Source organism: Mustela erminea, chromosome 6 (assembly GCF_009829155.1).
Source record: "Mustela erminea isolate mMusErm1 chromosome 6, mMusErm1.Pri, whole genome shotgun sequence".
Lineage (NCBI taxonomy): Eukaryota > Metazoa > Chordata > Mammalia > Carnivora > Mustelidae > Mustela > Mustela erminea.
The window spans coordinates 24,192,631-24,480,988 of NC_045619.1; the positions used below are offsets into that span (position 1 = coordinate 24,192,631).

A 288,358-nucleotide genomic window follows, 5' to 3' on the forward strand; every position below is an offset into this window, starting at 1 on the left:
TTTCTGATTATACCCTTTGCATTTACCCAGTTACAGTGGACACCTGTGGTTTTCACTGCCCTGAATCCCTTTCCTCTTATGTTTGCTAATAGCACCTTCTGTTTCTTGAACAAGTCCATCTCCTCCACTCCAGGTGATTTGGTGGAACTCTTCTGATTAGAGGTTGGATACATATGACCCAGGTTGGACTAATCAGAGTCCTTCCTCAGAATTTTCTGAACAGATTGCCTTTCCTTTGAATTAAGCATTATGAGGACATGGTCCCAGGAATGTTAGTGAGCATGAAAAGAAGACCAGGGGAAGGAGGTTGGCCCACAGACTAAAGCCCAGATGAGAGATAAAGTGACTGTGTTCTGAGGTAGACTTCCTAGATCCAGTTGATGAAAAAGCCTGCTTATTCCTCACTGTCCACATTTTAATTAAGTGGACAATAAGGGTGTCTTATTCTCCTCCCCTCCCTCCTTCTCCCCCTCCCCCTCTTTCTCCTTTTTCTGGAGGGAAGCTTTCTTCCCATACTCTCAGCGCATGTGATTCAGGTGAAACAAATTCCACCTTGGCTTTAAGGGCAGAGCATGTGTGGCCTATCATTCAGTTACCTTGGTCACAGGGATAGTTCATCGATTCAAGTTGGGCTAATTAGAGCTAATGTGTGTGCTGCTGGGGATACTGCTCCCTCTTTTCTGGATGACTTCAACTTCAACCAGAGAGTACAGAGCTACAAATATGGTAGCCATCTTTTGAGCTAATGGGTAGATAAGTCAGGACTGCCAAAGGCAGAACCAAAAGGAGAAAATCCAGGTCCCAGTGACTTTGTGCGGGCTGTTGGATAGGATGTCTCTGAAGCCTGCAATACCCCTGGTTTGGGAAGGTCTGTAAACAAAATCCCTTTTCTGTATAAGTTATTTGAGTGGCTATTCATGTTGCTTACAAAAGAGAAAGTTGCAATACAGATGCTTTACGTTCATATCTCATCCAGTACTTAAACCTGGCAGGTATGTTACTTTCCTAATTTTATATATGGGGAAACTCTTAGTTAAGTAACTTACCAAAATCTTACAGTGTCAAAACTAGGACGTCCATCCTATCCAACTATTGCAAAGCTCAGTTCCTATGCAATACTGCTTCGGGGCTAGAACCCTGACCTGCTTAGCTTTGTGTTTTTCTATTCTTTCTTTCTAGTACCTGAACTTTAATACTATAAACACCTGTGGCTTCCACATTGTCAAAATAAAAGTATATTTCTAAGGCTTAGTTCTTCTCTGCCCCCCCTTTTACCTTTCTTATTGTTTTTCTCCCACTTTTTCATTTTTAATTTCTCCATTTTTTTCAATATTAAATACCAAATCTTCGCTCTACTCTTCTCTTCATAGATGATCCCATGGTCATGTTGACTTGGGCAAGGCAAAGTTAGTTTACGAAAAAAACTTGCCCTTCTTAACTAATAGCTGAAGATTAGGATTACATCTCTCTACACATCAGTCTGATAAACATTCCTAGAAGGAAATCACGGGGGCAAATTTTGAAGGCTATCTGAATTTCTGGACCATTTCCAATTATTATGAGCTATAAAAAATTCTCCAAGAAATGAGTTAAGTTACCATAAGGCCTCTTTCTACTCCCTCCCTTCTCTCATTCTTTAAAAGAATGAAAGGCCAGTGATCATTCTGACAAGCCCCCGGGAAAATGGCTAATTGCCACATCCTCCTTTTTAACACGCTTAAGTGGGAAAAAACCTGTACTGCCCTAACTCCCACTTTTCAACAACATTTGTTTTTAAAGACAGAAATTTGTTAAATCTAAAGATGGCTACATGTTGTGCTTTGTATTTCAGGAAGCTCAAATCAGCTTTAAATATATTTTATTTGATGAAGAGTCCACCTCTGATTTCTTTCAGGAGGCAGAACGTCAATCTCGTTAAGAGCAGTTAATATCACAAGGTTTAAAAAGGAAAGAAAGAAAAATAATTTAATCCCTCCTTAGTCTTTTAATAGAGACTCATGTGGAGCCTTACTGGAAACCTGGAGACAAACACTCCCCAAGCATTTTGTCAACAACTAGAGAACAACTTCATTTTGAAACAGAATGTTTGAAAATTATGTTTTCCTTAACTGCCAAGACTGAGTTTGGTTCCTGGATTCATTTCCTTTGTGAGGACACATGACATCACTTTCCTGAAAGCTTTTTATAATGCTCCCTGGACTATACCAAATTTCTCAGATGTTACCAAGCCTTTATATAAATCTTGTACTACAAATTAGAAATTTTAGATGTAGACAGTAAAGAAATTTCTCTCCCCAAATTTGAAGCTTGTGTGTCTATGGAGATACTTTGATGATTTTTAAATAGGGCTGGGTCTGTCAAATCTCTGTAGTTAACCCTGAAAGTGATGGGCTACAGCTGTATCATTATGCAATGGCATGAAGTTATTTTGCAAATGTTGGGATGGTACAAAATATTTATTAAAAAATAAATGTTAATGTAAGGCTACCTGTTTTGTTTTCAAAGCAGGTTAAAAAAAATCCTTTGATACTACTCTTTCCTCATTTGCAGTTTCATTTGTATGAAAAGTAAAATTATTTTGCTCAGGTGATATTACAGGGAAGATAGTTAATTGCTGCCCTTAGCTTATTTTGCTTCATTCTTACTGCAAGCAAATAAATTTATCATATGGTTCAGCCTAACAAAATAGGGAATTAAACCAGAGAAAAAGCTTTATCCCAATTTGGTAACTTAACTCATTTCTTGGAGAATTTTTTATAGTTCATAATAATTGGAAATGGTCCAGAAATTCAGACATGTGGGAAACTGTTTTTGTAAATAGATGAAGTTATGTATTGGTGCTATACAGAGCAGAGGTTCTCAATCAAACTTCACTGTGTAGCAGATTTCTAGAGGACTTGTTAAAACAGTTTGCTGGGCTCTATCCCAGAGTTTCTGATTCAGTTGGTCTAGAGTGGAGCCTGAGAATTTTTTAATTTCTTTTTTTTTTTTTTGAAGATTTTATTTATTTATTTGTCAGAGAACAAGAGAGAGAGCACAAGCAGGGAGAGAACAGCAGGCAGAGGAAGAAGCAGGCTTCCTGCTGAGCAAGGAGGAAGTCCCAATGTGGGTGGGACTCCATCCCAGCCCAAACCAAAGGCAGATGCTTCACCCCTGAGCCACCCAGCTGTCCCGGGAATTTTAATTTCTAAGAAATTCCCAGGTGATATTGCTGCTGCCACTGATTCAGGGATCATTGTTTGAGAACCACTGATGGAGAGCAACCGAAAACAAGCTTCAAAATTTCTTTGCCATATCTTATCGGGGTGTGTCTCACATTTGTTTCCCAGACTTCTGTCATTCCCAAAGTGTGAAGCACAACCGATTTTCTTACTGTATCCCCTTCTACTCTTTCTCTGTCCAAAGTTCAATGATCTTCACATTCTCTCCCTTCAAGGAGCCCCCTTCCCAAGGCTGGAGAGTAAATGCCTAATCTCCAAGAGAGCAGTTTCCCAAATTGTACTCATCAGCACATGTTTCCCTCCATATGTTCATATACATCCCGTGATGAAGCTATTCTGTGGTCAAAACATTTTCAGATACACTGGTTTGACTGGAATGAACACTACTTTCCATCTCAGAACTTCTCAGAATTTTTAATATGCAAATGTACGTGGTGAATTTCCCGAAGGGAGATGAAGTATGTGCATTTCCCTAATGGATTTGATCTTGGAATTCTTCCTCAACCCTCTCTCTCACCATGTGCCAGGGAATATTTATTAACCATACTTTGGGAAATGCTGTAAGTAATTTTATAATTTATTTTACAAAGTTAAGAAAGTCTGTACCCAACTTAGCATGCCAAAAACATTATGGGCAAATTTTAAATCACTTTAGAAAAGTAACTAAATAAATGTACTCATTATTTTGATTGTATGTGACTTTTTAAAAAAATTATGGTAAGACTGGATAACATAAGATCTACCCTCTTAAAAAAATTTTAAGTGTACATTACAACATTGTTAACTATAGGCATAATGTTGTACAGCAGATCTCTAGAATTTGTTCATCTTGCATAACTGAAACCTTATGCCCACTGAACATCAACTCCCCATTTCACCCACCCCTCAGCCCCTGGCACTCACTGTTCTACTTTCTACTTCTGAGTTTGACTATTTGGGATACTTCATATGAATGTAATTATGCTGCATTTGTCCTTCTGTGATTGACTTATTTCATTTAGCATAATGTTCTCAAGGTTCATCCATGTTTTTGTACCACTTCCTTTTTTTTTCTTTATTTTTTTTTTTTACAACTGAGTAATATTCCTGTGTGTGTATATGCCACATTTTCTTTTTTCATGTGACCTTTTTGTGACCAAATAAACTACGGAGGGATATAAAGGAAGAGCCCATGGCTTTTTAGCTTTTGCTGCTCAACAGGTCTTTCTGGACCTCACCCTCTAAGTCCTGTTCCTCTTGCCCAATTTCTTTTCCATTAGTTCTTCATTTTCTTCAGTATATTTCTCATGATTATAAGTTCTTATGAATTCCTTAAATTACATGTTTATTGCTAGAAAACAGTTCCATAAGGGCAATATCTTGTCTGTTTTGTTTACTTCTATATTTTCAGTGCCTAAGAACAGAGCCTGGCACGTCATATGCAATCAGTACATATTTGTTAATGGAAAGAATAAATAAATCAATACAATCATTATCTCAGTTCTAATTATGAAATGTTTATTATGGTAATAAAACATGTAGGAAGAAGAAAGCGTGCTCTTTAGCAGCTTTAGATGAGGCAATTAGGACAATCTTTTGATTTCTAAGGAGTAATTCTGATCTAATACTGTAAAAGGGGAATTATCGATGTGAAAGTCAGGATGTCCTTTTGTAGAGTCACTTTTATTATGATTTTTAATACTTTTTAAATACTTACTAAGGGACCAAAAAGGGATAATTATTTTTTTAAATAAGACAAGTATGTGAAAAATGCTTGGCATGTAAATAGGCCTTATATAAATACCAATTTTTCTAACTCTAACTTTAAAAGACGTCTAAAAGTGATGCTATCTAACACTGATGCCATATTCTTCATATGTTACAAAGTTCTCTGACTTGGACCAATTGGAAGAGCATCATTAACAGTGTTGTGTTTTGTTTTTTAAAGCACACTTGTTCTAAAGGAAAGGTTCTGTTCCATATTTGCATTCATATAGGAATGATAAGAAAGTATTAAATATGTGCAGAGCATAAATGTTGCTAACTTATGGATCCTGGCAATTTTAGCGGCATGGGAGAAGTCTGACTGAAAGGTATGATTTTTGTTGGCTATTACAGTAGATACATTCAACTTTGTCCAAAAAAATAAGAGAAAGAAGTCAGGACACATGATTTTCAGAGGGAAAGGACTCATCCAGGAATCCAAGAAGATAATTATCAGACGTCCTTAGGACATAATGTGATTTGAAATTGCATTAAAAACTTACAAAGTCTATTGCTGAGTATTGAAATGGAAAAATATTTATATCTCACTTTAGCAGATTTTTATGTGGTTTAAAATTTTTTCTTGTTCAGGTTGTCCACATCCGGTTCCCATTCTTGTCTTTTCTATCCTCTCATTATCTCCCTCTAGGGGTTTGTTTGTTTTTAGTTTCTGCTTTTATCCTTATTAGTGGAAAAAAATGGGTCAGTATTACTTTAGTTTGTCTTCACTTTCACTCTGCTGTTCATTCCTGAACCAGCTTTTAGCCTCTGGGAAAGAACAAAGTAAAAATATTTACAGAAACTGGGCCAACCTCTTGGTGCCTCCTCCCCCCAAGAAAACAAAACCTAACCAAGGGCAACAGTAGTTCCTCTCTGTTCTCCTATAGCACCTTGTACTTCCTTTCTCATGAAGCTCAGAATTTTATTATAACTGCTTACTGAGAACCTTTCATCCCAGCTAGACTCTTCCATTCTTTGAGGACCTAGTGTATTGCCAAGAGCACAATGTAAAAAAATTAAATGAATAAATGCTGCGTGCGTGAATGGACTGCTGCACAGCTACCCATCCAACTACCCCTAATGAAGGAGGAAAGTTGCAAAGAACATGATCAGGCGCGGACCCTCTGACATCAACTGTCTAAAAAACCGGTAGAGAACTGCGGCATTTGTGTCTGAATTACATAATTGGATAATTTAAGCAAGCAAGAGTTTTTGTTTAGTTGGGGGGCGGAAGAAGGATGAAGGAGCGGAATTACCCAGGTAATTTCTTGCTGTGCAGTGGCAATACCTAACCAATGCACCCCTCTCACCTCCCTCCCTCCGCCCCACAAGCCAGGAAGGCGAGAACAGGGCCCCCACCTCGGGGCGGGGGGTTTCCCGGGGATACCCCGCCCCGCCCTCTAGGCCCCGCCCCTGGGCCGCCAGCTCCGCCCCACTGCCGCGGCCAGCAGGGGTCGCGCTGCCCGCGGCGAGCTGCTCAGGCGGGGGTGGGGAAAGCTCCCGCGGCGGGTCGCGCTTCTCAGCTGCTGCTGGTTGGATCGTTTCAGTATAAGTCTTTTTTCTCGCTCGCTCGCTCTCCTCCGGGGAACAGGCGGAGGCGTCAATCCGCAGCCGCCGAGTGAGAAGACGACGCACACGCAGAGAACGAAAGCGGCCGCCCGCCGTCTCCTGAGCTCCTCACGGTCCGGCCGCAGCGAAGAAGGAGCCCTAGTCCGGGCGGGCCGCCTCAGCCGGGCGTCGGCACCTCCCTGCCAGCCGCGCTCCCGCCCGGGCTCCTCCGAGGGGATTAGTGGGCTGCCCGCGCGGCTCGGCGGCCCGGGAGCCATGTTGTCCGGGGGGCTTGGCAACGCGTGAGGGACCCGCGGCCCCTCCCGAAGGCTCCGGACCCTAGGCGAGAGCCGGAAGGCGGCTGCGGAGGCCTGCGCCTCGGAGGCGCCTTGGGTCCGCCAGCCGCTGGGACCCGGACCTGCATCCGGTCGCCGCGGGCGTCGGCGGAGCCGCTCACCCTCAGCGCCTCGCCTCGCGACGCGGCCCCCGCACTTGCTGGTGAGTTGGCGGCTGGCGACCGCGCGGGACTGTCCGGCGGACCCTGAGCCAAGGGGGCGGGAGGGTGCTTGGGACGCAGGGCTGGGGCGGGCGCCGGAGGCTCAGGCCCGGCCGGGAAGTTGAGAGAGGGAGGCGCGGCCAGGGGAGCTCGCGAGTGCCTGTCGTCCCTCTGGTCCAGCGCGGACCCGGGTCGCCGAGGCATTTCCGGGGGTGGGGTGGGGTGGGGTGTCCGACGGGCTCCTTCGCGGGAGGCGCCTGCAGTCGCCGCCACCCCCGGTGCGTGCTGCCCATTTGGTCTCCGGGGGAGGCCGGTCTCCCCGTGAGGCCCCGGAGGGAAGAGGCAGAAAGTCCCCCGAGACACAAAGATTCCCCTCGGCGGGGGAGGAGCCGCAGGCGCGGGCGGCTGAGGGGAAGGAAGGGCGCGAGTCCGCGGGAGGTGGGCGAGGAGGCGGTGGCGGCCGCGGCGCGTCCTGCTCCTTGGAGACACCGGGAGTGTGAGCGGGTGGCGAGCGCGGAGGAGGAGGAGGAGCCCTCGCGTGGGGCGCCGGCCCAGACAAAGATCACCGCAGCCTCCCGCTGGCGGGTCACACCCCTGAGTGCTGGTCAAGGGCTGAGGTGGAGGGAGTGTGGGAAACCCAAAGAACCGATGGGGAGGAGGAAGATGGGGACCTGCCAAGGATTGTCGTCTCCGATGCAGTTGCTTTTCTCAGCATTTTTGTGCCCAACGCTTGTGCTCCCCAACTCAGCTGGATAGCTCCAGATTCCCTGCCTCCTGTCACCCCCTCACTGCCACATTGACTCCCTTGTGGTTTTCCTTTCATTCTCCCCCCTACTTTTCACCCACTCGTTTTCGGGTAAGCGGTATTTTGCCTTCAGCTTGGGGGAACGTTTGCTAATGACAGGATGCCTGAGCTTGTTCTGACCCTGAACTGCCTTGAACTCCTCGCTCTTCCTCCCACCCTTTCCTTTCTGGGATCTCACAGTGTCACATGGCCACTAACAATTAGCTTTTCTTCAAAAATGGCAAAAGCAAAGCTGCAATCCGTGGCGCTCCTTCTTGATATTGATTCGTCCACTCAAGACACGTCGTTGGTTATGCTTTATCACCTCTTAGCCAATCTTTCTAGGTAACAAAAGTGGCAAATTTTGTTTCGAATTTTGGCTCTTCCTAGGGTCAGCAGTGTGTTCCTGGCAGCCAGACCTTCCGTCACTTATCAGGAAATGCTCGACTTACAGACAGTTCTTTCCTCAAACTTTGCGGTCTTTCTTGAGTCTTTGTTGCGGGATTTCTTTTAAAAGGCGCTTGTGGAAGGTCAGAGTAACAAATACGAGTTACTGTATTTTAGACCTGTTAACCACTGAGCAGCAGAAAATGAATGGGATTTTAAGATCTTTGATGCCTTGAGTCAACAAAAGCCTCCGTTGAAGCTAGAAATAAGGTTCAGTCTAAAATTTTAAGAAAAAAATCGGCTAGCAGTAGTATCATTGGTTTTTTGTTGTTGTTAATGAAGTCATATCAGTCTTTGTAATTCTAACATCTGCATACTTCCATAAACAATGGTTGTAACAAAAGAAAAATGGCTATAATTGAGGAATAGGCTTTTTATGACAGAGAATTTTGGAGTATAAAAACGTTATTCTTTTATCTGGTGAACTGTCTCACCACCCAGAAATACTGGGTGGACTTTGAATGCTGGACTTCAAGGAAAATAGTTAAGTCTTTGAATTTAAGCTATTTTAAAATATTATTTCTTACCCCGAAAATAGACATTGAATTATGAATGGAAAGAAATTAAAAGTACAGCCTGTTTGATATAGCGAAGTTACTGTTGATACCATTCTAAGAACCGTCATATCTTGCTGCCATTAAAAATGTTGATGCTGTAAAGATTGTGAAAGGGATTTTAGTCTAGGGACAAGTCTCTGAATTGTGGGACTCCCTCCCCCACCCACACCACTTCTCAGGTATCTTTGTGAAATTAACAGGTCATATCATTAGTAATCAGTGTTTTATATAAGTTATCAAATGGCCAGAATGAAGAAGGTACATTGTTTTTTTCCCCCTACATATTTATTAGTATTTAATTAGATTATTGAAGTTTAATTCTTGGAAGGAAGTCCAGAAAGTTACCGAAGATTTCTGAGTGGTGAGATCTGTGGATGAATAAAAATACGGTTCTGTGTTTTCTAAATTTTTACTTTCATTTTGCAATCAGAAAAAAAAGTATGAAATATGAAACCTTGTTAATAACCCAATTTTCCTATTACTAGAAGAAGCTTCTATAAAATGATTTATTTTCATCCTTGAAACTAAGAAAGTCACTTGCAGGTGTTAGTTATTTGAAATGTGCAGGTTGTTAGATGTGCTCTGGTTACCTGAAGGGAGAAAAGATAGTCAGGAAAGATGAAATTGGAATAATTGATTCAGTGTATGGTAGTGATCCAAGATATGGTGGTAGCTTTGTACACTGGTAATCTTGTTCTAATAAGTCATTGGTTTTACAAAAAATAGAAAAAATAAATTTTATTTTCTGTAGTGCAGAATAGTTGTTGACTAAACAGATCTTAATGTATATAGTTTTCAGATATTGCTCCAGTCCTGTGATTATGGAGGAAAGAGATGGCATATAAAATAATTGACTCTGTTGAGGCTTTTGTTTTTCCTGTTATTTTCAGAAATATTTTTCTCCTTTCTCTTTATTTGTGAAATAGTACTAAACAACTGCAACTCTTGTGAATAGTAGAGATTATAATGGCAATGAGAAAGATGTTCATAAGTGAAGATGATTTCCTTTAATATTAGGAAAAATTATGTGAACACAAAATTTTTCCCTGGTGTTTTCTTGGTTATTGTCTAATAGTGCTGAATATTTATAAGATATTACATTTTGATCTTTATTACTGTTCTCTAATCTTTATAAAAATTGCAGCATCATGTCATGGCGCCTTTTTTTTTTAATAGCTTTTATACTTCCATGGAGGATAATTACTTAGCGAATGTGTTGCTGTGTTGTAGAAAAAGGAAATTATATGTTAAATTCAGTTTATAAAAATATTCATTGGAGTATTTTATCTATTTTAAAAATTGTCTCCTTTATATAATGTGAAGAAAGACTAGTTTTGGGTTCTTTGAATTTTGAATGTGTAATTTTTGCTTAAATTTTTAAATGGGAAACTTATTTAAAATATACTTTATAAATCGATTATGGCATTTTGTGTTTTAAATGACAGATAAAATAATAGGTTTATGGCCTTTAAAATTAAACTTTATGTAGTATTTATGAGGTTAAAAAATTGCCCAAATAGGAAACTTGGTATAGTTGACTGGCATTCAACCTACAGTCTTGGCAATTTCTCGGAACTGGCGGCGGCAGTGGCGGGGTGGGGGTAGGGGAAGAGGACCTTTTTAAAAAAAATTTTGTGAGATATTTACAATATTAAGCCAAGAATTCTTACTGTCATTAGTGGATTCTTTGTCGTTATTTTGTTCCCAACCTTTTTAGTTGACAGTCTTTAATATCTGCAAAATTTGACCTGGAAAGAGTAATTGCCAGGGGCCAGGAAATCGTATTGAATATATCTGAGTGTGGCTTACCTTTCATGGCCTGTTTCCTCTCTGATGGCCAACTTGGAAAACCAATAAATACCTACCAATAACTCTAATGGGGGTTGCCTCCTATAAATAATAATTCTGCAGTAACATAATACTGTGTGTGAGGAGGTAGATTTACAAATCCTTGGCATATTGGGATGAATGAAAATTATCTTGCTTCCCAAAGTCTCCTTTTGAAATTATTTTTTGATATAAACATGTGAAAGAAATTAAACTTCTTTTGCTAGGTATCATGCCAGGTGTTAATTTGTTAAATCCCCATAGTAAACCCATCCTATATGAGTACTGTGCCTGTTTTTCAAATAAAGACACAGATGCATTAGATTAATTGTCTCTTAGGTTCTACCTCTTTGGTGAAGCTGAGGTTCCAGTTCCAGTGTTCAGACCGCTTTATTACAATGTTTCCATGGGGATGTGATGTTAAAAAGTTCTTTTTAAGTGTCTACTGTAGCAAGAACTAAAGTGGTAAATTAAAAAGCTCATCAAAATTTGATTTAAATTCCATTGAATTAATTTCACTACACACAAAAAAATTGATCTAAACAAAATGTATAAGAGGACATATTTATAGCTCAAAATGAATTAAAGGTACTAAAATGATACTGAAAATGTTTGTAGATTTATTTTTAATCACGGATTTATCAGTTAGTTGTTGAGCACAAAGTAAAATGAATATAGGTATTGAAAAACAAAAATAGTTATATTGCATATTTACTTTCATTTTTACTTTTATGTTTACTTACTGATTTTGATTTTATATATGTTAAAATTAGTTTGCATTACGCATATGCCACAAAAAAGACAGTCCAGATGCATGCTGCATAGGTTGCTTCAGTATTAGGTAAGAATTTTGTCTTAAGGTAGATAAAATTTCTGTCTATATGTGTACACATAAAATTACCTATTGGTTTTTGGTTTTGGTATTGTTTAAGGAGAGCATAAATTTTGATCTTGTGTTTTTAATTTCCACATCTTGTGTATTTTATTTCTACATCTTTACTTCTAGTCCAGACCTTTTCTTTCCTAGCTACCTCCCAGATATTGCTTCTTAATTTTTTATTGATAGGTAGCTGTATATCACCAAAAATGGAAATATTAGATTATATTACACATTTTTGGCAATAAGTTTTTACACTGAAAGCCAACCCTTATAATGAAAATATTGCAAATTAGTATTGTTGATATATATCCTATTTCTTACTCCATTTGAAGAATAGAAAATGTTATTGACTTGACCTAAAGGTAGTCTGTTAAAGTGGGAAAAAAAAAGATTTGCTTTGGTCTGTTGTCATAAAAGTTAATTGTCAGCATTTTTTTGTTTTTTGGTTTTTTTTTTTTTAAGATTTTATTTATTTATTTGACAGAGATCACAAGTAGGCAGAGAGGCAGGCAGGGAGAGAAGGGGAAGGAAGCAGGCTCCCTGCCTATCAGAGAGCCCGCTGTGGGGCTCAGTCCCAGGACCCTGAGATCGTGACCTGAGCCGAAGGCAGAGGCTTACCCCACTGAGCCACCCAGGCGCTCTGTTTCTTTAGCTTATTTAGCGTAAGCTCTATACCCAACATGGGGCTGGAACTCAACAACCATGAGATCGAGTCACATATTCACCAACTGATCCATCCTTGTGTCCCTTGTCAGCCTTAAAATAACATATCCTTGTTTCTTTTTATGCACTTGTTAGTGTAAATACTTCAAGAATACTGTAAATTTTATATGCATATTTGTAAACAGTGGGGAAAGGACCCAAGAATAATTTCACTATATTCTGGGTTAGTTACTAACTCATTTTGGTCTTTTCAAACATGTATTTAGTCCTTCTGTTCTTATAATTGATGGTTAATATTTGTTAATAGTGCGAGTTAATGTTAAAGGTTGGTAAAAATTAATATTTATGAAAAATCAGGTAACAATGTTGAAGCTCTTATTACTCCAAATTTAGAGGCATTATCCTTTAAGTTATCTAATATTTAAAAAAAATAAGCTAATGTGTACTTTTAAGTATGTTTAAAATAAATCTTTTTCATAATTCCAGATTTTAATTAATTAATTTTTTAAAGGTTTTATTTATTTATCTGGTAGAGAGAGATACAGCAAGAGAGGGCATACAAGCAGGGGGAGTGGGAGAGAGAGAAGCAGGGTTCTTGCTGAGCAGGGATCTCAACATGGGGCTTGATCCCAGGACCCTGGGATCATGACCTGAGCTGAAGGCATATGCTTAACGACTGAGTGACCCAGGTGCCACCATAATTCCAGATTTTGATGTTTTATTGTATTGCTATTTCTGGTGGGAAGGAAGCCTTTTGTCAAATTTTGAAAAAATTTTGGATTCCTTGAGTAGACTTTAGCCCCTTGAGCCAGTCTTAATGAAAAAAAATTTTTTTTGAGAGAGTGAGGAGGGAGAGAGGTTGAGGGGGGTGGTGCTGAGGGAGAAGAAGAGAGAGAATCCCAAGCAGGGTCCATGCTCATCATAGAGCCCTAGGAGTCCCCGTGGGGCTCCATCCCACCACCCTGAGATCACAACCTGAGTCGAAATCAAGAGTCCATCGCTTAACGGACTGAGCCACCCAGGCATCCTTTATTTATTTATTTATTTTAAATTTTTAAATATTTTTATTAACATATAATGTATTATTAGTCCCAGGGGTACAGGTCTGTGAATTGCCAGGTTTACACACTTCACAGCACTCACCTTCCCCAGTGTCCATAACCCAGCCACCCTCTCCCTGCCCCCCTCCCCCTGGCAACCCTCAGTTTGTTTTGTGAGATTAAGGGTCTCTTGTGGTTTGTCTCCCTCCCGGTCCCATCTTGTTCCACTTATTCCCTTCCTACCCTCCCCAGGCCTCCACATTGCCTCTCAGCTTCCTCATATCAGGGAGATCATATGATAATTGTCTTTCTCTGATTGACTTACTTCGCTAAGCATCATACCCTCTAGTTCCATCCATGTCATCGCAAATGGCAAGATTTCATTTCTTTTGATGACTGCATAGTTTTCCATTGTGTGTGTGTGTGTGTGTGTGTGTGTGTGTGTGTGTGTGTGTATGCCACATCTTCTTTATCCATTCATCTCTTGATGGACATCTAGGTTCTTTCCGTAGTTTGGCTATTGTGGACATTTGGGTGCATGTGCCCCTTTGGATCACTACATTTGTATCTTTAGGGTAAATACCCAGTAGTGTGATTACTGGGTTATAGGGCAGCTCTATTTTCAACTTTTTGAGGAACCTCCATGCTGTTTTCCAGAGTGGTTGCACCAGCTTGCATTTCCACCAACAGTGTAGGAGGGTTCCCCTTTCTCTGCATCCTCGCCAGCATCTGTCATTTCCTGACTTGTTAATTTTAGCCATTCTGACTGGTGTGAGGTGGTATCTCTTTGTGGTAATTTTCCTGATCAGGCACCCTTTATTGAAATATTTTAAAGAAATTATCCTTTATGATTTTATTATATGTAATACATTTTGTTTTTTCAGTTCAGCGGTATGTATAATCAGTATTTTAAAGCATTTGTTGTGACGTAGGCATTGTGCTAGTCAGTTGTATGTGGTATACAGTGAGGTGGTATTGTGAGGTAGTATTGTAACATGGGAAATACCAGCAACACTAATTGAATGTTCTGTTCTTGGCCCTGTTCTCATGTTTTACATGTTTCCTGGGCAATCTTATCTATATTTAGTGCTTTTTTTCTTACTACCTATATGTTGAGGATTTCCACATCTTTTCTTCTAATCCAGGCCTCTTCCTTCCTAGCTACTTCCCAGATACTGCCTCTTAGTGCTCCTTTACCAGAACTGAACTTTTTTTTTTAACCCATGCCTCTATTCTCAGCCAACACTAATGCTCCACATGAGCCTAGTTATTAAAGCCAAAACCTTTGGCAGATTATTTTTTCTATTCTCTCCTCCCCTTAGTCCAGTCACACCAAATTTTTAAAATTTTATTTCCTAAATATCTTTTAGATTTTTTTTTTTTTTAGATTTTATTTATTTATTTGACAGACAGAGATCACAAGCAGGCAGAGAGAGAGAGAGGAGGAAGCAGGCTCCCTGCTGAGCAGAGAGCCCGATGCGGGACTCGATCCCAGGACCCTGAGATCATGACCTGAGCCGAAGGCAGCGGCTTAACCCACTGAGCCACCCAGGCGCCCAGATTTATCTTTTCCTGTTGTTGCTTTCATATGTTGGGTTTTGGAATGCTTTATCTGAATTAAGATGTCTAATTTTGCCCGTTTTAATCTAGCAGTTACTTACTTTTTTTTTTACATTTATATGTATGTCTTTTTATCCTTCCTTTCCTTCCTTCTGTCTGTCCATCCATGTATCTATGTCTGAGTGCACTTGCCTATGTTATACTAGCATTTATGGTCTGTGCTAGGAGATAAAGATGGGGGAACTGGTGTATCGGTGTTACAGTGCTGGGACACTTGATAGAAATTCTCATTTTTGAGGACAAATGTCACTTCCTTTGAAGTCATCTTTTTTTTTTTTTTAAGTCATCTTTGATTTACTCTGGTGGAGTTATGATTCTGCTGTAGCATTTATGTTTATCATAGTACTTAACACATTGTTTGTAATTAATTATATAGAAATTTCTCTTCTTTCTGGTTGGCTTTGTGCTCCAAAGGGACCATGCTTTGTTGGGATCCCCTCCAAATTAGGTATTGCATAATTGGAAGAGGAAGTGATGGGATTAGGAACTGGCAAATTAGGGTCAGATTAGTCATCATGTTGAAAGAATCTAGAATCAAGAATCGAGAATCCGTTCTGATACAAGAAAATAAAAAGTCATCAAAAGTTTTGAGTATTGTTACATGTAGGTGGTATTTGTGTGTGAGCAGTCTGGAAGCAGACTTAGAGGCATAGTAACTTCTCATTAGTGGGCCTTTTTAATTTCATGTAAATTGTGCTAACTTGTTATCTTAGACAAATTGGAAATATAAAATTACAGTATTTATATGTAAATAAAATGCCTATTTCAAAAGATCTGAAAACTGGTCAATATCAAATAAAGTTTGGTTTAGCTGATAAAATTAATGAAATTGAGCTCTTTAGCTGTGTATAGTACTAGAGTTAAATGCATTTACTGAAGCAAAGTACAAAATTGCACTCAGAAGGATAGAACAGTGCATTTACTGTCACCTCTTTTACCCTGATAGTTTATGTATACAGTTGGCCAGGAATTTTGTTTCATTGGGATTACTGTAATTTAAAAAACTGTTTTATGGTCTACTTATGATTTAAAGACATTTTATTGATTCTTTAAAATTTTACCTCTGTCACAGTTGTTTTATTGTAAGAACTAGATTTAGTTTAGAAATCGGAGATTAAGGCGTGATGACATCCTGCGATGTGACATTTAAAAATGAATTTTTAATAATTTGTAAGACTGTGCTTTTCATATTTCTCAACTTATTATGTGGTCTTAAAACATTAAAACATTTCATATCCACTACATTTTCATGATCATGATTTATATACTGACGTTTTATCATTTTAGTAACAGTGGAGTCATACCTCTTTTGCAGTAGATTTTTTTGCTCATAAATTTTTTTTTAATTAAAAAAATTTTTTAAAAGTAAGCTCTAATGCCCACAGTAGGGCCTGAGGTCAAGAGTTGCATACTCTCCTGACCAGGAGCCCCTGTCCATAAATTCTTGAGCATAGGTTTTCCCCTTCTTTCTCCAGATACTCTTATTTCATTTCTGTTCTCCTATAATCCCCTTTCTTCCTAAGAAACTATAAAATGGTTGACACATTTTTTATTTTATGTAGAATTTTTTGGAAAAAAAAATCTGAATTCTCATTTTTATTATATAAAGTTAGAATTGGTTATATGTGGTTTTTTTTTTTTTCATAAAGAAACTACTTCCATTGTAATTAATAACCATGTGATCTTGAGCTAGTTACTTAAACTCTTAAGGGTCAGTTTCTTCTATAAAATTGGGAAGTGGCAGAACCTTCTTCATGGGGTTGTGGGAATTAAATGATATGTATAAAACACTTTGCAAAGAACCTTGCAGTTAGCACTCCCAAGTAGCAATTTTTTTTTAATATTACTCTTTGATATAATAGGAAGAATTATTGGTAATGGCACTAGACATCTTTTGCTGATTATCCCTTCAAGTTGATTCCTTCAGGTTAAGTAAGTGATTCAGAAGGACAGTTGAATCAAAATCATCTCTTTGACTTTTAAAACTATATGTACCTATTGGATTTTCTCATATACCTGCCTTCTCCCACCTAATTTGAGAATCAGTGTTACTAATCAGAGTGTGTTGCATGCTTTAGGTACGTTGTGGGGAGGATACTGTAGACTACTGGACCAAATAATGTAGGATATTCATTGTTGTTTTTTATCTAATGCCCATTAGGAATAATGGCTATTACAGTCTTCCTGATAAGCATATTAATAAGCTTTTTTTTTAGGACCAACCAAATTTTTCTTGTAACTGTTTGCCCTGTGTCCCTTTTTCAAACCTGTGCTATTCTGCTTATTTGACATCTTAACAGTCTAGACAGTATTTGTTTTTCTTGTTGATGACTTTTATGTGTGACTCAGGTATTCTGAAGTCAGAATAACTGGTCATATAGCTTATCCATCAAACAAAGAAAATGGTTTTGCCTTTTTTTTTTGTGATGAAGTTTGCTTGGGTGTATACTATTTTTTTTTTTTTAAGATTTTATTTATTTTATTTGACAGAGATTACAAGTAGGCATAGAGGCAGGCAGAGAGAGAGAGGAGGAAGCGATGCGGGGCTCGATCCCAGGACTCGGGGATCATGACCTGAGCTGAAGGCAGAGGCTTTAACCCACTGAGCCATCCAGGCGCGCCGGGTGTATAGTATTTATTGTTTTAGGTTTTTCTTATCTTATGTTCTTCTAGGTCGTTGGCCTTAACTTGAACTTCAGAAGCACTCTTGTGATTTAAAAAAATAAACAAAAAACGACTTGATGCCTGTGTGTGTGTGTGTATGTGTTGTAAAATCTGAAGCTCTGTCCCAGAACAACTGAAGTGGAATCTCTGAGCTTGGTCTTTAAAATGTTAAAGGCAGTGTTTAGAAACAGTGTTTCAAGGTTTGGCACAGTGTTAAAGGGAGCAACCACTCATATATAAATTAAAGCAGGCAAAGTGATTAAAACTTTATATCATTGCATCTTACTTTTTTCTCTTTTTATTCTTTATTGAATTTTGTAGGTTTATCATGTTTTGGAGGGTTTCTTTATAAAAGTCTTATCTTCCAGTTATTTTATTTATATTTTATCTTTTTAGTGAGTATCTTTTTGTTTTAGTTTTGTTAAAAGGTAAACTGAGGCATGTTAAAATTTTTCAGAGTTTAATGAGCATATATGTTGACTGAATTGTGGAGCATCAAGCCAAAGGTTTTTACCTGTCCACCTAGGGTGGGTGGGAAAGGAGGGAGGTTCTTTGAGAGAAGACAGAGAAACAAAGGGAATTATTTGATTGGTGATAGTTTAAGCAGTTGTCTTATTTGGAAAGCCTAGAGGGCTGTTTGTGATTGGTTGTTCTTAAGTTTTATTTTCTCAGATTCTTGTGCAGTGACTCTGGCTTAGGTTTTGGTTTGCTTACCTAGGGTACCAAGGCATTGGACTCACTTTAGTCTAATGGCCTTATTTAATTACTTTAACAACTTGAGTGTCTTTACTGCTTTCTATCTGGATTTTATTTGTGAGAGAGGGAGAGACAAGAGAGAGCACAAGCAGGGACAGGGCAGAGGGAGAGGGAAAAGGCAGATCCCACTGAGCCGGGAGCCCAACATGGGGCTCCATCCCAGGACCCTGGGTTCGTGATCTGAGCTGAAGGCAGATGCTTAACTGACTGAGCCACCCAGGCGCCCCTCAATTACTGTTTTTGAAAATTATTTGTTAAATATTATGTAGAAAGTAGGGCATAATCTTAATTTCCTAGCAGTGGTTATCATCTTCAAATATTCCCTTTGTCTTTTTTCATATGTAGAGTTTAATATTTTTGTTTAAGATCCTTTTTAAAAGTTTTTTTTTTTAAGTTCCCAAATAATTCTTATGGCTATCATTTTCGGTGGTTATAGCAATCTATCGAAAGAAGTTTAACTGTTTCATAGTGGTTGGTAATTAACATACTGCTTTTCATTTTTCATTATTTTAAATTGTGCTGCGACAGGCTATAGCATGTGACCACATCATCCTTTCACCCTCATTTTACATTTCCTTAGGGTAGCTAGATATTCAGAAGTGAAATTCTCACATCAAACCTGTGAACCTTTTCAGGTAATGCTTGTTGTGGCAGTGCCACTAGTAATGTGCCACATCTACTTAGGAGGTAATGATTGCCATTCCCTGAACATTGACAGCTTCATTTTTCATTATTTTATGATACCATTTTTTTAAATATCGTATTGCTCTGTATACTTTTTTTCCCCTTAATTTGAAATAATTTGTTTTTGTTGTCCATCTGTTCTTATTCTAGCTTCAGCTTATTTATCACTGCTATGTAATATATCTTAATATCTGGTATGACAAAACAGTTTTTCCTCTAAATAATTTTGATATTCTATATCTATTTTTATTCTACTTTTATTTATTTTTAAGCAGCTTGCAAAAAGATGTAGAATAGGTGTCTCCATTTTTTTCTTTCAAGCTGGTCTCCAACTATAAAACTTAATCCTAGATATGTCAGTACATCTGTAAGAGTTGCATCAGGAATCAGGGTAGACTTCCATATCCTCATTGTCCAGGTTCTACCATGTAAAGAGCATCTCAGTAAAAATTAGGTAACCTATGATTTTATCCATTTATTCATGCTGTCACCAAAGATGATTTATGATTTATTTATTTGAGAGGGTGCACGAGGGAGGAGGGAGAATCTCAGACTCCCTGCTGAGCACAGAACCCAATTGGAGGCTCAGTCTCACAACCCTGAGACCCTATGACCTGAGCTGAAATCAGGAGTCGGACACTTAATTGACTGAGCCACCCAGGCATCCCATCAGTTGTCCTGAAGAGAAGGAAGGAATGACATTCAGCCAATGGTATTAGGTAGATTTCTTGGAGGAGATGATGCTAAATTTAATTAGCTTTAGCCCTTCCTAGGATAAAAGCAGTATATAAAAAGGAGGTAGGAAAAAAGATTTTACATTCTTTAAAATAATTATTATTCTCCTCCAGCCTATTAAGTATTTGCATGTAGTAGAAATAGAGAAATAAAGGTTGCATGTGGAGGCTGTGGTAGATTAGATAAAAAATGCAGCTATACCAGTACGAAGCTTGGATTTTACTCGTCTATAGAACTGAGCTGTTGAGCAGTTTTTAGGCAGAATGTACTCTTTTCTACATTGAAGTCATTGGGAAAGTTCCTGAACAGCTACAAATGAGCTACTTCTGGATGTTGAACGGACAACCTTTTGTGATATGTTGATCTTTCAGAGGCAGCTTCAAGGGATTGCTTTCCTACTTTGGGAATGCTAAAAGGAGCTATTTGAACCTTTTTTTTTTTTTTTTTTTCCTGGTCTGGTTCATTTCAGAGACAATTACTGTGTCTTAGGAGCATTTAGAAATGTGTATTTGCAAGCCAGCCATTTTTATCTTCCAGTGTTAGAAATTGGTTTCACCATCGAGGAAATAGATAAAAATAGTAAGTTTATGACAATGAACTTGAAATAATCCTTTTATTTAACTATAAATGCTAACATTCTAATGAAGGATACAAATATTAATTGTGCCTCCACAAATGATTATTTATTTAGTTCTTTAGACCTTACCTGTGTGCTACTATAGGTAACCATGTAACACTATCCATTTAACAGTAATTCAGTAAAGTTATATACAGGTACAGAGAAGAGGCTAATTTTAGCAGCTGCAGTGTTTTAGTACTTTAAAGTCAACTAAATTTGACTTTACAGCTGATCTTGAACCTCACATATCTGACTGCACTGGTCCACTTATACACCTAGTTTTTGGTGGGTGGAAGGTACAGTACTGATTTGATTCTGTTAAGATTTTTTCAGTAACACTTTCTTTTTTCTAGCTTCCTTTATTGTAAGAATACAGCGTATTCTATATATGTATGTATATATAGAGAGAGTATATAAAATGTGTGTTAATTGAGTCTTTTTGTTATTGGTAAGGCTTCCAGTAAATGCAGGCTATTAGTAATAAAGTTTTTGGGGAGTCAAAAATTAAATACAGGTGTTGGACCACACAGGACTCAGTGCCCCAACCCCTGCATTGTTCATGGGTCAAGCTGTACTTCCATTTTACTAATGCATACAAAGAATTTTGATACATGATTGTTCCCAAGTTGGAGGTACCTTTTCTCATTGTATTACTCTTCACAAATGATTATCTCTCTGTCCCATTCTTTCTTAATTTGAACTCTTCAAATTCTTCCATTTCTGTAGGCATTGAAATATTTTTAAAAATTAAACTTGATTTTCTGAATAGGTGATATGATGAACTTAAAGCCATGTAGAGAGAGACAGAGAAGTCTTTTTTCCTTTTGCTTTCTCCAGCCTCTCTTTCCTCCCATACTTTTTATAGGTAGACATTCCTTTTGTATCCTGTTTAGACTTGCAGTGTGTTTTTTGCAAATATAAACAGATACATGTATATTTTATTTTGGAGATTTTTTTTTCAGTGTCTACTTAAAGATCTTCCTTCCTTTATTGATTTTTTTAAAAAGATTTTATTTATTTATTTGACAGAGAGAGACACAGCGAGAGAGGGAAGTACAAGCAAGGGAGTGGGAGAGGGAGAAGCAGGCTTCCCGCTGAGCAAGGAGCCCGATATGGGTCTCGATCCCAGGATGCTGGGATCATGACCTGAGCCAAAGGCAGAGGCTTAACCCACTGAGCCACCCAAGCATCCCTATCTTCTTTTATTTTTACTTCTGTGGATATATGGTAGTTAAGTCACAGTCCTTTATGGACACTTGGGTTTTTTCTTATCTTTTGCTACTACAATAGCAAATGAATAATATACATACACATTTTGTACTTACATAAGCAAATAAATGATTTCGATTCTAAGAACAAGGATCAGTCAAGTGATAAATACATCTGTACACATTTCTTTGTTCTGCCAGCTGGGAGGCCTAGAAGAAAATGACACTCCAGTAGCAGTGAGCACAGCTAGTACCCAGATCTTGGTTTCTAATACTAACAGTATTAGTAACTCCCATAAAAGGAACCAGAACTCTGGAAAAATGGCTGATTCTAGGACTGGGACAGGAAATAAATGTTTAATAATGCTGAAAAATTAGGAAGTATTCTAACAAAAACAATGCATAGAATAAATAGGTATGTGAAGGGCACACAGGAACCAACTCAAAGAACTCCCAAGGGCTAATAATAGAATAATTTGAGGAACAAAATAAAATAGAATTTTAAAATTGGATTTTAATTCAATTATAAAATAATATCCATAAGTCCCCAATACTGATATAAATAAATAGCTGGGAAAGAATAGACAGATCTCCTGTGCAGAGGAATTCTACATAATTTATGTAGCTACTCAGCCTTCAGAGAGGTACAACAACTCCTTAAAAGTGGAAACGACACTCTTTAAGAGTGGAAAACTATGGAAAAGAGTAACTTGACATGGGGAAAAACCTAACAGACATGACCTTGGCTGTGTCACCAAGGTTAAATACTTAAACATACAGTATTAATACTATAAACCAAATGTATCCCCTCGTAATTCATATGTTGAAACCTAGTCCCTAATGGGATGGTATTTGGAGGTGGGGCCTTTGGGAGGGGGTTACATCAGGATGTAATGGATTTAATGCCGTTATAAGAGACCCCAGAGAGGTACCTCACACCTCACCTTTTCTGCCATGTGAGGACTCAATGAGGAGATGGCAATCTGTGAACGAGGAAGTGGGCTCTTACCAGACACTGACTCTGCAGGGGCCTTGATCTTGCACTTCCCAGCCTCCCAGAACTGTGAGAAATAAATTTCTGTTGCTTGTGAGCCACCCTGTCTAAGCCACCCTGTTATAGCAGCCTGAACAGACTAACGTTTAACATCAACAGCCATAAATCATGTTGATAATATGATGTGGTGGCAAATGCACTTGACTTCTAATGTGGTCTTCCCCCAAAAAAACATAATCCCCGTCTAATCATGAGAAAAACATGAGGTAAGTTCTAATCAAGGGATATTCTACAAAATAACTGAATAGTACTTCTTAGAACTATCGAGGTCATCTGAAACAGGGGAAGTCTGAGAAACTGTCACAGCCAAGAGGAGCTTAAGACATAATAGTACAATAAAGTAAAATCTAAATAGAATGGACATAATGCATCAGTTTTGGTTCATTAATTGTGACAGTTATTACCATAGTAATATAAGATCTTAATCACACAATCTAGGTGTTTGGTGTAGAGGAATTGTGTATACTATCTTTGCAATTTTCCTGTAAATCTAAAACTATTTTTGTAAAAAAGATAGATGCTTCTGCAATTCTCTTAGGTATAGCCATATTGCCATTATGTACCTAAATGTTCGAGAGGCTTGTTTTCCCAAGCCCTCACCATCTGAATGTGTTGTCGGACTTTTGGAATTTAGCCCATTTGATAGATTAGAACTGGTGTAACTGAGACTTCTGTATTTCTCTCATTATGAATTATGGTGAGTCTTATCTTGTATGTTTTTTTTTTAAGATTTTATTTATTTATTTGACAGACTAAGATGTTTAATGGACATTTTTACTTTTTTCTCCCTTCTGTGAACTCTCACGTTCTTTATTTCTCTGTTAGGTTTGGGCCCTTTTCTTCTTGGTTTCAGGAGTTCTCTATAGAGAGCCCTTTTTGTAATATGGTTTGCAAAAAACACATTTTCATTTTTTACAGTGTTTCTTATGCAAAAGTTTTCCTTTTTTATATGGTGATATTATGTTTTCTTTAATGTTTCTGGACTTTGAAACATAGTTAGAAAAGTCTTGACCACTCCAAGATTATAAAAGTGTTATGTTTTCTTCCAGTACTTGTGGATTCCGTTTTTACATTTAGATCTTAATACTCGAATCCTTCAGTTCCTCCCAAGCATTGAGGCATTCTGAATGCTTAACTTTCTTTCAAATTACTCCCATGTAAGCATCCTTGTGGGTTTATAAGTGCTTTAAATGATTTATAGTAAAAGAAATGCTTATACATTTTACTCTTGGTGGATTAAAAAGTCTCAACTCTGTGGAAAATGTATTAAGCATTTCATTGTGTCTTAATTCCATATCATGGTTTAAAAATAATTTTACAGTAATGAAAATTCCTTTAAGTTTCTTTTTACTGTTAAATTGTAGTAAATTTAGCAGGTTTTTTTTCTTCTGCTGATTATTAGTGTTGTGAATTATTCATGTTCAGTTTATTCCCCATCCTGTTTCTCCTAAGATTTCTGCTTCAGTTATTAAACCTGTCTGTGATTTACCTTCTTTTGTCCTCAGAACTTCTTACTGTTTTGTGGCTGCTCTGATAGTAATCTCTTTATTTGGTATTATTTAGAAATTTTATTTGTGGGCCAAATACTTCTTTTAACTCATTAAGAAAGTGGGACCAATAGTGTCAGCAGATGCTGCCTAATGTAGGATGATAATTTCTTATGCCCTTTCATAAAGGTATTCATATTTTCCTCACATTACTTGTGATGAAACTAGTATTGCTGAACTGAATTTTCAGATATTTGGGAAACTCTGGTAGTACTGTGGAATGTTGACTTAGAAAATAGCACCAGAAACTACCTGGTGAGTTTATTGCATAAAGGAGAGAACTACCAACAGAGTTGGTAGGATCTGCTAGGGCAAGGGAAGGGTATGTGAATAAAAAGAATAGCAAAGTATAAAGGGAGAGCAAAGTTGGGGTATTTATTGAGGATTTGGAATCTTTAAGACAGCTATTTCAGTACAGGAGCTGATTGATTAGAATTGGGATCATGATGTAATAATTCAGGATTGATACAGCAAAACAAGGGTTTTGAGGTGAGATTTTCGAAATATCTTGGAAAGTGAACAGTCATTTGCTGCTATTTATTAAAAAGTTGAATAGTCTGCTGTTGGTTTATATGGGATTTTGGGGAAGTTCCTGAAATGAACAATGAAGTTATTTGCAATTCTTATCTGCCTGGACAAGAGTTTCCTGGAATAGTAAAGTCACGTTGTCCAGGACAACTGAATAGTGATGTTAATGTAGACTGTAAAGTCTGGGTTTAGGTGGTTTCAGTTTGCACTGCCCATTCAGAACTACAATAAACTTGAAAATGTAATTATAAAAAGGATGATTCTTAGGAACAGCTACTCAGTGTATTTTCTTGGTGAGAGGTTTGACATTGATGATCTTCCTTAAAGAATGAGGCTTAACTTTGATAATTAAGTTGTCTGAGATACCTAAATGGCAGTAGAATACAGGATTCTGCAGCTAAGAAAAGAAGCTATGAAAGGATCAAAGATAGAAATTTGGAAGTAACTGTTTATATTGAATCCATGTACCAAGATAAGTTTGCCTGATGAGGAAGTATAGAGTGAGAAGAAAAAGACTTTGGCTTTAAAAGTTCTAGTGCCTAATAGTTATATGTGTGTGTGTGTGTGTGTGTGCACATGTGTGTGCAAACAAACCTGTAACGGAGTGGCTGGAGAGGTTGGAAGAAAACCAGGATATAGTAATGTGATTTCTGGAGATGTGGCTGAAAACTAGCAGGGTCAGAACACAAAGGCCTTACATGTCTAGGTGGAGAAAGATCTATTGACCTAGCGATGAATTTTCACTTGGTAGTTCTGTGCTTGTACAAAATACAGACTATTCACAGAACTAGTCAGTTTATCATGACATTCTTTTTTTTTTTTTTTAAGATTTTATTTATTTATTTGACAGACAGAGATCACAAGCAGGCAGACAGGCAGACAGAGAGAGGGAGAGGAGGAAGCAGGCCTCCTGCAGAGCAGAGAGCCCGTTGCGGGACTCGATCCCAGGACCCTGAGATCATGACCTGAGCTGAAGGCAGCGGCTTAACCCACTGAGCCACCCAGGCACCCCTATCATGACATTCTTTACATAAGAATTGCCTAATGGGAAATTCTGTTTGCAAGGTAGTTTTTTGAAATTGAGAATATTTTCTTAGAAATAATTTTACTAACTTGCTCCCACATTACCCGGTAAAAGTTAATCTCTCATTTTGACTGTGAGGAAAGGTCAGCCTGCGATTTTTATTGACAGTACATATATTTGGTGTTAATACTTTGGGAGTGAATAGTGGAAGAAGTAACATTTGTTGATGCCTGCCTACATTATGCCAGGCATAGTCCATACATTCTGATTTATATCTCTCACCTTTTTGAGGTAGTTTATTTTCTTCTCCAAAGAGGGAATAACTGAGGTTGGATTTCTCAGTGTCATAATTCTAACTTTCCCCAGTGTCTATAAGAAGGAGTCAGGATTTGAATGGAGTTAGGCTTAGTCTCAATTTTTGCTGAACCAAATGGTCTTCCTGTATGCTGTAAACCCTTGGTCAACCAGTGCTGCGGTTGTATATAATTCACATTTCACCAGATGTTAATTAAATGTAGGAATATGTTACCTTTCAGCTTTTGAGGAACAAGATTGTACGGGTATTAAGTAATAGTGAAGCAAAGAAGAAAGAATGTAGGCTCATATACTCATCTTTGATTAATTAGAATCTTTTATTAACTATAATCTCTTTAATTCCTTTTAAGGGAGCTGTTCAGGTTCAAGAACAATATCCTGTTTTTTGTTGTTGTTGTTTTTGTTTTTAAAGATTTTATTTATTTATTTGACAGACAGAGATAATGAGTAGGCAGAGAGGCAGGCAGAGATTGGAGGAAGCAGGCTCCCCGCCAAGCAGAGAGTCCATGCAGGGCTCCATCCCAGGACCCTGGGATCATGACCTGAGCCGAAGGCAGAGGCTTTAACCCACTGAGCCACCCAGGCGCCCCTTGTTCTTGTTTTTTGAACAGTATCCTATTTAACAGAATTTTGGCTAATGCAGACATTACTGTATTTTTTTTTTTTTAAGTATTTTTCTCTATCCTCATAGGAAATCTTTTTTTAAAAAGTCATTATTCTTAATGGGTATGCACATTTTGTCCTCTTTTCTCTTCATTTCATCTTAGTCAAATTAGCACTTCATAGAAACAAAAATTACCAAAAAGTTGGAGTCCTGGCATTTTTAACATCTTGCCAGCTGTTGGCAAGGAAAGTTGGTCACTGTCCAGTAGGATTTGTCTTATAAAAGCTTTAATAAAGAGCTGGCTTTTAAAAAATGTGATAAATTGTCATTGTGTCATCAGTGATGGAGTAGCACATTCAATTCAGTTATGTTTTGGTGAGAAAAATTGGAAGTTGCCTACATGCCTTTTTTTTTTTTTTTTAAACATTAAGAGTAAATTCATATTTACCTTGTGCCGGGCATGGCTAAGAACATTTTCAGTGAACCTATGAATATTTACAAAGTGGGAGATTTTGTGAGATTTGAGCTTTGAAAATCTATAGAAGATAATACATAATTATTTTGTGGTAATTGAAAAATGTATCATGTGAATAGAATTAATTAGCTATTTTTGAAGGGAATTAAAGTTTCATTTTTATTGTATCTATATGAATATGACCTTTTAAATATCTAAATATTTTTATCTTTTTCTATTAAAACAAGGTCCCATAATGTTTTTAAAATTTCTGACTGTTGGAGTTAGGAGGTGTTTAAAAAAGTAAGTGACTAGCTAAACCTTACAGGATATATTTACATTAGTGGGGTCATCATGTATCTCCATGTGGTAAAGTCTGATCTTTTCACTTTCCTGAACAGTTCATTTTGAGGTGACGTGGGACTGTAAAATTCTTAATATGCTTAAGGGTAAAGTATAGCATTAATTTAGAAAGATGCAATGAGAAATAATCTTGCTTGATATAACCAGTTTTGGGGGGATAAGGAGTGATAGGATGGGGGTGGGGGGGGACACAAAGATTTAAAAAAAATATTTCTGTCTTTAAGGAGTTTATAGTATGGTGAAACCCAGAAACTTTACATTTATATAACCCACTTAATTCTAGTGAGTAAATGAATTTAGAAGACCAGATTTAAGATTTGAGGATTGGTAGAAAATGTCCTTAGAGAAGCAGCTTTTTTTTTTTCCTGTTTTAATCCAGGTATGTTTTATTAATTTATTTTTTATGTTTTAAGGTTTTATTTAAATTCCATCAAGTGTACAATATACTGATTCAATTCCACATACCTCCCAGTGCTCATCACCACAAGTGCACTCCTTATTCTGCTTCCTCTATTTAACCCATCCCCTACCTCTTTCCCCTCTGGTGACCATCAGTTTGTTCTTTGTAGTTGAGTCTGTTTCTTGATTTGTCTGTCTTTTTTTCGCTTTGTTTTCTTTCTTAAATTCCACGTGTGAGTGAAATATATCTTTATCTGGCTGACTTGTTTGACTAGGCATTATACTATACTCTCTAGCCCCATTCATCTTTTTGCAGTTGGCAAGATTTCATTCTTTTTTATGGCTGAGTAATATTCCATTATATATATATGTGTATATATATGTATATCACTTCTTTATACATATATCTGTTAGTGGATACTTGGGCTGCTTCCATAATTTGACTATTGTTAAGAATGCTGCTGTAAATGTACAGGTGCACGTATACCTTTGATTTAGTATTTTTGTGTTCTTTGAGTAAATACCCAGTAGTGCAATTCTTGGGTCATAGGGTAGTCCTATTTTTAACTTTTTGAGGAATCTTCATACTGTTTTCCACAGTGGCTGCATCAGTTTGCATCCCCATCAACAGGGCAGAGGTTTCCTTTTTCTCCACATCCTGGCCAACACATTGTTTCTTGTGTTGATTTTAGCTATTCTGACAGGCGGGAGGTGATATCTCGTTGTAGGTTTCATTTACAGTTTTCTGATGGTAGTGATGATGAACATCTTTTCATGAGTCTGTAGACCATCTGTAATGTCTTCTTTGGAGAAATATTTATTTATTTCTTCTGACCATTCTTTCTCTCTCTCTTTTTTAAGATTTATTTATTCCAGAGAGAGCACATGAGCAGGGGAAGGGGCAGAGAGAGAGAATACCTAAGCAGACTCCCACTGAGCATGGAGCCAGACACGGGGCTGGATCCCATGATCCGGGTGATCCTGGTGAGATCAGGACCTGAGCTAAAACCAAGTCAGATGCTCAACTGACTGGGCCACCCAGGCATCTTCTGCCCATTTTCTAATTGGATTTTTTGGGTTTTGGGTGTCGAGCTTTTTAAGTTCTTCATATAGTTTGGATATTCACCCTTTATTGTATATGTCATTTGCAAATATCTTCTCCCATATCATAGGTTACCTTTTGGTTTTGCTGAGTGTTTTCTTTGCTGTGCAGAAGCTTTTTAATTTCAGGTAGTCCCAATAATTTATCTTTGCTTTTATTTCCCTTGTCTCATGAGACAGATCTAGAAAAATGTTGCCTTGGCCTGTGTCGAAGAAGTTACTGCCTGTGTTCTTTTCTAGGATTTTTATGGTTTCAGGTCTCATATTGAGGCCTTTAATCCATTTTGAATTTATTTTTGTATGTGGTGCAAGAAAGTGGGCCTGTTGTTTTCTTTTGCATGTTGCTGTTTGGTTTTCCCAACATCATTTGTTGAAGAGACTGTCTTTTTCCCATTGGATATTCTTTCCTGCTTTGTCAAGGTTAGTTGACCATATAATTGTGGGTTCATTTCTGGGTTTTCTGTTTGTTCAGTTGATCTGTGTGTCCATTTTTGTGCCAGTACCATACTGTTTTGATTACTGCCGGTTTGAATAGGACTTCAAGTCCAGAATTGTGATGCCTCCAGCTTTGCTTTTCTTTTTCAAGATTGTTTGGCTATTTGGTCTTTTGTGGTTCCATACAAATTTTGGAATTATTTGTTCTACTTCTGTGAAAAAATGCTGTTGGTATTTTGATAGGGTTTGCATTAAATGTGGAGATGCTTGGGTAGTATAGACATTTTAATGATACTTGTTCTTCCAGTCTTTGAGCATGGAATGTTTGCATTTCTTTGTATCAACTTAAGTTTCTTTCAACAGTGTTTTATAGTTTTCAGAGTACAGGTCTTTAACCTTCTTGGTTGGGTTTATTCCTAGGTATCTTAGTATTTTTGATACAGTTGTAAATGAGATTTTTTTGATTTCTCTTTCTGCTGCTTCATTATTAATGTATAGAAATGGAACAGATATCTGTACATTTGTTATGCATCCTGGAGCTTTACTTAATTTGTTTATCAGTTCTAGCAGTTTTTTGGTGGGGTCTTCAGGGTTCTCCTTATATGGTATCATGTCATCTGCAAATAGTGAAAGTTTTGCTGCTTCTTTACCTATTTGGAAGCCTTTTATTTCTCTTTGTTGTCTGATTGATGTGGCTAGGAATTCCAGTACTATGTTGAATCCAGGTGATGGGGGTATACATCCCCGTCTTACTCCTGACTGTAGAGGAAGAAGCTCTCAGTGTTTTTTTCTCATTTAGGTTGATCTTAGTTGTGGGTTTTTCATATGAGGCCTTTATTATGTTGAATTATGTTTCCTCTAAAACTATTTTGTTGAGTTTTGGTTTTGTTTTTTGTTTTTTTAATCATGAATGGGTGTTGTACTTTGTTAAATGTTTTTTCTGCATCTGTTGAAATGATATATGGTTCTTATCCTTTCTCTCTTTTTTTAAAGATTTTATTTTATTTATTTATTTTTTTAATTAAAGATTTTTATTTATTTATTTATTTGACAGATAGAGATCACAAGTAGGCAGAGAGGCAGGCAGAGAGGAGGAAACAGGCTCCCTGCTGAGCAGTGGGCCCGATGCGGGCCTCAATCCCATGACCCTGAGATCATGACCTGAGCCAAAGGCAGAGGCTTTAACCCACTGAGCCACCCAGGCGCCCCTAAGATTTTATTTTTAAGTAATGTATACACCAGATATGGGGCTCAAACTTATCAAGATGAGTTGCACACTCCACCTACTGAACCAGCCAGGCATCCTTCTTTCTCGTATTGATGTGATATGTCACATTGATAAGTTGTGGATATTGAACCACCTTTACAAACCAGGAATAAAGCCCACTTGATTGTGGGGAATGATTTTTATAAGGTATTGTTGGATCTGGTTTGCTAGTATTTTGTTAAGGATTTTTGCATCTGAGTTCATCTGGGATTTTGTCCTGTGGTTCTCTTTTGCGGTGGTGTCTTTATCTGCTTTTGGTATGGTAGTGCTGGCCTCTTTTCTATTCCTTCCTTTATTTTTTTTTCCCCTGTGTCTTCCATTTTATTAACAAGAGGAAGCCTTCTTAGACTTCCAGCTGCAGACTTTTTAGATCCCACCAGCCAGGAATGGAACCTATAACCATTCTCTAGATAGGAAAGGCATGGCAGTGATAATAAGTGCCTGGTATTTTCAGCTTCCTTTTTTTTTTCTTTTTAATAATTTTTAATTTTTTAAATTAACATATAATGTTCTATTTTTTGGAATAGTGTGAGAAGACTAGGCATACTCTTCTTTAAATGTTTAATAGAATTTGCCTGTGAAGCCATCTGGTGTTGGACTTTGTTGGGAGGTTTTTTTGATTATTTTTTCAGTTTCTTTGCTGAGAATTGGTTTGTTCAGATTTTGTATTTCTTCTTGTTTAAGTTTTGGTAGTTTATATGTTTCTATGAATTACCTATCTTCTCTAGGTTGTCCAGTATGTTGGCATGTAGTTTTTTGTTTTTTGTTTTTTTTTTTAATAATTCCCTTGTAATTATATTTCTTTGGTGTTGGTTGTTCTCTCTCATTTGTGATTTTATTTATTGGAGTCATTCCTCTTTATTTTCCTCCATAAATCTGTTTAGAGGTTTATCAGTTATATTGATTTTTTTTTTTCAAAGAAGCAGTTCCTGATTTCATTGATCTGTTTTTTTTTTTTTTTTTAAGTTTCTATACTATTTATTTCTGCTCTAATCTTGTTTATTTCCTTTGTACTGCTGGGTTTTGGTTGGTTCTTTTTCTAGCTCTGTTAGGTGTAAAGTTGTTTGATATTTTTCTTGCTTCTTGAGGTAGGTCTGTATTGCTATAAATGTCTCTCTTAGAACTGCTTTTGCTGCATCCCAAAAGTTTTGGACCATTGTGTTCTCATTTTCATTTGTTCCCTTGTACTTTATTTCTTTTATTTTCTGGTTGACCCACTCATTGCTTATTAGCATGTTTTCTTTCTATGTATTTGTACTCTTTCCAGATTTTTTTCCTGTGGTTGACTTCTAGTTTCAGAGCCTTGTGGTCAGAAAAGATGCATGGTATGACTTTGATGTTCTGCATATGTTGAAACTCCTTTTGTGGGCCAATATGTGATCTATTCTGGATAATGTTTTATATGCACTTGAAAAGAATGTGTGTTCTACTGTTTTAGGATGCAGTGTTCTGAATGTATCTGTTAAATCCATCTGGTCCAGTGTGTCATTCAAAGCCATTGTTTCCTTGTTGGTGTTCTGTTTAGATGATCTGTCCATTGATATGAGTGGGCTATTGAAGTCCCCTACATTATTATAACAAAAAGTATTTTTTTTTAAAGATTTTATTTATTTGACAGAGACACAGCGAGAGAGGGAACACAAACAGGGGGAGTGGGAGAGGGAGAAACAGGCCTCCTGCTGAGCAAGGAGCCCGATGTGGGGCTTGATCCCAGGATCTCAGGATTATGATCTGAGCCAAATGCAGATGTTTAATGTCTGAGCCACCCAGGCACCCCCAAAGTCCCCTACATTATTGTATCATTATCAGTTAGTTTCTTTGTGTTGGTTAAACCGTTTTATGTATTTGGGTGCTCCCATGTTGGGTGCGTAAATATTTACAATTCTTGGGTGCCTGGGTGGCTCAGTTGGTTAAGCAACTGCCTTCGGCTCAGGTCATGATCCTGGAGTCCTAGGATTGAGCCCCACATCAGGCTCCCTCCTCAGCAGGAAGTCTGCTTCTCCTTCTGACCTCTCTCTTCTCATGCTCTCTGTCTCTCATTCTCTCTCAAATAAATAATAATAAAAAAAATCTTTTAAAAAAATATTTACAATTCTTGTATCTTGTTGGATTGTCTACTTTATTATTATATAATGTCCTTTGTCTCTTGTTAGTCTGTTTTAAATTCCGTTTTGTCAGATATAAGTATTGCTACTCCAGCTTTATTTTGACATCCATTTGGTAAATGTTTCTTTGTCCCCTCACTTTCAGTCTGCTGGTGTCTTTAGGTCTAAAATGAGCCTCATTTTTAAGATGAGTCTTGTTTTGCTTTTTAGTCCATTCTGTCACCTTTTGTTTTTATGTATTTATTGTCATTTTATTGTTTTGTGTTTTTTTCTGAAGATTTTCTATGAATCTCCTGTTTTTCTCTCTCTCATGGTTTGCTGATTTACTTTTAATGACATATTTGGATTTCTTCTTTCTCTTTATTCTTTGCATATTTATTAGTGGGTTTTGGATATATGGCTACCATCATGTTTGTGTGAAACTTCTGCATGTAGCAATCTGTATTAAGTTGATGGTCATTAAGTTTGAACCCATTTTTTATTCCTCTTCTTCCCACATTTTAGGTATATTTTGTTACATTTTACATACTCTTATTTTGTGAGTTTCTTGACTGTTTTGTTTGTTTGTTTTGTTTTGTTTTGTTTTTTTTACAGAAGTATTCATTTTTACTGCTTTTGTGTTTCCTTTGACTGTTTTCCTTTTCCTTTCCTTTTGTGTTACCTCTGTACTGTCAATTCTGTTCTCTCCTTTCCACTCAAAGAGTCGCCTTTAGTGTTTCTTGCTGGGCTGGTTTGGTGGTCATGAACTCCTTTAGTTTTTGTTTTTGGTTTTTTTGTTTGTTTGTTTGTTTGTTTGTTTGTTTTTGGTCTGGAAAGCTCTTTATCTCCTATTTTGATTGATAGCCTTTCTGGGTAGTCTTCTAGATTTTCCCATTCAGCACAACCATATCATGGCAGGCCATTTTGGTTTGGAATATTTCTGCTGAAAAATCCCCTGCTACCTTGTGCATTTTCCCTTTTAAGTTACTGTCTCCTTTTGTCTTTCTGCTTTTAAATTTTTCTTTCTCATTATATTTTGTCCGTTTAACTACAATATGCTTTGGTATGAATCTGCTTTTATTAATTTTGGTGGAAGTTCTCTGTGCCTCGTATATATGTTTCCTTTCTCAGATAAGGGAAGTTTTTAGTTATTATCCAGATACATAGTCTGTCCCCTTTTCTCTATCTCCTTCTTGGACTCCTATAATTTGAATGGTATTACATCTGATAAAGTCACTATGTTCCCTTTGTTCTCACTTTGTGTAATTCCTTTTTCTCTCTCTTATTCAGCTTGATTACTTTCCATTACTCTGCCTTCTCAGTCAGTAATTCATTCTTCTACTTCTTCCAGCCTGCTGTTCATTCCATCAAGTGTTTCTTATTTTGTTTATTGAGCCCTTTATTTCTGCTCTCTTATTTCTTATCTCTTCTCTCTGTTAAGGGTCTTACTCATGTTCTCTACTTTTTCCTTAAGTTCAGGGAGTATTTTTTTTTTTTAAGATTTTATTTATTTGACAGAGAGCACAAGTAGGCAGAGCAGCAGCAGAGGGAGAGGGAGAAGCAGGCTCCCCACTGAGCAGGGAGCCCAATGGAGGGCTCCATCCCTGTACCCTGGGATCATGTCCTGGCCAAAGGCAGATACTTAACTGACTGAGCCATGCAGGTGCCCCTTCAGTGAGTATCATTATGATCATTGTTTGAAATTCTGCATTAGGTGTTGTACTTATATCTGTTTTGATTAGCTCTCTGGCCATGGCCTTTTCCTGTTCTTTCGCTTGGGACAGTTTTTTCTGTCTTCCCATTTTTTGTCTAAGTCTTTGTGCCTATTTCTCTGTGTTAGGAAAGTCAGCTTAGGTCTCCTGTTTTTAAAGTTAATGGCCTTATGAAAAGAGGTTCTGTAATGTCCTTCTGTGTAGTGTCCCCTGTTCCCCAAGACCTGGCACTTTAGAGAGTGCCTCTAGTGTGTGTTGTGTGCACTCTGCTGTTGTGTTCTGGCTACTGTATCCTTCAGGTCAGTTGTGTGTGGAAGCTTTCCTTGCCTGCCGTGGGTAGTGTTTTGTCCCTTACTTGAATGTGGTGAGTTTTAACTAGGTGTGCTCTGGTCTGCTTGTGAAATGAGACTTGGTGCCACTGCCACCAGAACTGAGGCACCACAAAATTCTTGGGTTGAGAGACTGGGTGTGGGCAAGAATTTGGGCTGGTCTTGTTGGGGAAGAGGCCCACCTTGCTGGGACTGAGTGAGGCACGTGAAACTGGAAAGGGTGTTTCCACTGGAGCACCAGAGGGCAGGGCTTGGTATAAGTATGTTAGGTAGCCAGTGGTGGCACTGCACTGATAGCCTCAGGGGGCCTTTGCTTATACTGAAGTGCGGGGGAGGTAAATATAGCCTCTCCCCGAAAGCTGCCTCTCTGTGACATGCTCCAGGATGAGCACTTAAACTCCCACTGTGTGCCTGAGGAGCTCTTGAGATTACTGTTTCCATGCTGTGTGTTCATGGGTTGTTTGCCTGCATTCTCATCAAGAGCAAGACAGTGCCCTGGAGGTCTATCCCAGCCAAGCCTGCTAACCATTAAAATTCCAGGCATTAACCCTGTTAGTTGCGAGAACCCAGAGTATTTGGCCGTTCTTGTTTTCCAAGCCACTTGTTGTGGGGATTGATTTTCCTTGTGTGCTCCCCTGGGTGCTGGGCTCTTTCACTCACCTTTCTCTGCAACTGTCCTTCTCTTACCACCTCAGTGGCCAAGATCTGTTTCTCTCCCAAACCGTGTCTCAGCATTTCCTACCTTCATCAGTGTGGCCTCTTCTCTGCTTTTAGCTGTGGAGTTTGTTCTGCCAGTCTTTGGGTCAGCTTCTGGGGAATTTTGGATGATTTGATAGTTACATGGTTGTATTCATGGGACAGGGTGAGCCCAGGGTCTTCATACTGCACCACCATCTTCCATTCTCGGTCTAGAGTAGGAACTTTTCAACTTTTTGGTTCCTGGACCTTATGTTCTTTAATGTTAATTTACTTGAGAAACATTACAAATTAATATATCACAGCACATATTTTAAATGAAAAATAACTCTAAAACATGGCAAGAATATTAGCATTGTTTTACGTGTTTGTAAACCTCTTTCATGTTTAGCTTAATAGAAAACAGCTGGATTCTCACATCTACTTTTGCCTTTCAGTCTGTTGCAGTGTTTTTCAGAAAACTCCACTGTACACTTGAGATAAAGTGAGAAGGGCAAATAACGTCTTAGAATCCTTGTAAAAATAATTTTGATCTCAAAGCACAACCCCCTTGTAAAGATTACGCAGACTACACTTTGAGAACTTCTGCTTTAGATATCAAAATCAAATTGGATCCTAATCCTGCACTTGACCTTCCTCTCTCAGTTGGATACTCTTAGGGGCAATTTTTGATAAGCTCCAGTAACTCAGCAAATTCCAATTTGAAATCTGTTCCTGGGTATCTTCTACTTCGAATAGCCTCAGAGCTCTAGGCTTTGGTTCTTTTGTACCCCTCCCTCCTTTTTAATGGCACTTGGACACTATCAATTGGAAATGGTCAGACTTGCAAGCTATGTGATCACAGGTAAATTTGTTAAAATTTTTGAGTCAGTTTCCTCATTTGTAAAACGGCAGAGCAATATCAACTCATGTCTTTCCTGGGGATCAAAAAAGATAAGAGTTATATTCAGTTGCTAATAAAATCTTAATGTTGTTAGAGGTTAGTGAAAAACAGTGTTTCCAATTTTATTGGAAAATGTTCCAATTTTGTTGCATACATTTTGGACTATTTGATTAAATATGCAAAATATTTTAAACTCACTAAGATGTGGATCTCCTTTGTTTATAAGTTATTCTAGAGAGAGACCCCCCCTCCCCACTGCCCTCTATTCTGTTCTGTCCAGTACTTGGGCCTTATTAAAGCTAAGCCCTTCACTAGGAAATGAATGGGATTTCAAAACACACAGCAAAATGTCCTTCCTTCTCTGAAAGTGTTTAAAATTGTGTGCTTAAACTTATTAGGTAGGAAGATGCTATATAAAAGATACATTAGGGGTGCCTGGGTGGCTCAGTGGTTTAAAGCCTCTGCCTTTGGCTCAGGTCATGATTCCAGGGTCCTGGGATCAAGCCCCACATCAGGCTCTCTGCTCAGCAGGGAACCTGCTTCTTTCCTCTCTCTCTGCCTCTCTGCCTCCTGTGATCTCTGTCTGTCAAATAAATAAATAAAATCTTTTTAAAAAATAAAAGATAATGTTATATAATGTGTCTCTCTCTCTCTCTCTATATATATATATACACACACACATATATATGTGTGTGTGTGTATATATATATATATGTATGTATATATATATGATTACGAGAGCATAGTGTGAGGAATTCCTAATTCTGTAGGTAGAGAAGTAGAAAAAAGGAAAGGAAAAAGAATTACATTGTGCGTTATTTCTCAATCACTGATTTTTGTAACTCCTAGAAGAAAAACTATTAAGCAGCCAGGCTTTTATTTATTGAGTGAATATATGTGCTAAATGGGTGATGTTATGTAGCAGTGAAAACATGGACTTGGGTAGGGCATTTTACTGTTTGGGTTCCCACTTGTGCTTCTGCTTACTTGCTCTAACAGTGAATTTTTAGCTCATCAGTGACTGTTTCTTTAGATATGTAAAGTGAGTATAATTTAAATAATTTTATAGAGTTACTGTGATGGTTAAAATTAAGTAGAGAACTAGAACAGATTGGCAGATTGTTCTGTTTACTAGTTTATTACATAAAAAGGGAAAAAGACATTTCCTTGATTATATTGACTTCTAGTAGTTTTATAGAGATCCTATATTTTAATTTTTTTTTTTAAGATTTTATTTATCCATTTGACAGAGAGAAATCACAAGTAGACAGAGAGGCAGGCAGAGAGAGAGGAGGAAGCAGGCTCCCTCTGAGCAGAGAGCCCGATGTGGGACTCGATCCCAAGACCCCGAGATCATGACCTGAGCTGAAGGCAGCGGCTTAACCCACTGAGCCACCCAGGTGCCCCAGAGATCCTATATTTTAAAATGATTGCTGAAAAATTATATAATGTGGAAGGTTAATTTCATCTTTTTTTATTCCTTTGTTATTGTTATAGCACATATTACTATGACCTGTGTAAGAGGAGAAAATTGATAAAGGAACAGATCTTTCAGCAATTAAAATGTATTTTTTTAAAGATTTTTGTTTATTTATATTTTTGACAGAGATCACAAGTAGGCAGAGAGGCAGGCAGTGAGAGAGAGAGTGCTCGGGAAGCAGGCTCCCTGCTGAGCAGAGAGCCTGATGGGGGACTCTATCCCAGAACCCTGAGATCATGACCTGAGCTGAAAGCAGAGGCTTAACCCACTGAGCCACCCAGGCACCCAGTTAAAATGTATTTTACCTAATTGACATTAATGATTTTTTAAAGTACTTTTTCCCCCCTTAAATTCATGATAGACCCCTTACATGGTGTTGCAAGAGAAACTAGTGGGTAGGGAAGTACATAAACTTAAAACTCATTTGAGGAAAAAAAATCATTGATATCACTAGGTACTAGTCATTTTATGTACATTTGTAATCATTTTTGAAGGATATGGTTCTAGTATATAGGGACATAAACTTGTGAATTGCCTGGTTAACTTTATAAACAAAAGGTTGCTCATATAATATTAAGAGATTTGCTCAAATAAATCTGTCTTAAGTTGGTGCTTAATAAATTTCATGTAAAAACCAGTGTCGGGTTTTATAATAAGCTATAAATATTACTGCATTCTAAGGTGTTGATTAGTGAGACCTAAGTCTTTTGAAGCATCAGTGAAAATCATGAAATTTAATCTCTTTTGTATACAGGAAGAATAGAAAAAAGAATAGAAACCATTCTCTGTGCTTTTGTCTCACTGAGGATGTCAGAGGGATAGATACTAATGCTAATGAAATGTGTACACAGAGGGTAAATACGCATTTTAGCTCCAGGGAACACCTTAATTGAAGTGATATGCTTAAAACATGAGACTTACGCTGCCACTTTTTAATTTCATAAATATCAAATTGAGCATCAAAAAAGACCTTTTTGTTTTCTCATGGCAAAAGAATCCATATATTTGGAAGCAGTTGAAACCGCAAAGGAGGGTCTGTTTTGAACTCATTGAGAAGAATTTTAATGCTCTAGGCTCTTTTTAATCTATTAACATTCTCACTCACTGTAGTTTCATGATGATTTCTCGCTCCCTACCCCCATATTTGAGTAAAGTTAATTAGAGCAAAATACATTCTGGAGTTCAGTAATAATGAGTTCAGACCTATTTTACTGTACTTACTATTCATGAGTTACGGAGAACCTTAGTGTACCATTAGGTTTTCTTTCATATTGATTATTTACATACCTAATGACTTAGATTTTAATAAATTTTAGCCTGCTCTTAAGAAAGTGGTCATATAAATAAACATGAATTCAAGTGCCTGGAAACTCACTATAAACCTTGTCCCAAATCATGAAAAAAAACAGATTTTTAAGAATTAGATCAAATCCTATAGTAAATATTTATTTCTAATTTCTATATAAAATAGTCAACAAATCTTAGACACCTACATATTTCAAACATTTATTTGTTGTAAGAGTAAATAGGAAAAGTCCTTTTCTTTTTTCTTTTCTTTCTTTCTTTTTTTAAGATTTTAGAGAGTGAGGGGAAGGGCAGAGGGAGAGAGAGAATCATCAGGCAGACTCTCGCTGAGTGTGAAGCCTAATGTGGGGCTCAGTCCCAGGACACGAAAGTCATGACATGAGCTAGAGTCGAGAGCAGGCAGCTTAACCAACTGAGCTACCCAGGCATCCTGGGAAAGTTTTTCATATGGAATTTAGCTTTATTTTTTTAAGAAGATATCACATTCACAGAGTTAGGCTAACAGGATTGAGCATTAATTCAAAAAGATATATGCACTCCTTTGTTTATGGAGAATTATTTACAACACCCAAGATATTTGAAGCAGCCTAAGTGTCCGTTGATAAGTGAACAGTTATGGATGATGTGGCATATATCTATCTATATAGATATACAATTGAATATTACTCATCCTTAAAAAAGAATGAAACTTGCCATTCTTGACATTGTGGATGGATCTAGAAGGTATTATTACACCAAGTGAAATAAGACCGAGAAAGGCAAGTATCGTATGATTTCAATTATATGTGAAATCTAAAAAAATAAATGAACAAACGCATGAAAACCAGAAACAGATTCATAAACACAAAGAACAAATTAGTGTTTGCCAGAGGGGAGGAGAGATGTGTGGATGGGCAAAATAGATGAAGGGAATTAAGAGGTACAGGCAGCCAGTGATAAAATAATAGAAAAAGATTATGTGACAAAATTTTCATTTAACTATAATACTGAGTTTAGTTCTTCCATTTTATCTGTTTATTTCTTTGCTAGGTTAAGAATGTTACTTAAAATTGCATGGAAATTTTATTATAGTTCATCAATACTCCATTTAGAAAGGAAAGTTCAAATCATCCTGTACTGCAGTTAAGAAATTTATTAACATAAAGTATTTTGGATGTCATAGATGGTTGCATGCTTGCAGAGACTTTTGTGTATAGCATTTAAGAAAGCAAGTGAGGGTATGTAGTAAAAGATCTGACTAATTTGGCCTTTATTCCTTCTGTAAGACTACTGATTGATGGCTATGACTTGTTTAATACTAACTCATAGGTAGTAGGCCTTTCTTTAGTTTGAGCTTATATTCTTAACAGTTATATTCCAGCTTTGTTATTGTAATTACATAATTTAATCAAATATTACCTAAACCAATGAAATACTAATGTATCAGTAGAGTCATTTCTGTGAAAACTTTGGAAAGACTTGATAAAGGCAGGTTGCTAAAAAATATTCCGTGGAACTGGATTTCGTCTTTGGGATCCCTTGTGGTTATAGCAGTAGTTACAAAACTTCGTATTCAAGCCATTTCCTTTAAGAATATTTTGTAGTATTTTGGGCACCTGGGTGGCTCAGTGGGTTGGGCCACTGCCTTCGGCTCAGGTCATGATCTCAGGGTCCTGGGATCGAGTCCCGCGTCGGGCTCTCTGCTCGGCAGGGAGCCTGCTTCCTCCTCTCTCTCTCTACCTACCTCTCTGCCTACTTGTGATCTCTCTCTGTCAAATAAATAAATAAAATCTTTAAAAAAAAAAAAAAAGAATATTTTGTAGTATTTTGTCCCTAGGTTTTGGGACCCTCTTCTCCTTTTTAGCATTGTTTTCCCCTCTTTAAAAAACAAAAACAAAAACAGGGGCCTCCTTTTAAATTTCCTCTTCCAAGGAATCAGTTGATTTTTCTAAGGCAGATAGTTGAGCCAGTATAATGGTTTCATATAGAGTTGTTAAAATATTTCATTTTGGGGGCACCTGGGTGGCTCAGTGGGTTAAGCCTCTGCCTTCAGCTTAGGTCATGATCTCAGGGTCCTGGGATCGAGTCCTGCATTGGGCTCTCTGCTCAGCAGGGATCCTGCTTCCTCCCCATTCTCTCTGCCTGTCTCTCTGCCTACTTGTGATCTCTCTTTCTCTTTCTGTCAAATAAATAAATTTAAAAAAATAATTCATTTTCTAGTGAATGTTAGATGGAAATGTGGAACACTTCAGTTACAGCTTACTTGGAAAATTAAAAGGGTATTTTCTACTTACGTTTATTTTACTTCTTATCTTGGGGATCTGAAAATACCTTTTAAGAATTAGTGGGAGATCTGAATATATCTTTTAAGAATTAGTGGGCAACAGGATTGGCCTATACCCAAATCTTAGGAGGGCCATAGTCCCCAGAGAGGGCCCCAGTCCCCAGAGAGGGCCCCAAAGCTGTTTTGCTGGCTGCCTACTCTGGAGCAGCTGACTAACCAGATGCAGAGCACATTGATCTGGTCATAACTGCTTTCATCCTAGAGCAGGGCAGGTTAACACAATTTAGATCAAGAGCCACATTAGAAGATCCTGACCTCAGGATAACCTCTCATTTCCTACCTTTGAAACAGGGAACAATTCTAGTCCCTTCCTAACTTCTAACCACAAAATTGCATGGGAACGTATAGCCACATCTAAAGATTGTGACCTTTTGATTTTCTTTACCCTTTATACAGATGGATTCAGAATAAAAGAAACAATAGTCTTAACCTACTGTTCTTCAATGAACAGAGAAATAATCCTTCCCCTCCTCTACTTATTTTTTTTTCCTATTGAAATCTTTCTAGGCCATTCCTATAGATGCAGTATAGGTGAAATAGATTGGGTACTGTGCCTGCAAACTCACCCTTTTCCAAAAAAAAGTATATCACGAGTGTGACAACTCTTGTCTGTGTTAGACAGCAGATCATTGTTTCTTGATATACACATTTTCAGATCATTGCTCTTGGTAAATCTAGGCCTTCTATTATTCTCCACATATTCCATCCAGGTTTTATTGAGCTTTATTTTCTAGAGATTCAACTTCGTTTCTGCTATAATGCACATGACAGAATAGTTTTATATATGGAAAACTGTAAGTTACTGGATAGATAAGAGGGACTGAGAATTGTGAGCAATTTTTGAAAAAGATTTTATTTATTTGAGAAATAGAGCAAGGGGGAGGAGGAGAGGGAGAAGGACAAGCACACTCCATGCTGATTGCAGAGCCCAACAGGTGGCCTGATCCCAGGACCCTGGAATCATGACCTGAGCCAAAACCAAGAGTCAGATGCATAACCAACTGCGCTGCCCAGGCACCCCAATTGTGAGCAGTTTCTAACTCCTAAACTACAAAGCCACTTCCTATCCTGTTCATTTTGGGGAATGACATTATTATAAGAATAACCCTGAATTTATTCTTGTACATTAAATACAGTTCCCAAATTTCTTTCTTTGACTGTTAGTAAGAAATTCAAGTGCTTACAATGTGAGCATAGAATATTTATTGAAAGAATTAACTACAGAATTGAGAACTATTGTTTTATTTTGTAAGTCTTCCTGATACAAAAGGAACTACCAACCACCATGATAGAAGTCTCTGTGCTTAATTCTTGGAAGATGTATTAAGTTGGAACAAAAGAAGGAGGAAGAGCAGCAGTCATTAAAAATGTCATGAAATGAGAGTAAAAAAGGAAATATGAAAGTGATAAAATATATTGAGATGTTTTATAAGTATTATAATTTTGTTGACTTAAATACCTTTCTACTTAGAAAAAAATAGCAGAACCCAGATTTCCACACAACGTCACAGCCTTTGTAGCTGTATACCTTCCTGATGATTGATGGCATTAAACCGTCTATCATCTTGGCTAAATCTTCATAAGACCACTGATACATATTTACCATTTCTGAGTGTCCAGAGTTATAGATAGGTGATTTTCCTGGTAGCGCAAAGTTAATTGACTAACGTAAGGATCAAATCACGGCTTTTGGCCATAGCCAGTTACTTTAAACAAGTAGGAGTTACCATTAACTGACTTTTTCTTTTTTTGTTTTTGGATAGTAGAATTTAAAATTTTTTTTGAAGATTTTATGTATTTGAGAGAAAGTGAGCAATAGAGATAGAGCACAAGCCAGGGAGAGTCGCAGAGGGAGAGGAAGAAGCAGACTCCTCGCTGAGCAGGGAGCCCCCTACATGGGGCTTGATCCCAGGACTCTGAGATCATGCCTTGAGCCAAAGGCAGACACTTAACTGACTGAGCTACCCAGATGCCCCTGAATAGTTTAATTTAAATAGCAGCTTATAATTCCACTTATTTTACAGAGATGATTTATTTTCTTCATGTCTTGTTTGTCCTGTCTGTTGCAGTACAGTAGAACAACAGATATTATGTAATATGTAATGTTATTGTAATATATTAGTGGCTGTGGTTTATTATACTTAGAACTAAGGGACTTTTCATATGGATATTTATTTTTCTACCCGTATTTGAAGGACTGGGTTATACTGCCTATAAATGTAATCACAGAAATGACTTGTTATGTAGGAGGATAACATCTGTGTTCATACAGTAAAAGAGTGTGGCCTGTTTCTCTGATAGAATGGCTAACACTTGACAGTACTGTTCTCAAAAAGAGTTTATGGATAATTATAAATATACACTGGGTAGGTCTTTTGGGTGGTGTGGAAGCTATGCACTCCTCTGCACCCCTCTTAGGCATGCCTCACAAAATGGAAGAAATCAAGGACTTTCTTCTCATAGCCAGGCTAAAGGATGCCAAATCTGTCAAGTTCAAGAAAAATAAAGATAATGTGAAGTTTAAAATTTGATACAGGAGATACCTTTATACATTGGTCATCACAGATGAAGAGAAGGCAGGGAAACTAAAGCAGTCCTGTCCTCCAGGTCTGGCGGTGAAGGAGCTGAAATGAACCTGGCATGCTAATTTGAACTGTATTAAGAGTCTTTTAAACAAACAAACCTACACAACACACACACACACACACACACACAGGCTGATCTAGAAAGGCTGGATGGCAGTGGAAGGTTTGTTGGAGGTTTTGTCCTTTACTTTGGAAACCTCCTCTCAGCAGTGTTGAAATAAAACCAGGATTCAAGGAAGGAATGGTTGAAAATTGTTACAAATCCTTTGTGATACTGAGTCTGGAATTTGTATTTATGAGTCTGCCCAAGGAGAAATGTTCAGAGGCCTACGGAAGGAGGAAAGAGGCATGTTTACAAATTGCCTGGCTGCATGTTTACAAGTTATCTGCTTTGTATAAACCTAGTTCTAAAAATACTTTTAAAAATTGTCAATTAAAATACCATCATTAGGAAATAATTTACTAAGCACATTTTGCTGTAGCTAAATGAAATTTGGCGACTTACAGATAATTTGGTATTGCTAAAATTGCTTTAAGGTGTGGCTTTTCTTTTGAAAAAGATGATCATGCATGCTTTGACTTAATTTTACTCAAGAATATTACAAAAATTACAAGGAAAGGCAGTTTGTGGTTCACTTATAATCCACACATGGGCCAGTTTATTGTGAGCCGATTAATGGTAGGAGCTCGTAGTTTTTAAATTTCTGTTTTATCAGGATTTACTTAGTAGCTTAAGGACTCTTTGGTGACCCACTTTTGAGCTTTTGTTTTCTCATTTGTATAACAAGAATGGTAAATAATTATACCTTTTTACCTACTAGAATCATATTAAGACTCAAATAAGATGTGAAGACTGCTTATAAACTCCATAGGGCCAAGTATATAGTGGAAAAGTAATTTCATTTAGATATATTTAGGGATAATTTTAAAGCTTTAAAATTTTTGTGGATAAATACATAATAAATATTAATACAATGTATAGACATTCAGAGGGTTATTAAACTGACAAAAAGTATTTGAGGCAAAAAGACAAAGGTTTGGTGTCTGAAAAAGATTTTATCATAACCAAGTGATTTTTTTTGCAAATTAAGCACCTTCCTGTATACCTTGTTCTATCTCCTGTTTGTGATGACCTCCTAAGTTATTGAACATATTTAATAGCTTTCATGGATGAGACTGAAGGTAGAACTGAATTTCTAGCATTTTCCCTAAAAGGGAGGAGTAACTTGCTAAACTTAATTTTTTTTTTTCAAGGAAGTTTTTGGTTTATTTGTGAAACATAGAGGAAAATATTTTCATTTCCCCATTTAAGAAGTAGTGTAGACCAAGCATACTGAGGTGCTTTCTTAAAATACTTGCTGTGTTTCTTTCTAGTACCCACTGAGAGGGTATTGCAAGGATATGTTTAAAGCACTAAGGATACAAAATGGAAAGAAACAGAACAATATAAAAAACAAGTGTAGCATAACCAGGTGATTAACATATGTATAATTGGAGTCCCTAAGTGTTGTGGTCTGAATGTTTGTTACCCCAGATTTCATATTGAAATCCTAATGCCCAGTGTTGATGGTATTAGAATGTGAAGTTTTAGGAAGGTGCTGAGGTCATGAAGGTGGAGCCTTCATGTGTGGAATTAATGCTTGTATAAAAGAGATCGTCAGAAAGCTCCCTAGCACTTTTCACCATGTGAGAATATAGCAGGAAGTCTACAGCACAGAAGAGAACCAAGATCAAAAGCTCCTTGATCTCAGACTTTTAGCTTCCAGATTGTGAGAAATAAATTTCTGTTTGTAAGTTGTGTAGTCTGTGGTATTTTGTTACAGTATCCAAGCAGATTAAGACATTGATGAAATGGATAGGGGAAAGGGCAGAAACAATATCTGAAGAAATAATAGCTATTTTTCAAAAACCGTTAAGACCACTGATGGAAGAATCTCAATGAACCCAACACAGGATAAATAATAAACATTTACCTTTAGTGTTTTAGAAACTCTTTCATAACACCACTAAGCCAAAAGAAATAATTAATAATTCTGTTTATTTAGTAGTTAACAACTTAGTAGTGGGAGTTTGTAGTACTATGTCTGCCTGCTATTGCTATGTTTCCCTCAGCACTTAGTTCCAGATCACAGTGCTAAAAACCATATATAAACAGAATAATCTTAAAAACAGAAGGGGAAAAAGACATGTTAGTTACAGGGAAATAAGAATCTTTTTTTTTTTTTAAATAAAGATTTTATTTATTTATTTGACAGACAGAGATCACGAGTAAACAGAGCGAGAGAAAGAGAGAGAGAGGAGGAGGAAGCAGGCTCCCTGCTGAGCAGAGAGCTGGAGGCGGGCTTGATCCCAGGACCCTGGGATCATGACCTGAGCTGAAGGCAGAGGCTTTAACCCACTGAGCCACCCAGGCTCCTTGAGAAATAAGAATCTTCAAAGATGATTTTTTAACCGTGTAACTCAGAAGAGACAGTGGAATGACACCTTTACAGTGCTGACAGAAAAATTGATAACCAGTGATTCTGTACTCAGTGAAAATACCCTTCAAAACCAGAAATGAAATAAATATATTCTTGGATAAACAAAAGCTGAGAGAAGGCATCGGCGACATACCCACACTTTAGGAAACATTAAGGAAATACACAGCCAAAAAAAAAAAAAAAAAAAAATTCTGCGGTAGAAGCATGACGGAATGAAGAGTACTGGAATAGCTAAATAGGGTGGGCAGGACTGTTAGTTGCTTAAACCAGTAGTTTTTACAATCTCCAGTGTTCCATTGGAAATGTTATATTGGAAAACAATAGAACATGTCAAAGTAATTACATGACTGCAATAGCAAAAGGAGGAAGTAAATAGAATTATAAGAATCTCTCATTTGAGGGCGCCTGGGTGGCTCAGTGGGTTAAGCCTCTGCCTTTGGCTCAGGTCATGATCTCAGGGTTCTGGGATCAAGCCCCGCCTCCAGCTCTCTGCTCAGCAGGGAGCCTGCTTCCCTCTCTCTCCCTGCCTGCCTCTCTGCCTACTTGTGATCTCCCTCTCTCTCTCTCTCTCTCTGTCAAATAAATAAATAAATAAACTTAAAAAAAAAAAGAATCTCTCATTTGTATGGGACATGGTAAAAGCACTAATTTAAGATACAAAATAAAGATGCATTTTTGTATCTTTTTTTAAAATTAATTTATTTATTTTCAGAAAAACAGTATTCATTATTTTTTCACCACACCCAGTGCTCCATGCAATCCGTGCCCTCTGTAATACCCACCACCTGGTACCCCAACCTTGTATCTTTTACAGTAACCACTGAAAGAATTATGCTAAAAGATAAACCTATAGAGTGCATAAAATAGAATGATAAATATGTGATTAATAGAAAAGGAAGATCAAAGAACAGAACAAGGGGACAAATGGAAAATAAATACAAAGATGATGGACTTAACTACATCAGTAATTAAATGCAAATGGACTAAATGTATCAGGTATCAGAGTATCAGGTTGAATCAGAAAAGCAAAACCCGGGCGCCTGGGTGGCTCAGTGGGTTAAACTGCTGCCTTCGGCTCAGGTCATGATCTCAGGGTCCTGGGATCGAGTCCCGCATCGGGCGCTCTGCTCGGCAAGGAGCCTGCTTCTCTCTCTCTCTCTCTCTGCCTGCCTCTCCATCTACTTGTGATTTCTCTCTGTCAAATAAAAAAAAACAAAAAAGAAATGCAAAACCCAGCTATGTGCTGTTTACAAAGCATAAACAGGTACAGAGTAAAAATATGGGAAACAGTGTACCATGCAGATGTTACCTAAGAAATGGCTGTGTGACTATATTAATAGGAGATACAGTGTCTTTAGCCAAGAGACATTATTGGAGATAAAAAGGGATAATGTTAAAGGGGCAATTTATTAGGAAGATAGAATAGTTCTAATTTGTATACACCTAATTACATAGCTTCAAAATATGTAAAGCAAAATTTAGCTAAAAGGAAAATCAGGCAAGTCCATTATTATTGTTGTGAATTTAATAGACCTTTCTCACAGACCTCTCTGAGAAAATCTATAGAGAAATAGTGACCTTTACCTCACACCAAATACAAAAAATAATTGAAAATGGTTAATGGTCTTAAATTGTAATGCTAAAAATATAGAACTTGAAGATACAAAATACAGAAAAAATACCCATAATATCCTGGTACCAAAAATTTTAGGATGCAGAGAGAACCAACCATAAAATAGAAGGAACAAAGGAAAACAAAAGGCAAATCACAGAACAGAAAAATATATTTGTAATAGATATGTTGGACAAAGGACTTAAACATAAGTCTTAAGACAACTCTGTTTAAAGTGGACAAAAGATTTGAAGTTATATGAATGGATCATAAACCCATTAAAGAGGTGGTCAACATCATTAGTTCATCATTAAAACAACATCATTGAAAGTCAACATCATTAAAAATATTTTTAATATATTTGTACAGTCATCACCACAATTTAATTTTAGAACATTTGTGACCACCCCCAAAAATCCTTATATCCATTCTTTTTTTTTTTTTTTTTTTTAAGACTTTATTTATTTATTTGACAGAGATCACAAGTAGGCAGAGAAGCAGGCAGGGAGAGGGGGAGTGCAGAGCAGGCTCCCTGCGGGGCAGAGACCCTGATGCATGGGCTCGATCCCAGGACACTGAACCAAAGGCAGAGGCTTAACCCACTGAGCCACCCAGGCGCCCCCTTATATCCATTCTTCTCCATCCTCTCCCATCTCCTGCCTCAGCCCTGTAAATGTTGAATGAAATTATTTAGCCCACCAGTTGGAAATGAACAGAAATGAACTAAGGTTAATATTTGTACTGTTTGTTGAGTAAACAAAAAGATAAAACTACAAGGGAAATCAAAATAAAAGTTTAAGAAGCCAAAATACTTACATGCACTCTAAGAACTGGTATAAGAGAAGTTGGCAATAAGGTTATTAAAATAATATTCTGAGATAAAACACCTTAGCAGTACATTAGACTGTATTTTAAAAACTGTTTTATTTATTACTAGAGAGAGATGGCGTAAGTAGAGGGCAGGGGAGAAGGAGAACAGATTCCCCTCTGAGCAGGGAGCCCAACTCAGGGCTCATCCCAGGACCCTAGGATTACAACTTGAGTCGAAGGCAGATGCTTAACCAATTGAGCCACCTGCATGCTCCAGTACATTAAATTATAGATTAGATTAGTGTGGTAGAGTTCCTTCAGGGATTCTTAAAAGTCCATTAAAGAATCCACGAAGCCATAGTTTAACTTACAGCATTTTTTCCCCTTTTGTGATTTATGCAGTAATGCTGTGTTCTATAGTTGATGGCATCTTAAATGTGGTGAAACGCGGTATGTTTGACATGATGTATTCTTAAGTCAGCTGTTCCAGAGGAAGATTCAGAATATTTCATGCAATAAAAATATTAAAATTATTCACTGGGAAAAGATTTGGTCTAAAAGAAAAAGCTACTTATATTTCAAAGTAGTGAAATAGCACTCATCTAAAATTTTAGTAGGTCAGGCCTTTCATTAATCTACATTAATCTTGTGATGATTTTTGAATATGTGAGTTTTAAAGTTTTCATATACACACGAAATTTGAGCCTTAAGATTGTTCTAACTCTTGAGGTTCTGATTTTATTTTGAAGATCTGTGCATTGCCTAATTTATGGAGTATAGCATGGGTTGTTCTTTTAAAATTTGGGGTTCTAAAATAGATACTTTATTTTAGTGTGGATTATTTTATATAATTTCCTCAGAAGTCATGAGAAAAATCAAATTGCTGAATTTAACTAGAGTTTTATAATTCTAATTTAAAGAATATTACCTTAAGTATATAGAGAGGAGAACTTGTATAGGTGATGATGGTTTTTAAGGTATTTTTTATCCGCTTCAGACTCATCCTTCTAAAAATTTTTTTTTTGTGGCGTAGGAGCTGAGATCCTACAAACTATATTTCTTGCTTACCATCTGATTCCCCATTAAATTCTGCCAGTAGGAGGATGGGAAATAGGAAAGCAAGAGGAGGGGCAAGGGATTTGTTCCTTTGTGTTTACTTCTTATCAATATTATCTTCACAGCAATGGGACTTCACCCTGGTAAGAAAAGGAGTGGCAGATCACTCCATTTTGCACTATTCCGCACTCATAGAACCCTCATGACGTTCCTCCTAGATAACATCAACTAGCCTATTGCTCTCTCTCTGAGATTTGTGTCCCCATTTTGCTGGGACCCTCCTCAAGTCTTGGTTCTTTGTGTTTTTCAAGAAGTGCTTTATTTCTAGAGATCTAGGCTTTAGTTTTATGTGGTTTCTCCAAACCTTTGAGTTCCAGTAATTCCAGTCACTTTTGTTTCCCTCAGCTCTGGGGTCCAAGCTGCTTCTTGTAATTACTTTCTTTGTAATTATATGAGTCCCTTTTTTGCCTTTCCAGTTCTTCAGTTCATGGTTGACAACTTATTCTAAACTCTGTTACAGTTACTGGTGAGATTTTTGCCTTTTGACTGATACCTGACTAAAATAGCCTGGTCAAAATAATAGACCTTTGCAAACCAAGGTCCTGGAGATCACATTTAGGTCATTCTTCATTTAGTCGTTATTGGACCTCTGTAATGTGCTGGGCCTTTCTTTACTGTATTCTCTGTCAGATGTCCTCCCTATCTGTGGTCCCAGAGCTGCTTGAGAATATGTCATTATTACACTTCATTGTCATTGCCTGCTTTTCTGTATTTCTCAACTTGTGGCCCATGATAGTATGTTTTGTTTCTTTGTCCTTAGTTCCTAACACAGGATTTGTATAAACTAGATGTTCAATAAATATTTTAATTAATTAACATACTTGTAAATATGGTTGTAAAGGGCAGAAGTCATGACAAAAATTATCAGATGAAGGGGAAGGATCTTACTTTGATTATTTTGGGCATCTGAAGGTCCTCTGATACTAAGAAGTTTAAGCCAATGTTAATATGGTATCAAAGGTTATTTAATACTCTTCAAAAAGTCATATATCTAAGGCTTGATTTGGGTTTTCTGGTTCAATTGTTCTGGTTCAGTTGTTCGTGAGATTGAATGTGCTTTATCTCACTACATTTTCACCAACTCTTATACAGTACTGTTCTAGGGAAGAATCCAGATCCATTTATCATGATACTTCTCAGGTTATCAGGCCTCAACCTGTCAGGTATCATTTAAGCTTGCCTTTCTCTTCCACCTTCATTGTGCTCATGGAGTGAACCCTATACTTCACCGTACTTTAGTTATTAGTGCATTATTAATGCTTGATACAGGACCACCCAGAAGGTTTACAAGTCTTCCAGTTATTTTGATTGTAATACACTTTCTCTTCAGTATTTAGTAGGGTCACCCTGACCTACAAATATCCTAGTTCCAGACCCTTAACTCCATCATGGTAACACCTTATTGGCACCCATGTCATTCCTATTATTAAACTCTTAATATAGGCTCCCTCCTGCTCAGTTTATATTAAGCAATTTAAATCTATAGTTACTGTTTTTCAAAATGAGAGATTTGGGGACATCTTTCTATTCCCACTTCTTATTTGTAGTAGAGGATCTTTTGATGAACTAACCTGATAATTTGAATATCTTGGTTTACAGTACTGAGATTTTAGGGAAAAAAGTAAATATTTCCCTGAAATTTCTTTATACTTGTTGAGGGGTGTGGATTTTTTTTATTTATCTTTAAGAATTTTGATGGGTATTTGGTCACTTGGCCATTTCTTTATTTGCTTTTTTGAGTTTTTATGTCGCTAAATCTTCTGTTCCAGTGTCGTTAACATACAGTGCTCTATTTGTTTCAAGTGTACAATATAGTGATCCAACAGTTCTGCACATTACTTAGTGCTCATCAAAACAAGTATACTCCTAATCCCCTTCTCCTGTTTCACTAATCCACTACCTACCTCCGTTCTGGTAACCATCTGTTTGTTAAGAGTCTGTTTTGGGGTGTGTGTGTGTGTGTGTGTGTGTCAATTTTACTTTACTCCTTTGTTTCTTAAGTTCCACATATGAGTGAAATCACATGGTATTTGTTTTTCCCTGACTAGGTTACTTTGCTTAGCATTATACTCTCTAGCACCATGCATGCTATTGCAAATGGCAAGGTTTCATTCTTTTTTATGGCTGAGTAATATTCCACTACACACACACACACACACACACACACACACACACACACACACTCTCTCTCTCTCTCTCTCTCTCTCTCTTTCTCTTTCTCTTTCTCTCTCTCTCTATATATCCATTCATCTGTTAGTGGACACCTGGGCTGCTTCCATAAGTCAGCTGTTGTAAATAGTGCTGGAATAAACATGAGGGTGCATATATCCTTTTGAATTAGTGTTTTTTGTATTCTTTGGGTAAATACCCAGTAGCATGATTACTGTATCATAAGGCAGTTCTTCTTTTTTTTTTTTTTAAAGTAGGCTCCATGCCCAGTGTGGAGCCTGATGTGGGGCCCAAACTCATGACCCTGAGATAAGACCTGAGTCGTGATCAAGAGTTGGACACTTAAGCAACTAAGTAGGGCAGTTCTTTTGTTTTAATATTTTATTATTTATTTGACAGAGAGATCACAAGCAGGCAGAGAGGCAGGCAGAGAGAGAGAGAGAGAGAGAGAGAGAGAGAGAGGAGGAAGCAGGCTCCCCGCTGAGCAGAGAGCCTGATGCGGGACTCGATCCCAGGACCCTGAGATCATGACCTGAGCCGAAGGCAGTGGCTTAACCCACTGAGCCACCCAGGCGCCCCCGGCAGTTCTAATTTTAATTTTTGGGGGAAACCTCTACACTGTTTTCCTCAGTGTCTGCTGCAGTTTGCATTCCCACCAGCAGTGCACAGGGGTTCCTTTTTATCCATATCCTCGCTTACACTTATTTCTTGTTTTTGATTTTAGCCATTCTGACATGTTTGACGTGATTTCCTTTGTGGTTTTGATTTTTCATTTCCCTGATGATGTGTGATGTTGAGCATCTTTTCATGTGTCTTATGTGTGTCTGTTGGCCATCTTTGTGTCTTTGCAGAAATGTCTGTTCATGTCTTCTGCCCATTTTTAATTGCATTATTGGTTTTTGGGGTGTTGAGTTGTATCTGTTCTTTGTATATTTTGGATACTAACCATTTACCGGACATGTCATTTGCAGATATCTTCTCCCATTGAGTAGGTAGGTTGCCTTTCAGTTTCATTGGTCATTTCTTTTCCTTTGCAGAGATTTTTTTTTTAATGTAGTTTCAATAGTTTGTTTTTTCTTTTATTTCCCTTGCCTCAGTAGACATATCTGAAAGGAGATTGCCATGACCAGTGTCAGAAAAATTACTTTCTGTGCTCTCTTCAAGTATTTTTATGGTCTCAAATTTCACATTTAGTGGGGCGCCTGAGTGGCTCAGTGGGTTAAAGCCTCTGCCTTCAGCTCAGGTCATGATCTCGGGGTCCTGGGATCGAGCCCCACATCGGGCTCTTTGCTCAGCAGGGAGCCTGCTTTCCTTCCTCTCTCTGCCTGCCTCTCTGCCTACTTGTGATCTCTCTCTGTCAAATAAATAAAAATAAAAATATTTAAAAAAAAAAATTTCACATTTAGGTCCTTACTTAATTTCAGTGTATTTTTGTGTATGGTGTAAGAAAGTGGTCCAGGGCACCTGGGTGGCTCAGTTGGTTAAAGCCTCTGCCTTCGGCTCAGGTCATGATCTCAGGGTCCTGGGATCGAGTCCCACATCTGGCTCTCTGCTCAGCAGGAAGCCTGCTTCCTTCTCTCTCTCTCTCTCTGCTTGCCTCTCTGCCTACTTGTGATCTCTCTCTGTCAAATGAATAAAATCTTTAAAAAAAAAAAAAAAAAAAAAAGTTGTCCAATTTTATTCTTTTTCATGTAGCTGTCCAGTTTTCCCAAAACCATTTGAAAAGACTTTTTCTCATTGCATATTCTTTGTTGAAGATTAATTGACCATATAATTGTGGGTTTGTTTCTGGGCTTCCTATTTGGTTCTTTTGATCTATGTGTCTGTTTTTGTGCCAGTACCATACTTTTTGGATTACTAAAGTAGTAATAACTAGTATAACTAGTAGTTATAACTAGTATAACTAGTAGTTACTACTACTAGTAGTAGTATAACTTGAAGTCTGGAATTATGATGCTTCTTGTTTTGCATTTCTTTTTTTAAGATCGCTTTGGCTATTCAGGGTCTTTTGTGGTTCCATACAAATTTTAGGATTATTTGTTCTAGTTATATGAAAAACACTGCTGGTATGCATGTTGCTTTGGGTAACATACGCATTTTAACGATGTTTGTTCTTCCAATCCCTGAGCATGGAATGTCTTTCCACTTCTTTTTTTTTTCCTTTTCTTTGTGCCAAAGAATTTATTTGAGAGAGAGAGAGAGAGAGAGTGAGTGCAAGAGAGAGTGGGGAGGGGCAGTGGGAGAGGGATAAGCAGACTCCCCACTGAGCAGGGAACCTGACACAATCCTAGAACCCCAGGATCTTAACCTGAACTGAAGGCAGATGCTTAGCCAACTGAGCACCTCAGGTACCCTTGTGTTGTCAGTTTCTTTCATGTATTTTATAGTTTTCATAGTACAATGTGGGGCTTGATCTAAGGACCCTGAGATCATGACATGAGCTGAAATCAAAGAGTTGGACGCTTAACTGATTGAGCCACCCACATGCCCCAAGTGTTTTTTTGATTTCTCTTTCTGTTGCTTCATTATTAATGTGTAGAAATGCAACAGATTTCTGAACATTAGTTCTTTGTTGCGCTAGCATTACTGAATTTATTAATTCAAGCAGTTTTTTGGTGGGGTCTTCAGGGTTCTCTTTGTATGGTATCTTGTCATCTACAGATAGTGAAAGTTTTGCTTCTTCTTACCTATTTGGATGCCTTTTATTTCTTTTTGTTGCTGATTGCTGTAGCTATGACTTCCAGTACTGTGTTGAATAAAGCTGATGAGAGTGGGCATCCCTGTCTCATTCCTGCCTATAGAGGAAAAAGCTCTGTTTTTTCCCCATTTAGGATGATCTTAGCTGTGGGTTTTTCATATGAGGCCTTTATAATGTTGAGTTATGTTCCCTCTAAAACTACTTTTTTGAGGGTTTTTTAAATCATGAATGGGTGTTAAACTTTGTCAGATGCTTTTTCTGCATCTGTTGAAATGATATATGGCTCTTACCCTTTCTCTTACTTTAAGATTTTATTTATTTTTTAAATATTTATTTGAGAGCAAGGGAGAGAGAGAGAGAGAGAGAGCACGCACAGAAACTGAGGAGGTAGAAACAGACTCCCCACTGAGCAGGGAGCCTGATGCTGGCTTGGATCCCAGGATAGGGATCTGAGCTTAAGGCAGATGCTTAACTGAGCCACTCACGTGCCCCTAAGATTTTTTTTTTTAAATTAATGTATACAGCCAGCATGGGGCTGGAAATTATCAAGAGTTGTACGCTCCACCGACTGAACCAGCCAGGCACCCCTTCTTTCTCATATTGATGCAGTGTATCACATTGATTGATTTGAGAAGACTGAACTGCCTTTACAACCCAGGAGTAAATCCCACTTGATTGTGGGGAATGATTTTGTAATGTAATGTTGGATCTGGCTTGCTAATATTTTGTTGAGGATTCTTGCATCTTTGTTCATCTGGGATTTTGGCTTGCAGTTTTTTGTGGTGGTGTGTTTATCTGGCTTTGGTATCACACGATAAGGCTGGCCTTATAGAACGAATTTTCTATTCCTTCCTCTTTTGTTTTTTGAAATAGTGTGAGAAGACTAGGCATACTCTTCTTTAAACATTTAATAGAATTTGCCTGTGAAGCCATCTGGTGTTTGTTGGGAGTTTTAAAATTATTATTATTATTTTTATTATTTTAAATATTTTATTTATTTATTTGACAGACAGAGATCACAAGTAGGTGGAGAGGCAGGCAGAGAGAGAGGAGGAAGCAGGCTCCCTGCTGAGCAGAGAGCCCGATGCGGCGCTCGAATTCAGGACCCTGGGATCATGACCTGAGCCGAAGGCAGAGGCTTTAACCCACTGAGCCACCCAGGCGCCCCATAAATTATTATTATTTTTAAAAGATTTTATTTATTTATTTGACAGAGAGAGATTGAGATCACAAGTAGGCAGAGAGGCAGGCAGGGGTTGGGAGAGCAGGCTCCCTGCTGAGCAGAGAGCCCTGATGCAGGGCTCAGTCCCAGGACCCTGAGATCATGACTTGAGCCAAAGGCAGAGTTGTTTTTTTTTTTTTTAAAAAGATTATTTATTTATTTATTTATTTGACAGACAGAGATCACAAGTAGGCAGAGAGGCAGGCAGAGAGAGAGGAAGGGAAGCAGGCTCCTTGCTAGCAGAGAGCCCGATGTGGGGCTCGATCCCAGGACCCTGGGATCATGACCTGAGCTGAAGGCAGAGGCTTCAACGCACTGAGCCACCGAGGTGCCCCTGAAGGCAGAGTTATAACCCGCTGAGCCACCTAGGTGCCCCGGGAGTTTTTTAATTACTGATCCAGTTTCTTTGCTGGGAATTAGTCTGTTCAGATTTTATATTTCTTTTTGTTTTAGTTTTGTAGTTTATATGTTTCTAGGGATTAACTATATTTTCTAGGTTGTCCAGTTTGTTTACATATGATAAATCTTTTCAAAACGGAGTATGTTGATTAATTCTTTGTTTCTTGAATTTTTAATACATCAGAGTATGTTAACATTTCATTTGATGTTTCCAAATTGTTAAAATTGTTCACATATATTTTTACTTTCCTTTTGGGAATTTGGTAGGTATTCCTGCCAAATTAAAGTTAGGCATGGCTGTGTGACTTGATTTAGCTAATGAAGCATGAGTAAGAGTGTGTGATACTCCTAGATGGAAGCTCTAAGAGTTAGTATATACTTTGCCATACTGTCTCCTTCCCATGGTGCCTACTACTTTAGCCTAGATCTCTGAAGACTTGGAGAACTCCAGTCAGCTCTCAATGAGCATATAGCACAAAAGAATAAAATCTTAGTTATTTTAAGCCACCAAGATTTGTTGGTTTTTCTTATTGTAGCCTAACCCACTTGAACCTGACTTATATAATTGGTGTTAATCAATGCAACTTTTTTTTGTAGGAAAATTTATGAGCAAACACATGTCAGATATAAACTTTTGTCTCATGGTATATCTATGAAGTTCAGTGTAAATGGTTGTAATATCAGTGGAAGTTATGAAGAGAATCTGCTGGGGTGATTATTTTTATTTGTGGGCACCTGTGTAGTGACAGGTATTAGATAACATTGGCAGGCTAGGAAAAGAAGGGAAGCCCAAAATGGAATGGTTAAGTCCTTCAAAAGTGACAGATTTCATACCTGATTACATTAAATATAGGCCATTTGTTTAAGAAAATAAATCCATCTGAGCATAGTCTATTTTGGAAGGATATCTGTTAAGTAAATTAAGTGAGTAGCCTGAGATTATTCACTTAATGGCAGAACTGGGGGGAAAATCAACCTTTTTGACTCTAGCCTTGTGTTCTTTTTATTATTAAGATATTTCACTTATTCTCTAAAGATTTTTAATCCACTCAATCTGTAATTATGCCTTTCAGTCCTAATTTTTCCCCCTAAACTTAATTAACATTTTCCCATCAATTTGCACAGAATTGTTAATCATAATTCTTGGCTCTTGACACATTATTCTTACTGATTTGTGCATGATCTTATGTAGAATACTTAAGAAAAGAAAAAATACTTAAAAAAAGAAAATACTTAAGAAAAATAACTAATATCTGTGAATCCAACTTCTCAAGCATTGCCAATAACTTCAGTCTTCCTGTGTGCTCTCCTTGACTCTTCCTAAATGATAGGTATCATTCTGAGCTTTGTATTTCAGTCTCTTACATTTTATAAGTTTTATCCCTCAACAATATTTTTTTTCTTAATTTTGTTTGTATAAAAATAATATGCTAAAATGTAGTCTGGATTTTTTTTATTAGAATATCATGTTACTAATACTCATTCTTGTTGCATGTAGTTATAGTTCCCATTTTACAACTATGTATAATATTCATTCTGCAGACTTAATAGCTGATCCATTTTCCTTACTGTAGACATTTGGGTTGATTCTAGTATTATGCTGTTAGAGACATGTTGTGAGCATCTACTCATATTTCTGTTAAACATGTGTTAAAATTTCTCTCAGATACGCAGCTAGAGGAATTGTAGACTCTTAGGGTATGCAATATTTAACTTTATGAAAGGGTACCTAATCAATTTCCACCATAATTATAATATTCATTAATTTTTTTTCTTGAACAGGATTGTTTACCTATTTTATCAATCTTTTGAAAGAACCAGGGGAAGGTATTTATGAGCTTTGTTGTAATTATTTAGATAATAAATTATTATGGTTTGAACTAAGGCTTAGCAGTGGAGATAGAGGGGGATGGGATTGGGAACTGTGAGGGATTTAAAGTAATACAGTTTGACTTGATGATCCAGTTTGATATGGCATTTGAGGGAATGGAAATTGTAAAGAATGATCTTTGAGTTTCTGGCCCGTATATGATTCAGGAGTGTAAGTGTAGTTACTTTGTATAATCTTGTAATTGAAAAGTGCCTAGATCAGTTTTGTTTCATTAGTTTTAGTGCCAGTATTTTCTGTTATTAGAAATAAAGCTTTTAAGGTTTTAAGGATTAAAATTTTAACCTTCAGTTTGAAATACACGTGCATGTCTTTATCTGAGAGTAATTTTATAAGTGATGAGAGGCCTTAACTGATCAATTAATAAAGAGAAAAATATTTAAAAAAAAAAAGAAATAAAGCTTTTAGGGATACTGTTTATTTTCTTTAATACTTGGGAAACATTTTATATAAACTACTTTACCTTCCTTAAGAAGGACTTTGAAACTGTTGTCCTAAAATTTTATCACTGGTTGATGTTTTATTCTGTTTTGTTTTTTCGATTTTACTTGTTTATTTGGCGGAGAGCCCCATGTGGGGCTTGATCCTGGGACCTTGAGATTATGACCTGGGCTGAAGGGAGAGGCTGAAACCCACTGAGCCATCCAGGTGCCCTCACTGATTGACTCTTAACCAAATAAACTGGATTACTCTAGAAGGAAGATAGGTCAGAAATAACAAAATCTGTAAATTCCCAGTGCTTCCTCTATTGTTTAGAAGTATTGGTTTCTAAGGGACTAAGTAATTTAGAGTCCAGGATAATCAGTCTACTTTATCCTTTCTATATTTCTGCTTTGAGAAATACAGGACGTACATGCAAATTAATTATTAGGCACTCTCATCACTTAACTGAGACGTAGAATGATAATTGGAATTGCTTTCTCTGCTTTTGAATTACAGTGGGGAAGTTTAAGTTTTTTTTACGATAGTGGTTTTCCACTAGCTATCAAAGATGATGATTGATTTTCAAGGGTGTAGGAGGTAATTGGCAGAACAACTGTTTTAAAAACAGTTTGTAGGGGTACCTGGCTGGCTCAGTTGGTAGAGCCATCATCTCTTGATCTCTGGGCTGTGAGTTCAAACCCCATGTTGGGCATGGAGCCAACTTAAAATTTAAAAAACTAACATTGAAAAAAAAAGGAAAGGAGTTTGCATCTTTCAGGGAACCCCTGGTTTTATAATTTAATTTAAAGCTTTTTATTTAATCATGGAGAATTTGGTAAAAATTTATTTAGCTGGAATAAATAATAATTTGATCCATTTACAAAAGAATAAATAAAAATTAATGAAATCTTATATTTTTCAGATACCATTTTGTTTTAAAATCTTTGCTGCTTTCTTGGTGGCCTTTTCCCTTTTTGTATATAACCACTTGTGTATCAAAATGAGGCACTACCTCAAATGATTACAATTGCTCTCTTGGTTCTGCTGTGAGTAAGACCATTATTATCAAAAACATCATATGACCTTTCTAATAGATGACTTTCTCAGTTCACCGAAACCGAACAGCTGTTTCAAACAAATGCCCTTTCTATGAGCATTTATCATCTGCGGATCAATTTATTGTTATTTGTGATGAAGATATCCACATTTTGAGCGATTTTTTAAAAATCAGAATTTAATATTTTGAATTTCAATGTATTATCCAACAGTGTAAGTAAAAATATGTATTTAAGCATTTTTTTATTATTATTTTATTTGACAGAGATCACAAGTACAGAGAGAGCAGGCAGAGAGAGAGAGGGGGAAGCAGGCTCCCTGCTGAGCAGAGAGCCCGATGCGGGGCTCCATCACAGGACCCTGGGATTATGACCTGAGCTGAAGGCAGAGGCTTTAACCCACTAAGCCACCCAGGTGCCCCTAAGCATTTTTTAAAAAATGTTATTTATTTGAGAGGGAGAGGATTATTATTTTGTGAAAAATGCTGTTGGTATTTTGGTAGGGATTGCATTAAATATGTACATTGCTTTGGGTAGCATATGCACTTTAACAGTATTTGTTCTTCCAATCCCTGAGAATGGAATATATTTGCATTTCTTTTTGTTTTTCTTTTTTCCAAAGAATTTATTTGAGAGAGGGAGAGAGTGCACGGGTGCGCGTGCGCGCACGCATGCGTAGAGCACGAGGTGGGAGAGGGACAGAGGGAGAGGGAGAAGCAGATTGCCTGCTGAGCGGGGAGACCTGCGCGCAGGGCTAGATGCCAGGACCCTGGGCAGAGTTGTAATTGACGGAGTCTCTCAGGCACCCCAGCAAAAATACACATTTAAAGAAAATAACTTAAAAAAACTAATGTGAAAGGCCAGAAGGATTTGAGGATTATTTATCCCAGTGAATGTATTGAGATGCAACATTAATAGGCCTGTTAGAGGTTTCTTGGTGACTGGTTTAGGTTTTGTCTAAGATGCCACTGATCCCAAGGGATAATGATTAAAGATGAGTAAGGGGGAGATCATTGCATGTTCCAGTGTAGTGAACTAAATGTCTTGATCTTTTTAGCCAGTCAGATTTTATGTAAGTTGTCAAACTGGTAAAGCAGCTTTCATGCAAAGTACATTTTGAATATTTTCTTTGTTGAATGAATTGTTTGCCTTTTGGGACAATTTTAACAGCATATAGTGTATTAACTAGTAGTTAACACTCATTTGCAGTACTACAACTTTATTGTTCTGGAAATGATATAACACCTCTTTAAGACTAAGTTTCTTGTGGGCAGAGTTCATGTTATTTATCTTTTCTGCCTTCGGTGCCTCATATTGCCTGGGACATGATAGGGCCTCTGTGTTAATGTTTGTTGAACGAATGAATAAAAACTTTAACATAAAGTGAAAACCTAAGCAGAGCCATCAGAATGGGACAGTGATCTAAAACTTTGCCAGTTAATAGATTGACTTTAAATAGAAAGATCCTAGTTTATAAAAGATTACTAATCTCTATTATTTGCTTTCATTATTTCGTTCAAGAGGTTTGGTGCCTGTTGAGTGCCAGGTTTTATACTAAATGCTGGGTTTTATACTAAATATTATAATGAACAAAACATTAAGTCCTTGCTCTCAAGGTGATTAAATTCTAATGGAGGGAATGAGCAATAAAACCAGTATTTAGAATGTCAAGCCAGGCAGGCTACAGAGGAAATTAAAAAAAGGAAGGGGGGTAGGGTGTGTAACCTGGGTACGGAGTTGTCACTTTTATACAGGGTGACCAGGGAGGTGCTGTGTGAGTAGAACCCAGAAGGAAATGAGACTATCTGGGAGAAGTGCATTACACACCAGGGAAGAGCAATTACAAAAGTAGCATCAGCAAAGAGATTGCTGTGCTGCTAGAACAGGGTAGGTGTGTGCAGAGTAGCAGCAGATGAGGTTAAAAAAGGAGAACGGCAGACAGGTCCTATAAGGCCTAGTAAGCCATTTAAGGACTTAAGGGTTAATTACTCAGTAAAGTGCCAATAGTTGGATGATTTTGAAGAAGAGGGATGATGTTATTTATGATTTAGTCTCTTTGCTCTGGCTGCTGCATAGAAAATACACAGCGGTCAGTGGCCCAGGAAGGGGAAAATGTGGTGGGGTGGAAGCAGGAAGACCAGATGTAGGATACTCTAAATATTCTAGGCATAGAGATGATCAGGGTTGGGTTAAGATTCTAGCAGTTTAGGTGGTAAGAAGTGGTCAGACTCTTGATATATTTTGAAGGAAGACCCTACAGGTTTGGGTGATGCATTGATTGTGGTGATAAGATTATTAAGAGGAACAGGGTTTAGAGGAAGTGGAAATACATGTTATATTTTCCTTGATTTCTGTCCCTGATGCTAGGCTTTAATTCTCTAGCTAGAATAGGAGAGAATTGCTACTTAACCCTGGAATTTGGTACTATGGAAAGAAAACTGAATTGAGGTCCCTAAAGTGGCTTTTTAAGGGCTGATGCTCTCGCTTTCAGAGACTTGGCTAAATCATTTTTTTGAGCCTCTTCAAGCTCTGTTTCCTTAACCAGAAAAATGACTTGGTTGACCCTGATGGTCTCTAACATGATTTCGTTTGTTACAATTTGTGTCTGTTTTATTATTTTTGGAAGTGCATTGATGACTTCCCCTTTATCCACTCACTAATTATAGGCATTCCTTGTATTTCTGACCTTCCCTCTTATCACCTGTATTCTTCCTGGCTTTAATCAGTTTTATAAATATCTCTCAGACCTATACTTTAAACTGACTTTTTTTTCTGAGTTCTGGATTCATTAAATTCATTAATTCATTAAATCTGTTCCAGTAGGTTCAATCCTGAATTCATTTTCTCTCCCCTAAACTTGCTCTTCTTCCTGTGCTTAGCACTTGGTAATGTGGATTATTGGATTCTATTATTAATAGCTGATTATTAACCTTATTTAATTACTAATGTTCATTTTGCTAAGATAAATTAATTGGAATTAAGTTTGGGAAACTAACCTGGCAGATCTCACAGTGTGATCTATGATCCTGAAACCATTTCAGGGAACCTGCAAGATCAAAACTTAATTTTTATAATACTAAAAACATTTGAAATAATAATACTAAAAACATTTTTAAAAACTGTGGACATTTGCTCTGATTGTACATATACATTGGTGTGTACAACTACTGGTTCCTTATTTCAGATCATAGCAGGGGCATTCTTCCCCTATATGCATTTGTGGGGAAGAAAACAATTTCACTTAAGGTTTTTGATGAAGCAGTTAAGTATGTTAATTTTCTTAAATCTTATCCTTAGGTATATGTCTTAATATTCTGTGTGATGAAAAAGGTAGTATAAAACATTTCTGCTGCATGGTACAGTCATTTAAAATGATGGTGTATAGCTTTGTTCATTTGTGTATATAGATATCCATGACGTAGTTGAAGGAGAAGAGCTGAAATACACTATAATTAGGAAAACAGCCTAATTTGGGTCCTGACTCTGTTACAGCTTTAGTTTTACTTAGTACACCACTGGTATCAGATGTTCTTATTGCAGAATCAAGACTTTCCCTTCATTATGTCTTGGGATGTGAGCACTTATGAGACTCAAGAAATCTCTTCATGCTTTATAGCGCAGCCAACAGTTCATAAAACTGTAAGAGATCTCTGTTTCACAGCCCAGCTGCTGGGATTTTGAGCAACTGAGACGTTTTCTTTTCTTTTTAGCCCCACCCCGGCTTTTCTCTCTTTTGGGGAAATCATTTACCTAATACTCTTCAAGGCATCCTATAATGAGTGTGGCCTTGCACTTCCTGAAGGCCGTATGCCCCTTGGGGACATTTTTCTTTTAGCTTTGCATCCCTGTTCCCAGCATTTTGGGGTTTTACCTCCCCACTCCCCTCTTGCAGCTCTAGTACTTGGAAAGCATCCTTTTTTCTCTGCTCTTTTAAAAAATTTAAACTCAGTTAATTAACATGTATAATGTATTACTGGTTTCAGAGGTAGAGTTTAGTAATTCCATCAGTCTTATATAATACCTAGTGCTCATTATGTCCTGTGACCTCCTTACTGTCCATTACCCAGTTACCCAGTTCCCCTGACCCTCTTCCCGTCCAGCAACCTTTTTGAAAAAGTACAGATTTGCCTTGGGAATGTGTCTGCTAAGTCTGTCTTGCCAGTCCTTATGCTCCCCTTAAAAATCTGTTAAACATTGGGCTGATTTTCCCCTTTTGTAGTAGGTTCACTCTTATTTTCACCATGACCGCAGCCACGGGCTTGTTCTTGCAGGAATTTTGTTCACTTAAGCTTCTTTGCATCTCAGCTCTCTGAATTTAAAACAAAAAAAAAAAACAAAAAACAAAAACAACAACAAAAAAAACCTATGACTTTATAGTCTCTCTGGCTTGTTCTTACTGTTGAGGTGGGAGCAATGATAGTCTTTCGTGAGTTTCTGCATCCTAACTATAGTAATCCAAGGATTTACTCTGTTGTGTTCAAAATAATTGGTATTAGTTGACAGTTCATATTGAAATTATTTAGCCAGTTCTTTTAATAAAATTTTACTAAAATAAGGTATTGGCCGTATTTAGTCTTGATGAAACACCGATATTAAATGTGTGCTGACACAGTAAAAAAAGTTTTATTATGGTAGAATATATAGACGACTCAAATTGTACAATTGGGATTAAATACATTCAGAATGTTGAGAAACCATCACTGCTATCTGTTTCCAAAACATTTTCATCATCCCAAACAACCTTCAGCCATTGGGTAACAACTCCTCATTGCTCTTACCTTCTTTCCCTTGGTAACCTCTGTTCTACTGTCTCTGTGAATTTGCCTATCCCAGATATTTCATAAGTAGAATAATATAATATTTGTTGTTTTGTGTTTGTCTTCATTTAGCATAATGTTTTCGAGGTTCATTCATGTAGCATTTTTCCAAACTTCTTTTTATTGCAGAAATGTATTTTCTTCTTTCTGTGCATCTTTTACATTTTATCCATTCCTCTGTTAATAGACACTTAATGTTTTTACCTTTTGTTTATTTTGATTAAATCTGCTATGACTATACAAGTATACAAGTGTCCGAGTCCCTGTTTTCACTTCTTTTTGATCTATCCCTAGGAGTGGAATTGCTGGGTCGAAAGGTTATTCTGAGTTTAGCTTTTTGAGGAATTCCTAAATGGTTTTCCATGGTGGCTGCATATGTTACGTTCCCGCCAGCAGTGCACCAGTGTTTAATTTGTCCACATCCGCATGAACATTTGTTATTTGCTTTCTCTCTTTATTTTTTTGAACAACAGTTGTTATTTTCGGTTTTGGTTTTATAGTAGCCATCCTGGTAAGTATGAAGTGATAGCTCATTGTGGTTTTTATTTGCATTTCTTTAATGAGTAGTAACGCTGACCCTCTTTTCATGCACTCACTGGCCATTTGTAAATCTTCTTTGGTGCAGTGTCTATGTCCATATTTTGATTGTGTTTGTTGTTTGTTGTTACTGAGTTGTAAGAGTTCTTTATATATTTTGGATATTAAATTCTTTTTTAAAAAAATATTTTATTTATTTATTTGACAGAGAAAGAGAGCACAAACAGGCAGGGCAGCAGAAAGGAGAGGGATAAGCAGGCTCCCCATGGAGGGTGGATCCCAGGACCCTGGGATCATGATCTGAGCTGAAGGCAATCGTTTAACCAACTGAGCCATCCAGGGGCCCTGGATATTAAATTCTTACCCAAAGATATGATTTGCACATATTTTCTTCCATTCTACACATTGTTTCTTCACTTTCTTGATGCTATTCCTAGATGCCTAGAAGCTTTTAATTCTAATGAAGTCCAAATTGTCTATTTTTCATTTTTTGTTCCTGTGCTTTTGGTGTCATATTTAAGAAATAATTTTTAAATGCAACATCATGAATATTTCTCCCATGCTTGCTTCTGAGAGTTTTATAGTTTTAGGTCTTAGATTTAGACCTTTGATCTATGAATGAACACACACACACACACACCCCTCACCGCCTTTGTTGGATCATGACCTGCACTGAGATCAAGAGTCTGATGCTTAACCAATCAAGCCACCCACCCAGGCACCCGTTCCCAGCATCACTTTTCCCCTCACTCCAGCAACATTTTTGAAAACTCTGTCTTTTCCCCTGAATGGTCTTGGTAACCTTGTTGAAAATCAATTGATCATAGAGATGAAGGTTTATTTCTGGGCTCAGTTCTGTTTGATTTATATTTATGTCTCTCCTTGTGCCTGTACCATGTTTTGATTATTGTGGTTTTGTAGTAAGTTTTGGAATCAAGAAATATGAGTCCTTCAACTTTGTTCTTTTACTTCCAGATTGTTTTGGGTTCCTTGGAATGCTATATAAATTTTAGGGTGTGGTTTTTTTTTTTTTTTTTTAAGATTTTATTTATTTATTTGACAGAAACACAGTGAGAGAGGGAACACAATCAGGGGGAGTGGGAGAGGGAGAGGGAGAAACAGGTCTCCCACTGAGCAGGGATCCTGATGCGGGGCTCAGTCCCAGGACCCTGGGATCATGACCTGAGCCGAAGGCAGATGCTTAATGATGGAGCCACCCAGGCATCCCACTTTTTTTTTTTTTTTGAAGGTTTTTATTTATTTGAGATAGAGAGAGAACACACACAAGTCAGGTGGGGAGAGTGCAGAGGGAGAGGAAGAAGCATGTTCTCCACTGAGTCCTTGTGGAGCTGGATCCCAGAACCCTGGGATCATGACTTGAGTCACCCAGGTGACCCATGTGTTTTTCTATTTCTGTAAAAAATACCTTTGGGATTTTGATAGGGATTGTATAGAATCTATAGAATCATTTTGGGTAATATTGTCATCTTAATATTAAATTTTCCAATACATGAATGTAGGATATCTTTGCATTTATTTAGGTGTTCTTTTGTTAAAGCCATCATTTTGTAGGTCTCAGAGTACAAGTCTTGTGTTTCATTGTTTAAAGTTATTCCTCAGTATTTCATTGTTTTTTATGCCATGTAAATGTCCTTTTCATTTGTTCATGTAAATTTACAGAAATGCAACTGATTTTTGTGCGTTTATTTTGCATTCTTCAGTTTTACTGAATTCATTTAGTAGCTCACACAGGTTTTTATATGTGGATTCTTTAGGGTTTTCCACATATAAGGTTCTGTCATCTGTGAATAGAAATGTTTTTATGTCTCTCCTTTCAATTATGATGCTGTTTATTTCTATTTCTTGCCTAATTGCTCTGGCAGAACCTCCAGCTGTGTTGAATAGGAGAGGTGAAAATAGACATCCTTGTCTTTTTTGTTCCTGATCTTACGAGAAAAGTTTCCAGTTTTTTTAGTCTTGTGCCCGAGTTTTCACGTCCGAGAGACCACCAAGGAGTCAAGCACCCATGCAATCACACGAGGGTTTATTCGACAAGCTTAAGCTTGGGCCCAAGTATAACCGACACAGCGGAGTACAGACTTGGACCATGAGCTTAGTTAAGGCAGGGGTATTTATGGGTTCCTGTTACTAAAGCAGGGTGGGGATTCCTGGAACCAAAGCAGGTTGGGGGGTCTCTGGAACCAAAGCAGGTGGGGCTTACAAAAGCAAAGTAGGAGAAAGTTCAGCCCTTGGGCACAGGGGTCTGAGATGGCTGCCAGAGCTAAGATGGCTATACTTACGCTAAAGCTAAACCTGAGGTGGGATGGCCTTAAATTTCTCTGCCTCCACATCTCCCCCTGAACAATTTTGACCCTTAAATCTTTTAAGGTTGTTGAAGGTGGAAGGTCTCATCTTCTGTAACTTCTTCTTGCTGAGTAGAGGCGTAGAGTTGTCCCTACCTACTCGGTCAACATTGATCAGTTGGGGAATGTAGAGGGGAGTTAATGAAAGACAGAGGCAGCTGAGTCCAGGGGTTTAAATCAATCATTAAAGGAGAGAGGGACTGTTTAAAGTGCTAACCTGAGTAGGTCAGAACCCAAGAAATATTTTGTCAGGATGGCTGCAATTATGTCAGGGCTAGACTAGCCTTGTTTTTCTTGGCCTCCACATTTACTGTTGAATATAGTGCCCCTCCAGTGTTTTTTGTTTCGTTTTGTTTTGTTTTCTGTTACTGATTTCCAGTTTCACTTTATTGTGATCAGAAAACATACTTTGCATGATTTGAATCTTTTAAAATGTTAAGACTTTTTTTGTGGTCTTACTAATGTCTGTCGTGGAGAATGTTCTGTTTGTATTTGAGAAGAATGTGTATTCTTCTGTTGTTAGGTGGAACATTCTATATATGTCAGTTAGGTCTAGTACAGTAGGTATCTTTGTTGTTCAGGTCTTTCTATTTCTTTATTGATCTTATGTCTGGTTCCTCTGTCCGGTGTTGAAAATGGGGTATTGAAATCTCCAATTTCTATTATTGTAGAACCATCTGCTTCTTTTTTCAGTTTTGTTACTTTTTACTTAATATATTTTCAGGTTTTGTTGTTAGGTATGTATACGTTCATAATTGTTATATATTAACCTTTTACTAATATAGAGAGCCCTTTTTTGTCTCCGATAACATTTTTTTCCTATGTAGTCTATTTTGTTTGACAAAGATCTAGTAATTCCAGTTCTTTTAGTTAACTGTTGTGTGGAATACCTTACTCATTTATTTTCAATCTCTTTGTGTCTTTGTACCTAAGTTTTCTGTAGACAATATGTAGATAGATGATATTTTTTAAATCTATTATGCCAATGTCTGCCTTTCAGTAGAAGAAGTTAATCCATTCACATTTAAAGTAATTACTAATAAGGATTTACTGTTTTGATTTAGTTACTTTCTATATATGTCTTGTTTTTTGTTCCTTAGTTCTCTGTTATTGCCCTTTTTTACACAGTTGATTTTCTTATAGTGTACTTTTCGGATTCCCCTTTTTCCTCTTCTGTAATACTTTTTAGTTAGCTTCTTAATGGTTACTTGGGAATCACAATTAACAATGGGAGAAGCAGGCTTGCAGGGATCCTGATGCAGAGATCAGTCCCAGGACCCTGGGATCATGACCTGAGCTGAAGGCAGATATTTAATTGACTGAGCCACCCAGGTTCCCCTCTTTGGTTCTTTTTATAATTTCTGTCTCTAAATTGATTTTCTCCTTTTTCCCATACATTGTTTTCCTCACTGCCTTTATTTTTTTGTCATTGGGTTTCCTTTAGCCCTTTGAGCATATTTAGGACACTTGATTTAATGTCTTTGGCTACTAATTCCAAATTCTGGACTTCTCAGGAATGGTTTCTGTCAGATGCTTTTTTTCCTGTGAATGAGCCATGTTTTTTTGTTTGTTTGTATGCATTGTAATTTTTTGTTGAAACCTGGACATTGTATTATAGTGTAGTAACTCCAAAAGCTAGATTCTCTGACTGCGTAGGTATGCGTTTGTTGTTGAGGCTGCTGCCATCTGTTTGTGACTTTCCCAAACTATTTTTGCACATATGTATTCTTGGTGGTGTGTGGTCATTGAAATTTCTTTTCCATTACCTTTGCAGTTAGCTAATGCCCTGATGAAGATTTTCTTTAATATCTGGCTCAAACAACAACAAAATGTTGCTGTCTCTAAATCTTCCAGTAGATGTTGTGGGAAGCCCCTGCAGCCTGCAAGGGAAGAAAGGGAAGTGTCTGCATTTTGTCAGTCTTTGATCGGCCAGACTTATCAAAATATATAACCCCCAGTTTTTTGATATCAGGGTTCCCCGTTGCCTGTTCCAGCATCAACCAGCTGCTCCAGGAATGCAGGACAGGGCTCTGAGGAATGGGCAGTGTTAGCTGGTTCCCACATGGGATTCTCCTAGCAGCCTGTGTCCCTTTAGCAAACACTCATGGCTGTTTTGAGTGGCCAGTCAGGCTCCAGAGTTTTGAAATAGTTGATTCTGTTTGTTTTTTTCCAGTTTACTGGTTGTTTTGGGTGGAGGGACCAATTCCCATAGCTTCCTACTATTCATCTCAGGTGTCACAGTGGTTTTATATTGGCTTTCTAATGTAGTGTTTATGAATAGAGGAATATCCTTCATAGGTTTCTTTTTTTCTGGTTTGTGTGTGTGATAATTCTTTTCTTTTCCTTTTATAGTATGAATAATCTTCAGATTTTAACACACTTAAGATACTTAAGTGTTTGGAGGGAACATTCCTATAAGCATTATGAAACTTTTATTTCAGTGCTCTGTTGGTGTTTTGTATAATAACTTTGTTGTATGTAAATAAGAAATTTGTGTCTCTACTGAAAAAACTTAATTTTTAAATGTTAGTTATTCTTCACCGAGTGGTTAGCTTACATTCCTAGAAAGCATTAGATTTCATTATGATTGTTGAGGGAAAGATAATAAAAAATTTGCTTATAAACCACTGAATGAATTTACCTCATTTACAACAGGTTCATTTTAAAGCCATAGTCCCTACAGAAAATGTTATAAAGAAATAAACAAAACTGTCTTTATTGTGAAGTCCTGCTACTCTACTTGATACTTTAGAACTTTGATCTGCCTTTTTAAAATTGGATTTTATTTTAAAGATTTATTTATTTAACAGAGAGAGAGATCACAAGTAGTCAGAGAGTCAGGCAGAGAGGGGGGAAAGATTGGATTTTAATCCAAACTTTAAATGCTCCCAAGTATTTTGCGTGTAAATTTTGCTTCCTTACCTAAAGAAAAGTAATTTAGGCATTTTATAAACAATCTTCAGCTTTCTCCTCAAATTTTTCTGTAGTTTTAATAAGGAATTATTTTGAGAATATATCAAAGACATTAAGCAGATAATTGCAACTCTAATAAATCCTTTAATATTAGAGAAGTTTGAATTAGAAGGTAAATTTACATCTGAAGAACTTCTTACCACAAATGCCAAAAGAGCCACAGTCTGACACCAATTTTTGCAGGTAAATATGCATAGTAGAGGATCTAGTTTGGGAATGTTTACAGCTATATAGCTGTTGTCTTTTAAAAAAAAAAAAAAAAGCGTGTATGTGTGTGTTTCCCATTCTTAGGACAAAACTGAGTTGGCATTTCCGAATGGTTTTCTGTATTCTGTAAGTAAACAGAATGGTTACATTTCCACAATAAACAAAAACCAAAAAATTGTGAAAAAATTTTTTAATTTGACAGCAGACAGTCCCAGATCCAGTTTAGCACCAGGTGATAAAGGAAGGTTTTTTTAAAGCACTTGTAGTGGGAAAGTGATATTAAGCTTTTTCAGCTGTATATATACATCTGTGTATAAAGCATGTTACATGCTATCATTCTGAATATCATTTATTGCCCTTTTACCTTTTTAATTTGATCTAGCTACAACAAAAAGCTTGAGATATTTTTGAAAGCTACAAAAGCATAAACATTTTGCATTGTGTACACACATACATACGTATATACATATTTGGGGATATATATGTGTGTATATATATGGGATATATATGTGTGTGTGTATATATATATATGCAGTATATATGTGTACATGTGTATACATGATAAGTGCAGTGAGTAAAAAAAAGGAATAAAGGGGGTCAGAGTCAGGAAAAAGTTCTCTGAAGATTAACATGCTGAAATTTGAGAATTTATAATGGTTTACTATGTAGTTAAGTCTTTAAAATAGCGAAACAGTTGTGGAGTTTTTGTTTAGGGTTTATTTTAAATTATGGTACATTTACTTTTGAGGTGAAAATAGCTTTTTCAATGGCATGAATTAAACATTAAACTAAAAATTTAGGCATTTACCATAAATCACATTGTTTATACTATGATTTTCAGGAATATTAAGATAGGTTAAGATCCCAACAATCCCAAATAAAAGTTTTTACTAAACTAGGTAAAATATTTTAGATTTCAGGAAGTCAGTAATTCAGCGCTGCTTTATTACACTACAGTAAGATTAATCAACCATAAAGGTAATGTAAACAATTGTTAATTCTTAAATTTTTTAAAAAAATATTTTATTTATTTATTTGTGTGTGTGTGTGTGTGTGGTGTGTGTGTGGTGTGTGTGTTTGAGAGAGAGAGAGCAAGAGCGCAAGTAGGCAGAGTGGCAGGCAAGGGAGAGAGAGAAGCAGGCTCCCTGCCGAGCAAGGAGCCTGATGCGGAACTCAATCCCAGGACCCTGGGATCATCACCGAGCTGAAGGCAGCAGCTTAACCAACAGAGCCACCCAGGCATCTCATTAATTTTTTTTTTTTAAAGATTTTATTTATTCATTTGACAGACAGAGATCACAAGTAGGCAGAGAGGCAGGCAGCGAGAGAGAGGGGAAGCAGGCTCCCCGCCGAGCAGAGAGCCCGACACGGGTCTCAGTCCCAGGACCCTGAGATCATGACCCGAGCAAAAGGCAGAGAGGCCTTAACTCCCTGAGCCAGCCAGGCGCCCCTAATTTTTTTTTTTTAATAGATTTTATTTTTATTTGCCAGAGAGAAAGCATAGGTAGGGGGAGCAGCAGGCAGAGCAGTCAGAGGGAGAAGCAGACTCCCCATTGAGCAGGGAGCCCAATTCGGGGCTTGATCCCAGGACCCTGGGATCATGACCTGACCTGAAGGCAGGCACCCAATCGACTGAGCCACCCAGGCGTCCCAGTAATTTTTACTTCTTAAAGGGTGTTTTTATTGTAGCATTTTATGTGTTTTTGTCCTCACCTAATGAGGAAAAATGTTGACATGTATAATTCTACTTAAAGGTAATTAGAAATGTCGAGGAATCTATGGAATTTGGGAGTATTTTTTCTTTAATACGGATCTAGACTGTGACAGTGAAATTCTTTAACTTCTTTAAGTTCTGTCTTTACTGATCATTTTGACTCAATTAAAATGTTACAGTTATACTGTGGCTGATTAAAAAAAGGATCTGCATTTGAGGATATGGCTTTTGAAAATTTTGTAGTAGGATTTAAACTTTATTTCTCTTGCTAATATGAACTTGAAATGGCTTTCTTACTGCTGATAGGATAGAAAATACTTAAAGTTATTTTATAGACCAGAATTATTTTGATAGAAAATATTCTGAGTTATAAAAATAGAATGTCCCTTGATATATTGTTCAAATGCATTTTATGAAGAAAAGATTAAAAGTTATGTGACTCCTTTTTTACATTGTACCCACTTAGAACTACCAAGATCAATTAAGTGCTCTATACCAGCATTGTCCAATAGAAATATGTGGATTCCATACTTAATTTAAAAATATTTTTTAAAAAAGAGTTAATTTTAGTAATACATTTTACATAAGCAGATATGTCTGGGATTTTTTAATGTTATCTATACAACAATTAATGAGTTATTTTTACGTTCTTCTAAAATACTGAGTATTTAGAAACGAATTTTTTTTTTTTAATTGTTTTGGCTCTTTTTTTTTTTTTTTTTTAATTTTTTATTTTTTATAAACATATATTTTTATCCCCAGGGGTACAGGTCTGTGAATCACCAGGTTTACACACTTCACAGCACTCACCAAAGCACATACCCTCCCCACTGTCCATAATCCCACCCCCTTCTCCCAAACCCCCTCCCCCCAGCAACCCTCAGTTTGTTTTGTGAGATTAAGAGTCACTTATGGTTTGTCTCCTCCCAATCCCATCTTGTTTCATTAAGAAACGAATTTTTTTTAAAGATTTTATTTATTTGTCAGAGAGGGAAAGAGCGAGCACGAGCAGAGGGAGCAGCAGGCAGCAGGAGAAGCAGGCTCTCCACTGAGCAAAGAACCTGATGCAGAACTCGGGTCTCAGGACCTTGGGATCCTGAGGCAGATGCTTAAATGACAAAGCCACGCAGGCTTCCCTGAGTACTTTTTGTTTTTTAAAATACTGCATCTTCAACAATCTAGTTTGTATTTTACATTTATAGTATAAGACAGTTTGAATTGGCCACTTCTCAAATGGTCAGAATGGGATGTTACTATATTATGTGAATTAATTCTGTAATACCATTTTTGTTGTAGTTTGTTGTTTAGTCCTTATTTGTCATCTGAAACAAGAGGCACAAACTTTTAGAAATGATGTGCAAGATTCAAAAGTGGTGATGTCTGTATAGTTCAGTAGAGGTCGGTGATTATGCCACTATGAGAAGATTGGAATTGAAAACTTGGTAGTGGTGAGCTATCAGCTCTTAAGAGTTTTTGTTTGGGAATATAGATTTCTTGAAGGAGTGTGCGTTGGGGGTTTCTGAGACCATCCTTAGGCTTGGTGATTTGCTAGGAGGATACAGAAATCAGACAAAAGCAGAGGGAAAAAACTCATGATTGTGACTTATTAAAGTGAAAAGATATAGATTAAAATCAGCAAAGGGAAAAGCATGTGTAGGGTGGAGTCCAAGGGAAACCAGGTGCAAGTTTTTAGTTATCCTCTCCTAGTAGAGTTATATGGAAACGGCTTCCTTTTTCCAGCTACCTTGTATGACAACATGTGCAAGGTGTTGTCTACCAGGGAAGCTTACCTAAGTCTCAGTGTCCTGATTTTCACTGGGGATGAGTCACAGAGGCATGGAAGTACCCATGTGACTATCTTAGCTACCCTGTCTCCACCAGCTTCCCTTATCCTCCTTCTCCAAGGTCCATCTGATAGTGTGACTCAAACCCCAGGCATAACAAAAGCAGACATTTACCATAATTTACATTGTTAATATGAATTGCCTGGTGTGGCCCAAGATCTTAGGCAAACAAAGAGACTTACCAGGCACTGTATTCCAAGGGTTCGAAGTTATTTCTCAGGAGTCAATCACAGTTATGTCTTTTCTTTGGAAGGCGCAAAGTTTGTGTTTTTTGCCCCCAACGCTGCACCAAGCTTATAGAGTACTTCTTTACTACGCAGGGTGATCTGGATCCTTACAAAGGAGAGTGTCTCTAGTATAAATTCTTACAGTGACAAAAGGGTAGATGAGATTGTCCATAGTTCAGTTTATTTTAAATATCTAATGTGCTTTAAACAAATGGCATGAATTATTAACAAGGTGAACTGTGTAAGGGCTGACTGAGAAGTAAAGAATCTAGCATGTAGGACAGCCCTACAGTAACAGTTTTCTTAGTTGGAATCAACTCTTACGTTTTACTGACTGTGTCCTATAAATTCACCTTGCTTGGTGATTACATATATTATCTATTTTATTTTTTATTAAAAATTTAATTGGAGTATAGTTGACACACAATATTAGGTTCACATGTACAACATAGTGATTCAGTATCTCTGTGATATGTTATGCTCACCACATGTATAGCTACCATCTGTCACCATACAACCTTATTCTATGACTAGAAATCTGTATCATCATCTTTCCTTCACCCATTTTGCACACACTGCTCCCACTCCTCTGGTAACTATCCATTTTTGTTCCCTGTAGTTGTAGGTCTGATTCTGCTTTTTGTTTGTTTATGCATTTTTTTTTTTTTTAGATTCTACATATAAGTGAAGTTAAACAGCATTCATCTTTCTCTGACTAATTTCACTTACCATAATACCCTCTAAGTCTATCCATTGTTCTTGCAAATGGAAAGATTGTGTCCTTTTTTATGGCTATGTAATATTCCACACCACATCCTCTTTATCCATTCATCTATTGATGGACACTTAGGCTGCTTTCAGGTCTTGGCTATTGTAAGTCATATACTATACACCAAAAAGAATAAAATACCCGGGGTTAAACTTAACCGAGGAAGTGAAAACCCTGTTCTCAGAAAATTGTAAGACATTGATGAAAGACATTGACCGTAGCACAAATAAATGGAAAGATATTCCATACTCATCGATTAGAAGAATTGCTATTGTTAAAATATCCATACTACCCAGAGTAGTCTACAGATTCAGTGCAATGCCTATCCAAATACCAACACCATTTTGTTATAGAATTAAAACAAATAATTGTAAAATTTGTATGGAGCCACGAAAAACCCTTAATAGCAATAGCTGTCTTGAGAAAGAAGGACAGTGCTGGAGGTAAAACAATTACAGATTTAAAGATCTACTACAAAGCTGTAATAATCAGAACAGTATGGTGCTGTCACAAATATATTCTCTCTTTTAATCCACACCTGCACTTCCATTTTTGCCTATTATAGAGCAACTTGTATTATATGACATACCCTGCAGAGAACTATTTGACATATAGGGAAAAAATGAGTATGAAGGCATTGTCATGCTTTGAAGTTAGTCACACCTTAAGCAGTTAAGATTCAGGAGGGAAGGGAGATATATTCTGGGCTGGTTTCCCTCTTGAGGTGTTTTCTAACTAAGTTATTTTGGGTAAGATAATGAAAGCTGAACTTTGTAGAAGGGATAAACAAAAAGCAACTGAGGAAGTTGAGTGGAGCTTTCAATAGTTTTTTGTTTTTGTTGTTCTAGCCCTAGGGTTGTAGCTGGAATCCTTTGAAGGGGGCACACTAAGAGTGGGAACAAATCAGAGGTAGACCAGTATTAATGGTGTTTGAAACCCAGTCTCATGCCAGCTCAGTCCTTGGTTGGATTAAGGTGATCTGCTCCTACTCTGACTGCTTGTTAGAAAAAAATTGAATAATCTCTGGAAGAAGGTAACATAATCTAGAGCCTCTAGACTTTTCCTACATATTTTCATGCAGTTACTACATACAGTGCGTAACATTCAATTAAAAATTACTAGGCATACACAAGACCAACAGAGATAAGTCAACATTAGAAATAGGTTATGCAGACTACACATTACAGACAAGAGCTTTAGAGTATGAAAATCTATCCACAAAAATAGATAGCAAGATGGAGAATGTAACTATAGAACAGGAATCTATAGAAAAGAATCAAATAGAAATTCTAGAACTGAAAAATCTAGTAACTATAGATAGTTTTAACTTGATTAGAGACAGTTAAAAAGAGGATTAGTCAACTGGAAGATAACTTAGTATATCATACTCAGTACCATGGATTTGTCCTTTTCTAAGAAAGAGGGGTTTTTCAGTATCTCACCAAAAAATAGCAGTTGTGTTAGTGCTTAAGGATAAAAAGAGTCCTTATTAGAGTGTAGTTATACTACACTATTGCTATTTTAGTGTGTGTGGTTTTTAAAATTTTTTTGTTATGAATTTTTTTAATACATATGTAAAAAGAAGTTGGTAAAATATAATATTGTCACTTAAAAATTTCTACTCCATACCCTCTCCTCAGGCTTAGAGCCAATAAAACTTATTCATATAATACCTTATGTAGAGTTTACTTGTTCAGCATATTTAGCTATTTCTGTAGACCTTAGAGTGAGAAAATAAGCAAAATACTTAGAGATTCAAAGTAGATGCCCAGAGCTGGATGGTAAAACATGTATTTAGTATAGGGGAGTTAAAAGGCTCATACTTTTAGTTGGGCTAATGGTTATATTATGTTTGTAATCTGGTAAAGTTCCTTATCCCAAGTAAGAAATAGTGAATTAGAAAAGAAGTTGCAAGTAAATTACTGAGGAATTTGTTTTGGCAGTAAATCCCTTGTTTGATTTTATTTGAGACTCTACTATGAATCATACCATTGCTGTATGTACCACTAAGAAAAAAAAGAAGCTTTTTTTTTTTTTCCCAACTATATTTTATGTCCTAATTCCAGAGAGGTTAAATTGTAGAGGAGGGACGCCTGGGTGGCTCAGTTGGTTAAGCAGCTGCCTTCGGCTCAGGTCATGATCCCAGGGTCCTGGGATCGAGTCCCACATCGGGCTCCTTGCTCGGCAGGGAGCCTGCTTCTCCCTCTGCCTCTGCCTGCCTCTCTGTCTGCCTGTGCTCGCTCGCGCTCTCTCCCTCTGTCTCTGAAAAATAAATAAAATCTTTAAAAAAAAAAATAAATTAAAAAAAATAAATAAATAAATTGTAGAGGAAAAGATAATCCTAGTTTTAAATCTCAGCTCTGTTATTTATTGTCCATTTGACTTCAGCCAGGGAACTTTTTTGAAGTTATTAGTTTATTTGTGAAAATTGGATATTGTAGCTGCTATAGTCTTCTCTTCAGAGTTAAGAAAACTAAGTGAATTAAGTGCTATGAAAGTGTATATAGTACTGGGTATGCATTTAGAGCTATGAATTTGGCTTTCATTCTTCCTTCTAAAACTTGGCATTGTTAGGATAACAGGAAGAGAGGTTCCAAGGGTGGGGGGGACAGAAATGCAACATACTGGTTAAATAAGAACTTAAAAAAGAAAATTCCTGTTGGAGCTATTTAATAAAGTGTCTAACATCATTCTTGATTCTCTTTCCAGCCCCTTTCACTTCTCCTATTCCCCCATTTATATATAAAGATAACACTGCTTCCAATGTGATGGTTGACATTTATAATGATGGGACCTATGCATCAAAATAGTACTGATATTTTAACTATATTAGTTTTTAAAAAACACATTTTAGGAAAATTTCTAATCCTTCTAAATTCAGTTGTGATGCTGCAAACCTGCATTTTAATTTAGTTTTGTAAAATCCCCTGCTCTACTGGTGATATGGCATAAATATAGCATTAATCAAAGTGACTAGATCTTGACGGGGTTGGATTTTGTGGTGATTGGTGGGCATGAGAATTTCTTTTTATATTCCTGGTTGGGAGATTCTCAGTAAACTCAGAATGACATTTTTCTTAAGCTTTAAAATATTTAAGAGCTTTAATTTTGTTTTCATTCTGTTCTGTTCTTTTAGGATATTTCAAGTCACATTCAGTTGATAGGATGAAAAAATTTAAGAGAAGGCTATCCCTCACTCTTCGAGGAAGCCAGACTATTGATGAATCATTGTCTGAATTGGCGGAACAAATGACTATTGAAGAAAACAGTAGCAAGGATAATGGTAAGCATTTGGGGGCTGGGGAGGGGAGGGAAGGAGAGATGCTTCCTCCTTTTAATTACTTTATAAATTGAATGTGAATTTACTTTTCCGATAAGTTCCTAATAGCTCCTTTTGTTTGTTTCTTTGTCTTGTTCTTTGGTTCACTTACAGAAGACTGTGACTTTTGCTTACTTACTTATTGGAGTGTTTCATTTTTACTCCAGGAGTGTTACTATACCTAGTCTCTAACCCTTATGGATTCTCCTATCCTGTTTGTCTTTCTGTTTTTTATTGCCTCTTAAATGAATAATTTCTATAATATTATCCTGGTTGTTAAATAACTATTTTTAAGTTAACCTAAGTTAATACAGCTTAAAAGTGTAAGTTTGTGAAATTCCTGTTTGAGGCTTCATTGTAGCTTTCTAACATTGTATATGCATGTGGACCATAGAAGACAAGGTTCATGACGTGAGTGAATCTTACTCTCTTTATTTTATATTTACTGCAGGGTCTATCCATAATATTTAGCACACTTAATAGTAGATCGACATACAACATTTCACATGTTTGGCAGTTCTGTAGTAGTACGCAGATGTTGATATAAAATGAAAAGAGCTTCTTTGATTGAGTGGATTAAAATGTAAAATCCTGATGAAATTTATAGAACAAGGCTGCATATTCAAAACTGAAATAACCCTAGGGATGTCCTACTAATAACAAGGAAGGAGTTACAGGAATGACTGCCAGTATGTCATGAAGTACTCATTCTCTGGCAAGCCTTTCTTGCCTGTACCTCTAATTCTTCTGTTAGAAATTTGTGGCTGTGGGTGAAAACATGAATGAATACCCCTACCCATTTCTGTTGAATGTAGATGTCTTTGTTGTGAGAGAGGGAAAGATACAATGTAAAGGGCTCTAGACTTTAAGTTAGAAGGATTAGAATTTGGGATACACTAATACACTTACACCCTCATTAGTTGTATGACTAACTGAGTAAGTAAGTTATCTTACTCAAGCCTCAGTTTATCTCTTTTCTCAGAGGATCATTATTTACTCAAGTCTGTCTGGCTAGTTGTGATAGGGGAGAGGAGAAATAGATGATGAGTTCAGTAGAAAATTTAATAATAATAATTTGGATATAACTTACATGTAGGAGGGAGACACATCTTGCATTTGGGTCAAAACTCAAAAGACAGTTTTATGTCTTACTTTTTGTACCAGGAGCAAAATCCTTAATTCTCCTTCAAACCCCCTTTGAATTCTTGTTATTTTTATTAAGCCCTTTGGGGTTTTTTTGTTTTGTTTTTTGTTTGTTTGTTTTTAAGAGAGGGTGTGGGGAGTGGCAGAAGGAGAGGAAGAGAGAATCTATGGGGTTCAGTCTCATTGCCCTGAGATCGTGACCTGAACTAAAATCAAGAGTGGGATGCCTAACCTGAGCCACCCAGCCACGCCAATGAATGTCTTAATAGTATTTTAGACATACCATAGAAAGTTAAGATATTTCAGGATCTTGTCTAAGTAGTTAACCTTACTCTGATGAGAAGATATATTAAAATTACTGAATTTGATGAGGGGAATAGGTGACAATTTAAATATGAGATGGGAAATAAATCATAGTTACACTAAAAAAAAGTTTTATTTTATATATACTATTTGGGGCTTTCAACTGCAGCTACAACAAAAATTACTTTTTTTGACAACTGAATTTCTTCAACTAAGAAAACTGCATCTTAATGTTATTAGGAAGTATAATAAAACTTAACAGAATATTGCTTCTCATGATTATTTAGAATCTGAAGAAACCTTAAAAGGCAAACAAAGCTTGAAATGTAGTTTTCCAGATAGTCCAGTTTCTTTTCTTTATTACTCAGTCTGTGCACTGGGTCAGTTTATTACGATGTTTAGAGTCAACAAGCCTAATTGATGGATATTATGAAGCTTTGTTGTACTCCCAGGTTGTTTCCTTTCTTCTGATCTGATGCATGATAGCAGTGACAGTTTTTTTACAATAGTGGATGACATATAAATTCTCAGTAGTACCTAACTGCTACAAATAGCAGAGGTCCATGAAAGGATGAGGTTGAAAGCACAGACTATGGATGTGTATAGGGTCTGATTAGGATCTGATATTAATAGTGTTTGTAAGAGCAGGATTAGGAGTAGGGAATGACGAAGAGTACAGGATGGGCTACTAAATTGTATGTTCCTGCTCACAGTAGTTCACATTAATAATCAGAAGATCCAAATGAATAAGATGCATAAAACCATAGTGATTGACATGTTATGATGTTAAAAAATCATTGGGAAGTCTTACTTTGAACTAACTACTTTGTAGAATAAGAAAGATCTGCTGTTTTTCATATAGATTTCCATTACTTTAAAAAATTATGTTAAATTATACATAATGTGTAATTTACTATTTTAACCATTTCGAAGTTTCTGGTTTTAGTGGCATTAAGTACATTCACGTTGTTATGCAATGTGGGTATCTCCACCATCTATCCCCAGAACTTTTTCATCATTCCAAACTGAAACTCTATACCCATTAAATAATAGCTCTGTTCTCTCCTTCCCTCAGTCCCTGGTAACAACATTCTACTTTTTGTCTCTGTGAATTTGCCTGTTCAAGGTACCTCATATAAGTGGAATCATACAATATTTGTCTTTTTGTTTCTGACTTCTTTCACTTAGCCTGATGTCTTAAAAATTTCTATTTTTTAAAATGCAACATATTATCTTCATGAATTGCCCAGTTCATTGCTGTCATACTCTTGAAATGTTGGGATATTTTATGATTCATGGACCCCTTCTCCTTTCTGTACACTCTCCTTGGGCTGACGTTGTTCAGTCCCATTATTTCTGATAATATGTGTATACTGACTACTTTAAATCTATAGTTCTAGTCCGGACTTTTGTCTGGATCTCTAGATTCATATCCAGATATTAGTTGACTTCTCCACATAGGTGTTTAATAAGAGTCAAACTTAATACTACCAAACCAGAATTCTTGATTTCCTTCCCCCCAAATCGGCTTCTTTTCCAACTTCCTTCATTTAACCTAAACCACTTAAAATTAAAAAATCAGAATTATCCTTGATTTTTCTCTCTCCTTCACTGTTTTGTTTCCCCCTTCTCCCCTTTTCTGCCATTCTACTTTCCTTTGTATTTACTACATAAATATTTTTTTAAAACTATTAATGATAGTCATTTATATGCTTGATAACATGTTTCCAGCTATTGCAGCTTTAAAATTTTTCTTCAGATAGATGTTTTTTAATATAGGTCCTCACTAAAAGCTGGATGGGAGAATATGTATGAAAGTAATTTTGCAGCCATATCTGCTAGCCATTTGGTTCTATCTTTATAATATATCCTAAATTTGCCTACTTCTCTCCATTCTAGGCCAGGCCAGACTATAATAGTCTCTTCCTTCCATTTCCCCTCTGTTGATTCCCTCTCATCTGTTCTCCAACAGCAGCAAGAGTGATTTTTAAAATTTTTAAATTTTAAAAATTTAAAAGTTTAAACAACTTACTTTTAACAAAGTAAGTTGCAAATGTGGTACCGAGAGGTTCCTTGTGCCCTTCTCTCAGTTCCTCCCTTAGTTACATTTTTCTTAACTGTAGACCATTATCAAACCCATGAAATTAATACTGGAATAAATGTGAGTATAGTTTTTGTCATTTTATCAAGTGTAGATTTGTATAACCATCACTGCAGTCAGGAGAAGGAAGTATTCCATTATCAGAAAGAGATCCCTTTCATGCTACCTCTTTATGGTTATACCACCTCTACCTCCCACCATCCCTGACCTCTCAGAATGATGTTTTTAAAACGTGAATGGGATCATGTTACTGCCTGTTTCAAAGCTACCATAACTGATTCCAATTTCAGAATAAAATTTGAACTTTTATGGTTACATACAAACATGCTTATCTCTTTGACCTCACTAAATATATGTAGTACAGCTACACTTGCCTTTTCTGTGTTCCTCTAACACAGTGTTTTCAGAGTTTGATCCCTGGACCAGCAACATCAGTGTCACCTGAGAATTTGTTAGAGATGCACATTTTTGGATTCTGTGTCAGATATACTGAGTCAGGAGGTCTGGGGGTAGAGCCCAGCAGTCTTGTATTTTAACAAGTCTCTGAGGGTGATACTGAAACATGCTTAAGTTTGAGGATCTAGCAAGTCAAACTCCTGCCACATGTCGACTTTTGCAGTAGCTTTATCTTCTGGAATATCTTTTAACTCACCATCACCTATCTTCCCAAGATGGGCTCTTTCTTGCATTTCAATCTCTGTTAAAAATACTTCTACAGAGAGAACTTTACTCAGTATCCAAGTGTTAAATAGCTGCACCTTTATTTTTTATCACCTCTTTTGTATATTACCTATCATATCTGATGTTTTTATTATTCATTAGTTTCTTATTTGTTTCCCCTCCATAATATCTTATAATCTTAGAGAGTAGTAGCTTGCTTGTTTTGTTCACTTGTTAATGCCCAGGACTTGGAATGGTAGGCATACAATAAATAAATGTCCTCTTAATAATTGAATGTTTTTATGCTCTCCTTTTTTTCCTCCTGTATTCCTTAAGACTGTAAAGCTCTAATCCCCAGGATAACTTTATAGAGCAACTAAAATATGTCTATAAACAGATTATTTCTGTATGTTATTATGATTCCGGATATGAAATACTATAACCTAGAAAGAGAAAATTTTTTCTTACATATTCTAGCTTGTATCTACACTGAATATTCAATTTTTGCATTTGTTTCAGATGCCCCTTCCCCATTCATTATTAAATCATTGGTTATTTTACTAGGCTTAAGTTAAGATCCCCCACATCCTTGATCAGGCAGCAACTGCCAAGGAATGTATAAGCCATGGGATGCTTTGGACAGATGTTCTCTATTATGAGTTAAGTACTTTTCTTTTTTCCAGTCTGGTATTCTACACAAATTGGATAATCCGGGCTCTGTCGGAGCCCTGAGGACACTTTGGCCCCATCCTCTTCTTCCCATCTTCTTTTATGCAGCCATTATCAGTAGAGGTGCAGGCCACTTCATCTTCTTGTTCTTGGTGTCTGATAAAGCTTTACAGGCAGGAGAAATACCCACATCAGGAGATGTGGGTATTCCTACTCCTGATGATCAGCTCCAGAAGAAGAGCTTGCTCTTTTTTAGAAGAGAAAAGATACTCAGAGAAGCCTAGTTCCTTTTAAAATTCCTTAGCTACTACCAGTAAAACACAATTATAATACAAAAGGCTAATTATTTGTCATAGAAGACTTCATCATGTCTTTAACCTATATTAGAGCTCTTCTTTAGAGGTGGAAAGCAATCGTGAAATTCCTCATAAGCATTATAAAACAGGATTTCTCCCATTTATAATTAAATAACTTTTAAGTATTATATATTTTGTAAATGTTTCTGCTTGTTTATAAGTCTGTGATTTCTTTAAAAAAACTTTATATTAAAAGTCCCACATTTTGGGTAATAAATTTCAGAACCTCTATATTGATATGTGCTTAAGTACTTCTGTGTTTATCTATTAACTGACATATCTTTTGAATGTCTAGAAGGGAAGGATATAAATGCCTTTAGATCAGGACTGTGTCTTTATATTCTATAGCATGCCTAATTATAAGGCATATATGAAGCAGTTAGTAAATGTGGGGGTAGTTTGGAAACAAGCTTGGGATATATTAAAATAAGCAAATGGATAAAATCTATGGACTGTGTTTTGTGAATGCTAACCAATTTTGATTATAAAAGAAGTGGATACTTAAGTGATTAAACCAATTTCAAATATTAAAACATTTTTTCTGAGTATTTTTCCATGGAAATTATTTTAATTTTGGTTCTTTGTATAGATAGCCAAAGAATTCTTAAATATTACTGATCTCATAAACCTTTTGTTTTCTGTTTTGCTTTCTCAATCCTTCTCATGTGATCCTGGATCTTGGGCTGTTAATGGAATGATTTTGGATACTGTGGACCACAGAGCCTATTGTGAAGAATGGCAGGCCTCCAACCTCTCACAGTATGCATTCCTTCCTCCATCAGTACACAGGGTCCTTCAAGAAGCCCCCATTGCGGAGACCACATAGCGTTATTGGAGGAAGCCTTGGATCCTTCATGGCAATGCCCAGAAATGGAAGCAGATTAGGTAATTTAATGGTCTTTTTTTTTTTTAAAACTTTCTGACTGTAGGTCATGTAGTGAAGGTAGCTATTGTTTTTTTTTTTTTTATTGTTGTTGTTATTTAAAGATTTTATTTGTTTATTTGACAGAGACACAGTGAGAGAAGGAACACAAGCAGGGGGGAGTGGAGAGGGAGAAGCAGGCTTCCTGCTGGGCAGGGAACCCAGTGCAGAGCTTGATCCCAGAACCCTGGGATCATGACCTGAGCTGAAGGGAGACGCTTAAACGTCTGAGTCACCCAGGCACGCCGCTATTGTTATGGTTGTATGGAAGTCATCCAGCCTTCATTATCTGATTTTTTTTCTTTTTGTAAAATAAAGATCAAGTTGAAAATAACAGAGACAGCAGAAAGATGGAAGGCTATAGAAGGGTACTAGTATTGACACTACAGAGGAGTAATATTTGAAAACCTGTCCATCAGGAAGAAAACAAAACCCCTAGGAGATGGATGCCAGATTTCAAGATGAATGGCATCTCAAGATGGTGCTTAATTTAGGGTCATACCATAATAACTTCAGATTATCACCGTACAATAGCCCAGTGCAATGATTCATATACATGATTGTCCCCTGAGTTGCTATTCTTAAGTCACTATTCCATTCTAAGTATTTAGGAAAAATGCATACATGCAAGTTTCTGTTTATCTCTCTGGTCTTTTTTGATAGCATCTTACTATCACATTGTGGTTTTTAAAATCATTTTAAAATAATGGTTTTATAGTCTTGACATTTAGTGAAGTTTCTGAGGTGTTTATTTTAGTCCTTGCTTTATCTGCTTCCATTGCTGTGGCAGGTTATTTCCTCATGTGTTTTGTTAATTTGGGGAATATGAGCTTTTATTATTTATAGTGGGGTTTCACCTATGGGGAAATGTATGTAGCCCTATAGGTTTAACCCTATGGAATGGTGTGCTGGAGTTGGCTCACAGTGGTTCATGAGGGATGATTGTTAAATTTTCAAGAATTTTGCAAGCTGGTTGTTAAATATAGCCATTATTAAAATTTAAATGTTAAAAACCTGTAATTAAGTAAACTAATTAAAAACAAAAGTAGTGAATCCTTAAAAGTCACTATTTCCAAATTATTTTACTACACTTTACTAATACCTCTACTTTTGGGGTTATTTCTGTTGTATCTGTAATAGTCAAAATTTTATGTAATGGTTTATACATTTCTTCCCGACTCCATACTCAGTGGTTGTCATGTTGTAGCTTGAGGTTGGCCATGAAGGGAGTGTTTACCTTACAGAAATTGGATAATACTTCAGATCAGGACTTGATTTCTTGTTATGTTGTCTAGATTGGCATACTTTTCTGCAAAGGTCCAGATTGTAAAATTTTTCAGGTTTTGTGAGCCACATATGGTCTCTGTTGCATATTCTTCTTTTTAAAATAACTCTTTAATGATATAGAAAATACTTTTAGCTTAGGAGCTATATAAAAATAGGTCATATTTGCTGATTTTGGTTCTGAATTTAAGAAAGTAATATTGAAAGTGTTTGTTGTATCTGTAGCTTTTATAGTTGTGAATGGCACAAAATTGAGCCATCTGAGAAGTAAATGTTCTTTCAGTACTCAAAAACTATTACCTGATTCAGCGAAGAAGTTGCTCACACCATGACAAATGAATGAAATTTTGACATAAGCCTTCATTGTTTCACTTTTCTTTTATTAATGGAAATGAAAATACTGATACTCATGTTGGAACTATACTTGTTCGTTAATGACATGAAGAATTTCTTGGTTGAGTCAGGTGGTAGTCAAGTATTTATTCATAGTCTGAGGTTCATATGCTCCTTTGTAGTCCTTTTGCAGTAGAACAGATTTAAGTCTGCCCTTTTAGTACTTTGAGAGTCTCATGCCTTTCTTTAGGAAACTCGCACTTGCACCTTGGACGTCTGACACTTCCCCTTTTATCCCAGTATGGCAGCTAAACCTGGACACCTTCTTACCAAGAACTACGACCCCTCCCTGAGAGAATAACAGAGTCAGTCTATGCATAACAGCTTTTGACTCTCAGTTCTCTTTGTCTTTTCTTCCTTGGTATTTTGCACAAATTCTTGCAAACTCAGCTATCCATTTTAAAATATTATTACATTTTACTCAACATTTCCTTGAGGAAGGAATATTTCAGATCCTCCCAGAAATAGAAGGCATGGTTAAATTATCTTTAACATTTTAAAAGTGTGACAGAAAAGAATACTTGGATTCATATGTGTTCTATACCATCAAATTAGGAATCAGTTACCATTACATTTTATTGCCAAGTTAATTTTTTGTTCAAATCTTCACATAAAATTTCTCCAGAGATCTTTATGTAATTGGAATATATTCTTAAATTACATATCAGTCTATTATAAACTATCATATTTGCAATTGCTTATCAGTGTAAGAATTTTCTCAATAATGGGTTATTAAGGAGTGCCTGGGTGGCTCAGTTGGGTCAGCATCTGACTTGATTTCAGCTCAGGTGATGATCTCAGGATTGCGAGATCGAGCCCTCTGTTGGGCTCTGCACTGGGTGTGGAATCGGCCTAAGATTCTACCTCTCCCTCTGCCCGCCCTACCCCCCCCCCCACTCATGCACATGCACTCTCTCTCTCTCTTAAAAAAAAAATAATGGTTATGAAGACAAAAAACAAAAATATGGGAATTTTAAGACTGATTTGATAAGATCCTTGAGTTCAGTTTTCTGTTAAACAGTTCTCATTTTCATAAAGCATATATTCATTAAAAATACATATTTGTAACTATAAAATACTGTTTTGTTTTACATACTGATATTTCATACAACATTTCATTGAAAAAAGAAGTACAGTTATCTAGAGCATTCTTTGATTTTTAGTTAATATTCATTATTGTATTATTTATTGAGCACCTTCTAAAACCTTTTTTCATTTTGGGGAATATAAAAGTGAATAAGCTAAATCTTGCCTCCGGGGATCTCATAACTTGGTACAAAATCATCTGAAACCAAAAAATGCACTTCAGTGCAGTGGATGTGGTAAGTGTGGACACAGTAGTCATCTGTGTCTGAGAGTAGAAAGGATTTCACTGAATGACGACAAATGAACATAGTTTTGAAAAATATGTATGAGTTCACCAAATTGGTAAATTGGGGAAAGGCATCTCTTATGGATAAAAGAGGAGGGGAAAGTGTTGTGTCAAAGCACTCTAGCGTGAAACAATATGATACTTTTTGGAGGATGAATAATTGTATAAAGAGAACTGTGGTGAGAGATGTGTTTGATATCTAGCATTTGTTTCTGGTGTGCAACTCTTGCTAGATGAATTACAGGATGATTGACAAATGCAAATATGGAGCAGGTATATATAAGTATATAAGTTTGTTTTTAATATTACCAGATGGAATTAATCTTCCTCCTCTCTACTCCTGTTTAACTTTTATCTTTAATAATAATAAAAATAATAAAAGAATGATGCTACTTTGTATTGTAATTTAAATGTATTTTTTTCCTCCAAACAGATTTTTGGGGGTCACAAGCTTATTTCTGTAATTAAATAGATATTTAGAAAATAATTTTTGAATTTTTAAGATTTTTTAAAATTTTTAACACTGTGGAGAGGGGAAGCTGCATTAGTGGCTTTGAAACTTTTATTTTTTTAAAGCATATTCAAAGGAGTAGATCATTTGGCTGTAGACCCAGTGGCACATTATTTTACAGAAAAAATACTAAGCTAAATAAAAGGCAGAAGACCAGGTTTCTATTTTAGCTCTGCCTCTAGGCTGTGTAACCTTTGAAAAATAATTTAACGTTTCCAAGTCTTAGATCCAGGATCTGGAAAATGAGAGAACTGACTAAATAATCCTTGTGGTATTTCCAGTCTTTAATTTTATTATTCAGCTCTTGATAATAACTTGGATGTTAATTGTTTGCATAGTTTTTCATAATCAGAGTGTGAAAGATTTCTAACTAGTGTTTCAAGACATCTGAGTTACATTTGGATCTATTACCTACACAGAGCAACCAGAATGTAAAAATCTTTGTTATGATTTTATGTGTTGGCTGTCTTATATCTTATTTGTAGTGATAATAAATTATGTGATATAGTAAGGTATAATGCCTCTCTTTGAAGATAAATGATGTTTCATTTTGTGATACAGATATTGTTCATGAAAATCTAAAAATGGGATCAGATGGTGAGAGTGACCAAGCTTCTGGAACATCATCTGATGAAGTACAGTCACCTACGGGCGTTTGTCTTAGAAATCGTATACATAGACGGATCTCAATGGAGGTAACCATATGCCTGTGTATGTGTGTTTGTGTGTACGAATACACATATACATTAAATAGTAAATACAAAGGCACATGACAGTGTAAGAAAATTATTTCTCTGTATTAGTAAAGAATAGTCTTGCAAATATTTCCTTTCTTCTAATTATCTACTATCCCAAGGCAAGTATATGTTAATTGCATTTAACAGTCTGCAAAACACGTGTAGGGTCTCTGTAAGGGAATGTTAATTTTCAAAAATACTGGAAATTCAGAATGATACTTTAGCAAAGTGTTTTTTTGTTTGTTTGTTTTTGTTTTTTTCAGAAAATAGGATTTTAATTCTATTTTTGAGGTTCATCTGGATACTTAATATTTTATAAATATTTCAGATTTTCAAATGTATACATAAAACAAGCACCAGCTTTTTTCTTTTTGCTTTAATTTATAAATATAGGTATCCTTTCTTTTATGGGTTATTATACCTACTAATTTCTATAGAACATACAAGTTATGTCTTCATATAAAAGAATTAATACCTCATGTATAACCTTAATATCGAAATTGATTATGAATGTTATTTTAGTGTATATTATAGATTAAAATAGTTTTCTCCAAAACAATTGAGGTTGTTTTGAATTAAGAATATTATTAATTTTTTTTTTTGGTGCTTTTGAGTTGAGATTACAGTGCTTGGGGTATCTGTCCTATTGGTTGATTGCATTTTCATTGATAAAAGATTGCTTCTAAATCAGATAAAGAGCAGTAAAAACAGTATCAGCTTTCTAAATGATAAATTAATATTTTCAGCTCTTGAGATCAACTTGATATCTGTTCATATCACTGTAAATTATATCATAATAGAATACATTTATCAGATTATATAAATACAATTTTAATCATAGGTTTAAAAGTTTTTTTATTATTAAGATTTTTATCTGAACTTTTTCATTCTTCCGTTGAGCTGTATTTATATTTTGCCCCAAAGGACAGTCTCTTGATGATATTCTTACTTTCATGTATTATTATAGCAGAAAAGACTTCTTTCTTAACATCCTGGACATCTTGCATACACATATGTATTCTTACTTAGAATGTTTTGAATATTACTTTCTGTGTATGCTTCTAGATTTTAAATATTGTGTTCTAATAATGTTATTGTGATTTGTTTGGGATTATCTAAAATGTAAAATTAATATGGAAGAACAATTATCTTTTCATTATTTAGTCTTACCATTTGGGAATATGGTATATATTTCTGTACTTGAGTCATATATCTCTCAGTAAACATTTACATAGTTCCTATATATCTCAGATTTGTTTTATAGTTTGGTTATATTATAGATAATAGGGATTTATGTTTTATAGGATTTATGTTTCTTCGTGTGACAATATATGCAAGATTCCCTTTTCAGTTTCTCCCAAGTTCACATTTTATAAGTAAATAGAATAGAATAGAAATGTGCTCCCCCTACCAGCCTTTTAAGAGCCATCTTTGTATCCCTGGAATAAATCCCACTTAATTTGATGAACGACGTGTATATATATTTAAATTTGATATTCATACTTAAATTAGGCTTTGTTCCCAACATGGGGCTTGAACTCGTGACCCTCAGATCAGGAGTTTAGTGCCCTACCAACTGAGCTAGCCAGGAACCCCTGATTTTTTTTCATGTATTGTTGGATCTGGTTGGCTAATGTTTTGTGGAGGATTTTTATGTCTGTGTTAGAGATACTGGTGTGCAGTTATTTGGGGGTGTGTGTGTGTGTTTGTGTGTGTTGTCTTTATCTGGTTTTGGTATCAGGGTAATGCTGGCCCCATAGAATGAATTTGGAAGCTTGCTTTCCTCTTTTTTGGGAATAGTTTGAGAATAGGTATTAACTTATTTAAATTTTTGGTGGGACGAATCTGAAACTGTCTGGTCCTGGGCTTTTGTTTGTTGGGAGTTTTTGATAACTGCCTCAATTTTATTGCTGGTAATTGGTCTTTTCAGATTTTCTGTTTCCTCCTGATTCAGTTTTAGGAGGCTGTTACATATTTCTAGGAATTTATCCATTTCTTCTAGGTTGTCCAGTTGCTGGCTTACACTTTTTCATAATATTCTCTTACAATCCCTAGCTTTTCTGTGGAGTCAGTTGTTATTTCTCATTTTTCCTTTATAATTTTGAGTCCTCTTTCTCTTTTTTATTTTAATTTTTTTTAGTCTGGGTAATGGTTTGTCAATTTTGTTGATCTTTCCTTTTTTAAAGATTCATATGAGAGAGAGAGAGGGAGAGCATGTACACACACACAAGGGAGGGGCACAGGGAGGAGAGAATCTGGAGCAGACTCCCCACCGAGCACAAAGCCCAGGCTCCATCTCTTGACCTTAGCCAAAAATCAGGAGTTGGATGCTTAACCAGCTGAGCGAGGTGCCCCAATTTTGTTGATCTTTTCAACAAACTAGTTCTTAGTTTCATTGATCTGTTTTTTGTTTTTTGGGTTTTTTTGGAGTTTCTATTTCATTTATTTATTTATTTTTAAAGATTTTTATCTATTTTTTTGACAGAGATCACAAGTAGGCAGACAGGCAGGCAAAGAGAGAGTGGGGAGCAGGCTCCCTGCCGAGCAGAGAGCCTGACGCGGGGCTCAGTCCCACGACCCTGAGATCATGACCTGAGCCGAAGGCAGTGAGGGTTTAACCCACTGAGCCACCCAGGTGCCCTTATGTCATTTATTTCTACTCTAATCTTTATCATTTCCTTCTGCTAAGTTTGGACATTGTTCTTTTCTGGCTTCTTTAGGTGTAAAGTTAGGTGGTTTACTTGAGATTTTTGTTGCTTTTTACTTCTTTCCATTGATACAGCAATAATAAAAGATTTCAGTTGTCTCACTGTGTTGTGTACAAAACCTTACAGTATCTGCTTGGTTGTTATTAAACTGGTCACATTTTGTGGTAGTTTTTGCATCTTTCTACATGGTATAATAATGTCTAAGTAAATTCCATCTGAAATTTACCAGTGAAAGGACTGAGAAATAACTGGGTTGCAGAGTACCATTTCTGTAGAACTATGTTGTACACTTTTGCTTACAGTAAATGCATTTACATTCAGATATTATATAAAGTCAACATGGATAACTTTGGAACTGTAATAAAACTTAACAGTTACTTATCATTAATAAATAAATAATATAGTAGCCCATGAATTCAAAAGTGAAGTGCTCTTGTCTCTTCTATTTGTGATTACCTACAAATACCTTCTTTCTCCTTTTTTTTTTCTTAAAGGATTTAAATAAGCGGTTATCACTGCCTGCAGATATCAGAATACCTGATGGATATCTTGAAAAATTGCAGATAAATAGCCCACCGTTTGATCAACCAATGAGCCGAAGGTCTCGTAGAGCCTCTTTAGTAAGTTTTCAGTCTCCTATATCTATGCTATCAAATCTGTTTGATTTTTCTGGGTGTAAACATTTTACATTAATTTTTATGTTTACTTTTTGAATAACTAAATTTTATTACATTCCTTTTTGGATTTTATTGCTTTCCAGTTATTAAGGGTTTAAAGATCTATATTGGAATATAATTTAGGCTATAGTCTTTTAGGTTTTGGAAAAATTTTATTGATATGTGCTAGAAGTAAAGAATAAGTATTAAATACATAAATGTATACTAGGAATACAGAAAAGTACACAAACCATAATTGTATAGCTCAGTGTATTTTTGCAAAGTTAACGTACCTTGTAACCAGTACCCAAATCAATAAAAGAAAATTACCCAAATCTAAGGGGCGCTTGGGTGGCTCAGTGGTGTAAAGCCGCTGCCTTCGGCTCAGGTGATAACCCCAGGGTCCTGGGATTGAGCCCTGCATTGGGCTCTCTGCTTAGCAGGGAGCCTGCTTCCTCCTCTCTCTCTCTCTCTGCCTGCCTGTGATCTCTGTCTGTCAAATAAATAAATAAAAAATCTTAAAAAAAAAAAAATTACCCGAATCTGAGAAACTCCCTCCTGCCACCTCTCTGTTCACTTTCTACTCCCACTTCCTCATCTGTAACCACATCCCTGCTTTCTCATGCCAAAGATTAGGTTTACCTATGTTTTCCATTGTTTTGTTTATATAATGCTTATAGTATATTTTAATATCTCAAGACTTTTTAAAATCTTCATATACATTCACATTCTTATTTAAAAGATGCTTTTGTTACTTCTGATTATTCATATTCAAACTTTTGAACTTTAATTGGCTATATAAATTATTAAAATACATTTTATACAAATATATGAAAATGTATATTCACGTTTATATTGTACAATATACATGGAAGAATAGACTGTATTCTTTTTTTGGGCTGCCCTCTTGCTGAAGGTTATGCTCATGTTTCATCTAGTTTGTTGCATATAGTTCATTTGTTCTTACGATTGCATGGTATTCCATTGTATATTATACTTTATTCAGTTTCCTGTTGATGGACACTTAAATATTTGGGCTGTTTTTAGTTTTTGGCTATTACCAAATAGTGATTCTATCATCATTCTTGTGAATGTATTTTGGTTAACATATGTAAGCATTTTTGTTGAGTACATACCTAGGAGTGGAACTGTTGGATCAGATTGTGTACATACGTTCAGCTTTCTTAAACACTGTCAAAAGAGTTTCCAAAGTGGTCATACCAGTTTACACTCACATCATTATTTGACAGTTCTGTTTATTCTCCTTAGCCAATTTCTGATAGTCTTTAAAAAAAAAATTTTTTAGCTTTTCTGGTGAGTGTGTAGTATTACCTTATTGTGGTTTTATTTGCATTTTTCTGATGACTAAGCTGAACACCTTTTTATTTATTTTTTAAAAAGATTTTATTTATTTGTCAGAACGCACAAGCAGGCGGGCAGAGTGGCAGGAAGAGGCAGAGAGAGAAGCAGGCTCCCCGCTGAGCAAGGAGCCCAATGCAGGACTCGATCCCAGGATCCTGGGATCATGACCTGAGCTGAAGGCAGTGGCTTAACTGACTGAGCCACCTAGGCGTCCCTCAGCTGAACACCTTTTTAATATTTAGTGGCCATTTAGACGTACCATCTTTTGTTATTTAACTTCTGAACTCTGTCATCTCTTTTCTTCTGGTTTTTCTGCCTTTATACATTCTGTATAAAGAAACTGTGAGTTGTATGTCTTACAGATATCTTCTAGCATATGGCTGTTGACCTTTGCAATTGCATTAAGCATCACTGATTGAAAGGTCAGCTTTCTCTGTTGCAGTGTCACCTTTGACATAAATTCAGGTGATTGTATATGTAAGGATCTCTTTTGGATGGTTATAGTCCTATAGAATGCATGCATATTTAAGTGCTGTGGAACAACAGAAAGCAAGTAAAATGACTTTGCATATTGCACGCTTACAGAAGAGAGAGTGCTTGAGCTGGCTTTAGAAGTATGGGTAGGAACTTGTCAAGTTGATAACAAGTAGAAGGGTGTTCTAAGCAGAGGAAACTTGATGTACTAATACCCACAATATAAATGTAGGTATGTTGGGGAAATTATAACTGATATGAAGGGTAAATGTGGAATAAGATTAAAGAATAGGGCTTGAAAGAATAGGATAAATCCAAACTGTAAAAAGCTTTGGCTATCAGGCCAAGCAGAAGTCTGAACTTTATTCATCCTATGTAATGGACCTCAGAGGTATTGATTTAAACAAGGGCTGACGTAATCACATTTTTGTTTCCTAACAGTGGCTTCAGAAAAAGTGTAAATGAAGTAGAAGGGCAGAAAGAGTAGAGGCAGGGAGATAGACTAGGAATTTACTCAAAATTTGGGATTATGTGGCAGTCATGTAGAAATAGGCAGGACCTCTGGTAGTCAGCTGAACTTTGTGTCTGAAGGAGGAGCAGTTGGTGAGGATTCCTGGATTGCTAGCAGTTTTTATTATATTATGGAATGTTTTTATCCACCAAAAACTTGTGTTTGGTTACATATTCTAAAGAATAAAATTAGCTTATACTGTGTGTCACATGAGCACATTGTTATTTGACATTCATCATTGTATAATAAAATAAAAGTATAGTGCCAACTGGATTTTGGTATGTAGGTTTATGATCACCGTAGTTTTGTATCACTGCCTGAGACATTTTTTTTTTAAGTAGCTTTGCCATTTGAGTACCCATTTGAAAGTGTTCTTTGGCTATTGATTTTTATCAAAGATTAGTACTTAGGATAAATTTTGGAGTTATTGAATGTTCACATTGGGACTGAAGGTATGATTTAATTACCACATAATTCTTAAAGCTGTCCTTTATGAGCTATCTTTTCCAGTCTCCATGAAATTAAGGAAAACAGTGCCCTCTAATGAATGTTAAGTGATGGAGTTTTTATTGTGGTTGAGTATTCCTACTCATCTTCCTTGGTTTTTGATCCAAAGTGGTTTATAGATTTCAGATTAATTATGCCAGTTGTGTTTTGGTTTCTACTAATGCACCCTTTTCATTATTTATCTACCTTGCTGAACTAAACCATGTGGTTTCTTTTGAAGTATATTAGGAAATTATTCTTCGCTAGGTTTTTGTATGAAGGGGGGAAGGGTTAGGGAATGGATGGAAAGGCAATGGGAGAAGAAATACATTCTTCACCTGTGTTAGAGCATGTTTCAATGGATAATACATTCCTTTTATTGCAAAATTTATTTGTTTTAGAGAGTGTGTATAAGTGGGAGGGGGGGAGTAGAGGGAGAGGGAGAGGACCTCAAGCAAACTCTGTGCTGAGCACGGAGCCCAGTGCAGGGCACGATGCCCCAACTCTGAGATCATGACCTCAGCCAAAAGAAAAAAAAAATTTTTTTAAAGATTTTTTATTTATTTGACAGAGAGCACAAGTAGGCAGAGAGGCAGGCAGAGAGAGAGAGGAAGGGAAGCAGGCTCCCCACTGAGCAGAGAACCCAATGTGGGGCTTGATCCCGGACCCTGGGATCATGATGCGAGCCAAAGGCAGAGGCCTTAACCCACTGAGCCACCCAGACGCCCTGACCTCAGCCAAAATTAAGAGTCAGATGCCTTACTGACTGAGCTACCCATGCATCCCTGGATAATACACTCTTTATCTAAAAAAAATAAAATATATTTTCAAGATAAAATATAAAATTTTAACCTTGTCTTTCTAAAAATATAAAACTTTATATTTTTGCGTATTTAATAGCAATGTTAAATGAATAGAGTAGTAAAAATAATATAAATCCTTTGAGAAGCAATTAAGAAACAAATCACAATTTCTGATGAAGAGAGACCTATAGTAGAGCTAATTGATTCTTCTATAAGTGTATGATCATCAGCAGCAGTAGCAGCAGCCTAAAATGAACCTTCAGTATTTCTTGGTTATCGTATGTTGTCTTTCTCTGGTTAATCCTTCCCCTCTCTCTCTACACAGATGTGCTATATGATAAAGAGGAGAGAAGCCATTAACCAGAAACCACCCTCATTTTTTTAAATAACAAACATGCAAATCTGTCTCTACTTGTACACATTCTGGTCTTTCCTTTTTTTAAAAGATTTTATTTATTTATTCATGAGAGAGAGCACGTCATAGGGAGAAACAGGTTACCCACAGGGCAGGGAGCCGGATGCGGGACTAGATCCTAGGATGCCAGAATTGTGACCTGAGCCAAAGGCAGACACTTAACCAGCTGAGCCACGTGGGCACCCTCTTTCCTCCCTTTAATTTTGAGGAATTGTCTTTCTTCCTATCCCTTCTCAGGATGATTAGAATATTTTTGTCATCCTTGTATACTCAGATATATTCAGTTTCCCTCTCTTGACTGAATTCTCCCTATTTTTATTTAAATACACTTTCCATTTTAGAAGAGTGTTAGATTTATAGAAGAATTGAAAAGATAATATAAAGAGTTCCCATACATATACCCAGGTTCTACTGTTACTAACATTTTAGTTTAGTGTGTTGCCACTAAGGAAATCAGCATTTTCTATATTACTGCTATTCCACACTTTATTATTTCCCTAGTTTTCCACTAATGTCCTTTTTATGTCCCAGGATCCCATCTAGGACATGTCCCACATTACGTTTAGTTTTTTTTATGTGTGTATTGGATTGGTGAAGTGCTATTTAATATTCATTTATGGTTGAGTAGAAGTGAGCTGTTCTAACTCTTAATGTATTTAGTTACACATTAGATTAGTGAGTGGAAAGCCCACGTGCCAGTAGACAAGATTCATTAGAGCCTTGATTCACTTAGAATGATGGCATGCTCAGTGGAATTTTTGTGAAACTATTAAGTGCAGCTCTAGTACATTGAAAGTCTACATATGAAAATATGCCTCATTATATTTAAATTATAGGTTTTACACATTCACAGAATCTGCTCTTCCTAACAATGATTTGGATTCCTCTTATGGCTTGAGCAATATATATCATATGTAGTCCTTTCTTATTTGTAAGAGTAGGTGAAAAAGTAGTGTATCAAGTTCTGATGTCTCTTTGAAATAGTAAATATATCATGGAGTGTGGAAGTGAGACTCAAAGTCCACTCACAATTTAATGTACCTTTGGTATATTATGAACAGAATTAAGATAGTACCATACTGGTGGTAACATTAATTTTTGGAAGACAAAATTAGCAAGTAGAATAAAGGTTCTCAATCTCTTTTCTGCCCCGGACATTTCTATCAGTAACAGTAGTTCCATAATTCTCACAAAGAGAGAAATGGATGTTTGAAAAAAATCTTCCTTTGTCCCCTGTGTTTCTTACATATGCATTCACTTTTAGGATGGCATCCAGAGAACTTTTGCACATACTTCATTTGATTTTAAGCTCAGACTACATTGCTAGCATGTTAATACCTCTTAAGGAAGGCACTTTTGTCATGAGCACTGGGTGTTACATGTAAGTGATGAATCACTAAATTCTCCTAAAACCAGTATTACACTATATGTTAACTAACCAGAATTTAAATAAAAACTTGAAAAAAAAATATTTACAGCTATGATATGGTCATTATTTTGGCAGAACCAGAGTAATCTGGAAATCTCCCATAATGCTCAGTACTACTTACAGGTTATATTTAATTATAAAAAGGCTATATAAATTATAACTTATTTGGGATTTTTAAAATTTTTCATGTGATTATGCTATAAGAATCACCTGAACAGAAATTTGATTTGGGCTGCCAAAAAAGCCAGCTATTCCCTTGGAGCAATGAAATAACAAAAAATTATCTTCATTTGTTTGGAAAGTAGAATTAAGGAGATTTTTATATTTTACTAGTATATATAAAGTTGGGGCTCCTGGATTGCTCAATTAGTTAAGCATCTAACTCTTAATTTCATCTCATGTCATGATCTCAGAGTTTGGGATTGAGCTCCAAGCTGGCTCTGTGCTCAGCGGGGAGTCTGTTTGAGATTCTCTCCCTCTCACTTTGCCCCTACCCCAGCTTGTGGTGGCACTCTCTCTGTCTCTTTTTCTCTAAAACAAATAAATCTTTAAAAAATAAAATATAAAACTTGCTGTTTGATTCCTTTAGCTATTTCTGTTTTTATAAAACTTTTAAACTATCATAAAGTAACCTAATGATGGAACTCAGTCTAGATTGTGAAGTCAGGAAAACTGGAATCATTTCTGTCGTCTTCACTGTATCCCCAGTACCTAACATTGTACTTGGTAAATGTTGAATAAATGAGCTTTGTCCTCTGTCCTCTGAATAATTTCTGTAGGAGAGCATGTCAACAAGCTAGTCATTATATCTATTGTTAATCTTGTCATGTTCAGCAGATAAAAATGCAAGCAAAATTTTCTAAAAATTCCATTTAAAGATTCAGTAAGTAATATTGACATGTAATTATTAAAACCTTGAGGCTGGAAATTATTAAATGAGGTGGTTACACTTTATTCTGGCAGATAATTCACTAGTGTAACTGTACCTTTTGTCTGAATTCCCTGCCTGCCTGCATGATGAAATTCAATAATGCTCTTTATCTTATAGATTGAATATTCAAATTTAAAATCAACTTTATAATTATAGTAAGTATTTACCTTTTTAAAAAGCAGACTTTCAGAATATTTTAATGATCTCACTAAATGTCATTCTCTGAAGAATGACTTTGTTATGTCAATATTTGATTATTCCTTAGTTTATTCCTTATGTACTTCATATGATACAGTAATCTCTGTAACATTTTTATCTTTACAGTGAATCTGTAGTTCATTTACATACTCCTTAAAGCAAATATCAGCATTTTTGTCATAACCACTAGACCATTGGACCAAAGTGTATTTAATGTTTTAAAGGAGTGCTAGTATTTATTTATCTAAGATAAAAGAGTGAACAAGAAAATTTCCCCACTCCTGTTAATAAAAAGTTCTAGTTTGCAGTCATATTTTTCTTTGTGGTTCTAATTATTGTAAGATATTTTTATTTTTCTCAGGGTCATTCTTTGTTTTGTTTATACTAGTTTCCATTTATTACTAATACAGTTTTTTCCCCTTCATGTAAGATAGGACACAAAACTTAAAATTCATGGCAGAAGTGCAGTAGTCCCATATTTGTGAGTTTCATGAATTCTAGAAATAGGTCTAATAAAATAAACACATTTTACCATAGTTTCTGTGACCCTAGCAATTAGCTTTTTTTCAAAGTAGTTGTTTGTGATCCTAGCTCAATAGGCAATAGATAAAACACTTAAAGACTATTCAGGATCAGGCTCTCATGTACCAGATAGTGGGCTATTTGCCACATTTTCCCTATTAAAGTTAAAAAACTCCCATTTGTATTTGGAAAGTGTTACCTATTGTAGTTTTTATTATTCTGCAGTTACTGATAATAGAAAGCAAGGACTTAGTATCTCTCAGTCACATATAAGACAGTGTACATGGGTGGATGGTGTGTGACAGTTCCAGAATCTCATTTTTTTTTTTAATAAAATTGCTTAAAAATACCACATAGTGGGGGCGCCTGGGTGGCTCAGTGGGTTAAGCCTCTACCTTCGACTCAGGTCATGATCCTAGGGGCCTGGGATCGAGTCCCGCATAGGGCTCTCTGCTCAGCAGGGAGCCTGCTTCTCCTCATCTCTCTCTCTGTCTCTCTGCCTATTTGTGATCTCTCTCTCTGTCAAATAAATAAATAAAATCTTTAAAAAAAAAAAAAGAAAAAAAAAAATACCACATAGTGAGAAGAATTTTAGAGAGGGCAAAAAGTTTTGCAGTCATCCATTAATACCACCTGTGACTGAAGTTTTTATTAGTTTAGCAAAATTGAATTAAGTACTGTTAGACATACAGTTTCCTCATGGTTTTTAACATGATATAAATCATTGTAACAAAAGGATTAAAGATGCGTCAGTTATGCTTTACTAAAAACAATAAAATTTAATTTATAAAGATAACAGCTTATTTGGGGGACCTGTGCTATTTTTGGCCTTTCAACTTTGGGCAATTTACCCTACCAACATGGTAAGTGATGTTAAGTCAAATTGTCAAGTACTGTTTTTTTTTATTCAACACCTGTGGAAAAATTGCATATTTGAACCTTTAGAATTGGACTAAAACATAGTATTTAAGGACCCAGTGTTATTTATACAACTTTGAGAGCCGAGATTGTGTATAAAAGAACATTGTTTCCTTTCACTGGCTATTTTTTTAAAGGGCGTGAGCACCATTCTCAATGAGAAGTGAATCTTTAGACTATTGCCTTTTCTAAGACCTACAAAGGAGTAAGAGAAAGCAATTTTAAGAAAATTCTTAATTTATCTATTGCTGCTTTCTCAATCCCTAAGTTTTTGTCTCTGTATTTTTTTTCTTTTTCCTTAAATTTTTTTGTTGAGGCTTTTTGTTTTTAGTTTTTAAATGCTAAGTTTCCATTACATATTTGGGTGTATTCCATCTGCTTCGTTTATTGACTCCATACAGAAATGAGGCAAACAAGCTCAAGGTTTAAAAGCAGTGGTTTTACAAACTTATATTTAAGGACTTTTGAGAAAGAGTAGGGGTGTCAGATTTAGATTTAACTACTTCTGCGTTAGTTTCCTGATCCATAATGGAGTGTGACTTGCACTTGTCTTTTTCATTGCATTTTGGTTAGAAAACCTGAAACAAGTAGTATTTTGCTGTTTGCAGGCTTTCCTAGGGAAGTCGAAGATTAGTGAAGGAAAATATGTAGGAAAATTACTTACTTTGCAGTTTTGCTAAAAAGGAAATCATGTAGTTGTCTTTTATAAAGTTCTTTAGTATCTTAAAATGCCGGTGGTATCTTAAATCTCAGGGCCTTAAATGAAAACATTTTTTTCTTAGCAGAATGTTAACCAATCTATATAAAAAGATGATTTTTTTTAAATTGGGAACTTTGATGTTTTAGAACCTTTGAATGTTCAACATTGGATGTATTTTAAAACTTGACAGATGTTCAACAATTTAATTATAATCAGATTTTTCTATTTCAAGACACTCTTTAGATCAGGAAAGTTTCAGAAGTTGAGGAAGAGGAGTGCCTGGTTGGCTCAGTTGGTAGGTCATGTGACTCTTGATCTTGGGGTCATGAGTTCAAGCCCCATGTTTGGTGTGGAGCTTACCTTAGAAGAAATAATAAAAATAAAGTACACTCTTTTAAAAAGAAAAAGGATGATATTAAAAAAAAATCGAGGAAGGGACAGATTGAAATTTTAAGAATACTAAATTTATAATTGTTTGCTTTCAGTCAGAAATTGGGTTTGGAAAAATGGAAACCTATATCAAATTGGAAAAGCTTGGAGAGGTAAGCAAATATTTATTTCAATAATATAAAACACCTTTTTTTTTTTTTCTTGTTCATTATCCGAAGTCCACAGTCAGTCCACAGACTTTTACAACCGGGGGGCGGGGGGGGCGGATATAAGCACTGTTGTCTAAAAGATTATATCTTGTACAAAAAAGGCCACAGAATGTTAGAAGGAAGAAAACCTCCAATTCTTGAAATTATGGCATCAATTTGAAAGGAAATGAGGTTTTTTTTTTTAGTTTGTAATCTTTTATTGAAGCAATAAAAGCTTTCTTGGTAACAAAATAGGCATCTGTCTGCTTTCTTGGTAACAAAATAGGCATCTATCTGTTAGCCTCCTGGTAGTCTGCCGTCTGTGCTGTCATATGGAAAATTAAATGAGTTCAAACCTGTGAGAAGTCAAAATTTTATTTCTAAAGATGAAGACACATCTTACTGAAAGTTAAGGAAATTTTTGGCTAAGAAGACCTTGGTTTTCTTGAACTTGATACTAGTCCTGACTAATTTCGAAGTGGTCTTCCCCCCAGGGTGGGAAAGGGCCAGGCAGAAGATAATGGAATTAGCTAATAGGGAAGCTTAAGAGAATTTGTGGGCTATCTTGGCAATGATAGAAGAAATCTCCTGTAGAATATATTTGAATATACTTGTTCTTTAAAGGAGAGAAAGGAGAGTGAATGTATGCAAATTCTGAGAATTCTGAGATCTGATTAAATTTTTCTAATTTAACATGTCAGTTACATTTTCAGTTTTCAGTTAATATGCTCAATTAGTTGCCTCAAAGTCCACATACCACTGCAGGTAAAGTATCTTTGATTCTAAAGCTACTGATCCAGTTACTAATCAGATATTCTCTCTAGGTTTTCATACCTTGAGGCACTCCATAGGGTTCTAAGAATATGAAAGCTCTGCATATGGTACTGAAAGTCCTCTTAGCTATAAGAAAACCAAGACAAGACATTGTAGAGTTTTCCTTGCAAAATGGACTTTAACCTATGATTACAAATTAGGAATTTAGTTAGGGCTCTTTATTGTATAGGTGCTATAGATGGACTCAGGATATTTTGATGTGTCTTTCAAAAATATATTTTACAGGGTACATATGCGACAGTATATAAAGGAAGAAGTAAATTGACAGAGAATTTGGTGGCATTAAAAGAGATCCGGTTGGAACATGAAGAAGGTGCACCCTGCACAGCTATAAGAGAAGGTAAAATTTGATCTTTGTGAACAAAATGAATTATAGAATTTATATAGAATGTTTTAAAACCAAAGCTGCATATCAAGAGTTTTGTTTGTTTTTTTTTTGTAAGTAGAAAGAGCTCAGACATAGATAACTGGGAGATATATTTAGACATTTAAAAAGCTAGTATTTAAAGTCAAAATATTTAACAGTATTTTTTATTATCATACAGTGAGATACTATGAAGTCATTAAAAATTACTGTCCTGGATAAGTATTTGACATTGGGAAATGTTATGTATTATCAATGGGGTAAGGAAACTATAAATTAATAAATACAGAAAGTAAATACCAGGATACCATTTTTTTTTTTTTTAAGCTAGATTATCTAGAAAATGGCTTGAAGCAACTCATAAGCAGTTTGGAGGAAAAAAATGGTATCCTAACCTACATCTCAATTAATCTTATATGTCTCAATAAGTTAATATTTGAGGAAAAAACAGAAGATATTATGGAGAATATTATTGTAACATTGGGAACAGTTTGAAGTATTAAAAATAAACCCAAAGCCATAAAATGAAAGATAAAAAATGATTCTGTTAAAATTTATACTATACTATAGATAGTATAATTTATACTATAGATTGCATTGGTGAAGTTTTATTTTACACTTAAGAGAATCTTAAACTCCGTTCATATGTTAAACTTCAGATTTTTATAGTATGGCTACCACAGACTGAGTAATTGACTTTTTTTTTTTTTTTTTTTTTTTTTTTGCAGTTTCACTATTAAAGGATCTAAAACATGCAAATATAGTAACCTTACATGACATTGTTCATACAGATAAATCTTTGACTCTGGTCTTTGAGTATCTGGTAAGCATTTAATGAAAATTCAGTATGTACTTTTACAATAATAAGACATAGGAAATTGAGTTAACAGCTCCAGGGCATAGCTGTTGAATTATTGATACTTAATTAATTTTGTGTTGCACATAATTGAATTATGTGTTGCACATTTAATATCTTTACTCAAAGGAAAAAACACTTTTAAAAATTAAATAGTATTGAGTAAATCAGCCATGCCTTCTGAGAAGTATGTATCACATAGTAAAGTACTGTATTTTTTCAGGATAAAGACCTAAAACAGTACATGGACGACTGTGGAAACATCATGAGTATGCACAATGTAAAGGTATGTTTTAGTGTGTCATTTTAAATAGCCCTTATATTTTTCAAACATAGAAAGTAACAGGAATATATAGAAATAGTAATTTTAGAGTTTTCAAAACATGCAAATATGTAGTGTGTGGAAACTGCTGCTTAGAATTTCTTCAGGCCTGTTGTTCAGCTTCCTGCCCTGGCTTGTTAATGTCCTAATGCTCTATTTTTCACCTACAAGTAAACTGGAGATACATTCTTGAATCCTCTGTACTTGAAGCTCTTTGTTGTCAACTCCATAGAATCGAAGACCTTCTGTGTTCCACATCCCTTTTTCTACCAAAAAAAAGTCTACCATTAGCTTTATAGGAATTGCTTTTTTCAGAGAGTCATTCAGAGCTCTACAGTGCTAATTCCCTTTTCTGAATCATAGCAGATTTTGAAGGCTGTGTAGGAGGTGCAGAAAGTAAAGTACCCAGAGGGTGGGTGATAGAAGCTGGTTTAGGTTATTTTTATAGCACGTAATTTGCCAGAGCTATGCAGCACCATTCTCTTTGACACCTCAGAATCTTTATAAAACCACCAGTTCCAATGCCTTATTTTAACAACACTGTCCCAGATCAGGTTTTTTTTGGTGGGGGGTGGGGGGGAGATGTTGGTTAGTTGTTTTGCCAGAATATCATAAATTGTAAGCCTTAGTAGGCTATAAACTTATGAGGATATATTTATTTTAAATCATTTTCTATAACAAATGGACTATTACTATACAAAGTTTCATTTCATTTTATTTTCAGTGTTTATTTTTGTAGAAATTGTCAGACTAGAAAAATAGATAGATGCTTCAAATAGAATAATAAATTGTAAAATTTGGAGAACAACTATATAAGGAAAGGCTTTGTACTTAAGGATGCAGGTTTTTTTCTTTGACTCTTCTAGGCCAGTTGCTTTTTGTTTACCATAACATGCTTACTAAAGTGTATCTTATTACTTGTAAGACTGATTTCTATTCATTTGTTTCTGTAGCTGTTTTTATACCAAATTCTACGTGGTTTGGCATATTGCCACAGAAGAAAGGTATTACACCGAGACTTGAAACCACAGAATCTACTCATTAATGAAAAAGGAGAATTAAAGCTAGCAGATTTTGGTATGGATGTGTGAGATAATTTATAAATCGTTCCAAATGGTTACATTTATAAGAACAACTGTTGACACTGTGTGATTTCTTTTATGTGGTTTGGAAATTCTGTAGGCCACTGAGTAAGATGCTTGATAAAACTTTGGTGGGTGAGTTATGTTCATGATGCCAGAAGGCACTAATTCCCAAGTATGGTCTTTAGACCCCTAAGCATCCTGACACCCTTTCAGGGCATCTCCAAAGGTGCATATTACCAAAATTATACTAAATGTTTACTTGACTTTTTCACTGTGTTAATATTTGCAGTGATGGTCCAGAAGCAGTAAGGGGTAAAGCTACTGGTAGGTAACGTTAGTATAAATTAAGCACCAAATTGTACTTAGTAGTCATTGTGTTCTTCACCACTGTATACACTTGGAGGAAAAAAGTGTCAGTTACATATAAAATGGTATTTGATGAAGCAGTAAAACTCATTAAGTTTATTAAATTTCCATCTTTAAGTACATGTCTTTTTAGTATTTTATGTGATAAAATGAGAAGTATATGTAAAACCCATCTACTACACATGGTAATACTATGGTTCTCTCAAGGAATAGTGCTTGTATGAGTGCAAACTGAACTAACTTTTTTTTTTTTTTAAGACTTGACAAAAATGACTGATGGACAAACTGGGGTCTCAGACTTAGGTATATTTGGTACACGTTTTCTTGGAAATGAAGTGAGCCTATCACTTCAAGGAAAACAACTGAAAGTATTTCTTGCCAATAGGAAGGTTTGAGTTTTCAAGCAAAAATCAGGTTTTGGAAATTTGAATCTGCCCCTTTGAGCTCAGTATTTTCCCCTTACTTGAAGAGTTTACTAGTGAGATCAGTGGTGATACTAACAAATACGATCTTTTTGTTATGTTTAGAAATCTGTAAGCATTTGGAATATCTGTATAACATAGGGAATCAATATTTCCCAAATGACTAGTATTTACATGATATTATAGAATCATGCTTGGGTAAAAGATTCACTTAAAGTGCAAGATAGACCAATGAATTTGAATGAAACAGTATGAGAAGTTTACTAATATAATTTCAGTTGCCACATAATCTTTAAGAAATTAAAACTGGTGTAGTTTCAGAGAATATGCAGTTTTCAGAAAAGGCTGTTTAAATTCTCTTCCTCTTTCTAGCTTCATGCCTGTGTGATCTGTGTGAGATCTGCTTCTCTTCGTATAATTCAGTCAAGGCAGCATTATCACAACAGATTGAATGCAAAAGCAGTTGTGAGAATATAAGAGTCTTCTTTTAAAATAGACTGCAAAAATACGAATAAGACCATTTGTACTAATTTTTATTTTCCTTTAGAAAAAATCTTTTTCATAAAAATTCCTGTCAATATATAATTGGTGATTTTAAATGAAAGCTGTTTGGGTCCTCAGTAATTTTAAATCTTAATAAAAGGGGTCCCGAGACTAAACAGTATAAATGCCACTACTGAAAGGTTGTTTCTTTAATATGCTTGCCACCAAGACTTTGTATTTGTGTGCTTATTAACTAATTAATGCTGTTTATCTGTCTTTTTAGGTAACCCGATTTTAATGAGATTACATGTTCTTTTTGCTTCTAGGAAGTAAATTTTTTTATATTGAAGAAACTATAGTAATTTTTGTTTTTAGGTTTTTTTTTTTTTTTAAATATTCTACATTTTGAGAGTTACAGTACTGTAATAGAACATGGTCTTAAAAAGCCTGTGCAGTTTTCACAATTAGCACCTAATCCTTTTTCGTAAGTGGTAATAGTAGTTTTACTTATGGAATATTGTATTACATTTAAAAATATAAGTGTTTCAAGTATTGCTTGGTTAATAACATTAAAAATTCACTAGGTGGTGAATTTGTTCAGGAAATTCCTAACTTTTACTCATTTAACTTTACTGTTTGTTTGAAAGTATGCTATAAAGTAGCATATTTGCATATGTTGATGTATATTATATAGTCTTTTGAGCACAGTTGATGTTGTTATTTTCCTTGTAGTTTTTATTTTCTTTATTTCGTTCTGTGTTTTTATTTTTGGCTTGGTTTTGTTTTGTTTGCTGAGCTGCATTTACTACTGCTCCTTATTCCTTAATCCTAAAATGAATAGCAGTGATAGAGAAACCCTGTTTGCCTATTAGAAATGCAAAATTTTACTTTTTGGAGGGAATGCTCTGAGTGCTTTAAATTTTGCTTCTAACAAAGCAAGCCAAGCAAATCTTAACTTTTACAAGCCACCAAGAAATTCTGATTATTCCATGAGATAGTACAATCAGTTTCAACTCTGCTTTTAGTTATTTATTTTTTATTGGTTACATAGTAAATATACTTGACCGCAAGTAATGGAGGGTCATATAACTTTGAGTATTTTATTGTAAATTGTTCTTGATCTCTATGAAAATTTTATCCTTTTTGCTGTGATTGATGAAATTCAGATCTAGGGAAGTACTAATATTAACAAACATTTTCATTAATAATAGAAAATGGCTTCTGTAAATATACTTTATCACAGTTAATTTTGTTTGGAAGAGATTATTTCATTTCATATCAATATTGAAATTCTAATTGTGAACTAGGAGTCTGTTTGAACAAGCACCCTAGTTCAGAATCTCTCAGGAGCAAGAGAGTAAGGTACTGTGAAAACTGTAACTTGTAGTTGCTTTGATGCTATGCTTATTTGTTATAGAATAAGCAAATTTGTGGCCTTGTCTTTTGTTCCCACATAACCCACTGTTAATACCAGGAAGAGATATTAGAAAGCTGTCCACATCTTGCTACCAAAGTTGGTAGGAAAATAATTTGTTGAACTTATTTTACCAAGTTGGGTTGGTAGAGTGAGACTTGTAATAAGATAGTGTCGGCATTGTTCCAGTTACACTCCTTAGCTGTTATACTAAACAAAAATAGTATGAGTGCTGCCTAACTATTTAAATTTCTGGTTTTGAGTGCCTTTATCCAGTTTAATAAAGTAATTATTCTTTAATGATATTTTTATATGTAATATTTTAATCAAATATTAAAAGTTATACATAACAAATCACAGTCTAAAAATGAATTATTCCTTGTTATTTGAATAGACTATATGTTAGAATAAATTCATATTCAGGTATCTTTCATAGTTACTTCTTCAGGTGATCAGAATTTGGAGGCTTAAAGGTAGTAAAAACAACTCTCACATCAGTGGCTCAAGAGATAAAGTTGTAACTCTTTGCCTTTATTTCTAGATAATCAGTGAATTCCATTTTAAATTGGCAAAGGAATGGCATATGGTTTTCATCAGTTAGCCAAACGCAGTGTGGTCCGTTTTATTTAAAATCATCCTTAAATATAGCTTAAAGTATACAATAGCAGTGTAATTTAGTCTAAGAAAACTAAAATTGGTATAACAAGTGAAAGTTGGAATCAGGTTAAAAACAGGTAACAGAAGCCTGTAGGTATAAGAAGTAAAACTCTTTATCTCTGTCTCATTGGCCTATTTGGCATTAATTTAAGTTCTACTTGGAAATAATTTTGGCACCATGATTCATAGAAGGCAAGTATCTTAAGTTTAGATTAACCCAGGCACTGTATCAGGTATAGTCACATGCATACAAATAAAAATAGTCTCTGATTGTGGAATTGTTATTATTTAATTACATAAGGATTTGCTTACACAAAACCATGCATATTCGGAAAAAATTCATAAAACTGATTTTTTAAACTTTAGGAAACTAGACAGCTGTCTCAAACATCCTTTTGACTGAAGTCATGGTAAAGATATGGGTTGGAAAGTCCATTATAGACATTTTTAAATTATTTTCTTTTCCCTATGAAGGGCTAGCCAGAGCCAAGTCAGTTCCCACAAAGACCTACTCCAATGAAGTCGTCACACTGTGGTACCGGCCACCTGATGTGCTTCTCGGTTCCTCAGAGTACTCAACACAGATTGACATGTGGTAAATACATGCAGATGTTATTGCCATTTGAAAGAATGTAGCCATTAACATAGGGCATGTTAATAGATATTTGACTTTTAAGGAGATATTACTTTAAAGAGTGACAATATAAGCAATAATTAAAAGTTTTGACACATGAGTAAGATTACCTAGGTTTACCAGTTCTGCCACTTACAACTATATAATAATCTTACTCAAATTACTGGACTTGCCTCAGTTTCCTCATTTAAGGAAATGGGAATAATAACAATAACTACTTTAAAAGCCTGTTCTGTGGATAATGTTAAGACCAAATGAGATAATACATATAAAGCATTTAGAAGAATGTTTAGTACATTGTAGTTTAAACTAAAACTATCCTTACCATTTAATATTCATAAAAATCCACTTGGCCTTAAATTGATCTAAGAATAATAAAATACTGTAGCTATCTTCCTCTTATCCCACTCTGATCATGACATTTCTTTACTCAAATACCTTTGCTGCCTCCCCATGTTTTACGTATAGAGTAAGGTGTATAATTCATCAATCTAATAGTTAATGATCTCCGTAAGACGTCTCTAAACTATCTTTTTCAACTTATATTAGACTGTTCGTCTATATGAATACTCCCTCAGAAATAACCTGGGCTTTCCCACCTTTGCACTTACATTCATACCAGTCCACCCTTCCGGAATACCTGCTGTGCATCTCTGTGCCTGAACCTTAAAAACGCAGCTTTTCATAAATCCTTCCTGAATACAACCTAGCATCCAATGACAAATCCCTTGCTCTGAAATGTGGTTGGATTTATTGACTGATGCAGTGATAAGTCATATGCTTCCTTCTGTTGTCTTACATTGAACAATTATATATAATTTTATATAACATCTTAAACTTATTTTTTAAATTGTGGTAAAATATACATAAAATAAAATTTACCATCTTAACCCATTTTAGTTGTACAGTTCTCCTTACACTCCAGAAATTTTTTTCATCTTGCGAAACTGAGACTCCGTACCCATGAGGCATCTCCCCATTTCCTCCTCCCTCCAGCCATGGGCAACCACCATTCTACTTTCTGTCTCTGTGAATTTGACGTTTCTAAGCACCTAATAGGAGAAAAATGATATAGCATTTGTCCTTTTGTGACTAGTTTATTTCACATAACATAATTGTCTTCAAGTTTCATCCATGTTGTAGAGATATTTGACTTTAAGACTGAATAATCATGATACATGAATGCTACATTTTGTTTATCCATTTGTCGGTGGACATATGGGCTATTTCTACCTTTTGGCTATTATGAGTAATGTTGCTATGAACATGAGTGACAAATATGTCTTTGAGACTTTTTCAGGTCTTTTGCTATTTACTTAGGAGTAGAATTGCTGGATCATATAGTAATTCTATTTTAAATTATTTCGAGGGACAGCCATACTGTTTTACATAGTGGCTCCATCATTGTAACTTTTTGTATACCGTTTTAATATGTAAAATTTTACATACAGTGTTTAGATTGTGAGTCCTTTAACAGAAGGGACTGTGTATTAAAGGTATTGACATGGATTCTAGAAGATAGTGTTCATCCACTGAATCCCCATTCATTTTTTTCCCTTCTCTCACACACATACATACTCGCCATCCTGGCACCTGAATGTTCTACCTCTGCTCCTGCATAGAGGTATCTTGAATCATATGATTCTCCCTATCCCTGCTGCCTACTATCTAGTACATAATAGGCATTAAATCACTATTAGCGATGTTTTTCTTCAAGGGTCAGGCAGAAGAGAACTGGACATTTTAAGGTAGGACAGAGGAGGGGAAATGGAGGAATGGACAAAGCAATATAGAAGTTGAGACAAAAAGGCTACATTAACAAATTAACTTAGTTCGAGCTGAAAAAAATCTCTCTGTGGGAGGTTTTCTAGCTGGCTAATACAAAATTGTCCATCTCCAGAGGCAGTCTTAAGGAAAAGATAATTTTCTTCATAATATGTAAATGGGTTGCGTATTTATTTCCTTTTTTTATGATATCTCTTAAAGGGGTGTTGGTTGCATTTTCTTTGAAATGGCTTCTGGAAGACCTCTGTTTCCAGGCTCAACGGTGGAAGATGAACTGCACTTGATTTTCCGACTGCTCGGTAATTGAAATATTTTCCCAGTAATTTGTTTCCTGCATTTGTGGCTAGCTAGATAAGACTATATATTTTAAAAAATTTTTTAAAATTTGGTACTGAGACTAGGATAGCTGTCACAAGAATTATAATTAGTTAGGACACCTGACTGTCTCTGTCAGTAGAACATGGGACTCTTACTCTCTGGGTTGTGAGTTCAAGCCCCATGGTGGGTGTAGAGACTGCTTAAAAATAAAATCTTTAAAAAAAAAAAAACTGATTACGGAGAAAAGACTTAAAATCAGCGTAATTATAGAGGCTTCTGTGTAACTTCTCCTTTTCATTTACTAAGTTCTGCCTTTGCATTAAAAATTGTATGCAAGAACAGAGAAGAGAAATACTATAAAATTGATCTTTAGCTTATTAGGAAGTATTTCTACGTTAGGTATCAATTAGGCATCATCATTTTTATGGCATCATTGCATAGTCCCCAAAAAAGTCAATATGTGTTTGCTATCTCTGTCATTTTGCTTTCAGTTGAAATAGTCAAATCAGCTACTAAATGTAAATTGTTCTTTAAGATACTTTCTTAGTTCTGCTTATTTATATATATTTGTGTATATATAAATTTTTATATATTTACAAATAGAAATTTATTTTTTTTTAATTCAGGAACACCATCTCAGGAAACTTGGCCAGGTGTTTCTTCAAATGATGAGTTCAAGAACTACAACTTTCCAAAATACAAACCACAGCCTCTGATTAACCATGCACCCAGGTATTTTTTTTCTTTTTCTTTAAGTTAAAGGGGGAAAACCCTCAGGATTCTTTCCAGTTTCTTGAAGCATTAGCCACAGTAAGGATTCAAGGAAAAATATATAATACACATACAGAGTTCTTAGATATTTTAGGATCTAATTTAAATGAATTTCTTCCTTTTGTCAGATTAATTTTATAATTCAGCGACCAGGGTACATAACTCACAGAATTGAGCTATAAATAAAATGAATATAGAACATCCATATTAGAATTCTAGAGTTTATGTAGATTGTTCAGTTTGTCAGAAAGAAGACATTGGTTAATGCCGTATTCAGTACCATGAAGGCCATGATGGAATTTTTGTTTTGCTTCCTACAGAATTATTCTGTATTTTCTTAAAAAACCTAAGTGTTAGAAGTGAAATCTTGACTCTGACCCAAGATAAACCATCAGTATTTGGCCAGTGTTATTGACATGATTTGTATTTGAGGGATGTAAATTCTCTGACCCCTCACATCCTTAATGGTGGCCATTTCATTAAAGTTTCTCAAATCTACCCCCAGATCCATTTAAAACCCCCATTAAAATTATTATATTTTCAATAAGTAACAAAGAATAACCCCCCCTTTTTTTTTCTTTTTAAAGATTTTATGTATTTATTTGACAGAGAGAAATCACAAGTAGATGGAGAGGTAGGCAGAGAGAGAGAGAGGGAAGCAGGCTCCCTGCTGAGCAGAAAGCCCGATGCGGGACTCGATCCCAGGACCCTGAGATCATGACCTGAGCCAAAGGCAGCGGCTTAACCCACTGAGCCACCCAGGCACCCCAATAACTAACCCCTTTGACTGTGTTTTTTTATGATCCCTTAAAAAAATAGAGTATACCCAAATAAGGTCATACATACCAAATAAGGTCAATCTCTGTTTTAATCAAAAGCCATTCACATTGCTCATGATGTAACACACTTGGCTCTAGTTCCATTTATTCTCAAGCTAGAGAGAGTAGAAAAAACAGTTCTGATACCAAAAATATTTTTCAAGTATTTATGTGAATTGATGTTCTTATTGTTACTATAGCAACTAATAACATTCTAAGTAGACTTTCTTAGGAAGAATAACACTATGTGCGGGGCTTTCTGTGCATATCTCTTCCTTCTAAGTAGCATAAATCCTATTTTTGTCATTTATCTAATGCATGCTATTGTAGTGTCCAGTGCAGAAAGTTGAAGCTGTTCTTTAAAGCAGATTCTCTGTGACCTTAGCCCCTAGTTTGTCTATGTCCAAGGAGCTCTGGATATTTGTCAGAAGGCAAACTACTAATTATTAAAAGAGTCTGGAGAATGTCTAGGCCACAGCATCCACAGTACCCACTAAGAGCACTTGGGAAATATTTCTTTTTTCATAATTGTGCTTTTTTCCAGTGAAAGGCATGCAAAATAGAACCTCTGATTTCTGATCAAGAGGTTATCCCTTTAAAATAGTCCCTAAGTCCTCTACTACTTATTATATTGATTTCATCACTATAATTCTTTATCTTTATTGACTACCTCATTGATTTTGTAGCCCTAATTTTTAATTAAGTTTTATGATGTCATTGTGGCATATTTAAATTGAACTTTATAGGTTCTAGTACCCAGTTCTCAGTAGACTACCCTATAAAAATGTACTGAATAAATCATCTGTTTTTATGGTGAACCACAGTGATACATTTGGAGTCACTTGTCTCTCTGTTTTCACCTATACAGTAAGAAAATGATGCTTTTATATCTTGCCTGTAGTGGAACACTATGAAATTGATACACTTAACTTAAGCTTTTGTGATAATAGGGGTTATGTTGAGACAGATGGTGATTTTAAAAAATTATTTTAATTATATAATTTGTTCTTCATTATTGAAAATTTGAGTTGAAGCCCAGTTTTTAAGAAACAAGTGGCAAGATAAGTCTTCTAAGGATAAAACAGATTTGAGTCTATTTGAAAGTAGTAAGAGTGGCTGTTTTAGAGCACTTGAAGTTAGCAGATTAAAACCTTGGAAAATAGTTTTATTTGAAAAGTTACTATTGGCTAAGATAAAAGAATAAATTACTACTTGTTTTTTGTTGTTTCTAGATTAGACTCTGAGGGAATCGAGCTAATAACAAAGTTTCTTCAGGTAAGTTACATCTTTGTAATCACTAAACCTCAGTTTCTCTGCATCCATAGAATGGGGTCAATAATAAGTATTTGTCATGACCATTAAATAAGATTATTTATGGTAGTATCTGGTATGCTTAAGGCATATGCTTAAGTAGAATTATAATAATAATAAATGATGGCTTCTTTTAATGTGTATGGGTCTCTTGTTGTGACCCAAAACAGTCTGAGGTAGTCCCCTCCTGGCATTGATCAACTATGTCAAGGCCATGTTCTCTGTAATTCATATTATCTTATGTTCTTTTTCTTTATACTTACAGTCTTATAGGCTGCTGGACCTACAAATACCATTCATATCCTCTATTCAAAGCAGTAAGAAGAGAGGATAAGGGTGTCAGCCATAATAGTCCATTTGTATCTGGAAAGCAAAGGCTTTTCCAGAACCCCTGTAAAGCTTCTTCCCAAGTCTCATTGGCCAGAACATTAATTGTGAGAGAGACTGGGACTTGGGGAGCAAGATTATCATAGTTAGCCTAAATTTAAAACAGTCATCATTCATGATTGATCTGCTGGATTTGGAAGCATGGACACCTTAAACAAATCTAGATTATCTCATCAAAGAAAAAAGGGAAATGAGTATCCAATAGGTAATTTAATAATACGTCATAAAAGTATTGGATATATTTCCAATGATCCTTTGGTGTTCATGAGGAAAAGGAACAGCAAAGGTGAGATTTTTAAATTTTTTTATCACTTCAGAAAATACAGGTAATCTAAATTTTTAGTGAAGATCCAACTTCATCTTGGAAATTTGGAACTGAGATACAGTCTTTACTACGTAATCTCAGTAACAACTCACATTAGTGTGTGTCTGGTGTACTCCAAATTGATTCTGAAAAAGCAGTCATTGTAGTTCTAAATGCTAATCTGCCTCCCTTCATATGTGTAGAGAAAACATTAATGAAGCAGTTCTTTGCTTTTTCACAGTACGAATCTAAGAAAAGGATTTCAGCAGAAGAGGCCATGAAACATGTATACTTTCGAAGTCTGGGACCAAGAATACATACTTTACCTGAAAGTAAGAGAAATTCTAAAGTCCTCTTGCCCCCTCATTTTCATTTGTTCAGTGTTGGAGACTGTGGTGAATTAGGGGTAGAAGAGATTGTTGTTGGTTTTTAAGCATAAGATTTTAGTCTTTTTGTAAACAGATCAGAATTCCTTGAAGGAAGTGTCTTATTTGCATATGTTTTTATTTGTTTGTTTGTTTGTTTCTTTTTTTTTTTTTTAAGACTTACTTAATTTAGAGAGAGTGAGTGAGTGAGAACGTGCCCCTGCGAATAAGGGGGAGGGGGAGAGGGAGTCTTGAAGCAGACTGTCCGCTGAGCTCGGACGTGGGACTGAGTGGGGCTTGACCCCACAACCCATGAGAACTTGACCCAAGCTGAAACCAAGAGTCAGACACCCAACCGTCCGAGCCACCCAGGCACCACCCCCTTAACTTGTTTCTTTTAACACTGAGCACATTGCCACTACTCTGTAAGAAATCATTAGTACTTAGGTATGGGTTATTAATCTTACCGGACTTAAACTGGAAAATGCCATCTGATGATAGACATTGTCATTAGGCCCATTCTGGATTGCTTTGATTCAGTTTCTAAAAATGGTTTCAGGCAAAGAGTAATGAAGCATAGCCGAAACATAAAATTGTTTTCTTGTGAACGTATTTTCTTTTGAAGATATAAAGATGATTTTTCTTTGCTATGGTCACTCTGACTTTACTATCCACATGACAGCGGTGAGTATATTGTCAGTCACTAAAAGAGCTGATTTCTCATGCCTGAGTTAACTGCTTCGTTTCACTCATAACCTCCTTTTCAAAGATTACTCCAACATTTTACTTCAAAACCGAGTAAAGTAAATGGGGAGTTAGGATATTTAGGAAGTGAGATTCCAAAAGCTTTCATTAATTTCCCATTCTGATTTATAACTCAAGAATATTGATTCATTGAGTTTTGCTAATTGGAATCAAACCTTAAGATTTCTCACTTAGAAATTATATGGATATTTTTTAGTGGAAGATTACCTCTCTGGCAGAGATGGAAAGGAGAAAGATGAAATACAAGTGTTTTTTAAGATGGTATTTGCGTTTCATTACTTAGTACCCAGTTTGATAGTTTGAGGTGGCCAGTTAGGGTTGTATGGAACCCTCCTGTTGTTTTTTTCTGAAAGTCTGTCATTATGTTGACGCCCTGATACCTTCGTGCCATTATAGGGAGAAAGATATAGGACAGAGAGAGTAAAAATCAAGAAATACCTTTTGATTAGGTCTCCCAACCCCAGTAAGTCCTATAAAGAGAGCGTATATTCTCTGTATGTACATATTTGAGAAGAAACATATTAGAAGCATTATTGACAGGTCTTTTTATTTCAGACCTACAGAGTTGGAGAGAAAATGTTCTGAGGGGAGATTATTTTGTTTGGTTTTCTTCTCAAAACATTGGCACAAAGGGGAAAATAGTTCAGGAGTGCCGTAATCTTGTAAATGTATAATAAATGTTTCATGTTGAATCAATGTACATTTTTAAACATTCTTTGTGTAGTTGGGTTATATTTGTTTTAATAATGTTAGACCTTCACCTGATAGTTTTTGTCTATACATTTTAGGTGTATCAATATTCAGTTTGAAAGAGATTCAGTTGCAAAAGGACCCGGGTTTTCGAAATTCTTCTTATCCAGAGACAGGTGTGTTTGTCATAAACCATTTCACGTGTCGATCATGAAATTTTGCGTGGAACCAAGTTTTTGGTTTATAAATTGATCGGTAAAATTATTGATGTAAAAACTAATGTACAGTGCATTCCACAACTGTATGTTTAGCATTGCACGTACTCACTTTTCTGTATGATGTGGGCAGCTCAGTAATTCTTCAGAGAGAAATCTGACTCACTCAAGTCAGGGATCCTGAAAGCTGCAGATGGCACAAAGACCTTTTACAAGTGGCCTGGCTTGATCACTTCACACGCCATCCCTGGCACCTGAGGCAGAAGACACATCTTGTGCTTCCCTAGTCTTCAGGTTCATCACTTCGAAGCATAGAAGCTGTAGACTGACCCCATCAACAAAAGGGTCATTTAAGACAGTGCTGATCACTCTTATCGTGGAACATTAGTTTTGCTGGTGGGAACATTAGCTTCCTAGAGTCACCAAATACTGTATGTGGGATAAAACTGAACCTTGAACTGCCTCATAAAATGACTTTATATTTTAGGACATGGGAAGAACAGAAGACAGAGCATGCTCTTTTAAGTCTGATAAAATGATTTCAAGCCCAGCCCCCAGCCTTTCTTACCAATCAAGGACTCAGATCTGAAGGCAATTATTTCTTTTGGTGGACTTGGAATCTCCGTTTGTCTACACTGTCCTCTTCACAGTGGAGTCTTTTTATTTCAGACCTACAGATTGTTTTTATATTTGTTGTCACAGTGTGACAATTTTTTTGTACAGTTGGTTTTAAGGTCTTCTCTGCCATTAGAGCCAGTAGGTTACAGCTGTTGATGTAACTGTAGCTGCAATTTTTGTGCAGGACTGAGAAACACAGTGCATTATTTATTGCGGAATCATTGCTGCTAAATAACTACTGTCTGTTTATTTAACACAACAGTTAAATGCCTGAAGAAGTTGCAGTGGCTTTATTAGATGTGAATGCATCTGTTTCTCCTCATGAATTGTTTTACTGCTGCATTTCTTGTTTGTTTTTAAAATTAAACTGCAGTGTTTCCTGGAATGTAAATTTAGCTTTGCTTAACAGTATAATAAGTGAGCCATCTTGAACACTCTAAGTTCATGCTATATAATTTTTTATTGAACATCCGCAAGTAGAATAGCTAAGAAATTGATGAGCACATTATGTTTAGGAAAGCATGTGATGCAGAAGTTGATTCAAGCAAGTGAATACCTTACTTTCTGGGGATCTCACATTAGATACCAGTAAATTAAAGCACTGAAATTATTTATTTTTACCTATCCTCATTTTAGATAATATTTACTGCATATTATTGGATATGTGTATACTAATACACTTACCTATTTTCCATTGTGCTTTAATTTAGTTAAAACTAAACCATACAAGTCCAGTGAAATATGTGAGGTCTTGTTTTCATCTTAAATACGATTATTTTATTAGAAGGGATGATACTTTTTTGGGGAGCCATTTATTTCCTTTGGGGGGGTGCTCTGTGTGTATTTGTATGTTTTAATAACATTCACTTGGAATCAGCTAAAAGCTGTAATATGTCTTTGAAATGAGCCATGATAAATACAAATGAGAGAAACAAGAACTTAGAGGATTGTTTTAAAGCATTGTAGGTATTAATGTGTTTATCAGAGATAGTAAATATTACAGTTTCAATTATGCATCTCTTTGAACATCATAAACACACCTTGGTGTTGGTAAGTGTTTTAAGCATTTGTGTTAACTTTTAAGGACATTTGTTTATTTAGTGCATCTTACAAACTACAAATCTTAATTGGTATATTTTGAAATGGTCATGTAAATTTTTGGCTTATATATCATGAAAATAATCATAACTTAATTTTTTTTTCCTGATATTCACTGTAAAACATTCAGGGGTCCTACCATTTCTGTTCAGGAAATCTTGTAGTTTATTGCTATTTAACAGTATTAAGTGAACTTTTGTATATTTCATTTTAACTTTATTTGTGAATAGTGATTGTGGCATGTTTGGGTGTTATTTTAATATTTCATGATACAGAAATTTTAATTTTTAAAATAATTTTCTGGAAGAAACAGATTCATGTATAATGGTGAATATTAGACCACTACTGCTTTTCACATTTGTAAATTGGTTTTATGTTAAACCCTGTAGCCTAACAAACTGCTGTTATTTCTAACTGACAGACATGTATTAATATTGTACTTTGAAGGTTATATATATTATGTGGAAATTCCTCCATTTTGTTTTGAAATTTATAACAAGATCTTCATGTTGTTAAAATGTGGTTTTGTTGAGTCACAGTTCTTTCTGGGGGGAAGAAGGCTATGCAGAATGGGATCATTTTCCTTTAAGATCATGAAGTCTCAACTTGCCAGTTTCGATATTTAATTTATATTTGTGCTGGACATTCATTTAGTAATCTTTACTGTAAATTTATAGGATAGTATCCAATTATAAAGCTGTGAGATTTTTCATTTCATAGGTTATATAAATGATACTTTACAAATTTCATATAGTTATCCATAAGTTTGATATTCTTACATATAAAAGTTGAAGAAATACATCCAGTAGTTATATAAAATTCTTCTTCCTAGGAAGTCCTAGGGATGGTTCTTCATTTTATTAAGGAATTTGATTTTTTTTTTGATACTTGAGCACCACCATTCAGATCCTGAAAACTTGCAGTGAAGAGAATTGAATCTCAGAAATTTTGAACCTTGAACACTTATGATTCATCTTAAACTGACATGGTTTGAAAGGTAAGAGAGGTTACTTTTTTTGTTTTCCTTCCAAGTGATGTTGTTAACACACATTGAATATGTCACTCTAGGTGTATAGAAGTGGCTCCATTCTATCTGATGCTTTATTACACTTGGAATACTACTTGTTAACATGTTACAATAATCTGTCTTTTGGATCCAGGAAAATTCATGAAGTTGTTTTGGGTCTTCTGTTTTTATGGTTTTGTTTTGTTTTAATTTGCCATTTTTACCCATTGTAAGTATTCAGTTTAGTGGCATTAGAGTTCTGTATAGCAATTACCATATCTTTGTCCAGAATTTTTCATCTCCAAACAAATGCTATACCCATTAAGAAATCCTCCTTCATTTCCCCCTCCCCACAGCCCCTGGTAACCTCTAATGTGTAGGCATAATTCATTTTACTGTGCCACACTTTATTGTGCTTTGCAGATACTGCATTTTTTTTTTTTAAGATTTTATTTATTTGACAGAGAGATCACAAGTAGGCAGAGAGGCAGGCAGAGAGAGAGGGGGAAGCAGACTCCCCACCAAGCAGAGAAGCTGATGTAGGGCTCAATCCCAGGACCCTGAGAATCATGACCTGGGCCGAAGGCAGAGGTTTAACCCACTGAGCCACCCAGGTGCCCTAGATACGGCATTTTTTAATAAATTGAAGGTTTGTGGCAACCCTGCTGGCACCATTTTTCCAACTGCATTTGCTCACATTTTGGCAATTCTCACAGTACTTAAGATTCTGTTATTATATTTATTATGGTGGTTTGTGATTAATGATCCTTTATATTACCAGTGTAATTGTTTTAGGGGTGCCACAGATCGCACCCATGCAAGACAGTGAGCTTAATTGATAAATGTTGTGTGTGCTCTGACTGTTACACCAACAGGCTATTCCTCTGTCTCTCTCTCTCTCCTCAGGCCTCTCTATTCCCTGAGATGTAATACTAAAATTAGGCCAATTAATAACCCTAAAGTTAAAGTGGCCTGTAATTGTTCAAGTGAAAGGAAGAGTCACACATTTCTGTGTTTAAATTAAAGCTAGAAATAATTTAAGCTTAGTCAGGAAGGCATGTCAAAAGCCAACATAGGCTGAAAGGTAGGCCTCTTGCTCCAGTTAGCCACGCTGTGAATGCAAAAGAACAGTTCTTAAAGGAAATTGAAAGAGCTACTCCAGTGAACACATAAATGATAAAATGAAAGAGGCTTATTGCTGATGCAGAGTAAGTTTTATTGGTGTGGGTAGGTCAAATCAACTTTAAACGCCCTTAAGCCAAAACCTAATCCAGAGCAAAGCCCTCTCTCTCTCCAGTTCTGTGAAGGCTTAGAGAGGTGAAGAAGCTGCGGAAGAAAAGTTTGAAGCTAAGAGAGGTTGATTCCTGAGGTTAAAGGAAAGAAGATGTCTGCATAACATAAAAGAGCAAGATGAAGCAGCAAGTTATCCAGAAGATCTAGCTAAGATAATTAATGAAAGTGGGTACATTAAACAGATTTTCAATATAGGCAAAATAGCTTTCTCTTGGAAGAAGATGCCATCAGGGTCTCTCAGCTAGAAAGGAGAAGTCAGTTCCTGGCTTCAGAGTTTCAAAAGATTGAATGGGATGCCCAGATGGCTCAGTTGGTTGAGCATCTGACTCGGTTTTTGGTTTAGATGATGATCTCGGTTGTGGGATCAAGCCCTGCCTTGGGCTCCACACTTGAAGAGTCTACTTCTCTCCCTCTCTCCCTCTGTCTCTCTCTCCCCCCCTTCCCTGCTCTCTGAAATAAATAAATCTTAAAAAAAAAAAAAAAAAGACTGACTTATTAGAGACTAATGGAGCTGATGACTGTAAGTTGAAGCCAGTGCTCATTGACCATACTGAAAATCCTTAAGAATTATGCTAAATCTACTCCCCCTGTGCTCTGTCAATGAAACAACAAAGCCTGGATGACAGCAAATCTCTTTATAGCATGATTTACTGAATATTTAAAGCCCACTGTTCAGGAAAAAAGGTTTGCAAAGTATTATTGGTCACTGACAATGCACCTAATCACCCAGGAGCACTCAAGGAGATGGACAGCTAAAATTCATCTTGTTTTCATGCCTGCTAACCCAACATCTGCTCTGGAGCCCATAGATCAAGGAGAAGTTTTGACTTTAAAGCCTTACTCTTTAAGAAATACATCCTGTAAAGCTATAGCTGCCATAGTAGTGATTCCTCTGATGGATCTGGGCAAAGTAAAATGAAAACCTTCTGGAAAGGATTCACCATTCTAGGTGCCATTGAGAACATGGAGGGAACATTCGTGGGAAGAGGTCAAAATATCAACATTAACAGGAGTTTGGAAGAAGCTGATTCCAAGACTTCAGCAGAAGAAGTAATTGCAGATGTGGTGTATAGCAAGAGAACTAGAACTAGAATTACAAGTGGGGCTGGAAGATGTGACTGAATTGCTGCAATTTCATGATAAAACTTTAATGATAAGAAGTTGCCTCTTATGGATGAGCAAAGTTGTCTCTTGAGGTGGAATCTACTCCTGGTGAAGATGCTATGAAGATTGTTGAAATGACAGCAAAGGATTTAGACTATCACATAAATAAACTTAGTTGATAAAGCAATATTGGGGTTTAAGATGATTCCAATTTTGAAATAAGTTCTGTGAGTAAATTGCTATCAAATAACAGCATGGAAAGACTCTTCCATCCTTTCCGCAGACTTCATTGTCTTATTTTAAGAAATTGCCACAGCCACTCCAGCCTTTAGCAGCTATCAGCCTGATCAGTCAGCAGCTATCAATATCAAGGCAAGACCCTTCAGCAGCAAAAGGACACACTTGAAAGTTCAGATGGGTTAGCATTTTTTAACAATAAAGTGTTTAACAAATGTATGTATTTTTTTTTAGAAGTAATTGCACACTTACAAGACTGCAGTGTAGTATCAACATAATTTTTATATATGTACTGAGAAACCAAAAAATTCATTTGACTCACTTTATTATGGTATTTCCTTTATTGCAATGGTCTGGAACCAAACCAGCAGTATCTCCAAGGTAGGCCTGTAATTTTTCTTTTAAGTTTTATTTTGATTTATTTACTTCAGTATATCTCTGCGCCTAACATGGGGCTTGGAATCACAACCCTGAGATCAAGAGTCGCATCCCCTCCTAACTGAGCCAACCAGGTACCCCTGGTATGCCTCTGTTTCTTGTGTCTGAATTTGCCTATTGTAGATATTTCATGTAAATAGAGTCTTACCATAATTGTCCTTGGGTGTCTGGCTTTTTTCATTCACTTAGAAGGATGTTTTCAAGTTTCATGTCTGTTGCAGCATGTATCAGAATTTTACTTACTTTCATGGCTGAATAATACTCTTCAAATGTATATTTCATTTAAACATTTATCTGTTGATTTCACATGAACTTTTTTGGCTTTTGCGAATAATGCTGCCATGAACTTGGGTGTACAAGCATCTGTTTGGGTCCTTGTTTTCAATTCTTTGAGGAGTTGAATTGTTGAGTCATTTAGTAATTCTATGTTTACCTTTTTGAGGAACCGTCAAAAGATGATCCATGGTAACTGCACCATTTTACATTCCCAGTAGTAAAGTATGAGAGTTCTAATTTCTCATCCTTGCCAACACTTATTTTCCTTTTTTAAAAAAATTATATCCATTATAATACATATGACATGGTATCTCTTTGTGGTTTTGATTTGCATTTCCCTAGTGAGTAGTTTATTGAATATCTTTTAATATGCTTATTGGCCATTTGTACGTCTAGTTTGGAGAAGTGTCTATTCAAGTCCTTTCCCCATTTTTGAACTGTTCTTGCTGAGTTTAAACTGTAGTTCTTTACATATTCTACTTTTTCTTTAAGATTCATTTTAGAAAGGCATGCAGGAATGGGGTGGGGGAAGGGCAAAGGGAGAGGGAGAGAATCCCAAACCTGCTGAGCACAGATCCCCATGAGAGGCTCAATCTTATGACCGTGACATGACCTTAGCTGAAATCAAGAGTCAGATGCTTAACCGACTGAGCCACCAAGGTTCTCCTCTTCATATATTCTAGATATTAGATGCATATGAGGTATATGACTTGCAGTTACTTTTTCTATTCTGTGACTTGTCTTTTACTTTCTTGATGGTGTCCTTTTAATACATAAAGTTGCTCATTTTAATGACATCCAACATCATTTTTTTTTCTTTAACTTCTGGTCTTGGTGGCATATTTAAGAAACTAGTGCCAAATTTAAGATCATGAATATTTTCTGCTGTTCTAAGAGTTTTATAGTTTTAATGCTTACAGTTAGGGCTTTGATCAGTCTTGAGTTAATTTTTGTATATGGTGTAAAGTAAGGATCTAATTTCATTCCTCTGCATGTGAATGTCTAGTTTTCCCAGCACTATTTGTTAAAAAGACTGCCCTTTTCCCCTTAAATGGTCTTGGCACCCTTGTTGCAAATCAGTTGGCCATACATGTAAGAGTTAATTTTGGGGCTCTCGATTCTATTTTATTGGTCTACAACTCTGTCATTCTGCCACTACCACAATGTTTTGATTACTTACTTGTAGCTTTCTAAGTGTTGAAATCAAGAAGTGAGTCTTCCAACTTTGTTCTTTTTCAGGATTGTTTTGGCTATTCAGGGTCCCTTGAAATTGCATTTAAATTTTACGATGGGGTTGTCTTATTTCTTAGGAAACATGCCATTAGGATTGTGATAGGAATTGCATTGAATCTGTAGATCCTTTGCTACTATTGGGATTTCCAGTCCATGAATGCAGGATAGCTTGAACTTTTTTAAGCAATGTTTTATAGTTTTTCAGTGTATAAGTCTTATGCCTCCTTGATTAAATTCATTCTTATTTTATTCCTTTTGATGTTATTCTAGGTGGAATTATTATTTTTTGAGTTTTTCATTTGCTAATATGTAGAAATTGAAATGATTTTTGTGCTGATTTTGTATCTTACAATTTTGCTGACTTTATTAACTTTTTTGTGGATTCTTTAAGGTTTTCTGCATGTAAGACCATGCCATCTATGAATAGAGATAGCTTTACTTCCTTTATAATTTGAATTTCTTTAATTTTTTTTGACTGATTACTTTGGTTAGGACTCCCAGTCCCATGTTAAAGTAGAATTGGCAATATGCTCTTTATGTTAGGGAAAACACTTTCAATCTTTCACCACTGAGTATGATATTAGTTGCAGCTAAAAGAATAAATGATATTTTGTTTCTTTTCTTCCTCCTTACCGACGCCTATTTCAATATAAAATGATTGGTAGACCTTAAGACTTCAAAGATCAGAGGACCACTTTTCAAACCAGTTTTCCCCCCACCCCCTTCCCTAAGTCAACCTCAGTAATTCTGTTTGTTTCCTTAAATATCTCTTTAAAATGTACATATATATATAATAACATGTTTTGATGTATCATATTTAAGGTTAGATGACTTATTTTCCAACTTGTACCCATATAGAAAAGTAAAATTTGGATTATCCCAAGTAAATGGAAGTAAACCAACCCACTTGTCTCCTCACACCTTTTATCACAAAGTATTTATTGAACAAAAATAATATAATAGTAAAATTGATACATATATGAAAGTGAATGAAGAAGATATGCAGTCATAGAAAAGATGTGTACAAAGAGAATGTTTAGGTTATAGTTCTATAAAACCTTAGCCATCTCAGTTTAACACTGATGAAGTAGACATATAAAAAGGAAAAAGTTAATATGTCCTTTGAAACCTGTTATACACACACACAGAATGAGGCAGCGCTGTAAGAGTTAGACTTCAATACCTCCAGTTCTACATTTGTGTCATAGTTTTTTGATCCATAAAAATCATGGCATTTTTCTTTTTCTAATAAATGGAGCTAGAATGTATGTTAATCATAGTATTTCAAACAAGGAAATACAAGAATCAGATTTATAATCTTTTGAGTATTTCCAGTCAGCATGTACATTTAAAAATATTTTCGGTTGTGATTTTTGTACATTGATTAACTTCCTTTGGTTTCTCTTTGAGAATCTTAACATTTGGAGTACATTCTTTTATCTGACAAATTTTTAAAAATATACTACCTTTGTTTTTTCTACCTAACATAAATATTTGGGCTAGTAGTTACTTACAGTTAGGCATAGGAAACAGAACTGGAATGAGCACCAATCATTGTTCTACCTTGACTGAGCTGTGTGACCTTAGGCAACTCCCTGTTGCTCCTGTGTAATTGCCTTATCTGGAAACCATGGTAAGAAGCATTCTCAAAGACTCCCCTCTCTATATTTAACATTTCATGTTTGGTAAATATCAGTTCCCTGGACCAGCTCTTTTATTTTAGTACAGAATTATCCTCAGCTTATGAGGATGTGACACTAGTATCTGTGGATTTGGGAATTAACTTTATATCTAAAAGTGTGTATTAGAGATTTGCACATCCCCATACACAGAGACACTTAATTCCAGTGGAAAATCTCAAGTTTTAAAGCATTACAACAGTTTCAGATTCTTTGAAAATTCAAGGAATATTTGTTTTTACAAGCTTTATTTTTTACACATTTTTCATAATCTTGCCATTTAATACCTACTGTGGAATCTGTTATTCAGCCACATTTCAAACTGGTTTGTTACTTACAGTTAAGGATGATGATCTTGAAAGCACTGGGCACTTTCCAGTTCTTTTCACATTAGAGTTTTCCTACTTCATGTACAAAACAATGCCTTAAGAGTGGCATCTGCTGATGTTTCAGTTCTCACTGCTCTACACTACACAAAAGAATTTACTGGTGAGTGCTCCAGATTGTTAGTAGTTCAGTTCCACAATGAGGTTCCTAAAGAGTTACATATTTCTTCTATTCAATTTCCTTCATTCTCACCATAAACTTAGTGATACATAAAACAGTGTATCCTACCTCTCCATCTCCACAAACAAGGCTATGCTTTATACACCTGAAGACATCTGATATTATAGAATTGTTAGGTTCATCAACCAGTTTGTAAGCCTTTTCCTAAGCATGGGATGTTTAAACATTAATTATAGTTCCAGGGGTTTAGAGAAACCCTAACTGATAATGATACAGAAAATGTATCAGGGGTGTGATTCTCTATGTAAAACTGGGAGAACCACAGCTAATTTTTTGAAATAAGAATATGCTTACATAGGAGATACCCCAGGGGCATGGCTAGAATGAATTTGATGTAGATTTCCATCTCAGGATTTTGTTTGGGAGGAGCTTAAAAGATGGTAAACAGCTAGGTGGCTAACCTTTCAAAGTTCATTTTTTAAAAAAATGCACTTTAAAACATTTTCTTTTATGAATGTTTATTTTCTAAATATGGCTTAGTTTCTTTTATAAAAACATGAAATTGGACATTTACTGAACTTCAGTTCAAAAGAGGTTCTAAGGCAATTCTTATACAATTGAAAGCGAAAAAGAAAAATATGAATATGCTTTCATTTTGCCTACTTGTGAAAAATGATTCTACTAGAGAGCTGTTTGATACTAATTTTTGTCTTTCAAACATTTTTTCTTAATACTAAAAAATATATAAATCATTTACATAAAACTAAATGCAAAGGAAGGCACAGCTGGTTATAGTGTCTATAAGCATAGTACAGCATATGCGGAAATTAGAAAGAAAGCTTCACATCCTTATTAGTTACACTGAAAACAATTAAGAAAAGTTCTTCACTGTCAACAGTGTTCAACACTTAAGAGCTAAGAGGATATAAAAACAAAAACATAAAAATCACTTAATGCCAAACAGATCTTCATATATACTTGAATATAAAAAAAAAAAAGTTTTAAAAATGCTAACATAAATCTAGACCATCCATGTTATGAAAAGTGCAAACCAAATTAACAGCCGGTTTCACAATGTCCTTCTCATGACACAGGTAAACTAGCCCATGAGGACAAATTTGTTTCATCAGTTAATAAGTCTTTAACTGTGGCCAGATGTCATCAGGATTTCTGAGAATTCGAAGAAAGCAGTACTGGAGAAGCAGCTCTATCCAGACTGGGGATTGGCACTGGCATGTGGCCATTAAGCAGTGTTGGAAACTGTAGGGAACAGAAGATTTTTAAAGTAGTTATTACAGATCCATTGGGACAAACTTGAATTCTTTACATTCCTAGACAGACCATAGTGGATCACCCCTGGGATGGAGGGGTTGCAAATTATTGTACAGAATGGGATCAAGATTACATATAACAAACAGGAGATAGGGCCCAGAAAATGTCCCTATTTTATATGCCTAGGCCACTAGAAAAAAAAATGTACATATGGTGCTAAAGCATTTTCTAATACTCCTTTTAAAAGGTTCCAAGCTACTTAGAATGCTGATTTGCTTTAAAGTAATTTTGGGTTTTTTTGTTTTTGTTTTGTTTTTTTGCTTTAAAGTAATTTTGAAAACCACAGACAACTGACTGCTGATTCACATGTAAAACTTCTAATAACTCTATTTTGAAAATGGCCATTGTTTTTCCAGAGTACTATAATGATGCTTCTCAGTAACTGTTAAAAATGCAGAATGTTTTAGCTTAAAATGTTTAGAAAGCAAGAGTATATATTGAAGCTGAGAAAGTATTTTTTTAATTACAATGATAAATAATACCAAACTTAATAGATCACCCTTAAGTGACAAAACAAAGAATAAAGTTAATTTCTGTATTGTTGGTAACTAAGATGATAAATGGGATAAAAGTATATGCTTTGGTAACCTTCCATTCTAAAGGAAATACCACCACTGTACCCCCATTGAAGAAGAATAATTAAAGGCCTCTTTTTTTTTTTTTTTTTTTAGATTTATTTATTTATTTATTTGACAGGGATCACAAGTAGGCAGAGAGGCAGGTAGAGAGAGAGGAAGGGAAGCAGGCTCCCTGCTGAGCAGAGAGCCTGATGTGGGCCTTGATCCCAGGACCCTGGAATCATGACCTGAGCCGAAGGCAGAGGCTTTAGCCCACTGAGCCACCCAGGCACCCTAAAGGCCTCTTTTTTTTTTTTTTTTTTTAAAGATTTTATTTATTCATTTGACACAGAGAGATCACAAGTAGGCAGAGAGGCAGGCAGAGAGAGAGAGAGAGGAGGAAGCAGGCTCCCCGCGGAGCAGAGAACCCGATGCGGGACTCGATCCCAGGACCCTGAGATCATGACCTGAGCCGAAGGCAGCGGCTTAACCCACTGAGCCACCCAGGCGCCCCAAGGCCTCTTTTTAATACATAACTGTTCACAGCTAGATTTTCACTGTCCAGAATGATATGTGCCAAAATGATCTCCAGGGGTATCTTCCAGCTTTATTTTTGTTTAGTCTAGAGAAGTTAATATTAAATGTCAACACTATAAAACTGCAGAGCCTGGCACAAGTTAGAAGTACAATAAATACAGAATATATTTCAATTTTCAAACTATTTCAATAACTGTTATGTCTCATACCTTACAGTTTATCAGTGATTGTCATTTCAGTTGGTATCTTGGAGCTTGTAAAGTAAGTTTGGTTATCCCCATTTGACAGAAGAGAAAACACAGCTCAGATAAGTTCTGATTGGTTAAAGACTAATAAGCAGTAAAGCCAAATTTTAAACTTAAAAGATCCTGTGCTTTTTGTACCAAACTGGCCAACTTGTTTTTGGCAGGGCTTGGTGTGAGTGTGCTCTTTAAATACTCTAAGTTTAATGGTCATTGGCATATTCAAGGTTTTTGTTTCTTTTCTGACACTTTGGAATTTTAGTTGTTTGTAGAATTTTATCCATTTCAATTGGATTATCAAATCTAGTTGCATATATAGTTCATACTCTATTAAGATCCCAGCTCTTAACTACTATTCCCATTGACTTAAGAGTGAACACAGGATGAAGAGCAGGTTTTGAATATTCATTCTCTTAGCTTATTTGCAGTCTTTTCTCATTTTGTTTTTTGTCCATCTTATTGGTGTTTTCAAAAGAAGCAGCTTTTCGTTTTGTTAATCTTCTTGTTTTAAAAAAGTATGTTACTGATTTCTGCCCTCTGCTCTTTATTTCTGTACACTCAGTTGTAGTTTCTCTTGCCTGTCTCTTCTGGCCTCTTTCATCTTTATTGACTCCCTACCTCCACTAGCTTAAGTTGCAACATTTATCCCAAACTTTTGTTCTCAGCCTTCCTTTCTCCTTTGCTGGCCTCAACAATCCTTTCCTGGCTGTCAGTTAGACATCCCCATCAATGTGTGTCACCAAAAACCTGCTATTCTGCATTCACTCTTAAGCTGGTAAGAGCGGCGATATGACCATGACCCTAAAAACTTCAGTCAGGGCTCTGCCACTTATTAATGTGAGGTCTTGGGTCAACTGAGCAACAACTCTGGGCTTTTTTGTTTCCTTTTCTTTTCAGAAAGAACTGTTGGGAGTACAGTTGACTCTGAGCAACACAGGTTTACAGATTTTTTTTTTTTTTTCAGTAAACACAGTATAGTACTATAAATATATTTTCCTTACGATTTTCTTTTCCCTAGCTTACTTTATTATAAGAATACAGCATAATAATACATATAAGATGGAAAATGTGTGTTACAGTCAACTGTTAGTTAATTGAAAAGTTAAAAGTTATACATGGATTTTCAACTGTGAGGAGGGGGTCAGCATCCCAATCCCCACATTGTTCAGGGGACAACTGTATTAAATCAGAAGCCATGAAAGGTGCTTTGAACAACATTTAACATACCGTAGCCCTCAATAAATGTTAACTGCTTACTTCTGGCATTTCCAGTATTTTAATCATGTAAGTAATCTTTGCCTCATCCTAATTTTCACTTTGCCTCCTACTCCTCAAACCCAACTAAAAGTCTTTTAATTTTACCTCTGGAATGTCTTCTAAATATATTTGTATTTCTACTGTTCTAAAAGATGATTTTTCCCTCATATACTATTTGCAGTAGTATAAATATTCCTCATACCTTCCTGTACCTTACACTTTTTGCTTTTTCTTCAGTCCTTCCTTCATGCTTGTATCAGCAATATCTTTCTCAGATAGAGATTTTAGGGGTGCCTGGGTGGCTCTGTTAAGTAGGTGCTTTTTGTTCAGATCCCAGAGTCCTGGGATCGAGTCCCATGTCAGACTCTCTGCTCAGCTGGGAGTCTGCTTCTCCCTCAAATAAATTTTTTTAAAAAGTAGTATAGTAAGATCTGTTCTTTTATCTCCAGCTTAGAAAACCTTCCTTTGTTATCAAGAGACTAAGGTGGAAAATCCTGAGCATACCATTCAAGGCCCACAGCCACCCAGTCCCTTCCTGGACCATGTTCTTGCATATCCAGATCATGTAGATTATCTAGAAGGTGTTTTCTCTCTGCCAAAATCCTATCCTTTTTTCCCAGCTTAGGTGCCAGTTCTTCCATGGAGCCGCCTTCTAGTCCCCAGCTAGAAAGTTACTCCCTGCTGGGGTTCCTATAACATTTTGTTTATATATCTATTATAATACATATAGATCATAAATATACATATTTATGATCTATATATATATATATTCCCCTACAATCCCTAATAACAATGCATTGCAGATATTTTCTGGGTTAGATCTGTTGAATTAAAATGTTCAGAAAACATTCTCAATTGAAAACTTAATTCTGGGGGTGCCTGGGTGGCTTGGTTGGGTATCTGCCTTCAGCTCAGGTCATGATCCCAGGGTCCTGGGATTGAGCCCCACAGTGAGCTCCCTGTTCAGTGGGGAGCCTGCTATCCCTCTCCCTCTGCCATTCACCCCACTTATGCTCTCTGGCTCTCTGTCAAGCAAATAAATAAAAACATTTTTTAAAAAACCTTAATCCTTTCTTGTTTTCAAGATATTATCTGTACCTATGCCAGATTTGATGAAAATCTGTTTCAGAAGTGGAACAGACACCCTGTAAATAAGCTCAAAATGCCAAACTATTCAGACAAATCTTGTTTTATTTTTAAATATGCATCTTCCAGAAAGGCACTAATATCTTCTCTCACCTTCCCTTAAATTCTTCAATAGCTGCTGTAAGTTGCCACAATAATTACATCAGTGGATCTTCTGTGTAAAATCTCCTCAGCTCTGTCAACTCTTACCCTGAATAAAGATTCTGATCTACTTTCCAAGCCTCACAATAGGAAATTTGCCAGCATAATTTAAAACTTACTGTAGCCTTCCTCCATGTCTAGTATAAACAGAAGGTTGGTTTGTTTGTTTGTTTGTTTTTAATTTGTTAGAGAGACAGAGTTCACAAATAGGCAGAGAGGCAGGCAGAGAGAGCAGGGAAGCAGGCTCCCCGCTGAGCAGAGAGCCCGACGCGGGGCCCGATCCCAGGACCCCGAGATCATGACCCAAGCCGAAGGCAGAGGCTTTAACCCACTGAGCCACCCAGGTGCCCCACGGAAGGTTTATTTTTTTTTATTTTTTTATTTTTTTTTTTTAAAGATTTTATTTATTTATCAGAGAGAGAGAGGGGGAGAGAGCGAGCACAGGCAGACAGACTGGTAGGCAGAGGCAGAGGGAGAAGCAGGCTCCCTGCTGAGCAAGGAGCCTGATGTGGGACTCGATCCCAGGACGCTGGGATCATGACCTGAGCCGAAGGCAGCTGCTTAACCAACTGAGCCACCCAGGCGTCCCCGGAAGGTTTATTTTTAAAGAAAAATAGTTCAAAAGGGGCACTGCTGATAATCTGAATTTTGAATATTCCTCTTACCATGTTTTATTTACTATTTTCAAAACTGCTATTTTCAACTTTTTCACATCTGCTTTTATCATGGGAAGAGTAATATTTTAAAAGGTACAAAGTTGTTTTTCCTTAGTTTTATGGACCCCAATCACAGAAAGAGAGCACAAGGCCCTGCCAACAATCCTCTAAACATGATTGTTTTCCCCATTCCTACCTCCCATTTGTGTGTTTTTGTTTTTTGTGGGTTTTTTTTTTTTTTTCTTTTTTGGTTGTTTTTGAATGGCTCTGGTAGGACAGGTACATTTTGTGAAATTAAAATTCTGAATAGATGGCCTTTCAATGCAGCAATTTCTTCTGCAGAATTCTGGTTATAAATTAGGAACCATTGGTCTCCTGTGGTTCTCAAAGTGAATTCCTAGAGCAGCAGCACTAGGGTCTTGAAACAATGTTATAATCAGGCCCTGTCCCACACCTTCTAAATTAGAAACTCTGAGGTTGGGGCCCAACAAAATCTTTTTAGCACACTGTCCCGGAGCTCCAAATACCCTGCTAATGTGTAGAAACCCTATGGATATGAACCACTGTTACTGTGAGGAGTGATGATGGGCTAGGAAAGGTTTAGTATCCAGGGCAAAGGATCCCAAAGAACTCCCAAACAAAAGTTCTCCCGGCTTCCTTGGGAGATCACCAAGCCCTGTACCAATCAGGTGGCAGAATTCTCAGTAAGGATGGAAGTGAGATTCCATTCATTATTCACAAATATCTAGTGAACCCTACGGAGGCTTTCATGGATTGTAGGACTAAAGTAAGACTGCAGTCCATGTACCCTTGGAGCTTACCATACACATGGCACCAAACAACTCCTTCCTTTGGCTCTCCTTAGGAGCTCTAATACTAGAATACTGCTGCTCCATTCTGAATACTTTGAGGAAATAAGGTCTTTCAGTTCTCCACCAAAAGTTTACTAACCTAAAACTTTTCCTAGTACTACATTTGCTCACTGCTTCTAGTTCTTGTTTCTCTGCTGGAGTTAAAAGGGCTAAGAATCAACATGTTGGCTGTGTATGACCATAGCTCAGTTTTCTTGTGATGAGAAGATGGGCCAAAAGAGAAACCTGATTACCTAGGGATATACAGTCACATCCTGACAACCCTACCTCAACCTTACTAGGAAACCAGAGAAGCAAGATAGCAATCAAAACCTCTTTAGCTCCACCTTCTCCACCTAAATCCCAGCATGTATAGCTCCTGGCACAGAGGGGATCAGTACTAACCTTGATAAGTAAAATGACCTGTGCTCAAAAATGCACAGAGATCTGATCTTTTTAACACTCAGGTTCTTAAATATTTCTTAACTTTCTCTTTTTTGTTTTTTGGTTTTTTTGGTTTTTGGTTTTTGGTTTTTTTTTTTTTTTTCAAAGTAATCTCTACACCAAACGTGGGATTCAAACTCACAACCCTATGATCAAGAGTCACGTTCTCTACCAACTGAGCCAGCCACGTGCCCAATTCCTTGGTGAATTCTTAGGTATCCACTAATTTAGTCAGTGATAATTACTAAGCATCATTTGTGTACCAAGCAATGTGGCCAGACAGGGGCGGGGGAGGGGGGGTGCCGCGGTAAACAAGAAACAAGATGCAGTTCTGGCCTTTGAGGGCCCACAGTCTAGCGGGGGAGATTGCCAGGTGACTAGGCCATTGTAATACAAAGTGGTGCTAGATGCAACAGGAACAAAAGAACTACATCTAGCTCCGGTGAGCCAAACGTGGGGGGTGGGGCGCAGGCAGGCAAGCATGGGATTCAGGGTGGATGAAACAGGCTAGAATTAGAGGGGGTTTTCACTTACCCCAGTTTCGCTTCACTCCTGTCCCTAGGACCCTTTCTGTTATCTTAGTAACATCTTTATCTGTGAGGAACAGTCTTTGAGTCTCAAGGGAGAAATACTGATTACCACACAATCGCAAGTAATGCTACTGCAAGATTCTAGTGTGGGAATGAATAATAAATGCGCCTACCCAGTAACAGGAGTTGTGCAAGATAAAGCAGCTAAGACTTTGTTTTTAACCAAATGCCCTGGGTGCTCCTTTCTTGTTATGGAACAAGGAGAACTTGATTATGATTCATAGAATCGTACAGATAACTCTTCTATTACAGTATAGAGACATCCTTCACTGTTTTTGTTTCTCAATTCAAGTGGTGTCAGTATATTGCTTCATTTTTTAAAGTTGTCCCTTTTCCTTGATAAATTTCCAGTTTTCATAGTCAGTGAAGATATCCACACCCTTTCAGAATTAATGGTTCCATTTGCGATATCTGACATGAACACGCCATTTCTGCCTCGATGAAAATCTCTGCCTCTGAAGGCTGGGTTTGACAGCACCATTAACTCCCCGTGGAAACTTAACATTTTATCCAAAGGTAGGCTAGAACTGTTACCTTTACAGTATTTATTGGGAAACACACCCTTCAGAAGCTGGATGTTTAAACATTCATTTCTAAATGCTCACCTGGAAAAGCGTGTTTGGCCCTTGCAACCGGGCGGGACTCAGTGGAGCAACTGGACTAAGGCTGCTCCAGAAATGTATGCTGGATAGCAGTGGACTCGGGGTCAGAAGCAATCCATTTGGTGTCTGCGAAAGAAAACACAGATTTTGATTATCTGGCCATAATCAGCAGTGCGGCTAGGTACACTAGCCACGAACCCAGAAACAAGCCTTCCCATCTTAGGAAAATCTGACAACTATGTAATTTCTGCAAGGCTGCGCAGTTTAATCTTGTTCAGCTCTGATGGTATTAGCAATTTTATAAAGGAGAAAAATATGGACAAGTTATCTTCCCTAAACACTGAACACTGTAAAACTCAAGTTTATAGCAGTATTCATCCAGACGGTTCCTTCAATTTATTTCCCTTCCCACATTAAAGGTGATTTAGTATACAAAATGGGATTCCATGAAGGGGCCTTTTTAAAAAATATATATATTTTTTCTTATTTTCCTACAGTGGACATCCATTACACACATTTTAAAGGGCCTCTCGAGCTTCACTTTCATGGGCATCAATGGCCCTTTAAGATTTTAGTACCTGTTGTTAAAATACCCTGTAGCAGCTTCTGCAAAAATTCTGAACTGGGTTTTCCAAAGATTCCACTCCGGATATGAGGCTGATGAGAATTCATCTCCCTGGCAATGGTTTGGACGAGGAAAAAAATTCTTTCTTGTTAGATTGGGTGTAAAGCCGAAACTCTGGGTTTCCCAGGAGAGTGCCAAGGACTGCATTTGCTTGCACACACACAGCAGGAGTCCTGGCCTGCAAGCGAGCTGGAGGACAGAAGAAACAACTCGCCCCAGCTGGTATGTCTGCATGGCTTTTATTCTCAGCTGAGGCAAACTCCCTGGCCCTTGGTGGTTTTGCACCTTTGCTGACTAGAAGGAGCCCCTCAGTGGTTTTGTGATGTCAATAAGGTGCTCTGTGTAAGAAGCACCACAGCAAAGGCGCCAGCATTGCCGATTACATCACTCTGGATGCTAAAGTGTTATTTTTTCCTAGAATTGGCCCCAGCAGCTTCGTTAATTATCGAGAATATCTGGCATAAACCTAAGTCGAAAGGTCTGTTCTGTTCCGCAGAAACAAACATCCAAAGGTTCTCAAACTGTGACGCTGCTGGAAGGCAAACTAATTTATACCATGTTAAGTCTTCGGTTCCACAGCATTTCCTACACATGGAATAACCTATGAGGTTACTAGAATAAATACATGTTTTAGATAAGCTTCCCACTTCTAATCCAAGGCAGTTTTACACATATGCCGGGCCATCTGGTCTGGTGATTAAGACAACGCTTCAGCATGGGCTCTGCCAGGGTTCCGACCTCAGAACTACTATTTACCACCTAGGTAACCGCTCTATGCCTTGGTTTCCAAATCTATAAAATGGGGAGGAAAAAATGCCTACCTTAACGACTGCTAGGAAAATGAAATAAGATGGTGTACGTAAAGCTCTTAATATGTGCTTGGCACATAACAAATACTCAGAAGTGTTGATCACAAGTGTACCCAACATACTTATTCAATGAATTTCATCTGTTCATGGGAGAAGTTCTCAATGTATGTATAAAAGTACTCAGGGTTCTGAAACCAGCCAAGTCAGCCAGTACCTTCAAGGCTCCTCTCAGTCATATTAGGCTGAAGTCCAGAAACTCATGTCATCTGAGAACTAACATTTGCTTGTTACTCTGGAATGAAAATCCAGCCACATTATGCCACGTTAACATTAAAAAAAAAAAAACAGTGTGTTCAGGACCTCCAGTTTACCTACCAATGAAGGTCCCAAAGCTCTTAAGAGACAGTAAGTCTTCTAGACTACAAAACCTACCTTTCTCTTATTCATGGCCATAAAAACACATCCACTCCATTTTAATCCTTTGAGCAATACATGAAGTTTTATTTTAGTCTAAAATGTGTACCCAGGTCTGGATGTGAGATGTTTGCACATCTGTTTCAAAGGGATACAGGACGTACTCAGAATATAGTAGTCTTCTGTTTCCCATGTTTAATCTTTTGGAGTATCTTTTATAACATATGCAAATAACTATTGTGAAATGACTTCATTCACTTTTCTCCCCACCCCGACCCCTCTTCTCCCTGAAGATCCTGTGGCTGTAAAGAAAAAATTATTTGGTTGCTCTTTTAAGGAATGTTCCTATTAATGCTCACCTTGGGTAATCTCCAATACAGTGTGAGTTTTTGGAGCCTCTTTCCACAAGCTCCTGGAATCAAGGTGGGCTGGGCCTAAGGGCTAGACACTAAAGAAAGAAGCCAGAGCAAAATGCATGCTTCCTCTTCCTTCACCAAAAAATACTTTAGCAAATGGGCTCTTTTGAATGGCAAACAGGGAGTTCCTGATCCCACCAGCTGCAGGGAAAGAGAAGCCCTAGGATCTGAGGCAAAGGTCATTGATGTTCAAGGGGAAAGACCATCTAACCAGGATCTTGTTTTCATCCTCAACTCAGTTCTTCTTCCACATAATACAGTCTCCTACAAAGCCTGCACATTCAAGTTAAACCTGGTGAGCTGGCATTGCCCAGACATCCCCCATCTTTATGCCCTGGTTCATGGCCCTCTGCCTGGACCACGTCCTCAGACCTCTTCCTCTTTCCTACCCCTGCCTCCCTCTGACCGTGAACACTCCACCTCCTCAAAGGAGACTTTTCTGCTTTTCCCTCCATCAAGTGACAGTTCTCTTTTTCCTGAATCTTTGTAACACTTTATAACCCCTTTTTCCCTTAACAATTTCTGTGTCATATTATGGTAATTTGCATATTCTTTTTATACTTTTTTCTGTAGCCTTTAAGGTAGCATGCTTATCTTTATTCCTCCTATAGTACCCGTTTTCTAAATACTTGATGAGTTGAAGCGATCTGTAGCTCTAGGTATGTGACTGTTGGACATACCTGTTATGACCTGTTGGACATGTCCACTGGAATGCCCATGTTCAAACTGAACACCTCACATTCTTTCCAAGTCTAGTGTTTCTTAGGACTCCTCCATTTCTATCAACAATACCAGCCATTTATCCACTTAAAAATACAGAGTGCATGATAATGTATCAGGTGCCAGAGATACAATGATAAAACAAGACATGATCCATGGACTTACAGCCCTGTCTACAATCCAGCATCTCGTCACTGAGATGCAAAATGACCTCCCACTTGCTACAACATCTGGGGACGACCTGTGGATCCTTCTTTGAACTGACTCTGATTTTTGCCCCCCATTTCCTTTCCTGCTGCGTTCAAGGTCCTATAAGCTTAGAGATGGCATTCAGTAAATGCCTCCTAAACCAGCTGCTGTACCTCTGGTCCCTCTTTCTATCTATTCTGAGCACTGCCACCAAATCAGTCACCCTAAGATGCTATTTGAAATTCTTCCAGTTTCAGGGGGAAAAAATTCCTTAGCCACAATTCTAGGTTCCCCTATAACCTAGTTTCATAGGCTTCTTAATTTCTCTAGATGAACCTTCCTACATGGCTTGATGTGTCCTGAACACTAAAGAATTCCAACCCACCAGTTCTTCAGCACTCGTTACAAAACTTCCCTGACTACGTAACCCACATTTCCCCGCACTAGACACGTTCCATGGGTGATCTCATCCATTTCCATGATTTTAAGCACCCCTTACATGTTGGTGACTCCCTAACTTATCTCCAGGCCCAAACTCCTCAGCTCCAGCTGTATGTATGTAGCTGGATGTTTGCTCCTTTATGTCCTATAGATTTCTCAGCCCAAAATGAACTTGTAACCAACCTTTCACCATGAGCTGATTCTTCCTCCCATGCTCCTCATAGTCAATTCCTGGCTCTCCCCTACAACCTTCACACCTGATTAGTCACCAAATACTATGGACAATTCCTTATGTCTCTCTCAGATCTGTCTCCTGTGGCCCCATCCCAGGGTCACAGCCTTAGATCTAGATCCTCCTTGTCTTTCATCTGGAATATTATCATAGTATCCTAACTGGGTCCAGCCTCACCCCCACCCTAATCTACATCATCAGGATGACTTATAAAACACAACTCTATGTCACTCATGCCCCATTTCCCACTGCGTCCTTCACCTTTGGAATTTATCCCTCCATGCCTTATTAAACTACTGTACTGCCCCTACATAGTAAGCTAGTTCACATCTTTATGGCTTGCTGCTCCTCTGCCTACAATATCCTCCTCACCTTACGTGCCAGATGACTGCTACCGATCCTTCAACACCCTGCCCAAGTGTGAACATGTCTCCCATGAAACTCTGTCAATATTCTTCCCCAACCTCAGCAGCATTAATACTTTCTTCCTTAGTATTTCTTTTGTACTGATTTGGGACATTATATTAAACCATTTAAGGCAAGTTATGAGCTATTTACAGTCAGGAACTATCTAACTGACGTTCGTATCCCCAGCTCCAAGCACAACAGCTACACACGACAGGTGCTCAATTCCTATATGCTGAATTGAACTAAACGATCTTTCCCTCTTCTGTTCCTAATGGTGCTTTTCTGCACTGTGTATCTGACTCTTGCCACGTGCTGTTGTCTATCTGTATGCCTTGTCTTGGCTAGGTTAGAAGGTCTTAAAAATAGGCACTGTATATACTTCTGGTATCCTTTCAGTGATCTGCAAATAATGTAAATATTTGCTGAAAGACTCTAAAAGGAATTATTGTATCTCTCGAGTTAAAACCCCAGCAAGCTGGTAATTTCCTATCAAAACAAGTCTAAAAGTTCCTCAGCCAGTTTTCAGAGACATCTGTCATTTCACATCACCCTAAGTTCTATTGCCCCATATTCTTCACCTATTTGACAGCAAGCTATAAGCTCAGGAGAGCAGGAACTGTCTGTCTTGCTCGCCTCTGTACACCCCAATCACTAGCAAATGGTAGGTGTTTACCAGTTATCTCCCAACAAGAACTATTTGCAGATTATTTGATTTGATAATTTGAGGTACCAAGACTTCGGTAAGTCTTTCAGGCTTTAGAAAATAAAGGAGAGGAAATCAGGGTGTCCATTTAACATTTTGTTGTACCAACAAACATCACAAATCTTAGTCTCTCATGGACGCCAACAGAATCCATGACAGTGCCATTCTGGAGTTAAAAACAAATCCTCAACCAAATAAGGTAACTACTTCTGGAGACTCCCGGAGTTGCCCAAATTCAATAAAAACATCAATTTTGAAGACTTTAAAAGAGAAGTTCAATCACACATAAGTCTGCATAGCACTGACTCTGCTGATCTTAATGAAAGGGGGACCCGAACTCCCTAAGAGTCTGAAGTAGGTGTCGTCAGTGGTAGGAGGGGAAAAAGGAGTAGGAGCAGAGCTGGAGAGCAGGCACTGGGACCATGATGGCAACAGATAGAGAGGAGAGAGGCTCCAAGGTGGAAAGTGGGAGGGTTCTACCACAGTTCCTTTATCTTGGGAATTCAGAGCCCAGGGTAGGAAGAAACTTCAGCTGGAATGTCAGCACGCAGAACTCTACCAGCAACATCATTCACTGCAAAGAGCTTCTAAAAGGACAACCTCTCCTATAGGGTCAGTATAGAGAAAGCTGGACGCTAAGCTGGAGAAGTGTTCTAGAGAGTGGGATGAAGGGAAAAAACAAACTTTCATCCTCTTGTGATAATGGCCTAGGAGACAATAAGACGAGAGCCTATTCCAGAGCAGAGCTCCTCAGAGAACACATCCATTTTACTCCAAATTCCCACCTGATGATTTTGGCCCAAAGCTGTTACATCTACCAGTAAATGAAAGGAGGTTCTCGCATTGCGGTCCTCTGCCAGCTGTCTCTACTCAATTAGTGCCATTCAAGGCTGCCGCTAATCAAACAGCCTGGGGCATGCATGCTCAGACTCTGACGGTGAGTTCATGCCCCAGTGCCCGCATATATCCAAGTTCAGCATCTTAAACATCACACATGAGATTAACAGAGGCCTTGGCATGAATGAAGGGAAAAGCAATGCGCCAACCGCTAATTCTGAACTAACTACATTGCTAAGAGATGAGGAGGGAGACAATGAACAGAAGAGGCAAATGGAAGGAAGAGGGACAGAGGACACCAAGGTGCAGAAGATACAGAGAACTGGAAGTTCTAACTGGCACTCTTTAGGCTTCCATGGTGCCTGGCTAGGAATCATGAGGGTTTCGCATCCTGGCTCCTCCCTCATCTCAATATCTATAGCTCATGCCATAAGAGAGAACATCCTTGCTTTTCTACCAACAGTCCAATATGACCTCTGACTGAGCTCCAACTACATCGCTTCTCGGTACACAGCTGGCTTTTGTATTCTCTGCCCTCAGTTCCTCGTAGTCCGTGCTTGACGGGAGTCTGAATGATCATCATGTCTGTCTATATTTGTAATCTTGGATCCTTAAAAAATCAAGAGTAATCTCAGCTGCACTGTACAGATCCCAGCAAATGCACTACAAGTATTTTCGATGGGAATGGAGATTATGGTTTTGGGTGAGCGGCAGAACGACGAACATTTTTTCATGTACACCATAGATGACATTTCAAATCTAAATTTGGGCCTATGCAAGGTAGGTGGTTTAATATGATCCCCGAAGGGAAAAGTAACCACATGACCCCAGTTCACACCAAGACCCTCTTAATCCTACCCTTCCTTCTGCCATATTTCTATCTGAAAATAACTGGGAATTATTCTCAGGATAAGATAAAATATAAACAAACAGTTCTTGAGATAAACTATATCCCTGGGAACTTCATTTTCAGGGTATCAAGTTATTAGAGCACACCTTTCATTTCTTCTAAAGCCAACTGTTAAGAAAAGTTGACAGGACAGTCCCGCCGGTAACAAAATGTTTACATGCAAACAGTGTCACGTTGCACACAGCACACTCCACCGAGGAAAGTAATTTCTGCAGTCGAAAATACTAAGGTAGGAGGGAAACCAATGAACTGTGAGAATGAGACATCACTGCTGCCTGTGGGAGAAAAGCCCCAAGTCTCCTTCAGGAGAGGAAACCCCCAGAATTGACCTGGAAGTAAAGGGAAGGCTTTCACTCGTGCCCTCTGCAGGGATTGCAGGGAAATGGGCTCACTCTTTAGGATGAGACGGGCTGCTGCAGGTGACCTTGCTTCAGACTGTCCCCTGAGGATGAACCGTGGCTCAAGGCTTAGTTTTTTGTTTTTTGGGTTTTGTCGAGATTTTATTTTCAGAGAGATCACAAGTAGGCAGAGAGGCAGGCGGGGGGTGGGGTGGGGTGGGGAGCAGGCTCCCTGCTGAGCAGAGAGCCAGATTCGAGGCTCAATCCCAGGACCCTGAGATCATGACCTGAGCTGAAGGCAGAGACTTAACCCACTGAGCCACCCAGGCGCCCTCAAGGCTTAGTTGACGAGTCACTCAAAGCAGCTCCTGGGGGAGCGAAATCTCTGAGAATCCAAATCCTACATTGATTTCTAGGCCCACCTTAAAGAGCTGGAGGATTGTCAAGCCCAGACAGGTGTGACTGTTCTGTCCGATCTCCGAGAAACCACTTGGGTGAATGAATATCCCACCCGAGTCCTGCCCTTTCTCTGCTCTCTCCCTCCCTGTGGCCCCCCTTGGCTGCACTGGGTACAGAGCTGACACTGCTAGAAGGTGAGGGAATTCAAGTCCTGAGATGACACCGTCTCCCAAAGCCAACCCTTAACTCCTCTCACTCCACTTAGCACGACCTTGTAGCCACCCCGGCCCCTCGGCTTGATCCAAAGGCACTCTCAGCCAGACACCTTACATCTACTATCCTGTCATGGCACCAGACCCCTGCCCTTGCCCTCTCTCTCCTCAGGAAGCCCTGGTCCCCTTTCTTAGACTCCCTGGTACCAGCTCACAAGCAAGGTCCTACCCTTGCAGCTGGGCTGAGGACCATTCACTCTCATCTGCCCAAGGCGCAAGTCCTCTCTTAAAGCATCTAGCTTTCCAATGCTTTCCCCTCTCCTGTTTCAGGCTGTTCTAGAAGTTCCTGTCTCCCAGTCCTGAGTCGAGTATCCCCTTGTTCACATCCTCATTCTATCCCGGCCTCACGTCAAGGTACGCTCCTCCCCTCGGCCCAACCATAACCTTCCTCAGTCCCACTGGGCAGAGCAACCCTAAATTCACTGTGTCCAGATCCAAAACTCCAGGGCCAGCCTGAGCAGCTTTCCTGAGACAACAGGACTGGCCATCTGTTCGGAGATGGTGATGCAGGCTCACAGAGAAAGCAGATACGGAAATCTGAATTGGCCTTGGTCTGGCTTGAGATCTTTCTAAACCTTACAGCTGTGAACACAAAGGAGGCCAGGGGAGGAGATACTCAGGTCACGCCTACCACCGCCTCCCCCCCCCCCCCCCCCCCCCCCCCCCCCCCCCCCCCCGCCAACTTCTCAAGTTACTTCTCTGAGTTACTCACTCAGCAGCCCCTAGTCCCTGGACAGTTTTGTTTGATCAGAAAATGCCTGATCAATAGCACATATGCTCATTCTGACCAGTAACTGAGCCCTGAGCCCTCCCCTCCATGGTGGCAGCTCAGCAGCACTAGCTCACAAGCTGGGGCGGACACAAAATCCTTGGGACACAATCAGTTTGGGAGAAGCCATGGAGAGGAGAGTGGCCAAGAGCTGCTCTCAGTTGTTTGGCAGACTCCACAGATGGTTACGCTCAGGGACAACTGGAGGTTTTCCCAGTGGACACGCCAAGAACATTTTATTTAAGAGCATGGATTCTGGAGCAGGAGAACCAGGTTCAAATTTGCTCCTCCCACCTGCTAGCTGTGAGACCTTGGATGAGCTACTTTACCTCAGTGCCTCATTTACCTCAGCTGGAAAAATGGGACAGAAGAGCATCTACTTTATGGGCCAGCCACGAAGAATGACTGGAGTGGTGCGTGCGAAGTGTCTGGAACAGTGGCCAGCAAACGTGAGCCCCTGTGACACTGCTGCCCCTTCTGACGGCTACATCAGGGTTGGTGATGGCAACGAGAGCAGGGGCAGGTGAGGGAGCTCCCACTGGCCTCACGGTCCCGGAAGGATACCTGCCAGCTATAGCTCTCTCGGACCATGGCCATTATCCCATCCAGTCCTCCCAATAATACATTTCACAGATGTGGAAACAGCAGAGAGCAAGGGCCCACTGTCTCAGGGCTCCCCAGCAGTGTAGCCAGGAACCAAATCTGGTCTGTGACACCAAAGCCAATGTGCTTCACCTCTGCCACCAAAGTGTGTCCAATTTTCCAGAGGAAGCAGAAATAGACTTTACCAACCCCAGCTCTGCCTTTGCCCTGCGAACGCCAGCCGGACAAGAAAGAGCATGTGCATATGATATTTAAAGGAAAAGGCTGCCTTCTCCTAGAGGAGTTAATGATGGGTTTTCTCAGAATAGCACTGCTTTTGCTGAAGATTCTTCCTCACTGCATGTGGGACAGTGCAGATCCACACAGACGAACATGTGGGACAATGCAGATCCACCCAGACGAACACAACGGCAGCGTCACGTAACATCTATCTTCTCAGTTACAGAAAGCAAACGGCTACTTATCAGATGCCCCCCCAGAGAGGACCCCATCATAGAAATTTCATGAAGCTCAGGGGCACCTGGACAGCTCAGTCGGCTAAGTGTCCGACTCTTGACTTCGGCTCAGGTCGTGATCTCAGGGTTGTGAGATCGAGCCCCATGTCGGGCTCCGCGCTGGGCGTGGAGCCTGGTTAAGATTCTCTCTCTCTGCTCCTCCACCCTCCTTTCTCTCCCTTAAAAAACAAAACAAAACAAAAAAAGATCTCTTAAAGCCCAAATGCCTTCTGAAATGTCACTCAGTCTGCTCGACTTTCCCTAGGAAGATATTTGGATCTGCTTGGAAGGCCCGGGTGATGTTCCATAATTGGATCACCTTCAGCCACTGAAAGCAAGAAACCAGGGAAGCATCCCACCGTAACCAATATCCCAAACCTCTTCTCTTGTGGACACCTTGGTCTGGGGATGATGAAGTAACTGCCCTTTATACTCCCACCGTGACTCTGGTCTATGGGCCCTAAGATGATCTTTGAAAGGGCCGAAGGAAGCTGCCTTGGTTGCTTTCTTCCTTTCCACTCTGTCACCGAGTCTGATGCAGCCCCAGCACGGGGACGGGCTCTTACCTGTGCGGTGAAGAAGGCTGGGGTGAGGGATCCCGAGGGGAGAGCTGGGCTGTTGAGGGCGATGGAGCCGATGTCAGTGCCGGAGAGCACCAGCGGGGGCGCGGAGATTTCCAAGCCTTTGGGTTTTTTGGCCTTTGGGGGAAGAGATGGAGACCTGGTCTTGGAGCCCGATGACAGGTTCAAGGGCTCTAGGGAATCGGAGTCATGGCAGGCGGCCTCCAGGAAGAGGCTTCTGTGTTCAGAAGGGAGGGGCGAGCTGGGGGACAGGGACGGGGACCGAGACGAGGAGGGTGAAGCGGACGAAATGCTGGCGGCATTTGGCAACATTAAAGAGGAGACCTTGGCTGAGGCCGACGAGGCCAGGAAGGCCTCCGACGTGGAGGGCAGGGGCACCACGGGCCTGCTGGCGTGCTTGTCGCTTTTATTGGTCACAAACCTGATGACAGTCCTGACTTCTTCCACGGGAGGGCTGTCTTCCGGCTGCTCCTCCAGCTTCTCTGTCTTGATGGCCTTGAAGGATTCTGGTGGGTTCTGCAGGGAATTAATGGTGAAGGACGAGTACAGGCCTGAGTGGATGTATTCGTTGCGGCTGGCGCTTTTGAGGGCCGACAAGCCGTGTCTGTGGGCCTCTCGGCCCTCGGAGGGGGCCTTGCACTCGCTGTCCTGCAGCAAAAGGCTCTCCCGGCTGATCTCCACCGCGTGAGGGTCCATTTTCAGTATCTCCGGGAAAGACACAAACTTGTACACAAACTTCTGCCCAATCACCTTTTTGATGATGTTCTGTGAACACAAGAAGAGACAGTGAAAAGATCAGTGCACCCAGAGAAAAATGAGGAAGATGTTCGTTGGCAGGGGGAGTTTGGCTGGCAGCAGCACGAAACGTGCCTCCTGATGGACACGTCTTGGCTACGGTGCTACAGAAAGGGGACTCGGGCTGGAGGCAGCAGAATTCGATCTGCTTTCCAGTTCTGTGGTTACGAACGGTGTGAGCTCTGGCACAGTGATGGCCGTTTTTAGTTTCCTCATCTGTGAAGTAAGAGTTATTCTACCTAATAACGCCCAGGCCGGCCCCATTTGCTAAGGACTTACTATGTGGCCAGCAATGTCCATGTACCATCTCATAAGCATCTGTACGGAAATCCTAAAGAGAAGGTGTTATTACCCAAAAACTAAATGACTGGACTCCCATTTTAAAACTTAAGAAGATAAGCTTACAGCGCTTAAATAACCCACATGAGCCACATGGTAGGTAAGTGGTCGAAGCAGCGTTTCCTTCGCCATAACGCAGTATTGTCTTACCTACCTCTGGGACTTGTGAGAATTCAATGAAATAATAATAGGAAGGCCTTCTGTAAGCTGGAACACATTATAGAAATGTAAGTTATTATCACCAGCCACCACAATGTTTTCTTAAGTCATGTAGCCATTTTTTTTCTTTTCAATTTTCTGCCAAGAAAGCCACTGGAGGAAAAAACAAATTGTCTACTTTGATATTTACATCACTCCTACAGTATTTTAAGTCACTAGTATCTACTTCTGGCTCTTCAGTTTATGGCTCCAAGTCCTCAAACATTAGGATGTAAATGAAAACCAATAATCACGCCAGAAATGTTCACACCCCTTTGGGAGAACAGACTTCATCGGAAAGACTCTCTACTGTTCTTGCGGTTTATTACATGGGAACATCAGCAAATATCTATCAAAGGTTTGTGGGGTGCAAGGTGTTCCACGGAGACCAAGATGGTCTCCCTAGAGCACAAAGAGCTAGCAGCGCCATCCTGTGGGGAAAAGACCCAGAAAGGTTTCCTTGCAAACTGCTCCTCCTAAAACTTGGGTATTGAGTGAGGGTATTAAAAAAAAAAAAAAAAATCATTTGGGGGAGAACTACTTTAGAAACAGTAACTCCTATTGAGCACCTACTATATACCGGATTTGTGCGCAAGCTCTCTGATCCGTTCTCATACCTCATCCTTCTGGAGGATGGAAGGTGTCCTCTTAAGACACAAGCTCAGAAATGGGCAGTCATCCGTCCAAAAACCACCACGATCTTCTCATTCTGGAGCCTGAGCTTTTTCACATTTCCACAAAAATTTCGGTGGGGAGAGTCAAGGAACCCCTTAGTAGAGGTGAAATTTTCAAAATGGAGATGGCGTGGACAGGTAACACTTTATTACTTTTAGGTGGTCCCAAGTCTAGTGAACATGACCACCACACAGAGTGTAATATTTTTTTTTCCTCGTGATGAGTACTTTTAGGATCTCCTCTCTCAGCAACTTTCAAATATGCCATAGAGACAAAATTTAATTAAATTTGATGTTCCTTTTGTGATCATCGTTTGGTATATAAACATAAGTATATTACGTTTTTGCCTTCCCTCTTGTTACATTAAAGCATGCTGTTTTGCAGTTTTCTTCCTTAAACAGATCATCAAATCCCAGAAGTGAATTTATCCAGCCATCCGGAGGGGAGGGCATATTTACTATGCCACTGGGATTTCTGAGCAGGAATCCCTCAGGGCAGGCAGCGAAGGGAGGGACACACAATGTCCCCATTCAGCACCGGAAATCCCAGTAACGCAAATCTTGGCGAACCTCCGCTCAGCACCAGCCCACAGGAGGCTCCCATCCCCTGAGCACATTAGATTCTTAGATTCAAGGCATAACAGTTCCAGTGCCTGGCAGCCTGGTGCTGGAGACTGCAGATTTAAACACCTGAAGGCCATTTATTCCATCTGACCTCAACTGCACACACAACTAGCAAAGCTCAACACTATTTACATACCTTCCAAGAAATTCAGGAAACTTATAAGTTCCACCTGGGCCTTGATGGTGGCGTCTCAGTGGGCTCCCCACCAGGCATGGGTACACAACATGCCTAAGTGAAGTCCACTCCCGGCAGGATAGGGTTAAATAAGGGTGTCACCCGTGCCACCTGACCCAGACTGGGTTCTCAGTAAGAAGAAAAGACACTTGCCTGGAGTGTTCTGCTGCTACGATTCTAAGATATTTCTGGTCTTCGTTAATATTTTTCTCCCTAAGTGAAAACTTTATGTTGTCCTCAGCCAGTTCCAACATCCATCTAAACTGACTGAGTCATTAAAGCCCAAATAATTACACAGAAAAAAAGAGAAACTGTATGGTCTGAATCATTTCTTCAGGCATATTCTCGTAAAAAAAATTTTTTTTTAACTTTTAATTTTTACCTTTAATTTTATTACAGGTATTCAGAATATAACATCTGAGCAGGGATTATATGCATAAGCAAACCAAGGAGTCATTTGGGGTTGTGATTAAAAATAACAAAAAGGCCTCTCCTCCTGAAAATGGTTGGGAACTGAAAGGTAGTCTCAAAGAGCAGGGCTTTGATGTATTAAAAAGAACAAAGAAGGAGCATCTGGGGGGGGAGGGGCTCAGTTGATTTCAGCTCATGAAATCAAGGTCATGATCTTAGAGTCCTGGGACTGAGCCCTGCACTGGGCTCTGTGCTCAGTACAGAGTCTCCTTCTCCTTCTACCTCTGCTCTTCCCCACCCCCACCCCATCTTTCTCTCTCTCTCAAATAAATAAAATCTTAAAAAAAAAAAATTGGGAACAACTTACATGACTATCGACTGATAAATGGATAAACAAAATGTATATTCAGACTACAGAACATTATCCAGCCATAAAAAGGAAATTAGTACAGACACATGCACCATGAATGCATTATGTGAAAGAAAGGCCGCGTATGTAATGATTCTATTTCTATCAAACGTCTAGAATAGACAAACCTAAAGAGATAAGAGTCATTTCCTAAGATTTGGGGGTGACATGGAAGAATTGAGGGGTCACACTAAAAAGTATGGGTTTGGGAGGGATAGTGAAAATGTCCTAAGGTTTACTGTGGTTTTGGATGTACAACTCTGTAGATATACTCAAAGCCACTAAACTGTATGCTTTCAATGGGTCCACTGGATGGTATGTGAATCATACATCACAGAAGCGGTTTCTTTTTTTTTTTTTTTAAGATCATGAAGAATCTTTTTTCCCCCAGCTTTACTGAGATGGAACTGACATACAACATTGTGAAGTTTAAGATGTACAATATGAAGATCTGATGCATGTATATCATTGCAAAATGCTTACCACAATTAGGTTAGTTAACACATCCACCACTCATGTAATTACCATTTTCTTGTGGTGGTGATAACATTTAACTCTCCTCTCTTAGCAACTTATAAGTAGGTAATACAGTATTGTTAACTGCAGTCACCATCCATACCTTACATCTCCATAACTTACTCATTTTGTGACTGGAAGTTTGTACCTTTGACCAACAACTACTCATTTCCCCACCCTTCAGCCGCCCAGTGACCACTGCCGGTAACCACTCTACTCTCTGTTTCTAGATCTGCTTTTTTAGATGCCATGCATAAGTGAGATAATTCAGTATTTGTCTTTCTCTTATTCCATTTAGCATAATGCTCTCGCGGTCCATCCAAACATTTACCTTTAAATGGAAGATGGTGGGAATCTTCTATGGCTGGATGGTGATGGTGATAACCCTACTCTGAAGATAAAAAAGGAGCCTCCACAAAGGACACTGAATTCAGCCATCGAAAGAGGGGCCCCGTGGCAGCTGCTGCTTCTGGGGTGGGGGGAGTTACCAGGACACCACTGGAGCTTTTGAGGAAAAGGTTACAGTGGTGGGGATGGAGCTGACCAGAAGGAGGAAGAAACCTTTGGAAAGAATCAGCATGGGCCTTGCTGGTCTATTCCAGCAGGAAAGATGGAGTAGATCTGGCTACCGGACAGTCTGGGCATGAAGGGGTGTGGAGTGTGCAGGAAGGAGGTCAGGTCACTGTAGCCCCGCTGTTTGAGAGCCCAACCCTGCACAGGGGAAATCTGCTCACAGGAGGGGAGCCAGGAAGGGAAGCCTCCCCACCAGGATGTCCACAGCCTGAGCCCTAGGTAGTAGGTAGACTGAGAGGAAGCATATGCATGGCAGCCAAAATGACAGCCCCTTACCTTCCACAGGCAGACCCTGGGAGCTTGGGGTGGCATGCACGTTTAAAGATATCTCTATGGTCTCTGAAGAGTTTGTCCCGCAAGAAAAAGTAAAACCTGTTTAATCTTATTTGACTTTATGACAATGCTTTCAATAAGCAAATGTTAAATGTGTTGAGACTTGACTTGTGTACCAGTGTTGTAATTTTTCAAGCTAAAAGTGTCCCCAAAGGCCATGTCCTATATCTGATTTTTCCCAGTAAATGAGGCAAAGCAATTATAAGGCCTTCCTCAAACATCTAGCCGTCTAAAATGGACAGGTGAGGGGTGCCTGGGTGGCTCAGTGGGTTAAAGCCTCTGCCTTCAGCTCAGGTCATGATCCTGGGGTCCTGGAATCGAGCCCTGCTTTGGGCTCTCTGCCCATCAGGGAACCTGCTTCCTCCTCTCCTGCCTCTCTGCCTACTTGTGATCTGTCAAATAAATAAATAGTCTTTTAAAAAAATTAATAGAAAATAAAATGGAGAGGTGAATCATCCTGCCTATACAAACAAGCTGGCTGTTAGAGGGAGGTCAGGGTATGCTGCTCTCAGGATTTCAGAGGGTCTTCAAATGGAAATCTCAAGGTTCTCAGTATGAAAAACCTGAGATCAGATGCTTATGTAAGGAAAGAGCTAGTCACCCAGTAAACCCCCCAAAACAAATGGATAAAGCAGGCCAAATTTTGCCTTTCTGACATTTCCTTGGGAATCTATAAGAACCTCCCCTTTCCCCTCCCCCAATCCCAAGAACAGTTAAGAATACGTTAAGCACTACAGAATACTAAATAAAAAGTCCGGTCAAAACAAAACAAAACAAAACCAAAGAGAGAGAGAGAAGAGAAGAGAAGAAATGAAAAGAAAAAAAAAAGAGTGTGCCCCACGAGGAGTCTGCTGAGAAAACTCACCGTATAGAGGACTAATGGATAGTAGTAGTTGCTGAGTACCTATTACCTGTCAGGCCGGGTACAAAGAACTTGGCCACTGTTAACTCATTTAAACCTCTGAGAGTCTGGAGCTATTAGGATCCCCATCTTAGAGATGGGCAAACTGAGGCTGAGAGAGTATAAATTACCTATGTTCACAAGCTAATACACAGGCAGTCTGATTCCAGAGCCCTTGGCCACAATGCAATGGGATACAAGACTCGGGCTGAGACCGCCCAGGACACAAGAGCGCTTGGGGACAGGCTCTTATTATGAAAAGTGATGTGAGTATTTACAGAAAGTCGGTTTTCTCACCCCTTCCTCCCAGACCCACAAGTATGTGTTGCCTACAGTTGCCTGGTAACCTGACAAATGCTGTCTGTGTCCTGCTGAGCAGAGCGACTTCTCCAGCATGGTTTTAGACCAACAGTTGCACACATCTACTTGCCTTTATACATGTGGGACCAGCCTCCCTGTTCATCATTTCCCATTCAGTGTGTTTCCACAACCAGGCTGGATTCCTGACCCTACATTCCGTGTGAGGTCACAGGCAGCAAAGGATGACCAACTTCAGGAGGGGAAACACAACATCCACCCCACACACCCTCCGTGGAAGTTCCAGGCGGCAGCAGAAGCTGCTTCCACCACAGCCACGTCCAAGTTGGTGTCTTGAGATGGCAGGAGCCTCAAGGGCAAGCAGCCTGTTGGGGGCAGGACCAAGGTGGCCATCTTGGGCAGAGCAGCCCTTCCTGATTCACCAGCCACCTCTGGGAACGGAGGGACCAGTGAGAGTCTCCCTAAGTTATTTCCTGCTAACTGGATGGAAAACATAGAAAACAAGTCAGTTTTCTATTTTCCTCCCTTCCCTGTTGCCCTGACAGGTTCCAGGCATACTGGTAACAATAGAGGTGCCTGTAAGTGTGTTTAAATATGTAAACAGACACTCAACTCTGCCTTCTCCTCGCATTAAAGAGAAAGAAGGGGCCTGTGTAAATAATGCTATACAGTGGATAAATTAGAAATGGGTCTACTGTATTGTGATCGTGAAAAAAAATTATATGCAGTGCCAGGTAATGAAGAGATGCTCGAGGAATTCAATTTACCTTCTTAATTTTGATGTTATGAAGGATAATATTAAATTAACTGCATGTTTGTTGAGTGAATGACTCTCACTATAAAGAGAATTGACCCAGGTGGGAAACCGGAGGCTTTACCCCATGAGAGAGAGAATTTTCTGTAGCTGATCCCCAGGCTGGTTCAAGCTCCACGTGAATGTGTCCCATATGTGTAAGTGTATGTGCTTTCTTGTCGGCATTTTTAGACTGAAAACTCCCAGGCATATGGTAAGGGCCATAAGCAAAACCTTACAACCCCATAACTCCTGTGAGAGCTGAATAAACTTGGATTGCACATATCCACATCCATGGCAAATACAAGCAGTCTGTGTCAGCTCTGCCCTGGTACCCCAATTTTGATCTAAGGTCATGCACCGGACTTGCCAGTGCTCAGATTTCTCACCACAGCTGTTGCTTCTCCCTGGGCTGCTCATGGCCCCAGGAGGAGCCAGACTAGTTATGGGATCCCCATCAGCATGGCTACCATGCCCTTGCCTCCCCACCATGGGAGGGCTTCAGGAACCACAGGACGCCTCCCCTCTGATTCTGCAACTCTCCTATCTTGTTCTCAAAACGGAGAGATGTCGGCGGCTCGTGAACACAGCAGGAAAGGTGGTGTAGGACATTCTTCCCAACAGCCCGATCTCTTCCTAATCTCACAGCAGCAGGGGCTGCAGAGGAGAGAGTCCTAGATCCTTCCATAAATACCTACTTGGCTCTGTCACAAAGGCTGACAGTGGGATTATAAGGAATGGTCCTAGAGAGTCAGCTGCCTCAGTTTCCCCATCTATAAAATGGGAACTGATCTACCATCTGCCTCATGGGATTGAATGAGATAATCCATATAAAGCTTACAGCAGAACACCTGCTACAACCACACGTGATAATCCCCAATACATAGCAGATCTCAGTATTTTTGTCCGCCCATGTAAGCAAAAACAAAACATAAAATTTACTTCCTATCCACTCCAGTGGCAAACAAATATAAAAATTAAACCTCCTAGAAGGCTGTGCATATCCCCCTCACTCTGTCCACTGTCCTGGGTACCACGCTGGGGCGTATGGCAGACAGATTATATCTGGTTTATATATCTCAACCAACAGGGGGAAACATGATGTTTTATTTAGTTGGGTTCAGACAAAAAATAGAAGGCTTACCGTATACCATGCCTAGTGTGGCCAGACTTTGACATGCACTGTGAAGGAAACCTCACACACACCGATTAACTCAGGGGTCGGGGGCGGTGGGGAGAGGGCCAGCCCTGGGGACAGCAGATGTGAAATGCAAGGGTCCCGCTCCAAAAGCCATGGCAGCTTTAGCAGAAAGGCAGCACGTCCAGCCAGGCAAGCGGTAAGGACACTAAGCAGACACCCCTCTGAGCTCCGCTGCTCTCCGCTGCTTAGAGCAGGAAACATACTGCCCAGGCCAGAGGGAGCAGCCCAGCTCTGCAGGGTCTCCGTGGCTGCGCCTCAAGGGGAGGGCCATGTGGGCTGCTGGCCCCGAGCGCCTGTACACAGGATCTCGGGGCAGGGGAAGAGAGATGGATTGATTCTGACGGTGTGCATCTCACCACAGTAGAGATCCTACAAGAAAGGGCCTGGGAAAGAAGCAAACACTGATGAGCGCTGACCATGGACCAAACTCGCACAGCCACCTGGCAAGATGGGTGCTGGGATCCCATTTTAAAGATGAAGAAGTCAAGGCTATTGATGGGAAGGGAGGTGAGACCCAATTTCCGATCCCACAATGGTGGGTTAGATTAACAGGAGGGCTTCGAGTGGAAAACCACGGAGCTGTTTTAGAGGACAAAACAGTGTTAACATTCCTCCCATGTCTTTCAATGCACACTAGCTGCAAAAAAGCACTCATAGATGTGTCCGTTATCTTAATGAAACAACTATATATACAGAATACAAGAAGAAAAAATAAACCTCAAAAGATGTAAAAGTGTAGTATTTCTTTTTTGCTCCTCTGCTTTTTCACATTTAATAGCATGCATTCAATATGTATTAATTCAAAATAAGCTCCCCCAACCCACCCACCCAAGAAAGCAGCAGGCTCGGAAAAGCTTACTAGCCCAAGACCCTGTAGCTTGTCGCTGGTGGAGCTGAAGCTTAAACCAACTCGAAGGAGTGCCAAGACGGGAGCCTTTTTTATCCCACGGCCGCACCCTCTCCCAGAAAGCAGCTGCCGTTGGCTCAGAGGCTGCTGTTCAAGTCAGTATTCCAGAGTAATCGTGGGGTAACCGCAGCGTGCCTGGGAAACCAGCTTGGTGCCAGGGAAGCAAGGTGGGTGCTCGGGAACGGTCGTTTCCAGCTCCTCGTGAGGAAGACCCGCTGTTCCTAAAGTCTGTTTCTCTGCTGGAAACAGAAGGGCTTCTCCACTCCCAGCGGGGTGCAGTGCCACACTGCTGGAGACCCTGTGTGAGGCTCCCGGAACCTGGCGGTTCCACTTCAGCAGACGGGACATCAAAAGCCCACCCTGAAGTGGGTGACATTCAGGAGACAAGGCTGATGGGAAAACAAGAGGCAGCACAGAGGCAGCTGGCCTCCACATCCACAGCCTGACTGTAGGAGTGCTCAGAGGGGAGCACGGACAGCACGGGGAGCGCCCGCCAGCCTCTCTGAGCCTTGATGGGCCAGACGCTAAATAGAACCAGCACGGGGTGAACCAACCTGGTCCGAATCCCAGTTTGTCTACTTCCTCTGGCTTTGGGAAAGGTACTGAATTTCTAGAAGCCTCCGTTTGCTCATCTCTAAGAGCAGAACAATACTGCACAGCATCTTTTTTTCTAAAAAATCAATATATGTCAGTGCCCCACTCATATAGGTCCTGCAAATATGACCTCTCACCTAGTACAACTCCACTTAGCAAGCAATGATCTAACTGTATAGCAACCCCACGATACCACATTGTCCTTTCACTGTAGTCGGCCTTCAAATAATCTAAGTTCCTTTTTTTAAAAAAGATTTTATTTTTAAGGGTACCTGGGTGCCTCAGTCATTTAAGCGTCTGCCTTTGGCTTGGGTCATGATCCCAGGGTCCTGGGATCGAGTCCCACATCAGGCTCCCTGCTCAGCAGGAAGCCTGCTTCTCCTTCTCCCACTCCCCCTGCTTGTGTTCCCTCTCTCGCTGTGTCTCTCTTTGTCAAATAAATAAATACATAAATAATCTTGGGGAAAAAAAAATAACAGATTCTATTTTTTTTTTTTTAAGATTTTATTTATTTGTCAGAGAGCGAGTGAGAGTGAGCACAGGCAGACAGAGTGGCAGGCAGAGTCAAAGGGAGAACCAACTGAGCCAGCCAGGTGTCCCACAGATTCTATTTTTAAGTAATCTCTATACCCAATGTGGGGCTTGAACTTAAAACCCTGAGACGGAGAGTTGCATGTTCCACAAGCCGAGCCAGCCAGGCGCCCCTCAAATTGCCTAAATTCCTTATCTGGGTACCTCATTGTATAGTTTTCTGAAGGCTTATGCCTTATGTCAGGCAATCCCTACAACACTTTGATACCCATTTTACAGATGAGGGGCCCAGGGCATCAGGCTTAGTTCACGAACGAGTAAGTAGCAGAGACGAGTCTCGAGGCCACCGGTTCCCAGCCAACACCCTGGCTTCAGCTCCTCATTTTGGGTTCCCGTCCAGACCATGAGCTGACTCACCCTTTCCGGACACAAAACCTGACTGTCCTCTCTCCAGAGTTAGAACAAGTCCTCACTGTAGGAGTCATGCTCCAAGCTCCTCCTCTATGACAAGCAAGCATTCTTTCGACAGCGTTTCAGACACTTTCATACGGAAGGCTCCTTGCTAAGCTCTGAGGAACAGAAGAGGAAGTGAATCAGGGTCCCTCCTGGAAGCGTCTGACTGTTGGGGCCATACTGAGTTCTGCCACAGACCTGTTGCGGGCAGGCTCACCGCATACCTGCCACCCTGAGGAGCAGCCCTGAGGACTCCAACCCAGCAACCCGAGCTGCCTCTCCCTGGGCCCGTCTTTCCCGTCAGCACTGAGTTGTATGGTACCCACCTCCCCGCCCCCACAAATTCATTCCCACCCAGAAGCTCAGAATTGGACTTTATTTAACACTTTTTTTTTAAAAGATTTTATTTATTTATTTGACAGAGAGATATCACAAGCAGATGGAGAGGCAGGCAGAGAGAGAGAGAGAGAGAGAGACAGAGAAGCAGGCTCCCCGCTGAGCAAGAGCCCGATATGGGACTCAATCCCAGGACCCTGAGATCATGACCTGAGCCGAAGGCAGCGGCTTAACCCACTGAGCCACCCAGGCGCCCTGGACTTTATTTAGAAACGGCATCTTTGCCTGTGTCACCAGAGAAGGATGTTGGGACAGAATCATCAGGGAGTTAGGGTCAACGCTAAAGTCAACACCTAGTGCCCTTACGACAAGAGGAAAGGCTCCGGGAGACACCCAGGGAGGTGGCACAGAAGGAGGAGAGGGACAGACGCAGAGACTAAGCCTTGAGCCACAGCCAAGGGACGGTGAGGACTGCCAGGGCCACTGGAAGCTGGCAAAGGCCAGTACGCATTCTCGCCGAGAGCCCTCGAAGGGGGCGCATGAACTGCCTAGTGGACACCTTGATTTTGGACTTCAGGCCTCCAGAACTTTGAGAGAATACATTTCTGTTGTTTTGAGCCACCAAGTTTGTGATCCTTTGTTACGGCAGCCCTAGGAAACATATAGTCCCCCCGAAACTCTGTCCAGCAGGGCAGGGGGCACAGCCTTTCCCGAGGGCGTGGCCTGCCTGCGGGCAGCTGCACTACCGTATGCAACACACTGAGACAGCTGGAGCCTGAACTGTCCTCTGTCTGAAGCTGAAGCCTGGAGCGCACACACCAGCTCGTATGCACACGTGCACACACGCACACATCCACGGCCCACTTTCAACTTCTAAGAATAACGTGCTGCCAGTAAAGAGGTCCAATTTGGTCTTAGAATTGGCTGACTCGTGGGGGAGGTTCCGTTGTGGTTTGGGTTGAGATCTCTTCCTTCCCTGGCACCGCTAGACAGCAGCGTGAACCATCTCTCCAAATTCGGGCAGCCTGACATGGGAGGGCTGCTCAGCCTTGCGGCCCGAGCCCCGTGCTCGTCGAAGCTTGCAAACAAGAGAAGCCTGGCAGGATGCCCAACCTTGGACTGGACATGAGGAGCATTTTTCTGCCCTCTCTGGGCTCGTGGCTGCTTCTCCTGGATTGAGACTGCTGTCTCCCTGCTGGCTCACTTTCAGCACTCAAGGGTATTTTTATTAAAGTCCTCTGGAGTGTTAACACAACAAAATGTAAAACTGGTCCCCCAGCATGTGCTTGGCTGGGCAGGGAGCAGCCACCTCCAGCGGGAGGGGCTGGGAGCCGCAGGTGGTCTGGGAGCATGTTCTCACCCTGGCTTGGCCACCCACACTCCTGAACATCCACCTGCCCACTTGGGTCCTCACTTGCTAAAGGATGGGCAGGCAGGCAGGCTTCTCAACCCCTGTGCGGTGCCAATACCCCGAGCTGACAGACTTCTTTCTGTGCTACAGGGAAGCCTGCTTGCTTGTTTCACGCTCATCCTGCATTCATTTGGCACCACTGCATGCCAGATGCTGCCCAGAACTGGACTTGGTAAGGAAAACCAGCACCCGGTTGGCAAGACAGGCACAAGGATGGTGGAAGAGAGTGAAGGCAATGCCAAGTGCAGACATCAGGTGGAGGAGAAGCAGGGAGGGTGTGGGGAGGAGCTGGAGTGGACCAGGCAGCAAAGGCCAAGGGAGAGCCCAGGGAAGGAAGAGGTCTGAGCAGAGGCCGAGAGAGGGTGGCAGGCCAGGCTGGTACAGGAGAGGCAGTCAGTTAGGGGCCAGATGGTGAGGGAGTCTGGAGTCTTTCCAGGAGGCTGCAGGATGCTGGGCAGGCACAAGGGCAGAGCGGGGCCGTGCTTGGATCTGGCTTTCTTTAGGAAGTGTCATTTGGACATCTAGGAAGTGGATAGGGGGAGGGTCCTAGGGCCGCCAAGCCTCCTGCTTTCAGCTGGCTCAGAACGCTGCCAGCCATTTCCCCATGTCATTTTGAACAAACAGGGGTTGGTCTCCCCTCTCTGCCTGTCCTGGGGTGATAATCAGCAATATTAGGAATGGGGGGTTCAAGTCTGGGCCCAAGGCCCTATAGCTGTGTGATCTTCTGACTTCGTGGACCTTGGGCTCAAGCGTCGTAGACAGACAGCTCTGCCGCCTACCAGTGGTTTCATCTCGGATCTATCACTTAAGCTCTCTGAAACTCAGCGTCCTACCTCTAAAATGGGCCCATTACCAACTGTGACGACAGGCATTTCACATGTTAGAAGAGGAGTCCATAAATGTAAAAATATCCAGCACAGTGCTGGCTTAACACAAATCCTCCATACAAGTGCGCTTCCTCTCCGTATGTCACAAACTGGGGGTAGGAGCTGAGGTAAACTGTTGTCAGAGCACAGGCAGGAGGTGTGGGGTGGGGGTGGGGGGCCCAGAGGAGCAGCTGGGCCGGTGGGTGGGTGGTGGGTGGTATGATGTGAATGTTAGGGGTTCTGTCAGTTTGTCTACACAACCACTGAATTCTCCTGCAGCTAGAAGCTGTCCAGAAGCAGGAACACTCATGCCGGCAGACCAGTGTGGGCTTGGGCAACAGCCTGACGTAAGTGGATTTGGCTAGGCGGCTGGAGCATTGGCAGCCGAACACCGAGCCCAGCAGCCCCATCAGCACAGTGTTGAAGGTACTCCCAAGACTCCGGGTGTTTCTTAGCAACTGCCCTATTTGGGGGAACACGGAGTGCCACCACGAAGCTAGCTTGGAAGCATGTGCAAAACAGCTCCCCCAACCACCACGCAGTCCCCCCCACCCCATGTCCCACCAACAGCCTGGCCCCCTCAGGTCAGCCGCTCCTTCCCAGAGCAGTGTGACCAGACTAGAAAACCTTCCTGAAGCTATCAGCTACCCAACCGCCCTCCCTCACTGGGCAGCTTCCAGGACCAAAAGCTTCCAGAAAGGCCCTGGTTATCCCCTCAGCCCCCAAGCAAAAGTGTAGTTGCCATCTGTTGTACTTCAAACCATCTAAGCAGCTGACATGACAGGAAGGGGACAAAAAAGACACCTAACAAAAACACCAGACCCCTAACACTCAGAGCCAGAGCTGGGCATGGGGGGGGGGGGCATGTGGGGGGGAGCAGCTTTGATGTACAAAACACTCCTGAACAGAGCCCAGGAGAGATGGGTCTTCTGTGGAATTTCACCACCAACAGAAGCCTTCCAGAAAGTTCCAGGATGCAAACGCTTGCTGGACTTTTGTTCTTTCTCCACTCTGACAGACAGTAGTACATCATTTTATCTTCATAAAATTTATTTTGGGGAATTAGAGAACTCTGCCAGGGCCAGGCTTCTTGGCACAGGCAGGCGATCTCAGATATGTATTATTAACACGAACATTTTCCTGTCGTGATTGCACACCCAATTTAAAATAAATTATCCAATTAAGTTGAGAAGGTGACGCGTTCTACTTCCAGGAATATGCTGCCAGAGACACTGTCTTGACTGTTCTCCCCTGAACCTCTTCCAATTAAGCAGAGACCGTTCGGGACACTGTGAGGATAAGCTGGGATGTTGCTGTGGAGACCGGAGCGTTTTTTCATCATATCGCCGTTGCAATCTCCTGATGAGAAGGGAGCTGGCAGAGCTCTCAGCCTCCCCCTGGGAGGAATGCTCACCGCCAACAACAACAAGGACAAAAGCTCCGTTGGACGGAAAAAGGACGAGGGATTGCGTCAGCTTCCAGGTCTCCTGCAGCCAGCTCCGAGAGTCTGCGGCTGGAGCTTCCTCCGGGGAGTCAGCTGCCCCGCGTGCAAGCCGGCCGTGCAGCCCCACCGGCGGGCAGATCCTGGGAGGGGCACGCATGCCCTGACCTGAAGGGGCCACAGGGCCAGCTCGGGGCCAACTCAGTCAGCCCCGAGAAGTCGGTATATGCTAACCTGGCCAAAAAGATTGGGGCTTGGGGGGACAGGGGGTGAAGCGGGACACCATGAATGCCAAGAAGAGCATGGGGAGATAAAGAGGTTTCTTTCTAAAATGCAAATCTGCCCACAGCACTCCTGCGCTTCCAGCCGTAGCCATGAAGTTCAAACTGTTCCACATAACGCACTGCACACTCCGTGCCCCACTCACTCTTCCCACCCCATGTCCCCCTTGTTCCCTGCAGAACCCTGGGACTCCCCTGGGAAGCCAAAACTCAAACTGCTAGCCTCATGCACATGTTGTTCCCTTCATCAGTGCGTCCCTCCCCAACACGGTCCAGCCTGATCAACCCAATCTCATTGCTCCGGGCCTGGGCAGGTGTCCTGACCTCCGGGGTCTTTCCCTCTGCCTTTACTTCCCGCAGCTGCCCTGGAAGATGCTGGCGCCAGGGCCAGGCTAGCACTCTGCTCTATGCCCACGCAGGTCTGTCTCCCCAGCCGCCGCACAGCCAGCCGAGGGCAGCAGCTGTGTTTTTAAAGGTAGGGCTGAACCTGGGAAGAAAAGAAGCACAGGTGAAAGAAAGAGGGAAAGAATATCTTCTCGAGAGGGATGGAGAACTAAAAACCTCCCAGAAGCTACCGAAGACGGGGGATCCCAGCAGCACGTTATGCCCCTCAAGCGTGGGCCCACGGGTGTGGGCAGTTGATGGGGCCACTCACAGGCACACTCTGGGCTTTGAGCTCTCTCTCCTCTCCACTCCACCGTGAGAGGTTTAAGAACCAGGTCTGAGTTGTTAACGAGTGAAGGAGTCATTAATCTCGTTCACAAAGCCAATCTCTGAAAGACTGCAGAGGTTGTAGAAGGACCTCTAGAAGAATCCATTTCACTCTAAGAGAAATAAAAAAAATCAAACCATACCCCGCCCCCCTTCCCCAAATTCCAACCATCAGAACTACAATGAACAAAGCCACATCCCAGGACACAGAGTGAGACTATGGGAAACGAGTGGGTTGGGGAGGGTGGTCTTGAACTGAGCAGGCAAGAACTAGCTGGTTTGGGGGCTCATGGGCTTGGACGCAGCCTCCTCCCCTCATCTGCACATTTCCAAAACTGACCGGGCGCCTTCGGTCCATGCCTGAGGAATACGACGGGCTGCGTCCTAACCTGGGCATCACTCCTTCCTTGGAATTCTACCTGGGTTTGCCCAGCAGCCTCTTCAAAAGCTATACGTGGGGGCAGCAGGTCCTTGTCAGTGCGTAGCTGCAACCCCCTGACCTCCTAGCCTTCCCTAATGGTGTGTGTGACGGGCAATCTCCAGATACGCAGACAGAGGAAGGAACACCAGAGGTCTCCTATCATGGCTACGGCTAAGCCAGGATGGGTCCAAGTTCCCATTGGAACTATCAGACCCATTTTAGGAAGGAAGCTGAAACTGAGAGGGATCAGGCAGAGCACTCACAGTGGAGCTGGATTTACACCCAGCAGTCTAGCCCCAAGTCCATGCTGTGAACCACCTTGCTATAGTGATGGATGGTGGGGGGGGTGTGGAGGGGATTGGGAGGGGAATTAAAGTGTTTCAGCCCCAAACAGATACAATTAGCCCTTGTACCATTCGCTCTGATGCCTTCTACAAAGTACTGCACACATTTTCCACTTTTTTTTTTCCCCTCTGTCCATGTCTAATATTCTGGAATGAGCTAAAAATATAACCTACAACAACAACAAAAAATAATGGCATTCTCATGCTTGCAGGAAAGCTTCCCTATCAGGACACACCAAGGGAGGGGCAGTTTGAGCCAACAGTGAGGAGATGCAAGCTAGCAACGGACAGAGCAGCCAACGGGAGAGAAGAATACAGCCGAAAGGGTGGGGAGTCACCAACCTTAGGCCACCTGTAGAGCACACTCTGGATGGATGGACAGGACTGGAGAATGGAGGAGGGGGCTGGGGAGGACGCTGAAAGGCAGAGAGGGTCACACCGAGAGCGGGGAACCGTGAGGAATGCCTGCGGAGCATGATGGGACACAAGGAGGAGCAAGTGGCCAGGAGCTTCCCATTCACAGACCCTCCTCCATTCCGCCTCTCAGGTCAGAAACCAAACCGTGTGAGACTGCCACTTTTGTGGGGTCCAAATGGCCAGATGATGGCAATTTGTTACGGTTCAATGTATACACATAGTCACAGAGTAACACTGGCAAGGTTGAGAAAAGTGCTGAGCATGGGGGCACCTGGGTGGTTCAGTGGGTCAAGCATCTGACTCACGATTTCAGCCAAGGTCGTGCTCTCAGGCTCGCGGGACAGAGGCCCTCATCGGGCTCCGCGCTCAGCAGGGAGTCTGCTTGAGATTCTCTCCCTCCCTCTTCCTCTGCCCCGTGCCCTGCTCTCTCTCTCTAAAATAATAAAATCGTTTTAAAAAGTGTTTATCACGAAATGTAAAATCTACTATAATTTTTGTAACCTTTGCATTTCTCCCCTTTCCCCCTCCCCCCCCTCCTCTCCTTCATTCTCTGCCCCCTCTTCCTTCCTTCCTTTGTATTTTAAGCTATATCAGGAATCTAATGATCACACTTACTCATCACTTCAGGGCATTTCATGAGAAAGATTCAAAGGCCTGTGTGCACACATGTGTACCGTGTACATGCCTATGTATAGTGTGTACACGTGTGTACCACACACATGTATATTATATATACTTGCATGGATACCGTATACATGTGGACGTGTGCTGTGTGCACATATGCATATTAGCATGTGTACTGCATACATGCACAGGTACATTGGGCTTACACACATACATTGCCTGCACATATGTGTTGTGCACACACATATACTGTGTGCATGTGCATGCATGTTGCATACATGTGCATTGTGTGCATGCATATGTGCATGGCACACCTGCGTGCAATGCACACACATGTGCAGTGTGTACACACATGTAGCACACACGTATCGTATGTCCATGCGTGTGTCTTGTGTACATGTGAGTGTACTGTGTACACGTGGAAGGAAGGACATAAAGTGTCCTCCCGTGGTGGCCACGCCTGTGTGACTCGCTGGACAAGAGCTGCTCCTGCCCTCACTGTTCACATGAGCTGGCTGCTCACAGGTCACGTGGCCAAACCTCAGGCTCAGCGCCGGTGGGAGAGGAAAGGGCAAGAGGGCGAGGAGGTCACAGCGACCACTCAGACCCCGGACCCAACGGGAGCAGGGCCGTGCGGTACTGCAGGGCTCAGTAAGAAATGAAAATCACCTCTGTGCTACCTAATTGCCTCCTCGAAACTCGGGTGTTCAGGAGGCAAAGAAAATGAATGGCCCAGAAGGTAAAGTGTTTGCCTTGTGGCCAGGAATGCAGGCAGACAAGTCAGGTCCAAGTCCGAGTCTACTGCTTCCCAGAGAGGCCGGGGGTCCAGCAACCCGGGCTGCTGCGTTTAAATGAGGCGAAGCGTGGGAAGTGCCCACAGCTCCAGGCCTTAGACACAGAAGGTACCAAAGTGTGCTGGGCGACTGAAGCCCCGAACCTGCTCTCCCCAGAGAGTTAGAAAGTCTGCCCAAGGGAGAGCAGGTGTCTTCTCCATAGGAATGGCTCTACCGGCCTTTGGATGAGTCCCTTGCAGCCCAAGGTCTCCCTTCATGCTGAAGACCCAGCATCCTTAGCCCTAGTGCCTGGGCCACAAGGAGAGTCGCAGGTACTGAGACAGGGCCCCTAATCTTTGATGTCTTGAATTAAAACAATGACATTTTTCTAGTCTCAAAGCCAGGCTTTTAGGCACCCTGCCAACAGGCAAGACGACTGTTTTCCTTCAGAGGGCTCCCCCCCATCCCATTCCCATTGTGTAACTTAGAACCTGGGGAAAAATGCAAAACAATAAACCATCTGCGAGTCTTTCAGACGGTGCAATTTGCAAGAAATGCTTTTACTTCTTCGTAGGACTCTGCATTAAGCCAGGACTAATTAATTGCTACATTAAAGGAAAGCACCTTTAACATTTCAATGACATAATCATATGTAATTACGATCATATAAAGGAACACTTTATAATTAATGATGTCTCCACTTCCTGAAATGTGTAATCCTTCTGTCTTGAATTCCAAAGAGGTTGGCAAAAGGCAGGCACTAAATATAGATCAGGAACTAATATTTAAATCAGCTTTTAATTCACCTTTCAATACGAACTGCAAATCCAGAACAAAAGCTTACCCTTATTAGGACTCTTAAGTCTTTGTGTCTGTGGGGCTAAATATACAGCACCAACAGATCCTCGCAGAGAGGGCCAAAATTACAGGCCTGAAATGATTACCTCTGAAGAGCAATAATTTTGCCCTCGCAGCCACATTAACTGCTTTTCCAGAAATGCATTAGAACTCACCCCAACTGTCCTTGCTTGGCAACTGGGCTGTGTCACCACTTAACAAAGCACTCTGTCTCCTCTCTGTGACTTAAAAAGGAAAATGGCTTTCCTTTTAATTAGGGAAATTTCCCACAAAGGTGCAAAGCCCGGGGTGGTAGCAAGCATCGTTCTTTCTTTCTTTTTTTTTTTTTTTTTTTTTAAGATTTTTATTTATTTATTTCAGAGAGAGAGAGACAGCGAGAGGGAATACAAGCAGGGGGAATGGGAGAGAGAGAAGCAGGCTCCCCACTGAGCAAGGAGCCTGATGTGGGGCTCGATCCCAGGACTCTGGGATCATGACCTGAGCCAAAGGCAGATGCTTAACAACTGGGCCACCCAGGTGCCCCAGCAAGCATCGTTCTAAGCATTGAACGTGTTTACCTTCATAACAATGCCGAGATGGCACTAGTATGATCTCCCTCATATAAATGAGGACACTGTGGCTCTGAGCTGCTAAATAACTTGCCCAAGCTACCAACGTTCCAGGAAAGACCCATCTGAGTGAACGGCAGACCAGTCGGGATGCGCAGACTTTCTAGATCTTAACGTTCATTCTGTCACTCAAGCAACTGACAACAAGGGAGGCCTGAGAACCTCCTGACAACTAATTTCTACTGTGAGCAAAGGTGTGCAGCAACCTCTAAGGGAAAATGCAGACGGAACAAAATTCGACCCATAGGAACATGCAAAGGGCTTCTAGGAAAAAAAAAAAAAATCCCTATGGCACAGCTTTCCCTTCCACCAGAAAAACCTGCACAAATTGCCTCCATCTGATGTTTCTAATCTGCTTCATGGTCCACAACCATCTGCTTTCACCAGGGAAAGGAGCAGGCGGCGCTCCACGCATGCGAGGCTCGAGGGTTTACCTTGTCATAATAGTATCGAAGGGCTCTGCTCAGCTTATCGTAGTTCATGTTCGTTTTGTTCTTCCGCAGGCCCCACAGTTTGGCCACTTCTTCTGCTTTGAGGAGCTTGAATTCACCATCGTTGGAGGTCCAGCAGATCAAATGCTCATGTTTCTGGTCCAGCAGCAACTGCAACAGGAACTGCCACAGCGTGATTGCACTCTCCATACCTGCGGGGGAGAAGGCGGGCAGAGCCGTCAGCGCGGGTGCCCACCTGGACGGCGGCCGGGGGTGGCCTCGGGCCGGACGCCTCGGCTCCTGCCCTCCCTTCCACAGGGAACCCAACAAAACACAGCTTTTGCATCGATCCCACAGGCCACTCGGACTCAGGTGCCTTCTGGAGGCATTTTTGTAAACAGCCCCGATTCAGAAATACCAGGAAGCCCTGTGATCCCTGTAGTCACGACACGCGTCCCCTCCAGCCAGGGGGGTGGCATCGGGAGGAACGTGAAAGCGATTCACGAGCTCCCACTTGCATGATGAGTCCCCATTCCAGCGAGTCCCCTCTTAACACCGGAGTCTGTTCCCAACCAGACTCTTGACTGCTTTGTTGGTCAGTCTCGGAGCCCGTGATCTGCTGTGAATCTGGACCCCATGACGAGTGGGGGCTGGGCTCTGCCTGTCAGCGTGACTACATGCCGCGCTGCCCAGGGAAGGGTCTCTGTGGGGCTGCTCGGCGTCTTCCCCGGACTTCGAAACTGAGCGCGGTGCCACATGTCTCGGGGGCCCAATGGACACAGCTTTGTGAACTGAAGGATCACCACCGCCACGTGAAGAGCCCTTTGCTTCACCAGACATTTGTCCTGTTACAGATCAAACCCATGGCCACACCCGCTCCGATGGGAAAAACATTTTTCCCAGCTATGACAGGATTAGAAAATACTCTTTTCCTTTGACTCTGGTGTAGACTTTGTAAGGGCTTTTCCTTCTGTCTAAAATGCTGTTCCCTAGCCTTGGAGCCTAGTAAACTCCTACTTACCTGTGATGACCTAGTTGTGAGAGAACTTCCCTGAAGAAATTTTTTCCCCTCTTTCCCCAGGTAGTTCCTTATCTTCAGACATTTGAGGACTTTCATGGCAACGGGCACTGATTCTACTACTAATACTAATGCACTTATTATATCCACGGTTGTTAAAGTAGTAGGTGACCAGGATTAAGGGGGGTAATTCATCATGACAAAGCACTGAGTGACATCTGCACCTGCTGAATCACTGTATCATACACATGAAAAGAACACTGCATGTTAACTATCATGGAATGAAAATAAGATTTAAAAAATAAAAATAAATCCTCTCAACGAAGGGGGGAGAAAACATTCATCGCATGAGGAAAGAGGTGGTTGGGCTGGTCCCCTGTCACAGCTGGACACACCGAGTGCCCCGGCTTTCACTCTGGGCTGAGTGGGGGTGAGTTGAGGGGTGCCGGGTTGAGGAAGCCAGGGATGACCAGAGGGTGGAAAATTGGCTTCCAGCTGGAGTTTCAAAAGCAAGCTGGGGGTGGGGACCGAACCAGAGAGCACTAGGGTTCCCCACAAGGAGAGCAACAAGGAGATGCCGAAGCTGAGGGGTACTGAGCAAGGGGCATGAGTCCAGGACACCTGATAGCCAGGATAACTTCCTTCCAGGACCCCTTTGGGCCACTGGTTGTGTCAATTCCACAACACCTTCCCCGCATCTTCTTAAAGGGGCAGCCTTCAGGTGGACAAGTTACTTTTCTCCCACATGGGAACGGACATGTCACCATCCAACAAGCACTCACTTCTTTCTTCCTTTTCACATATTTAGCCAAAAGAACACATTATTTTTTTTTCTCTCTAAGCAACCACGGGCTTTTCAGTTAAAGGAAAGCAGATTAGGAATGATCTCCAAAAACCCATAAGGCATTTTATTTATGGCTCTTTAAAGGAGATAGTCTTTCCAGAAATGAATCTTCGCCACCATGGCCACTCGGTCTGTGAGACAGTAAATCATGTCACTGTTAGATCAAAACCGCCCCTGCATTTCAAGAGTCTCGTAAGCACAACTGCCGTGATGGGTGGCAGCTGCCAGCCCGGGTTCCTAATATGACCCACCCTCCTGATTATTTGTGGATAAGCCACAGGCTCGCTTCTCATCGTTGGCACTAAGAATTGCGAACAGGCGTCTCAAATTTTTTGGTATTCTTTTGGCCGAACACTTCAGACAGTAAGCTTTAAAATATCTTGGAAACTTCAAGCAGATGCTCAGAGGAACTGCTCCAAAGGGCAGAAGGCTGCCCGTGGGTCTGGAAGTCTGGAGGGCAGGGGCGGCCGGGCCTCTGGCTCGGGCACCAGGGAGGGAGGCGGTCAGCCACCTGCACGTTCAAGGACTCAAACCAGCATGTTCCAGATGGGACAAAGGAAACCTATCTGTGGATTCGAATGTATTTACACTTTCTGCTTCTGCCAACCAGGACTCCTAAAGCCTCTGGTGCTGTCTGAAACCCCCATTCATGGGACCCCAACCCCAGGTATGGGAACCATGTTCTCTGGGCATAAGTTAGGAGGATGAAACGTCCTCCATCTTCCTCCCCTTCTCCTATTGAAGTGACCACACGGCCGTGCACGAGGGGGGGCGGGGGTGCAGCTCTTTCTCCCCACCCCAGTGAAATTTGACCTTGACCATAGGACTCCATCTGGCCAATGCAACATTCACTGGAAGGCATGACCATGCTGATCCTGAGCCAAGGTCTAAGAAGCGCCACATGTTTGCACTTTTCCTCTCATGCTCCTGTCCCTGCTGTGAGGCCACTGCCCCGAAATGAAACACAGGGAGCCAACATGAACTCAGCCCAAAGCCTTGAGCCCGGGCCCACGACCCACAGGCTAAGGCAGCATCCCTGAAGCTCACCGCGGGAAACAGAAGTGCCATAGTGCACCAAGGACGCATGGGGCCGGTTGTCAGGTGGCACCATGGCGGCCAAAGTTGACTATGACAACATGCAGTGTCTCTGCTTTCCAAAAATTCTCTCTTCAAAGGAGTGCCGTTATCTTCGCACTGCAGGGTCGCATTCACAATCGTGAAGTGCGTCTAGACATGAAAAACACATGCTGAACGGTGCCAGGGATAGGGGTGGGGGTTGGCTGACCTGATCTTACTGCGAGGGCCACCAGCTGGCCAAGGAACCACCAGGGCCTTAGAGAAAGGCAGAAGAAGAAAAGAAAAGAGGGTGATGAACAAGAGTAGAGGAGCAAGTGGTGAGGGTGGGGCCTCCCATCAGGGGCCTCCTGGGTTTCTGGAGTAGAGGAAATGGGCCAAGGGAAGGCACGGAGCTGCGAACCGGACTTCACAGAGCTGCCCCTGCCAAGCGCTTAGAGACCAGCAGGGTGGGCCTTGGAACCTTCCTTTCCCAGCCCTCCCCCCAAGTCTCCCACACTGAGGTGTCACAGTCCGACGACCTCTGAGGACTGGAGGATTCCTTAGAAGTGTGACTGCCACCACTCTACAGGCGGGGATCTTGGCATCAAGCCACTCTTGCGTAAAGCACAGCAAGCCGGGTGCGGGGGTCCTCATTCTCGCCTTCTCCAGCTTTGCTGGCCACTCCTGTGTCCTCACTGGTCTTCCAGTGTCAATGAATGTAGAGCACACACATCTTTATTGTTGGAAATCCCAGCCACACGCGACTCAGAAACCTGTCCTGGGAGTTTATAATCAAACCTACAAACAGGTCGTCCCCTTCAACCATGGGCAGAGGTAATTCTGGGATGGGGGGGCGCGTGGCTCTAGGCCCTCCCAGCGCTCTCGGCACTAATCACCCAGATGATTAAAACACCATTAAAACAAGAGGGTATGTGGGCAACGGGTGGGGGGTGGGGTGGGGGGGGTGGGGGCGGAGGGCCCCCAGCTGACATCCCTGCGATGGTTCTCTCCATTCAAGGGCACTTGCTGTGCTGCTTTTAGCTCCAATCCTAATTTATTTTAATTACAATTAAATACATTTAATCAACATTTACTCAGTTGTTTCCACATACAATTACGCTCACAATCTATCACCTCTGCCTGCGACAAATTCTGCCCCCTCTGGGACACTGGAAAAGATTCTAACGCCACGACTGGGAAGCATGCCCTTCCAACAACGACCAGCACTGAACATATTCGCAAGTTCATCCAAATGAGTACTTCTATCACCAGAGAAAAGTTTTTAAATTAATTCTTTTCTTATTCTTTGACACCTAGAATCTTTAATAAAGCACTCGGTCTTAAAATGCAGGTACAATAAAGTCCAATTTCTCCGGCTGCCATCCTAAGGAACGTGGGCAATCTAGACAGCATACTGTAGCTCTTATTAAGCAAAAAGTTCAAGAAAGAGTGGATACTTGAAGTTTACGTTTGATATATTATTATGCAAACGGAGACCTGCTTTAAGTTAAAATATTTCCTCAGCCTAACCTCCTGCAGCGGGAGTCCCCACAATCCCCTGCTTAAAATATGCAGAACACATGAAAGAAATTGCTACAGATCTTTTAAAAATATTCCCCACATCGAATTTTTGCTCATGAGAAAATGCTTCTCTTTCCCCTTCCCCTGCCCAGACCTGATCTTGAACGTACACAGTTTTGTCTGGTCGCGTCATGCCATTCTTTATGCAAAAATCAAACTCTGCACTTCAATATTTAAGAGATCAGTCCATTTCTGATCTTAAGAGAAGAGGTGCCTCCCAGCATCAGACACTTGGCCTTCCTCTGGCTTCCCCTCAAAGAGGACAGTTCCCGCCCTGGCCAGACCCACCTCCAGAACAAAGCCACCCGCTGGTTGCCTAGCGCTCCTCTCCCTTTGTAATTTACAGCCCAGCTCTCGCCACACACGGAAGTTTCGTTAGATATTTAAAACAGTTTGTCCAATTTGAATAACACACATACTTCCTTTTAAAGGAGCGAGGGGGGAAATAGGTTCCCTGTGTTGACAGATGATTTTCATTAAAACTCCTACTATATTCTCCCTTCAATATAAACAATACTGGATATAAGCTCCTTAAGGTTTATGATTCTTACATAATGATAAAACAAAGTTTACAAAGCAGATGCCTGCCATGTCCCATTAAAATTACTGATTAATTTTATATGTGACAGATGATGTTTTGCTGAAAGATGTCCCAAACTCACAGCAAGGTTATGGCAATGACTGAGCCAATGAAGCCCTTTTGAGTAAGATATATTTTATACCACTATACCCTATAAAGATTCAATTCTCTCCCCACCTCTTTCTATATATATATATATATATATATATATATATATATATACATACATATACATATACATTTTTTTTTTTTTTGAGCGTTCACATTATGCCAAACACCATCTGGGTATTTGGGAGGGATCAGTGAACAGAAGAGACGAAGACCTCAGTCCTCATGCAGCTCACATCCCAGCGGGAGAAGACAGGCCATACACAACAACAAACATAGGAATATTGACTATAGTGTCGGGAGAACAGCTGTACAGGAAAACACAGCCAGAGCAGGTTAGGGGGGTGGGCACCTGGGGGGGGCGGGGCTTGAGCAGAAGGTCGTGGAGAAACTTACTAAGAAGCTATGGGTTGAGAAATTCCTTTGTGAAAGCAATTCTGGGGGTACCTGTATGGCTCAGTCAGTTGGGCGTTTGCCTCCAGCTCAGGTCATGATCCCAGGATCCCAGGATCCAGTCTGAGTCCTGCATCAGCAGGGAGTCTGCTTCTCCCTCTCCCACTCCCCCTGCTTGTGCTCTCTCACTGTCAATAAAATCTTTTTTTTAATTTTCAAAATGAGTAACAACATTGTTCTCATGCAGATATAAAAATGAAAACATGGTAAAGATTTTATTTTACTCACTAATCGAGGAGGGAACTAGACAGACCTTGTAACAAGGTTAAAAATATCCAAACGGCAGAAACATTTGTAGATCAGAAACACTGAAATGAAGGTACACAGGGGGCAAACCTGAGGGTGGGAGAAAAATCAACTGAGCGCTGAGAGAGAAAGACAGAATAGAATTTGCATATCTATAGACAATAGCTACTTTGCTGTCACTTATCTATAATTAACAGAGTTGTAAATTAGCTTCCCGAAAATCAGAACCACATCACCCAGAGGGTGCAGTGTTTCACGGAAGCACAATTATTCCCTACAACCTGCAGCAGTGAGGGAGTGAGCCACTTTGTCTGGAAGGTTGGGGGTGGGGGGTAAGAGCAGACGCAGGAGCCAGCCCCTCTGGTTTCCAATTCAAGTACCGGTCCTATCTGACTGTGGGACCTTGCCTAAATTCCTTAACCTTTCTGTGCCTCACCATCCTCGTAAGTAAGTATCTCTTTTACAAGGCTGTTGTAAGGATCACTCGAATTTACTCATCATGCCCTTGAACTATACCTGCTACCTGGTGTTATTGAAATGTTTACTATTATTTTTTAAGCAACGAGGAAACCTCTTCATAGAGTGTGCTGTGAGGTCATTTGGCTTTCACGTAGCTCAAAGGCGTCATTTAGATATTGTATCACCTTGGTGTTTTTTGTTTTTTTTTTTTTTAAGATTTTATTTATTTATCAGAGAGAGAGGGGGGCAGAGAGCGAGCACAGGCAGACAGAATGGCAGGCAGAGGCAGAGGGAGAATCAGGCTCCCCGACGAGCAAGGAGCCCGATGTGGGACTCGATCCCAGGACGCTGGGATCATGACCTGAGCCCAAGGCAGCCGCCCAACCAACTGAGCCACCCAGGCGTCCCCACCTTGGTGTTTTTGTTCATTAGGCAATGAGCCCAGTGAAGTCACTGGAATCCAAGGAGAATCTTTAGCTCTTTGGGGATAGTTTATATGTTTATATGGTTTTTTAGACTATCATCAAAAATGAAAGGAAAAAAAAATTTTTTTTTAAATTCTGAGAAAATTCAGATCCCTGCACACATAATTTGCCGACTCCGGCTTAAGAAACATTGGTTCCGGATACTCAGCCAGAGGCCTCCCAGCTGCTATGAGCCCATGGTTGCCCACACCTCCCCTGGGGCTAACTCCATTCCAGGTCTCATGGTCCTGGAGGGGGCAGCGCAGAGAGTCACACAGATGAAAGCTACTGGGTCAGAAAAAGAGAAGTATTCTAAAGTTACATCCTAAGGGACATCTGTGACAACATGCTTATGACCGCTGGTGCTGGAGCCCACATAGGTAGTTTCCCTAGGTCTGTCCAGGCAGCAGATGCGGAGAAGAGGGGGGAGCTGGCCGCCCATTAGGGCTTGTCTTCTGGCCCTGGGGAGAGACCCCTAAGCAGACTGTGTGTCACCTTCTACCCCTCATTCTGTGTTTTCAACTCTTCTGTTTTTAAAGACTGCAAATAGTATCCTTGATTTATTCTCGAATCCGAATGGAGCCGCACAGAGAAAGATGCAACATACTGGACACAGCGATCACAGTCACCAGCCTGGCTGCCCTCCTCTGCCTCCTTGAGAGCCACCGGACCACAGTGGCAATGCCCCAGGTTCAGCCTCTCCACATCCTTCCCTCCAGTCAAGGGCACTAGCCCCCAGTCCCTCCCCCGCTCCCCGCACACTTCCCCTGGCCCCTGGGGGTCCAATGAACACCCAGCACAAAAGAAGAGACAGCTGTTTCCTCCCCAGGGCAGGGAAAGCCCTGCACTCACCAACAGGGGGAGACCAGTAAACGCAGCAATCATCCCGATGCTAAACCTGGTGCCTCGAACAATAGGCACTAAGAACTAAGAAGACCGGAAGGCCACCCGGCTCCTCCCACAGGAAAGCAACATACACGTGTACACACACACACACACAAACACGTACACACGGGAGCACACACACTCATGCCACAAATCTTTTCAGCATTTCTCACGGTCTGCCTCACAGAGTTAATCATTCATTCATTCATTCATTCACTCATCTGTATTTTCTAAACCTAAGAGCCTTATCTTTGCCTTCTGTGTACACAGCCTGTAGTTTTATTAAGCCCTCACCCTCCATCAAGCCCTTTCCCTGTATTATCTCATTTCATTCATACAACACCTCCATTTCCTTTCCTACTTTGTAGATGAGAAAATGGAGGACCAGCCACGGAAAAGCAGGGGCCCTAGAATAGTCTATCCCATGTGTGGTCAACACACCAGTGCTAACTGTTGGTCACCAGCCCACGATAGGAGTACAGAAACCAAGAATAAGTATATGGAGACTTCTACTGCCACTTGGCACTATCACTATATCCCATATGTGATCCGTGTGGGTTCATCTTACTGGCACAAACTACAAACTAGACACTAGTCAGAATCGTGAAGTGGGACCACACTAACATGTTTTATATTTGAGGTTTTTCAACTGTAACCCAAAAGTATACAAAAATTTAGAATTCCCTGATTTCATTAAAAGATTTAAATATAACTATAACTTTATAGGAAAAATTATGGGAACTGGCAACTAACCAAGGAGTTACTGTAAATGCAATATTTGCTTTTAGATGAATGTTAAGAAAAAATTAATATCCCGAGTTTGTGGAAACGGGGTTGCAAAATCTCTTTTCTAGTGCTGTCAACATACCTCTGTGAGACTGGTTTCTCTCCAGTGAAATTGAAAAAAACCCACAAGAATAGTTTAGATACATTATCTCTTGCAAGTAGCATTATTGTATCCAACCTAGATTGAATTCATTAGTGAGCAAGAACCAAACTCTTACTCCATGAAAAGTTCAGTGCTGACAAATATGGTGTGTGTTCAAAGTGTGCTTATAGGCATTTAATACAGGGACTCTCTAGCTCACTTACAAACTTTTTGTTTGGTTTAAATTACTACATAGAAAAAAGTTTCCAGTATTAATAATGATCTATATTAATTGCCTTTGCATGCACTTTCAAGGACTATGTAGTTTTTTGTAATTTTCCCTCATTACACTTATTCTATTTATTAAATGTCATTTCATGCCTGTAAAGTCTATCATTAAAAATCGGGCTGCTATTTTGGTATCTTTGTTCTTTATTTTTTTTTTGTATGTCCCAAAATTATCAGTCCACAGTTTCTCAGAAATTTTTAAGAAGTAGTCCCTTCCCACTGATGGCTTGAGAAGTACTGGTCCCAAACGCTGACTCAGTGAGTATGGACCTTTGTTTTGCTGACTCACCTATCCTCAGTTTAGATCAGTGACAGGTCAGCCTGGACACCCAACAAACATTTGTCTCATGAGTGAATGAATAAATAAAACTGCGGTTAGCTCATGCCACAGCCTATGCCCTTACGTGCTCTGTAACACTGCAGAGAACATGCACAAGAATCAGGATTAGGCTCTTTGGAGAAGGCTTTCCAGAGAAGGGAGAGTACTCACCCTTCAAACTATAGGATGGGTCAAATTTTAAAGGGGTGAGAGTAGAGAGGCAGAAGTCCCCCCACAGCAGCAAAGGGAAGCATCAGCAAAGGCTAAAGCAAGAACTGGCCTGGGAGGCTGGAAGGGAATGCACCTGCAATTTACCCAGAGGCAACCTCCGCCCACCCAACTTTGAGCCAGAAGAACAGAAGTCACCCAGCAGCAGGGGTTCTGTGCTCCCTTCCAAGCCTCCAGCAGCTGACAGAAGACTTGGTTCTACCCACCACTGCCAGCACTGTCTGGGCCCCCTGAATCTGCACTCTGAGGTCAACTCACAATGAACCTTATAGTGTAAGTGAATCTCAGAGACTCACTCTTTGCTAGGGGCCCTGGTAATTTTCTATTTCTAATTTGGAGGAGGTGGTCCAAAGACAGTCTCTTCAAAATGCTTAAGCTTCAAGCCCCACAAAACGCAGGCGTGCCCCTGGGGAACATCTCTTCACAATGGCTCTTTACTTCCAGAAGCTGCTTTCCCTTCTCTCGGAAGTGGGCCTTCTATCTGTCTGCCACAAGGTGGCGCCAGACATCTGGCTGCGAGATGCGGCTGCCCAGACTCTCTATGCAAAGGAGGTGGTTTTTGCTGCCATTCTTAGAAGTCGAAATACCAACTTACTTGTTCTTCTTTCTATTGATGGCAACCTAACACTTCTCTTTGCATGTTCCTGGTTTCATTTTTAAAGTTACACTAAGGTGGGAGTTGAGGGGACAGAATTATTTGATTTTCTAAAGCTTACATATTGTGGAACTAAAGAAATTGGCCAACATTAAACACACACACACAAACCACAGTTTTAGTCAGAAATTAGAGGACTCAAGGAGGAGAAAAACTTCTGTGTACGAAGCAAACAAAGTAGGTGCCCCATAAGTATGTCTTTTCGCTTGCTAAAACGTGAATGGTTAGAGAAAGGAGGCTGAATGTTAACAGTTAACATTACAAATTCTCTTAATTTCCACTCCTCTGTCCAGAGCAGCACCTACAAAGTGTTTGTATACCATTATATTATCAATCTCCAAGAGAAAAGGCAGAAACCGTTTCATTATATAAAACAAAGCTTAGGTACCTAAGTCAAGGAACTGGAAAACAACAATTTGTATTATTTGAGATCGGCAGTAACTCAGCACAGAGTACCTTTAAAGCATTAAGTAAGTAAGGGACAGTATTTGTAACTATGCAGCCCACACTTGAAGTCTTTTTTACTATTTTTTTTTGAGGTGGAATAAAGATTATATTTTTTAAAAGATTTTATTTATTTATTTATTTGACAAAGAGTGAGAGAGAGAGAGAGAGAGAGAGAGAGAGCATAAGCAGGGGGAATAGCAGAGGGAGAGGGAGAAGTAGTCTCCCCGCAGGGCTCCATCCCAGGACCCCAGATCATGAACTAAGCCAAAGGTATATGCTTAACTGACTGAGCCACCCAGGTGCCCCTACTTAAATTACTTAAATTTATTTTCAAAAGACATTTTCATTATCATCAACCACTACACGTAAAAAAAAAAAAAAAAAATGAGGCCAAGTTCAAGCCCCTTAAAGCTCTTTTTACTCACTAACAAATGTTTGTATTCTCATTCGTTCTGTGAATAGCTACAGATTGTCCATGTTTAAAGGGCAGGATAAACAGAGAGAAGGAAATTAGCCATTACTCGGTCTACTTATTTACCGTCTATAATCAGTTAGCAATGTTCTGCTAGTACGGTTTTACAAATAACTCTTCCCTCTGAGGAAAGAGACTGTCAGGGGGTGGCGGGGGAGACACTGTAAAGAAGACCCATGAAACTGCTGTCTCCGGATATATTAGAAGCAACCCCATTGGTTCATCAGTGACTTCTCTATGGGTAAATTTCCTTTGGAAAAGCAAATGGATGGCTACATTAACTCTGGCTGGGAAAGCGTGTTTGAGCCATTCTACTTCCTCCCACATCTGCATGTCCACGCCATTTCCCACCCCACTACTAGACAACCCTGCCCTGTCTCTCCCCTCTCCCCATTTTCACATAGACCTGCCCTGAGATGGAAAGTGGCCTATTTTCCCTTCAGGCTGCCTCACCTGGGCACCTCTGTGTTCCCTAACTTGGCAACATCCCCTAATTTCCTAATGTTCCTGGTACAGAGTTTGTCCTTTCTGGGCTTGAAGAAGAAACCGTAATCAATCCAGAAGGTTCATAAATAATAGACTGCCTACAAAGCGCAGACCTATTTCTCTGTACCTCCAAGAGATAAGTCCATTTCAATGAGAGGGTGTATGGGGAAAAGCTCAGCACAGTGCCCTGTCCGTTATGAGCCTTCAACAAGGCCGACTGTTGTTTTCATCTCTGCCTTCTACAGAGCCTTCCACAAGCCTCCCACCAATGGAGTTTCTTAGCGATAGCCATCCTTACATGAGTGTCACCCAGCATTTCCAACATGGCACCGGCAGACAACAGGCATTCTATAGAAAGGCATGCAGTGATGATTCTACTTTTGAGGTATCTAGAGTAGTTAAACTCTTAGAAAGGAGAATGGTAGTTGAGGGCGTAGAGGGAGGCCTGAGGGAAGGAAAAAAAAGGAGTTGTTTAATGCGACTGAAGTTTCAGTTACTTCTGAAAGATAAAAAACAATGTTCTAACTGTAAAACACTGTGCATATAGTTAACACTACTACACAGTATACTCAAAAATGCTTAAGAAATAAAGTTTGCTTTATATTTTTAAAAAAAGGTATGCAGTGAATCTAAGTTTCTTTGAACCTCAATTTCTTTACTCTTAAGGTGGGGACTATAACATGTGACTTCAGAGACTCTTCTAGAATATGCTAGTAGCCCACACATAGAATAATTTTATTATTCTCTTTTTAATCTCCGGAGAAAGATGGACTTGTCCACTTCTCCAGTGTCTTCTGACTGCAGGAGCCCTGCCTCTCCCCACAGGGCTCGTCAGGTAGACACACACACACACACACACACACACACACACACAGAGTGTGCTCTGCAGTCTTAACCATACACATCACCATTTAATCTCTTCTTTGAAAACATCACACACAATTTTATTGGGCAGTTAAAGGAACACAAGCCTGTTAGATCAAAGCAGCCAACTGGTCACCCAGCCTTCCCAAAATGAGGCTGTAGTTCATTATAGCCCCTCGGTTAACCACATCCACCTCCCTCATTTATCAACATGCCCAGGAAGCAGATTTAGAAATCCCGGGCACTGCAGGGAAAAATCTTTTCAGGTAACCCACTGTATTTAAAGAGCATCTTGAAAGAGGAGTAGGACTATAAAACTCAGAGGTTCCAACAACCCGGGCCCGTCCCCAGGTCCCCCGCCACAGAGTCTCGCAGGGAACCACAGGCTTTACTGACAATGTCTTTTCTTGAAACAGACAGACATTTTTGGACTAAAACCCAAGCATTCACTTTCTTTGCCATTGTTTTTGTTGCCCGTGTTCTGTGTGCCTATCTTAATTCTGGCCCGAAGCACGTCCCCCTTCAGTTCTCATACTTGGTAACATTCAGCTTCCTCTTGTGCAGGTTGCAGGCAGGAAACTGGAAAATGGGCCACAGGAAACCTGGCCTCCTACATCTGTCCCACTTTGTAATTGCAGCTCTGGTTTCATTTTGCTTTGTGTGTCAGCTTGGTTTTAACCCTCAACACGACAGTCGAACTCTGCTTTCTGGAAGAACACTGCCATTCTTCTTGCCCAAGAAAACTCACTGAGACTTTTGTTTCCTCCCCAGAGTAATTAACCCTATGAATTCAACAGGGGGAAAAAAATACAAAGCAAATTCTCCTTCAACAGTAGCCATTTGGATCAAAAGCATATGGAGCTAGAAAAATGATTCATTAGCTGTGATAAAGCTATCAATGAATCCCCAGTGGAACATCAAGACTATTTTATAGTACCATCCACAGAAGTTATTTTAGATAAATTGGATTAACAGTGGTCCGAGGATCCCTGACAAAGTTTATCTTGTGAGTTTTTGATAAATAACGCATGAAAAGAAGCTTTATTCACACCTCATTATAATCTCTTTCGTTATGATGCTCTTTCCAACTGTTATTTCTTAACAATTATCACCGTTAGGTTGAACTGCATGACACTGTTTTTATGGTCCCCAAACAGCCAAATACCCACAATCTCATAGAGTCAACTTAAAGCATATAATCACATGCAGAGTCTAGACACACACACACACACACACACACACACACACACACACACCCCACCACCACCCCAAGGGCAGTATCTTCTTCCAGTATTCGGTCCACAGACTCTTTTAAGAATCTGAAGTTCTCTAGAGGCAGGGAAGGTAAACTCATACAAAATACATATAATTTCAACAGGATTTGTAAAACACTAAATTTATAAATCTCATAAGAGCTCTATTCTAAAGGAAATGTTAGGTATCTCCTCCCTGACTAGCAGTACGGAGATTCCATGGAATTCTCAAGAAAAGGGCTAATATCAGCTCCCCAAATCTGTTACTTCTTTAAGCAGGAGATTTTTTTAATGCAAACACTTGATGAGCATCTCGTATGTACCAGGCATTGCGCTCAGTGCTTCACACACACCTAAATTTAATGCTCTACAGGGAAGTCATGACTTCAAGAGGTAGAATAAGATGCTCATGGCCACAGGAGTCAGACAGACAAACAGAGACTCCTGTCCAGGGTCATCTGGCTCCAATGACCAGGTCCTTGATCACCACAAAGAGCTCCTCCAGTGGCGGCTTCATTTCCCACATGCACACCTCACTGCTGCTAAGAGAGAAGCCTCGTTTTACCTCAGTGGGAGATGGAACTTTCCCACTACAAATCAGATCAGGGAATTTCCTTGTTCATTTCTCACTTTGCCTCATCTGTGACTCCAGGAATCCCAACTGGCTCCGTTTTAAGAAAGAAACTGTGAACCCATGTTACCATCATTTTTTTAAACCTATCTCCCTTTTCAAGAAGATCTGTATGTTGGTTTAGACACGCTCCAGGTTCATCCCTCACTAAATAATCGAGGGTAGCTCTTGATTATGAAGACTAGACATGAGACGTGGTCCCTTCTGTCACTCAGCCCCCCTTCAGCAGGAGAGACCATCCTGCTCAGTGTGGGCGCACAGAGCAGAACAAGAGGATGGAAGGCAAGAAAAGAAACGCGAGGGATCGAGCCTGGCTCCAGAGACACAGCGCCAAACCTGCATGCATTTCTCCTGACCACAGAAGGAATCTCGGGCAACACTTCACCTGCGAATAGGGACACACTGGGAACCCCACTAAGACCACGTGACAGTACCTAGCCCAGCACGTGGCACCCGGCAGGAACTCAGAACTGTTCCTTTAAAAACAGACACCTCTGGCAAAGCCCTGTTTCAGGTTCTAAGGAAGCAATGTTTGGGATTTTTGTGGAGGGCCGTGACAAGCACATGAAAACAAAATGCTGCCTTGCATACAGTACAACTTACTTAAAAATCTTGCTAACGGTCCTTACGTGTGAGTTCCATTAAATGAGCTCCCTAAGTCCCAGTGGGTATGTTTTTTTCCCTCCCATACTCCCCTTGGAATGTGACTTGGAATGAAAAAGCTTTTACCTAAACTTCTATACTATTCATATTTAAAAAACCTGATCCTATGCATAAGGGGGAAAGTCTGGACATCAGAACACAAATTCCATCACAGCCGTGGCCCTAAAGAGTTGCACGATCTCGGGCAGGGAGGTCAACTTCTCCCTGTCCCAACTTCTTTATCTGTAAAACAGGGATTAGGCGAACCCTCTCCCCTTCCACACACGAGCGCCCTCAGACTGAAAGACTCTGTATAATTATTTGGAAAATAAAAATCCAAGTTACCCTTTCGGTCAGTGCCCTGCACAAATACTCTTTGAAACGGGAATGGAATGATACCTTCAGCTTCAAATCAAACCTTCGCAGAGAGATTTTTTAAATCTACGGTTGTCTTAACATCAGGAAATGTTTGTTTGCTCACTTTGTTATTATAGTTTTACGAAAATCGAAAATAAAGGAAATCTTACAAACTGCCTTCACTAGAACAAAACCGTAATCTTTCAGATAAACCTGAAAGCTCTTCTCTGCGAAATAAGTTGGCGAAAGCCAAAAAGTCCATCCGCAGCATAGTAAGAAAACTTGTGCATGATACAGAATGATGGTGGATTTTCCACATCCAGAAACTCCAACATTTCCTGCCAGAGCATCCTCCAGACCCTTCCATTGTGTTGAAACTGTAAAATCTTTCTAAATCAGGACTTCCTCCTATTATGCTTCAGAGGCGTCTTTCTGGGAAGGGTAGATCCAAGGCAAAAGGTAGGAATTCCCGCAGCACCACCCAGTGGAAACGTTAGAGAAAAAAAAAAAATGCAAGATAAAATAGGTTTCGTCAAAGAAAATTCACATTTTCGGCTCTTCTAATTAAAAATCTGGACACTGCACTTCGCCATCCGTGGTAACAGCCACACCTTCCCCCTTAGCCCTAGTGCCCTTCTTCCTCGGGCCAGTCCCCCACACGCCACCCACCCAGCCACCCACAGCCTCACCGACATCATCGCCCTGTCTCTGTCACACATGCGCGCACACAAACACGGGGTGGACGCCAGGGTGGGGGGAGGAAGGAGGCCCGGGCAGGGTCAGGTGTGGGCTGCGACACCATCTCTTCCTCTCTGAAGGATTCCCAAGGGACCCCGGCGACCGGGAAATGTGCACAGCTGTGCTCAGCCTCCCAGCCCCGCTGCAGCTTTGGGCACTTCCTGTCAGAAAGGTAACCATCTGTGCACCTTCCCTGGCTGCCCCCCCTTCCCCCTGCCCCCCCCCCATCTGGGCCGCCTCCAACATCTGTACCACAACCCTACCTCTCCAGTGCCACCCCGGGAAAGATGCAGAGCCTTTCCTCCTGGCCCAGTTGTCTGGTCCTCCAAATCTCTCTCTGGTGTGACCACGGCCCACCAAAGCCACCGCGGGTCCCCCAGGCTGCCCATGCGTGGCTCAGTCTCTCTACCTCATTTACTGGCATTAGAACACGTCTCTCATCACCAGTGGCTGCTTCTCATGCATGCAGGACACATCAGGCTGCTAATCTTAGGAGCCCTTGACCCTCTCCCTCCAGCTTTCCTTCATGGCCCTAGTAGCGGCCCAGAGAGGGAGAGAAGTCACGGTCTTCCCAGAGAAACTTCTCTTGTCTCTTCTATAGAACTTCAAATAATAAAGCCTCAATTCTTCCATCATTTCTGGATGGTTAAGTCCCCGAAGAAAACTGGCCCCAACATTGGCACTCCTGGCAAAGTTAGCTTTCCCTCTTGAGGTAGATCTACAGAAACCACTTTAGAGTATTTTTAAAAGAATACAAGAGAAAAGGATGCTCATGAGCTGACCCTCATGTTCTTCAGGAGTATATGAGCAGTGTTAAAACTTTATAATACAGCTTTCTGAGCGGATCATTTATAAATGGCTCATAATACGATAAAGCTTTTCCTTTTCCTAAAATTTAGCATGTCAAAATGTGGTGGCTCCTGGAAAGATCCAGATTCCACTGACGTATATGGACATGAGCTCATGTTTGGGTCTTGCTCTACCCAGTACTGCCACCTCGCACAGACGGCTAGCTAAGCAAGGAAATGGACTCCTCTGGACTTCTAGATGCTTCTAGGGGCTTCTACGTTCTGTGGGCACTTCAGCGCATGCGCCTTCCTTCCTTCCGTGCTCTTCTCAGCAAAACTCTGCCACGGTTTAGGAAATGCAAATGCGAGGCATCAACATTTTTACATAATCTGTTATGATAATATACCCACTTTCCAAGGGAACTATAAAAAAACAGTGACGCTGCTGTCTTCCAAATGTCATCACCTGCTCATGTGGTGGACACCTGTGGGGGATTTTAGCTGCGTCTCCAGTCGGGAAGGTAGACCAGCCCTTTTATGGTTTTATTGTTTCTCTCACATTTTTGTGCCTCATGGTACCAAATGCAGGGGTTCTACTAAATGTCAACAACTTCTCACAGAGTTCTTTTTAACATGAGGCAAAAATACAATGGCATAAGGGTAACATGGCACACAAAGGCATCTCATTTTCCACTGAACGTCTACTGAAAAATCGAGCCTGACTTGTCGACTCACTCCAGTGAGGGGAGCATATTTTAAAATATCTTGGTGTTCATGGTAAGTATTGTTATTTCTAAGAATTAGAATTGCAAAAGTAGAAAATAACTTCAAAACCCTCCCAATGTCTTGTATTTCAAACCTATTTACTAACCCCCACCCCCACATGCACTGAGTAAATGAACCAAAGAACATGAACACAGTCGTAAGTGGGAGAGCATTGGTTTCTTCATTGTGTCTGGCTAACGTGCACACCCACATCCTTCGAGAAGCCTACAACGGCCTCTGATGGAAAAGAATAGCTGTTGGTGCATCAGCATCAAACAGCCAATATGGACCCCAAAGCGTCCTCATGGCCCTCCCTTCCCATTCGGGAATCTGCCATCTGCTAACGTGGCTCGGCCCTTTCCTGAAATGCCACATACAACATGATACTCTCCTCTTCCAATAACTGTGCCACAACATATTAACTGTAAAAAATAAATAACAGCTGGATCCTGCTTTAGAGATCTTGTCCCCCTTGCTAAAGAAAGTCACCCTTTTTACATTTTCATTATCTAGAGCACGTATGATCTTCTATGTCAAGGTCTTAAAGACAAATTAGGTATAATATTTAGGTTAAGAGGGAAAAAAAAAAAAGCAAAGGATGTGGCAAAGGCTGGCAGAGGACGCTGTTACTGTGGTTCAGCTCTGATTTAAATCAAAGCAGGCCAAGTGCTCTTATCTAAGAGCAGGAACTCTGAGCTTTGGAGAACCCCAGTGTCCCCAGGACATTTGTGGGATTCCGGGCCTCTTCCAAGAGCATATACATTTGTAATAAATGTAATTCACTTTAAGAATTTTTAGCACTCTTCAAAGTTGCTCAGTTTATCCAAGCATCATAAATGCAGAACTGAGAATCAGCACTAAGGCATCCAAAGCAGTCAATTAAGCAAAGGTCATAAGAACATCGAGGGGCTGACTGAGTGACGTTTTGGCCTCAATTATCAAAGATGGGTTTGGCCCATCAACAGGCATTTCTGCCCTCCACTAGGGCCTCAGCATGGATGTGACATGGGGTTCTCTGCCTGGGGTTTAATCAGTTCCAGTCCTGAGCTCAGAAAGTCACTTGGAGAATCTGGAGATGTTTGTTCTAAAATACTTTTTTAAAAAGAAAAAATGAAATAAAAATAAATATTAATGTTCTACCACCCAATATCTTCTGGTCTATGTGATTGGTTTCTAGGTCTTGGAAAACAGGCAGAGACATTAGCAGAAATAACATCTCTACCAACGCTCATGGATTCTAGATTCCAGAAGATTTCAAAATGCAAAACCATACAAGAACATGGAGGTCTGTTGTCCAGATATGCTCTTGCAAATAATACTAAAAGGTTTGCTCCCTTCTTGTATGTTCTTAATGGGACTTGCTGAAATTAGGAATCTCTTGTTTCTTCTCTCATAAATTGTATTTTTTTAAAAACCAAGTTTTCTGAGTTCTCACAGTGAAATAGTGGTTCTTTTGGGCGAGAAGTTTAGCAAATGTTCCCTTATGCTCCCATCCTCTCTCTTAGGACTTGACTCCTCTGTGAGAACAGCGGCTCTGGATATAGGAGGAACAAAAAGTGAGATCATACTGTCCCACTCTCTTCGACTCAGGCATTTCTCTTATCGCCTACGCATGCGGAGACACACACATACATATACATACACACACACACTCCCCTGTCAATGCTTATCTTCTTCACTTTCAAAGGAACTCCAACCACCATGGCTTTTGTATCTTAGCCTCTAAAGGAAAACTGTCCAAAATCCAATAAGGAGGGAGTGGGGAGAGAACGTTCCCAGCTGAGTATTAACCAGAAAAGTGCTCTTCTTAACCGTGTTAGGAAACTATCTGACCAGAGACCCCTTTTCTCATGTAATCGAGCATTCTGATCTTTTGGGGCCTTAGGATCCTTATTCTGAGGATGATGAGAACTTACAGATGCAGACAGTGTAAGAGAATCCTTGCTGTTTAATTCTTACAGAGAATTTCTGAGCACATCCTGGAATAAATTCTGGGGCTTGTTTTGCCGTTGGGTTTTTATCTCTCCCTCCTGACAGTGAAATGCAGGGAGAGAAATCTGCTTAATCATACATTCTGGTAAGTCAAGGTCTGACTATCAACACACGCCTCTTTGGCAAAACGCAGCTGAAAGGCACAGCGGACCCAGCCCTCCTTCCCCCAAAACAGCGGAGGTATTAGTCATTCATCCTTTCAAATACACAGAGTCTTTCGTTAGTCTCAAAATCAATCAGAAATCAATCAGAAACATCATTAATTACAAGAAGTTATAGACAAATGCTACATACAGGTTTTAGTATAAGCGAGGAAGGATTTTTAACTGCAAATATTATGGAACGCAGCCCAGAGGAATGACCAAAACTTGGTCAGTCGACATCTTGATGAAAGACCAATGATCGTTGCTGTAGAAAGATAGGTTTTAACACGGAAAAAATTTTACATCAAGATCCTTTCAAGCTGCACTGACCTATGAATTATTTAACTGTTAACCAACCATTCCCAGTACAACCCTGGTAGCAACAACAAGGCTGACATTTGTCCTCTCAGAGATTAACAAACTTGTGTCTGTTCATCTACGGTTCTTGCAAGTCCAGACAAAAACTCTGGAAAATGACATATCCTCTGTACAGGCTCTTCCTGGCTGTCTTCATGATTTCACCAAGAGATAGGCCTCTTATTAATCCAAGTAATTTACTGTCTAGCAAAGGGTTGGATTTATGCATGGCCATAAAGACCTTTATCAAGTCCAACGGCAAGCTTTCCCCCTTCAGATGGTTTATAATTCAATGAATGCCAAGTACTGGACAACGTGCTGGGATAATTACGAGGATGAGAAAAACAGAGCAGGCCCAGAGGGAGGTTCCAGACTGAGGCTGAGACAGACGTGAAATACATCATGACGCATCGGGGGGCAGGTACCTCCCTCACTCTCCAAGTCTAAAGGATTCAAGGGTTTGGCAGAGGCTCTGGATAACAAGGGAGGCCGGGCTATCAACCCTCTTTTGTTCCTGAGTTTGGGATAATGAGTAATAAGGAATAATGGCGGACACCAGCCCCATCTCTAGAAAACGAGATCTCAAAGTGTTCAGTACCTGTGTTTGGATAGTGAGAATCTGGGGAGGGAGAATTTGGAGAGGGTACTGAGGAAACCTGTTAGTCAATACGGCAAGGGCTCTCTGAAGGCGGGGGCAGATGGCTGGATGACGGGGGGGAGTGCCAGCCTGGGGGCCTAGCAAAAGCCGAGCCTTGGAGGATGGCCACAAAGTAGCAAAGCAGAGAGAGCGGGATAGATGGGAGTGGGGTGGGGGCAGGGAAGGGAATTCCCAGGAGAAAGAACAGCATCTGGAAAGGCCCCGTAGCCAAAGGGCACAGGACGCCTGTGAGGAATGGCCGAAAAGCCAGGGTGGCTGGCATACTGCCTACATGAAGGATTCCGGTCTCTAACCTGGCCGAAGTCACTGGGAGATCTGAGGCGGACATGTGGCACGGTCAGACCTGTGTTTTCAGGACCACTCTGGCCTGTGGGGAGACAAGGGACTAAAGACGGCCAGAGGGAATGAGGGACCCCTCAGACACAGCAGTGGAGGACAGAGAGCCTTTTCAAAGACTATAGGAAAGAAGGAGCAGGGACTGAACCTGGTGATCACCATCTTATCTTGGCCTACTCAGCATCCAGTTCAGACAGTCACTGGTGTTCCCAAGAATGAGGTGACCGGGCCATTAGAAATGAGTGATGCTTGTCGCAAACCTTACAAAAAGGAGGAAATGCAGCACAGCAGCCAGCAACAACCTTCCCTCAAGGGTTCCTTATTCTACAAGGGGCCAGAATGGGATTGAAGGGGAAATTTATGGGGAACCCCTTTTCCCATCACAAAATACTTCGCCTAAATCACTGTGTATGCCTGGAAGTTGGCTGGCTGGGAGGAGAACAAAAATTAACATCATGTTTTCACAACTCTTGGGATTCAAGTTCCTTACTCCACAGAAGTAGACAAAAGAACTTGACTTGGAAGGGATTACCCCAACCTCTACACTTTAATCACTTCACCATCCAGAGAGATTCAGAGATAGCCCCTCAACACAACTGGCTTTAAGGGAATCTGCTTGTTCCTGTAGCACACACATTACTTTTGGTTAACTCATGTGGTATTAAATAATGTAGAAGGGATTTTTCCTCCTATGGTATTGCTGAGGAAATCCCCACATTCTAATGATTAGTTTTCAATCAAGCAGATTAAATAAAAATACTGCAGTATTTTATCAAAGTGTTCTGAGGTTTAATAACCTACAGGGTAGACTCATGAAATTACCGTAATTTAAAAAAATAGCTAGGGAATGTTTCAGGTGACGGAAATATTCTCTATTTGGAGGTAAGAGGTGGGGATTCCATGGGTATACACAAAAACATCAAGGATCTGTCCATTTCCATGTACAAAATTATACCTCAATTAAAAAAAAAAAAGACAATCAGGGTCTCAGATTCCTTGTTCTACTTCTTTGAGTAAAGGATTCCTGACTTCAGTCTAAAAGAAGGCATTAGATAAGTGTGTTTTATACCTACCCCATTATTTCCATATTTACACACGGAAAATTGGGAATTATTCTTAGATATGATAGCTTAGAAATACTTATGATACCATGTACTTTAGAGCCTCTTTCTAGAGCAGGTGAGTAAATTAATTTTAGTCCAACTTAAATTAGAATGTATGAGTAAAACCATCATCTTAATTTCTTTAAAAATATAAAAATAAGCCTCAAAGATAAGTTATAAAATAATCCCATTTAATTCTTAGAATAATTTAATAATTGCTTTCCAGGAAATGCAAATTAAAACACATAATTGATGAGTTAATAATTCCTAGTGGCAATTCAAACCAAATTACAGTTTATTGAAATGACCAATTCAAGGTTTATTTTTAAACTGCTGACACATACGTTAAGTTTCCGGTAATAGATGAAAGGCCATTTTTCTTTGGTTATAGGTAGGAGTCAAATTTCTGCAATTACTTTAAAGACTGAATGATCTACCGTTTTTGAAGGCCTTTAGGATTCATTAACAGAAGGTTTTACACACACACACACACACACACACACGCACACACACACACACAATTCCATTTACTGGGGCTGCACTGTAAGTGGCAAAACCAGAGTTCTGTGCCACAAAACCATCGTCTCTCTGCCACAGTTTCAACCAAAAAGCTGGATGATCTTAATTCAAACTGACCATGGGCAATAGTCATCCTGAGCTGAAAAGCCATTGAAAACCTCAGTTTCAAAGTCTGGAAACTCTCTGGATATAAAATGAAACAGTAATAACTCAGAATTGTCACAATGTACAAGAGGCACCTTCTTCCCACCTTATAGTTAAAGTTCAAGATACGTTTTTGATTTAACCTAGCTTCTCTTTCTCATCATTTAACATTCTATTTTGATGTGTAGAGCCCTGGACTTCCTGTTACTACATCTTGATATTCGGCTGCAAATCATGACTCATTCTTAAATCATACAGAAACTCATCAAAATCCCAAATTTCACAGCACATATGAATTCAGTCTTCTAAGAGGTCAGCATTCTTAGAACATTACTTGGAGCCACAGAGACAAAAACATTGAACAAGTCCATGTAAAAAAGTATGTCAATCCACTGTTGAGACAACACATTTATTAGATCAATAAATGCATGTTCTATGTGCAGTACTTTTGGTCTTGGTACCAGTTATGAAAATGTATAAAATGGTATGTTAAGTAAAAATAAGTTACAAAACAAAGTACAGTGTGACTCCAATGAAAAGTTTTATATGTGCATGTGTGTATTTGTGTGTGTGTACACACACACATTATAGGAGACCAAAAAAATATACACCAAAATGTTAACAGTGGGATTATGGGAGATGTTTATATTTTTCTTCGTGGTTTTCTGAATCTTCCTAACATAATTCACATTAATATTTTTTCAAAACAGAAAAAAACCTACCTAACCTTTAGAAAATATTATCATGCTAGTGCAATCTCAAATATGTTATAAATCTACATACAAAGACAAAGGGAATTATGGATAACCAGGGCATAAAAAGCTCTTGCTTGAAACATATGGAAAAATCTTGGGGTCTTTCATTCAAATGACCCCCATGCCCAGTGTGTATGTGTGTGTATGCAATGTGTATGTGTGTGTATAGGCCCTTAGGAAGGGGCAGAAGCCAGCTGCCTGCAGCCCAGGTACAGCCAAAAGAGACAGAACGTATTGCTTTTGAAGTTTAATGAGATACCCCAGTTCTGGGGCACAGAGAGGTGGCTGGATCAGTCTCTAGGACTGAGAAGGAGCAAAGTCATTAATTCAGAAGCAGTAATTCACGATCAGCACCCACCCCCCACCCCAAAAGGTGACTCTATTCCAGGAAGTCACATCCTTGGATAATTTTTTTTTTTAGTGTTCAGTTTGTCATTAGGTAATGTTTTGCAACCACACTGGTGTTCTGAACCAGAGAGGTGTATAAATATAACTGGGTAGCACAGAACACACAAAACCCAGTATCTGACAGCTAAGAAAGGAATATTTTAATTTAAATGCTCTGACTGGAAGGACTTTAAAACCAATTTCAGGAAAAGATTCAAGTTCCAAAAAGTTATTACAAATATAAATTTCAAAATATGACCTCAGAGTTACATTTGCTGTATATTAGCAGTTTTAAATTATTAATTTTTTTTAATAATAAGAAGAGGACATCTTTAATAAATGTTTTAGGAAATTTCAAATTCAACTAGGGTTGAAAAAAAAAAAAAAATCACTGCTCTGTCCTATCTGGGCTATTGCCATCTGGTCTGAAAAGCATTAGTACCAAGTAAGTGAGGTTCAGAGATGGTCTAATTCAGCCCAAAAATGTAAACCATCACAATTCATCATTTCAATGTCATTCTATGGCATATTACTGACCAAAAAGAGAGAGTGAGAGTGAGAAAATTCATGCACAGTGGTACATATGTGACAGAAAAGTGCAACTGACAACTTGTAAATGTCCTATTCATTGAATGGAGGCAGGTAAAAGAGTCACCATCACTGTTAATGTAAATAAGACCTTCTCACAGTACGCCCTACTGACACTTGGGGATGGAAAATTCTTGGGGGCGGGGATGCTCTGTACCTTGTTGGATGGGTAGTTTGCATGCCTGACTCTCTACCGACTAGATGCCAAGAGGACCCCCTTTGGTTATGAAACCAAAATGTCTCCAGATACTGCCAAATGTCACCTGGAGGACAAAATTACTCCCAAAAGTCTGTTTATCCAGGCTGGTTTGTAGTTCACTGAAAGGGGCCTCTCCTACAATCTGGAAAGTGTTTTTTCTCATCTATTTGTTTTAAGTGTCGTGGTCCTACTCACAGCTTTCAATGCAACAATTTATTGAGCATCTACTGCTATGCCCGGCACTGTGTTAGGGACATCCTGTACTCACATCCACTGACTCACACCCTCCTTGGGCTGTTTTTGGGACATGCTTTGCCACCAGAAGAGAAATACCAATACCTCAAAACCCTTCAGGAGTACGGTCCTCAAGCAGCATGTCCTTGTCAGTAAAGGGAACCCCACAGTTCCAAGCAGGTTCCTTAAATTCTTTACCCTTTTAAGCAACTCTACACATTGCCAACATTTAAAAGTTTAAAAGGAGCGGGGAGGCATAAGGCCTTAAGGCCATAATGCCTTTGCTATATTTGGCATAGAAAGACCATCAGGGGTTTTTGCAGGCAGGATCATTACTGGAAATTCTAAAAACACTTATGGACACTCTTCTTCACTGTCTGACCCACATGACCTCCTAACACAATTTGTAATTTTATAATCCCCATAAATTGAAACTCATAACTGACCTATCCCAAATAAATGTGTGCCACAGACAGAGAAAAACGAAAAGAGATCAGAGGGCATTTTGTTTGGCAATAAAGCAGTAAGGCTCAGAAATCGATTTGAGCTCATTAATAGATGCCTGGAACACACTTGAGGTTCTCACCTCCTGTGGCTCCCCCAGCCCCCTAGACCCCTTCCAACAAAGACAACAAGCTCAGATGAGAGAAGATGGGGGTGTTTGAGCTGCTGGGGCCATAGAAACTTCACACACACACACACACACACACACACACACACACCCTACACAGACACCCTACAGACAACTTGGAAAGAAAAACCTGAAAGTCCGAAATCAAAAGGGCCCAAGTGACTTCAAAGTTTTCAAGATACTGCCCTGAAAAAGGCTGTCAGGCAGCTGCACCTCTAAGTAAATAAAGCCCTAATTTGTCCCCCTCTGCAGCACAGTACTCCCCCAGCGGACAGTGGCTGCACAAAACCCCTCCTGTACAGAGCAGCGGAAACTCCTAATGAGATTAGTTGGTGTGTGTGCAGACATTACTTAGCAGTGACTAAAGGGGCTCTCTCTTCCTGCAGCAGCCAGTGGAAAATTCAGGGAACTTTTTCCCCCTGCAGCAGCAGAATCCCTGTAACCCTCTCCCCAGCCAACTCCAACAACAACTCAGCCTCCCCCAGCCCCCCTCCGGCTGGGGTACTGGGGGTAGTTAAAGACTGGCCAGGGGCTTCCAAAAGCGAGATGGTAGGAGGGGGCGGCGGGGAAGGGGCGGGGGACCCCTTGAACACTACAAAGGAAACTGTAAAAGGCACAAATACATAAACCTGAGAAGGAGCAAACCAGTTTCTTTGTGAGCTCCTCTAGTGAGTCATTTTCAAGATGCTGTCTGCTGCCAGTTTCAAAGCGGAAGCGCATGGCAATTAGTCTTGCCGTTTCCAGACAAGCCAGAAACTCTCCCGACACTCGTTTTTTTTTGTTGTTTTTTTTTTTTTCTAAAAAGCCCCTTTTGCAGTTTCTGAAATAACATTTCTTACTCCCACCCCCACCCGCCTCCTAAACGCAGCTTGTCCTCAGGATGATTCGGTTCAGAAAAAAAAAAATAATAAAACAAAACCGAGACCTCTTACTTGTCTCTTTTAACTCTCCAAAATTTTAATTCCTCCTCCCAAAAGTTACAGTAGCATTACAGGCCAACGTTCAGTTGCCAGCTGAAGCGCCCCCTCCTAAAGAGCGGGGGGCTCCAAGACCGTCTGCTGCCGGGTCCTTCGCCAAAACCCTGTCCAGTAAGGACTCCTCTGGCTTTTAAAGGTCCACCTGGGCTTGCGCCCGGGGGCGATGACCCGGGCCGGTGTGTGTGTTGGGGGGGGGGGGGGGTCACCTGCCGAACGAGAAGGGACGTGGCCCCCTGCCCCGCGTCTTCGCTCCCCACGCCCTCTGCTTCCCCCTCCACCCTCATCCTCTCCCCAAATCGGAGCATCGGTGCCCACTGCCACCTCTGGGGAGCCCAGCCCCTGCTAAAAGGTCGGCGGCGGTCCAGCATCCAGGCACGCAGCCTGCCCCGTCGCCGTCCCTGCCGGGGACCCGAAGTCCCACCGTCCCTTCCAACCACCCCCCCCACCGCACCCCCTCCTCAGAGCTGCAGCGCAGCCCCAGGGCAGGGTGCCGCCGGCGCAGGGTCGGACGCGGCGCGGAGCTCCGGCAGGGCGGGCGGCGCGGGCGCTGGAGCATCCCGGCGGCGCCCCCTCCCCAGGGCCGCAGCCCACCCCGCGGCGCCCACCAGCCCCACCCCCACCAAGCCAAAGAAAAGAACGAAAAAGCACCCCGACGAAACTTTGCAACTGTCCGAGCAACAGGCAGAAACCCTGCTTGCTACCTACCCAGATGTGGGGGAGCTTTCAAGATCCTTCTTCGGGGGAATTTCTAGGAGGAACCGGGCGAAAGCCCCCGACTTTCCATGCTGACAGGCGTCTGCAGACGGTCTGTTGCTCTTGTAATGAGATCCTGATTTTTCCCCCTTTTTTTTCTTTCTCTCGCTCCTCTTTTTTTTTTTTTTTTTCCCTCTGGTGTGTGTGTGAGAGCAGGAAGTTGGAGCAGTCAGGCCGAGCCGGCTCACTTCCTTTACTGCATTATTCCCCAGGCGGTGTGCAGTCTGTGTAAACAGGCTTTTCCGCCCCGCGCCGCGCGCCCCGGCCGCGGCTGTACGCCGGGGCTGGCCGCCGAGGCCCGCGCATACTCCGCCGCCTGCGCCCCGCGCGCTCGCCCCGCACCGCGCCGCGCCGCGCCCCCGCCCGCCGCGCGCCCCGCTTCCCGCTCGGCCACCCCAGGGGAGGAGCCTCGGGACCCTCTGCGACTCCGGGCGGCCGCAGCCCCTCCCCAAGGCGGGGGGGACTGCTCGGCCAGAAACCCAGAGAAGTGCCCACCCCCCACCCCCACCCCCGACCCGGGGCGCGGCTGGCGACCTCGGGCTACGGCGAACCCGGGGAGCTCTCCCCTGCCCTTGGGGTCCCTGCGCCCGGCACCACAGTGGGGTCGTGCCTTGCCCAGTTGGCCTGGGCGGAAAGGCCCGAAGCGGGGAGGCCGCTGGCCTGGCTGTTTTCTGTTAGCTGGAATGGCTGAGTTGTGGGACAGTGGGGCACGGGGAGTGGGGTGCAGCGTTCGGTGGCTCTAGGCACAGGGCTGCTTTTATCGTGGGTGGGGACGTGACTGCTTGGGAGATGTTGGAAAGGAGGCATGGTTTCTGCCTGGGGATAGACACAGTTCCTGTATGGGATTTAAAAAAAAAAAAAAAAAAAAAAGGCCAGAGCTCAGAGAAGGGGGCCCACTTTGGGGAAAAGAATGAGGAGCAATAAACTGAAAGCTGGGATTCGCCAGGAAGAGACCTTTCTAGCCATTCACTATGGCCTACCACAGGCCCAACCTTTCCTGCCTAAGAGCTCCAGAGGGAAATGAGCAGCCACCACCAGTCTGAGCGACTGAGGCTTCAGAAGGAGGCTCTGTGGTCGTAAGCCAGGTCTACACAGCCTATAATCCCTCTGGGATGGCCCACCCGGAGGACTCAGGCCAGCCTCTCGCTGGAGAGCTTGTCCATTGCCCCGAGGCGGACGGGGTACTTTGGAAGGGCCCCTCACCCCCACCCCTGCGCTCCAATCCCAACAGCTCACCTTCCGGAACCCTCCATTTCTGTGCCTCCACTCCCTAGCGTGACCACCGTGGTTCTCAAACTTGCGTGTGCCCCAGCATCACGTGGGGGGCTTGTTAAAATACTAGTTGCCTGGGTCTCGCCTGCCAGAACATGTGATGCTGTAGATCTGGGGCAGCTCTCAGGCCGGGTTTACTGTTTAGAATCACCTGGGGAGCGTTTTGAAGACTACTGGTCTCTATACACAACCCAAACCAATCAAGTCAGATTCCACCCTTTGTTTCTTTCTTTTTTCTTTTTTTTTAAGATTTTTTTTTATTATTAATTTATTTGACACAGTGAGAGAGCACAGCAGGCAGAGCGGCAGGGAGAGGGAGAGGGATAGGGAGAAGCAGACTCTCCCTTCCCCGCTTCTCGCCCCCAGAAGAGAGCCCAGACCTGGGGCTTCATCCCAGGAGCCTGGGATCATGACCTGAGCAGAAGGCTGACACTTAATGGACCCCACCCCCAACTTTGTTTTTTATTTTTACAATCTTCTCTAAAGATTATTTGTTCATGAATTTCTTACGTCTACTAAACTGTGCGTTTCTAAAGGGCACGCATTGTATTTTACTCAAGTTTGTATCAGCTCTCCACCCACAAGTGCCGTCAGAGCACCTGAGTCATAGGACAGTCCATTTCAGTCCATGCTTCCTGGCTGGTGTGGGTAGTTCACTGCAAGGTAGGACAAGGCCTGCCAAATCTCTGAGAAGGGTGGGAAGCCATGAGGTATGAGAGGTGGGGGCAAGAAAAAGAGCAGAGAAGGAGGAGAAAGTATGGGGAAGAGAGCTGTTTATCAACCCCTGATTTTCTACAGCTAATTTTACACTTTAGGGATTATCCTTGTAATGCCTCACTGGCTTCCCTTGTAACTCAGGAGAGCTCACTCTGTGTCCCCGTGTGATCCAGTATCTGTGGACCGGAAGAATGTAAACTTATTTTATTAGCCTTCTCAGGGAGGGAAAAAAAAATTACATACAATTCAGAATACCATGTTTCTTTATTTTAAAAAGTATACATGAGAGAAAAGGTGTACGTGTTTTCATCAGGCAGTTTGATTGTTCCGAGGAAACACACCCCTGTTCAAAGCACTCCTGAAACATTATGGGCAACCCTCGGGATTCTCTGGTCAAATGAAAGCTTCCTAAGTTTTCCTGGTGTTTGAGATTGTCCACACCACTGCTCCTAGTTCTCCATGTGAGTGAGTAATTCAGAGCTGACTCTGCTCTTCCTCCTGGCACAGGGAGTAACTTTTACTTTTAGGTGTCTCCAGCATCTGTCCTTTGCATTCTAAGGGAAAACCACTGTCTTCGCTGGGAACACTAGAACAAATGTCATAGACTGGATGGCTTGAATAACACCTTTATTTCCCATAGCAGGAGGGGAAGTCCAAGATCAAGGTGCCTGCAGATCTGCTGCTTGGTGAGAGCCCTCTTCCTTGCATGGCCCCCCATCTTGCTGTGTTCCCATATGGCCTTTTCTCAGTATACACGTGTGGGTAGAGAGGGAGGAAGCAAACCCTCTGATGTCCCTTCTCATAGGGACACTAAGGTGTCCCACACAGGAGCATCACCCTCATGACTTTATCTAAACCCGCTGAACTCCCAAAGCCCCACCCCCAAATACTGTCACAGTGGGGGTTAGGGCTTTAGTGTTCATGTTTGGGACCCACAGCCTTTAAGTCCATAACAACTGCTATTTTTTTCCCCATGCCTTCCTGCCCATGATCAAAAAGTAGCCAAGAGGTGTGGCATTTAGTATTGTATGATCCACAGTCTTCTTTCTATGCTTTTCTTGTAAAACAGGAATTAAGACTGCATGGGTTGTAAGATTTTGGTAGGAGCCCTTTTGAGCAGGTAACAAGGCCCAGGCTCATTCATTTCCACTGGCCAAGAGAGTATTGGGCTCTCTTAGCTTTGATAAGAAGAGCTGATATCTCAACAGAGATGGGAGTTAGCAGCATGGTGTATGGGAGGGTGCTGGGGCCCAGTGGAGGAAGTACCAACCCAACCAAACCCTATGATAAAAAGTGGAGAAGGGCTGGCTCTCTAGAAGAAAATAGAAGCCCTAGCTCCAGGAGAAGGGATGTATTAGTCAGCTCTTGCTGGGATAATACAATGTAACAAAGAGCTCCAAGACTCAGTGACTTACAACAAACGGATCTGGGTTGTCTGGGTTCTGGTCTGTTTCACACATCTTTTCATTCTGGGACCTGGGTTGAAGGAATAGAGTTGACTTGAGACCTGTGGTTCTCTACGAAGGCAGGAGCTCAAGAGAGGTGAGTAGAGACACATGAGGCCTCTTAAAGCCTCTGCTTAGGATTCTCATACCCTCATTTTGACTCGAAGTCCATTGGGGAAGGCAAGTTATATGACCAAGCCTGAAGTCAGACATGGGGGGAAGGACAGGGAGGGAAAGGAGAATTCTGAACAAATAATACAATCTACCACAAGAAAAAATGGATGATGGATATACAAAGATAGCAAATCTGTCAGGTCCTTCATAATTTAACATTTCACAATGTATAACAGAATGGGATGCTATGAAAAGTAAAAAATATATATATATATGGATGAGGAAGCATAATTAGGGCAAGAGATGAAAATGAGTTTTAGAAAATATCAATTAAAATATTCTAGAATATAGCAAAACAAATATATATAAGACTTCTTACCTGATGGTATTAAACATGAATTGATTAAATTTTGGAAGAAACCCAAAAGTGCTTTGCCATCACTACTCTGAAGACTGCATCAGTTATGGAGAAATATAGCTAGGAGTTGGGAATGGAGAGCCTGACCTGATGGGAAGATAGCCTGCTCAGGTGTAAAGCATACATTTCCAATCAGGAATTTGGGGATCCAGTCCTAGACCTGAATTGTTCTAGCTATGTGACTTGACTAGGTCACTCACCTTCTTTGAGCTTGCATGAGCATCAGTTTTCACAGATTTCGCAGTGAATGCCAATGTCACATTAAAACAACATGTGTTATAGACTAAGATTCAAAGACGTTCATGAACTTCATTTGAAAGAGTACTTAGGGGGCACCTGGGTGGCTCAGTGGATTAAGCTGCTGCCTTCAGCTCAGGTCATGATCTCAGTGTCCTGGGATCAAGCCCCGCATCAGGTTCTTTGCTCAGCGGGGAGCCTGCTTCTCTCTCTCTCTCTGCCTGACTCTCTGCCTACTTGTGATCTCTCTCTGTGTCAAATAAATAAATAAAATCTTTAAAAAAAAAAAAAAGAAAGAGTACTTAGAAGAATTTTATAGACCTGTAGGCAGACCCCTGTGGGAGTCTACATTCCTCCTTTTCTGTTGTTAGGTCTTTCAGTGGGGACATTTGAGAAGCACTGATTTGAACCATCTTTTTTGCACTGAGACTGGCCACCCACTGGCAAGAAGTTGGCAAATTGTAGTCCATGGGGTCTGCTGCCTATTTCTGTATGACTTTCAAGTGAAGAAGAATTGACTTCTTTTAAAAGTTTTTAATTGTGGTTAAAACAACAACAACAACATAACATTTACCATCTTAATCTTTCCTGTTTTCCCTTCTGAAGTGGTACCTGCCACTTCCACTTATCTGTTTCATTGGTCAAAGAAAGTCATTGGGCCAAGGGGAACATCAGCGGGATGGGAACTGTAATGCATGGTAAGGAGGAGCTAGGAGGAAAGGATGATGAATGTTTATACATTAGTATAGCCTACCCAGTAACTATTCAACGCTACAAGTTTTTATTCAGTCACTCTTCCACTCTCACAAGTGTTTAATGCTTTCTCTGCTCCTTCAACCTCCAATACTTCTAATTCCATCCTACTCCTGCTGAAGACCTTGCATCCCACTTCACTGAAAAAAACCCAAAACAATCAGAAGAAAAGCCCCAAGTGACCCCACTACCTGCCTACCTGCATTTGTAGCCAGATATATGCTCCCTTACCTTGGATTAACTTCGCACGCTTCTACTTAGGGCAGACCCCTTCACTTGTCTACCACATTGTATGGCCTCCATCTACTCAAAGTCATTGCCCCAGTACTCTTTCCCCACTTCCACATTGTCGGTTTCTACCCTGTACTGGATTGTTCCCATCAGCAGGCCAACGATTTTTTTTTTTCCAATGTGAAAAAACAAAACAAAATGCCTTGACCTCATTCCTCCTCAGGATACTTCTCTATTTTGATTTCTCCTCTCTGAAAGGGAGGTTGAAGCATGCCGCCATATGTGCTCCCTTCTAATTCTCTCCTGAACCCACTACCCTATCCACATCTCAGCGACCTGTGTTGTTAAGCCAATAGCTGGTTCTCAGTCCTCATCTTCCTTAAGCCGACAGCAGCCTGGAAATACTTTATCCACTTGCCATTAGAACAGCACACATACCTGTTTTCCATTCTCTCTCTCTCTGACCACTGCTTCCTGGGGTTTTTGTATTCCCCTTCCCCATTTCCCCGACTCCCCCTTGGGGGAGTACTTTAGAAAGCAGCAATAAGTTGCCTTTTCTTGGTCTATATGCTCTTTGGTAAGTTTATCCTGTCTTTTGACTTTAAGCACAATCTTCTTGTTGCTGTCTCTCAAATGTATAACTTATGGTTGGACCCCTCTCATTCACTTCATCCCTATAAATCCACTGCCTATTTTATGTCACTAAATTGCATTTCTGATGAGCATTTTTAAAGTAATATGTCCTAAAATCATCTCAAACCTCCCCCCAAATCTGCTCTTCTTATAGACTTTCTCATCTTAGTAAGTCGCAATTCTATTTACCCATGTGCCCCAGCCAAAACCCTTTTAACTCTCCTTGATTCTTCTCTTTCTTTCCTTCAGAATGTCTGTGTGACCCGTCCACAAATTCTGCTAGCTCTACCTTCAACATATATTTAAAAATTTTGATCACTTCTTACCAGTTCCACTGTTATCACAGAAATCCAAGTCACCCTTGTCTCTCTCATGGATCATGGCAATAGCCTCCTCCTTGGTCTTCCTGTGCCATCTTAATCATTTCCAAGGACACACTGTGATAGTGTTCAGTGTGTTCTCATTGTTAGGTAACCAGTCTCTAAAACTTTTTCATCTAGCAAAACTGAAACTGTAGATCCATTAAACACAGCCTCCTACTCACTCTTGTCCTAGACCCTGGCAATCATCATTCTACATTCTATTTCTAGCATTTGACTACTTTTGATACTTAAGTAAATGGAGTCATATCGTATTTATTTTTGTGACTGGGTTATTTCCCTCAGCATAATGTCCTCAAGGTTCAACTGTTTGTTTCACGTGACAGGATTTCCTTCCTTTTCAAGGCTGAATAATATTCCACTGTATGTAGATACTACTTTTTAAAAAAACATTATCTGTTGATGGACAATAGGGTCGCTTCCGCCTCTTGGCTATCATGAATCATAAGAATTTACATTTTTAAACTGTCAAAAACATGGGGGGGTGGCCCAGTTGGTTAAGTGTCCGCCTTGGGCTCGGGTCATGATCCCAAGGTCCTGGGATCGAGCCCCACATCAGGCTCCCTGCTCCCCTGAGACTCTGAGGTTGAGCCTAGGATCCATGTTTCTCCACCCAGGCCACCTCTCTCCCCATGAAACCCCTGTAAATGTCTTCTTCATCCTTTGCAGTCAGCTCAAACCCTGTCTCCTCTGAGAAGTCTTCCAAAACCCACCGGATTATGTACACGGGCCATTTCTCCTAAACCCCCAGAGCACAGTGTTTGACCTTTATGGCTTAGCATTATTTATATGACTGTTTCCCCACATTCCACTCCTGGATCACCAATGCTGACAAAACATGCTAAATTGTTGTTGTTGAATCAATCAGTTCATCAATAATAATTTTTTGGTTGGATCACTCAATTTACTGATAATAAAAGGAATGATATATACCATAAAATTTTGTGATGTTGGACAGTACTCACCGAGATGTGAACCATCACCAGGAGGGAAAACAATCGGTGACTTAGGAGGGCATTAGAACAGATTCCAAGCTTCAGATTTTTTAAATTTTAAAACTGATTGAGGGGCGCCTGGGTGGCTCAGTGGGTTAAAGCCTCTGCCTTCGGCTTGGGTCATGATTCCAGGGTCCTGGGATCGAGCCCCGAATCAGGCTCCTGGGATCGAGCCCCGAATCAGGTTCCCTGCTCAGCAAGGAGCCTGCTTCCTCCTCTCCCTCTCTCTCTCCCTGCCTCTCTGCCTACTTGTGATCTCTATCTGTCAAATAAGTAAATAAAATCCTTAGGAAAAAAAACTAATCGAAATGCATTAACCCTGTAACCTCCATACTCACCCCAAATGTCCATTGTACCAGTAGAGGGGAGGGGAGAATAAAACATGGCATTAGGATGTCACAACTCCATGAACTGTGAGTCACTGCCATAATTTCCAGAATGAATACAGCAAGACACTGTCCCGACCAGCTGCTGGTCGACATCACTTCCTGCGTAACAGAGATGTGATGTCCGGAAAGATGCAAATGATCTTGGGCCTTTTCTTTTTCAGCGATGCCCAGAGTTCCTGGGTAAACAACTGCTTTGGATTTTAAATGTGTTGATGGAGAAAACAGGGTATTTTATCTCTTGTTTTGATCTGAGGTGTTGCACAAGATTGGTAGGAAGCTGCAGGCCTCCTTAGGCAGCATCAGACAGTCAGAGGCGGCCCAGGAGCCCCTCCCCCAAACTCCGGTGGGGGTAGGGGAGTAGGACATCATGCTGGGCAGTAATGGCCAAGATAGGTAAGCAGCTATTCAGGGGGTTTCAAAACTAACTCTTTAATGGTAGAAAAAGCTAAGAGGTTCATTATCACCTTTTTAAAAAATTCCTGAAACTGGAAAGAGAATAATAATTTGAGAGCAGTCAAGGAAGGCTGGGGGCCACAAGTAGACTTGCTAGAGACAATAATAGAGTAGGAGTCTTCAGAGCATGTAGAAGCTTCTGGGCCAAGCACAAGGATCCAATCCCTTCTCAAGGACCTGTGTGCATGGGTGGATAGGCTTGGTCTAGTAAGGCTGGAGCCCAGCAAGACTTTGGATGCCAAATCAGAATAAATGAAATCGTTTCACGTGAAACTTCAGGATATTCTGACACCAAGCTCTTCTTCCCATTGGGGTCCAGCAGGGAGATGGGGAGGCTTCTCCCCACATTGGCATTGAACCTGGTACTCCGTGCCGTCATGAGGAAGCCCTGAACAAGGAAGCCAGAGAATAAAGAACATGAGAAAACATGCTCCTAAGACTCAGGGGACACCCTGATTCCCTCATGTTTCTGTCTGGAAGGACCTCCAGTAGGAAAGACAGAGGGACAGTGTCTGATTGGCAAGTGTAGGAGAAACACGGGAACACTTGGCCCAGCTCCTTCCTTCCTCCTCTTTGGATCCCGCTTGTCCCAAGAACATACAGTCTCTGTTCTTCACGCTGGGGAAGGCCTGCAGCTTGGACCAGGCTTTTCCAGCTTGGTCCAGGGAGGTAAGTCTAATCCAGGAATGAACAACCTCTAGCCAGCTGTGCCTGTTCATGGAAGGTCCATCTTCCGGGTTAGCTTTTGTCAGTGGTAAGGCTGTCATTTGGATCTCCATCTACCTGGCTCCAGGGTCTCTCTGAGTTGGTTCTGAAATGGGACAGGGAACAGAAGTGTTATTTATGGGGCTGGGGGTTCACCCAGCCAGCTCAGACACAACACCACTCTTGGAAGTCTGAGCGGTAACTGGAGAATACTGTGTTTGCGGGAGTGATTCCCACCAGAGCACGCAGAAGTTAAACCAGGTCATAAATGAGGCACCTTCGGTCACGGGGCCTCATGTGTCCCCCTATGAATGTAACCCAGAGATGGAGGAGAAGAAAAACGCCATTCTGCAGGCTGCTGTCTAGAAGCAGGCACCGTGGTTTGAAGGTAAAGGAAGCTGGGTGATGTCATGCTATTGAACTGACTTTATTTTTTTTTTTTTAAAGATTTTATTTATTTATTTGACAGAGAGAGATCACAAGTAGGCAGAGAGGCAGGCAGAGAGAGAGGGGGAAGCAGGCTCCCCGCTGAGCAGAGAGCCCGATGTGGGACTCGATCCCAGGACCCTGAGATCATGACCTGAGCCGAAGGCAGCGGCCCAACCCACTGAGCCACCCAGGCGCCCCTTGAACTGACTTTAAATTAACCAATCTCTATAGGGCCCTGTGAGGGTTCTGAAGACCGATGCTAGAGTGAAATGAAGGGGAACTGCACCTTCTCCCTGGAAAATGTCAGTAAATACTCTTCACAAGGGGTGAGACTTGATATTATTACATCCATCCCCCTTCAGCTGGCCCCACAGCAACACATGGATACTCCAGGAGGAAAAATTATTATTTTAAAATGTATACAATGCCTCAGTCCAGAAAGTACCACTGAATCGATGAACTCAACTGGCCCCTAATAGCATGAATCCTGTGCTATAGTTGATACCATCTGAGGAGGAGAGATAGTCAATGATCTAGTTCAAGGTCACAGAGTAAACGATGGACTGCAATTAAAATCCAGACTTTCTGGCAAAAATCTAAATCCTTTCCACTAGTCTTCACTGTATTACAACACAGGACCACAGTACCTAAAGAAAAGGAGCCCAGGAAGGAGAGGCAGAGAAACCACCGGAAGTGCAGGTTCTCCCACTAACTTGTCTTCTCACCTTCCTTAGATTCAGCCCCTTCCCCTGGTAAACAGTGAACCGAGCGCACTGGAACAGAAAGTGGTTAAGACCCTGACTTGCAGTGAAGGCCCTGCATGGTTCTTAGCCTTCGCTCACCTCCCGTCTCAGTAATTCAAAGCAATTCTGCTTTGGAAGCCCATGCACAGGATCCAGTCGGGGAAAGGCGGTTGCATTTTCACGTGCCATTTAGAGCCACGGATCGAAAATGTTCACTCCAACCTACAATAGGAAATTAAGTTGACATCTGAACCAATGCACACATACACGGACTTGAAACAGGTTTCAGAAAACAATTTTTTTAACTTTTTAAAAAGCATTTCCTGTATGCTATCTTCTGTTATTTTCTATCCTCTTTGTTTAGCAAATGTTGGTTGTCACCCACCAATTTGATTTTATGATGCATGAGTGGTATGAGACACACAGATTGGAAAGCTGAAAATTGAGAAGTGCTGGTGGGACAGAGCATGAGAAGGCAGGCTCGCAGGCCAGAAGGCCAGAAGGCAGGCCAGAGAGGGCAACTAGGAGAACTGGCGATCACGCCAAGGGAAACTACGTGGCTGGGTGAGTGTAAATCTCTGGCCAAATTCTTCTAATGTCTCCTCGTGCTTTCACATGGTCTTCTGTCTCCCCAAGCACCTTCCCACTCCTGTCATGAAGGTCTCTTTCCCAAATGCAATACTTAAAGGGTATTTTTGAACGCCCCAGCTTGGTTTATCACTGGCTTATGAGCTGGTCAGTCAGCAAGTTGCTTGAGGAGCACCTACTTGTATACATTGCACAGTACTATCCTCATCATGGGGGGACATATGATATTTTAAGGGGGTGGCGCATGACATGGCCAGAGGGTCACCAGGTTAAAGGCTGATTTAGCTAGTGGTCCTGGAGGGCATCTCCTTGGTGACAGTCTGAGCCTGAGCTGAGCTGGTAGGTGGAGAAAGTAGGCCTATACTTCTGAGCATGGCCCTTTGGTCTTGGGCCTCTGATATTATCACCAAATTGTCTTACTCATGAAGTTACAGAGACAGCCTGACAAAATTGATAGAAGGCATTCATCACACATCCTTAAATTTCCATCCTGTTCTCTAACTACACTGCTTAAAGTGTACTAATATTTTTGTGGATCCCTAATTTATATCTTGCTAGCACAATATTACTGCATTGTGTTTTCTTTGTAAAAAAGCCAACAACTGGGGCACCTGGGTGGCTCAGTGGGTTAAGCCTCTGCCTTCGGCTCAGGTCGTGATCTCAGGATTCTGGGACTGAGCCCTGCATCAGGATCTCTGCTCAGCAGGGAGCCTGCTTCCTCTTCTCTTTCTGCCTGCCTCTCTGCCTACTTGTGATCTCTGTCTGTCAAATAAATAAATTAATTTTTTAAAAAAGCCAACAACTGGTTGAAGGGAAACAATTAAAATACACCACAGGTTTTATATCTTTTAGCATTTGTTCAATTTGTAATATACCCAGAACCTCAAAAAATATTCATGGTCTATGCCTTTCTCAACATTAAGAGGCTCCACCCATAGGGAAACCAGATTTTTGGTGACACAATTTTCTTGGTATACCTACAAGTGAATTCACTTATAATAGACAACATTCCTTTCTCAGAGTGACTGAAATGCTTGTCTCTCCTCCCAGGGGACCCCCTCGGTAACCAGAAAGCCAAATTAACATTTGAGAATTTGTTGCTTGGTGATCCACAATAAAGGCAACATGAAGTGAATATCTTATCATAGAGGGTGCTCTCTGGTAACCAGAAAACACCCATTTCCCAAATACATTCTTCCAACTCCACATTCTGGTGGGCAGTCAGGCCAAAGATGGCCTTTCTCTTTTTGCTCCATTCTTGACCACACTGTGTTTGGACTGAACATTCTTTCTTCAGACATTAAACTCTAGTCAAGCAGCTGTTGTAGACCTTGAAGATGTCCATTTTCTTCCCATGTAGAGTTCACTTATTTAGTTTAATTTCCCAAGAGAAATCTCACTTCCAAGCCCCAGCTCCAACCTCCCTGTAGGCACCACATGCTCCCAATGTGACATGGTGCAAAACAAACACCATGCCTGAACTTGACGATTTACCAAGCTAAAGTGGTAGATTTAACCAAGAAATTTGTCCTAAACAGATAAATTGGAGGCAGCATAGTTTGGTGGAGAGAGCCGAAGATTCAAGGATTCAATAGCCTACGCTTTTCTTCCAGCCCTGTCTTGTGATTTTGGTGAAGACACTTAGCCTCCTGTCTTGAAAATAGTGGGCCTGAGGTGGGAGGTGGTTCAACAAACTTCTCATGGCTAGAACTCATTCATTCATTCATCAGGTAGGATTAGTGTCTCTTATATGTCAGGGGCTGTGCCTCCACTAAATGGCAAAATGAGAGAAACAGGATTCCTGCCTCCAAGGGACTTCCCATCTATAGCTCCCAGCTCTAAAATTTCACACTTACAAAAATACAACAATAATCAGAGAAATTTATTAGCACAGAGGTATGCTGACCAGCTTCATGAGGCCACATGCTACATGGGGAGGGCGCCCACCATGGAGTCAAATGGTCCCGGGTTCAAATTTGGTTCCACGTCCTGGGCAAGTTCCTTTATTCCTTTTAGTCTCTGTTTCTTCTTCTATAGAATGGGCATAATAAGACCAACTTTGAAGCATTTGGAGGATTAGAGCTAAAATATACTAAGTACCCCACACATACTGAGCATTCAATGAACCACCTCTCCCAATCTCACTCTTGACTCTCAATATCCATTCTGCATCCAGGCAGCCAGACTGATTTTTTGATTGATCTTAAAAATATAAACTGTATCATATCACTTAGAATACTCCATGTGCCCACCCAGGCGTGTGGGTTCCCAGTTCTGCATAGGGTGGCCTACAGGCCCCGCCTGATCTGGCCTTTGCCTCCCTCTGCCCCTCATCACTCCCTCCAAGAGACCATATGCCTCCTCTTTGCTCTCAGATAAGTCAGGTTTACCTCAGGGCCTTTGTTCTTTTCATTTCCTGAAGAATTACTGGTTCCTCATCAATCAGATTTCAGCTCAAAGGCCATCAGGTCAAGGAGCCCTCTTGTGGCCCTACACCCCTAAGTCCAGTCACCTCTATCACATTTCCCATTTTGTTTCTGTAACACCAGCCCTAAATTCCCTTATTTGCTTCCTGAAGTATTTATCTGCCCAGTCTCCCTCAAGAATATAAATTCCCCAGAGGCAGAGTCCTTGTTTTATTCACTGTATCCCCCAAACAGAGGCAATGCCTGGCACATAATAGGTACTCAATAAGCACTTTTTTGAATTTATGATGTTGTTGTCATTAATACCATTATCATTGATGGCTACAATTTATCTGAGAAAACATCCCTCAGATAATGTCTGAATCTCGAGTGGGAGGAGGAAACTAGTTTTATGCCTGAAACACAAAGCTGGGAAACTCAGGAATCAGTAGGAAGGAGAGGGTGGTCCTGAAGGGGGCCTTTCCATGCAATAAAGAGACTGTTGGATTTTAAGCTAAGAGGTTGGAATACTACCTAATTTTACCACAAGCTACCCCAATCCTTAACTCCTTATGCCTTAGTTTCTTCATATGTATAATAAAGAAAGGTTCAGAACTAACTGGACTTCAAAATTCCCCGACCTTGTGCCTTTAGGACAGGGCCACTCGTGTGGAAGCCCAGACAAGTACGTGCATGAGATGCCACAGAGAAGCAGCTGAGGAGGGAGTGATGGGCGGGTGCCTCCTGATGCGCACCCACTCAGGTCCACTGGGCCGCCAGCCCTTCCCTCGGGGCCTCCTTCCCAGACAGGGCCTGGCACAAGGCAGCCACTCACAAGGTACTGAGTGAATGAATGGAACCACAGAGAGGGGGAACTGACGACTCGGTGACTCAGAAGGAAGGACCACTGAGTCACCAAGCCACTTCCTGTCTTGCTCAGTGTCTTCCAAGCCAAGTCCTAACAGGGTGGGAAGGTGGCAAAGGGTTTAAGCTCCCGTAGGTCTATATGCAACAGTGCCACATGGAGAAGGCCCTCAGGGTCAAGGGTGTGGGGAGCAGGGGAGGAAACAAAAGAGTCACTTAACCTTTCTTTGAGTTCTGACCAGCACACCCTAACATACAGCTGAAAGGTCATACAGCCCAACTGCTTTTTCAGAGCCATCAAGTTCGTTTCTAGAATGTCAGCTCTAAAAGGAGCCGTATCAGCTATCTGGTCTTGTGTAACAAAGCACCACTTAGTTGATGAAAGCAACAGCCATTTTACTTGCTCCGCAGTTGTGTGGGTCGGTGGTTTGGGCGGGACTCGACCGAGCAGTTCCCCTGTGCTCTCGCCTGAGATGATCGCTCTCGGGACTGTGTTCATCCGGCAACTTAACTGGGGTTGGACAGCCTAACTCCATGCCCGCTGGTTGTGCCGCGGGGCTCTCAATGCTGCACCCCAACCACGCAACCACAGTGTCCCTTGTGCTCCCTTCTGTTATTCAGAGCAAGTCACAGCGTGAGCCCAGCATCAAGGGGAGGAGAGGAGACAGACGCTACCTCCTGATAGGAGGAGCGAACTTACATCATTCCAAGGGGAACAAACGTAGGAGTGGAAGAAACTGAAAGAAACTGTGGCCCTGTCTGCCAACAATGTACCGCAGAAGCCTCGAGGCTCACATGGGGCTCTCATCACACACACACAGGTGCAGTGACTTGGTCAAGTTCAGAGAGCTGGTGTCACGTGCGGGATGGGGACCTGCATCTCTGTCCAGTGTTCCATGCCTCCAAGAACCTCTTCCACTGGAAGAACAAATATTGTGAAAATGTCTATGCTACCTAGAGCAATCTACACATTAACACAATCCCTACCAAAATACCACCAATTTTTTTCAAAGAAATGGAACAAATAATCCTAAAATTTATACGGAACCAGAAAAGACTCCTAATTGCCAGAGGACTGTTGAGAAAGAAAAGCAAAGCTGGTAGCATCACAGTTTCAGGCTTCAAGCTCTAGTACAAAGTTGTCATCAACAAGACAGTGTGGTACTGGCATAAAAACAGACACAGATCAATGGCACAGAAATGGACTCAATGGTCAACTAATGGACAGAGCAGGAAAAAATGTCCAGTGGAAAAAAGACAGTCTCTTCAACAAATGCTGCTGGGAAAGTTGGACAGCCCTATGCAGAAGAATGAAACTGGACCATTTCCTAACACCATGCACAAAAATAGACTCAAAATGGCTGAAAGACCTAAATGTGAAATAGGAATGCATCAAAATCCTTGATGAGAACACAGGCAGCAACCTCTTCCCCCTCAGCGGCAGCAACTTCTTCCTAGAAACACAGCCAAAGGCAAGGGAAGCAAGGGCAAAAACGAACTATTGGTACTGCATCAAGATCAAAAGCTTTTGCACAACAAAGGAAACAGCCAACAAAACCAAGACAACTGAAAGAATGGGAGAAGATATTTGCAAATGACATATCAGATAAAGGGCTAGTATCCAAAATCTATAAAGAACTTATTAAATTCAACACCCAAAGAACAAATAATCCAATCAAGAAATGGGGAGAAGACTTGAACAGACATTTCTTCAAAGAAGACATCCAAATGGCCAACAGACACATGAAAAAGTGCTTGGTATCACTCGGCATCAGGAAAATGCAAGTCAAAACCACAGTGAGATACCACCTCACACCAGTCAGAATGGCTAAAATTAACAAGTTAGGAAACAACAGGTGTTGGCGATGATGGGGAGAAACGGGAACCCTCCTACACTATTGGCGGGAATGCAAGCTGGTGCAGCCACTCTGGAAAACAGCATGGAGGTTTCTCAAAAAGTTGAAAACAGAGCTACCCTATGACCCAGCAATCAAACTACTGTGTATTTACCCCAGAGATACAAATGTAGTGATCCGAAGGGGCACGTGCACCGGAATGTTTATAGCAGCAATGTCACAACAGCCAAACCATGGACAGAGCCTAGAGGTCCATCAACAGATGAGGATAAAGAAGAAGTGGTATATATATATATACAAGGGAATACTATGCAGCCATCAGGAAAAAATAAAATCCTGCCATTTGCAACAAGTAGGATAGAACTGGAGGATATTATGCTAAGTGAAATAAGTCAATCAGAGAGGGACAATTATCATATGATCTCACTGATTTGAGGAATTTCAGAAACAAGACAGAGGATCATAGGGGAAGGGAGGAAAAAGGAAACAAGACAAAACCAGATAGGGAGACAAATCTGAAGAGACTCTTGGTCTCACTAAACAAACTGAGGCTTGCTGGAGGGCAGGAGGGCCAGAGGGATGGGGTGGCGGGTGATCCACACTGGGGAGGGTATGTGCTACGGTGAGTGCTATGAACGGTGTTAAGACTGATGAATCACAGACCTGTACCCCTGAAACAAATAATATATTATATATTAATTAAAAAAATAACCTCTTCCATCTGCAGCCTAACCTTCTTTATCCACACTTGCTCACGGGGCCAGTCTTCAGAAGCACCCCACTTCTCAGCCTTCCTGCTTCAGATTTGCAGACCAGTCCCCGTGGCAGATGCAGAAACAGTCCTTTTCCGAGGCTACAGCTGCATTCATGCCATGCATCTCCTTTACAGAAAAGGAGATCCCAGTCCATCATCATCTGGTCCTTTGGGAGCCTGTCGGGCCCCCAAGCCACAGGTAGATTTGACAGCAAAAGCTCATTTCATTGGGCTCTGTTACAGTCATTTAATGAAATAGCACTTTGTAGTTACAGTTTTTAAACCAGTATGTCTCTAGAATATCTTGGAAAGGTAGCAAACCAATCTGTTAGACGCAATGGGACTATCAAGACTTGGTTCCCCAGAACAGCTTCTGAAAAGGAAGGCTGAGGGAATGATCACCATCATCCAATATTTATTGAGTTTTAACTACATCCAGGCACCGGCTTGCCACTGACACTTAGGAGCTCATCAATTCTCATAACCATCACGTGACATAGGTATCACTGCTACCCCGTTCATAAAACTGCTCTCTTAAATGTCACCTTTGTGTCCAATTGCCAAATCCAAGGTCTTATTTACAGCCTTTCACCTTTTCAACTCTGCATAATTTGAAAGTACGTATTCAGTCATTTATCCACCTGTTCATTCTGTTGGGTGAGGAGACCAGGTCTAGGTGTAGAACATAATTGCAGTAAACAAGTCAAAAACACCCCTTGCCCTCAGAGGCCTCCTTGTCCGGGGAGATGGATAGGCACTGAATTAAGCAGCTGCCTGCAGGGTGGGTGTGGTAAAGAGGGAGGTGTGGGGCATAGTCAGGTGGGAGAAGGGAGGAGAGGGGAGGCGGTGGGGGGTGTGGGGGGTGTTTGTGCCTGGGTGGCTCCCTCGGTTAAGTGTCTGACTCTTTGTTTTTGGCTCAGGTCCTGATCTCAGGGTCCCAAGGCTGAGCCCTCTGAAAGGTGCGTCTTGCTCCCTTGGTTTCTGGAATTCGAAACTCTCCAGATTCTAGTTCTTATTTTTCTAACCACTCTTGTCACTGGTTCCTTTTCTAACACAAGCCCTTTAAACCCTAGCATTCTCTGTGGGTTTGTCCTCTTAGCTCTTTCTCTCCTCTCTGTCCATTGGTGAACTCCCCAGGCCTGCTTCAGCCATCCCCCTGTTCCACCAGGCTTTGGATCTTGCCTTCTCCCTTCTGGTTCCATATGCTTCCCCGGGAGCGCTCCTGTGCTCTGTGGCTTCAGCTTCTGCGGCGGGTTCCCAAACCTGATCTCCAGTCACATCACCTTCCCAGCTCCCCGCAGGATGTTGTGATCCGCACATCCAGAATCTGGCCGCGACCATTCACACCCCCTTGTTGATGTTTTTCTTTCTGCCTCCATCAACCCTTGCATTTCCAGCCGGCTATCAACGCTGTTCACCTCCGGAGCACAGGAAGAGCCGGCTCCTCCGGAAAGCCTTGGAAAGTCTTTTTCCGCCGCACCTTCAGGTGGAGCCGGTCACTTCGTCCCTCTGACCTTGGCAATTCTCTTTTCCCGCCCTGCCCTCCTCCTCCCCCACCTACGGTCTTTTAGAACAATCAGCTTTGTCTGGGTCGGCCTGGGCTACACGGTCTGCTCCCTAAAGGCAGGGACCAGGTCTTGTTCATCAGTAGCTGTCCTGGGGTTTGCACAGCAGAAACATCCCCAGATATCATTCATTGAGCTACCGAATTCAGTTTGGATCTGGGAAACTTTTTCCATTCCACGGTTGAAAGCTGTGCTTTTGAATGAGACCACAGTGAGTCTTTTAGCATTTCTGCTGGAGTTAGCTGAGTGGGCCCATCTTAGTCACAAGACTGTAGGCAAACCATCTCTTTGCAGACAGCCTCTCTCCACACACACATTTTAGTTGTCTTTTATCCACGAATACCCTCCACGACCAAAAGTTAATGAAAGTGTTTGTGGTCCAGAGTCATTTCACTACCTGGGTCCATCCTTGATCAAAGGATCATTCATTACTGTTTTAATGAGTACTAACAAAGGTCCTTCTCTGTGCCAGGCAGGATTCAAGGCAAAACCCTGCCCTCAAGAAATTTAAATTTGAATGAAGGATATGGACGATAATTGCACAAATACATAAACAGGGAAATGTCAGACTGATAGGTGCTACAAAAGGAATAAAACAGGTGATGAGACAGACAGTCAGAAGGAAGGGTGCCATTTTAGCAGGCCCGATAGAAGGAACAGGCACAAAGTTCCAGAAGGAATCCTAGGAGGGGAACAGGAAGGGTAACAAACCCGATGCAGGGACAACAAGGGGCATGTCTGAGAAATGGAAGGGAACCCAGAGAGCATCGGGCGGAATGAACACGTGCAGCAAGATGGCAGTGACGGGGAGCGCAGGGGCCAGGCACGTGGAATCCCACGGGCAGGCAGGGGCTTTTGATTTTATTAAAAGCAAAATAAGGAGTTATTACACACAGGAGAGACCAAATCTGATTTACATTGCAACAACAGCTCTCTAGAAAGAACGCACAGACGGTGGAGGACAAACCAAAAGACCAGTTCCAGGATTGCTGCAATGGTCCGGGCAAGTTCACTGGGGGCGGAGAGCAGGTGCGGGCTTCCGGAAAGGGAGAGAAAGGCTCCCAGAGGCGCCTGGCTCCATTCTGTCAGTTCTCACTACCTTGGAACCCCCAAGCAGCCAGGAGGGGGCTCAGCGAGGGCCCAGCATGCCCAGGAGAAACCCATGTGCTGTGGGCAAGAAATACCCAGAGTTGGCCAATGGCCCACATCCTCTTGTCTCTCACTGTCTCCTCCGCCCCTTGCCTTCTGGCTCAGCCCCGCAAGAAGGAAAGCTCTGCTTGGGCGCCAGCCCTTCAGAGGTGTGGAGAGACTGGCAAGGCACGGAATGCCTGAAAGCTGAGACGAACGCAGGATCCAGCAGGTGTGGGTGGCAGCCGTGGTCTCGGCCCTACCTGCTGCCTTACCCGCAGACCCCCACGTCATTGACCTAGGCCTGCTTGTGCCTACCTTGATTTATTCTCAGACTCTGTAAGCACTTCGCTATTGCCCTGATGAGTCACAAGGGTTACTATTGTTCTTTCCCCCACCAAACAGAGATGGGTTTCACATACCTTAAACTGAGTTGAAGTGAATTCGCCAAGCTGTTGAGAGGAGCAAGGTACCCAGGGGCCATGGGCCCTGCCTACTTCTTCCCCTGCTGCCATGTCCCAGGCGTCCCTAAGGGTCGCCCGCAAGTCTGGGGTAGATACCCCGATGAGATACATTCAAAGCATTAGAGACTTTTTCTTCATAGGATTCACCATAATGATAATGACATATTCTCCCGGGCCGGAAACATATACACCATGGCTCAGGGTTTTTTTTTTTTTTTTTTTATGATTTGCTAAATTCTTTTATTTCTGTAAGAGGTCTTATTTGCTCCCACTCCTGGCGATGGTGGGGGGTGGGGGTGGGGGGAGGGGACCGTCAATGTGCCAGTGAAAAGTGACAGCCTCTTCCAGGTTAAAACAATCTGTTTCCCCCAAACAGTCAATTAATTCAAGGCTGAAGGTCGCTGGCCTTGGGTACTATCAGGACACGTTGGGCCACCACTGCCTGCCTGTCTGCAACGTGGGGGTCAGCTCCAGCCTCCAGCCCTTGATGGCAAGGCCGCCTCTCCGGCTCGCTGGGGCAGGCTTACAAGCTGGCCTTCTCAGCTACCTTGGGAGGATGTATTGAGGAACTTCCATCTCCCCTACACATCACCCACAGGCCAAGAGGAAGTGGGGAGCCGTCTCAGGCCCCACTCCGTGGAAACACGCCCACCACCATTTTGACTCCACTGTGGCTACCCCGTGGTTTATGGGGTGCCCAGAGAGAGAATTTCCTCTAATACCCAGGCGGAAGGCAGAGCCCACTCTCCTGTGATCTGCCGCCCCCTCAGCCACGAGGACGGTTCTGCAGCTGTACCCCCCCTGCGCTGACGTTTGCTTAGGAGGTAGGGACCAGAGTCTTTCTCTTCCTCCACTCTCCTGCTAATAGAGCAGGGTTTTCTCTTTCCTTCCAGTCTCGGCCGCCCCCCCCCCCGCCCCGTGACCCCTGACGCGATCTCTGTTGATTATGCCCAGTTTGTGTCACGTGAAGCCTGTGATCCAGGGTTGCCTCTCCCTATGGAAAAGCAAGCTTTGGAAACGGACCACCTTCCCCTGGCTGCCACGCCCCTTACACTTTTCCTTTCTCCCACAAAGTTTGCCTGTTACGATTACTTTTTTGCGGATTTAAAAACCGAGTCTGACTCCCACAGCTGAGCAGTGGCCTCTTTCTCCTAACTCGCGTCCACACTCCCCGAACCCATCCATTCACGGCCAAGGACCACCTGATTTTCAGGAAACAGAAAGCACCTCAACTTAATGTCATTAAAAAATAACTTTTTGGGGGTGCCTGGGTGGCTCAGTCGTTAAGCGCCTGCCTTCAGGTGGTGGTCCCAGTGTCCTGAGATCGGGCCCTGCATGGGGTTCCCTGCTTGGCTGGAGGCTGGCTTTCCCTCTCCCACACCCCCTGCTTGTGTTCCTGCTCTCACTGTCTCTCTGTCAAATAAACAAATAATCTTAAAAAAAATTTCTTTAAATAAAAAAGAACTTTTTTTTGTTTTTAAAAACTTTATTTATTTGTCAGAGAGAGAGCGCACAAGCAGGCAGGTGTGGCCGGCAGAGGAAGAAGCAGGCTCCCCAATGAGCAGGGAGCCTGACATGAGACCGGATCCCAGGACCCTGGGATCCTGACCTGGGTGGAAGGCAGACGCTTTGCCCACTGAGCCATCCACAGTGTCCCAAAGAAGATCTTCTTATAGTAATGTGTATGAGTCTTTGCTAAAGGTCTATCTCTACAATCTCTTGCTCAGTGCTGTTCTCTTTGTGACTAACACATACGCGTGCAAGTAACATAGATCTGGTTGCATGATTGAAGCCAATGGCTATAACTTTATAGTAATGATAAAATATCAAGATTGTCAGGGACCATCGAGATCATTTAGTCCAATTCTTTTATTTTAGGAGAAGAAACCTAAGGTCAGAGTGATTAAACATACTGTTCGGAGTCATACACACAATGACCCGTGTGGATCGGGAACCTCTCATTTTTCTACCCTCAAGTTCTTACTATTTCCCAATTCAGCCAACTGCCTTCTCATGCACTTCGCTTGCCTGCATCTCCAAACCCAAACTAGGTGGTTTCCTAGAGAACTAGTTGCCTTGGTAGACTGGTTTATGGAGACAGAACTTTCCCCTTCTCCTTGTCTTCATCCAGCCTATATAGATAGGTCATTTTCAGAATGGAAATTGATACATTTTCTTTGTAATAAAAAAAGAAAAACTATAAAGCAATCTTTACCTGTGTTTCTAGCATTTAACACAGTGTTGGTAAGCATTGAATTGTATGGGGTATTAGTGAAGAAAATAAGTTAGGTATAACTGTACTACCCAAAAATAATTATTCAGTATATGTGCTTTCTATTTGTACATGTATAATAAAAACAGGATTAGATACTTATTTTTTTCTTACCAGATTCCTTAAGCAAACCAGCAAAACAGATTCAAGTAAGTAGTGGCCCATTCAAGGAAGTGACGTGGGGAGACGATACTCTTATTTCAGTGATGTTACTGTTGCTAATACACGTATGGAATGGTCTTCCAAGATTGTTGCTAGTTATTTTACTTTCAGTATGAACAAATATTCATCCTTTGATGGATTTTATTTGTAACAGGAATATCATTGGAATAATGGTGAAATAGGTGGGTGTTACCGTTTGGATAAAAAGCAAGATGTGAATATAAAACAATGAGATTGAAATTTGCCATATACCTGCTTATAAACTGCTTGAAGATGAGCCCCCACACGGCGTCCCAAAATGTGTCTTTCAGGGGCATCACAGGAAACAGTCCCCATCCTCCAAGGGGACCACTTAGAACGTGATGGTTTGCATCTGAATGTAAAAATTCCAAGAGTGGCTGTTAAAAAGACAATCAGATTGGTTTATAGTAATATTTTTGTACAGTTATCAGACTCTTACAGAAAACTGTGGCTGTTGGGAATTTAGCTTAATAAGATTGTTTGGTTTTGTTTTAAGTAAACCTTTTCAGGTCTTCCATGATCTGGGCTTGAGGCGATCAAAGAGTTTCTCCCCAGCTGCAGCAAGCTTTCTCCCAGTAGCTCCTTTGAATTTGTTCATTATTGCTTTGCTTCTCTTCTCAATGTCCATCTTTAATTTTCTGGTACCTAGTAACAATTCACAAGAGAAGTGAGACTCTCTTGTACTTCTGCACTTCCTAGGGTACATATTATCAGCAAAATGCAACCTGGCTTCACTTGATGGGGCACAGATGTCTCTGGGGGCCAGGCTGGTCACGTACACTGAGTGAAGAGTGTGTCCACGAACACTGCCCACCCAATGACAGAAGGTGAATGACAGGCAGCCCCAGTGTTGGGAGGTGGGGATGGGGGAAGTTAAAGGACACATCCCCATGCAAGGGAAGCTAACTTTTACCCCAGGGGAGTAACTCAAGGTTATTAGAACTTCTGAGCTTTCCTTCTGACAAGCTGGAAACCTGGGTTTTTATCTTCTCTTGATTTTTAAATGTTAACCAGTAATTCAAGCATACCAGAAGGCAGAGATGGTCGAGAACCTGTATTGTGGAGCCAAATTCCACCTCTGCCACTGATTAACTGTGCCACTTGCAGCAAGTTACTCAACCTCTCTGAGCCTTAGTTTCCTCATCTGTAAAATGAGGACAGGCATATAGTACCAACTTGCAGGTCTGATGTGAAGATAAAGTGAGTGGACACATGTAAAATATATAAAGTCCTGGTCTATAGTTAGTGCTTCTGAAATGTCAGCTTTTGTTCTTTAAACTGAGAAGTCATTGTGTAGGCTAAATAAAACACATCTGCAGGAGGAATTCAGCTCATAGATATCCAGTTTGGGCATTATGCTCTAGAAACAGGAAAGAAAGCTTTTGGTAGCCTAAGACAGTTCTGTATAAAATTATCCTCACTACCTCAGCATACTTCAAAGCACATCAGGAGTTTAAAATAGGCTGTAAAAGTCAGTCTGACCCTTAGTAACTCTCCAATTTTCTGATGAGCACAACAGTCACTCAGCTGATCTACAGTGGGGGGGGGGCTGTGGGGCAGGAGGGGGGCTTTGGTGAGTAGCTTTCCATTTCACCTGGGCAGGGCTTTAGAAGTACGGTAGGCTGAGTGGTTAACATATGTCAACATACTGAATGAAATACCACCATACCGATCCACAAACAGATGTTTTCCTCGCCGACTCCCTCCAGGACTGGGCTAGCCCAGCGACCCCAGCCTCTCCCCCAGTGACCCCTGGCTCTCAGACCCTGCTCCATGACATCTGTCCTGATTGGTTAGTGTCTGCTCCATACCAATTGTTAAATATCTTGTTTATCACCTCTGCACTTAGGTACCGGGAACCACATAAGCTGCAGATCAACCATTAAAAGGTCTGTCTTCCTAAAACCTGTTATTTAACCTCTTTGAGCCTTAGTTTTCTTATCTCTAAGATAGGGATAATATTAGTCACTATCTCTTGTTATGATAAATGAGAGAATCCATGGAAAGCATTTAGCAGTGCCTGAAACATGCCAGCCCTGTCTCCATAAATGCTGTCATTGGTATTAATTTAGGTACTATTCCTCCAGCTGAAAGTCATGCCTTGAATCCCCCATACCCTCAGGAAGGCTTAGTCTCATTCAGATGGGCTTATTATTCAAGGCCTATGATTTATAGGTATATAATATATATAACCATAGATATAGGTATATAGATATATAACCATATCTATAACTATATATAAAAATTCTATTTTATTTATTATTGTAAATTACAGAAGCATAGAAACACATTATAATTTGGACAATAAAGAAAATGGGGGGGGGGATCTGACATCTCACCAATCTAGAACACCAGCTTCTATATAGCACATTTAAAAAGGATTATGTAAGAAGAAATTTGCACGTGAATCAAGTACAATTTGACACCTTTCTGTCATCTGGGCAGACTAACAGCCCCCTGAGGGCAGGATCATGCTTATCTTGGTTACTGCTATATCTCCAGCACCTGCAGAGTACATGGCTATGACTGGCACTCAATAATTATTTACTCAACGAATGCACAAATGCTGAAGGAAGGAAGAAAGAAGAAAGCAGGCACAGAACATTAGAGTCCAGGGGAGACCCAGGTGTGGTGTTTGCTAATCAGGAGTTGGCTGGCAGATATCATGGATCAGAATTCAATTTCTGGGCAGGTAGAGTGAGGAAGTAGAAGGCAGTCAAGGTCCAGGAGTGTACACGGGGATAGAACAATACAGAATCTCAATGTCCAATGAGAACAATGTCCTCAGCATTGAGAACAATGTCCTCAGCATTGAGATGGAAACTTGGAACGGAGTGGTCCTGCTAAGCTGGGTTTTTTAAGAGACCCTCCCCAACCCCCACCTCCTGCTCAGGCATCTATTGGTCTTGGAGTTGGTGGGCCTGATTCCTCAGGCAGTTACACCCCTACTGGGCCAGGTGGGAAACAGAGCACCGACAGATAGCTGGCCAGTCCCTCCCTGGGTTCATCATCCTTAACGCAATTCCCGTTTGTCCTAGCTCCATCGCACACTGGCCTTTGATCAGAAGGGCCTTTCCACCCTCCTGCTGCTACCCTTCAGTGGGAACTAAGGCTCCTTCAGTAGAGCCTATGAGGCCTTTAGGCTCAGGTCAGCTTGAGACTACGAGATTCTTGCAATGTGTTTCGCTGGGAGCTGATCCCAATTTAGAGCAACCGGCCTTGCGCTGTCGGTTGCTAGAGATGAGAAACTATGTTTAGTATATCACCCTATTCAGGCCTGTTCTGTGGCTGACATGCACACCTGTGGTGGTTAATAAAACACTGAAATACACTCGGCAGCTGGAGGGTTGACACCGGGCACAGAGATGGAGGACCTCCCATAGAATGTCCAGCGAGTTCTTCAAGAACCAGCGCCTTGCTAGGCAATGTACTGAAAACGACTGCTGATTGCCCTTAAAATACAAGCCAATCCTTGGCACCATATTATATAAGTGAAGACTACACACATGAACGAACGAATATGTGAACGAACCAACAAAAAGCAGGCAACAGTTGTTCCATAAATTTGTGTTGCATGAATGAGTTCTCTCCCCACTGCTTTCTGAAAAGACAGGTATCCCTTACATGCAGCAGAACATCCTGAATACATCTTAATCAGCGTTTCCAGCTCATTTCAGAAGTCAAGGTCACCCTCTCACTTGTAACTGGGTTTTCATATAACATGCTTCAATCACCCGTCTGGGGCAACTGTCGAAAAAGCTCACTATTGTGAGGAACACATTCAGAGCACAAGCGGTATTTTGCTTTCCATACTTAAGTGAAGAATTGGTCCCTGGCTGAACGTAATGGAAGCCATTTGTTCTGGAAAAAGCAATTCAGAAAAAGATATCACCTAAAAAGCTAGAGCAGTCCACTCAGAGCTCTCTCCTCTCCCGGACTGTGAAAGATTCTTGGGCTTAAGCGCTATTTTTCGAGGGGTGAGGAGTGTTTTAATTTCCCATAATGGCCTCCTTGAGGAAGTTGGTCTATTCACTGTAACTATTCGCTCCCGCAGGGTGTGACTGGCCCCGTCTGAAAAGTAACGGATGCTCCTTTCAGGGCCTGGAGGCCTCCAGCGAAACCAGTTTAGCAGTGGTTTCCACAGTTCCTAGCCAGAGCTAAAGGCATTTCAATCAGTGGGAAAAGTGGAAGGCAGCTCCTTGCGTTTCAGGGGTTGTCCTTGAGAAGACTCTGTCCAGTCTCTCCTCAGAGATCAGGTCACTTTTTCTCTATCATTCACCCATCTCTGCAGCTTGAGGCCATGGGAGCCATTTTGGTTTCCTATATAAGGACCAGGAAAAGAGGGGGAGGGGATACCTCCAAAGCCACTCTCTTATTTCACTTTGGCTTTTTTCTTTCAGATATAACCATGGAATTACTTCTCCCTGTCAGAACTGTGGTTTTCACAACTCAGTCCTAAAACCAGAGTTGTGTGGCGTCAGGGTGGGCAGCAGACATTCTCCTACTGATTTCTGAGCCCTGGGGGATAGAAGAGAGCAGAAGCCTGAGGAGAATTCCAGTCCTCACTACAGTGGGGATACAACTTTTCTCACACCCCTCATGAGTGAATTTCTCCAGTCACATCTCTGGTCAAACCGGGGGAGCCGAACCCAAAACTTTGCCTTGCTGTGGGAAGCGGAGATTTGGCCACTTTCAGCTTTTGTTCAAAGCCTCCTAAAAGGGAGCCGCCCTGTCCCACCCGGGACTTCAGGGAAGCTGTGCCCTCCCCAGAAATGACAAATGGAAAAGACAGAACGCACTCTAGCCAGGCCAGGATACAGTCTCTGGAAAGAGGTTGTTTTTGTCTCCAATGCCATAGAAAACACATCCTCTAACTTATTAAGTAGGGAAACAGCACGATCACACACGCTGGAGGTTACCAAGGTGAACAGAACCCAAGATTAAAATCTGCCAGCCCAGTGGTGCATGGAAGCATGGAAGGCCCAAAGAGGAAATCTAGTTCACTGTTGGTAAATTTTTTTGGATGCTGTTTATGTTTGAACTTTTCTCTGTTTTCCTGTAGAAACTTCCGTACCCTCTTCCTGTGTGCCTACAAAAGGCCTGGACAATGCAGTCCCAGCACCGCTGTAGGACATGGGCAGGGCCCCACCTTCCTCCTTCCTGCAGGGATATCCTTTCCTATAGAAGAGGTAAGAATGTAAGGTTCATGTGAAAATGTTATTATATTCCTTATCTCAGTCATTTCGTGATTTGCTGTTTGGCCACAATAAGTCAGCCTGGCCACATTCACAATAGAGGTGGCCCCAGTTCCTAGTTTTGGCTCGTGCTGTTTTCTCAGCTGAAGAGGGCAAACGGCTGTTAAAAAATGCTGCTTGTTTTCCAGGATCTTATCAAGAGTTCATGTCTAAGGCCAGAAAGAGAAGGGAGGGCTCCATTTTTTTTTTCTCTCTCCTCATTGTTTCCAACTGATTTGTCAGGAAATGGGAGTCCTCTACCTGTCCCTCTTGGGAGTAAAATGGATTTGATTCCATTTTTCAGATGTATCCGCTACTGCCAGGACTTGGGGACATTTCTGCTCACCCTAAAGCAAATGTGTCCTGCATTTACACAAATGACATCTTTCAAAATTGGAAATGAGTCAAATTTAAATGCGGAGCTTTGGGATTGGTGATTGCCATAAATTGCCTCAGAGAATCTCAGCTTTGTTTTATATTCTAATTCACCCCTTTGTAAAGTGCCTTTTGGGACTGTGGACTTTGGTTGACTTCGGTGAGTGTGAGTGTGTCTGTGTCCGTATCTGTGTCTAGAGCATCGCTGGCACAGACACTTAGAGAATCAAAGTCTTCACACAGACTTTCACATGAATCAGGACAGCTCACGTTAACAGCTGCCTGGGAGCATATGTTACAGATGGGCCATGCAGAACTCAGGAGAAGTCGGTTCTTTAAGAATCCTAGTGTATCTATGGTTGACCCAGGATTTTGCATTTAACCGAGTTCAGCCGATTCAGTCAATGTGGACAAGAATCAAGGTGCATCTAGATGCTTCATTTCATATAAAATCAACCTCAGATGACTTTATTTTGTGGGGCTTGGTTGCGTTAGTGTCTATAGATAAAGTTGAAACATAGGCATTCCGTAAACCAGTATTACAGTAATACCAGTAAACTAGTATTCCCTAGACAGAAGTGCCCTCCCTTTCAATGTCAGCACTTCACTTTGGAGGTAAGACACAGAGCCTGGACAGTTACTGGATAGAATCATGGAACAATCCAGGCTTAACTATCCTCGGGAACACAAGACCTAGAAAAAGCTATTTGACTCTGCTCTACAGAGGTATTGGTTTTCCTCAATAGAGGACCCTGCCTCTGTTCAAAGAGGCTCTGCCCCCACAGTCTTATGGAGCTCCCAGCTTCTTGCAACACTGCTCGGGCTGACAACTGTCTGTGGCTCTTCTGCTGCACAAGGATATTGGCAGTCAGGGAGGCACTCTCCAGACTCCTCCTGTGGGTCCAAGGTGGCCCACAGAATGGCTGCTTCCCTCAGACCTGCCTACCCCTCCACCTCCTTGGCTGTTTGGTCAGAGCTATCCTCACCCCCTGTGCTCATCCTGGGGTACCCAACTGCTGTTTCAAATACAGAAGTCCAATAGGTCTGCCATGAGCGACCCCAGAGAGTTTTTCCACCCAAGTGGGGACAACGAACTTTAGATCAGTCTCTAAGGGATAACATTTGTGGGAGAAAAATATTTGACATCCTTGTATTGTATTAACCAATGCTTTCCCTCAATCCCAACATTTCCTTTCTCTCCTTGGTGCTTCCCCCATGCCCCTAACTCCCTTTGAAGCAGTTGGGCAATTCTGCGCTGACAGCCTCAGAGAAAGGATGTTACAATGGAAAACAGCCGGGAAAAGACTCTTCCTGACTTTTGAGTTTCAAAAGCCTATGCCATTAGGGAAATGGAAAAGACCCACAGAAAGGACAAAACATTTGGCAGCAATGTCATGAGTGAGAACAAAATGCCTCACCAGCCCTATTCCCTGAGCTTCGAGAACTGGAGAGAGCCAGAAGGAAGAGAAAAAACTGGCGAAGTCTGGGACAAGAGGGCCAGATCTGAAGAGTCCACAAGGTCCTGAGCAGAAGCAGCATCTGCAGATCACCTGTGATCCACTGACATGGACCCTCTGCATCACCCATGCCCAGGGGCTAGACTTGCTGCCATCCACGAGGGTTGCGCACTGATGGCTTAGCAGGAATAACAGCAGTCTGGGACCGCAACTTGGCTGTGATGTCACAGCTGGACTAACCCCATGTGACTAACCCAAAACACAATATCTCAGGGCACTTGTAGGCCCCCAACAAGGATGGTGGGGCCCTTGGGCACCTGGCAAGGGTTGGCAGTGGGAGGGAAAGGCCCTGCGTCTACAGTTAAACGCTGAATGGAACCAGTTCGAGATTTTCAAAAATCATCGATAAGCCTCACCTCTGTCCAAGCTCTCCTAAGTATTTGTTGCCTCTGGCCTTCTCAAGGGAACCACATCACTCTTGCAAGTTGAACATCTTTGAACTGCTCCCACAGAGCTGGTCCAATGGTCTATTTGGGTGATTCTACCCCGTGCTGCATTCCTAGCCTCTGACCAACACTTGGCCTTGATCTTGATCTTGGGTAATTGCCTGGTTTTCCAGGTTCTCGTGATCCCAAGGAGGGTTTGCATAGCCTTTCATCTCTCCAGCTAGAGTGTCAGTTCCAACACACAAGCCACCCTCCTTCTCAAGGGCTCACCAATCACACACCTAGAGGCTCCCCAACTACAAAGATACTCAACCTCTGCCCCATCTTCCCTAAGATGGAGTGAGTTACAGATAAAATGGAGTCTTCAAGGCCATACCATAAGTACTGGAAGGTGGAGATTGTACTTGGGATGAATCAAATTATTAGATCAATAGAACCAGGTTGAGCCAGTGGCTGGCCCTGATCCCTTCTCATCACTCTTTCTTCCCATGTGACTGATGCCATTAGACCATCCTGAGGACAACCCCACTCTCCTCTTCACTTGAAGAAGCATAGTAGGGTAGCTCCAGACCCCAAGGAAATCCTTCCCTTTAAGTCTAGATGTAAGATCCCAAAGGTCATGAAGTGCGCCTGAGTGGCAAGTGCCAATAGCTGAGGTTTGAAACTAGAGAAGGAAGAGCACAGGGACACCAGATAAGTCCTCAATGCAAAAGTTCTTGGATCTTGTCCACACTGAAAGATGACAATGGAAAACACAGAATGGAAGTGTCACTTCTGATTTCTGGCACATACATATTTTCATCTTTGCATTTTCCCCCTTGCCCTTCCCTGCTTCACAGATGTGCTGTGAGGCCTAATGTTGATAAACGTGAGGTCTAATGTTCTACAAGTTTCAGATAAAAGTTGTTACAGAAGTACAAGATTGAGTACCATCACTGACAAGAATTAGCCTCTAGTCAAATGAGTATTAAGTAGATTTAAAGGTTAAAGGTATAGGAATGTTTGTGTTGTGTTTCAAAGGCTACCACCATCTGGGGGGCAAGAAATGTACCACAAAAGGTGATATTTTTCATGGTGAAGTTATAAAAGCATTCAGAATTAAAAAAAAAAAACAAAAACTGGAAAGAAGCAAATATCAAGGGATTATTATGAATGACCATGAAAGCAGATTAGTTAGCAAAAACAAAGCAGGTCCTCAAGCAAGGTGACAGCATAACTGATTTTTAATGTAAGATTTTCAGACCAAGTCAATTAAAGGAACTGTTGGCTTGGCTCCATGAGTGTTCATCATGGTGCCATTTCTCCAGATTGAATACTAGCGGAAATTAATGTGACATGGGCCAGGGGTGGGGGAGTATGAAAAGTTTTTATTAAAATACAGAGATTGTTGTGGTAAATGATGGTAGCTAGGGGTTTGCGGTTGGGAGTGAGAAGTACTTTAGAGTTTTTCTCCTACCAACTGCCCTGACTGTCAGACCCATCTTAGGAGGTTCACTGCCTGACTTCTCATCTTTGGTGACCTTGGAGCAAGTTATGTAAGCCTTTTGTGCCCTGGTTTCCTCATTTGTAAAAAGGAAATAGTGAAAATTCTATCAGGGTTGGTGTGAAGAAAAATGAGGCAACGTTGGAAAAACATCGGCAGGTAGAAAGTACTACTAAAGAGTTTACTGCCATTATGAGAACGGTCATTGTTAGAAATTGACTCTGCCCTTGGAAACATCTTGAACAGAGAATCTGTTAGAGAATGGATATGTCCCATAGAAGACCCAGATAGGGTCTAAGGACCCAGGAAGAGAAAACTGAGAAGAAATGACACCAGGTGAAAGAGAGTGGATGTGCCATGAAAGTTTTCTTTTTTTTAAAGATTTTATTTATTTATTTGAGGGATAATGAGTGAGAGAGAGCATGAGAAAGGAGGAGGTCAGAGGGAGAAGCAGACTCCCCAAGGAGCTGGGAGCCTGATGTGGGACTCGATCCTGGAAGTCCAGGATCACGACCTGAGCCGAAGGCAGCCGCTCAACCAACTGAGCCACACAGGCGCCCCCATGAAAGTTTTCTTGAACAGGTTTCACATATTCCAAAATTTTTTTCATGTTATTCCACCTCATCTGAAGCCATTCTCAAAATAATATTTGACCTGTAGAACAAGACTATTCAAAAATATTCAAACCTTGTTTTGGGCCCAGTATTTTGAAGCAACATTAGATACAACAGAATCATTTGGTCCTTCTCTTTTAGTGGTCATGACATTTTAGATTCTGGAAAGGAGATGGTTAGTAGTGATGTTTGTTAATTATTTTTAGATCTCTTCCTGCTGAATGCATGATGGGATTATAGTTCTGGGCCCCCTGGGGCATTGTAATGGGGTCCAGTGGCTAGTTCTGGTCAGCAAGTTGAGAAAGGCAGTGAAGGGGGTCACCTCCAGGCTGAAGCATTTAAGAGCCAACACAAGTCCTTCCAACCCTTACCTTCCCTCTGGCTTGGAAGCCAACAACACTAGAGACAGTGGCTGTTCACTGCCTGCATCCTTCAATGACTCTGATAAATGACGAACAGAACCACCATTACCACCCCCCTTCCAACCAATCGCCAGTGGACAAGTAGCATAAGCAAGAAATAAACTTCTGTTGTGGGAAGCCACCATTTAGGGGACTATTTGTTACTGCAGCATAACGTAACCTCTTGTGACTGATACAGGTATCTTTAGCGTGAAAATCTCCTTGCACACTAAACAGTTAACAACAATAGTGAAAGTCTATCCTGACTACCTTCCCCAGGTAAATCTTTGTAAAATACCTCTTGTGTTGTAAGATTCATCCTTTGGCCTGGTGCAATATCCCAACTCTTTGGCTCTGCTCCTCTAATCTGACTTTCTGTCCCACAGCTTTAGTAAAGAAGCCTTCTTCTCCAATTAGACTGCACTCTTTACCTTGGACCCTCAATGAGCCCTATTTATTCCTACCACCCAGAGTATTCATACTGTTTGCCTAAAGGAACAGCAATGACTACTATTCTTTGCCTACTTAAATCCAATCCTTTGATTGTAACTGCTACTCTCTTCCCAGATAGCAATGGAGAAATGACTGTGAATCTTTAGAATGTGACAGTTGTGTTCATTATTATTAGTAAACATAGATAGACACAAAATACAAGAGGGCCATGCAAGGACCAATGACCACAACACGAGATGGACCAAGGATTACGGTGTGCAACTGAGGGCCTGGCACATCAGTATGGATATTCTCTATGGGTCACAGTGTCACACCAAGGACTTTATCCTGCAGCTACACTACCACAAGTGTACAAAATTGCACTTTTGAGATATTTGCTGCACAGAGTTTATCATGGTGAGAAACCGGGAAAGTCTCAGGGACCACCAGTGTGACACTGATTAGATAATTATCATAGATCCATGAACAGATATGCTGGGCAAGTGTTAAAAGGAGAGAGGCGGAACAACATGTATTGACATAGAAAGACAAACATGATGTGTGGGTGTGTAAACAAAGCAACTTGAAGAATAGTACATGTGGTATAATTTTCTGTTGCTAAATATATTTTATGTTCATAAAATCTCTGGAAGGACATTCACTAAGCCAACAGCAGTGGCTAAGTCTGGGGGTTAAGACTGCTGGGGTGGAGTGAGGAGCTCACTTTTTACTGTATTCCTGGACCTCTTACAAGAAGCCTTTTTTAATGACGATGGTTATAATACTATCATTTGCTGAGCACTTACTATGTGGCAGGATGCCACTAAGTTCATCTGATAGTCCTCCTGATAAAACATCATGAAGGAGTATTTTTACTAGCCTTACCCAATAGACAAGAAAACCGAAGGACAGAGAAATGAAGGAATCTGCTGAGACAGTAAGTGTCAAAATTGGAATTTGAACCTACGTGGCTTAGCTACGTTTTGTGTGCTCTTAATCACTACCCTACCATCAAAATAAATTATAACAATTTTGGGGGACACCCGGGTGGTTAAGTTGGTCAAGCATCCTGCTCTTGGTTTCTATTCAGGTCATGATCTCAGGGTCATGAGGTCGAGCACTGCATCATGCTCCATGATCAATGGGCAGTCTGCTTGAGATTCTCTCCCTCCCTTGCCCTCTGTCCCTCCCCCCTTGCACTTGTGTGCACCTACTCTCTCTTTCAAATAAATACATCTTTAAAGAAAATAAATAATAACAATTATTTAAGTCTGTTCTCCCTTCAGGGGAATTCTCACTTCTGTGATGCCACCTCTGATCACATCAGGCTGTTGTTCATTCATTCAACAAACATTTAGCAAAATGTATGGTCAAAGGGCAAAGAATACAGGTCAAGAAGTCACAATCCTTGCCATACAAGAATTTATGAGGACGATAAAGAGAGCTTGAAACCTGGAATGGGATGCTGTGAGACTGCGATGAGGTTCTATGAATTCGGAGAAAAGGGGAGGTACTTCCAACTCCAGGAAGCCTAGTCAAGCCTGAAGACCAAAGAGCTTCGTGAGGAGCCACTCATTTGTTTGGCTGGAGTGAGGGGGAGTAACAGAAGAGGCTGCAGGCTGCAGAGATGGGGTGAGATCACACCCTGCTGAGGGCTGTGGCCTCTGGTAGGAAAAAAGATCCCATGAGAAAATTTTTATTAGGCCAGTGATAGGGTCAGAAGAGCAACCTAATGATACTAGTAAATATTTATTAAGTGCTAGACAGGATGCTAAGTATTTTTATATATACTCCCTTGTTTCATCTTCAAAAAAACCTTGAAAGGAAGATATTGATACTTTCCCAACTTTATAGGGAGCTGAAATAACTGGCTCATTGGGCAGCACAGCTGGGAAATAAGCCTGAGCAGTCTAGGTCTGAAGTCTGGGTTTTTAACCCACTTATCTTTCTTTCTTTCTTTCTTTTTTCTCTCTTTCTTTTGCTTGCTTTCTTTCTTTTTTCTTAAGATCTATTTTTTTTTTTTAAGATTTTATTTACTTATTTGACAGAGAGACAGCGAGAGAGGGAATTCAAGCAGGGAGTGGGAGAGGGAGAAGCAGACTTTGCGCAGAGCAGGGAACCCGATGCAGGGCTCAATCCCATGACTATGGGATCATGACCTGAGCCGAAGGCAGATGCTTAATGACTAAGTCACCCAGGAGCCCCTATTTATTTATTTTAGAGACAGAGAGAGAGTGAGCAGGGGCATAGACAGAGAGAAAGAGAGAGAGAGAGAATCCCAGGCAGACTCCCTGCTGAGTGCAGAGCCAGATTCAAGACTTAATCCCAGGACCCTGAGATCACGACCTGAGCTGAAACCAAGAATCAGATGCTTAACTGACTGCCACCCAGATGCCCTAACCACTTTCTTACACAACCTTTTGTTGGAGACACTACATGGGGTATCTTGGGAAGGACAGAACTTCAAAGGGCAGGGAAGCCAGGAACTCCAGGCCATCCACCCAAAACTCCAACAGCAGTTTTTCCCAAAGTACTCATTTGGTCCTTCATCCTTTTATGAGCTTAACATATAATTGCTAATATTCTCAAGGGCATAAGAAACAACAAAGAGCATATTGTATTTTTTTAAAATAAAGATTTATTTGAGAAAGAGTGTGCGTGTGTGTGCATGGGGTGGGGGGGCGTGGCAGACGGAGGAGAAGGAGAGAGAATCTCAAGCAGACTCAGTGCAGTGCAGGGCTCGAGCTCACAACCCCGAGATCATGACCTGAGCTGAAATCAAGAGCCCAGCACCTAACTGACTGAGCCACCCAGGCTCCCCCAAACCGTGTTGTTTCTATAATACATGAAACAGATAAACACACCTGCACACATTTATCATGTCAAAGGGTTTGAATTAATAATTTCTAATATCCTGTCACTCTCTGATCCACAGGGACATCTTGATAACAATTAGAGGAACAAACCACAGTGGGTGGCACTTCGTAGTTCTACGCTTTCCCACCAGAAGCCATTCTCGTTCTGACCTTCCCAGCAAACTTCCAAGGTACATAGAGCGAGTACTACTTTTTCCAGAGGAGAAGAGAGAATAGATGAGCTTAAGTGCCCAAAGTCCCAGAGCTCCTAAGCACTAGAATTTGGGTTCAAATCTAGATATTCAATATTAAGTCTTGAAGAAAATGCCATGATTCCTTATGACATGCTCTCACCACCTAACCTTCATGTTAAATGTGGCTTCTGAGAATCCCACAGTTTCAGAAACTGTGTTCCTCTTTTCAGCATTAAGGGTTGGCAGGGGGGATGAAACCTGCTTTCCAGGTGGATAAACATCAGCACCGTTTAATGGCGACTAGAGCCAGAGCGAACGGGAGCCAGGTACAGAGCCTGGCGGGGTGCTGCCTCTGCCACGGCATCACGTTTGGCTGGAGCTGCCCACGCCTTCCTTGCTGGGTCGCACTGATTTTGCTGCCCTTGCATTCATCCATAAACACTTTGATGTGGATGGACTTGGGTATGAAGTCACACTCTCTGACTCACTTCTACTTCAAAGAAACTAATTATGAATGAACTCACCAAGTATGTCAAAAAACTGGAAATCATTGACGATTCCCTGCGAACTTCTGCAAGAAACCCTTCTGGATCTGATTACATGAAATACTGTGTGTGGAAGTATCTAGCACTGTGCCAGGCCCACACTGGTCTTTTAGTACCCAATCAATTCGGAGCACCACCCAGGCTGGGCTTTGTTCTGGGTGCTGGGAATAGAGCAGTGAACAAAACAGGTGAGGCTCCTGTCCCCACGAGCGTAGCTGGGGAAGACACGGAATGAGCGAGTACATGAACAAGAAGGTCTATCAGGTCTTGAAAAGTACTGTAAAGAAAATGAAACAGGTAACATGATGGAAAGTGGCGGTGAATGACTTTAGGGCACAGTGGTCAGAAAAGGTCTCAGTGACAATGTGCCTTTCTTTGAAGGGCCAGCCATCCCAGGGGCTTCAGGAATTTAGGGGCAGCACACACAGGCATAGCCTGAGAGGGGCTGAAAGGCAGCAATGGGTTGGGGAAAGGAGTGTGGGTTATACTCAAGTGTGAATGGGTAATTAAGGCAGAATGGCTTGATTTGTCATGTTGGTCAAAGCAGACTCCAACTGTTGGCTGGAAAATGGAGGGTAAGGGGAGTCTTAGCTCAGGCTGCTATCACAAAATACCATAGACTGACTGTCTTCAACAACAGACATTTATTCTTATAGTTCCGGAGGCTGGGAAGTCCAAGATCTAGGCGACAGCAGATTCAGTTCTTGGTGGCCCCCTTCCTGGCTTGCAGAGCTATCTTGTCATGCCCTCACAGGACATCACAGAGCCCGACCTCTGGTCTCTCTGCCTCCTCTTATAAGGACATTAATCCCACCTCGAGGGATCCACCCCCATGACTTCATCTAACCCTGAATACCTCTCAAAGGCCCCATGTCCAAACACCATCACCCTGGGGGTTAGGGCTTCAACGTGTGCTTTTTAGGGGAGACAAACATGAAGCCCACAACAGGGCTGGTGGAGGTGAGAGGCAGCTGCTCAGAGGTCTGGGTGAGAGGTGGGGGACCCTGACCAGGATGAGCAAAATGAGGTAGAGATTCTAGATCCGGCTTGTCTTTCGGAGTCAGATCCCATGGAGTAGACCCTGAATAAACATTTCCACATGGGGTTACTTTTCGTCCTTTCCTCCCTTTCTCCCTTGCAAGTACCCTACATCATTTCATTTGCATAAATGTTTTGGCATAAAGTATTTCTTAGGCAATTTACATCTTTTTTTTTTAATGCATAGCTGATAACTAAATCCAAAGACAGGTCAATTCAAGTCGATACAAAAAAACTTGAGCATTGAAAACATACAACTTCTTCACATCAGATGCTTTTTCTACTCATTTCAATTCAACCATGGGTTGTGGCTGGCGTTTATGAGTTGGGTACCATCTTTGGTCCTGGAAGAAGCTGCTGTAAGAAAGATGCAGATCTAGCCCCTCCACAGTCTCGAGTTCAATAACAGAGAAATTATGAGCAAGGAAATAAAATATGATACAAGAGACAAGTGAAACCTAGAAACATGGAAGATACAGGACACCCAAACAGTTAAGGGGGAAAGGGCAACCCTCTGAGAGAGGGACAGGAGAAGCTTTCTGGAGCCGGTGACTCCTGGCCTGAGTGTCAGGGAAGGACCATTCCCTGGTGTCCTGGGTCAGGGAACAGCACGGGCAGATAAATGCAGGAGCGAAACAGCAGGGTTTATTTGGGGGAACGCAGGCCCCTTGGTCTTGCTGGAGCAAACATAACAACAGAGGGAGACAAGCTGTCAACAGAAATAGGACCCAGATCACAGAGGGCCTCATTTATTATGATGAATGAGCCCATACTATATTCTATTAGTGACGGGGAGTCAGAAAAATGTTTCACACAGGGAGACCCCATCAGACTTCATTCAACTCTACGCATTTGCCAAGTGTATCTCTGAAACACACACAGACACACACTTCATTGGAGAATATTCGCAAAGGTGTATGAAGGAGAGGCTTTAAAAACATGTGGCTTCAAGGAAATTATATAATTTGGAAAGGGCAGAGAATTAGGAGAGGAAAAATTCCAGGGGCTCAAGGAGAGACTCTCGGCCCCTTTCCAGCCCCTGGGAAAAGTCCGACACGGGGAAAAGCAGCCTGTCTGTTATGTCTGCAGGCGTCTGAGGCGAGCCCTGCTCCTCCACAGAACGGGCAATTCATGCAGAATGTAAAGATGAGAGGTGCCCATTTTCCAGGGGCTGTGATGCCAATTCCAGTTGCAGTAAGAAAGTGACAGGAGCCGGGAGGCCTGAGGGTGCCAAGGTACACATTTCTAGTGGGCACACCATTAAGGCATCTAGTAAAAAATCCTAATTGTGCTCAGAGGACTTTCATAGACCTTGGCAGCCTGGCCCCGGGTGTGGAATGTATGGCTTCCAGGCCTGGCTGAGAGTGGTGCCTCACAGCATCTTAGAGAGGTCTCAAGAGGGGGCCCAAAAGTCTGCACCAATGCACCGAATCAAAATTAACTTGAAATCCACTTTGATATCCCTTTTTTAAGATGCCACATAAAACTCGGGAAAGGGGGTGCTGCAAACCACAGCCTCGAGAGGATGGCATCACTCTACCATTCCTACTGTGCAGAATGAAGTGGGAATGTCAAGGTTTCGACACGGAAAAATCCCCCTGAGGCTTCCAAATGTTGTTGTTGGCTTTTTGGCTTGCTTATAGAAACTGTAGGGGTGCAGCCTTGGTCTTTGTAGTGGGTAGGGAGGCACAACAGAGCTCAGGGCATGGCTAGGAAATGAAGTGGGAATCATTGTTATTTGGAATGGAAATACTCGAACATTCTCTATTGCTGGCTGCTATAAAAATCTCATAAATCTGCATTGCCCAGAAGGATAGCAGCTAGCTCTAATGCTATTCGAACTTAAACTTGGGTTACCCGTATTTCAAGTGCTCAATAGCCATATATAGCTAATATCTACCCTACTGAATAGAACAGACTGAGAACATTTCCATTGTGGTGGAAAGTTCTATTGGACAGTGCTGTTTAAGATACCAGCGTCACGATTTTTCCTCCCCCTCAGGCCATAGACTCTTATTACTACTGTTTCATATTTGGTTGTGATGAGAGCAATAATTACATTAATAATAATGATGATGGGTCACATTGTTGGGCTTTCAGGACTTGTGCTCAAGTCTTTCCATGTCTGCCAGGTTAATCTGTGGAGAAGTAGATTTTTTTTTTTCTCATTGCTTTTCCTCCCTCCCTATCCCAAAATCCAAGAGGAAAACAGCCATTGGCCCTGGTATAAGGAGAGAATCCTGTTGCAGAGAGCCAAAGCCAAAGTTGACTAAAGACAACATATCTGCTTGTCCTTTGCAAGAAAGCTAAGCTTATGGAAGAGATTGTGCTAGGTCCCCTGGAAGGGAAGAGGGGAGGGAGGAAAAAGTGGGAGGGAGAATGAGGCAAGTCCCCCAGAATGAAAAGAAGATAAAAGTCAGAAAGTCCTTTTTCGGGGTGGAAACAGAGCCCCACTCCCTGGAGCTGGGCTACTGGTAAGATTCTCAGAGGAGAGAGGCTATCCGTGTCTCTAGGGAGGCTGGACCCAGACCCTAGGTTTCCAGCCCCTGAAAAAGCTTCTCTGCCACAAGCAGAACACAGAAGCGCTGGAATCACTGAGCTTTAAGGGATGACCAGCTGGACCACAACTAATCCCTATGGTGCCTTTGTGCTTACCAGAAAAAGGCACTCTCTCCCTCATGCAGAATAATTTATCGCTAAGTTAGTGTGTTACTGATAGGGGCTGAATTGTGCCCCCTACGATTCACATGCTGAAGCCCTAACCTTCAGTACCTCAGCATGTCTGTATTTGGAGACACGGCCTTTAAAGGGTGATTAAGTTAAAATGAGGCCAGAAGTGGGACCTCATCCAATCAGACTGATGTCCTTATAAGAACAGGAAATTCAGACACACAAAAAGAGGAAAGGAACCCGGAGACACAGAAAGACCATGAGCAGGGGCAGCTAGGGGGTGGCCATCGGCAAGCCAAGGAGTGAGACCCCAGAGGAAACCAAGGCTGCCAGACCTTGATCCTGGCTTTCCAGCCTCCAGAGCTGTGAGAAAATAAATTTCTGTGGCTTAAGCCACCCAGCCTGTGGTACTTTGTGATGGCTGACCCGGCAGGCCAAGAAAATTACTATGCAGTCTGACGAGCCCTTCCTAGCTAGACCTTCTAGAGGCTGTGCTGGGCAGCAGCCCTGACTGCGGATTCACACACCGAGGCTCTTCTGCGCATGTGCACATCAGGACCTGTACATCAGGACAAGTGCAGCCGGTCGGTGTAGACGGCGGGTCAGGTTCAGAGGAAGGGACACATAGGACAAACAGTCCTTGCGGAGCCTCCTAGGGCTATGGGTGGGGAAAAGAAGCCACTGCTGGCATGCGGTGGGGCAGGACGTGGCCCCGCCTGCTAGGGAGAGCCTGAGAGTGATCTACGGCGCGTGCGCATTGTCGGGCGTACCTTACTGCTCCAGGACACGTCCAAGAGGCTGGAATCCGCACGTCCACCTGCCCTCTGCCATAGATGTGCACAGGAGTCCCAGATGTGAACGGCGACCGTAGAGGAGACGCTGCTGTGCAGTGCTCTGCCTGACCCGCAGACGGGATCGGACCGGAACGAAACCAGCAGCAGCTCTGAGAAGCTGGAGGCCCAAGCGACAGGAGTTCCATCTTCTCGCGAGACCCTAGAGCTGAGCATTGCCGCGGTGTTTCCCGCCAACCCAACGGAACCCGAGATGGGAAGCAAAGTCGATTTCGTTCAACAAAATGGCTCTTCTTGCACATTTAATTTTGTGAAATAAGATCCATACTTTATGTATGACTCATACTTTATGTATGATTCAGAAGCAGGGTTCCAGCAGGAAACTGCCGGCCTCCTCCAATGGGATAACTAGGGAGGGATGAAATGGGATGATTTACAAAGATGTGGCAGGGTTCAGAGAAACCAACCAGAGACTATGAGGCAACCTGGGGCTAGTGTCAGCGGGAGTGGTCACTCCCCAGCTAAGGGGTGTGTGGAGGGAGCAGTTTCAGGAAGGGTCGAAGCTCTAGGAAAGGGTCACATGGCAGGAGCCGTGGCTATCAGTGGAGGTGAGCAGCTATTGTCCGGCAGAATCTAGCAAGCAAGGAACTGGGGGAGTAAGACCCTCACCCCATTCTCCCACCCTCCGACCTCTACCGTAAGAGTCCTCACCGGGGCGCCTGGGTGGCTCAGTGGGTTAAAGCCTCTGCCTTTGGCTCAGGTCATGATCCCAGGGTCCTAGGATCAAGCCCCACATCGGGCTCTCTGATCAGTCGTGAGCCTGCTTCCCCCCACCCTCTCTCTGCCTGCCTCTCTGCTCTCTGCCTACTTGTGATCTCTGTTAAAAAAAAAAAAAAAAAAAAGAGTCCTCACAGCTCAGCCCAGCAGAAACCCAGAGTAGGGAGAGAGGAATGGAGAGAGAAACTAGGAGGGCAAACAAGACAATCCAGCACATTTTCTAAACGTGCATCATTTCATCTAGTCCTCCAGCGAGCTTCTGGTTAAACCCACCTGTTATACCTACTTATAGATACTAGCGTTTAGCCTTAGGGAAGAGGCTAAGGATTTTTGTCTCACTAGATCTGGAATGTAAACTCCATATGGGCAGTAACTATGTTTGTCTTATATCCAGTTATATCCCCAGTGCCTAGGGGGAAAAAAAAATGCCTGTAATGTAGTAGGTGCTGACTGTATTTTGTTGAATGACTAAATGAATGTACTTCAAGAGCTCTCAAGTACTATGTGGTAGTGTGGGATTTGAACCCAGACTGTCTGATGGCAAAGTTTGCAGGCCTGAGGATCACAGTTCCTAAACCAAGGTCTATAGATGCTTATAAATCTAATAGTTTGCCAAGATAATCAAATTTGGAGATTTTGTATATTCGTTTCAGTGATAGCCTTCACAAGTAAATATTAGCCTATCCTGGATCACCTATCCCATAAGCAGAAACTGTTAGGAGATTTCAGTGCCCATGTTAGTGTTTGCATTCACTGTCATATTGGCACAAAATGGTACCATTGTAATTATCTTCGGCTAATGAGAAAGGAACATGGGTGGACTTAATTCCTAAGTGATTCATAAGTGATGACTGTAAATGCTGAATGATGTCATGAAATACCGTAAAAACAAGAAGAAGAGGGGTGGGGCACACACAAAAGAACTGGCACCAGGGGGTCAGAGCCAGTGTCTCCTCAGGGTCAGGGGTTTAGGTTAATGCAAACACCATCTCACACACTAATGTTGTTCTGAATAGTACAGTTTATGGGGTTTGGGTTAATGCAAACACCATCTCACACACTAATGTTCTGAATAGTACAGTTTATGCAGCAGTTTCAGTTTTTTAAAATAGTTTGTTTCATAGTTGCATAGGAGTTTAAATATAATTTTATGTTTAGTTTGGTCAAAATATTATTTAAACCAACTCTTTAAGTGTTTTTCCTCTCTAAAATATATTCAGGAATTAGACAAGTGCAGGAAATGGTTGTGCTGTATGCTACAAACCATGGTATGAAATGCTTGCAGCAAGAACCCAACAGAGGCAGCCCAGATTTAACTAGGGATGTCTCGGGAAAGGGAAAAATCTTGGTTTTCCCCCCAATGCTGGAAATACTTATTATTTATTGAGATCCTATTAGTTACTATAGGGAGGTTTTTTTTGTTTTTGTTTTTTTGGTTTTTTTGGTTTTTTTTTACATATGCTTTGGACTGAGTTGTGTCTCCCCAAAATCATATGCTGAAACCCTAATATGAGGGTATTTGGAGATGGGGACTCAGAAATAATTAGGTTGAGATGAGGTCATAAGAGTGGTCCCTTATGATGAGACTAATGTCCTAATAGGAAGAAACACCAGAGAGCTTGTCCCCTCTGGCTTCTCTCTCTGCGCCATGTGAAGACACAGCAAGAAGGCAGCCGTCTGCAAGCCAGGAAGAGAATCCTCACTAAAAACCAAATGAGCTGGCACCCTGACCTTGGACTAACCAGCCTCCAGAACTGTGAGAAACTTAAACCACTCAGTCTATCCTATTTTGGTATAGCAACCTCAGCTAGTACAATGAGTGTCATCTCAAACCCTCCTAACAGTTATGCAATGAAGATATTATTTCCCCATTTCACAGATGAGGAAGCTGAGGCTCAGGGAGGTATATAATTTGTCCAAAGCACACAACTAGAAAGAGGAGTTCAAGGATTAGTTTATAAAGGTTTATGGATTTTTTAAAAGGTCTCTATCTCCTAAGTCCTTATTGATAGGTGACAAGGGTTAGTCCTACTATCTATGGTGAATGTCATACTGTTAATACTGACAGAATCAGCTCCTAGTCCCATATGGAGACTGTCCAGAAATGTCCTAACCTTTGTACTGATAGATATTGGACCATTGTTACTAACGTGGATGTCAACTAGGGTGAACCTGACAGTAATTATCTTAAAATTTTGTGCATATTTTAGCTTAACTTCTCTTCCTGTTGAAAAGCATTAGCACGTGGGCAGAGGTGTTCTAGTCACACAGCTAAAACCTGGATGAAGGAGAACTATGGGAGCTCAGCTTGGCATTGCCATTCTAACCCCTTGTAGTGATTCTCCAAACCCCAGCGGCTCATGCAGGCTGATAGACAGCATAACGGGTAACTTCACAGACAGAAGCAATTAATGACACAATTCCTTATCGATATATAGTGCTTCAGAGTCTGCAAAAAAAAAAAAAAAATCCACATACGTCAGCTCGTATATAAACTGAGTTTGAGAAGGTTAAATAATTTGTTGAAGGTTCAAGCCCAGATCTTCAGAGTGACTCAAAGTCTGGTGCTCGTTTTTTCTATTCTGTTGGTTGCCCCAGTCTGGAGCGTGGACTCCTCGGAGGCTGTTGTGTGCTTGCAAAGGAATCTATGCCAGCATATGCTTGAATTACTAGCAATGTCATTTCCCATGAGGGCAAGTGTTCTCTAAGTGGTTAAAAGCCAGGACTCTGAACCTGGATTCAAATCCCAGCTCTTCCATTAGCCAGCTGTGTGACTTGGGGCAAGTACCATAACCTCTCTGTGCCTCATTTAAAAAAGTATATTCATATATAGTATGTACTATTTCTTCACTTAAAATATATATTAATTTAGAATATATAATATTTTATAGTAAATTAATAGTATCTATATTATAGTGTTTTAGGAGTAAATTAATGAATATGTATAAGCCTTTAACATAATTTAACATAATGCTTAAAAAAATGAGTACTTAGAAAGTACTCAGTATATACTAACTATAATTATTATTACTTACCCCTGAATTAGTCAACATCTAGGTTAGTGCCTGATAAAACAGTGTACCCTTCAAACATCTGCTGGATGAGCTAAATATTTTAACAGAGGACTCCCCAAGTAATATCATGGAGAGGGAATCCTTTAAACAATTTTACTTGAGAAAGCAAAAAGAACATACCTCCCTGTGACAGTGACATCTGTCCTTGAATTGACAACATTTCTAAGTGACTTCAAATAGCTGGAAGAAAATTAATGTTAAATCACTTTTGGTTTTTGAAAAACAATTTTGCATCAGTGCCTAGCACAGTTTGGATGGCACCCAATAGGCCCTCACAAAATATTTATTGTTGATGATATATTCGTTATTTTGGGTCTGCTTTGAGCGGGAACAAAGGAGAAAAGAGGTTCCATTTCTGGAAAATAATTTCTGCAGAGACTTGGCAGAGGAACCCAGAAGGTTGGTCTCAACATAATCAACACTGAATGAACGTTCCTTGCAGAGTGTCGGTCCTTATAGTAGCAGAGGCAGACTCTGTCCCGGGAATGGAATTTCAAGAGACTTCTTTCTCCCTTCCCAAGGTCCAGGACCTCTGCTTTTCTGCAGTAATTTGAGAACCAGGAGACTGGAAGCAGAGGCACAAGATGGGCAAGCAGCGTACAACACTGGACCTCAGTTTACCCAGAAAGCCCTCCGGCTGTGCCTCTAATGATTCAGAAGAGACCACAACTCTGGCCAGCAGTGATCACAGATGTATGTAAGCAACTTTTCTAATATCAAAAGATATTGCAGCTCAGGGAGTTTTTGTTTTGTGGAATGCTGTTTCTTTCTTTGCAGCCAACGTTGCTTCCCTTTTCTTCTTAGGCATTTTTGACTTTTATGAATTTACTTAGAAAATTACATTCTCAGAGCAATTGGAGTTCCTCCTTCCAGGATGGATTTGACCCTCCTGCCCTCCCCCACTGGGAATTTTCCCTGAGACAGGTTTGCAAAAAAGCACTTGGGGTCTTTTCAACACATGGTGACTGTTCACAAGGCACAATTGTTTGTCTTCAACTTGGAATTCATCTCCACTGAGCCAGGAACAAAATCAAGGCGACAGAGGCTTTAAAATTCAGACAGGAAGTTCTGCCCTTCTGACCTGGGAAACCAAGAGGAAAGTGAGGAGGAAGACGATAAAGAAAAAGACCAGGAGGAGGTCTGATATCTGCACCTCTTCTACGTTTTCCCAACAAAATTGTTTAAGGTAGAGGTGGTCTTTTAAAAGACTATTGATGAGCACCAAGTGAGCCCTGAGATACTCCCCCCTTCCCCCAGCTTCCATCCAGGCACCTCCTTGTTCTAAAACCCTCAAGCACAGATCTAACTAAGGCAAGTAGTTCAAAAAGCCAGGGAAAGAAACTCGGAGAAGAGTTGTGTCCCATGGCCGTTCCAACAGAGAAGTCCTTCCACACTCCAGGCTCCCATTGGCCACCTTTCCGCTCGTCCTCTACACATTCACATCTTCTCCCCTCCTTCCTGTGTCCTTGCTCTGGCCCCGTGTCTATTTCTGGCTTGCTCAACCTGCACCCTCCTCCAGTCCTTCCTCCTTTCTCTGCTCTTCCCCAGCTCTCCCCTCCAAATCAATGGAGCTTTATTTAAACCACATGTGTTCCATTTCTTTCATTCTAGCACTTGCCCTCATGGGATTTTGAGAAACAGCATCTCCTCCCTGTGTGTAGCATCAGAGGCTACTGTACAAATTGTGGTTTAGTAAGCTCACCAGTTAGATATCTAGGGAAACATTTCATTGCCACCAGGGATAAAGTAGGCTAGGATGAAATCATCACCTCCACAAGTCCTTCTTCTCACCTCCTCTAGGGCTTGTCTGTTCCTCCTTCTCACTTGCCTGGGTACCCCCAAATCAGATCTCTCCCTCTCCTCCTTGTCCCAAGGCCTTTTGATATTACTGCAACGCTTTTTAAATGTGATTCTTCCTCTCTATTCTCCTTGCCCTACTTCAAGACCTGATCATTTCCCACAATCCTAACTGTTTACATACCTCCTGATCCTTCCCCAGGACATTCAGTTCCTTCTCGTCCCATCAGACTCAACTCTCCAAAACATACATCTTACCACATCATTTCCCTTGTTCAAAAATCTTCAGCAGTTCCCTATTCCTAAGGGCAAGTCCATGTCTAACAGCCCAACAATCAAGGCTCTTCAACATCAGAACCACTTTTCTTGTCCCCTCCCCCACCACATGCTAAGTCTTGGGGCACTGTGCATTGAATGAAAAATGTTTGTCTTTAGATGCTTTGTCCCAGGATTGTAGCAGCTGGGGATCATGGCCAGGGCTCCAAGTTGAAAATATATTGGCTCCTAACCCAGGTAAACACTGAGACATGACTGCCCAGAGTTGCTCATCTGGGACATTGCCAGGCCCCTAATACTAACTAGCTAGAAGCCCTTTGGCCAGCCCTCATTTCTTCAGGTCTAGGTTCCCTCAATAATGCCATGAGGCCCAGATGACTTCAAAATTTACTACTTCCAATGTTAAAGATGATGGAGAAGATGTGCGGACCCACTGAACCAGACTTCATGGGCTGCGGTAACTTGCTGCATGGCCCAGGTACTAGCTCTGAGTTCTGTCCGAACTCATCATCCCATTTAGGGATGAGATCAGACCCTGGGAGAACTGACTCATACTGCAGCCTCAGACAACTCAGATTTGTACCAGAAAGCTCCTTTATGAATATGCAGTTGCAAAAAAGCTTCTGTGTGCTCTTCAGAACATCTTCTCCCTAAATTAATGGAACATGCATCTTAATATATTAGCTAGATTTTTTTTCCTTGGTAAGTAAAGTTAGTTACCAAAAGATTGCCTGGGCATATGGATTCAGAATAAGAAATGCTCATGGTCTAGAGTCTGGTGTTTCCAGGCTGTGATAGGATCTGATGAATTCCTTTTGTTCTGAGTGTCTGCTAGGAGCATATGGTTGCAAGCAACAGAAACTGACATTGGCGGCATAAGGCAAGATATAGGATAATTGAGAGGATCCCGACTAGCTCAGAGAGGTCTTCCCTGACCATGAGTCTGAAGCAGCCTCCCCAGCTGGTCTCCACCACATCACCCTACCTATTTTTTTTTAAGATTTTTATTTATTTATTTGACAGATTGAGAGAGAGAGAGAGAAAGAGAGATCACAAGTAGGCAGAGAGAAAGGGGAAGTCGGCTCCCTGCTGAGCAGAGAGCCCAATGTGGGACTCGATCCCAGGACCCTGAGATCATTACCTGAGCCTAAGGCAGAGGCTTAACCCACTGAGCCACCCAGGCACCCCGACCCTACCTATTTCTTTAACAGCACTTGTCTAATGTGAAGTTATCTTGTTTACCTCTTTGTCATTGGTCTTCCTCATTAGACTACTTGATCCATGAGGGCAGGGACATTATTATCCCTATTTGTAGCTCTATCTCCAGAACCTACGAGCTCAGAAAGATGTGTGGGGTGAAAAAATGAGTAGAAAGAGCTGAAAAATTAAGCACTAGGAATGACTGGAGATGGAATGCCCAGTATCAGGAACTTCTGTACTTATTTGGTAGGTATTACCATGACTGACTTAATGCCAGTGGCATTTTTCTCTCCATGTTTCTGCTCTAGGTTGACATGTATAGGATAGAGAATTTGGGAGGCCCAAGTAGGATAACATGACCAACCTAGAGGCTGTGATGTTGGAGTCTTGAGATTGGTTGCACAGCAGAGCCTCACATGGAAGAGAGAAGGGCAGATCCTCAAAGAAATGGTTACCAGGCAGACATCCATTGCCTTCGACCACAGTGATCATTTTTCTTTGAGACCTGTCAGTTGATATGGCAATTCCGTTCCCTAAAGATATCTCCATAATAGCTTCTTTGCCAATTATCACATTTCCTGTCTCCATGGGCTCCATTTAAGTAGGTCTTACCCACTCAAAAGTCTCACTTGCTCAAAGGAGACAGACTCACTCTGCTAACACGATCTATGTACTCTCTGCTTAGCATATTCCGGTATATCTTTTTGTACATTTGTTTATTTTTTAGCTCATGAATAAAACATACATCTACTTTGAAAAATGTGTGCTTTGATTTAACCCAAGGTCCTTGTTTTCTGTAAACCCGCATTTGGATTACTTTGTTGTGGCTAATACTATTAGTAGTCTACCCAACAGCCACTGAGGGCTGTAATCTCCCCAGTCCTAGGGATGAATCCTAATGGAAGCCCCTTACTTCTTTACCCATAACTGGGCTAGAGGTAACGTGTAAACCCCAATCTGGGCTGTGACGAAAATATAAATTCTCCTGGGGACTTTTGGAAAGATTTTCCTCCCTGAGAGGAAAAGGGTTTCTTGTACCTTGTAGCTTTCCTTCTCCTCCTTTTTAAAATTTTTTTTAAGATTTTATTTATTCATTTGACAGAGATCACAAGTAGGCAGAGAGGCAGGCAGAGAGAGAGGAAGGAAAGCAGGCTCCCTGCTGAGCAGAGATCCTGATGCAGGGCTCAATCCTAGGACCCTGAGATCATGACCTGAGCCAAAGGCAGAGGCTTTAACCCACTGAGCAACCCAGGCGCCCCACTTCTTTTTTTAAATTAACAGACCCTTCCTTCTTGATGGGGATACTTTCATGTAGAGATATGATAGTTGGAGTTGCGGCAGCCATCTTGCTAATATGAAGAGATAAATGTAAGAACAACATGCAGGAAATGGCTGAATAGAGGAAAACAAAACCCCGAGTCCTTGATTTCACTGTTGAAGCACAGAAATCAACCCTGGGTTACTTAAGTAAATAACATCCTTTGTCAGGCCTTCTGTAACTTGTAGCTGAAAGCATTCCTCCCTGATAGACCTGTGACAAACAACCCCTTCTTCATCGTAATGCTAACTTCTTGGCTTTATCACACTAGAGTTGTTTCTGTTGCGGAGTAGTGCAGGTTTTACTGTGTATTAGTGTGAGAGTTAATTGAGAGGTTAGTGTGAAAGTTAAGTCTGAGGAAGAGCCTAAAACTTCACTGTGTTTTGTTATACATGCTTCTCATGATTTATATCTACTTCTCATGAAGTGATTATTATGGATACTTACTTGAACGAATACTATGACTATTCGTACAGATAGCTTACATCTAAAAATATGTTACCTAATTTGGGGGGTCAATTTCACTTATAACTTAATAGACTCTGACCTGTAGTAATGTCAGAACTTCTATACAGGAGGGGCTTAAAAGTGGCTATTAAAAGGGAAGTGGTGGGGGGAGGTCTTGAAAGCACATTTTCATTGCACTTTTAAGATGGAAAGGCAACTGTCCATATCACGAAACAGGTGGAGCTAAGGCAGCACCTTGTTGCTAGTATACTTCCCACCCTTAAAACTGACCACTTAAGGAATGTGACTTCCCTTCTGGAAGTCAAGGTATCAGTTTTGAAGGTCTTTTCTTTTTTTTTTTTTTTTTTTTAAGATTTTATTTATTTATTTGACAGAGATCACAAGTAGGCAGAAGCAGGGAGAGACAGAGGGGGAAGCAGGCTCCCTGTTGAGCAGGGAGCCTAATGCAGGCCTTAATCCCAGGACCCTGAGATCATGACCTGAGCCGAAGGCACAGGCTTAACCCACTGAGCCACAGGTGCCCCTCAGGTTTGAAGGTCTTACATCATGGGACTTCAGGACTGGAAACCTGATGGAATAACAGGACTTTACAGCTGTGTCGTCATCAATGCTGACTAAACCACTTCACCTTGCAACACTGTCTGGATTATCACTCGCATTTCCTGTAAGAAGAGATTCAGGCACAGAGGGTTTAACTGCTCAAACACACAGCTAGCCAGCAAAACCAGCTGTCCAACTCTGGTGTCCTGATCCTGACTCTTCCCACTGCAGCAAGTGGTTCTCAGCTTAGGGATGGGGTCTTTAGGATCTAAAAGAGTGTGGCTAGAAAGAAAGGCTCCTGGCCCATTCAAAAGAGCCTTTTTAAAGAGCATATCTTTTTCTACCAGGGAAGAGGAAAAGAAAACTTAGGGGGCTTGGGCGGGGGGAAAGGGGGCAGCCCAATCACTCGACGGATCTGGAAGGCTACGGATTAAACCCCCTCCTTCATGCTATCTCCGTGTATTCCTCTAGAATATTAACTGCCTTCCACCCCATAGTTGCCTCGATGACGCAGACCAGTCTTATTAGAACAAGCCCACCAGGAGGAACTTCAGATCTTGGAGCAGAAAGGACAAGGCGTGTGCAGACCCTACGTGTCTCTTTGTAAAAGTGGTTTAGAGGAGAATGTTCCTAATTCCTCTAGAGGAGTGGGATCTGAGAGAAGGGTTCTGTGTCCCAGAGAAGGGGAAGAGTGTCTTCAAGGGCAGCTTGACAGACCCAGTGAGGAGACGGCTTCGCGAGTCAAAGTCAGCCCTGGGTTTTCCATGCCCCAAGGAAAACTAAGCTCCACAAGAGACATGGGAAGTTAGGACAGAGCCAGAATGGGAGCAAAGGGAAAAGAAAGCAAAAGGAAAACTCATGTTGACAGACTGAATGAAAAGTTTTATATATAAATGTGAAAAGAAGGAGGTTCTGACTTCTCAGCTCAGGACCAGAGCAATGATGTAATCAGCATAAATGAGACATAGTGGCCTGGCAAACATGCCAAGAATGTGGGCTGAAGGGGCCTGGGTTATTCCAGGTTGCCATGGTTTTTAGCCAAAAGTAATAGAACCAGGCAGGGAAAGCAGGCAGCCTTATGTTTCAAGGATGTCCACACATACTCTGAGGTACAAGACAAAGGAGGCTTGTTCATTCCCTTACTACACTGAACCATGAGTAGAGCTAGCAGTCAAGTGTAACCTTTAGAAGCACAAAATTTGGAATCAGACCAGAGTTCAAATCCTGACTCCACCATTTACGTGCTGTGCGGTATTGACAAAATGACTTAACCTCTCTGTGCCCCATAATCTTCATCTTCTAGGCTCATCAGAGCACCTAACTGATAAGGCGGTATGAGAATGAAATCAGTGTTTTGGAAGGTGCTCGATCCTAACCTACTCTTTTTCATAATTAAGTATGTATTGAGGTAAATAGCAGAAGAATAAAGGAGGAGAGTGGTAAACACTGATTTTATAATAAATGAATAATTTTATAATAAATGAATTCATTTATAATAAATGAATGGGAAAGAGGCGGAGACTAAGAACAGGGTCTGGACCATCAGTGACCGAGAAGAAAGCAGGTGTACTTGTCTTGGATGCCTCCACTGAGGAAACTTTTGGTTTGTATTAGATTTGGATCAGGTAAGAAACTTTGAACCTCCTAACTACCACCTGGAAGGAAAAAAGAAGGTGAAGACACAGATTTTCAAATAAGTGTTGGAGCGTATGAATAATTTCTTTCTTTATAAAAACACTGTAACATTTTTAAGACCACTCCAGAAAGGGCTGTGTCATTTACTAACTGCATGGCCTAGGGCCAAGTTATTAAACTTCCTCGCACCTTCTTTTCCCCATCGAAGGGGGTAACAATAGTACCACGTGCATAGGGCTGAAGCAAGGGCTGATTCAGTGAGTAAGTGTGAGGCTCTTAGAAGAGAAGTAGCAGCTGCTGAGTTTTAGCCCACGAATCCCCCACTGTGAAAGCAGTCCTGGGATTGTGCAAACGTTACCCACTCACCCACTGTCCTTCTATCCAGTAACGGCCACCTTTACTATTTTGTATGAATTCTTCCCACCTCTTTCCATGCACACACAGTCCTGTAAAGATTCATATATTTCTCACAAAATGAGTCATTCTGTAATATTTTCTTAGGATCCGCTTTCCACCTCACAGCACCTGGTGAATGTCTTCCCATTGTCAGCGCCCAGTGAATTCAGGGATGATAATCCTCCTCTCTGGGGAGTTCCTGAGGTTCTCAGTGGGGTCAGTCCGGTTCTAGCTGCTGCTTCTCACTCTCCCAGCCATGCCTGGCACCTCTGCTGGCTCACCCGCCGCTGCCCAGCAGGTTCTCCCGGCCTCCTGTCCCCTTACTGTTGTGTAGCTACCCCCAAAGGAGGGCCCGGTCGGGGAAGTCTCATTTCCTTTTCTTGCCCCCCTCTCAGTTGTCTGAGACGGCACCAACCAAGGGGTGTGCATGGTTAACAGCCTTTTCTAAAGGGTTAAAAAAAATAAGAAAAAGAAATAAAGCACTGAGAGAAAAACAAAACCTTAAAATTTGTTGTTAACTCTGTTTCTTGAGTCCAAGTGAGGGGCAATATACTCTTCTTCATGGGGAACGCCTTCCTTGGCATACCCCAGCCCCACTCTGGCCCCCCAGTTTCCAGGCTGGAAACAAGCTTCCTCCTCGTTCTCCTCCACTCTCTCCACAGTGTCACCCAGACAAACTGGAAAGCCTTAAACTAAGTTCAACCATCAGAGGTGGTTTGGCCAGAAATTTTCTTGTGAATGAGATGTCACTATTTGAAAACCAGGAGATTTTACCTACAAACCTAGGTTTGTGACTTCTCTTGAATGATGGAAGGCTCTGGCAACACGGGACCCGCACTCCTATGTGGCAACGGTGTGGGAGCGGAGCCCTCCTCTCCACATGAACGGAACATGTGTCCGTCAGGTGGCCTTGGGCCCCACTGATTTCTGTCAGAAGACACTGGATGGCATCACTTGTTTATTTACCTGCCTGAGTCCAGTAGGAATTTAAGTCCAAGGTGGGGAAAAAATATATGCTATCAGCTCCCCACATTCACTGAGAGTATGCCTCAGAATCCTCCTGTCCACCCAGGTGGCTGCCATGGTCTGAGTGATTTCATTAACAAGGAGGCCTATCCTACCTGAGGCCAAGGCCAGCGGGGTGAAAGCAGCCTGCCCCAGGGTGCTGTCAAAGAAGGAAGATCCTTGAGGGGAGGTAACTCCCCCTGAAAACCAGGATGGAAAGGCGGGATCCTTGTTGGGAATGGTGACAACCTTTTGTGGAAGTAGAGTAAAACACAAGCAAGACATCTGAGGAGAGAGGCCAAAGCAGAGGTAAACTGGTGGAATTGATAGCTTGGAGAGATCAATTAGTGGAGCCAGGATGAAGCAAGGCTCGGCTCTGGTCATCAGAACTCATTCCTGGGACAGGACACGTGAGATTTTCACCATTTTATGCGGTGCCAGCAAGGTCAGGGGAGCAGGGCATGGCCCCACATTGTGTGGGGTGGCCCTTACTTCCACTGCCCCGTATCACCCTCTGGGCCTTGTCATCACCTCGAAGTGTTCTCTGTCAGCCATCTTGAACCCCCAGACTTCAGACCACAAATGTTTAGCCTTTCACCTCTCTTGCTGAGAACTCAAAGTCTACTGACCCTCTTTGCTTTAATTCCTTCCTTCCAAGCCTGGATTCTGCCAGGTACCAGGTTGACCTCGGGTGCTCTTCTCCTTCACAACTTTTTCTTCCAACACCTGCCCTCCCAACCACCAACATTCACCCACCCAAAACCCCTCTCCACCCTACACTGGGGACTCGGAGCACTGCTAAGTCAGCCAGCACCTTGCCCAACATCCAGCTTCACTAACACCCCTATTGCACAAGATTAAGACCTTGAAATGTTCTCCCTACCATGCCTTCATGGATACCTAGATATCCACCCATCTTATTTCTGTCCCTCCTAACTCAGTCCATTCTCCTATTCCTGGAACCCCAATCTTTCTTCTCTTAGCCCCTCTGCGACTCATTCTTTCAATAAGCCTGTCTCCTGTATCTTCAACTTTTCCCTCTCCCCTGAGTCTTGTTCAGACCCTAAACTTATCCACATTTCTCCCATCTTGGAAGAGAATGCCCAGGAACTTCGGTGGAAATGACTACAGAATGATAACATTCAGGGTTCTAAGGAAGGAAGGAGAGAAATCAGCGAGATAAAGAACACAGGCTGCAGGAAGGTGCAGTTCTTCGAGCTCAGGGTTTTGGCAAGAAAATGCCAATGGGAACGAAATCTGAGGGACAAAGGGTCTGAGCGAACAGGATGCCCTTTTCACATCATATACTAAATTCGTCATAATACCCTTCTTGTGTCGAGGGCTACATAGCCCACATGCAGTGTTTTATCCAATTCTCACTTCAGTGCAGTGAGATAGGCATGGGTGAGACTGAGGGGGCGAGGAGTGGCTGGGGGGCTCTGGGAGGTGCTGGCACTGAGCGGGGGGCGGGGCCGGATATGCACCAGAAAGAAGGGGAAGGAAATCTCTAGTGGCTGCAGAGGTGGGGGTGAACCCGGGGAGGGGGGAGTTGCTGGTGCAGCAGGGGCAGGAGAGACCATTTGCATGGATGCAGCTGAAACAGGTTTCCCTGGACCTGGAAGTGACTGCATAAAGAAATAAATTCATCTTTAAGGAAAACCACAGAGGGCTATTGAAGGAGGGAAACGATGCCATTATTAGTGGTTTGTGTGACAACCCAGGGCAAAACCCATCCTCAACCTAGGAGATGCCGGAGGGAGGGCCCAGGAAACCAGCCGTCTTGGAGAAGTGTTGAAACAGAACAGCAATGTGAACAAGTACGAAAGGACAGACTTTATAAAAAGAATGCTGTGGCCATTTAACCAAGACAGGTGTCCCCTCGTCCGAGCTCTGGAGGTGAGGCCAGGAGGCTGAACCCTACTCACAGGCCCTCCCCAGCCATATATCAGCTGTGTGATCTAGAGCCTCCATCCGTCTGTTTTCTTCCCCCCGGATGATGGGGCCACTTAGGCTTCCTAACAGGTGCGGCGGGAATCAACAGTGACTGCTAATGAGCAGGTGCTTGGGGAATGACAAGATCTCACACCAATGGAAGCCAATATGCTGAAAGAGGCGAAAGCTGGTGAAGAAGTCTCCAACGAGCCACGGCACCCTGCCAGATAGGGCCATGCGGCTCTGAGTATGATGGGCTGAGCAGAGCCATCCCAGGTGGAAGTGAAACTCTTAAGACGGGATGGGCCGGTGGTGGGGTGGGTGGTAACACAGCTTTTTAAGGGAACTGCCATCTCCACTAATAAAATAAACCAAGGTCTTTTCAAGGTCAGCCCTGGTAGGAGAATTCCTTCTTGGCTACCCCAGACCAGTGGTAGATTTTATTTTACAAAGACTCTGGAGTTCTTGCAAGATGAAATCTCTGTCTTGTATAAAGGGAAAGGATGACTCCGGGAACTGCAGATCGTCTGCTAGTCTAGGTAGCAGGAAGAGTGTAGCAGGAAGAGCAGAGGCTTTGGAACATGGCTAATCCGGGTTCCAATAAGCCTTTTGGTGGCAATGGGCTACTGCGTGCACGCTTCAACCACTCTGTATCTAAGAAATGGGGTGATCATATTGATCCCAGAAGAGGAAACTAGTACAGAAAATCTCCTCTGTATTATGATGAGGGCTCAGTCCTGCCGTTCCTGGGATGCTGGGCAGTAGATAAGGAGGCTTGGTTGGGAGCAAATTTTCTTGAACCAATTTGCTTTCTGTCTGGAAAGGGAAGTCAAACATCTGGAACAGTGGTTCTCAACTTGGAGTTGATTCTGCTTTCCCCACGCCCCAGGGGACATGTGGCAATGCCTGGAGACATTTTTGATTGTCCTAATTGAGCAGGGGATCGCTACTGGCATCTGCCGGGTAGAGTCCAAGGATGCGGCTAAGTATCCTACAACGAGCAGGACAGCCTCTTCAAATAAAGAATTCTCCACCTCCACGGGTGCCTGGGTGGCTCAGTGGGTTAAGGCCTCTGCCTTCGGCTCAGGACATGATCCCAAGGTCCTGGAATTGAGCCCCGCATTGGGCTCTCTGCTCAGTGAGGAGCCTGCTTCCCTTCCTCTCTCTCTCTGCCTGCCTCTCTGCCTACTTGTGATCTCTGTCTGTCAAATAAATAAATGAAAATATTAAAAAAAATTTTTTTAATAAAAAAATAAAAAATAAAAGAATTCTCCACCTCCAACTATCAATAGTGCTAACTTCAAGAAACCCCAGGCTGGTGCAAAGCTGGGTCTTTCTCGCTTTTTCCACAGTATCTAGACCATAAGCCAAGAGAACCCAACCTCCCTTGTGGAGTTGTTCATGCTCTGAAGCAGCCCATGGGTGACTTAAATGTGCTAGTTCGGGGCTGTTAACAATCTTTGTCTGAAGCTGGAGTAATTCATTTAGAGTATGTTTATTAGTCACAGAGGACATCAAGTTTAGTGGTTGCATTCACATTTTGGAGGTGGGAGATCATGCCCTAAGTCACCTTGACAAACAGGAGAGGTAGTTTTCTAGAGTCCTTATTGGGGAAAAATTAGTGAGGCTTACAGGTCATGGAAATAACCTGAAAGTCCCCGAGGACTAAAATTTACACACAGCCTATGGTTAGGACTGTAAGATACTGAGATGGAGACAATCTTTCCATGTTCCTCAGACAGAGCAAGGCCATTTTAAACCACTCAGCGTAGGGCTGTGCATTTTAAAAGAGATATGGAGAAATCCATAGAAAAACCACAACAATAGCTGTAAAAATAAAAAGAGGGGTCTGAAAACAGGCAAAGGAGTCTGGGTTTTTTAACATGGAAAAGAGAGAACTGAGGGTGCACCGTTTTGAACAAGAAAGATTATCACAAGGGGAAAAATGGCCAGCTGTTTTCCATCTCCATGGAGGAGCAAATTATAGGAAATGGGCTGAGATTGCAGCACAATGGTGGCTGTGAATACGAAAGCATTTCCTAATTGGACCCTGGAACAGACTTCAGAGGAAGACAGTTCAATTCTCATTACTCAAGTTTGCTAAAAATAGGTTAAGTATTGACCTGACCCCAGGTGGGCGGCTGTACGTGACGCCTCCCTGAGCCCTCTAGCTTCACCATTTCTTTTGCCTGTGTCTTCACAAGGCACTGCTCATTCACTGATGGGTGACAGATTCGGTTGTTTGGTTATATGGCCTATGTAAGCTGGTTTCCTAAACCACCCATTTGATGGATTTTGAATGATTATATCATTAAATTGACCGGTGGTTTTAAAGTCATTTTGACACAGCCTGTAATGTCATAACATGTGTTTTACTCATCGAGCTCGGACATGAACACATAAATGATGTTATGCTTGTGGAATATCACGCTGGCTTTTCATTGATCACAACGTTTGGGGCTCAGTTCTCAGAGTCACCGGCTTCTCTAAGGCGGATACCAATACACGCAATCCACATGATGCGAACCACCATTCAGATCCAAGTAAACAAGGGGAGGCTATAGCCCCAAGCTTGCAGTTTGCTCCAGGGCTGTGTTCTTTGTATCCAGAACATATCAACTGTGTTAATGTGGAAGCCAAACATCTGAGTTTGAATGTGGCAGGTGGGGGGCTGGAAATGAAGATGTGATCCTGCTGTTTTTGGCATTGTACAGAAATGAGTCCGTTCCATTTTCAAGTGAATTTACGGACTTGCCAATAGAAAAGGATTCAGTCCGTTAAAGCCTCATGTCATGGACTGTGGAAGCGCCCAGTTAGCGTGTGTCTGTGGGCTCTCTTCTGCATATACTTAGCTTTCTTATGCTTATACCCTAAGTGGGAGCAGGAATATAGATTGACTTCGTTATCCACTGAGTTTTTAGCTTCTCTGCTAAAAAAACAAAACTGCAAATGTTCACATTAGAGGCACCAGTAGCTTCCTTGTGTTCATAAAATGTAGAGACAACTAGCAAAATCACTGATGTGGATACGTGATACACTCAGTGAGAAATAAGTCAATGCAGAATTCTACACCAAGTCTTGTTGTTCTGGCTTTTTTCCCTGTGGCAGGATTGTAGACCCTCTACTAATAACCCATCCTCCCTTCATTATTTGATAATACAGACTCTGAGTTTTAGTCAGACACTTGACTATTTCAATAAAAACTATGTTTTCCAGCATCTCTTGCACCTAAGGTAAAGAATAATTCTCAACTGATAAAATGTGGGAAGAAGTGATTTGGGCGGATGTGATGTGTGCCATTTCTGGTCCATGACCTAAAGGGAAAGGATAACATTACCCTCACATCTTCCTTCTGCCCTTCCTATAGTCTGGGATGCAGATGTGATGGCAGGACCCAGAGCAGCCATCTTCAACTATGAGATAGAAGTCCTCCAATGAGGATAAAGGAGAATCAGGATAGAAGAAATTCAGATTTCCATCATCATGGAGCCACCACATTAGCCTTAGACAATTTACACTTTGACTCTTACAGGACAGAAAAACTTAAGAAAAACTTAAATATTTTGTTTAAGCTACTATTATTTTGACTTTTGTAAGAGTAGCCAAACTGGTATCCTAACCCTGAATCTTTGGGCACCAGAAACTTAACGTTAATAGTTTAAGTATTTTTCCATTCAGTGAAAAATGAACAGTTTGGGATACATAGATAGACAGTATACACACATACATGTATGTAACACACACACACACACACACACACACACACACACAAAATACTTGAAATGCGTTAACTAGGAACTTCACGAAGACCCCCAAAGAACTGATTGTAACCAACTGATCCCACACTGCAATGTGAATTATATATATAATGAGCTGTATGTTTTTATATATAATGAACTAACAGGCAGAAAATGAATGGAAATGAGCCTTCTAGTGAGGTGGTGAAGAACACATGCTCTGTGAGCCCAGCTGAACGATCAGGCTTAACCTGTAAGTGTCCAGGTTACCCCTTTTGTATAAAAGGGGTAATAACTGTTTCTACGTCTTTGGGATGTCGTGAGGACCACAGGAGATCATGCAGCTTAAGTGCTTAGAATCCTGACTGGCACGTAAGCACTGAATACATTTCCACTACTGCATAATGCTTAGTTCCTCTTCACTGACTGGCCAGTGATAACACTAAAGAAATGTGGCTAAGAGAACAGTTCTAGATTCTCTTGACCTGCCTGTACGTTTTGCACATGGTCTTATCCACAACATCTGATCCAAAATGTTTATTTCTTGCCTTGAAAGAATGAGTCCCAATCTTTGATCATGCACATGGGCCAGGTTCTCTATGAACTATTGTCTCACTCTGTTTCTGTAAACTGATTTCTAAAGGAGACTTGAATGATAGCAATGTCAGTTTGTACATAGTTGCAGACCTCTGTCTCTCTCCCTGGAGCCATTTAATCTGGGTTCTGTTTGCTACAGACAAGGTTGCAATTACTCTCCTCTCCAGTGGCCACGGCTGTTTCTCCTGGTGACAACTGGGGCTTGGAGAAGCAGATTTACTGAGAAATGAATGGAGTTGAACCTTCATTTGGCCAGGCCCCTGCTAAGGCTCCAAGGGTTGTCCTCTAAGCTTGCAAGTCCCCAACACAGGGGGCACAGAGCTGATCACAGATTAGAGGTCACCCCTTATCCTGGTGTGCTGCTGGCGTTTCAGGCAGGGCTAGCTGGCCACTTGAACCATATTCGCACCCACCCAGCACCCAGGTCCCACCTGGCCCCCGTGGGCCTCATGGAGCATTCCAGTGCTATCTTGGATCCTTAGAAGAAAGGTTTTTTTTTTTTTTAAGATTTTATTTATTATTTGACAGAGAGAGATCACAAGTAGGCAGAGAGGCAGGCAGAGAGAGAGGAGGAAGCAGGCTCCCTGCTGAGCAGAGAGCCCGATGCGGGACTCAATCCCAGGACTCTGAGATCATGACCTGAGCCGAAGGCAGCAGCTTAACCCACTGAGCCACCCAGGCGTCCCTAGAAGAAAGGTTTGAACTAGATGCTACTCTGCTCTCTGCTCAGAAGCTATTGTGACCAGGTTTCATTGCTACCCCAGGACAGGTAGGAGCATGGGAGTGGCAAGGGCATGACCCAGTTGGACCAGCTGCTGTGGCAGCTGGTATCAAAGACACTGTTGGAACAAGAGTAAGAGGATATTGCAGGAGAGGCATTGCCAACAAAAGATTCTGGAATGGGGGCGCCTGGGTGGCTCAGTGGGTTAAGCCTCTGCCTTCGGCTGAGGTCATGATCTCACGGTCCTGGGATCGAGCCCTGCATCAGGCTCTCTGCACAGCAGGGAACCTGCTTCCCCCTCTCTCTGCCTACGTTGAATAAATAAAGAAAAAATTTATGGAATAAATAAAGAAAAATCTTTAAAAAAAAATGATTCTGAAATGTAAAGGAACTTTTTCAAACCATGAACATTAAGAAAAAAAATAACCATGCAAAAGGAATGACAGGATTATCTTCCTCTTCTCTATTGATAGCCATTTTACAACACTGTTGTCATACAGAGAGGTAAAAGAGTATTCAATCAAAACTGTGGGGAAAAATAATATCGTCAAGGTATCCCAGGTGGTTAAGTAACAATAAAAAAAATTTACAATTTTAATGGATTTTGTGGTGTTTGTGGTATGTTCAACATTTTAAATTTTGTCAATCCTCATTTCATACCTAGACTTGTGCTTAAAATTCTTATACTCCTCCTTAAAGAGAGTATCCAAAATTGGGTAAGCCGCAGGACCTATAACACCCAAATTTTTCTTCCAGGAGTTTACACCTCTTTGGTAAGAAGAGAACTTCTTGATTGGTGTTTTAGAAGAAGAGGAACCATGTCACGTGCTACCTTCCGGGCAACACCATTCATTCATCAGCCTCCAGAAGCAGGAACTCAGGCATCCCTCGCAGACTAGCTGACGCTCAGGTTGGGGTGCTAATAGGAGTGTTACAGGTTAACCTTCAAGAGGTGATGAGAGAGAGCTGTGTATTTCTTTTTGGTCCTTTGCAGTTCTCTAAACATCATGAACATGTACTCATACTTCCTGTGTAACTGTAACTCAAAAATCAAGAAAACACCTTCTTTCATTTTTGGCCTTTCTGTCCTCAGAACCCTAGTTCGCCACACTCTATTGCACTGAACACAGTGACCATGAACTCCCTTCCAACCCTGTCTGGGAAAAGCCATGATCCTATTGTCTACATGCCCTTGCATTGTTCTCTTGCTCCATAAGGAGCTGTTGAATGGGCTAGAAAATTCCAATTTCTAAACCAAGCATAATGAACAGGCTGAAGATCCAGAGATGATCTTTGCTAATTTTATCATATTTCCTTTCCTTGGAAAAGAGGCTGGAGAGGGCGGAGGAGGAAGTGAGGATGGGCCAAAGGCGGAGAGAAGGATGAAGTCGACTGTTGTAGACGGAGGAATCAACCACGACAGTGTGTAATTCCCCACTCCTGTGACCCAGTCCATAACACAGAACCTCCCCCTTGAGTTCCCCACATCTGAGCTTGCCACCCAACCCAACGCATAATCCCTACACAAGAGCCAGAGTCCTTTTTCATAATCAGATCATATTCCCCTTTTGCTTAAAACCCTCCCATGGCCGCCTGTTACAATGGGAATAAAAGCCAGACTCTATATTATGGCCTATGGGACCTTCCACAATACGATGACTGCTTCTGCTTCCGTCACTACCTACTGTCTGCCACAGTGACCTCATCCCCTGCATCCCCGGCCGCAGTCCATCCACGGTTTAGCCTGCCGGCTTGCCTTCTTCTCTTCCTCCGTTCTATCTCTCCTTCCTTGTCTTCCTCCTTCCAAGCCTCCTTTCTCTCCCTCCTCTCTCTCTCTTCTCTTTCTTTGGATATGACCGTTCTATTGAGATACAATTCACATAGGATACAATTCACCTATGTCAAGTGTGCAATCGGATGGTTATTAGTATACTCCCAGGCTTTACAACCAGCACCACGATCAATTTTAAAAATCTATCCATCGCTCTGAAAAGAAATTGCACCCATTAGCATTTGCTCTCTATGTGCCCCACAGCCCTAAGCGACCACTAACCTACTTTCTATCTTTATAGATTTGCCTACACTGGGCATTTCATGGAAAGGGAATTATATAGCATCTGGTCTTTTGTGTCTGGCTTCTCTCACTTGGCATATGTTTTCAAGTTTCATTTGTGTTGTAGTATCTGTCTTTACTTTATTCCTTTTTATAGCTGAATAACATTCTATTATATGGATGTACATTCTGTTTATCCATTTATCAATTAATAGGCAGTTTGATTATTTCTACTTCTTGGTTATTATGAATAATGTTGCTGGTAACATTTGTGCATACTTTCTCGTAGGGATATATGTCTTCAGTTCTCTTAGATGAACACCTAGGATTAGAATTTCTGGATTGTATGATAACTCTAGGTTTAACATTTTGAGGAACTGCCAGACTCTTTTCCAAAGTGACTACATTTTATAGTCCCACCAGCAATCAAATATGGAGGTTTCAATTTCTCCACATCCTTATCAACACTTATTATCTGTTGTTATTATTATTAGTGGTGGTGGTGGTGGTGGTATAAAATCATTGAGGTTCCAATTTGAGTTTCCATGATAGCTAACAAGGTTGTATACCTTTTAGCCATTTGTATAACCTTTTTAAAAAAATATTTTATTTATTTATTTTTCAGAGAGAAACACAAGCAGGGAGAGCAGCAGGCAGAGGGAGAAGCAGACCCCCGGCTGAGCAAGGAACCCCATGTGGTACTTGATCCCAGGACCTGGGGACCATGACCTGAGTCGAAGGCAGACACTTAATGACTGAGCTACACAGGCGTCCCATGTATAACTTTTTGAGAAAGTTTATTCAAATCCATCTTGTAATTGGTTGTTTATGTTCAGTTTTGAGAGTTTTTTAATACGTTGTAGATACTTGACCCATATCAGATATATAACTTGCAAATATTTTCTGTCATTCTATGGGTTCCCTTTTCATCTGATCATCAGTGATTAGAGAGAAATACCATATGCTCGAGCAATCTACTTCTAGGTATATATCCAAATGAAATAAAATCACTATCTTGAAGATATATTTGCATTACCATGTTCATCACAGTATTATTCGTAATAGTCAAGATATGGAAACAACCTAAGTGTCCATTGACAGAAGAATGGATAAAGAAAATGTGGTGTATATATACACATATAGATCTATATACAGTGGAGTATTATTTAGCCTTGAAAAAGAAAGAAATACTTTCATTTGCAGCAACATGAATAACCCTGGAGGAAATAATGTTAAGTAAAATAAGCAGACACTGAAAGATAAATATTTACTGCATGATTTCACTTTTATTTGCAATCTTAAGAAAGAAAAGAAAAAAGAAAAAAAAATTGAACTCATAGTCACAGAGAACAGAATAGTGATTACCAGTGGCCGGGGGGTTGAGGGAATGGAGATGTTGGTCAAAGGGCACACATTTTCAGTTATATGATGAATGAATATGTTCTGGAGACCCAGTGTACAGCATGGTAACTACAGTTAATAATAATGTATTTATATAACTGTTAAGAGAGTAGATCTCAAATGCTCACACACACTAAATGGTAATAATGTGAGATGATGGATATGTTAATTATCCTGATTATAAAAATCATTTCATAATGCTTATGTATATCAAACATTAAGTTGGGGTGTCTGGGTGGCTCAGTCGGTTGGACATCTAACTCATGAATGATCTCAGGGTGCTGGGATCAAGCCCCATCTTGGGCTCCTGCTTAGGGGGAGTGTGCTTGTCCCCCTTTCTCTTTGCCCTTCCCTGTACTCTCTCTCTCTGTCTCTAAAGTAAATAAACCAACGTAAATGAAAAACCCACATCATGTTGTATACTCTAAATATATATAATTTTTATTGTCCACCATCATTATTTAGAAACTGTCATAGTTATTAATTCAGATAGAACCATCAGTTGGATTGTAAAATTAATCAGTGAAAGTTTTTTTTTAAGTTTTTTTTTTAAGATTTTATTTATTTATTTGACAGACAGAGACGAGTGGGCAGAGAGGCAGGCAGAGAGAGAGAGAGAGGAAGGGAAGCAGGCTCCCTGCTGAGCAGAGAGCCCCAGGCGGGGCTTGATCCCAGGACCCTGGGATCATGACCTGAGCTAAAGGCAGAGGCTTTAACCCACTGAGCCACCCAGGTGCCCCAATCAGTAAAAGTCTGATAAGGAAATATCTGCCACAGATTACTTATTAATTACAAAAAGAAAAATAGTTATTTTACAATAGAGAAATTTGGCAGACACCATCTTCACCATCAAAGTTAATATCACAGGGTATGGAACTGACATGACGTGTCTCCTAATTGGCAGTGAAAAGAAACAGTATTACTTCTGTGGTATTCCTGCCAAAGATACATTACTTGAATCTAATCATGAGGAATCTCAGACAAACCGGAACTGAGGAAGCTTGTACAAAGTAACTGGTCAGTACTCTTAAAAACTGTCAAGGCCATGTCACAGAATCTGAAGAACACTTACAGATTAAAGGACACTAAAGAAACATGGTAACTGAAAGTGCTTGGCCATCCTGGACTGGATTCTGGAGGAGAAAAACAAATTATTTTTGCTACAAAGTAAATTATTGGGACAACTGTTGAAATTCCAATAAGGGCACTGCATTAGAAAATAATATGATATCAGTTTCAACTTCCAAATATGAAAATTGAACTGTTAAGATAACGTCTTTGTTCTTGGGAAATATACACTGCAGTATTTGGGAGTAAAGGAGCATCATGTCTGAACTTACGATGCAATGGTTCAAAAAATATAGTGTATACACACACACACACACACACACACACACACACACACACACACATTCACAACGACGGAATGACAAAAACATTTAGGTGATTGTTGGGGGATCCGGAGGAAGACCATACAGGATATTTGATTCCTCCTGCAACTTTAAGCTTGAAATCATTTCAAAACAAAAATTTCCAAAACTCAAAAAAAGGGGGTTATCTCGTGTCTCCCAAATCCCATTTGGAGATCTCCACTGTGGTGTCTTCCTCAGTGGGTGGAACATGTATGATTACTTGGTAAAAATGGATTGCAGATCGATGACTAGGCAATCAGAGTACTTTACTCATTCTCTTTTGAGTCTTATTATTTTTTTTAAAAGCAGCTACAATATAATTTTTAATCTATACATTAGATCCTGGGATAAATAAAGATTGTCCAGGGCCAAAATTTGTCAGTGGCTAACTCTAGGTTGGAACTGAAACAGGTTGGAACCTGACCAGCTCTTCCTCTAGAGGAATTTACTGCACCTGGTGTAAAACCAAGTCATAGCCCAGACGTTACTATGAGGGGGATGAAAAGGACATGAACCAGCATGAGACTATCCCACTGTTACTAATACTGTTAGAGACTCAGGGTATGGTTAACACCCAAATGAACAGGTGTTATTTTGCATAAAAAAATTTTTTTAAAGAGAAAATATTTATTTGCAAGAAAAACAAAGCCCCATTGCTGGTTCAGGATATGTATGTGCGGGTGTGTGTGTGCACGCGCGTGTGTGTATGTAGGGTCACAAATTTTCCTCCACAGGATCATAAAGCCAAACTGGCCACTGTTTTGGCATACCCTCTTTATATAAATTTAACACACCTTCCTGGGCTTTTCTTTTTAAAAGTAAAAAGAGAAGGACACCGCGTACAGTGTGGAAACTTTTTGTCAATCTCTCAACTGTAATAAGATTATCCTCTGCCGCCTTAAAGAATCCCTGCAAACAACCCCTGGAAGGTAAGACGCAGTGGGGCAGAGATTATTATTTTCTTACTACTTTCATTTAAAATGTTCAGAGTATAGGAGAAATGTTGAAAGATTACATAAAGCACCTTTTCTACATACTTCCAGTCACCCTCTTTTAACTTTTTTCTCCCTAAATCAACACTCTGATACGAGTTTTGAGCTGAGGCTCATATATATGTAAACCTGAACATTGTATTTCTATTTTCTTTTCACACGGAACTTGTAATTATGTAAGTATTTTTTTCCTTCTGGATGGGCCGTGAAGGCATTATGCTAGGTGAAATGAGTCAGAGAAAGACAAACACCGTATGGCCTCACTTATACGTGGAATCTAAAGACAAAAAAAACCCAAACTCATCAGAAGAGGTTGGACCCATGGGGACCAGAGGCAGGGGTGGAATGAGGGGGAATTGGAGGCAAGTGGCCAAAAGTACAAACTTCCAGCTACAAAATCAAGACGGACTAGGGAGGTAGCCCATGACATGACTGTAGTCACCACAGCAGCTGATGTATAGAAATGTTGTGAAGAAAGTAGACACTACCAGTTTTCCTCACAAGGGGAAATGTTTCTTTCCTTTATTTTTGTTGTATCTCCATGAGGTGATGAATGCTGACTAAACCTACTGCGGTAGTCATTTCACAACGTACGTAAATCAAACCATCGCACGGCACACCTCAAATGTATACAGTGAGTACATTGATTATTTCTCAATAAAACTGGAAAAAATACTTTTTCCAACTGTGTCAGAAACCAATCAAGGAGCCGTTCTGTTGGGCATGGCAGGCCTTTTATATACACAATGGAATGAGAGTTTTCACTGGTTCCCTTTCCATCTCGAACTGTTAATGCTAAGTTTACAGGCTCTATTTCCAGGAGTTCTAAAACTGTCAGAGGTTCTCCCTGCCCTGCCCCAGTGGGTGGTCTGGGCCCCTCAGAACCTGCTGTGCTGGGATCAAACTTTATTCTTCTATTGAGACCCACACTCTTCTTCTTCATGAGGCAACGGCTCAAAGAGCTCCCGAGAATGCTAGGAGGCGGCCATTCCCTTTGCCTGGAATGCTGGTGACAGTCCCTCTTTTTCATCAGGAAGTGGTGAATTCCTGTTGATTCTGTAGCACCTGGGAGTTGGGGGGAAGTGGGTGAGTGAGGGGAAGAGAATGTCTAGCTCAGTGTTATTCTATCTGCTGAGCTCCTCACTGCCAAGATACAAAGGAGCACGTTCAGAGGGTTTTTTCTTGGAGGATGGGGGAAGGCAGTGATGACAAGCTCTAGGAACACAACCCAACTATGCAAATTTTGTTTTTAAGGTTCTTGAGGGACATTTTGACCTTTAGTTCTTACTTTCACAGCACAACTCCTTGGAGGTGCTTTTTCAAACCACAGGGTCATGAAATCAATGTAGTGGTCTACAACTGTCTTTTTTTTTTTTTTTTAAATGTCATAGATTACGCTAGAATAGACAATATCAAAGGGTAGCTAATCACAGACTCGAGCCAGACTTGTTGAATTTGAACCCTCACAGTGTGACCACTAATTAGCTATGTGACCTGGGGCAAATTACTTAACTTCCTAATGCCTCAGTTTCCTTGCCTGAATAAGAATGGATGCATGCTTTATACAGTTATTGTAAGGATTAAATGCATTAATTGTATAAAGCACTCACTCACTTACCTGTGGGTCAGTTGAAGATGGGTCAGTGGAAGATGGCTAATTGAGGTCAGGCTCAGTTGGGCAGCTTTGCTTTGAGCTGCAGACTGCCCTAGGCTTGGCTTCTCATGGCCCTGGGACTGTTCCAAGGATGCTTCCAAGGCCCAGAAGCAACCGCAAGATGTCAAGGCTCTTAGGCAATGAGTTTGGCCTTTGTGAGTTTTCAAATGCCCCAGAAGACAACTTTGTTGTACGAGAAAGGTATGCTTTAGGGCTACTTATTTTTGTAAGCCATATTTGATTTATTGGAGTAACAAATTTAGAATCTTACTTCTTCCTTCCAGTTTCTAAGTCACTTTTACAAATCTTATTATGTGATTTCCAAAGGAAATCTTAACAACTTATTTTATGGGAGGCTTTGATTAAGGGTTTGTTCCGTTTAGATTTAGTTCACTAAACAACTTTTTTTTTTTAAAAGATTTTATTTATTTATTTGACAGAGAGAGATCACAAGCAGGCAGAGAGGCAGGCAGAGAGAGAGGAGGAAGCAGGCTCCCCGCTGAGCAGAGAGCCCGATGCGGGGCTCGATCGCAGGACCCTGAGATCATGACCTGAGCTGAAGGCAGCGGCTTAACCACTGAGCCACCCAGGCGCCCCATCAACTTTAAAGGTTCTTAAATATATCTATAAATTTAATATATTTGATTTGTTTTTCAATGACAGCTAACACAGCCCTTACCATGTTCAGAAACTGTTCTAAACAATTTACATCATCAACTCCTGTAATTCTCACAGAAATTCCAGCAGATAAATCATATTATTCTTATCCCTATCTTAAATACAGGAAAACTGAGGTACAGAGAGTAATTCTTACAAGGTCATATGGCTAATAATAGCTGAATTGCTTTGTGACCCATAAAGCTTGGCTCTAGAATCCAGGTTTTGGCTTTGACCCTCTATGTTAATTAACTAAGTATGAATTCATTGACTAAAAAAAAAAGAAAAAAGAAAAAAATCCTATTTAGATCATTCTTGTAAAACCAATAAGATTAAACTTATAAATGTAGTGTAATCAGTTCAAAATTTTGTAATTGATTATAAATTAGTTTTATAAGACTTTTATAAAAGTCTCTGAATATAGCATCTTGTCTTCCAACATACCTAATTCATTTAAACTTTCCAAGTACTACACATTACAATGTTAAAATAGCAAATACATGCAGATTATTTCCAAAGTTAACATTATAAAAACAATACTATGGATCTGATTTACTTCATTTCTGTAATTAGTTCTAAATCTTCCCTGGATTGAAGACATTTCACTAAGGAAACACTCACACTAGCTGTCCTGGGAGTCACACTGCATGTCTCAGTGACTGATAATTAACCATTGAGTTTGGCCAAAGAGAGGTTGTGGTGAACCTGACAAGAACAGGTTTTGTTGGTTTGATGGGATGAAAGTGTAAGTAAAAAGCGTTCAGGAGAGACAAGTTGGAGAGAATGAGCATAGGGAGGCAACCTTTTTGCTGTTAAATGAAACTGAAACTGGGACAATTACTAGAGGGAAATGCAGGGTCAAGGAAGACTTCTTTTTTGAATATGGAATATGTTGTACATAAACGGATAGAAATGATCCAGGTAAGCAAGGGTGGGGAGGTATAAATTCAGGAGAAAGAAGGCAAATGATGTCCAAGTGTGCAGAGGGGAAGAACCTAGAGTTGGACCACGGTGACCGGAGGGAAAGAAGAGCAAAAGGACACAGATGCTGATGGATGTGGCAGAAGCTACAGAAGTCTCTCCTGAGAGCTTCTGTTTGCTCAGGGAAATAGGAAACGAGGTCATCTGGGCAGAGATGGGGAAAGGGATGGTGGAAGTTTGAGGAGAAGGAAGATGAGAAATGGTCCATCAGGGAAGCAGGACAATACAGGGGGATTGCCTGTGAGCATGAAGGGCTGCTGGCTTATGAAGAGGACACATGCCTTGGGACTGGACGAGGACACCAGGGAATGAGTGCTGACAGGGAAGAGAACGGGGCTGAGGACCAAGCCTGGTGAGCAGAGCTTACTGTGGAGAGAACTAAGACCATCTGATCTGTGAGAGACATCACAGACCCGCAAACCACTGGGATCAGTCTCCATACTTAAATACAGTGAATAATCAACCACTTTCTTCCTAAGAGGATCAAGTTTCATGGCTTACCACTTGGATATAAAAATGCCTGAGGCACTACGTATTTGCCACCAAAATGGCTGTCCGCTACCTGTTCCCTTCCAAGACTATTACCTATGTTTCTAAAGTCAAAGCCACGCGGCCCTTCACAATAAAGCCAAACATAGCAATAGCTACTCCTGTGGCTAGCATTTCAGAAGCCATGAAGACATCACGTTTCACAAGTCACCTGACAAATGGTGACTTCCAGTGACAAGTGTCTGGTAGACTAATTATCATGAGGGTCAAGATACTAAAATTTTGATATTTCCGTGGAGGACCTAGTAAAAATAGGCACATTGTATTTGCTCATAAGTAGTATATTAAAAATTTCTGGTCTTCTTTCTAAGCCAAATGCTTCTCAGAACAGTTGCTTCCCGCGCAACTTTTCCTCAGATCACTTATCTTGCCCCAGCCCTCTCCTATCTACACAGATACTAACTCTGTTCACTCTACTTTCCTGTCTCCATCAAAGGCTTCTGCACTGTTAACATTTTGAACTAGATGATTCTTTGTTGTGTGTGTGTGGGGTGGGGTCCTGTGCATTATAGGGTGTTTGGCAGCATTCTTTCTCCTCCCACAAAATACCAGTAGCATATTGCCCTCCATCCCCACCCAAGTTATGACAACCAAAAATGTCTCCAGACATTTCCAAAGGTCTCCCATGGAGCAAACTGTTCCCTGGTTGAAAAGCATTGGTCTCTTAGGATTGGGGAGAAAGAGACCTACAGATAACTCAAGTTAGAGCTTCGTATGGACTATCCCATGATAAGCGTGACAGGATAAATTAAGTCTCTGGTAGAACAGGATGGGCTCTGACAACCTCAGAGACGAGAAATTAGATACTTTCCTTTCTCTGCGGAATGTATAATTAGCTGCCTAATCCTACTTTAAAAAGAAAAAAAAAAAAAAAAAGAACCTGTCACATTTCCAAACTTCTCACCAGTTGATGTGAAGATTCCTAGGATTAGTTACCAACTATGAGAAAGATACAATGCCTGGAGTTTTAGAATTGGTAGCATGCACAGAGGGGAACTAAGAGGGCAGGGAGGAGAGAAGAAGACAGAAGGGAGTAGGGAGGGAGAGAGGAAAGACAGAGAACCCAAGGCAAGGTAGGAGTTCAGCTTTATATCAAGCTCAACTCTACCTCTGACCTTTGAAGGAGCTCAATTAAAAACAAGTCTTAGAAAATTGGATCTACAGGGAACTGCATCTTAGAATAAATTGTTTCACTCTTTAAAAAACAAAACAGAACAAGTCTTAGGGGGCACCTGGGTGGTTCAGTGGGTTAAATCCTCTGCCTTCGGCTCAGGTCATGATCCCAGGGTCCTGGGATCAAGCCCCACATCAGGCTCTCTGCTCAGCGGGGAGCCTGCCTCTCCGCCTACTTGTGATCTCTGTCAAATAAATAAATAAAATCTTAAAAAAAAAAAAAAAAAAAACAAGTCTTAGTTTAGGAGAGCAAAACAATGTGGGTGTTAAAATCCAAACCATCCAGCTCCCCATTACCTGTAGGATTAAGTTCAAACACCCTTGCCTGGCAGTCAAGACCGTACATAACATGGCCCCAAGGATGTTAAAGAGTTCCCACTACTTAGGGGAATGCGTCTTTCCATCCCATCTGGTCCACTTTCTTGTCTACAAAGACACCTTGCTAATTCCCTCTCGTCGGCTTTGTGTATGCACTTGCCCCATCTGCCTTCTGTTCACTGCTCACCCTAGCACCCCCAGAAGGTGGGCGAGGACACAACACGAAAGCTAGAAGCTGTACAGCAGGTACTGTGGACCCGACACTGTTCTAACCAATCTTTGCTTTGGATGCTGAGGTGGAATTCCTCCTTCCAGAGCTACCCCCTGTCCTACCCTCCTGAAACAGAAGCAGACCTCTGGGGCCAGCCGGTGTCTGCCAGCGTGATGATGGCATTGGTTTTCCCTTCATCTTTGAGAGCAGAAGTGCAAAGGTGAGAGAGCCCAGCCAGGAGAGCGATGGGAGTAAAGAACCATCTCTCAGATTCAGCCGAGGACCCCTGTGAGGGCAGGGGTGGGGTGAGGGGAGCTGAACTCAGTCACAGGGTGTGGGGGAAGGGCTTGTCAGCCCACAGTGACCTTCAGGGCTGGAGAGGAGGGGAAGAGGAAGCACATTTTAGCTGCTCCTTGCTCAAGGCTTCCTGAAGGCGGGGCTCCCTGTTCTCTGCTGCACGTCAAGCTTTCCTCTGGGCACACATGGGGCCCCGCACTCACATAACCACACGTGGCCGGGGTCCAAAGCCTGCAGCACTGAAACTCCCAGGGACTCCGTCCCCAGATTCTTCTGGATGTTGAAAAGGAGGCTTTGATTCATATGTTGAGACTCTGGCTTCATAGTAACTTCATTTCCCCAGCTTGGAACCAAACTCTCTGAAGGGCTGGCCAAAAACCTTGGCCCGTGTGAACCTCTCTAGAGTTTCTGGCTTCAATAGCAGGATTCACTTTAATTCTCAAATTGTTTGTTGAACACAGAACCGGCTCTCTTTAGCTTCCTTTCCTCTCTCCTCATTTCCTGTTTCCTCTTCTCCCTGTCTCCTCACCGTCTGCTTAGTTATCAAGGAACCGCACTGCCCCTTTCAGGAATGTTCTCAGGACAGGCTGGGGGGAATGAGCCCCAGGCCCCAGTGTTCTGAGACGCCTGCAGCCGGGCCGCAGTTCTCTCCCCAAACCAAACACTATAACCCTTCATCGGTGTCGCTGGCGAAATTAATGTTCTCTACGGACCCGGCATCTGGCTATGAATATAGCCTGATGAATATACAGCTATGAATATACCCTGCCTTCTCCAGATCCAATCAGACTGGTATTAGAAAACAAAACCGAGGGTCTGAGAAAGATTTAGGAATCAGACAAATCCTTAACACTCAACGCTATCATTTGGGCTAGCTTCCGAGTTTTCCCGTCTGTACAATGGCCACAATGGCAGTGTGCTGGAGGCTTGCGAGGTGGAGCAAAGGAGACAATCTGTGTGTGAAGAGGAGAACATTTTATTCATCGGAATTCCTGTTAGGAAGGTAGAGCTGTGTTTGTTGAGAAAATACTTTGCCGGAGTGCTACAAGTAGAAACCGAGATCCTTAGGGCCGGAGGTGGGTGGGACACTCCCAACGAGACAAAGGGAGGATTTTGTTTGCAACTCCAGAAAGGAAGTGGGGGGCCAGGAGAGGGCGGAAACCCTGGGCTCCACAAGTGACCCCTCCCCGTGGCACCCCCTCCTTCCACCAAAATCTTGAATCAGGTTTACCAAATTCACAGAGTACTGGAAGTAATGAGAAAAACAGAAAAGGGGGGCTGAGTCTCATCTCCAGGGAGCTGTGGGGCCAAACGATGGTAGCATTTCAGGAAGGGAAAGATCAGGGCAGAGAACCCCTAAAGCCAGAAGACTCAGGGACCCCCTGAGGAAGACCACTGGCCCTTCAAAGACCCTAAATCTCAGAACCAGATTTTTCAGGGGTAGGGGGCACCAACGGGAGACTCAAGCAGGCAAGACACTGTACTATAGTATTATAATTCTCTATTTGGTGCTTTCCTGGGTCTTTTCCTTGCTGACCTGCAGCCTCATTTAAACCTTACTTCCTGCAGGAGGCCTTCCCTGATTTCTCAGATGTGGGTTAGAACCTTCCAACTCTGAGCCTCTCCCCTGTGTTCTCAGCCTGGAGTTTTCATCCTGAGATTAATTGCTTCTTTGGATACGGATCTCCTATTAGACCACCCTTCATTTGGTCAGAGCTAAATCTTTGGCTCCGCTATGTTCCCAGTTCACAGCACCATACACATCACAGGCTCTCATTATGTGTTCAGTGCATGATAATATAGTAGAAAAAGCAGTGTTTGGTATCCTATAAAAACCAGGTTCAGATTCTGATCTTAATATGTATAAGCTGTGCAACTCTGGGCATGTTACTTAACCTCTCTGAGGCTCATTCATCACCTCTGTAAACAGGAAGGAAGGTGCAGGGTCAGCGGGAGGATGGGATGGTAGGACATGCAGGAAGGGCTGCCCGGCCACCATCAATGCTCAGAGATGTTTGTTCCTCGGCTTAGTCTCTTATATTTGGCCCGTCCCTTCCATCCACACACCCCTACCAAGTCAAAGCCCTCAGCCCTGTACAAACTCCTCCTTTGTCTCCCTACTTCACACCGTTTCTCTTGGATTTATTACACTCTTCTGCACCGGACAATATTCTGAACTGAGAGTCGGCAAACTACAGCCTCGGGTCACAACTAGCCTGGTGCCTATATTTGTACCATTCACGAGCTAAGAAAAGTTCCTACATTTTTAAATGGTTGGGGGGAAATAGAAGACTATTTCATGCCACATGAAAATTACTGAAAGTTCACATTTCGGTGTCCATAAATAAGTGTGCATTGGCCCCCGGACGCACTCATTCCATTCCCTGTTGTCTGTGGCTGCATTCACGCGTCGGTGACAGAGTGGTGGGAGAAGCCACATGACCCACGAAGCTGAAAATATTTCCCATCTGACCCTTGATTGAAAAAACTTCCAAATCCACAATCTAAGCTGTTCCCATGTCGATGATGATTAAGTGTCCTTGGTGTGGTACAAAGTCGGTATCCTCACCATCTCCCTTTACAGTCAAGGAGCGTGAACGGAGAGAGATCAACGTGGCCAAGCTCACCCAGCTCGTAAATCAGGCTGGCCTCAGATACGGCTCTGCAGTGAGAAGCTGACTGGGACAGCAGTAGACAGCCTCGAAGGTTCTTAATCAGGGAGTCATGTGATGAGGTGAAATCTTACGGTGATCACTGTGGCCATTGAACTGGAGGAGATGGGGGATGAGAGAAGCAGCACGGAGGAGGCATTGTGAATCTGAACACCGGGGCTCAGCTTCCCACAGCTGCTGTCCCGTGTGACCTTGGGCAAGTCATTCACCCTCTCCCCATCCCATTTCCTCCGCTCTCCGATGGGGAGAGTAATGGAATCTAGATTCTCCCTTAAGAGGCTGTTGTGAAGATCGGAAAGGAAACTTTTGTCTGCTTAGCCTGTCTCTGAAGCACAGAGCAGCCTCTAGACATTAGCTGTGGTTATGCCCATTACTCATCCCGACAAGAAGCTGCTGCTCCCTCTGTTCCAGGCAGGGTTCCAAGCAAGCAAGATACAAAGAGGAAGAAAGACAAAATCACCAGATCTGCTTCCTGCACATAAGTAGCACACAGCCTGCTGACCGGGGCGGGAGAGGAAGTCAGCACCTAGGAGTGGGGTCGCAGGTGCTTTGATGGGCTGTCACAGGGAGCAGAGACAGGAAGAACCTCATTCTTGCTCTCCCTTCCATGGCTCAGGCCCTCGCTCCTTCCAGAACACACCAGGCATCCTGCTGGATTTGTCCCATGCACTCGTGCGGGCCTGAATGGTTAGTAATCTGAGCACAGGCAGTTGTCCAACAAACGCCCTGGCATGGAGCTTTGTCTGCTAGACTATAAAGCACAACTCGGCCCCGGGTACAAGGCCCCAGGGAGAACCCGGGCTGGAGAATAACTTGGCCACTTCCACCTGCCAAATCACAGAACAACACACTCTAAGGAAGGGCTGTTGGTGCTGAGAGAGCCATCAGCTTCCAACCTGGAAACCTGGATTTGTCTTACTAATGTGCCTCGGAGGTTCAGCACGAATCCAGGGCAGTTAGGGACTTCAGCATACTCTAGGCCAGCATCTCCTGCTTGCCTTTTTAGTTTAGTTTAGTTTTGTTTTGTTGGTTTCGCTACCATTTATTGATTTCAGATTTGTTATTTATAAGTGTATATTTATGGGTGCCCCTGAAGCTATGCATAGAAAAGAAAGATTGGAAAGATACACCAATGGCTTTCAACTGAGACGGGAGTGGAACCATTGGAATATGGAAGAGGAAAGGAGAAGCCATTTATCCGTATCACCTAACCTTTTTTTTCCCCCAAAATCCTCGTGCTTGCCCTTCCCTCTTGGGTACAATACCTTAAGCACAAGCATATATTTTTTTTAAAGATTTTATTTATTTATTTGACAGACAGAGATCACAGGTAGGCAGGGAGGCAAGCAGAGAGAGAGGAGGAAGCAGGCTCCCTGCTGAGCAGAGAGCCCGATGCGGGGCTCGATTCCAGGACCCTGAGATCATGACCTGAGCCGAAGGCAGAGGATTTAACCCACTGAGCCACCCAGGCGCCCCAAGCACAAGCATATTTTCAAAGCTACCCAGTTCATCCCCATGTATGCCTTTCCCTTCCGCTTCCATCCTCTGCCCATTTAGAGTCATTAATTTACACCAAATCTTAACCGTTGTTAAATTTGAGTATTGGCATTATAATTTTTTTTTAAATTTTTTTGCTTTGCTGGTGTTACTAAAATTCCACGACGAACACATAGACTAGCATACGAATTAAGTGTATTGTTTCTGGAATCAAACTGTCAAAGTTCAAAAACCTAATCATGGCAGGTCAGAGTGCCTCAGTGATTTCATCTGTAAGAGGAGAAAAATACTGGTGGCTATCAAATGAGGTTGTTGTGAGAAGCAAATGACTTAATACATTTAAAGTTCTTAAAAACAGCACCTGGTACATAGGCTGTTCAATGTGTTAACCACCATTATTAAAACATAAGAGAAAATTAACAATACATTTAAAAAATTTTTTTTTCATATTTTTTTAGTAGGCTCCTTGCCAATGTAGGGCTCAAACTCATGACCCTGAGATCAAGAATCACATTTTCTACTGACTGAGCCCTCCAGGCACCCAGGAATACATTTTTTTTAAAGATTTTACTTATATATTTGTCAGAGAGAGAGAGAGAGACTGAGCAAGCAGGGGGAGCAGCAGGCAGCAGGCAGAGGGAGAAGCAGGCCCCCCACTGAGCAGGGAGCCTGATGTGGGACTTGATCCCAGGACTCTGGGATCATGATCCAAGGTGAAGGCAGACATTTAACCAACTGAGCCACCCAGGCGATCCATATATATATTTATAGTAGGCTCCACGCCCAGTGTGGAGCCCAGGGCAGGGCTTGAACTCACAACCCTGAGATCAAGACCTGAGTTGAGATCAAGAGTCAGATGCTCTCCTGACTAAGCCAGCAGGCACTCCCTCAGCCCCGACAGCAATACATTTTTAAACTCTAGGGAAATTTTGAAAATAAAAATTTTCAAAATTTCAATTTTTTTTCTCTCTTTAAATCAGTAGTCTAACAAGGATTAGAAAAGACAAAACTCTGTTCAGTGTTTCTGACAAAGTAGAAAGGGTGAAAACATAAATAAGGCTTTAATTTGGCAAAATATAATACAATGCCTTCTGTTATCCTTGAATGAACAGTTTCCCAGTTACTTCACTCTAATACCTGCTAGTGTTCTTTCTCCTTTGTGAGCTGTTGGTTTACTGCCTGAAGCAACTGCTGTAAGTGTGTGACAGTCTGATTTAGACTTACAGACATCAGGGAAAACAAAGAATCCATGATGCTTGCATGTTTCTGAATATTATGGACCCCAGACAGCAAGCCCACACTTCATTCTTTCCATCTGTGAAATGGGAAGACCGTAGACTCTACTGGGAGAGGAACATAGAGAGCTATGAAAGGGAACTGGCAACTTCAAGTAAAATCAAAAAGTGAGGGATGGTGATTATATTAGGAGTAGGATTACTGCAGCATAAAAGAAAAGCCAGGGGCTCCTGGGTGGCTCAGTCATTAGGCGTCTGCCTTCAGCTCAGGTCATGATCCCAGGGTCCTGGAAGTGAGCCCCGCATCGGGCTCCCTGCTCAGCGGGAAGTCTGCTTCTCCTTCTCCCACTCCCCCTGCTGTGTTCCCTCTCTCACTATCTCTCTCTGCCATATAAATAAATAAATCTTTAAAAAAAAAAAAAAGAAAGAAAGAAAGAAAGAAAGGGGAAAAAAAAAAAAAGAAAGAAAGAAAGAAAAGCCACACCGGCCTCGGGTCCTGAAAGCTGACAACAGCAGGAAGGAGATGGCTGGCCTTCCCCTTCCGTCTCATTGGTTCCAGTCCAGAAACCCTACTCTGTCTGGAAAGAAAAGACAGGGCCTCGTGGAAAGGCACCACGACCATTCTCTTTTTGGCCGGACATTAAAGAGAACTCTCTGCTTCATGTATGCCTTTCTCGCTCTTCTCTTTCAACTCCTTTCGGCGTCTCTGTACCATTACTTAGTAGCAAGTTGCAGGCATTTTAATAGCTAATATTCACCGATGCCGGGCACTGTTCTAAGAGTTACTGCAGTAACCCATTTATCCTCCGAGCAACTCGAAGAGATACTTTTGTATTACCTCCATTTTCCAGAGGAGGAAACTGAGGCACAGAGAGGCTAAGTTAACTGGCACAGTCGGCAGATGGCCGATCTGAGATTCAGACTCTCACCGTCTGGCTGTGGACTGCTGACGCTTAGTCATTAGACCAGAATTCCTTTCAGACTCGATGACAATCAAGACAATTAGGGCAAAAGAGGCTCCAGGATGTCTACCACACAGCAACCCTCTCAGATCTCAAGCGACTACCCTGTGCAGAGGATTTACTGAGAGTGGGATGTCTCGGGGTCCGTCACTGCCGGCTGACCTCCAACCCGAGAGCACTTCTGGGTCCCCTAGCACTGGGATTAGAGGTCCAGGCCATCTGACCTCATAGCTCGCCCTATTCATCATGAACCTAAACTGTCTCGCGAGGAGCACAGATCGGTAAAAGATTTTCAGAAACAAATATTGAAGCAGGCTGTTGGTATCCATGGAGACTTCACACTCAGGATCAGTTTCCATTTCATTTCAGAAGCAGGTTACCAGAGACCCTCTGTCTGAGCAGGAACTCCCGGCCCTCCCTGCCGGGGGAGCAGCCGAGACCAGTGGATGCCAGGTGATATCTGTGCTCCCACAGTTCCTGGGATCCATTCCTCCAGGAGTCTGGACGGCGCACCCTCTGACGGTGGCCTTTCCTCGCCCAGAACATGACGTCACTCTCCAATCCTAAGCCTCAAATGGTTTGCAGATTTTCTGGGGTGACTGTTTCCTGTGTTCTGAGATCCCAGGTGGCGAAAACATTCTGCCGGAGAGTTGTGGACAGCATTTACAGGGAAAGCTGCTTATGTCAATTAGGATGTGCCTGGTGGCCAGTAACGGAAAACACAGCCCAAGCTCACATACACAAGAAAAGCGAGTTAATTAGCTTATGTCACTGAACGGCCTCTGGATAGATTTCAGGTCAGGCTGGATATCGTGACTCAGGCATGTCACAAAAGAACCCAGCTTTCTTTTATCTCTTTTTTGTGTTTTCTAGGATGTCAGGTTTATTCTAGGGCTGCTTCCTCTCAAAGCTCAAGGACTCCTGGAAGCCTCAGGGAGCATGCTTCCTTGTTCATTTCTAGTGGAAGGAATAGCTGTCCTAAATTATTAAATGTATATCCTAAGCCTCTGATGGAGGCATCTAAGGTCATAGGCCCACCCCTGAACCAATCACCATGGCTATACGCAGACCACAATTGCTTTCTTTTTTTTAATTGGGGTGTGCGTGTGTGTGCGTGCGTGCGTGTGTGTGTGTGTTTTAACTGAAGGTCTCTTACTGTCCTGCTTCCATAAATGGCTGCAACCATGGGAAAGGGGGAGGGGAACTAGTCCAACAGTGAGGGGTCCTGTCCACAATATTCCCTTCACACCCCAAACTAAACAGAGTGGAGTCACTACTGTGGTTAGAGGTGGGCTGTATGGGAATGAGGAAGAACAAGTGGGGAGCAGGACTATTGCTGAAAAAATCCAGACCCCACCCCACGCCTCCCCTCCCCCCCCACCCCGCATAAACTGCAGTGCCTGGGTCTGCTTCAAGCCAAGAGAAATCAGATCAAAAGTGGTTTAGGAAAACAAAAACAAAAGTGGTTTAGGAAGGCTAGAGGCAGAGCCTTCAGGGACAGAAGGCAAAAGAAGGTTCCTGAGGTGGGGCTGGGTGCTGTTGTCAGCTCAGTGAAGAGATTGCCCTCAGCCCCTCTGGTCGAGCAAGAGCAGGTCAGTGTGCCATCCCGACAGGCTGGTGTCTGGGGCTGCTGGATGCTCCGGGCAGGGGGCTAGACAGGCCTCGCAAAGGCTGCCCCTCCAGGGAGGAAGGGTGCTGCCCCCGGCTTTTCTGCCAGGATGTACTGGCCCCTGACCTTCCCAACAGTTTGCTTGTCATTCATGTTTGATCTCCACCAGCTTCTTCTGGTTGATATCCTAGGAGCTGGCATGTATGATCCAGCTCTAAGGACTGCGGACTTGGGAGTCCCGGGGATAAACCCAAGGCCCCCTTCTGGCTCTCCTCTATCTCCTAGTTCATATCAGAGAGGATGTGGCAGCAGTTCTTGGCCACCAGTGTCTTGACAAATGTGGCACAGGGGTTGTCACCAGACGGGCCCACGTCACCTACCAGGACCTCCTCCCAGAAGACCTTCTTGTCCTCCCTTAGGTCTTAGAGCACCACCTTCTTATGCTTCCTCTTACCTCCTCTGGCACTGATGGCTCGTGCACTTGCATATCAGAAAACCTTTGACGCCATTAGAGACAGTCATACCAGAGGCCACATTTCTGGGAGTGAAAAGGAGATGGCAAGGAGAGCCAAAGAAGGCAGGAGCTGCTGCCCTGCTGCCAGGACCCCGTTCAGACCCGGCAGCTGTCAGTCTATCAGATGAACCCTGGATCCCGAAAGCCAGCGCCATGTCCACCCCAGCACATTACTCCTCTGATGTCTTGTGGCTCTTTCTGGAGTCACTAAAAATATCAAATATGGTTCGATAAAGCAAGAGAATAAATGGAAACTATATTCTTCTGGTTGGTCAAGTCAAAAACCTTGGAATCATTCTTGACTCCTTCGTGTCTCTGAGTGAGCCCTGTGTCCAGTCTGTCATCAAACACTATTTGCACCACTACAAAATACAGTAAGAATCTGATCCCTTCTTACTTTATCCATGACATCACCTGGTCTGAGCTGTCTTCATCTTCCATCAAAATACTGCAAGAGCTTCCTACTTGTCCCCTGCTTGCTCCTCTGTCATCTCATCTACAGGGAAGCCAGAATAATCCTTTTAAATGGCAAGCCATATCACACACACACACACACACACATACACACACACACACACACACACACACACACACACACCTGCCGCCTGCAGCTCAAAAGCCCCCAATAGCTCCCATATCACTCCAAAGAAAAGTCAAAAGACAAAAACAGTAGCCTAGGAGACCTCCATATTCTAGCTTGTTACCACTTCAATTTCATCTCCTACTACTCTCCCATTGCTAATTCTGCTTCAGCCAGAGTGGCTTCTTGTTATGGCCCCGAAATATCAAGTATGACCCTACCTTCAGCCACTGTACATGCCGTTCCTTCAGCCTGAGACATCTTTCCACCCAATATCTTCTTAGCTCATTCCCTTTCTTCAAAAGTGATGTTCTCAGAAAGATGCTGCATGATCCCCTGTGTGAAGACATACCTAGTCTATCTTGAAGCCACTTACCTTGATTTTCATAGCTCTTGCCACTACCTAAAATATGTAAGCATTTGTTTACATGTCATTTTTCTGTTAGAACAAAAGTTCTATGAGAACGAGATCATTTACCACTATATCCCCAATATCTAAAACAATAAGGCTTTCGATAAATAGTTACAGAGGATCAATGAAATAGTTTGAACAAATAATACACAAAAAAGGAAATGGCTAACAACAGATGAAAAAATATGCAGCCTTCTCAATAGCCAAGAAATTGGCCAATTTTCTGCCGGTCACAGCTAGATTTTTGCCTATTAAATTGGCTAGAACAATAAAATAATAAATCCGTGACTGCTGATAGCAATGAAATTGGTATTTTCATGTATTATTGGCAACCAGCCTCACTGAATCACTTTGAGTATCTACTCTGTATCAACCATCGTGCAATTTTCGTGGTTATACCCTAACCCATAATAAGGTCCAAAGGCTGTGTATTAGTCAGGATAGTATAGATTAGCTATGGTGACAAATTAACTCTAGAATCCTAGCAACTTACCATAACAAATACCAGCTTCTTGCTCACTCAACATACCTTCCTCAGATTGGGAGAGGTGAGGCTTGCCTGTTCCTTCCCCTCACATTTCTTTGGCCAGACCTAGTCACATCACATGGCTCTACCCAATGGCAAGAAGGCTAAGACAGGTAGTTTTCTGCAAGCCCAAAAGCAGAAGAAACAGATGTTGTTAATGTTAATGATGTCTACCACAGTCCTTGACCAAGAAATCTTAACACCTCACTGGAGTAACCTAAAGAACATTAAAAGCTACATTAAGGAAAGTGTTCATTGAGGTCTTATTTATTATTTTGATAGATTGGAAGAATCATAAGTATTGAATAATGAAGAAATAAATACTGGAATTATAGTTTATCCAGGTACAATAGACTATTACAGTGTCATAAAAATGACAATTAATAAAGAATAAATATACAATAATTCTAAAATGGAAAGTAAAGCTCTGAGAAATGAATGAAATGGATCATGTAATTATATCAAATGGATACTGTAATTATATCATAAAAATATGCCTAATGAAATGTATTGTTTAAAAACATATAAAATGTTCCATTCCATAAATTTTCATTCAAAAAAACCTAGATGGTCGGCCCTGTGGGTACAGAGATAAAACACAGTGTGTCTGACCTGGAGAGTCTGCAGCAATAGAAGATTTAGAATGGGCTATAAAAAACCCCCTGTCTAAAATCAGAACAGTAAAAAAAATAATAAATAAATAAAATCAGAACAGTGAGTCTAAAACTTAACGGTTTCACATTGGGCAGACTTTTATTCCATTCTGACTTGAATCACTATGGGAATTAGAGACAATGAATCATTGTTCACTAAGCAGATAGTTGCCGAACATGTATTAAGTGGGTGGCCAAGTGATCGAGATGCCAGCCCCTGCTTCTGACCTCAGCGGACATACAGTCTAACTGGAATCCTGCATGTCAGACCAGCCTGGTCCTTGCTGGCCTCAGCTTCTGTCCCAAAGAACTTCTTTATGCAATGTGGCACATCACACCTGTGAAAATTCCTGGTGTTGAAAATAGTGCCGGGCACATAGCTGGTGGCCTGTAAATTCTGGTGTTTTCCTAAAACCTATCTTCATATGGGCTTCTCATCTCGGTTGATGATACCACTGTCCTTCAATGCTCAGGATGTGGAGTCATTCTTTTTTTTTTAATTTTTATTTATTCATTTGATAGACAGAGATCACAAGGAGGCAGAGAGGCAGGCAGAGAGAGAGAGGGAAGCAGGATCCCTGGTGAGCAGAGAGCCTGATGCAGGACTCGATCCCAGGACCCTGAGACCATGACCTGAGCTGAAGGCAGAGGCTTAACCCACTGAGCCACCCAGGTGCCCCTGGAGTCATTCTTGATTCCTCTCTTTCTCTCGCACTCCACCGTCAAATTTGTCAGAAAAGCCTACAGGTCCCTCCTTCAAAACATATTCCAGAATCAGACCACTTCTCACTCGCTCCATGCTACCATCTCCATCCAAGTCACCATCATCTTCTGCTCTGTTACTTCATGCTATTCTCTGAATGTTTGCGTGTCCCCAAGATTCATTTTGAAACTTAATCCCCAGTGTGATGGTATCAGGAGGTGGGACCTTTGGGAGGTGATTATGTTATGACGACTCCACCCCTGCGAGTGGGATTAGTGTGCTTATAAATGAGCCCCTTCCTCCAGGTGAGTTGGCAGCCAAAAGACAGCCATCTGGGCTCTCACCAGACACCAAGTCCTCTAGCACCATGATCATCGGCTTCCCAGCTTCCAGGACAGTAAGAAATAAATGTCTGTTACTTAGAAGTCCCCCAGTCAGTAGTATTTTTGTTAAGCAACCCAGACAGACAAAGACGCTGCAGTAACCTCAACTGGTTTCCTGGTTCTCTCCAGGAGAGTTCTCTCCTTTCGCCCCCTGTACCCACACAGCAGCCAGTGAGAGCTGTTAGATTAATCTCAGGTCTGATCATGGTCATTCTCTGTTTAACGCTCCTCAGACCATTCTGTTCTGGAGTCAAGTCCACAGCCCTTACAATGGTTTCTGTGGTCTTTCCTCAGAAGCTCTTGACCCTGTCTGACTCACAGGCTCCTTGAGTAGCAAATATTGTGTAACGCATCCTTTGCAGCCCAGAAATGGAATTTAAGGATAACGTCACCACCCTCCACACATCATTTTTTAAAAAGAAAATCTTATAATGCCCCATCTAAAACACAGAGCAAAAATTAAAGAAAGTTATCCACAATAAAGTATTGAACTATTTAGCCACAGCTACACTAGAACAAATACAGCTTCATGAATTTCAGAAATACTATCAAATAGTGCCACCCCAGTGAAAACCACTGACCTTCACCATCCGGTTTACCTCCCCCTCTTGAACCTCACACCAACCACTGCACTCTTCACTCACTCTGTTCAAGCCATGCCTAGCTTCTCTCCTGTGTCCAGACTGGGAGGCATTGTTCCTGCCTGGGGTCTTTGTAATTGCATTCTTCTACTAGGTAGATACATGGCTCACTCCCCTACAACCTCAGCTCTTTTGCTCATATGTCCTGTTCTCAGTGGGGCCATCTCTGACCACTCTCTTTAAAATACTAGCCCTCTGGGGCACCTGGGTGGCTCAGTGGGTTAAGCCGCTGCCTTTGGCTCAGGTCAGGTTCTCAGGGTCCTGGGATAGAGTCTCGCATTGAGCTCTCTGTTCAGCAGGGAGCCTGCTTCCCTCTTTTTCTCTCTCTGCCTGCCTCTCCACCTACTTGTGATCTCTCTCTGTCAAATAAATAAATAAAATCTTTAAAACAAAAAATACCAGCCCTCTTTCCCAGGTAGTATTCCCTGTCACCCCTCCCTGGTTGGTTTTCTCCCTGCCACTTATCTGACATACTAGGTATTTTTAAAATATGGTATTGTCTGTGTCTGCTCTGTGAGGTCGTAGGTTTCTACTCTACTGAGTCTTCTTATATAAATGGGTGGCTAGAACATAGTGAGTGTTCCATAAATATCTGCTGAATGCATGAAACTAATGAATGAGGGGTGTATATTGAGTGATTGAATGGATCGCTACAGAATCTAGCAATCAAGGTATTATTCCTGGATCATTTGCCTCCACCTCCCTAGATCTCGCTCCTCCCCAAAACTTCTCTTCCACATGCTTGTTGCTTTCCACTGGATACATTCTCTATCCCTAGCTTAATGCTTGATCTGGCTTCCTCCGACCTTAGTATCACATCTGGCTTACAGATTTGCCTCACTCCTAGGTTCAATCATATTGTGACCATTCCTGGCACATCTCCATCTTCCCAAATACTCTGTCACTTTGTCCACAAATGCACTTCCCCTAATACGCTTTAAACTCCTACCCACCCTTCAAGGATAGGTTCAAATTCCTTCTTCTTTTAAGGGCAACTGATCTACCATCCAGAGATCAGCTTCGTGCCCCAGAGACCTCATCATTATTTGTAACTGTTCTGGACCCCAAATACATCCTCTGCTGTATGAAGTCTTTGTGTTCACTTTCTCCCTCCTGCCAGAGTTTAAATGAAGTACAGAGAGTACGTTTTATTCATCTCTTGCTTCTCCCCTGGTACATGTAGATGGTCAATGAATATGAAATGAGATCATTTCTGTCAAGCCCTCAGTACAGCTCCTGGCACAGAGAATGCTGCATCAGTGCTGGCTGCGAATACTAGTTAATACACGGAGGAGGCACAGTTCAGTCCCACCCAGAGGACAGGTACAACCTGTGAGGTCGGCTAAGTGGATTTTGAGAACCTGTGTTACGTGTGACTCCTTGTTTCTTGCTTCGTGGGCCTCCTCCCATCTCAGCAGGTGCTCCGTGTTCTCAGGTCCACCCGGGTTCTCCTGAGCAATGGACAGACAGCTCCTGGGCCAGGCTCATAGCTTCCCCTCCCATGTGTCTGCAGAGGTCTTCCTCTCTGCCTGTCACAGGCGCTTGCTAGGCTGCTTATAAATATCACCCACAGCTAGGGGAGACCGTACTTCATGCTCCCGGACCAACCCTCAACCAACATGGATGGGCGTTGTTGGAAAAATGCTTCAGCCTCCTTGACTTCCAGAGGGGCGATTCTGAACCATGTCCTGCATGGTTTATCGGGAGATCTCTGCTGGGACTGAGTCCCTGTTGGCCCTGACAATAGCCTATTTCTTGGGTTTTCTCTCTTCCCTGACTTACATCCCCCACCTCCTTCATTGCATTTGTTGGGATCACACTCCAAAACTACATGCACTTAAGTCCTGCTCTCGGCAAAAACATCATCAGTCAACATTTCTGAAGAAAGGGGGAGCCCAGCCCTTTACTCTGACAAAGCCCTAAATGCTCCCCATGCTGACACTACTTCCCTATGGCCCATTAGCACAAGCTCTCTGACATCAGACAATCCATGGGTTACCTACACAGACAAAAATTGGAGGAAGGAAGTACATACCAAATTTATTCTAAGTTTGACTCTATCCATATAGAAAATTTTCCTAGGAAATGGTTGCCATAACCCAACATTTAAAAACAAAGTCCTGGGGATGCCTGGGTGGCTCAGTTGGTTAAGCAGCTGCCTTCGGCTCAGGTCATGATCCCAGGGTCCTGGGATCGAGTCCCACATCGGGCTCCTTGCTCGGCAGGGAGCCTGCTTCTCCCTCTGCCTCTGCCTGCCTCTCTGTCTGCCTGTGCTCGCTCGCGCTCTCTCCCTCTGTCTCTGAAAAATAAATAAAATCTTTAAAAAAAAAAAAAAAAAAAAACAAAGTCCTGGGCTGCCTGGGTGGCTCAGTGGGTTAAGCCTCGCCTTCAACTCAGGTCATGATCTCAGGGTCCTGGGATCAAGTCCCGCGTCGGGCTCTCTGCTGGGCAGGGAGCCTGCTTCCTCTTCTCCCCACCCCTCCCCCCGCTTGCCTCTCTGCCTACTTGTGATCTCTCTCTGTCAAAAAAATAAAATCTTAAAAAAAAAAAAGTCCTGAGGCACCTGGGTGGCTCAGCCATTAGGTGTCTGTGTTTGGCTCAGGTCATGATCCCAAGGTCCTGGGATAAAGCCCTACATTGGGCTCCCTGCTCAGTGGGAAACCTGCTTCTCCCTCTCCCTCTTCCACTGCTTATGTTCCCTCTCTCGCTGTCTGCTTGTCAAGTAAATAAATAAAATCTTAAAAACAAAAGAAAAACGAAAACAACCCGAAGTCCTTACTCTCACTCTCAGATGTACTCAAGAACTTAGACTCCATAAGGACACTTTCCGACCTCATTGAGACCAACATGTTACGAAAACACAGTGAAGTTGTTGGTTTATGGCTCAGGGTTTTGGGGGGGGGGGGGTGTAAATGTTTATCGATGAGGCTCTCACATGTTCACCAAAGCCTGGTCCCTATTGTCCCTGAGCACATGACGAGGTTATAAACCTCAGGCTCCTTTGCACTAGATACAGATATGACTGAGTTCTGCCCAATGGAATGTGACAGAACTAATGTGTACCACATCCAGGCCTGGCCATTAATACCCTCCCATAGATGATCCTCTGTGTCTTCACGGATTTACTGTCTGGAAGCAAAGGACTCCATGGCCCCAGAGTATGGCAGAAGTCAAGGTGGCGGAGTACCGTAAGCCCTAAATCCACCACATAGAAGGTGCCTACATTGGCTTGGCTATGAGAAGAAATAACTACTATTGTCTTAAGCTGGGATTCCAGGGTTTGGTATAGCATCTAGAGGTATGCCAAGCAATACAAAAACTGGTACCCAGAACCAGACTGCTGCTATAACCAAAATCTGAGATGACACAGCACTGGCTTAGCTATTAAGTGGTAATTAGTGAAGAAATGGATCTAAGAAGCTGGGAAGAAGGAAACCTATTGCATAAAGTGGCAAATATCTGGTACAACTGTTGCCTTCGATGGCAGACATTATGCCTACTAAGCCTATAGTCCCAGGGGAAGCGGTTGGAGAGAGTCAGAGTAATAGGATGTGTTGACTTTTCCCAGGTCAAGGACTAGGGTGAGGTGAGTGAGAAAACTAGGGCACAGAATTGAGGAAGTAATTACTTGCACAACTCTCCTCTTAGCAAGAATTACAAGAAAGAGATGCGTTCAAAAAGCTTGGCTGGTTTGCAAACAGACATAAAAGAGGCCGCAGGGTCTAGAAACACTAGCTCTCAAGGGTTAGAAAAGCCTATCCATTTTGGATCCCAAATAGTAAACAATATACCTGAGCAACAAAAGCCCCCTCTGTTCAACAAAGATTTGATGAAAGATGTGATATTTCCATCCATGACTATTATTACAGACAGTCTCAAGACAGCCACTCTTAACTCGAGAGAGAAGCATGAGTGAGGAAGCAAATAAGCAAATGAAGCTTGAGAAGTATGTATAGGAAAAACCTCTGGATATGAGTTTTTGCTCATGGGATTGCTGGGAAGCAAAGACGAGCACATTCTACGTTTTCAAGGAATTTTACTCCCAAAGGAAAAAATGCACCTAGACTAAAAGGCCTCTGATTATTAGAATCTTGAACTAAACTTTGAGTCTCCAAATTTGCACAAGCAGGAAATGGGCTTTAGAGGCTCTGCAGCCCTCAAAAAAGCCCTCTGCAGCTCACCAACACCCACCCCATGGGTTCGTAGGTGGCCATCGAGAGTAACAGTTAAGGAAGAATCTTCTAGAGAGGAGAGAGGACCGCAGAAAGCAAAAGACAGGGTGTTCCTCCCAGAGAGGAAAATCAGGTTGTATTAAGAAGGGATGAACCAAGGAACTTACTTCTAACTCCCAAGACAGGGTCACAGCACAATGCCTTCCCAATGGGACATCACCATTGTCAGGCATCGGCATTGCTGTGTGTCCCCATTTTCCCTTTCCAAATGGGCATAGCTGTTACCTTATCCCACCCTCGCCCACCATTCTATGTTGGATATGAATGATAGTTCAGAGGTCAATGGACAGTGAGGAAAACACCCCATCTTGATGGAAAAGGCAAGACGTTGCTCAGAAATACAGGATTTTTAGCTAAATGTGGTAACTGTAAGGGGCACTGGGCTCTCTCTTTTGGGAAGGGAATGAGTGTGTTGTTTGTATGCGAAGAAGGGTTAGTTGAGTAAGGTTATTTGGTAACCAAAGGATGGACTAGAGCAGACCCTATGTGTTCACTAAAACCGTCTTCTCTTTTATCTGGAAAATATATCTAGAATGTATTTTTTAAAGATTTTTAAGTAATCTCCACACCCAACATGGGGCTCGAATTCACAACCCTGAGATCAAGACTTGCATGCTCCACCCACTGAGCCAGCCGGGTGCCCTATAGACGGTAATTTTTAACAAATTACTGTCTTTGTGATTTGCAGTTAGATGAGGCCATGTGTCTGGGTTCTGGCAAATGGCATGATCAGACATGCACTGCCTTCAGGCCTCACCCATTAAAAACCTCCAACAGAAAATCCTCTTTTCTTGTTTTCCATTTGCTGGTTAGAAGGACTTCGGGCCTTGAAGGTATAGGAAAACTACAAAATGAAGGGAATCTGGATCCCTAAACTTTCTACCAAACACCTGCAAGTGAGTTACATGCAAGGAGAAATCATCATTTATTGGGTTAAGTCAACAAAATTTTATGGTTTATTTGTTATAGCAACTATCATTGTCCTCATACAACCTACTTCATAGGTTTGTTATCAGGACAGAATGAGTTAATATGAAAAATGGTATCTTATGGTGCTTAATATATGAGAAAGGGGCTACATAAGTGTTGTCTACTCTTATTTGCTTGAGAACAGGCAAAAATCTGTCATGAACTTAGGCTTGGCAAAGAACAGCAGCAGCAATGGAAAACAACATAAATTCAAGATAATATTCCTAGCTTTAATTGGAAAGTCTTGGAGCCTCTAAGAGCCAGACCCTAATCCTGGGGCACACTTGGGAATTTGTAATACCTCATCTAATCTGCCTCCTGAGCCAACCCTAAATTCCATTCTTTAGTGCCATGTAAGTTGCAAAGCCAAAAATGTATTTACTTTAGAATCCCTCAAACAAAACCCAGGACGATATGCGTTATGCAAATATCCAGGTAACTTTAAGAGCTTTGCTTCACAGAACTGAAGAAACATAGAGACTTTCGGTACCATAGCCTGCCACCAGAGCAGAAAATGGAGTCTCTCCAGCCAAGAGTATGGCTCAGAACTAGCTGAGTCTGGTCTACCAATCTAAGATTAAAAAAAGAAAGAAAGGAGAAAAAAAAAAGTGAGCCATGCCAATTTCTTTGACCATATTCTAAAAGAGAGTCAAATACTGACTCCATTCACTGACATCCTGAAACAAGTTTTTAAAAGTAAGTCTTGCTATTTTATATTAGACTTTGTAGCTTTGTGATATTCTGAAAAGTTTCATTTCATTCCATTTGACAAATACTTATTAAGGGTCTAGTGTATGCACTTGGCTGTTTTTAGTCTATCTGGTTCTGCAAAATGTCATGATGATTACGGAATGTGCTCTTTTTTTTTTTTTGTATACAATATGCTTACTGTATCATAAGGAATGCTATACCATGTAAACTGTTACAAAAGGAAGACACTGCTTATTGAAGAACTAAGAAACTAAGAATAATGCTAAAGTCCTGTGCTCTTATTAACCAATGGCAAAGTTGGAGATGGCAAAGTTACTCTTGTTTTCAAGGTGAAGGGGGGTAACTCATACAGCTATATGTGGATCTAAAGTTATTTAAATAATCTGACCCCAAGGTATTGGCTTACAAACTCCAAGTCTATGAAAAAACAAATTGTTGTTAGCATGCAAGGCCATCTGTAGGTCTTTGAGTAACCCCTCCTAACTCACCCAGCCATCACCTCTGAACAGGTTTATTTGCATCTCCAGCAGAGATTTTAAGGTCATGATGACCACCACTTCAAAATGTCATGACCCCTTGACTTTTCACCACATTATCCTTCCCAGTTGAAAGTCCTGGGTAACTGTCAAAGGTATTCATCATACTTTCTTCTGTTTAGGTTTCAGAAATACAAATGATGCAGTCTTTTGCAACACAATTGAATGACAAAAGATGATTAGCCTTATTATATAAAGAACTCCTACTAATCAATAAGAAACTGCAAATATTCTAAAAACATATAGAAGATATAAATGGCAAATTCACAAGGTAATTAGTATAATTAGCCAATATACATTCAAAAAACCTAATCTTACTATAATCACATTAATATACATAAAAATATCATTTTTCTCCAATCAAAAGGAAAAATTTAGAAGAACAAAATGGTAACATAAAGAAATTCAGAAATGGGCAGTTTCATACATGCTGGGAGAAATAAAAATTAGCATGATATTTCTAGAAGTCAAATGCCTTATAAATCCTTATAAAAGGCAAATAAACTGTATCATTTTTTTCTTTAGATTTTTTTTAAAATTCCAGTATAGTTAACACACAGTGTTATATTAGTTTCAGGTATACAACATAGTGATTCAACAATTCTACACATTACTCAGTGTTCATGGTAAGTGGACTCTTAATCCCCATCACCTATTTCACCCATCCCCCACCCCCACCTTCCCTCTGGTAACCATCAGTTTGTTCTCTATAGTTAAGAGTCTCGTTTTTTAAACTGTATCTATTTTTGACCCATCATTTCTTCATCTAAGAATTTTTTTTTTCTATGAAATAACCATAGATACAAGAAAACTTTAGTTAGAAAGAGGGTCAGGGCAGATTTATCATTACAAACAACTGGAAATAAATTCAACAAAAAACAAGATAAGATCAGGCAAATAAATGATGCTATGCTGTTTTTTAAAATAAACTTTATTTCCTTATTTAGAAAGAGAGAGTGCGCATGCTCGCATGAGTAGGGGATGGGCAGAAGTGGAGAGAGAATCCCAAGTAGAAATCCTGCTGAGCCTGGAACCCCAGGTAGGGCTCCATCTCAGGGCCCTGAGATCATGACCTGAACCAATATCAGGAGTCAGACACTGGGGGTGTCAGGTTAAGACAGTCAGTTAATAGGCTGCCTTGGCTTAAGTCATGACCCCAGGGTCCTGGGATGGAAACAACAACAGGCTCTCTGCTCAGCAGGATCCTGCTTCTCCCTCTCCTCCCCACTTCTGTTCTCTCTCGCTATCTTTGTCACTGTCTTTCTCTCTCACATAAATAAATCAAAATAAAATCTTTAAAAAGAAAAAAAAAAAAGAGTCAGACACTGGACAGACTGCACCAACCAGGTGCCATTTTTATAGAGCGTATCCACTCAAAATCATGTTGTACAAGGATACAGAGTGACCAGAAGGATATACTGTTAACAGGGAGAGAAAGCAGAGTACACGTACAGAAGCGTCTTATTTGTGTGTGTGCTTATGGCACTGTGTGTGTTTCTAGCTGTGTATCTATATCTATGTATCTGTGATCATTTTTAAGTTCATATTCATTTTTTTAAAAGATTTTATTTATTTATTTGACAGACAGAGATTATAAGTAGTCAGAGAGGCAGGCAGAGAGAGAGAGAGAGGAGACAGCAGGCGCCCCGCTGAGCAGAGAGCCAGATGTGGGGCTTGATCCCAGGACCCTGAGATCATGACCTGAGCCAAAGGCAGAGGCTTTAACCCACTGAGCCACCCAGGCGCCCCTCACATTCATTTTTATGTTCGTAAGTTAACTGGCTATCTGTGGGTGCTAGGATTTGGTTAACTGGCATTATTTTATTTAATCTTTACAACAATCTTATGAGTTAGGTTCTATCTTCTCCTTTTTCACTGTGAGGGAAACCAAGACTTTGTGAGATCTAGAAGTTTCCCCAAGTTCCTTACTTACCCAGCAAGTCAGGAACAGAGCTTAACTCAAATTGTTTGACTTTAAAATCTACACTGTGCTTTTATGAAGGACAATGTAGTGAGTTATCTGTGCTACTAAATTTATCCAATATAAATAATAGTACTTTTTAAGAGATTAGATCCTTCCTGCTTTTTTGAGATGAACATAAACATTCTGTGATGAAAAGATGAGATTGTAGACAGTAACTGGTTTTTTTTTTTAACTTTAAAGATTTTATTTATTTATTGAGAGAGAGACAGTGAGAGAGAGCATGAGAGAGGAGAAGGTCAGAGGGAGAAGCAGACTCCCCATGGAGCTGGGAGCCTGATGTGGGACTCGATCCTGGGACTCCAGGATCATGACCTGAGCCGAAGGCAGTTGCTTAACCAACTGAGCCACCCAAGCACCCATAATTGTTTTATTTTTTTAATGGCCTTAGTTAGAACATTTAATAGTTGGTAACCAATATCAATTCTCCCATTTTACTTTTAATTACATTAGTCCTAACATTTAAAAGTTAAGGAGCCATGGATGATTAGGGGAGAAGTGTCTGCGAATCTCATGAGATTACATGTAAAAATATGGTTAAATGTAACTACATGCTCTCTTCTGAGAGAAGCTCCATAGCTTCCTGGCTGATCCTTGAAATCATCCTGACTGAGGAGATTAAGAGCCTCTATTTGATTGTTTCCCCCTTTATTATTCAACACACACCCCCACCAGGCCATGGGATCCCATCCCCAGAGACCGTCTTCCATGAATTATCTTTTCTCTCCTCTCCTCTCCTACCTCTTTTCTTTATGCCTTCAATCTCTTTCTCTATTCTGGTGCCTTCCCCCTATCCTAATCTCCTTAACTCTTTTTTTTTTTTTTTTTAAAGATTTTTATTTATTTAACAGACAGAGATCACAGGTAGGCAGAGAGAAAGGAGGAAGCAGGCTCCCTACAGAGCAGAGAGCCCAATGTGGGGCTCGATCCCAGGACCCTGGGATCACGACCTGAGCCGAAGGCAGAGGCTTTAACCCACTGAGCCACCCAGGTGCCCCTAATCTCCTTAACTCTTAAAAAAATCTTCCCAGAGACCCGACCTCTCCCTTAAATTGTCATTCATCTCTTCATTCATACAACAAGAACATGCTTGTATCTACTCTATGTCAACCACTGGAAACAGAGATGAACAAGACAAAGTTTCTGTCCTTCTAGAACTTCATTTTTTGGAGAAGATAAGAAAGCTTACCGGGTGAGAATGCTTTCAACTACAAGAATGGATGCTTCACTCGCCATGGCTTAAACTCTTCTCGATGACACAAAGTAAAGGAAGGTGATTGCTGGCATCAGTTGCCATAGAGGACCCAGAGTTTTTCTGTATTTCTGCTCTGGTATCTTTAGCGTGTTGTCTTTTCGCCATTATGTCACTCATAGTCACAAGATGGTCACGGCAGTACCAGAATTCCACTTTCAGCACAGAAAGAAGGAGGAAACAATAGAACAATAGTGTCTATCTCTTTGGTGAGGAAAGCAAAAGTCTTTTCCTAAATATATGAGAAAACAGACTTCCTTCTGTTTCATTGTCAGGATGGCGACTGGGAAAATAGACATATGGCACCTTTGCATCTGCTTGCAAACAGCAGGTAAGAAGAAGGCTGAGAATGGCTGTGGGTTAGCCCAGACACAGTGTTCAAAACACATAATCAAACCAATAAATACAACAAACTCAAAAAGTAGCAAGGGTATAACACCCCACTCCTCAAACATGGGTTGTGCATGCCGACTTCCTTCTAAAGAGTACAGTATCAAATGGAGGGAAAAAAGTAATTTTATAGTGACAACCTGACTAACACTCCCTCAACCAGATGATCAAGGTCAACACCGATAGCCATAAATCAAACCAGATCATAAATAAAAACTGCTGATAAAATGTGATGAAAATGGTAATTTACCTCTATAATCTCCCCCCGCAAATCCATAGCCCAGTACAATCATGAGAAAAACATCAGATAAATTACAGTTGAGAAACATTCTATAAAATACCTGACCTGTACTCCTCAAAACTGTCAAGGTCATCAAGAACATTATCACAGGGGCACCTGGGTGGCTTAGTCCGACTCCTGATCTTGGCTCAGGTCATGATCTCAGGGTTGTGAGATCGAGCCCCATATTTTCTCTCTCCCTCTGCTCCTCCCCATACTATCTAAAAATAAATAAATAAAATCTTCAAGGAAGAAAAGAACATCATCACAGCTGAGAAAACTGAATGTATGTACTGTGGTACCCTGGATGGGATCCTGGATGGGACATTGGGCTAAAAACTAAAGAAATCTGAATAAAGTATGGTTTAGTTCATATAATGTATCAATATTGGCTCATTAATCATGACAAATGTTCCACACTAATGTGAGATGTTAGTAATAGGGGATATTGGGTACAGAGGTGGGAGTTTAAGGGAACTTCCTGTATGATCTTTGGGATTCTACTGTAAATCTAAAATTGTTCTTTGAAATGTAGCTTATTTAGATAAATAAAAATAATAAATATTAAAATAAAAATAAATAATTATTTAATATAATTTATAATAATTTTATATAAAATAAATATAATAAAATATAATTTTATATATTAAATAATAAGTCATTGATGATTAAATAATTAAAAACAATTAGATAATTAAAATAAAATAAAAATAAAGAAGGAGAAGGGTGGGAAGGGTACCATAGATGGGATAGTTAGAGAAAATCTCTGAGATGACATTGATGTCAAAACCCAAATGCTTAGGTATCAGACCCTGATAAGTTGGGGGAAGGGCATTTCAGGCAGAAGGAATGGCAAATCAAGGGCCTGAAGGAGTTTAAGGGAGAAAGAAGGCTTAAGGGGCTGAAGCAAAGCGAATGAAAGGGAAAAGGTGGGGCCTGAGATTAGGCAGATGGGCAGGCCTGATGGGGCCTGGTCTGCAGACCACAGCGAGGAATGTGTCACCGCCTCAGGTTGACTTCTGGATTTGACAGCATGAGAATATTAAGTAATATCACTGTACAAATCCCCTCTTGCTGCTCGAACAAATTACCACACATTTAGTGGCGTAAAATAACACAAATGTATTATCTTACCGTGCTGTAGGTCGGAAGTATGACATGAAATCTCACTGGGCTAAAATCGAGGTGTCACAGGGCTACATTCCTTCTGCAGGCTCTAGCGAACTTGTTGCCTTGCCTTTTCCAGCTTCTGGAAGCTGCTGGCATTAAGGGGCTTACGGCCCCTTCCTCCATCTTCCACTCCAGCAGTCACGGCCCTCCACCCTCTACTACCAGCATCTCATCTCCTCCGACTGCTGCTCCTGCAGGGTCAGCCTCGCCCCTCTCACTTATAAGAAGCTTTGTGACATTGGGCCACACCAGACAATCCAGGAGAATCTCTCCCGTCTC

The 288,358-nt window shown here is 41.2% G+C and overlaps 2 protein-coding genes, 1 long non-coding RNA gene and 1 pseudogene across 5 annotated transcripts; 2 read left to right on the forward strand and 2 right to left on the reverse strand.

Moving 5' to 3' along the window:
• The first annotated feature begins 6,911 nt into the window (after positions 1-6,911).
• On the forward strand, positions 6,912-119,164 carry CDK17 (cyclin dependent kinase 17). Of its 3 annotated transcripts, none has more exons than XM_032346703.1 (17): positions 6,912-7,010; positions 78,440-78,586; positions 84,575-84,739; positions 88,898-89,031; positions 92,276-92,401; positions 101,672-101,728; positions 102,824-102,938; positions 103,691-103,785; positions 104,042-104,104; positions 105,094-105,217; positions 109,042-109,162; positions 111,188-111,285; positions 111,931-112,036; positions 114,126-114,168; positions 115,137-115,227; positions 116,814-116,891; positions 117,064-119,164. In XM_032346703.1, exons 2-17 carry the CDS (start codon positions 78,469-78,471, stop codon positions 117,069-117,071), a joined length of 1,542 nt encoding a protein of 513 aa, XP_032202594.1. In that variant the 5' UTR covers positions 6,912-7,010; positions 78,440-78,468; the 3' UTR covers positions 117,072-119,164. The 3 variants fall into 3 exon arrangements, with proteins under 3 accessions (XP_032202594.1, XP_032202597.1, XP_032202596.1); XM_032346706.1 differs by having other exon boundaries at positions 117,418-119,164; XM_032346705.1 differs by lacking the exons at positions 6,912-7,010; positions 78,440-78,586; positions 84,575-84,739 and adding an exon at positions 87,652-87,775 and having other exon boundaries at positions 116,814-119,164.
• Positions 43,314-44,064, forward strand: LOC116592983 (annotated as a pseudogene).
• A 6,315-nt stretch (positions 119,165-125,479) lies between the features above and the next one.
• Positions 125,480-192,809, reverse strand: ELK3 (ETS transcription factor ELK3). The gene is made up of 5 exons (XM_032346707.1): positions 192,425-192,809; positions 165,205-165,413; positions 144,920-145,699; positions 134,778-134,900; positions 125,480-127,679 (listed from the first exon to the last, which is right to left on the reverse strand). Exons 2-5 carry the CDS (start codon positions 165,409-165,411, stop codon positions 127,581-127,583), a joined length of 1,209 nt encoding a protein of 402 aa, XP_032202598.1. The 5' UTR covers positions 165,412-165,413; positions 192,425-192,809; the 3' UTR covers positions 125,480-127,580.
• An 8,258-nt stretch (positions 192,810-201,067) lies between these two features.
• LOC116592341 lies at positions 201,068-214,828 on the reverse strand. The gene is made up of 3 exons (XR_004286455.1): positions 214,697-214,828; positions 202,486-202,608; positions 201,068-201,320 (listed from the first exon to the last, which is right to left on the reverse strand). It is a non-coding gene; the product is annotated as an uncharacterized LOC116592341 (long non-coding RNA).
• Between the last annotated feature and the right edge of the window lie 73,530 nt (positions 214,829-288,358).

Coding starts and splice junctions, on each gene's coding strand:
- CDK17 (XM_032346706.1), top strand. CDS start 78,469: ATGAAAAAATTTAAGAGAAGGCTATCCCTCACTCTTCGAGGAAGCCAG. Junction 102,939..103,690: donor CTGCACAGCTATAAGAGAAG/GTAAAATTTGAT, acceptor TTTTTTTTGCAG/TTTCACTATTAAAGGATCTA. Junction 111,286..111,930: donor CTTGATTTTCCGACTGCTCG/GTAATTGAAATA, acceptor TTTTTAATTCAG/GAACACCATCTCAGGAAACT.
- ELK3 (XM_032346707.1), bottom strand. CDS start 165,411: ATGGAGAGTGCAATCACGCTGTGGCAGTTCCTGTTGCAGTTGCTGCTG. Junction 145,700..165,204: donor TTCGATACTATTATGACAAG/GTAAACCCTCGA, acceptor TTGTGTTCACAG/AACATCATCAAAAAGGTGAT. Junction 127,680..134,777: donor GGCCAAACACGCTTTTCCAG/GTGAGCATTTAG, acceptor TGTTCCCTACAG/TTTCCAACACTGCTTAATGG.